This window comes from Tursiops truncatus, chromosome 19 (genome assembly GCF_011762595.2).
Source record: "Tursiops truncatus isolate mTurTru1 chromosome 19, mTurTru1.mat.Y, whole genome shotgun sequence".
Lineage (NCBI taxonomy): Eukaryota > Metazoa > Chordata > Mammalia > Artiodactyla > Delphinidae > Tursiops > Tursiops truncatus.
The window spans coordinates 41,881,500-42,113,694 of record NC_047052.1 but is presented as its reverse complement, the minus strand read 5'-3'; the positions used below and the strand labels follow the sequence as shown (position 1 = coordinate 42,113,694).

The 232,195-nt window shown below is 41.5% G+C and overlaps 2 protein-coding genes, 2 non-coding genes and 2 pseudogenes across 17 annotated transcripts; 2 read left to right on the top strand and 4 right to left on the bottom strand.

Moving 5' to 3' along the window:
- Window positions 1-6,471: 6,471 nt before the first annotated feature.
- Window positions 6,472-88,677, bottom strand: GARRE1 (granule associated Rac and RHOG effector 1). 6 transcript variants are annotated; one of them, XM_073795768.1, is made up of 15 exons: window positions 88,557-88,594; window positions 70,072-70,125; window positions 54,117-55,395; window positions 33,683-33,892; window positions 30,257-30,397; window positions 29,945-30,040; window positions 29,660-29,821; window positions 27,056-27,214; window positions 24,470-24,567; window positions 18,459-18,584; window positions 16,334-17,367; window positions 12,774-12,939; window positions 11,917-12,054; window positions 9,593-9,671; window positions 6,472-9,078 (listed from the first exon to the last, which is right to left on the bottom strand). In XM_073795768.1, the coding sequence occupies exons 3-15, from the start codon at window positions 54,609-54,611 to the stop codon at window positions 8,770-8,772; spliced, it is 3,213 nt and encodes a 1,070-aa protein (XP_073651869.1). In that variant the 5' UTR covers window positions 54,612-55,395; window positions 70,072-70,125; window positions 88,557-88,594; the 3' UTR covers window positions 6,472-8,769. The 6 variants fall into 6 exon arrangements, with proteins under 6 accessions (XP_073651869.1, XP_073651871.1, XP_004310725.2 ...); XM_073795770.1 differs by lacking the exon at window positions 88,557-88,594 and adding an exon at window positions 81,837-81,918 and having other exon boundaries at window positions 6,472-6,906; XM_004310677.4 differs by lacking the exon at window positions 88,557-88,594 and adding an exon at window positions 81,837-81,916.
- On the bottom strand, window positions 55,407-60,515 carry LOC117309280 (capZ-interacting protein pseudogene; annotated as a pseudogene).
- Window positions 88,678-97,715: 9,038 nt separating the features above from the next.
- On the bottom strand, window positions 97,716-168,022 carry LSM14A (LSM14A mRNA processing body assembly factor). Of its 9 annotated transcripts, XM_019940974.3 has the most exons (13): window positions 167,700-168,022; window positions 143,154-143,317; window positions 140,345-140,474; window positions 130,390-130,512; window positions 125,173-125,352; window positions 124,826-124,891; window positions 121,289-121,471; window positions 121,010-121,181; window positions 119,675-119,906; window positions 117,529-117,605; window positions 116,253-116,289; window positions 115,285-115,341; window positions 113,214-114,325 (listed from the first exon to the last, which is right to left on the bottom strand). In XM_019940974.3, exons 1-12 carry the CDS (start codon window positions 167,818-167,820, stop codon window positions 115,318-115,320), a joined length of 1,509 nt encoding a protein of 502 aa, XP_019796533.1. In that variant the 5' UTR covers window positions 167,821-168,022; the 3' UTR covers window positions 113,214-114,325; window positions 115,285-115,317. The 9 variants fall into 9 exon arrangements, 8 of the variants coding, with proteins under 8 accessions (XP_019796535.1, XP_019796533.1, XP_073651865.1 ...); XR_012327959.1 differs by lacking the exon at window positions 117,529-117,605 and having other exon boundaries at window positions 167,700-168,020; XM_073795764.1 differs by lacking the exon at window positions 125,173-125,352.
- LOC117309334 (U1 spliceosomal RNA) lies at window positions 106,000-106,132 on the top strand (annotated as a pseudogene).
- LOC117309330 (U6 spliceosomal RNA) lies at window positions 123,042-123,148 on the bottom strand. The gene has a single exon (XR_004523618.1). It is a non-coding gene; the product is annotated as a U6 spliceosomal RNA (small nuclear RNA).
- A 12,495-nt stretch (window positions 168,023-180,517) lies between the features above and the next one.
- On the top strand, window positions 180,518-180,630 carry LOC117309302 (U5 spliceosomal RNA). The gene has a single exon (XR_004523590.1). It is a non-coding gene; the product is annotated as a U5 spliceosomal RNA (small nuclear RNA).
- The last annotated feature ends 51,565 nt before the right edge of the window (window positions 180,631-232,195 follow it).

Below are 232,195 nucleotides of genomic sequence, written 5' to 3'. Positions count from 1 at the left end.
GAAGGAAGGCAGTAAGTCATCGTCAGGGCTTTGGTTTTTATTCCGAGAGAGATGGGAAGCCATTGAAAGGCTTAAGCAAAGGAGGGACATCATCGGACGTGTTTTACAAAGGATCAGACCAACAGTTCAGTAGGCATGAAAGTGAGGACAACAGACAGGACGCTACAGCAATAATGCAGGCCAGGAATGAAGGTGTCAAGGTAGGAGGAGTTGGCTGTGGTGATCTAGATATATTGAGTGAAGAATTAAGAGAAAGAAAAATAACAGTCAATGATGACATCCAGTTTTTTACCCGAGTTCCTGGAAAAATGGAATTGCCATTGTATCTTGGAGAAATACAAGTTGTAGGGGGAAGGTCATGATCTTGTTTTTTGACATGTTAAGTTTTCCAAACCTATTAGACATCTAAGTGGAAGTGTTAAGTTCGGTGTTCGCGTCTGGAGCATGAAGAGAGACGGTTCAAGCAAGAGGAAAAACTTGGGAGTCATGAGTGAATAGGTAGCACTTGAAGTCATGAGCCTAGATGAGAGTTTGGGTGAGACGGAGTAAATATAGTCAGAGAGAAGAGGTCCAAGAACTGGGCACCCAAATTGAGCTTCTCCATCGCCCAGTTCCCCCAGAAATGCCATCCGTCTAGGAGTGTGCCCTGTCCTGCTGCAGACCCAGGCCTAGGTCTTCCTCTGGCCCACCTCCCGGTTCCATGCAGTCGCTGCCACCTCTGGCCTCTGCAAATGGCTTTTCTCTCTCAGCCCAGAATTATTTGAGATGAAGGAAAAAAGAGAGCGGCCAAAGACTGAAGAAATGAATGGTCACAGGACTTTGCAGGGAACAGCCCTGTCCACAAAGCCCTTATTTAGCCAGAGTTTTGGGGCAACTGTCAACTCTGAGATTTAACTCGGCTTCCCGTACCCAGCACAACCCTGACAGTTGCTGAACAGCATCTGGTCTACTAGAGTTTCTGAGAAACACTCCAGAGTTCCCCAGCCAAGCAGTTGACTGCACAGAACAGCACTCCCACCCCTCGATCCTGTGTTTCAGAACAGAACTTCATCCAATAGGAAGGCCAGTCTCAGTAGCCATTACCCCATCATCCACTTGCCCTATGACTCCTCAGATGACTCTAACCCAGCAGTAGCCACTGACTCCCTTTTTCTAGTAGGCTCTTTTTGGTGATCACAGTGGACATCTGTTCATCTGTTGTCTTTGTCTGAAACCACTACCTCTCACCCTTAGGTTTCTTCCTCTGCCTCTCTGATTGCATCAGAGATGAACACATGACCTAAGCCCGCCAAACAGGGTTCTTTCCTGGGACCCAAAGCCAGCAGGAGAAACTCAGTTTTCTGTAGTGTTAAGCTGCCTTTCAGAAAGGACAGACCCGAGGTTCAGTCCCTGGTCTCATGGAAAACAATGGAGAGTGTGACCTCCAGAGAGATGTCAGGGTGAACCTCATAGGGCCCAAGTTCCTGGGGCCAGGTCACCTCTGTCTGCAGCTGGAACACAAATCGAATCAGTTATTTCCCTTAGTGTTGATGTTGTTCTGAGCTGAGCTGTCATTTACAACTCCAAGAGTTTCCAAAAATGTTATGGGTGTTCACCTGCCCACTGCCACACTGTCCTCCCCAATGTCCTCTCTCATCCACCCAAAACCCATAGGAGCAGCTGGGGTACTGAAGAGGCAGGAGGCGAGTCCTCCGATGATTACCTTTTTGAAGGTTTCATCTTCTTTTTAACATTCTATAATGTACTCCTCCAGGAGTTTGGCCTCTCTTATTCCCAGTAGCTTCAACTATTCCAGATTTCCCAGATATTCTCAGATTTCCCCATAATATATATATATATATTTTTGCAGACGCGCAGGCTCAGCGGCCATGGCTCACGGGCCCAGCCGCTCCGCGCCACGTGGCATCTTCCCAGACCGGGGCACAAACCCGCGTCCCCTGCATCGGCAGGCGGACTCTCAACCACTGCGCCACCAGGGAAGCCCTCCCCATAATATTTTAAGTTTAACGTTGTACTTTGAAATTCCAGGGACTTGGGCTTCCCTGGTGGTGCAGTGGTTAAGAATCCGCCTGCCGATGCAGGGGACACGGGTTCGATCCCTGGTCCGGGAAGATACCACATGCCACAGAGCAACTAAACCCGTACACCACAACTACTGAGCCTGCACTCTAGAGCCCGCAAGCCACAACTACTGAGCCCACGTGCCACAACTACTGAAGCTCACGCGCCTAGAGCCTGTGCTCCGCAACAAGAGAAGCCACTGCAATGAGAAGCCCATGCACCGCAACAAAGAGTAGCCCCCGCTCACCACAACTAGAGAAGACCTGCCTGCAGCAACGAAGATCCAATGCAGCCAAAAATAAATAAGTAGATAAATTAATTTTTAAAAAAACTATAGAGTTTTCCAATTAAAAAAAAAGAAATTCCAGTTATGTGGATTTTCTGTTAGCAGAAAACTAGGTTCCTATCTGGAGGACCATAACTCACAGTAGCTAAGGAGAGAAAATGCAAAAAAGGAGTAGCTCAAAGGCAAGCCATTATTAATTGAAAGCCATTCATCACCCAACTACTAACATGGGTACTTTACTACTCCCACCAGTTTACTGTGTGCAGAGCTCTGTGCTAAATTCTCTCCCACATAACCTTCACAGCAGCCCCATGAGGGATATCCTGTTGTCCTCCCCACTTAAGACAAGTTAAGAAATCTGAAAATAGCCGTTCTGCTACTAAGTAGAGAATTAACTCAAGGTTGCCCCATTCCTGAGCCCAGTTCTTAATCACAGCCCTGTCCTGCCTGCCACTTCCTGACTCTTCAGCCTTGGGAAGAAGGTACAGGGAAAGTGGAGGAGCAGGCAATCCCCTCCTGCCCTCCCCATTATCCCAGTTCTAACATCAAGTAGGCCTTTGTGGTATTAGATCTGATTGACAGGGTAGAATTTTACAAGTGGAAATGGCCAAGAATGACATCTCCAACGGAAAGGACAGCAGCATGGGCAAAGACAGAGGTAGGAGAATACAACCACTGGATTAACACTGGTCCCCTTGGAGTGGATCTAAGGATCTGTGTAGGGCAGTAGAGAGAAACTCACCAGGAAAGGTGCAGTGTGTGGAAGGGATCGGACATTGGAGTGTGGGGTGGCCTCTCTGACCAAATCTCGGGGGAGTGGAGTGGGGCCTGTAATTTGGAAAAATAGTAACTTAAGGTAATTTTATGTTGACAAACGTTAAACGTGTTTTCTACCACCATCACCACAATCAGCACCACATGCTGTGCTAAGCCCCGTCTGCAAACCGCACGGTATAGGGTTCAGAATCCAGGGGAAGTGAAGCTCTCGGAGGGCTACCTGCACCCAGGCCAAGGGCTGACAATCACAACCGAAAGAAAACCTGGCTCAGAAAGTTCAACAGACTCTGCTCCAGTCAGTCAGGCACCTTCAAGTGCCCTCAGCAAAATAGTATGAGCCGGCAGAGGAGTGGATTGAAGGGTAGACTTAAGTCAGGCCTCAATTCAGGGCCGCTGGACAGGGGTCAGGCAGGACCTGGAGACCAGGGGATCACCAGGACAAGGGCAAAGGGAGGTTCGGGGACAGGGCGACGGCCGGAGGCTGAAGGAGGTCGGGTGTGGGGCGATACACGCCGATGGATTTTCGCGAGCTGCTCCGGGGAGGCGCACCCACCGAGGGTGCTGAGTCACGCTGACCAGGAAAGGTCAAGAAATCGCGGTTCGCCGGAGATACGGGGATCTCTTGGCACTGGGCCCACTCTCCGGAGGTGCGGCGCGCATGCGTCTACGCGCAGGGAAAGCGGGATCAGCTCAGGTAGTGAGGAGGTACGCACGCGTCTGCGTGTGGGCTCGCACGTCCGGGGGGTGCAAGTGTGCGCATGTCCCCGCGCCGGGACGGGAGAGGGGGGCAGACCGCGGAAGTCGCAGACGCCTCTACCCGCACGTCTGAGATGGACGTGTGCGCACAAGTGCGCATACTCTGGGTTGGGGCGGACTGCGCGTGCGCAGACTAGGAGACCCGAGGACGGGGAAGCCAGCGCCCCCAGGAGGGTCGGAGCTCGTACTGCGTGCTTCGTGCTGTTCGCCTATTCGGCCGAGTATTATCGCTTCGGGATGTCGCCACAGACTTTTCCCTTTGAATCCACTGTTAGGTTTTTAAAAAGAATTTCCCCACCGCACATGGGCATGAGTTTCCAGCAGAAGAGAAAACTCTGTACTTAGTTGAGCTACAGAGCCCTACCCGCAGCTCCTAGCGTCAGTCCCTCCTTGCAGCTCTAGTACAAACACCGATCATGGTGTATTCTTTCAGCCCGACGTGAGAACCGGTTTATTTTAAGGCTAGTTCTATTTTTCGCCCTGTATTAGAATTTGCCTCTGGCCTTAGCAACACCTCGTTTCGTCTGGCTTGTCTTGAGTTGCTTCGAGCTGTTCTGCACCCTGCACATGTGGCCACGAAGGAGACTCGCTCCTTGCTCTACTGAGGCCTTGGTTCAGGTGAGAGAGAAACATACAAACACACATTCCAGCGGAGTGCTAAGTGCTGTAGTGAAAAGCAAAGCTGGGGGGAGGCTGGGCTCTGGCCCAACAGAACTGGAGAGGCCCAGGCAGGTGGGCACTGGGTGGGGGGCCTCCTTGAGGTAGCAGGGGTGTATGGGGCACCCTGGGGCCTGAGAAGGAAAGGCAGCAGCTAGGGGAGGACCAGCTTGACGGCAGTGGAGATGTAAGAACATGGTGGAATTTAAATGTGCTTGCAGATGCACTTGTAGGACTTGCTGCTTAAGTGAATGAGGAGAGTAAAGACGATCAAGAATGTCTTCTAGGATTTCTGCCTGTGCGCTGGGTGGATGAATAGTGGCACCTCTTACCAAGATTGGGAAAGAAGGGGTTGTCTTCCCTCAAAGACTGAGTTTTACGGTCACAGACTGCATCTTCTGTGCAGCCCTGGCTCCCATCCTAGCAAGGGCCTCGCCCCTAGGTGACAATAGTAAATGTTGAAATGAATGACACTCCTGAAGCAATCCTTCCTCCTCACCTAGGTCCACATCCCCAACTCAGTCCCAATATAAGCCACATCCAGTCCGCCTCACAGACAAGCAGAGGCCTGTGCCCAGCCAGCAGACCCCTGTGGAATCATAAGGCCAGCTGTTTGTGTTACTTCCAGGAGCCTGTCCCTGGAGGTTCCTCAGACTCCCATGCACATATGGTTGGCAGCCTGACAGTCATGTTGTCCACATACATGGCTTTTTGGTAATTGAAGAGCCATCTCCAGATCAGGAAGCAGATCACAAGAGGGGTCACACAGAGCACAGAGGAACGTCCTTTCACAGCACCATGGCTGGAATGCAGTGTTTCAGCTACGCTCCTAGAGCTGGACGCCCCAGCCTCCCAGCATCCCCTGGTGGAAAAAGAAGGGCACCGTCCTCATAAGGACCTCACCTACCTGTGTGTCGTCCTCCATTTCTCGGCTGAGCTAAAGCCTCCAAGGACCTTCTTGGGGCTCCGGTGAACATCTGTTCTGCTTCCATCCCCACCCACCTGGCATGGAGCTGGGGCTACGGGACTCCTGTCTCCACCACTGTTGTGAATCAGAAGTCAGGGAACGGCACCAGGTACTAGTGTTAAATAGGAACACGTTTGAATAAAATGTGTTTTTCTGTCTAGCATTTTAATGTGTCTTCCAGTGTCTTCCTTAGCATACCCATGCAACATGGCTGTTCCTAAGCAGCCTTGTCCTGAGGTGCACTTAGAAGGCTCTAGGACTAAGTCCTCATGCTCAGCTTTTAGGCATCTCAGCAGAAAGAAGCCTGAGTGGTACTTGTACGGGTAGGTTATATATTAATGCTCACTTACTCCATTATCCTAAGTTCATGAAAAAAGTTTCAATCAAATGCTGTCTTGCTGTAAATGAAAATGAGCTGAAATTCCCCTGTAACCCACCCACCTTTTGTGGTTCCCATTTTGCAATCTTTCCTTCTCCATTAGCAGGATGGCATCAGCCAGTGAGACTAGTCCTTCTTGCCCCTGTGAGGCAGGGTCTGTCTGCCACACAGTGGGTCCCTGGCAGAACTGGGGGAGATCATCCCTGCATCTGCTCCTGGAAAGGCTGGCTGGGCAGCTCACAAGCGCCCATGTTTGGTGGAATGTGTGTGTTGGCAGATCACAACCCAAGGAGAGAGTCTACATCCTTCCAGGTGACCTCCTTCACCACGACATTGGCTCTGCCCACACAGAGACCTCTTCCAGCTTTGGCCTTCAGGAAGCTAACAGGAGAGGTGTGGTAGGTTGTCCTGCTTTCTGCCCACCCACCCCAGCTCATCCTAATACCCCCAGTGGTATTACCCTTGCAAGGGCTCAGAATCAGACGACGGGCCGACCTAAACATACTTGGGTGCAGCTTTCAAAGTAATGAACCAGACAGGGCTGCTGACATGGTATCTGCTGCAGTTCATTTTCAACAGAGATACAAAAATTATTAAATGTATATTTTAATAAAGCCAATAGTTATTTTACTTATAGGAGCTTTAAAAGTAAGATACAAAATGTAGAGTTCCAGTTTGGAAGCGCTGTAACTAGTCACACGAGCAACGCAGCCACGCCTGGCCACACAAAGGACACACACACACACACACACGCACACACATGCGCTTTGGCGAGACCCCTCTGCCGAGCGCAGCACCTGGAATTACCAGTATTCAGAGCAAGGCGGTGCTGAGAACACAGCACCTACAAGGAGACCACACAAACAGCTTCACACAGTCTCATAGCCCATGGAGATGCAATCACAAAATGTCTTCCTTACTTGAGAAAAACAGACTGGAAAGTGACAATTAGCAATGTTGATGTCACCTGCGCTGGAGCATCAAGGACTGACCTCTGTCCAGGATGAGGTCTTTGGGGAGGCACTATTAAAACAAGAGTACTTCAGTATAACAGAACTTGAAACACAGGGTACTGTAGACACATTACTGAAGGAAATAGAAAACTATCTAACAAGTAAAACAGCCACGGACAACTTCAACAGTGATTAGTGCACACACGGTGACAGCTAACACAGACAAGAGCCACGCAGGGTTGGCGCAAAGCACGTGCCTGAAAAGTCTATGTACAAAATAGTTCTCTGTAAACATGGTGAGGTGACTGTTCAGAACCCACGGTGAAAGGATCATGAGTACAGGCAGCAATGGCATCCGCACACAGCACAAAAGACAACACCCGAGGCCTGGAAACAGCCTGGCAACACAGTACGAAAAATTCAGATGGCTGGGCTCAGACACCCTAAGGGTCCTCTATAATTAGTGTGTATACGACATATATATATATATTCTTTTTGGTATTTTTAAATATAAATTTACTTATATCCATAGAAAAATGAGAACGTAACTGTGTTATTACAATCTTTGCTGGAAAAGCTTATATGGAGTTAGAAAGAATAAACCATTTATTAGTAGTTAACATATATTAAAATGGTTTAATGATTTAAGAAAATATAAAAAAAATATTAATACTGTCAAACTTTCATACCAGAAAATATTATGGATTTTTCTCAATTAGACTTTTTCAAAGATGAAATATGAAAATTTTAAATAAGTTTTATATAAAGAACTTCTGTAACCTCAATTAATATACAGTGGGGTATGCCTAGTCTATATAGATATATTTATTATTTCTCAATTTAAGCACCATTCAATTCTTCTGGATCCATTCTGGCTGGAAAAATATCCCTAAATCCACAGGATGGTATCTATTTAATAGCACGTTAACTGAAAATGAGGTTTGTTTTTTTTTTTAAAGAAAAAACTTTTAAATTAATTCCTATCCACATCCTAACTGGTTTGTCTTGAGCCAGCTCACAATGTTACTGCAATTTCAAGTGTCTCTCTGCAGCCCCTGACCACACCTCCACGTTTGAGACTGTGTCAAAGCCTCTGGCCACGTGTGGAAGGACCTGAGGGCTGAAGGTGTAGCTTCACCCTGCACGCGGACAGCAACCAGCTGGCTCATCTCCACGCACCATAAGGGCTATGTCTCCGACATGATTTATGATCCTGCTTTTGTAAATCTGGCAGAGGCTGCACCCCCTGGGTGCTGCTGTGGGGTGGCAAGGGGCTGTCCACCTACAGAAAACCCAGGTGATTGCTTCTGATCACAAATATTCTATACTTTGCCCAGTTCGTATAAGCTTAAATAAAGATAGTGTTGAACAAACCTCCAGCCACTCTATTTGTTATCTTAAAATATTCAATGCATTTTAGGCAGGAGATGTTTTAACTAAAAACCTATATGAAAAATAGCTATAAAATACAGTGATTGGTGTGTGGTCAGTCATCACTCAGTGTGTTAAGGAGGGGGAAGGGGAGGGTTTCAGAAGAATGGTCAGTTTTGCTCTCAGCCTTCAGGCCTGAGGCCTTCCCAACACACACAGTGGGACTACAAACTTAAGAGAGCTGTGTTTCTCAAAGTGTGGCCTGTGGCCCACCTGCATCAGAATCACCAGAGGTGCTTATTAAACTCGAAGATCCCCCAGCATCTCCCTGAGGAGGGTCAGAAAACTCCATCTTCAGCTGGCCCTCCAGGCGTCTGATGCCTCCAAAGTTTTGAGAAGCCAGGCCTTAAAGGCTTGGAGTTGCCAACCACCCCCATCCCCAAGGATCCCTGCCTGGGACAGGGGTGCACTGGTCCTCTGGGGGGCTGGTGCCAGCTAGTTAGCCCTGGGGTGGGGACACTGGCCCCAACAGCTCTGAGCAGGCAGGCAGGCTGGTCCTGGGTCAGTACTGGGGCAAGTAGGCTGGCCTGCGCTCAGCCTTCCCGGGGAAGGCCTTGAAGCCCTTGGGCGCTGCCTTGTGTGCCGGTGGGGGTGCGGGCTGCGGCGGGGTCTGCACGTAGGTGAAGGAGGCGGCGCTGCAGTCGCTGGTGGCGGCCCACACTGGGGACTGCAGCATCTGCATGGTGTCATTCCACTGGCTGCCAGGGCTGGCAACTGCATAGAGTGGTGCACTTGGGCCAGGCAGGGTGCTGGGCAGCGGGGAAGGGTGTTGCCAGGGGGCTTTGGGTGGCCACGTTTTGGTTTTGTTATCCTGAGAGACAGAAGAGGGTTCTTAGTGGCATTTCTGGCAACTGATCATCTTTTCCCACCTCCCCAGATCTCTGGTCCTTATACCCACTGAGAAAACAGGGTGAGAGCCCCAGCCCTCCCCACAGTTCTGGAGCAGCACGTCTAACAGAACTCGCAACATTTCAGACAGAAATGTTCTATGTCTGCGCCATCTAGTACAGTAGCTGCTCACCGCACATGGCCAGTGCAACTGAAGAACTCGATCTTTCTTTATATTTAAGTAATTTCAATTTAAGTAGCTACATGTGGCTAATGGCTGTCATGTTAGACAGCACAGCCCCAGAACTTCCTCTACATGTGGCTCTGAGTCAGCTGAGATGGCTAATCATTTAGACAAAAATCACAGGAAGAAAGTTGTTCACTACAAAGAACCCCTCATTTCTTTGAGGCCCTCTTAAAAGTTAAGCTTTGGAACCTTACTCATGGTCTGTACCCATAAAGCCAGCCCTCTGTGGAGAGAGCAGGGCCCACAATACCTGGTTCACGTCCTCCACTGTGGTAAGAAGAGGCGGTGAGGGCAGCGTGCTGGTCTCCTGCTCTCCACTGCTGTGCTTCCTGAAAGAACCAAGAGCTCAGTGCAGTGGTCACCTGGCTTCCCGTCCAGCTTCTCTCTAGAGGACACCCTAGCCACTTGGCTCAGGTGTCTTCAGGCACTGGTTCTAGGTGGGGAGGCCTTGGGGCCACCGCATGCGGGGGACTAAGGTGGGTCACCGTGGAGTGGCGCACTCAGCAGGCCGTCACAGGGCTGGGCTGGGGCAGAGGTGGCGGGCATGAAGACTGGCACTGGCTGTTTCAGCTGCTGAGTCCACCAGCTCCAGCCTTTTGTTAATTTATTCAACACATACAGACTGATTGTTTACCATACACTGGGGATAGGTGACAAAAACAAAACAAAAGGCTGTTAGTTTTACTACTAACATGAAAAAATTTCTGTTATTATGTTGAATGAAAGAGGCAGGCATAGCAGGCAGAGAGCCAAGTAAACCAGCCTATCAGCGCTGCTGCGTGCAGACAGCAGCCTCTGCAGAGGTGGTGCTACAAGTGCCTTTCTAGACGTCCAGTCAGCCTCTCTTTCCTGTGCCTAAAACAGAAGCCTTCAGATCTCTCCAAGGCTCAGTCCTGCTCTTCCTACAGTCCTCCGTGCCTCAGTCCACGGCACCCTCTTTCACACACATGCTCAGGCCAAAAACTTGCGTCTCACCCTTGATTCTTCTCTCTCTCACATACCCCACTGACAATTTCTCACCAGTTGCTCTAACATTTTGTTCAGCTTTCTGCTCATCAGAGGCCTCCCTGACTGCCATTCAGAACACAGAAAATCCACCTTTCCCCTCAGTCCCTGCCCTCATACCCTACTTTATTTTTCTTCATAGCACCTACTCCAAACTGACATATTTGGGATTTTTTTATCGGCCTTCCTTCAATCGAATATCAGTTTCATGAGGAAGGGGACTTTGATTTGTTTGCTGCTGTATCACCAGTGCCTGGTACATGATGGGTGCTACTGAATAAATGAAGGTGTCCCTCCCCCGCCCAAATTCAAATGCTAAAGCCCTAACTTCCAGTACCTCAGCATGTGACTGTATTTAGAGATAAGCTGTTTAAACAACTAATTAAGTTAAAATGAAGTCATTAGGGTGAGCTCCAACCCAATATGACTAGTGTCCTTATAATAAGAGAAGATTAGGACACAGACATACAGAGAGAAGACCATGTGAGGATACAGGGAAAAGACGGCCACCTGCAAGCAAAGGAGAGAGGCCTCAGAAGAAATCAACCCTGCTGACACCTTGATCTCAAGACTTCTAGCCTCCAGAACTACGAGAAAATAAATTCTTGTCGTTAAGTCCCCAGTCTGTGTTTCTTTGATATGGTTGCCCTAGCAAACAAATACAGTGTTTGTGAGAATTAAGTGAGAAAATGTACATGAATGCTTAACCCAGGGCCTGGCACAAAGAATGCACCCTAGCTTGTATCAGCAATCACTGTCATCACCACCGTAACTGCTCTGTGCATCCTACTCTGTGTGACTCAGGTACCCTTCCATCTTTATCTACCTGCTCCCCATTGCTTATCCAATGAAGCCTGACCCTGTGACACGAGGGCCATGCTACGTGGCCTCCCTGTCCCCTCCACAGCATGACTTCTGATGCCCTGGCGACCGTGCATGCTCTCTATTCCTGCCCATGTCCTTTAGAACGCCACCTCTGGGCCTCTGCTTCCTCACACCCACAACAGTCTCTGCATTTCTTTCTAAACAAATTCTTCTCTTATTTCAGGGCCCATTTTAATTTTTGTGACTACTTGTGAAAACTTCAGATCTGAATATACTATGTAACTATTTTTTTCAACTTTGAAATACCATTCAGGGGTCATTTTACCCAGTTCCACCTTTGACAAAGAAATAGAGGGTCAGAGAGGGCCAGGCCCATGTTCGGAGGTGCAAAGCCTGTTGGAGAGCCCAGTTAGAACTTGGTTGTCCTGGTCCTGCTCCTCCCACGGAAAGGGCTGCCTCTGGTAAGGCACAGACCAGCATCAGCAGACCTGGTTCTCCACAATACTCCCTGCCTGTCATACTGGTATTGTGGGCTACCACTTGCATGAGGCTGTTCTACCAGCAAAAACTCAACCCAACTTTAAGTCACCACACAAGCTTCGGCAAGACAGTACTGGAAGAGGCCCTCTGCCTCTTTCATGCACGGGTGACTGGGAGTGATGGGGCTACTGAACTTTGTAAGAGGAATAGCTGTGGTTCACATTTACAGACCCCTCTGTTCTTTGGTTTAAAATTTCTTCATACCTTCTCTGCTTGACAGCAGCAACGAGGTCAGGCCCTGAAAACATGGAGAACAAGCTGTCCCCATTGGCGGAGGACGTCTCGTCACTCGAGCTGGCCGAATCTCCCTGAGCACCCGACCAGCCGCTGTGCAGGCCATCCCTGAAAGCCAAAGAGAGAAGCTGGTTCTGGGCCTCCTGAAGCCAGCCTGGACACTGGCTGGACAGCCCGAGGCCAGCCCTCACCCCCGCCCCGGCCCTAAAACAACAGTCTTTTCCCTGTACTCATCTCACAACCCAAGAGTGGTCTCTTGTCTCTCTCCTTCTTCTAAAAACTCCTCAGAAGCCTGTGGTTTATAGATGAAATTCATTTTAGACCAAACAAAAAGCTGAGATGGTCTTTAGCTGTGCAGTTATTAACCAGGTAGCAGAAAGAGATGTAAAAAAAAATCAGTCCTCAGATGTCTTTATGATGAAAATCCACAGTTCTCTCAATACACTGAACTGAAAACCTTTGGTTTTTGTAGGCTACAAGGATCACATTCCATAAATGATACAGGTTTCATAGCCATGCTCATTTCAGCTAAAGACCGTGTTAAACGTGCAATTACTTCACAAACACCACCAAATAAGATCCTTGTCTAGAGCAGAAGAGCCTGTCTCAAAAATCACCAATTTATACCAATGGTGTCTTCACAGGGACACAACATGCCACTTGGCATCCTACAGTCAGTCACAAAACTCTGACCCCCTGAGAATTTGACCATGTGCCACTCTCTCACGTGGGGGCCTAGAAATGAACTGCCTGATAAGGGTGCACAAAGGCCCCATGGGGAACACCCAGGTCCCAAACTCAGCTTCCCTCCCACATCCAGCACTCACCCTTCTGCAAAGAACTCTGGGAAAGGCCAGGTCCGATGGGCATCATCCATGGGTGGCCAATGGCCCCGGGGGTTGCCGGGGCGGCGACCGTGTTGGACTTGCCGCTTCTGCTGCATTGCTTGGCTCACTCCTGCCACATAGCGTGCAAACTCGGGGTCTGAACCCACTGTGTTAAGACAAAGGGATAAACAAGATTTGGGGCCAAACTGGCCTCTTTGTTTTCTTCCCTACCTTCTGAGGATGTCTTGGTGACACACACAGTGAAAAGTGGTGACGGGCTACCAGGCTTGTGGCCCAGAGAGGGCTGCAGGATTTGCCCTGCAGTCTGCTGTGGTGAGATGGGGATTTCAGTACATGGGTCTGAAGATGGGGTATGGTGTGTGCATAGGGACTGTCAGGAAGGGGCATGCCTAGGACTGGGGCAGGCTGAATGTGCACAAAGACAAAACAAAGAGAGAACAAAAAGGCTTGCTTTAGCCATGACTAAATTTTAAAGACAAATGCTAGTTATGTTAAAACTTCCCAGGGACTTCCCTGGCAGTCCAGTGGTTAAGACTTCGCCTTCCAAGGCAGGGGGTGCGGGTTCAATCCCTGGTCAGGGAGTTAAAATCCCACATGCCTTGGGGCCAAAAAAACCAAAACATAAAACAGAAGCAATACTGTAACAAATTCAATAAAGACTTTAAAAATGGTCCACATCCAAAAAAAAACCCAAAACAAAACAAAACAAAAAAACTTTCCAGTGTGTGGTGCTACATACTTAACAACTAAGAAAATCAGATGATGACTTCAGCCAAGAAATAAGCTGAAGGTTATAAAAGCATCAGGGTCAGATGGAGAATATCTGCCCTTCCCCCTTGGGCTCAACTCTGATCCAGTATTTTCCTGGCTATTGAAGGCAGACCTGCTAATTCAGTTTGAAGATAATAAGAGTGGTAACGAATAAGATAAAATTTTAAAATGCATTAAGAGGTAGATGGAAACGTACTGGACAGAACTGAGTAAGGATGTGCAGGGCAGTACAAGTAGGAGGAAAAACAGCATAGGAGAAATTCAGAGAAAGTCAAACAAAAAGATATGGTAGGAAAACATCTATAGGTCACAAACTGAATAGGACTCAGCAGTGTATACTTTTTAGCTTCAAGTTGGGAAAGACACTAGGGCTCAATCCCACTCTTAGCTTTTTCTCTCAGGGAGCTGCCATGTGTGCACTGCACAAAGATGCCCACACCGGGTAGAGCAGGGGCTGTGTGTGCCTGTCCAGAGGGGGCACTCTGTTCTAGCTGCCCCTGCCTGAGAGGGTGCCTTCTGTAATTCATCCATCCAGAATGCCCTTTCTTAATTTGAAAAAAGGGCTACGTAGACCTTATGCCCTTGGAGTGGAAGCTACATTAAGAACTTGAAGATCAGAAAGGCACATCCAGAAGGAAAAGCTAGTAGGATTCCTAGGCTAAAGACATAAAGGCTGTTCAGGCCTCAATAGAGATCAAAGATGATAAAATTCTGCCAAACACCATTTATACTCTGGATTTAATTACCGGACTGTCAAAAAATGTACACACTGTTTATCAGCAATTGAGAAAACGTGCCACGCCCACCCAGCTGGTGGCAGGCAGGTGGGCTTGCTCTTCCATAGCAGGGTGGAACTGTTTGCCCTTCCCCACATCCCCAGGGGTTCCCCACACCCACTCACCCAAGGAGAGCAAGAACAAGAGAGCATGAGCAGCAGTATGAGGAATTCTGAGAAGACATACGAAAACATTTCTTTCCTTTAATAGTTAATGCTGGGTTCATTTAGTAGGGAATCTCCTCTTCTGGTGGTTATTTATATAAATATGTGCTATATTTACTTACAGTATTTCACAGCCCTTGTGAATGAAATATATTTTCCACTTCCATGTACCATTTGCTAAATTAGAGGAAAAAAGTAATCGATTTCTATATATTTACCTTGCATCTACCCACCTTACCAGATTCACTTACTAATTCTGGAAATTTTTTATTAAGGAGGCTTGTTTTTTTAAATTCTATTTCCAGCAAAGAGATGTGCTCTTTAATCTACTCTTTTCTAAAGCTTATACCACTTATCTCCTTTGTTTTTGTCTTGCTACATTTGCCAGAAAGTTCAAGACAAAGTTACATGCTATTGGTGGTAGCAGTTGCCACCCTGTCCGGGTCTTGATTTTAACTGGAATGCTTTTGTTTCACTATACAAAGTACTACTTGCTACTGGTTTTTGGCAGATAAGTCTTTCATATTCAAGACATTTTCTTTTATTTATGTTTTACTTCGAGGGGTTTACTTAAGAATTGCTGGTTAAGAATTGTTTACTTAAGAATTACTTAAGAATTGTTTACTTAAGAATTGCTACTTAAGAATTGTCTTTTACCAAATGTTTTTACGGCATCTATTGCTGTATGAGTTTTTCTCATATTGGTTGAAATGACAGATTACTGTACAGGAGCAGAGTTCCTTATACTGACCTATCTTACACTGCTGAAGTAAACCAGATATAACTCCTTTGATACACTGCTAGATTTTCTTGCATCTATCCACACTCATAAAAAGTTTTTATGGTAAAATCATGTTGGCTTCATAACTCCCTTTCCAATCTCTTCTCCTGGAATAGAACCGGGCAGGTTTTCCACTTCTTGGTGCAATTTTGGTAATGTATGTTTTATTAGGAAAAAATCCATTTTCCATTCAGTTTTTATGTATGTTGTCATCACGTCATATGTGATAATGTCTTAAAGTTCTTTTAATCTCTCCTATACCTGTAGTTATGTCTCCTTTCTCTATCCTAATCTTGTTTCTCTTTGCTCTCTCTTAATCAGCATTATAATAAATTGGTTTCTCTATTTTATTGGTCTTCTAAAGACCCTTCTTTTAGATTTATTTACAATGTCTATTATATTTTTCTTTTAAATTTAATTAGCTTTGGCTTTTACCCTTTTTTTTAAATTGAAGTATAGTTGATTTACAATATTATGTTAGTTTCAGGTGTACAACAACTTTTATCCTTAACTAATTCCTCCTCCTAGTTTATCTTTGTTTTGTTTCTAAATTCTTTTTCTAATTTCCTAAGATAACTCTGGTGAATCTTCACACTGTCTAGGCCAGGAAAAGCTATATTCTATGAAGGCAGGAGGGTGCCTTACTACCTCTCACTGGTTCTAGAGTTTAGGCAAAAACGAATCACAGAACAGGTTATGTAATCAGGAAAAAAGCAGCCCACGAAGGGCCAGCCATTTTAGCTCCCATGAATGGGAGCCCTCTTGAACTATGGGACTTTGAGCCATTCAACTTCTCTCAGCCTCAATTCTGCCCTCTATAAAGTGAGAAAATTAGTTCCACTTACCTTATCAGACTCATTCTAACCACTGCTTCCTACCTTTGCTGGAACTGTCCAATACTTGCCATCAGACAGTGAGAAAGGGTCTTTAAAGGGGGATTAAGTCACTGCCTCATATAAGTAAGGATGTGGTAGATGGGCCCTATGAAGTCTTTGGTGATAATATTTAAGTTAAAACCCCAAGGTGGAGAGGTGGGGGCTCACATACCTGCAGGATCAAAAGGCAGAATCTCTCCCAACATCCCAAAGACTCCATCGCTTTGGTCACGGTTTGGCCAGGTGTTATTTCTAGGTCCCTGTGGCTTCTGTCCCAAAACCTCCGACATCACATTATCCATATAACTGCTCACCAGACCCAAGCTGTACAAGTCAGAACTGAGATCAGATATGCCAGGCCACTGGCCAAGGGGAGACAGACCGGCTCCAATGGGTTGTGTTGGCTGCTGGGATGAGCCGTGTACCCATTTCCCAGGAGCCCGATGCTGGGGCAGGGGCTGCTGCGGTCCAACGGGTTGGAGCAGGTGTTGGTAGTACTGGACCTGGGGTTGTTGTTGCTTTGGGGACTGCTGCTGAGGTGCCAGGCCCGGCTGGGGTGTCAGAGGTGTGTGTGCCCTAGTCTGGGGAGGCCGCGGCGGAGGGGGCACTGGCAGTGACGGCTGCTGTGGCTGCATAGCTCCTGCCTTCTGCTCAGTCACCATGGCTATGGCAGCAGAATTACGCCTTGTCACCAGTGGGGAGCCCTGATGTGACTGGCCCATGTTAAAGCCCGAAAGAAAATCTATCACCTCCTGCATTTCCTGATCGGTTGGTAAGTTCATACCCTTCTCGTCCTTGCCATCATCCCCTTGCACGAAGCTGTCATGCCTCTCCATGAGAAAACCATTGGCCATCTGATTACTGGAATTCTGAGCTGACTGTGAAGGGTCTGCAGTCCTAGGGAAATTACCAATGTTCAAAATGCTTTGTAATCTTGAATCAGTATTACTGGGCATTTTGGCCTTCTCTTCTGAACACCCAGCTATGAAGATATTTTTGGAAGGGGTATTTGGAATGGAATAATTTGTGCTGCTGCTAGAGCTGGTACACGAAGCTTTCTTGGTGAACCGGGATGTCAGTTTGGAGAAGGTCTTCTGTAGGCCACCTGAAGATTTGTTTCCATTCCCAGAAGGCAAGTCAGCCTGATTTCCAAAATCACAGATCTCCCTTTGAAGCTGGATTTGTATGCAGGGTAAAGCTTGTTCCCTATTTAAAGAGAAATGCATTTAAAAAAAGGACAAATATACAAATTGGACAATGAAATGGATCTCTTTGGTATTTAAGAAAGACTTTAAGAATAAAAAGACCTCTTTGTTTGCTATCAGGTTCATTTATTTTATAGATAAACACCCAAGAGTTTTAAAAGTACATAATTTAAGCACTTACTATCTATATTTATTATAAAAAATCTACCATGTCTAACGCAGGGCTGTGAAAACTACATTAGATTTCTGGCCTGAGGATTTTCAGTGAAACTCTCTGACCACAACACAGAAGAGCAAAACATGGCTAGAGTGGGATACGCAACTGGCAGAGGCCGGCTCTGTGCCTGGATGATGGGGACTGGGAGCTCGGCAGATCCAGCAGAGGGTCAACGGACAAATGCACACAGCAGAGAGGGGTTAGTGGGCGGGACCCAGGGACACCATGCAGCACTGTTGTCCTTGGAAGTAATTCACAGACAGTGCCAAGAACAGATGGTTGTTACTTCCGAAGTCTTCCAACTACTTTTTTCCAGTACTGAAAGAAAGCCCTAGAGATAGAAAGGGCATGGGTAGGAGCTGGGCACCCTGCATTAGTCACCTCACTGTTCATTCTGGACTCATGAATGAAGACATGGGGAGGGCCCACGGCTAGATGTTTAAGGTCTCTACTGGTTCTAAAGTTAATTCACAAAGAGATAATCTTGCAACTGTCAGCTACTTTCAGATATGAATAAATGTCATGCAAGATATAAGTAAATTTTCTAAATATTTTTCTGCTCTTAGTTTATAAGGAGAATGTGAGTTGGGTTAAAGTCCTCTTGAGGTACTTAACTCTGAAATCATAAAACAAATGAAGGCAAAAATGTTAACACTGGGGAATCTGGGTAAAGGGCAATTCTTTGTACTATTCTTGCAACTTTTCTGTAAGTTTGAAATTATTCCAAAAAAAAGTTGCCGAATAGTTCCCTTTCTTGCCTTATTTACTAACATACTATCAGTGACGTACTCTCACATGACCCTGTAAGTGGTCACACTGTCCCTAGGTGTGGACCTGAATGTGAACCAATTCAAGTGCTGGGTGGGGACACCAACCTTCCTGCCCTCCAGCGGGTGAGGTCCAGCACAGCCGTGTAGAGCACATCCACCAGACCCAGGGTCTTCTCGGGATCGAGGCTTCTCTGCAGCAGGGACATGGTAGCGGGGTCTTCTTTCAGGCACCTACGCATGAACCGGGCTGCGTGAGTCTGGGCTGCACTTGTCCGCAAAGGGGTTTCAAGCAGGCCTTATACAAAAGGCCACACCTTTTGGTACCAAATAAAAATTTGGTAATTGTAAGAACATTGAGAGGATGACAGGGCTAACACTTGTACTTGTTGCTCCACAAAAGGAGGAGGAAGCAATAGGGCTTGGGGTCTCCATAGATTTCTAACTGTCTAGAGTCTGTTTAGTAGGAAGAGAAGAGTTCGGTGGAGGGTTTGCCTTCCAAGGGCCCTAATGCCCTCTCACTGTCCAACGTTGGCTTCGGCCCCTATTTTCCTCTCTACCCTGCTGAGATTCTGTGCTCTGGCACAGTATGTACTCCTTTACAAACTTTTTATATAACGTCCCACCCCTCCCTCCTGCTACAGCACTTCACACCTGTACCTAAGAAACCAAGGGTCAGTGGAGGGAAAAAATCTGTCTGCCAGCCTGGCAAACTTCAGATAAACAATAAACATGGTTTTCCCGTAAATTAATTTTTTCCCTTTCCAAGATGACTGTTTTACCTTCCCCCTCCTCAAAGCTCTGCTATCCCTACCATCTCCCATTCTTTGCTATCTCAACTCTCACTTAATTGAGAAAACACATAAGCAGATGAGATCTATTTCAACCACCCTCACCACTAATCCCACCAGTTCACCAGTGTCTGTGCCCACACACCCTGCCTGCCCTGCTGTCAGAGCACAAGACCTGCTCTTGCCACGGGCTGACCCTCCACCTGAGCACCACATGCGCCATACAGCCTTGCTTTTTTCCCAAGGACCTCACTCGAGTAATCACCCCGTTTCTCCCCTGTGATATTCCCTTTGGCAAACAAACCAGCATTGCCAACCACCTGCTCTTAGCCCCACATCCACTCCAGATACTGCCCCACTTCTCTGCTCCCCATTTTAACAAAATCACAGTCTCCTCCTCTTCCTTACCTCCTATTCTCCTTTCATCACACTCTGACCAGGTGTTCATCCCTATAACTCCACTAAAATAGCTTTTATCAGACAACTCAGATCTTGCCACAGTCAAGGGTCAGTTACCTGTCTCCACTTTACTCAGTCTCTCAGCAACATCATGCAATGTCTCCTTCCTCCTGGATCACTGTCTTCTGCAGCCCTGGGGACCCCAACCTTGCTCCATTTTCCTCCTACCTGGCTGGCAGTTCCTTCTTGGTCTCGTCCTCCTCCTCCTTCCCCTCCCTCTGCATCGTGGCACGTTCCAGGCTTCGTCCCTTCTTGTAAGAGGACTGCACGTGGTCCTGTGGTTTTATAGACCATCCCAACAATAAAGACTCTCAAGTTGTCTTTGCCAGTCTAGGCCTTTCTCCTGATTGCCACCCTCACATATCTAAATGCACCTTTGACAGCTCTCCCTGCACACCTACCAGGCAGCTCAAAGGGAGCCTGGTCAGTACAACTCTTGATCCCTCTCCTCCCGCCAAAACCACTCTGAATCCTATGACCTCCTCAGTAAGTACGCAGCACAGCTGTCTACCTAAGAGTCATTGCTAGTTTTCCCCCCTTCCTACATCCAGTCTATCAGCAAATCCTGCCGGCTCTTCCATAACACAATCCGAATCTAGGCACTTCCACCACCTCTCTCGTTACTGCTCTACTCCAAGATACCAGCACCTGCGTCTTAGGACCAGCCTCCCACGTGGTCTCCTTTTCTCCAGTCCTGTCCCTCCAAGGCCCACCCTCCACATAGCAACAGAGCCTCCTGTAGCACAAATCAGAACACACCACTCCCCTGTGCAAAACCCTCCAGTGGCATCCTATCACGACTGAAATAAAATCCAAACCCCTCACCACAGCTCTTTGTGACCTGGCCCTCCTGCCTCTCTGGCCACACCTCTCTTTGCTGTCACCTCTCCTCACCTTGTCTCAGCTATGAGGCCTTCTCACATGCCCTGAATAAGTTGGGTTTGCCCACATCTCAGGACCTTTGCCTCGACTATTCCCCGCTGAGAGCTGCCTCCCACCATTCAGGTCCCCACTGCCCACCCAGGGCACCTCCACCAAAAAGCCTTTTCTGAGAGGTAGAACCAGGAAGATGCTATCTGTCTGTTCCTAGGCTCTCTGGGAGTTAAATGGTGAAATCAACACTTGCAAAGCCATTCTAAGGAGGCAGCAGCACACCCCAACATGTCTTTGGCTTGAGAAGAAATATATCTGTGAGGATGTAAGCCGCCCAGCCTCAGAAACACTGGAAAAAGTGAGCAATAAGGCAAGCTCTGCCAGTGCCCAGTCAGACTCTGGGCTCCTGGGAGAGAATCTTGGCCAGTGGACCTGGCCGAGGTTCATGCACCTGATTCTCTCAGCCTGGAATCGCTGATTACCAGGACACACTTGTTCTATGTTCCCCAGCCAACTTCTACTTGTGATCTGGCTGGTCGCATGTTTGCCCACTAGATGAACATCTTTTGGTCATGCAGAAAGGAGTTCCTGGTGATAACAATAATTTCTCTTTCTAAAAATCAACAAATTGGCATTCTTATTTCATCGGTCTTGAGAGTTGATCAATAAAACCCCCTGAAGAGACTAAATCCATTCTTTTAACAAATCACCCAGACTGGCTTATAACCTTCTACCTGTTCTTAGATAAAATCCAAGTCCCTCAGGGACCCTGCAAGTCCTGGCTTCTATGAATCCCCATCTTCAACACCACCTAGCATAATTCCAGCCATGCCAGCTCATTCCTCAGGCCTTTGCATTTGCTGTTCCTTCTGCCTGGGATGCTTTCCCCATCTGCTCTCTGCATGGCAGGCTCCTCTCAAATGTCACATCCTTAAAGAGACCCTTCATGACTGACCTCCTCATCCAAAATAGCCTCCTCCTGCCATCTCTACCTGTTATTCTCTATCAGATGATGTCACTCTACTCTTATTCCCCTCATACGCTTGCCAGTGCTTGAAGTTAACTCCTATGCTTATTAGCTGTCCCCTCCCCAACCCTATGCCATAACAAAGCCAGCTCTATTAGGGGCAGGGACCCTGTCTGTCTTGCTCATGATTAAATTCCCAGAGCCTAGAACAGTGTCTGTCACATATTAGGTACTCAGTAAATATTTGTTGAAAGAAAGAATGGGTGAATAGCTTAAATATGACAAGTTAAAAAAATCTAAGTAAGGTTTTACTTTCTTTGGGGAAAAAAAATGTATCTGGCAGTTAGACACTTCGTTTTATTAAAATCAAAGCATATAATAAATTCTTGACTAGTTTTGCTAATAATTTCATTTTTTCCAAAGGTGGAATAAAGCAATCACTTCTTTTTTTTTTTTTTTTTGGTTCATGGGCCTCTCACTGCTGTGGCCTCTCCCGCTGCGGAGCACAGGCTCCAGATGCGCAGGCCCAGCGGCCATGGCTCACGGGCCCAGCCGCTCCGCAGCACGTGGGATTCTCCCGGACCGGGGCACGAACCCGCGTCCCCTGCATCGGCAGGCGGACCCTCAACCACTGCGCCACCAGGGAAGCCCAATCACTTCTTTTTGTGTTCTTCTCAACAAGCACATATTCTGTAACTTGAAACAAAAACATAAAACTTTGCATTTTTACCAAAAGTAGCCAGCAGAGGGAGCCTCTCCAAGTAACTGCAGTCTATGAGGTCTTTCAAGGAGGTGCAATGAATTACAAAGGAAATCAATCATACAGGGAGAGCTGTGGAAGTAAACTGCAGGGTTAACCATTTTAGTACTAACTGTTTATATTCACCCAATTATCCAAGAGTTGAAAATGTTTTCTTTTTTTTTTTTTAAGAAGATGTTGGGGGTAGGAGTTTATTAATTAATTAATTTATTTTTGCTGTGTTGGGTCTTCGTTTCTGTGTGAGGGCTTTCTCTAGTTGTGGCAAGCGGAGGCCACTCTTCATTGCGGTGCGCGGGCCTCCCACTATCACGGCCTCTCTTGTTGTGGAGCACAGGCTCCAGACACGCAGGCTCAGCAGTTGTGGCTCACGGGCCCAGCTGCTCTGCGGCATGTGGGATCTTCCCAGACCAGGGCTCGAACCCATGTCCCCTGCATTAGCAGGCAGATTCTCAACCACTGCGCCACCAGGGAAGCCCGAAAATGTTTTCTTTAAAATGAGAATCCTGGTTAAGTTTAATATTTTTCAATAAGAACGTGAATTAGAAAATAAATTAAGAATTCAGGAACACAAAAATCTTACAAAAAAGTGAGCTTTTAATCTACTGCTTGGGGAATTCCCTGGCAGTCAGTGGTTAGGACTCCACGCTCTCACGACTGAGGGCCTGGCCTGGGAACTAAGATCTTACAAGGTACACGGCACAGCCAAAAAAAAAAAAAACACAACTACTGTTTGACAGGAATGAAGATATGTATATAAATTAACATTATGCCATATTAATAATCAAATTTAGAAATTTGGGGAAGAAACTCATAAAAGGGAGATTTTGGGACATGAAGTAAACTGCCAACCCTTACTTGATATATATCAACAAATTCTAAAACTTTCGGCAGAATCTCCACTGGACCCCCCCGCCTCACATTTCAAGAAGAAATGAGTTAAATACAATTCGAATGTATTACCCAGCTACCACTTTAGTCCACATGGGCACCAATAGTGCCACTGTTTCTTACTAACTCTATCTCTTCCTACCTAAATGCTTTATACATTTTCTATACAGTTAAATATTCATTCTGATCATAATTTTAATTGCAAAAGTCTTGCAATATAGGCTTAATTTTTCTTGTTTACTAGTAAAGCTGTGATGCCGATCCTTCATCTGAATCTGTGTGTGCATCACATGGCTAAATCCCTAGAGGTGGAACTGCTGAGGTCAGAGCCCTTATTTTAGGCGTCTGACAAATGAAACTGCCCTCCAGAAAGGCTGTGTGATTTATTCAACAACATCTGTGCCTGTTTTTGTACAGCCTGGCCCAAATCTAGTACTGTTATTCTAAAACAATTCAACAACATGATGGGCAAAATGACATTGTATTGTTTTTCTACTCTGCTTTCCTTTCTTTGTTAGGTGAGGTTACACATGTTCTTCATCTCTTTGTTGACCATGCCTCTTCTGATTTACCTGTCCATGTGCCTTGCCCATTTCTTACTGATCTATAGGAGCTTTTTTTTTTTTTTTTTGTGGTACGCAGGCCTCTCACTGTTGTGGCCTCTCCCGTTGCGGAGCACAGGCTCCGGACCCGCAGGCCCAGCGGCCATGGCTCACGGGCCTAGCCACTCCGCGGCATGTGGGATCTTCCCGGACCAGGACACGAATCCGTGTCCCCTGCATTGGCAGGCGGACTCTCAACCACTGCGCCACCAGGGAAGCCCTCTGTAGGAGCTTTTGTTTGAATAGATTAAGAAGAATACTTTATTATAAGTTTACAAATATAATCAAATAATTAAAAATAAGAACAGCTCAGTCTGCCTACAGATTTGCAGTGACACTGGGTGTGTAATGACATGAGCTCCAGATCAGCAGGGTTGTTGCTGGAAGGAGCAGAAATGGAAGAAGAGAAGAAGTTCTATGTTCTGCTCTCAGCTTTAAAGAAATGCTGGGTGACTTAGAGAAAATGATATACTCTGTTCAAAAGCTGTGGACTCAGTAACGCAAAAAGATAATATTGCTCATTATGACCCATGAGTATATAACATTTTAGATGCATTACTGGTCAATGAGACTATTTTTCAGACATCTTGGCTTCCTTATCATGTACCGATAATCACGAAACATGGCATTAACATACCTCCACTGACCACAAACCCGCCCAAGTAGTAAGACCTTTTGTGTGAGCTAGTGTAGGGTTTGTCCAAAACAATGCAATCTTTTCAAAGATGTGCAAACATCAATCAGAGCTTAGGCTTGTGTTAATGTAAGAGTCACGTTACCATGTGGATGGGACTTGAACCACAATTCTGGAGCCTTCTAAACTGATTTGTGGGGCATAGGCTTCTTTATTTTCAATCTGCGCCGTATCAACCACCACCTAACAGAGAAACAAAAACAAAAATCAGCTTTCAGAGAGGAAAACGGATCATAAACAAATCAAATGCATGAGCCTATCAATGCTGAGTGACTCTGGTCTCTGCTAAGAACTATTCCCCAGCAAGACAGATACTCAGAAGCCAGTCAGGAGCCCCACGGAGACAAAAACAAGTAATAAAGATGACTGAAAACAGTAATACTTCAATAAACAGAAACACATTCGAGGTGCAGGCGGTAGCGAACTCTGCAATCATTTTCAGTACTTCTTCCAAATTGTAAATATGTTAATTAGGAATCACTTTGTTTCTTTTGTTTCATTCCTAAGTATTTTTTCACTTTATGCACTTGAAAGAAGTAAAAATGTCATTAAAAATAAAACCAATGCTTTAGAAAAGCCTATCTGTAATGACTGAATCCAAGCCAGAAGTCGATGAAGCTTTTTGTAAAGACCATTTTATCCTCAACCATCAATAAAAACAAAATTACTTCAGGAAAAATGAAGAACCAACCCTTTTCTCAATGATTTCCTCTTATTTGGAGGAGAGTTTTTATTTTTCATATTTTTTGGTCACGCCGTGCAGCTTGCGGGGCCTCAGTTCCCCGACTAGGGACTGAATCCAGGCCACAGCAGTGAAAGCATGGAGTCCTAACCACTAGACAACCAGGGAACTCCCTGGAGGAGTCTTTAATACTACACAGATGATACAGTATGCTTTGTAATTTAAAGCATCTGACAAAGTGATGAATATATTTTCAAATAACTAAAAGAATTTTAAGAAAATAGTCATAAAACACTTTAAAACCAAATCTGTAACAGTTCAGAAAAGGCAAAGCCATTCAGAGTTGCTTATTAGGATTCCAAATTCAGCCTCTAATGGAGTTGATTTCCATGGCTGTAAAGAGAGTTCTCACAGCTGGTCTGCAATGTCCTTTGGAAAAGACTTCCTGTCCAAGTAATAGCCATTGTTGCAACAGGCAGGTGTTTCCTCTCTCCTCCCATCCCCAGAACAATAATCTAAAGGTTCTTTATCAGTCACAAACAACGGTGCCCTGGGATCAAGGCGGAGGGAATTAGGAAGAAGTTTTTGCTCTCTGAATAACATGGGACTTTTTTTTAAACGATGTTTTCTCCAAATAGCCTTTTGGGGACTTCCCTGGTGGCCCAGTGGTTAAGACTCTGTGCTCCCAATGCAGGGGGCCTGGGTTCAATCTCTGGTCAGGGAACTAGGATCCCACATGCATGCTGCAACTAAGAGTCTGAACGTCTCAACTAAGGATCCTGCATGTGGCAACTAAGACCTGGCACAGCCAAATAAATAAATATTTTAAAAACTAAGCTAAAATCTTTTTTTTTTTAAGCTAAAATCTTAAAAACAAACAAACAAAAAAAGCCTTTGGGTCCTCCTGCCTTATCTTACACACTCCTTTCTGGAGAGCTTATCGCCATGGTTCTCCTAGTTTCAGCTAAAATGATCTTTGGGAGCCTCCATACTTCAGCAGGGGGTCTCCAGTTTACTCTTTTTCTTAGGGGTTCCTATACTAAAGAACAGATCTTAAGTGAAACGTAACTCACCACTGTGGACAGGCCCCCACCTGGCCCTCTACAAGGCAGTACCACCCTGAGCTGGGCCACCTGAGCATGCACTCACACCAAACAAAAGGACTGCATCCTCCCAACAGCTTCTTTTATGAATAAAGTAGGAATTAGAGTAAGAAACAGTTCTTTAATTTTCTAAATCTCTAATTAGCTTCCTTTAATCTCTGAAATGCTATAACTCTTCAAAAAGCAGTCATTTAATTCTAGAAAGTGGGATAAGAACATAAGGTATATGGGTCAAAGGTACCTAACAAAAACCTAGATGTTGATTTCCTGACCCCACCCAACTTTGGCAAAAGTTATTCTTTTCACCAGAGGTGAAAAGACCAAACTTACCTGAGTTGATGTTGTTACTTTATTGCATAAACAGAGAACTGGGATACAAAGTGACTGCATGGGGGCACTACTTATACCATTGGAGGAGGTGATACTTGAGCTGACATCAGGAAAATGAGAATGAGTGAGTCACATGAAGATCTGAGAGGAGTATTCTCAGGAAAAAGGAGCATCAGGGGCAAAGGCCTGAGACAGGAAGAAGCTTCGCGTGTTTGAGCAACAGAAAGACATCCACTGTGGCTCCAGAGTAATCAGGCCAGGTGAAGGGTCCTATCAAATCGTTACTAATGTAATGGTTTCCTTAAATTCAGGAAAGCCTGAGACATCATTTTGCAACTAGGTACCCTGCTAATACATATTATCGATCTATTAAAGAAAAAAAAAAGAATTTTTAATGCTGTTCTTCCTTTACCTTTTCTATCTGGTCTAAAACCTGCAGCAAGCAAAGTGCTTTTTAAATTCTCCAATGTTTCGCACATGTGCCCACACCACATCCTCACATGCCTGAAACGTCCTTCTCTATTCTCTCCCCCATCCATCACATGTGCTCACTCACCAGTCCAGCTTGGCCAAACAGCAGCTGCACGGCGGTCTTGCAGGCACCCCGCCACGTGGATGGGCACACCTGGTTCAGGACTTCAGTCACAGGAAAATCGTCCCTGGGTGTGATTCCATTATAGCAGCCAGCCTCCTTGATCAGCTGTAACATTGTATGCTACAGATTGATAAAAAGAGAGTTCGCACCTCAAAATAAAGCCATACCAGGTTCTAAGACTTGTAGAAATGCATTTACAGGTACACAATAGTCCTCAAGAAAAGAGCATTTTACATACTCCCATATCATGTCATTTTAATTTCTTAAGTAATTATCGTTAATTACCTTCAAAGATTTTTCTCAACCCTGTAGCGTGACTGGCTAGATATGAATACATGTGCGTTAATACACATATGTGATTTCTATCCTAGCACAATATACAGCATTATTTAGCAATGTGCTAACGCAAACGGGTTGAGGAATTTTGAAATTCTGAATAAGGAAACAAAATCATCTAGCAAAAGTAAATACCAATGAAAACCTCATCTTTATTTTGGATGAACAAGTGGTCAGGTATGCAGACTCTGGAAACAGACTGTATAAGCTCCAATTCCAGTCTACAACTTTCTAGCTGTGTGGCCTTGGACCTCAGTTCCTCTATCTGTCAAATGGGGAAAAGGGCAGTACCCACTTCATGGGTGAGCATTAACTAGACAATGCATGGGAAGCATTTGACACAATGCCTGGCACACATGATGCTCTGCAAATAGTCCTAATTACTTCAGTATTATGACAATATTTCTCCTCTTATTTAATTTATGAAAGTCCACTGAAACATTAATCATAAACAGCATTTTATAGTGTACTTTCAAAACCCTGTATTTTACACATTTTAAACAAAATTATGAATAAAACTAACTTGGCAAATGTCTCATTAAAAAAGTCACCCTAGGGGCTTCCCTGGTGGCCCAGTGGTTGAGGGTCCGTCTGCCGATGCAGGGGACACGGGTTTGTGCCCTGGTCTGGGAAGATCCCACGTGCCGCGGAGCGGCTGGGCCCGTGAGCCATGGCCGCTGAGCCTGCGCGTCCGGAGCCTGTGCTCCGCAACGGGAGAGGCCTCAACAGTGAGGGGCCCGCGTACCACAAAAAAAAAAGTCACCCTAGGAGCTTCTGATTTGGTGAACACATGGAGGTGCTGGGACAGAGGTGACTGGAGAGAACAGGGAACCTCCAAGCCCCTTCCCCATGCCTTGCCCTAGGCATCTCTTCCGTCTGGCTGTTCCCGAGTTACGTCCTCTCATAATAAACTGGTGATCCACTCTCCCAACAAGTTGGGATTCACAGCATCAATGTACTCAGATCAAGATACTGTAAGGAGAGTATGCTGAGGCAGACATAGCACATTACTGAAGAAGTTCAGTTATGGCTGTATAACTATAAAATGGTCACAGCCACTGCCTTAAATGCCAAAGTTTCCTTGGACCCTCTCCACACACTTCCTGGATCCCCCGGCCTCTCTTCTGGCTCCAGCGACCATCTGCCTCTGAGGACCCTGGCCCTGATCCCACTTCGGGGCTCCAGACCCATACATCCAATTGCCTGCTGAACAGCTCCACTTGGACATTTCAAAAGCAACCTTAAAATCACGTCCAAAAATATATTTTATGACGACTATCCCCAAGCCTCAATAAACAGCACCAAAGCAGCTGTCCAAGCCAGAAACCTGGGCCTCATCTCCTTTCCCCTCCCTCTCACAGCCAGTTAATCACTGAGTCCTGCTTATTATAACCTCTAGATTGCTCGTGAACGCTTCCACTCGCCTCCCATTATCACTTGATGGGGCCATGGCCAAAACCCTTCAGTGCTGCTCCCCTCCCAGCCACAGTCCATCCTGAAATCAGGGGGATCTTTCCGAAATGCAAACCTCATTACGCGACCTGTCTTGGTGGGATGCCAGCCACCTGGGGATGGAGCCCAGCCCTCACACTGAGGGTTTTCTGGCCTCTCCGGGCTGCTTTTCCAGCCCTGGCTCCTACCATGTCTCCCCTTGTTCTAGACGGTGGCCCTCAGGTCTGACTACATATTAGAATCCCCTGGACAACTTTTACAAAATACCAGAGCCCAAGCCTTACTTCAGGACAATTAAATCCGAGTCTCATTAGTGACTGTCCTGGATGGCCAGGGGGGCCCCAGCTACAGCTCTAAGGAAGATCTTCAGCTCTTGGGATGGGCTCTCACTTCCTGGCCATCTTACAGCCTTAGCCCCACCCTCATACTTATTATTCAGGTCATTCTCTGCTTAAAGTCCTCTTCTCAAGAGTCACATCTCTTAATCCTCCAGGTGAGGCCCCCTCGTTCTGTGTTCCTATCACAACCTAGTGGGCTGTCAAATCTCCTAGCCTGGCACCAATGGATGCTCAATAAAGACCTACCAAATGGAGAAAAAAAAAAACAACCAAAGTCCCCTAGTCTGCTTTTAGACACCAGTTTACTGAGGAAGGTCAATGCCTCCCGTCTTCCCTTAAGTTTTGCTTTTTAGTCTTGATTCTTTACAAGCCCTCAGGTTTCCTTAAGAACTCTGTTTTCAAGTTCACACCCGGTTGTTGGAACCCCAAGGAAAGCTACCGTCTTAAGTTTCAGATTGTCGGTGGCCGACTCGTTGAAGGAGACACCCTTCAGGAAGTTCGATCCTATCTGCACGGGGACGGTGGGAAGCTCACACTGCATGGGCTGCGGCGGGGTCTGCCTCCGCCCTGTCTGCTGTGCTTCTGCCTCGCTGCAGCAGCCCTGGAAAAGGGTTGGATAGGAGAAGAGAGTGACCCACAGCTCACCTCTCAAGACATTTGCCTCATGTGGATGGCATGAATGCCACACCACAGCTCCCAGGAGCTACCAGAAAGAAAAGTGTACCTGCAAACTCGCTTCAATTGCCTTTGGATTCAGGTGGAAACCGGCTTTCATTGCATATTCACAGTGACCTAAGCTTTCCAGAGCTATTTTATATGCCTGCAAAGAAATTGTTTTCGAGAATGAAGATTACATAGCAGATTATAAACTCACCAGGTTCAATGAAAACAGAAATTTTAAATTTCTATAGTTATTAAAAGACATGAGGCGAACTACCATCTTATTACTCTTTCCAATTGGTTCAGCATCATGACTTTAACTCCCTCCCTTGTTTTCATCCCTTAGATATTAATGTGCCGGTTCTGAAAAACGTACTTGCAGAGCACTGTCAATCTTTATGTTCAGTTCTTTTAGCTGGTGCTCAGGAATTGCTGCACTTTGAGAACAGAAGAGCTGTTGAACTTCAATTCCTGCCAGGCGGCCATCACAGCCTCTTTCTCTTAGTCTAGATGTTGCCTGCAACAGAAATGGTGACTGGTAGGTAAAAGAGGACTTTACAGATACTAGCAAAATTAAAAAACCAGAAAACAACTATAGTAAAGCCAGAAACTATCTAAGAATTAGATATAAACCAGACATTCCGGATCGCCTGTATTACGAAGTGAGCAAGCAGCCAGAAGTTCTGAAAGACTGAATCAAGCATTGAAGAGAAAGCAAACCTGACAATAGAACTGCCTTATTTAAGAAACCCCTGGGAATTCCCTGGCGGTCCAGTGGTTAGGACTCCGCACTCTGACTGCTGAGGGCCTGGATTCAATCCCTGGTCAGGCAACTAAGATCCCACAAACCACGCGGTATGACCAAAAAAAAGAAACCCTGGAAAAAAGACTTACCTACCTGTTATTTATTTTATATCTACATTACATATAAATTACATACACATTAAAAACATTCACATTTTAAATTTCCCTGCTTTAAAAAGACAGATACCCTAGTATATTGGCCCTTGGAGTTTCCAGAATTAAACAATATATATATGGTTGGGTGGTCCTATACACCAAAGTAAAAAACCTCACCAATAGGAAAAGAATAGGAAAAAAACATACATTGCAACATTAAAGGAAAAACAGAACTTTTGAAATCTGCACAGAAAAATGAAATACTTATTGTTTAGTCACTAAATATGTTTATGAAGAGTACATAAGAAAAACAAGAAGAAATTAATCTGTGTCTTGTGATGAAATGTTATCTATACATATGGGTCAGGACTAGAGAATACAGAAAAATATATATTTGATTTACTAGATGGAAGGAAGGATTCAGGATGAACTGTCTTTCAATTTTTCAATGTCTGTTTTTATTGCAATAACATTTGTGCAACAAATAACATTTTTTAACAGTTAATTTTTGTTCTTCTAGGCCAAGGTAGGAGTTGTAATATTTACCAAAATTGCAGGACTAAAGGAAGTTAACTAGCAGCTATAATGCCATACATTTCCAAAGCTCCACAAATTCTGTATGAATACCAACCATTCCCTGAACCCTAACAGTCACACAGTTTAAAACCATTTGACTCTCTTTCTAGAACTCTTCCATTTAGTCAAATATGTAGCCCACAAGGTCTTATGTTAGGTGTCTCTGGATAGACAGTGGAGCACAAAACCTGGTCTCTACCATCTTGGAGCTGACAGCTTCATGGGTCGAAAAGGCAAACAAATAAAACATTTAAAAAATAAAAAATGGAGAAAAACATCCCAAGGGAAATAGAAAACTGTAACAGGGAGCGCCCAAGAAACTGAGAAATCACCATTTAGGCTGAGTTTAAGGCAGAGGAGGCAGTAAACCGAAGTGTGGGGTGGGGGTAGGACAGGCAGAGATGTCAGCAAAGGAACTAGAACCCAGTGAGCAGGGGAGAGTGGCCACAGATGAGGCTGGTGAGGAGGCAGGGGCCAGACTATGTGGGACTAGGCAGGTCATGGGGATGGGTACACACTTTACCCTAAGGAAATGGAGAGACATGAAGGACGGCAAGACAGAAAGGGGAGAAGCAAGTCCAGCCACTGAAGCTGTCAGGGGAGAGTAATGATTCCCTGAACTACGTTAGTGATAGTGGACACAGAAAGAAAGGGACAGCTTTGCAGTCATATTTTGGAGGTAGGATATGCAGGGCTTTCTTATGGATTGGATGTAGATGTGACAGAAAAGCTGGAGGATAAATCTCAGGTTTCTTGCACAAAGGACCCAGTGTGGGATGGCACTACATGCTAGCACAGGGAAGATTTGAGGAGGAACAGTGTGTGCAGAAAGGCTAAGGGCTGAGCCATCTGAAGACCTGAGGAGGGCAGCAGCTGAATATAGGGGCCTGAGCCCACGGGGGAAGTGAACCGGGCACACACATTTGTGTGCTTGTGGCCCCAGCCCACCAGCAGTTTTTAAAGTTCCAAGACTAGACGGAGACCCTCTAGGGGAGAGGGCACGTAGAACTGAGCCTTGAGAAACTCATATTCATAAGTTATGTTGAAGAGAAGCTAGCAAAGTGGATGGAGAGGCTAGCCCAAGAGCTAAGAGGGTACCTAAGAAGACCTGGTTCTCCACAAGGAGAGAGGATTTCCAGGGCTCATGTCGCTGTGAGCTGCTGAATGGAGTCATCGGGATCCTTGGATTTCTGCCAATTATCTTTGGCAACATGGAAGGCACCAATGACCTTGACAAGACAAGGTATGTTCTTGTGTAGGTGTGGAAGCCAGATTTTAGTGAACTGAATGATACCATTTATATAAAGTTTCATATTGTGCAAAACAATATATTTATGGATACATACATATAGAATAAAAATATAAAAATATGCATAGGAATCACAAACTCCAAAATCAAAAGAGGTTATCTCTAGAGAGAAAGGAATATGAATAAGATAGTGGAGAAGTACAAAGGGAATTCAAGTGCATTTGTAATAATATTTTCCTGTTAAAAATAAAAGGTATGAGGGCTTCCCTGGTGGCGCAGTGGTTAAGAATCCGCCTGCCAATGCAGGGGACACAGGTTCGAGCCCTGGTCCAGGAAGATCCCACATGCCGCGGAGCAACTAAGCCCATGCGCCAGAACTACTGCGCCTGCGCTCTAGAGCCTGCGAGCCACAACTACCGAAGCCCACAAGCCACAACTACTGAAGCCCGCGCGCCTAGAGCCCGTGCTCCGCAACAAGAGAAGCCCCCGCACCGCAAGGAAGAGTAGCCCCAGCTCGCCGCAACTAGAGAAAGCCCACGCGCCGCAACTAGAGAAAGCCCACGCGCAGCAACGAAGACCCAACGCAGCCAAAAATAATAAATAAATAGAATAAATAAATTTATTAAAAAATAAAAAAAATAAAATGCCAACAAGAAATGTGTCATCGCCTACTACATCCCCACCTAGCTACCTGGCTGACCACTTACCCTCCGTATACCCTCCAGCCTCTTCTCCCTGGTCCCTCTTCCTAGAAGCTTTGCTGCACTTCTTGTCGGAGGCCAGGCCCTTCCCCTGGGCTCCTGCACACCTTCATCACGGCCCCTCAAACCTGTTTTTGAAAGACTTTTCTCCTAGGAGGCTGTGAGTGGAGGCTACTACCTCAGTGCCTGCACATGCCTGGCATGAAGTGGGCATTTACAAAGATATTCACTGTTAAATGAATGAACAAGCTAATGACAGCAGGTGAAAACTCACACTTCTACATAAAATGGCTCTTTTAAGAACCAACAGGTAAAGGCCCTCTGGAGCCTCTGCTATCTGAACAAAGGGCACCAATCTCCCCAAAGTCAGGGTTACCTCAGCAGCCCCCCGCCAGGACCGCACAGCATCCTCCAGTTCTGGGGTGTGGCCCATGCCAGATAAGCTGCCGCCACTGCTGCTGTTCTTTTTTTCTGGCACAACAACCTCGGCAAAGCAAGAGTGAGCCACTGGCTGGACCTTCTGTAACGCCTGGGTCAAAAACTGGAAATGGACCTGCACCACTGTCAAGAAGCATCGCCCCAACACCTGTGAAAACAAGAGAGCCAAGGATTTTAAGGCTGTGGGTTGCTACTGCATGACCGCAATCAATTCTCAACTTGAGTAGAGGTAACAATTAACTGGAAATCTGAAATCATATGAAGTTAAAAAGTCACCATGCTTTAGAAGGATCAGCCTTTGTTCTCACGTTTGGACCTGGGTGGCCTGAAACCTAGAAATCAAGATGTTTGAACCAAATAGCAAGCCCCAAGGTTCGAATGGGCCTTCCCCTTCCCATCTAGCCTCCCTCCACTCCTGTTCTCCACTCCCCTCATCTGGACTGTGGCTCACACCAACCCTGGTTGTCTTTGAGCTCCTGCTGAACCAGAGCAACCCACAATTCCAATTCTGTCCACACAGTATTCAGAGGGCAGAGTAAAAGCCAGGTGATTAAAAATCCAAAAGGTCAGTTTGACTGTAAGAAGACATTCCATTGGAAATGGAATCCAAAGATACAGGTTATTTTGGTAACAGTGTTATTAACATAGTTATTACATAGTTATTAACATAGCTGTATGTCATATTTCCAGTCTTACAAAACAAAGCTCACAGATCTGTCTTCTAGGAGTCAACAAAACATACTGATAAGTCCATTTGTCAGAACAGTAGAAACCCACTCACCTGATATGTATTAGTAGTTGGTTGGTTGATGCAGTAGTCCATTAAAGTAGAAAATTCATTTAAAAAACTACCATATACATGCTATGTTAATATATACTATTAATATATAATTATAATATATGTACTAAAAATATACTACATACCATAAACATTTTAAGATACAAATGTGCCTTTATCTGCCAACCTCTGGCATTGGCTAAAGCTGTTCTCTGACATTACTTGTCGTTCCCCGTTTGCTTTCTTGTGTTAACTCCAGCTACAAGGTGTTCTCTATGATTTCCTACTTCTTTTTTCTTTAAAAGACAGCAAGAATTTGCTGCTTGCAAAGCAACTTGAGCAGACACTTTCCAGATTATTGACATGTCCCCCTAATCTTTTACAGTTGTTTTAGCCATACCAAATTCAACAACAACAAAACCTTTTTGTAACTCCTTTATCATGTTCCATAACATTCAAAACATTTTTTTTTTTTTGCGGTACGCGGGCCTCTCACTGTTGTGGCCTCTCCCGTTGCGGAGCATAGGCTCCGGATGCGCAGGCTCAGCGGCCATGGCTCACGGGCCCAGCCGCTCCGCGGCATGTGGGATCTTCCCGGACCAGGGCATGAACCCGTGTCCCTTGTATCGGCAGGTGGACTCTCAACCACTGCGCCACCAGGGAAGCCCCTCAAAACATTTTTAATGGAAGGTATTTCATATTTCATTGGCCTATACAGTGGATTACTTACTAACAAAAAATTACTTATTTTATTGAGTTTGTAATCCAACTGGAGCATAGCTGAGAGGGCCCACTAGCTGCCAGCTCTCAGGGTGCTGCCTTGGGGAGGTGGTGAAGGTTTCCACTGCCTTTTACAAGGAACTAAAATCCAACCCCACTGCCCACACTTTGGCCCAGTCCTGTCCCTTGGAGAAGCCAAAAATAAGACTCAACCTTGGACCTATCACCTCCCAGCACGTATTTCAGATGCTGCCCTTTTCCACCCTCACTGGGCAGAGCTCTTCTTCCTGGAGAAAGAGAGTCAGGCAAGCTCCCAGTGGTGACACTTACTCCCTCTTGAATTATTTTCCCCTGTGGAAATCACCAGGACAAAACTAAAGCAAACACACAAAACTCACACCAAAGCACCCTCCTTCTATAGGGAACCATCAGAAATACAGGCTGAATTCCCACTCAAACAAACCTCCTGGGTCTCCACTCACATCTCCCTCAAAGCTCCTCCCCATCAAAGATGGGGCAGAGTGAGCCACACAGAATAAGCAGACCTAGCAACCTAGGGACTTGTGCCACAAACAGAAAAAAGAGTATTTAATTAGCACTGTACATAGTATCAGCCAGCCTGAACGAAACACGCAGCATGTATTTCACCTATGCTAAAGATTTCACACTGATTATCTCATTTAATCCTAGAACAACCATATGAGGTCATTTCCATTTCACAAACAATAAGACTAAGGCACAGAAAGGTTATGAAACTTTGTCAAGGGGACACAACTGGATGTGGCAGAGGGGTCACTTGACTCAAGTGTCTATGCCCTTAGCCATTGTGCTCCCCTGCCTTCAACAGGCTCTACACACCTGGAGACAGCTGTGGGCTGGCAGCACTGAGACCAGACACAGGACAGCAGCTCAACCTTAACTGGCTTAGGCCAGAATGATATGGTGTCCTGACGCTCCACACAGAGCAAACCCAGGAGGAAGTGCAAAGCTGGGTCCTCAGGCACACAAACTCTCCCTCCTCCCTCCTTCCTTAGCCTCTTGGCAGGCTGTGGCTGAGGGAGGAGGAGGGAGAAGTGGAGATGCCATGTGCCATTTGCTCTAGGCTCATATTCTTTCAGCTTCTGACAGATACAACTGAGTCATTCATTCTTTCAACAGATGTGTAATTTGTGAATGCCTGATATGTACAAAGCACAAAAAAGCCAGAAGATACTACAAGAAAGACAGCGAACAAGTCACTGTCCTTGTGAGGGTTACCTTCTAATGGTGGGGAACAGTTAAGTAGATATGCAAAGTCAGGGGCTACTGGAGAATGAACATTAAGGAGTGAGGTGGGAAGGAAAAGGCTCTCTGAGGAAAAGACCAAGGGAACAGATGGAGTAACCCCTCTCCCTTCGAAAGGAAAATTCTGAGAAAGGCCTCTGAAGGCCTGATGCAGTGTCCTGGGCCCAGAACAGGACATTCTCTGATAATGCTGGTCGATGTTAGGCTGGGGGTTGGGGAGGGTCCTCTTGTTGTTGGGGTAGAATGCTGGAAGGAGGATGCTTCTGTTGCAGGAGTAAATGGGGGGAGAGATGGTGGACAGTTTTAAAAGGCAGACATTCAGAATATTGTCTCCACCACTTATTACATGCTTGACCTTGGATGAGTCATTTAATCTACATTTCTTCCGTGTATAGAAGAAATGATGCGAACAAGAGCTCAGCATTTCCCTCCCCCACCCATGAGGTATGTAGCACACATTTGGGTTGTGACAAAATATTTGTGTTTTAAACAATTCATTAAAAGCCAATCAAATCAGTGGTTACACCCTGGACCTTGGAAAAGCTTTTTATTTATTTATTTTTTGGCTGCGCCATGCGCGGCATACATGATCTTAGTTCCCCAACTAGGGATCGAACCCGTGCCCCTGCAGTGGATGCATGGAGTCTTAACCACTGGGCTAACAGGGAAGTCCCTGGAAAAGCTATTTAAAAAATATCTATTCTGGGACTTCCCTGGTGGCGCAGTGGTTGAGAGTCCGCCTGCCGATGCAGGGGATACGGGTTCGGGCCCTGGTCCGGGAGGATCCCGCATGCCGCGGAGCGGCTGGGCCCGTGCGCCACAGCTACTGAGCCTGTGCTCTACATCCGGTGCTCTACGGCGGGAGAGGCCACTGCAGTGGGGGGCCCGCGCACCGCAAAAAAGAGTGGCCCCCGCTCTGGCAACTGGAGGGAGCCCGCGTGCAGCAACGATGGCCCAACGCAGCCAAAAATAAATAAATAAATTTATAAAAAAAAAAAAAATCTATTCTACAAGTTTACCTAAACTAACAGGCGTATAAACACCACCTTTTCCAGATAGAGGACAGAGCTCAATCTCCAGCCTGCCTCTGCTCCCCTTTTCTCTACAATATCTCCTGTCTTAGCCCAGCTTCCCTCCTGTAACAGACTCCATCCTCTCCATCACAGGGATGAGCCAGTCCTTGGGGTCTTCCTGAGAAACCTGGAAAGAAATAGAGACTCTAAAGTTTTGAATTTGGAAGCATGTGACCCAAGGGCTGAGGACGGCTACTTTCTCTTTCACAGGGAGAACGTTTCCTGGACTGCAGGATCCAGTGAAGCTGCAGAACAGATGTGGCAAGCTAGTGGACAAATGAGTGGAGTGGTCAAAGAGAGAGACATTTTAAATGTCAATGAGTTTAAACTGTCAGTGGAGCTATAGAGTTCCATGTCCATCAACCTGGAACTTCCAGCTATTATTTACTGAGTGCTTAACCCATACCAAGCACTTGATGTGCAGTGAAGTGACTCAGGGGGTGATAGCAATTGATCCATTTTATAGATGACAACACTGAGGCTTAGACAAAGAAAGAAACTTGCTCCAGTGTCAAGCAGGTAATAAGTGGTGCAGTACAGATCTGATGCCAAGTCTGTGTGACTCCAAAAACTGTGTTCTAACCATCAGGCTATGCTATCTTCATATGACAAGATCCAGGATGTAGTCACGACAGTGACTAAGGATACCAAGAAGGGGAGAGGAACCCTGTGCAGGAACCCTGATGTCTCCCATACAGTGTCAGGCCCTAGTGTCAGCTCAGTTCCCTGGGCTGGAAACGGAGACTGAGAGGCATGGCTCAGTCTTCTCTAACTGTGGGAAAGGTACTGCGACAAGAATAAAAAGTGGGGTAGCCTGTGGCACTTCAGTGTGGTATGAGTCTCAAAGCTCATGATCTGCACAGCAGACTGCTAAGACTGGCTGCAAACAGCAATGATAAACTGGGAGAGGACACACAGGGCTTGGGAAAAGAAGCAGCTTCTCTTATCTCTAGAGGAATTCCAAACCCCAAAACATCTGTTCAGGCCTTCAGCACATCAGTCCCACTCAATAATTATGAAGAAAGCAATCAGATTTAATCTTACCCTTGATGTTTGCATTAGTAAAAAAAAATATCCATTCATCCCAAGGCATCCCAAGTTGATGGAATCTGGGGCAATAAGAGGCTGTTATCAGACTTGCATTAAGAGAAACATTTTGGTGTGACTTAAATTCCTCATAAAGGCCCAATTCCTGGATATAGACAATAAGCGACCTTGCCACTTCTGCCTCCAAATATCCATGGAGCATTCTGGATTACTATAAACAGCCATTGAGGATCTACTGAAATGAAACCTTGTTTTCTGGGAATCCCTGATGGCAGAGGAAAAGGGTACACGTTCACTTTCTCATTCCCCTATAAACGTACCACATGTGCTGCTAAGGGGGTTATGTCCATGAATATAACCAGGAAACCTTTTCTTTTTGGTGATTTTTATATTTTATTAATTAAAACCAACTTTAGTTTAAGGTCATCCTATTTTGAACCCTAAAAGACCACTCTTTCTACACCAGCATAGTCAACTCTACCTTCCTAGAATATTTTCACAATTTTAGTTACTCCTCTTCTAGGGCCAGGGCCTGACTCAGCCCCTACTATATCTGCACGTGCTGAAATCACGAAGTGCCCAACTCCACCCCACCTGCCACACACCTTGTGATTTTCACATCAATATACACAATGTCTAAGTTCATTTTTTGCTCAATCTCACTGAACAATTCGTCTTTCTCACATCCCTACAGAGTGAAGAACAAGTAAAAGTGTCACATATACCAAATACTGTCAAACATTTCCAGGGGTTCTAGCATTTACCTCTGATCAGTTTAAAAGTCGAGAATGAATGAAATGAAGTTGATCCGGATTGGCTGCTTTTATTAGAAATTCCAAACTCATTCAGTCATTTCTCTCTCTTCAAAACTTACTTGTACCTTAAACATTACCGTTGGTTCCACGTGTTTCCAATCTTTTATTCTTATGATAATTCCAGAGTTATTACATAATGACCTAACTAACAGACCAGAATGTGATACAAAGACCTAAATGTGCCTCCAGAGAAATACAGAATGCAGTAGACCATGCCTGGACTATGGAAAGTACCTTATGGAGATTAAATTATGGCATAAAAATGTAAAAAACAAGCTTACTGAAACTAACATGTATAGTCTGACCTAAAAACTGATTAACAGTGAGCGCTTAAATATTAAAAAAAAAAAAGAAAAAGCAAGTAACAAAACAATAATCTCTTTGCAGTCAGTATTAACCTAGAGCACAAAGAAGCTGCCATGCTATGTACAGAAGAAAGAACTAGTGAGGAGAGAAAGCTAACACACCCCCAAGGGCAGATGAGCCATCACCAAATGTTAATCATTCAGACAAGATTACATTCTGCCCCTGGACATGCTGCTTTACTGCTGGTAAAAATATCAACAGACACAGTTTCTGAACTCCTACTTCATGGGCCAAACACTGTGGTGCACAAAACCTTTTACACCAGTAAGACATATTCATTGCAAATAAATTACGGGGAAAAGATCAGCTAAATAAAGAAATAAACAGTATCAAATATTACTAAATAGATATAACCACTGATTACATGTTTCTGATACAGCCTACATTTGCACCTGTAGATTTTTTTTGGTAAAACTAGATCATGTTGTATGTTATTTTATAGCCTGCTTTCCAAAATAAAATATATCAAAAATTTATTACATGCAACACACATAGGAAGTTATTTATTTTTTTATTTATTTATCACCGCACTGCTCAGCTTGCAAGATCTTAGTTCCCCGTACAGGGATCTAAACCTGTGCCCCTTCAGTGGAAGCACAGAGTCCTAACAACTGGACTGCCAGGGAATTCCCAGGAGGTTGTATATTTCAGCTACATTGCTATCAATCGTAGTAACTAACAGGATAATTATAAACTATCATCCAGGACATGAAAAAGTGAAAGGCCAGTGAGGGGAACTAAGTCTATGGTAGACAAAGGAGGAATGGTTGTTATTGTTCAATAGGTACAGAGTTTCAGTTTGGGAAGATAAAAAAGTTCTGCAGATGGCTAGTGGTTGATGGTTGCAAAAAATATGAATGTACTTAATGCCACTGAACTGTACACTTAAAAATAGTTAAGGTGGCAAAATTTATGTTATGTATAATTTACCACACACACAAAGAAGTACAAGTGCTTCTAGTCACCCCCTCTGCTACCATTCTATTCCAAGCTATAATCATCTCTTGCTTGGATTACTATAACAGCCTCTTAACTGACCTTCCTGCTTCCTTTCAATTAGGATTAGTTTTATCTACACATAACAACAACAACGACAACAACAACAACAAATGCAGTGGTTTAAATAAAAGCAACATTTACTTCTTTCTAAGGTAAAAATAAATCTAGGGTTAGGCAGTCCAGAGCTGGGATGGAGGCTCCTGGGTATCACAAGGAGCCCAGTTCCCATCTTTCTGCTCTTCATCCTCACACAAGGCTTACATACTGGAACTACCTCATAGTTCTAAATGGTTAAATGACCTTCAGCCATTCTGCCTGCATTCTAGATAGTAAAAAATGGGGGGGGGGGGGGCGGGGAAGAAGGTAGCACCCTTTTTCCCTCTAAGGAAACTTCCCAGCAGTCTCATCCAAAACCTCTAGTTACATCTTCATGAACCAAAACTTAATTCAAGTGACCACTCCTAGCTGTAAGGGAAGCTGGGAAGTATAGTCCCTTTTCCATGCATAATATTCCTGAAAAAACAAAAACGAACAAACAAAAATCCCTCCAGAGTTTTTGTTGTTGTTGTTTTCTGGCTGCGCCATGGCAGCTTGTGCGATCTTAGTTCCCCAACCAGGGACTGAACCCAGGGCCCCGGCAGTGAAAGCACCGAGTCCTAACCACTGGACAGCCAGGGAATTCCCCAGAGTTTTGTTATTAAGGAAGAAGGTGACACTAGATGTTGGGAGGCAACTAGCAGTCTCCTCTCTCCCCTAGAGGCTACTTTCCACACAAGAAGTCTTATAAAACAAAACTCAGATTATTTCACTCCCCTGCTCAAAGTCTTCCAATGGCTTTCCATTACAATCAGAAGAAAATCCAAACTCCTCATCTGTCCTACAATACCTTACATGATCTGGCCCCTGACTAGTCTCTGAACTTATTATTTCCTATCCCACCTCTCTCTACTCTTGCCACACCGACCTTCTCGCTATTCCTCAAAAACTGTGAGCACAGCTCCGGTCTCAAGTTTTTGCACCAGCCAGTTCCCACTACCTCAGGGTTTCTCAACATCATGACTACTGACATTGGGGGCCAGAGAATTCTCTGTTGTGGAGGGCTGTCCTTCGCAGCGTAGGATGTTGTTAGCAGCATCCCTGCTCTCTACTCACTAGATTCCAGCAGCACTGGTTGGGAGATGCAGCCACGACAACCCCTCAGATCATACTGTTTTGAATAAAATGTCAAATCCTTACTGGTAAACAAACAGACAAAAAAATTAAAGTTAAAAAACAGTAGAGAAATCTCTTCCTCCTAGGGTGACTTTTGAGCTGCAAAAGAGCTGCAACAGAGCTCACATGTGGCAGTCGACAGGAGCTTTTGAGTATCCAGGCATCTGTTTTGCTGCAGGACTAAAACATAACCTGAAGGGCTACAAGGAAGAGATATATCAAGACTCTACCTTCTCCAAATCAATTTGAATTAAAAATCAGAAATCTAAGAGCTTTGTGCTCCTGCAAACTTCTGCCTTTCATGATCTGGGGTCTGAGTCTGGTCATCTAATGTTCTATACTTCATGCAGAAACACCATCTGGCCATGGGTGTTTATGTGCGGGGTAGGGGAGATGGGACATTGGTCAGAGGCAGAAAGAGAAACTGAGATCCTAAAAGATGACAAAAATTGTCCCCTAAATACATAGTGAGTCACTGAATTTCTGATTCCCTAACATGCAAGTCCAGTATCTTTTACTCCATCGTACCTCCTCCTTCAAACCACTGCGGGTCCTCTGGTGTAACACTCGAGTTCTTCTAAATGAGTAAGATTCCTCTCACTCTAGCCCTAGCATAAAAAAAAAAAAATGCCATTTTTCTGACAATCAAAGATACTTCCAGACATTGCCAAGTGCCCTCTGAGGGAGAGCCCACCCTGACCCCATTTGCAAATGAACCACTACCCTACCTGGAGCATCCTTCCCCCTGGAATTGTACAACTATCGCTCTGACAGGCATTGCTCAAATGTCCCATCCTCAGAGAGGCCTTTCTTCTACGTCTCTTTCTTCATCATTCTTTATTTCTCTTCATAGCACCTCTCACTACCTGACATTATGTTTGTATGTGCCATTTATTTTTTCTCTGTTTCCCTACCTAGGAGTTGAGTTGGATGTGGACAGGGTCTTTGTTTTGCTCTCTGTCGCATTCTCATTGCCTGGCACACAGTAGACAATCCTTCTACACATATTTGTTGAAAGAAGAAAAGAAAGCAGTTGCTACTCTCCACAGAAAAGCACCAACCTAGGCCAAGAGCAGCATGGTGACTGCAGAGCTGAGGGCAGGACATCATGATGTCAGCATCTATGCGCAAATGACAACTCATTCTCCCCCCCCAAACACTTTCTGCTTTCTTTCCCTGGACAGCTCTTCTGCAGCCTGCCCACAGACACCAGCTGCAACCTTGAGCTTACTTTGAGGGTGATATCACCAACAGGCATGGGGGAGATCATGACTCTTCTGGAGAGAGAAAGTCCATAAACCACGCAAGGCTTTCCTGCAAGTGACACACTCATCCATTGAATGACGAATCAGGTATAACATTTGTTACGCCTTGGAACTGTATGCTTATTCTTTCAAACCAAGAACCAATATAATAATTAACGGGTATGCTGTTGAGGGAATAAAGGGTATATATGATGGAGTAAAAAGATGTATTTTCCAGATATGTTTGCATATGCATGTCTGCTGCTATCTGCACAGATACATAAAACAATTAATAGTGGTTCTGTCTGGAACTGGGATGGAGTTGGAAGAGAGAAGCATTACCTTTGGAGAAGGGACTTATGCCACTCAGAAGTGTTTGAATTTTTTACCTAAGCATTCATCATACATAAGAAAAACTAATTTGTTAAAATTAATAATCAATAGTAATACATCCAAAGTAGTCCCATTAAAATGAGGACCAAAACAAAGATGCTCATTCTTTTTTTTTTTTTTTTTTTTGCGGTACGTGGGCCTCTCACTGTTGTGGCCTCTCCCGTTGCGGAGCACAGGCTCCGGACGCACAGGCTCAGCAGCCATGGCTCACGGGCCCAGCCGCCCCGCAGCATGTGGGATCTTCCCGGACCGGGGCACGAACCTGTGTCCCCTGAATCGGCAGGCGGACTCCCAACCACTGCGCCACCAGGGAAGCCCAAGATGCTCATTCTTAACACTGACTGTTTTATACATTAAAATCTATGATCAGGGAGTTCCCTGGTGGCCTAGTGGTTAGGATTCCGGACTTTCACTGCCATGGCCCAGGTTCAATCCCTGGTTGGGGAAGGTCCTGCAAGGTGCAGCCAAAAAAATTTTTTAAAATTAAAATTAAAAATAAAACCTATGGTCAACACACTAAGATATACAACTACTGGAAGGGAGGAGATACATGTAGATGACATGACCCCATATACAAAAATAAACCAATTGAAACATTAGAATTATTGAATCCAGTCGCATGGCAGGAGACAAGACAAAAATATAAAAATCAGTGGTGCTTCTGTTATAGAAAAAACTTTTAAATATAATTTCATTCATGAGAGCAACTAAAATAAAGATTACGTAAGAATGTTAAGAATATACATAGCCACTAGAAAGGAAATTATGGAACTTTACTAAGAGACATAACAAAAGGCCTCATAGAAGACATAATAAACTGCTAAGATCCTGAAAACAAAACAATTTAGCAGGTGTATCCAGGATCACAAATATGTTCCCCATCACATCCTTTGACACGCACCAGCTGGCATCTGCAGTGTGGCCTCCCCAACATCTAGTCCCGTGGCTTTGGAAGCAGCCCTCAGGGAACCACTCCCCCTGCACTCTCAGTCTGGTGGTACCCTAGCCCCAGGAGTGGGCACACAAGTCAGGCCTGACCAGTCAGTGCGTTAGTTTAACCTTTCTGGCCACAAGGTCCAAGGACAGGCAAGTGACCCAAGCCAAGCCAACCAGACTCAGTTCTAGAACTTTTGTCAGAACCTGGGGGAAAGCAGAGGTGCTCTTTCTGCTGAGTTGTTGGCAACTCTGGCATGGACACAGTCTGAGTCTGTTCAGCACTGTGTGAGCCCCTGGATCCAGCCATGCCCAAAGAGCTAACTTTCTTCGGTTTCATGGAGTCAATACATTGTTTTGTTGAGAGGCAGTACAGCCAAGAATTGGTACTCCATTATAGAGTCAGACTGCCTGGGTCTAAAGTCTGGATCTGCCATGAGGCTTTTGATAAGCTGTTTAACCTCTCCACACCTGTTTCTTCGTCAATAAAATGGGAATATGAATAGTACCTAACTTACAAGGTTATTAACAGAATTCACTGAGTTAATGTGTACAGTCTCAGAAGAGCGCATAGCATAAGTACTATGTAACTACCAGCTTCTTTTTGCTTTTATTGTTGTCTAAGCTGTTTTGAGTTTGGTTTCTGTCACTTGTAGCCATAGTATTTTTTTTTAAAAAACATAACAAATCATATCAGTCAAAATCCCCCCTTAGGACTTCCCTGGTAGCGCAGTGGTTAAGAATCCGCCTGCCAATGCAGGGGACACGGGTTCGAGCCATGGTCTGGGAAGACCCCACACGCCGTGGAGCCACTAAGCCTATCTGCCACAACTACTAAGTCTGCGCTCTAGAGCCCGCGTGCCACAACTACTGAGCCCACACGCCGCAACTACTGAAGCCTGCGCGTCTAGAGCCCGTGCTCCACAACAACAGAAGCCACTGCAATGACAAGCCCGCGCACCACAACCAAGAGTAGCCCCCGCTCGCCGTAAGTAGAGGAAGCCCACGTGCAGCAACAAAGACCCAACGCAGACAAAAATAAATTAAAAAAAAATCCCCCTGAAAAAAATCCTATCTCACTCCATATAAAATTTAAACTCTTACCAGGGCCTACCAGGTTCTCTCACAGGTTAGGTAGGCGGTTCTGGTGTGGGGGCTAGGCCCCCTCACAGTGAGCTGGGTGGGGGGGACACTGAGCCCACAGGCAAGGCTTTAGGCTATTTTCCATCTGCGTCACAGCACTGCTTACACCTGTGGTCACAATCTACTTATCAGTCTTGCCCACCAGGCCTAGAGCACTTTTTCTTTTTTTTTAAATTAATTTTTATTGGAGTATAGTTGATTTACAATGTTGTGTTAGTTTCTGCTGTACAGCAAAGTGAATCAGTTATACATATACACATATCTGCTCTTTTTTAGATTCTATTCCCATATAGGTCATTACAGAGTACCGAGTAGATAGAGTTCCCTGAACCATACAGAAGGTTCTTTTTTTTTTTTTTTTTAATTTGTTTTATTATTTTTTGGCTGTGTTGGGTCTTTGTTGTTGCGCACGGGCTTTCTCTAGTTGCAGCAAGTGGGTGCTACTCTTTGTTGTGGTGCGCAGGCTTCTCATTGCAGTGGCTTCTCTTGTTGCAGAGCAAGGGCTCTAGGCACGTGGGCTTCAGTAGCTGTGGCATGTGGGCTCAGTAGTCGTGGCTAGTGGGCTCTAGAGCACAGGCTCAGTAGTTGGGGCGCACGGGCTTAGCTGCTCTGCGGCATGTGGGATCTTCCCAGACCAGAGCTCGAACCTGTGTCCCCTGCATTGACAGGTGGATTCTTAACCACTGTGCCACCAGGGAAGCCCTCTTTTTCTTTCTAATTAATTATTTTTTATACAGCAGGTTCTTATTATCTATTTTATACATATTAGTGTATACATGTCAATCCCAATCTCCCAGTTCATCCCCCCACCATCCCCCCACCCCCACCCCCTGCTTTCCCCCTCTGGTGTCCATACGTTTGTTTTCTACATCTGTCTCTATTTCTGCCTTGCAAACCGGTTCATCTGTACCATTTTTCTAGATTCCATATACATGCGTTAATATACGATATCTGTTTTTCTCTTTCTGACTTACTTCACTCTGTATGACAGACTCTAGGTCCATCCACGTCTCTGCAAATGCTTTTGATAGTCCTCACTCATCTTTGCCAGCTTGCAGCCAGCTCATCTGTATTTACCTTGGAGGGTGGGTGGTAGCAGCTAGGTGAAGAAGAAAGCAGGCCAGGTGACTGGGGCCTCCTCCAGGAGCTAGTGGGGCCTCAGAAGGGATTGGGAGTGAGCAAGGACTCACAGCGGTTCCTTTACTTTCCCATGTCTGGACACCTCGGCATTAGCTAGGTCAGAAAGGCAAGTCTCTTGGAGGGAATGGACACTGCAAACAAATCCCTTGGCACAAAGACTGCACTGGCCTGGAACAGTGGAGAGGTAAAGGACACAACCCCTGTATATGTTGGGCCCAGAAAGATTTCAGGCAAATGTCATCTTTACAGACACTCAGATTCCTGATCTGTAAAGATGAGGAGGCTGTCAAAACAGGCTATTATCCAATTCTGTGAAATCTCAGAAGCTGACTAGTAATCATAAAAATTTAGAATAGGAAGTAATTCAGGAAAGGTAGTCCTATGTTAAATTACATTCCACGAACTGTTTTATTTCTGTTTCATTCTAATTTGCCCATCAAACCTCATTTTTCCTTACATTCACTCAAGACTTTTTAGTAACTATGAAATGTTAAATCACATTCTCCTAAAAGAAAGCAACGTTGCCATTTTAGTCACCAAAATTACAAGCACAGCATTCTTTCCCTGACTCCTACCTGCTGCTGGGGTCCTGCCTTCAGAGGTTTCTTTTCTCTATTCTCATTTTCTTCCTTGATTCACTTTTATTTTCGTTTTTCTGAAAAGCACCTGCCTTTCTTCTCATCACTATACCTTACTCAATGACACTCTCTGTGATATTGTGATTTATAACAAATATATATTTTGGTCTTCTTCCAAGGTTCCTGGCACACAGCTCCTAAAAACCCTTGGAATTTTCTAAGTGATAAGAGAGAGAAAGTATCTTTTATTCATAACAAGCCTCTTTCAACCATACCTGAGTTTATGTCAATGAGGTGACTTTTGGAAAGCCCCTAAGGATGCGGGCTGGTTGCCAGGGGAACCAAGTTTGAAACTTTCAGACCAACCCCTCTGGAGAGGGGAAGAGGCTGGAGACAGAATCAACCACCAGTGGCCAAAGATTTAATCAACCACACCTGTTTAATGAAGGCTTGGAAAAAACCCAAAGGACGGGGTTCAGAGAGCTTCTGGGTTAAAGAACAGGTGGAGGTGCTGGGAGGGTGGCACGCCTGGAGAGGGCATGGAAGCCCACACCACTTCCCACACACCTTGCTTTATGCATATCTTTCATCTGGCTGTTGCTGAGTTACATCCTTTTATAATCTAGTAAGTAGAATGTTTTTCTGAGTTCTGTGAGCTGCTCTAATAAAGTAATCAAACCTGTGGGGTGGTCATGGGGACCTCTGATTTGCAGCAAGTTGGTAAGAAACATAGGTAACACCCTGGACTTGTAACTGCTGTCTAAGGGGGCAGGGTTGGGGGGCAGTCTAGTGGGACTGAGCCCTTAACTGTGGAATCTGATGCTAACTCCAGGTAAAAAACGTCAGAACTGATCCAGAATTGCTTGGTATGGGAAAAACCCCCACCAACAAACTTATGACCACAGCGCCAGAGGTGCAGTATTTTGTGAGTAGACAGAAAACAGGGGAGTTTTCCTAAATACTTCCCTTTCTGTTAGAAGACCACTTCACATGCACAAATCACTTATGTAATGGAATCATTTATTGTGTGTTCCTAATACATTACTTTTATCATGTGGTCGAAAGTTTCTCTCTCCCTTTTTTTAAACTTGTAAAATGTCCAAATATACACAAAAACAGAATATAACAAACCCCCGTGAACCCATCAAAAAACTTCAGTAACTATCAACGTTTTGCCATGTTTTTTCATCCTTTTCCCCTACTCCACCTTTTTCTGCTGGAATGTTTTGAAGCAAATCCCAGTTGACCAGGACCCAGTACATGTTCAAAGTTCCCAATTTATCATTTTTTTAATTAATTTTTATTGGAGTACAGTTGCTTTACAATGTTATGTTAGTTTCTACTATACAGCAAAGTGAATCAGCTATACAACTCTTGGGAACCCTGTACCAACACTGAGGGCTCGAGGTGAAACTGGAGCCCCAGAGCTGCCACGGGGTAAGAAAGCAAGGGGAGAAGTGTCATCACTTCATCTTGCTGCCCTCCCTTTACCTTCCCTTCAGAGGATGACCTCTTTACCTGTCTGACCTCACCTCTAGTGTCTTTGTTTTGCTGTTTCAGCCACAATAGGCCCTCACTGCTCTTCAAACACTCAAGTTTGCTCCTGCCTCAGGAACTTTAAACTAGCTGTCCCCTCTGCCTGGAATCCTCTTTTCCTGGTTATTACTGGGGCCTACTCCTTCATCTCCTTCAGTTCTTTACTCACATATCATGTTCTCAGTGATGCCTTTTCTAACTATCTTATCTAATTAGATCACAGCCCTCATCTATCTACGTGAAGGGAGGAATTTCTATCTTGCTCACTGCTGTATCCTCTGTGCCTGGAACAGTCCCTGGCACAAAGTGTGCAATAAATATCTGTGGAATGAACGCATGAACCACAAGTCAATTTGATTCTTTTATTTACATTTGCACTGAAAAGTAATTTTATTTAAGACACGTGATAGATGTTTATAAAAAGAAGTTGACATCTTTGACTTTCTAATAAATAGAAAACCTAATTATGGGGTTGTCTATACTTCTTTAATATGAACTACATGTTTTACTTGCAAATGATCCTTAGTTAGGATACCAGATTTCTAGGACAAATAAAATTGAAGTAGATAAAATCAAAGAGAACTCACAGCCACTCAATTCATGTAGCCCGGCATTTTACAGGAACATTAGAAGTAACACACGAATGAAGATGCCCCTAGACTTGAAAAGAAAGATAGAAACAGCAGGTTCCGTATGGTCTACCTCTAAAAAACGTTGTGGGGTGTAAAAGCTTTGTATAATGAACAAATTCAATATGGGAAACCATATTTTTCCTGAGTTCACACTTTGGCTGGACTGGCAGTTCGAGACTTACATAAAGGAATCCCCATGAAGCACTTGATTAAGATCTTATTTCTCATTTTAGACAACATTCCAGTTCATATATACAATGTAAACTATACATTTTCTATAAATCCAAAGCGGGGAAAATCCTACCTAAACTATCAATTGGCTTGCTCAAAGATACCTAGCTATAGCAAGTGGACTCCAAGACATCCCCCACTCCACTTCCTTCCCTATGTACCCCCATTCTAGGTGCAAGGGAAATAGAGCAGTGACTATTAGAAGAGGTCCCCTAGGGCTTTTATGCTGGAAACGTTCTGGCAGTTTCTACATCAGGCAAGGTAATACTGCTGCCACCTTACAACACCAAAAGAGAAAGTAACACAGAAGAGAAAGGGAGGTGCTCACCTCAAGAACCAGCCAAGAAATGAGTAGAGCAAATGTTCTAGGAGTGGCAACTTTTTCCACCTAAAAGGGTTCCAGTGAGACTAATCTGCTGTATATTTCTCTCTTTTGTTGGCTCTGTACATGATTGTGCTCTGTACTGCAGAGAAGGACTAATAACACTTTTCAAGCCATGTTGGAAGCAATAATAATAAGTGATGATGATGACAACTAGCTGGGTACAGTGTTTCACACACGCTAATCGCTTCTGATCGTCACAAGAACTCTGGAAGGTGGGTGGTAATTCCATTTTATAGATGGACAGACTGAGGCTTAGAGATGTTAGAAGATTTGCTCAAGGCCATACAGACAATAAGAAGCAGAGTTGGGGCTTTGCTGGTGGTCCAGTGGTAAAGAATCTGCCTTCCAATGCAGGGGACACGGGTTCGATCCCTGCTTGGGGAACTAAGATCCCACATGCTGCGGGGCAACTAAGCCTGTGTGTCACAACTACTGAGCTCGCGCGCCTCAACAAGAGAGCCCACACGCTGCAAACTAGAGCCCACGTGCCCTGGAGCCCACATGCCACAACTAGAGAGAGAAAACCTGCACGCCACAACTAGAGAGAAACCCACACGCCGCAAAGAAGATCCCGCATGCTGCAGCTAAGACCCGTCGCAGCCAAAAAAAATAAATACAATAAATATTAAAAAATGTAGATAATTAAAAAATAAATACAACACCTTTATAAAAAAAAAAGCAGAGTCACTTTCTACTCAAAACTTATTTCTCTAACAGAGAGATTATGAGGTTGAATCACCTGGGGTAAGGGGCAAAGTCACTGATGAGTACAGACAGGACAGGACTCATGTACACCCTGCCTGCCCCAGAGCACACAGTTGGCAACTGCAGTTCCTAGACACAGGCACCAGGATCTGTCAATCAACGAGCATATCCGAAACCTGGCTGCAAGTAAGGGAGCATTAGAAGCATGTTTTGGCTACCTGCAGGGGTGGGACAGTGGAACTGGTACTTTGTCTTAGGTTTCAAATGGCCAAGCGTTTGAATACTGAATTCAGGGCTTTTCTCAACCGCAGTCCTGGGCTAAGCTCTTGAGCAGAGGTCCTTGTCTAGCCAGTCAAGTTCATCAGTGTTAGGCCACAGACTTCTTTCCCCAAGGATGAATGCTAAAGAGCTTCTCTGGCCCTTGCTGATAAAATCTTTAAAAAACCAACAGGAAAAAAAAAAACAAATGCCTAGCTATGCCATCTGAGTTGGTGAATATCCTGAGAGAAAGACCACGTCAGTACATAAATTCCAGAAACAACAAATACTGTTCTGTGGAAAGAGCAAAATGTTAAGTCTGCAGGCCTACATTTCACAATCACATTTTAGGATTTAATTATAAGTCAGCAGTTTGAAACCTAGAATACACGCATATATTCTAAAACCCATCAACAGCACTTAGTTTCCAGTTTAGCCTCTGAAAGCCTGTTTAGTCCATTATATACAAAAACATGGTAGTATTCCAGCTATCCTAATCGCATTTCAATGGGGGAAGTCAAGCCAAAATTCCAAAACACAGCAATAAGAAATATTTCCCCTTCTCAGCTCAAATGGTCCATGCTGGTCCCAGGAAAGCAGAAGGGACAAGGTAGGTGCTATTGCACACAGTGGTTTTACTAAACCCAACTCCTCAGGGTTGGTTCATCCTTCTCTAGCTGTCCTGACCTGGGGAACAAGGGCACTTGCCCCACAGGGTTGGAGGGCAAACAGCCCTGGAGGCCTAGCTCTGTCTCCTCCAGCACCTGGAGGCATGGACTGAAGAAGAGCCCAATAATGTTCAGGTTAAAATAATAGGCTTTGGCCTCATTTTCAAACCATTCTTGCCTGAAATTCTAAATAAAGCTAAAGGTGCTTGTGTCATTGCAGGTTGGGAACTGAAACAGTCTGGGTCTAATACTGTTCAGCACATTCTGAGAGGGCAGAGGCCCTAACTGCTCTCCTGCCACATCTCTGCACAGCAGTGACCAGGCATCCTGAGGGCTAAACATGGTTCTTCACATAAAACAAACAGGAAGTCAAAGCTGTACATCTGTGCCTATACACACAGTAATCTGGAATGGCACAAACCAACCAGTTAACAGTGGTCTCCTCTGGGAAAAGGAATGGGATGGGAGAGTAGAGCAGTAGTTTTAAGTTTCACTGCTTGAATTTCTTTTGAGAAGTACGTTTCTTAAAAATACGCTTTATGTATGATTTACATGTGTAATTTAAAAACTAAACTATGACAAGCCATTTTAAAAATACTTCAAAATCATAATTTCTCTGAATATATGATGTGATCATAGAAAAAAATCAGAAAATAAAAATAAACTTGGATAGGTTCAAAATAGAATGAGCCAAGGAGGATATTATACATTTATACCAGCAGATTCAGCAAACTATAACTCATGGGCCAAATCCAGTCCAACAGACAGGTCTACAAGGTAAAACTGGTTTTCGCATTCATAAAGGGTTATTTAAAAAAAACAAAGAAGAATGTGAAAGAGACCCACGTGGTCCATGAAGCTTAAAATTTACTTACTATTTGCCCTCTACAGAAAAAGTCTGATGATGCCTAATGCCTAATTTACACCAAGACTATTGTGTCTTTTCAAAAATAGTTTCTGGGCTTCCCTGGTGGCACAGTGGTTAAGAATCCGCCTGCCAATTCAGGCGACACGGGTTCGAGCACTGGTCGAGGAAGATCCCCCATGCCACGGAGCAACTAAGCCCATGCGCCACAACTACCGAGCCTGCACTCTAGAGCCTGCGAGCCACAACTACTGAGCCTGCGCACCTAGAGCCCGTGCTCCACAACAAGAGAAGCCACCACAATGAGAAGCCTGAGCACCGCAATGAAGAGTAGCTCCCGCTCACCGCAACTAGAGAAAGCCCGCGCGCAGCAACGAAGACCCAATGCAGCCAAATATAAATAAATAAAAACAAACATAGTTTTAAATTCCTCTTGGAAATGCCTTCAAAATCACGATCTGCCTTTTAAACACAATAAAAAATGAGTCATAATACTTAATAGCCTAACTTTTTTTCCCCCTAAACCCACAACAGTATAAGTTAGCTTATTCAGCTACCACAATCACCAGATTTAGTTCAGAAGACTAGTGATTTCCTAAAATCAAACACAACCCCAGGATGGGGAAAGGAACATTCTCCCTCCTAGCATCCAGAAACCTAACCTCTAATGTGCTGCTAAAACGTACAAGGACACATGGAAAAATCAAACTCAGAAGAACTCTCTGAGCAGGTAAAAATAATTTAAAAAATCTAGCAGTGAAGCTAATTTAAGTTTAATAAATTATTTCCTAAATGAAGGAAGGAAAAACATCATGTTTATTCTGAATGAAATTTGTATTCCAATCTTACACTCTAATGTAGAGCCCTGAAAAAGGGAGAATATTTCATTTTGACTACCAAAGACCCTAAGAAACATACTGAATAAGAATCAAATGCATCCAAATGTAAATAGATGTAAATTTAGAACTGAAAAAGTAACTTCTCCTGTAAACATGTGTAGAACTTTCTACATTAAACCAATGGTTCTATATAGTGAAAATTCACAAAGAAATCTTCATAATCATATTTAGAATTCTCAGTCCCTACTATGTACTTTAACAGTATGTTATTTGGAAATTAAGTTCCAACTTGAAAATTTAAAGAACATAAAACATAGGCTGATTTGTTTAATAATCTTCTATCCTACTTAATTTGAAATGAAAGCAATTCAGAACCTGGCATGCAAAAATTTTTTACAAGGACAGGGTATCAATGGAAAGAGGACGAAGACCATCATTTCAGTGATTTGAGAAAAAACTAAGACAAACATTCCCACTTACCTCTGGAATACATTTTCCTACCCAAGTATGACACAGAAGATACTCTACCTCAATGTCCTGGAGACTGAATTCCTTCTGATCTGTAAAGTTTGCAGCCCCGGCACTAAGTTCCATCAGCATCTTGGCGATCTCAGGCTTTATGGCTGAAGTCAGCCGACTGGCTGCTTCCATGACGTGCTCCTGCACATCTTTGAGTTGCATGGCTGCCTTGGAATAGTGAGAGTTCCTGAACACAGTGCTGAAGAGATCTGTGAGGAAAGTACTGGCACGGCAGAAGACGTTGAGGGCGTCCAGGTATTTGGAGATGCCCTGCTGGATGTCAGCAATGGGTGTGGAGTGGGGCATGGCATGGTGGCAGCTGCCTGCAGCAGTCAGACTGCCCAGGGGGGCGGTGGTGGCCGTAGATGCCAGGGGAGCACTCAGTGCTCGGCCAAGCTCAGGCATTGGGTACTGCTGGTGCTGCTGCACCTTCTGCTTGGACCCGCCAAGCAGGAAGCGCCGCTTGTAGTCCATTTTACTGTCCTGGGCACTGCAGCAATACATGCGGGAAGGGGAACTGTCCCAGGGACCGTGAGAGGGTCAGGGTCCTGATTCCTTTTTTTCCCCCCTAAAACTGTAGCTAGGTATAAAAATAGTGGAGTTCTGCAAATCTAAGTTTTAAAAAAGGCATTTCCATGAGGCAGGTGACCATGTGATCCAATGTAGTTGTGAAAAGGACAACAGGTTTATATAATTAATATTTTCAGTGTAGGCAGGACCTCTGACAAAAAATAAAAGTGTGTCCAAAATGCTATATAAGAAATGTTAGCATTCTACTCTCTTAATAAAAAGATATGCTTGCTGAGAAAAATGTTCACCTAGAATTGCTTTGCAAGAATATTTTGACACTTGTATTTACAATGGCAGAAAAATAACTTAACTTAAAAAAATGTAATATAATGTATCTTCAATATACCAGAAAAGTCAGAACCCAAAAACCCACAAGCTGATCAACAGCAATTTAAAAAGCAGTACAGAATTACTTCACACTAAGTCCTCAGTAAGATCAAATCTCTGCAGAATTTTGACAGAGCCTGCCTGCCAAATCGATTTACCTGTAAAATGTCTTCTCAATGCGAAAAATTTCCTTTAATATTTTCTGAAAGCAAGTTTTTATTTTTTTTTAAATGGCATTTATTATAAGTCCTCTCCTTCTTTTCTTTTGTTTGCTGAGGTAGCAGTTTCCGTATAACATTAATAAGAGGTGCTTCCAGACTGGGTTGGCCCTCAATTGTAAAGTCTGAAGCAAGAATGCACAGATGTATTTGTAAGGCTTCTAAGTCATTTCCTGTAAGGGGGAAAAATAAGATAGAGTTAGGAAAGTTACAAGACAGTGAGTAATTCTGGAACATTAACTCCTGAAATGCTATTATCCACAAAGGTGGGCTCCAAATGAATAAGAAACTATATAAAAACCTTACAAAAGCAGGTACAACAGTGAGAGTGCAACTATGATATGATGACTGTTAGAAAATTCCTCAAGTTGTAGTACAAAAATAATGTAACAAAAAGTTTGATTCCCCACTAACCACTCCAAAACTCAGGCTGACAAGTGACACATCAAGCAGGGCCTGGACTCATGTTTGTGTTTCCTCCTCAAAGAGCTCACAAATCCATAAGAGGATTAGAAGAGTACACAGATTAGGTGAGGGCTGTTGACAAGTAGAGAACTCACAAAACCTTAAGGGGGATTTGGAAGTGGAGTGATGAGCAAAGACTGAGAGAAATCAGAAAGGTTGTTATGAAGAAAATGTTACTCGGAGGTAGGCCTTGATTGTAGGATAGGTTTTGATAAGCACAAAAGGGATGGCTGGGGCTCACCAGATGAAAGGACCACCACAGCAAAGGCCCTGAAGCAGGATGGCTTAAAGTCTGTTCAGGATACCCCGCTGGGCTTAAGTGCAGCATACAGAAAGACAGAGCCTGGAGAGGTAAGTGGCTGGCAGGTTTGTAGACAGGATGCTACTCATCCTCACCCAGGTACCAATTTCCCCTCCAGATGTTCGAAAGGAAGCCTCGGAGGGTGTGCAGGTTCTTACACCCTGGGGAAGCTTCTATAGAACCCCTGGCTCTGGATAGGTGCAAAGAGCAAGGTCTGAACACCTCTGGTTGCAGTTTCTGAACTACTCTACAATAGTAGAGTAATGTGATTCTTCCTACACAGCTACAACTAGGTTTACACTTGCCTGAAACTATTCTTCCAAACATAACAACAGTTCAAATATGTTTTACTGAATGATACATGTAGTCTATATTAAACTTCAATGTACATGATGTCTGTATATAGTTTGGTCTACTTATTGATAACTAGGCTTTCTTTCCATTTTCCTTTTTTTTTTTTTTTTTGCGGTACACGGGCCTCTCACTGTTGTGGCCTGTCCCCTTGCGGAGCACAGGCTCTGGGCGCGCAGGCTCAGCGGCCATGGCTCACGGGCCCAGCTGCTCCGCGGCATGTGGGATCCTCCCGGCCCGGGGCACGAATCCGTGTCCCCTGAAACGGCAGGCGGACTCTCAACCACTGCGCCACCAGGGAAGCCCTCCCTTTTCCTTTTTTGATAGATAAAAATAAATATAAATCATACCTTATCACTCATCATGGCCAAATACCATGCCTCCTTTACAGTTCTACAATTGCATTAGGAACACAGGAAGGCAGGCAGGTTATAAGAGCAAGAGATGAGGAAAGTGCTATGGATACAAACACATACTCTAAAAGTATAGCGATCCTAACCCAGCTAGCATATAAATCCAACTAAACCAGCCACCATTTGTAGCTCTGTGTTCAAGAGAATCTTGACTCTCTAAAAACTCTCATAACCTTTTCAAGAAACAAGACATCAAACAGCTATATGTAAGAAATCTGTTCCCAAATGTTCATTTTTCAGATTCATTACAATAAGGCAATCATATCTATTCCTAGCCAAGTGCTCCATTGTTATCAATGTGGCTGTACAAATTCCGAGGTACAAAAGAAGCACTCAGCAGGAGTGCTGAAGGGCGGAAGGCTGCTCACACAGAAACTGTGTGGTCTGTGAAGGAAAACCATCACCTTGAATTGGCCACAGTGAGTGTCTTGAGCAACCCTGAGGAGAACCTTTCTTTGTTCTGTGTTGTACACTGGTGCCCCTGGCTCTGAGAGTTCACCCTCATTCCTCTGCCAGATGATCCTAGAAGGTCAAGTAAGACCCATATACTTACTAATTTTTTTTTTTTTTTTGCGGTACGCAGGCCTCTCACTGTTGTGGCCTCTCCCGTTGTGGAGCACAGGCTCCGGACGCACAGGCTCAGCGGCCATGGCTCACGGGCCCAGCCGCTCTGCGGCATGTGGGATCTTCCCGGACCGGGGCACGAACCCGCGTCCCCTGCAACGGCAGGTGGACTCTCAGCCACTGCGCCACCAGGGAAGCCCCCTACTTAACTAATTTTTTAAAAGTCACCATAAACATTAAACTTTTTTCTGCTTTACATGCTTCCAAAGTTTATGTAAATGAAACCTGTAATACTTAAAAATATACTACTTCACCAAATTCATCTACAAATTCAATGCAATCTCTAGCAAAACTTGAACTACCTTTTTTACAGAAATAGGCAAGCTGATCCTAAAATGCATATGGAAATGCAAGGGACCCAACACGACCAAATGAATATTGAAAAAAATATGGAGAACTCACACTTCCTAACTTGAAAATGTACTGTAAAGCTATAGTAACAAAGACAGCAGAGCACTGGCATAAGAAATGACATATATGTATCAGTGGAATGCAGTTGAGAGTTTAGAATAAACCCATACCTCTATGGTAAACTGATTTTAGACAAGGGTGCCCAAACCATTCAGTTGGGAAAGAATAGTCTTTTCAATAAATGGTGATGGGACAACTAGATACCCACATGCAAAAAAAAAAAAGAATATGAACCCCTATCTTATATCATAAACAAAAATTAACTCAAAATGGATCAAAGACCTCAATGTAAGAGCTAAAACTATAAAGCTTTTATAAGAAAATACAGGGACTTCCCTGGTGGCGCAGTGGTTAAGAATCCGCCTGCCAATGCAGGGGACACAGGTTCGAGCCCTGGTCCGGGAAGATCCCACATGCCATGGAGCAACTAAGCCCATGTGCCACAACTACTGAGCCTGCGTTCTAGACTCGTGAGCCACAACTACTGAGACCTTGTGCCACAAGTACTGAAGTCCGCGCAACTAGAGCCTGTGCTCCACAACAAGAGAAGCCACTGCAATGAGAAGCACGCGCACGGCAACGAAGAGCAGCCCCTGCTCGCTGCAACTGGAGAAACCCAGCACACAGCAACAAAGACCCAACACAGCCAAAAATAAATAAATAAAATAAATAAACTTTTTAAAAAAGGAAAGAAAATATAGGTGTAAATCTTTGTGATCTTAGATTAGGCAATGGTTTCTTGGACATGATATCTTTTTTTTTTTGTTTTTGTTGGAACAGACACATATTTTTTAATGTTTCAATAATTATCTCTTCTCGCCTAGTGTTTTCAAAATTGGTTGGCCAGTCAAATTTTGACCAAGCTGAAAGGTTGTCTCAGGGTCTCTATACAATTTAAGGTCTTCTGTAACTTACAGGATTTATATTTCCAGTGATACTACTTTGTTTCTAGCTACCTGAAATGAGTCTTTACTTACATTTGAGAACCATGAAAACTTAAGAAAAATAAAAAGGCTGTCACCTTACACAAACACAATCTGATTAGGTAAATCCCAGTCCAGTTCTGAGGTCAGCTATAGGGTTAGGTGGGTGTGGACAGTATCTGGGCCCCACAGTTTGACCAGTATCCCTAGGGAGTTGTCACCATAGTAAATTGTTTTAAATGAGTTTTTTTTTGTTTTAAACCAAGTCTATCAGGTGACACAAACTCAAGTTGATAAAAGTCTTGGCCCTCAGATCCAATCTCTGTCTCTGATGGTGCAGACATCGGGAAATTGCACCCTGTGTCCTCAGGCTGACTCCAGACCCTCACGCCATCCTGCTCCTGAGATGGCTTCCTTTGCTGCCACTACGATCATTGCTGCTACTTCAAGGACACAGCTCCAGCAGCTTCATCACTAGGCACAATGAGATCTTCTTCACCTTTTAGTGTCCTGGACAGGGGTGTTATCCTCTGTCTTGGGGACCTCACTGCTAGTGTCCGGCTGGGCATGGCCAGTGCCAGGGTCACAGCCTGGCTCGAGGACAGCCCCCTCCATCTTGCTTTTCCTTGCCGGTCCCCTGCTCAGGACTGTGGTCGCCCTCCCCTCCTCCAGGATGGGCTTTGGGGGGTCTCCTCCCCGACAGCTCCCTCCTCCAGCCCCTCTGTGTCTTGGCTCCTCTGTCTGGGCTCTTCTTCTTCACTGGCCACCCTCTCCTTCACCTCTGTAGGCTCTTCCATCTGCTCTTCAGCTGGTTTCTCCTCCATGGGGCTCCCACACCCGTCCTCTGCCTCTGGGCTGGAGGCTCGGGCTGGACGCTGGCTGGCCCTCTCCTCGGAGTTCCCCATGGCCGTTTCGTGCTGCTGGGCTACCCCCAAGGCCCTTCCCTTCTCCTCCTGCTTCTCTGTCCTGCTGGGCGTCCTCCTCAGAGGAGGGGATCCTGGAGTCTTGCTCTTGGCTGGGAACACCTCGTTGCCATTCTCTTCCTTGGCGCCATTCTCCTGGGAGGACTCCATGGCCCTGAGCTTCCCCAGGTCCCCACAATCTGATTGGGACCTTCTGAATAGCCTGGAGGGAGGGCACCTTTTTATGGAGCCCCTCGTCTGCACCTTACTGTAAGAGGGCAGATGACTGCCTTCAGGAGGCTGGTCAAAGCTGATGGGCACCTCCTCTGGCTTGCTGGCCCGAGACCACACGCCAGGGCTGCTGGGGGTAGAAAGCTGGCTGTGAAACGGTGATACCATGGCCTTGAGTTGGGGACTCTTGGGTGAGGCCCCAGGCAGCAGGGTCGCTGGATCAAAGGCTAAACTGGCCTGGAGCTCCTTGATCAGAGGCGAGCTCTTCACCTTGACTTTAGGAGGCTGGTTTGCATTGGGCAGTGACTTCTCTTCACCATTCTGGCCCAGTTCTACCCTGGGGAGGAACAGAGAGAGGGAGCAGGGCAGTTTCCTTCTTGTTGGTTTACTGGCTGGTGTCTCCTTTGCAGCGGCTGCCTGCTCCCTGAATCACTCGGCCAGCTGGGCCACAGAGGGGGGCGCCAAGTCGTCCACACTGGCATTGGTCTTTGCCGGCCTTTCCTCCATGTCCTCCAGGTGCCAACTCAGCGGAGGCCGAACGCACTCGCTCTGGCCAGGGCTCGTGATCCCCACTCTCTGCTTGGCTCCCGTGCTGGCTGCAGAATGCCCCGCCTGCCCGGGCCCTGTGCTAGAGGAGGAGGGAGGAGGGAGGAGGGAGGGGGAGGGGGAGCTGGATATGACATCTTAAAGCACAAACAACAAAAGAAAAAATGGATAAACTGGACTTCATCAAAACTAAAAACGTTGGTGCATCAAAGGTCACTATAAAGGTGAAAAGAAAACCCACAGTATGGGCAAAAATACTGGAAAATCATGTATCTTGTTAAAAGTCTAGTATCCAGAATACAAAAAGAACCCGTAAAATTCAACAATAAAATGACAAATAATCTAATAAAAGGTGGGCAAATGATACTAAAAGACATTTCTTGAAAGATATACAACTGGTTAATAAGCAAATGAAAGGATGCTCAACATGGATAGTCACTAGGGAAACACAAATAAACCACAGTAAGATACTACTTCATACATGCTGGCATAGCTACAGCAAAAACAAACAAAAAACAAAACAGAAAATAAGTGTGGGTGAGAATGTGGAGAAACTGGAACTCTCATAAATTGCTGGTGAGAACGTGAAATGATGCTGCTACTGTGAAAAGCAGTTTGGCAGTTCCGAAAAATGTTAAACAGAGCTGCCATTAAGACCAAGCAATTCCACTCTTAAGCATATACCCAAGAAAACTGAAAACATATATTTATATAAAAACTTGCACATGAATGTCCATAGCATCATTATTCATAATAGCCCCAAAGTGGAACAACCCAAGTCTATCAACTGCTGAATGAATAAACAAAATGTGGTAGAGCCATACAATGGCATATTATTCAGCCATAAAAAAGAATGAAGTGGGACTTCCCTGGTGGCACACTGGTTAAGAATCCACCTGCCAATGCAGGGGACACGGGTTCGAGCCCTAGTCCAGGAGGATCCCACATGCCGCAGAGCAACTAAGCCCGTGTGCCACAACTACTGAAGCCCGCGCACCTAGAGCCCATGCTCTGCAATGGGAGAGGCCACCGCAATGAGAGGCCCATGCACTGCAACAAAGAGTGGTCCCTGCTCGCCGCAACTGGAGAAAGCCCGCGCGCAGCAACAAATACCCAATGCAGCCAAAAATAAATAAATAAATAAATTTATTTAAAAAAAAAAAAAGAAAAAAAGAATGAAGTATTGATAAATGCTACAGTGTGGCTGAACCTTGAAGACATTATGGTAAGAGAAAGAAGCCAGAAACAGAAGGTTATATACTGTGAGATTCCATTGATATGAAACATCCAGATAAAGCAAATCCGTAGAGACAGATAAAAGTAGCTCAGTGGTTGCCAGGAGTTGAGGAGAGGAAGGGAATGGGGAGTGACTATCAATTAATACAGAGTTTCTTTTTGAGGTGATGAAGACATTCTACAGTTAGATGGTGGTGATGGTCGCACAATTTTGTTAATGTACTAAGACTCACTGAATTTCACACTTTAAAATGGTGAATTTTATGGTATGAGAATTATATATCAATTAAAAAGGAGAGAAATAGGGGAAAATATGTATTACTGGCCTCCAGAAATGTCTACTTAGAATAGATGAGTATCTGCTACATCTGAAAAATGATTTACTGGCTAGATGGTCAGCTTTGTGGGTGGCTACCCACTAACCAGGGTGGTGATTATTTGGGTATTTACTTGGAGATAAAAAAATCAAGCATAGTTACTATAATTTCTGTACTTTCCTATGTGTTATTCTTCAGTGAAAGTTTAAGGAAGAAACAAAGGATTAACTAGAACAAAAAAGAGGGAAGCTTGGGTAAAGAAAGTTTCATTCCAAGTGGAACAGCATGAGGGAGGGGAAACCCAGAAGGCAGTACCGCAGAGACTACCAAATGGCTGGTTTCAATCAAATCTCCTTCCTCCTTTACAATAAACCAGCGGGGCCAAGAATATGTGCACCGCACTACTCTGAAATGTACATGCTTACATGACTAACTGGGGTATAATAAAAAGTTCTAGATGAAAAGCCATGGCAAACTTTAAGATTCAGATCTAATCCAAACTATAATTTCAGTACTAAGAAGAAAGCAGCAGGTTCATGAAAATAAAAACCTAAAAAGAAAGGGGAGGGAAGTAATGTCATAAAAAATGGCAGAGTAGGAACCTCCAAAAATTCTCTCCTCCATAAAAACAGTGATAAAACTGGCCTAATTGGTCAGAATCAACTTTTTTTTTAACATCTTTATTGGAGTATAATTGCTTTACAACGGTGTGTTAGTTTCTGCTTTACAACAAAGTGAATCAGCTATACATATACATATATCCCCATATCTCTTCCCTCTTGTGTCTCCCTCCCTCCCACCCTCCCTATCCCACCCCTCTAGGTGGTCACAAAGCACCGAGCTGATCTCCCTGTGCTATGCGGCTGCTTCCCACTAGCTGTCTATTTTACATTTGGTAGTGTATATATGTCTATGCCACTCTCTCACTTTGTCCCAGCTTACCCTTCCCCCTCCCCGTGTCCTCAAGTCCATTCTCTAGTAGGTCTGCGTCTTTATTCCCATCCTGCCCCTAGATTCTTCATGACCTTTTTTTTTTAGATTCCATATATATGTGTTAGCATACGGTATTTGTTTTTCTCTTTCTGACTTACTTCACTCTGTATGACAGACTCTGGGTCCATCCACCTCACTACAAATAACTCAATTTCGTTTCTTTTTATGGCTGAGTAATATTCCGTTGTATATATGTGCCATATCTTCTTTATCCATTCATCTGTTGATGGACACTTAGGTTGCTTCCATGTCGTGGCTATTGTAAATAGTGCTGCAATGAACATTGTGGTACATGACTCAGAATCAACTTTTTAAAGACTAGAAATTAACAGGATTGAAGCAAACTGGGGAGCATTTATTCAAGAAAAACGGCTGAATCTCAGTAAGAATACAGTAGTACCCCCATCCATGGGGGGATATGTTCCAAGACCCCCAGTGGATGCCTGAAACCTCAGGCAGCATATACAGCGTGGATACACTGGACAAAGAGATGATACATGTTCCAGGAGGGATGGAATGGGACAGCATGATATTTTATCATGCAACTTGGAATGGCGTGCAATTTAAAACTTATTTCTGGAATTTTCCACTTAATGTTTTCAGGCTGCACTTAACTGCAGGTAACTGAAATGGCTGAAAGTGAAACTGTGGATAAGGGGGGAGGGGACTGCTATAGTCAGCTTTGTAGCATTTTAACTTGATCTAGTTCCATTCCCTGCTCTCGAACTCTATGGTAACCTTGAAAAATAACGGCTGCATTTGCAGTGAAAACCAGAAGGCAGGCAGCAGAACTGGAGGGAGCAGAACTAGGCTAGAGCTCCTTCAGAGTTTCATTCCTAGAAAATTATCATTATCTGACTTATCTGCAGGTTCCCTGGAAGATCCCACTTGCAAGGATCTCTATTTGATCTGACTTGGAACTCACTTGGAGAGGGAAGAGAATCTGATTTCCAGTTGCCACATTATATCATAAAAAATGTTCAGTTTTCAATTAAAACTTAACAAGACATGCAAAGAAACAAGAAAATATGGCCCTTATACAGGAAAGCAAACAAATAAACAAACAAGAGAAACAACTGATGAGGAAGCCCAGATGTTGGACTTACTAGACAGAGACTAAAATCGGCTATTTTCAATATGTTCAAAGAACTAAAGGAAACCATATCTAAAGAACTAAAGGAAGTCAACTATACTTCTATTTTTTTAAAGTAAAATCATTAAAAAGAAAAAAAAAAGAACTAAAGGAACATATGAGAATGATGTCTCAGCAAATCCAGAATACTACTAAAAGAGAGAAATATTTTTAAAACAGAACCAAATAGAAATTCTGGAGTTGAAAAATACAACTAACATAAAAAAATTAACTAAAGGCTCAACAGCAGATCTGAACAGGAATCAGTGAAACTGAAGATTAACCAACTGAGATTATCCAGTCTGGGGAACAGGAAGAAAAAAGAAAAGAGTCTCAGAGACCTGTGGGACACCATCAAGCATACCAGCATCATATAATAGGATTCTCAGAAGAGGAGACGGAGAAAGGCACAGAAAAAAAATATTTGAAGAAATAAAGGCCCCAAATTTCTCAAATTTGATAAAAAGCACATGAATCTACACATCTATGAAGCTCAACAAACTCCAAGTAGGATAAACTCAAAAAAATCAACCTAGGCATATTATAATCAAATTGCCTAAAGCCAAAGCAAGAATCTTGAAAGCAACAAGAGAAAAACAATTCATCATGTATAGCTGATTCTCATTATTTACAGGCAGTTATAAAAAGTTGCCATGTACACTGAATTAGCAAATACTGAACCAGTACTCCTAGATCCTGTGAGCCTCTAGTCAAAACATTTTCACCAACCAATCAATATATAACCTTGTTTTATGTGTGTTTCTGTTTAAAGACACCTTAGTTAATATTTACTGTTGATTCATTAACACTGAACTCACAGGTAATGGCACTATAACTCATGCCTGAATGACACTCATCTAACAGGTCTTTTCTCTGTTAGGTACATCACGGCCTTCTTGGGCTTATGAACACTAAACAGCACTTCAGCAATACACTTAGGGGCCATTTTAAACAGTGAAACTGCCAACAAAATGTATAAAAATGCAAAAAATGTGGCACTAAATAGACTATGAAAAGAATACTTGTTTATAGTTTGAGAGCTGAAATGAGAAGGCAGAGCGTCACCCTGTTCATCCTCAGCTGGGGGTGTGCATGTTGTGCAATTCAAATTTTTTGCCACTCTGCACATGTCTACAACTGACCACAAGAGTTCTACAAGTATTGTTCCAAATAAATTTTAGCCAGTAAGCTTATCTGCAAATACAGGATCTGAGAATCGTGAGGATCAACTATATATAACACTACTTGAAACACTTGTGCTCCCAACATAATGGGGTACTCCTCTTTTTAAAAATATAATATACAAAAACATCAATCTATGAAACAAATAATCAGAGGGTTTACTGACCATCTTACAAGATACAGAGGTTCCTTTAAGTACTGAACCCATGGTATATTTAATGTAACAATTCAGCAATTCTATTATGTACAACCTTTCAGGATTTCATTGTGATTTTTAAAAGCTCAAGCCTATATATTTAAGGTACAATCTATCTGTCAATTTAGAAGTATATAATTTATAAAGACAAATTTATGCTTTAAGAAAACAATTACATTTGGTGAATCACATTCACTCCTTTTTTTCCCCTTCTAGAATGCATTATTTTAAAAATAAAAAATAACATTTGTAAAAGCTAAACAAGTCGAGGAGTTATATTATTATTCATTAAACTTTTTATTTTAGTGCTAAGCTCATGGTGAAATTTTTTATAAAAATGCCAGTGGATATTACAAATGCTTAAAGAAAAACTTAACAAGGTAAAATATATATTAATATCTCTTCACTGACTAGCTTGCATATAGCTGCTTCATCAAAGATGATTACTTCAATCGAAAAGACAAACAATAACAAGTATTGGTGAGAATGTGGAAAAATTGGAACCCTCATACATTGCTAGTAGGATGTTAAAATAGTACAGCACTTTGGAAAACAGTTTGGCAGCTCCTTAAAATAAGTATAGTGTTAGCACATGACCCAGCAATTCCACTCTAATGAATATATTCAAGAGAAATGAAAAATATAAATCCACACAAAAATCTATACATCAACATTCACAGCAGCATTACTCAAAGTAGTCAAAAAATAGAAACAACCCAAATGTCTATCAACTGATGAATGAATAAACAAAATGTGGTATAGCTATACAATGGAACATTAAATATATATATTATGTACATATAAAGGAATGAAGTACTGATACATGCTAAAACATGGATGAACTTTGAAAACATTGTGCTAAGTGTGAAAGAAGCCAGACACAAGAAGCCACATATTATATGCTCCCACTGATATGTAATACCCAGAATAGGCAGATCCATAGAAACAGAAAGTAGGTTTGTGGAATGGAGAATCACTGCTAATGGGTACAGGGTTTCTTTTTGCGGCAATGACAAGGTTCAGAAGTTAGATAATGGTGATTGTTGCACAACTCTAAATATACACACATATGGTATGTGAATTATATCTCAATAAAGCTGTTATTTTCCCTATGTAACTTCATTGCCATTTTCCTTATGTAACTTCTCATTTAATAGCAAAAGGTACATAATAAAAAATAAGTTTTCAGGACTTCCCCGGTGGTGCAGTGGTTAAGAATCCGCCTGCCAATGCAGGGGACACGGGTTTGAGCTCTGGTCTGGGAAGATCCCACATGTGGAGCAACTAAGTCCGTGTGCCACAACTACTGAGCCTGCACTCTAGAGCCCATGAGCCACAACTACTGAATCCGCGTGCCACAACTACTGAAGCCCGTGCGCCTGGAACCCATGCTCCACAACAAGAGAAGCCACCGCAAGGAGAAGACTGCTGATAGCAACGAAGAGTAGTCCCCACTCACCGCAACTACAGAAAGCCCGTGCGCAGCAATGCAGACCCAACGCAGCCAAAAATAAATAAATAAATAAAATAATTAATTTAAAAAATAATAAGTTTTCCAGAGATACCTTTAATGCCAGACTTAGTTTCCTTTTCATACTTCAATTAGAAATCTGGATTTAAATGCTGCTATCCCAAATCTGGGAATGTGAGTACTGAAAAGGCCCTTAAAGATCATCTAATTTAAGCCCTTCAATTTACAGACGAGGGAAGAAAAGTCTCAGGATACTAAATGTCTTGCACTAGACCACACAGCGCCCGTATCTTGACCCTCAGAACTCTAACTGTATACATAAATATTCTGTTCAGCACTATCTAGACTGACACATTAAGCTACGCTACAGGAATAAATCCTGAAAGGAGTGGCCTAACCTAAGATTTATTTTTTGCTCACATAAAGTTCAAGGCAGCCCTTCAACTTGTAGGGACATCATTGGAACTTTTGTTTTCCACAGTCACCTTAGCACAACAAACTCATATCAACTCTTTACTGCTTCCCACTGTAAGTGACACACATCACTTCCCATCACAGCCCTTTGGCCAGAATTAGTCACTTGTGCTAATGTAGCCACAAGGTAAACTGGGAAATGTAGGGGGACACATGGAATACTGGGTAAGCAATACAGTCGGCCACAGCTGCCCATCCAGCCCAGCTGTGGGTTGCACAGTTTTTACAAGATGGCGAAAGCAATTCTGATTCCACCCAGGAGAGGCTGGTTTGCAATGTGGAGTCCCTACAGTTGCTTTCCAGAGGCCAGGTGATGCTCACATAGGCTGCTCCAGGACATGGTTCTTTGCTGTGTTTATGTATGCAGGGTGGGGGAGTGGAAGGAGGTAGAGAAGGAAAGGTCACAGAGTCCTTTGAGAAACTGATGACAAAACACTCCATAGTCTTAGCACTATCCAAAACACCAAAGTTTTCATTCAGTTTTGGATTTAGAGCCCCAGGTGAAGAACCACCTGCCATCCACACTCGCCATGTTTCCCTTCCCTACAGAGGAACGCTACACAGAGCTGAAGGCAGCAGATGACTTCATCCAAACTGAGCCTCTCTTCCTGCACTTAGTGTTGGTCCAGCAATAACCAAATAGGGGAGGCCAAAGGCTCAAGCTAACGCAGTCAGGGGGCACCAAAGAGAAATATATATTGGATCCTCTGTGGGGGTTTTTTGCTTTATTTTTTAGCTTAATTTTTTGTTTATTTGTGTTTTGTTTGTTTTTTGGCTGCGCCATGTTACTTGTGGGATCTTAGTTCCCCGACCAGGGATTGAACTCATGCCCCCTGAAGCGGCAGCACACAGTCCTAACCACTGGACTCCCAGGGAATTCCCATATTGAACCCTTTGTATCCATATCACTTATTACCCGTGCACCTGTATCCTCAAGGTGTGGTCCTCAGGCCGTGAGCATCAGAATTGAATTGCTAAACACCAAAGGTGCACCTGTATTAGGATAAGTCTGTCTATAGGCCATATCAGTGTACAGGGCATGGTTATAATGCCCACTGAACATGTTATTAAGAGTGGAAAATTTTTAAGCAATTTTTTATGAGATGCCATATTAACATTAACCTTGTTAAGACTAGGATGAAAAGAAAGAAGCCAACCAAAGCTTAAGGACTTCCTTCCCTGACATTAGAATCAGAACATCCCTTTAATGGAATGACTATTAAAATGCTGATTCCTGGAATACAATCCAAATCTAACGAATCAATCTTTGGAGGCAGGAGCAGAGAATATGCATTTTTTACAAGATCCTCAGGTGAGTCTAGATGCATGTTATAATTTGAGAGTCAAACTGGTCAGCTAAAAACCTGCTGAAAGCCACAAGGATGACGACACCTGAGCATGGACATCTGAAGTTGCTGACTATATAAACACCACTTAAGGCAACTCAGGTATTTCACCAATATTCCTATTCATCAAGAATCCAGAAAGGGACTTCCACCTCCATGTGATAAATGACTCTACTTCTTAGAACCAAGGGGCTGGTTGGAAAATTCAATGAAAACTTCTGTTTGTATCATAATTGCTTCTAACAAGACCACTCCGGTCCAACAGTCAAGCCTGAGGTTCTTCTCCAGGCAGAAAGAACAAACAAGCCCCTGAAGAAAACAAAAATTGGTTTTTACTTATTCTTAATGGATCCGGTGTTCCTGTGCTGACCTTTGCTGTAATCAAAACTAGATAGTGTTGAATTCAAGGAAATATCATGGAATTGAAATACCATTCAAGTTCTATCATTTTCAAATAGGCTTTTGCCAAGAAACAATATGCAAAGAAGGTGGTGACATCCATCTAAGGAGTCATCTTCATGGCAGTGATCATAATATCCCCTGACAAAATACTGATGGAAGCTCGGTGATGGGTACACATGAGATTCATCACATTATCTGCTCTACTGTTGTATATGATCAAACAGTTCTGTAATGAAAAGTTTAAAATGTACACAAACATGTATATAAGCACGTGGATATATCTCTTTTACTTTTTTTAATAAAATTATTCTCAATACTTGTCTTATTGTTTTTTGAAAGCTTTTCCTCCATATTTATCTCCCTGAAGGGCTAAAATATGTTCAATCCATTTAAGGACATTTCTGCTGTGTATTTTCTTAAAAAGAATTTTCACTGGGAAAATATTCACCATTTATGAATCCACTATTCATGCTACATGGAAATAAATATGCATTGTGAAAGATCTCAGAAGTCAGTTGTAGCCAAGACTTGTAAGATTTAAGTATGGTATTCATAAGTTTTAACGCTGCCTAAGATTCTCAAACACATGGCAGAAAAGGACATTTTAGTAGATATCACATCTTTTCAACATTACAATAATTTGCAAAAATTCTCAATAGATTAAAATTGAACTCAGACCTGATTACATCATTTAAAGCATTCCTTTCTGCATCAAAGTCAACAGGAATTTGTATTTCAAACAATAACAAAGAACATGCTTGAAACTAGACAAAAGTTAAGTATAAAAGGGTTTTCTTATACCCATAACTGATAAAATTTTTAAAAAGTGGTCATCCTGAGAAAATTTGAAGAGCTTCCCTTTAGAGATGCAGTGGAAAAGAAAGTGGCCCTGGTGGCTAACTAACTGGTTGAGATCCTGGCTCTGCCACTTACCAGCTATGTGACTTGGGCAAGTTCTTTAACCTCTGTGTGCCTCAGTTTCATCGTCTGTAAAATAGGGATAGTAACAGTAACTACTGTTATTGAGTTAAATGAGTTTATACATACAAAGCATGTAGAATAATGTCTGGCACATATTAAGCACTACTTGTTTGATGATCTTATTATTATTATCATTCCAGTAAGTGAAAGTAACCAGGCCTTATTATCTTGCTTGTCTGGAAAAAAGTTACTGACAAACAAGAAAGGTCTTGTAAAGTCACCCAATCCCTAAACTGAGTAGAAATCTACGTATTCTAGGGTGGGTGGCATCACATGTTTCAGTGATGTGATAGTTATTATTTGTGAACACAGAGAACAATTTTAAATCCATTTCAGTCATTAAGCCAATAGAGAAAAAGAAGTGAAAAGCAGTCCTGTTGTCAGAAATGGTATGGCACAAAGTAGCTTCATTTCAAGATGACAGGCTAAATAAACAGGCACATATACTTACCTCCCCACCTTCCTCAAATTCCAAAGACAACAAAAAGATATTCACAAGGGAATCACAACATAACGGTAATTAAAATGGCCGAGAGACATAGTCGATTTGAATGCTGGCCACTTTCTAGAAGACAGAAAGGAAGTGGAGGAAATTGTATGACAAGATAGACCAGAGCAGAGCTAGACACTTCTCAGAACATGTAAAGCCAAAGGCGGGCAGAGAAGCAGAGCCCTTTTCCTGGAGGAGCTGGATAAATGCCCAGCTTTGAGTCAGCAGGTACAGTCAGGAGTGGGAAATAGGTTCATCTACCTGATCTCCTCCATACTTCTCACCCCTGGTCACTGAATCAGCCAACTCCTATTAAGGCAAGAGGATTGTTGGAAAAACAGGAACCTCTTGTCAATAACCTATATAATCAACCTGGTTCTTCATCGATAAGCATCACCAGATAGTGAAAGAAGAGGACATAAAGGAAAACTAAGATGAAAAGCAGATCAGACTCGAGGAGAAACATATATTTTAGGTCCCAGAAAAACTGGTATCTAAAGAAATTCTAACTGGTATCCTCAGAGAGAGATGAGAAGATAATGCAACCTTAAAACAAAAGCAAGCGAAACATAAATGAAGCAGAAATCAAGGAAGAACTCTTGGAAATAAGAAAGATGATTGCCAAGATGAAAAACAAGGGAATAAATAAAATAGGAGTGGAGTAGCATGTAGGGGATACACACACACACCCCCCCCACACTTGCTTATATTTTTTTAAAATAAGCAATGGAAGAATAAACCAAAAACCAATAAAAATGTTTACCTATGAGGTACAGAGAAGAACAAAGGCAAGGAAGGAAGCCATACTTCTCTCAGTATAACTGGCTTTTTATATAGTTTTATCTTTAGAACCATGTAAATATATTATATAATTATAAAACAAAAGTAAATAAAAAATAAAACAATCCTAAAGATAAAAAAGACAAGTGAACCTAAACTATTTATCAAATTGGTGGCATAACCACACAGAGAAGGATTTTTCAAGTTAAAACAGGGTCTTGACTGTACCTCTCTGGTGTTACTGTCAATAAAGGAGAAGAGACACAAATATAAAGTCAAAGAAATAAAAATCCTGTAATCCTTCTATTGAATTTGAATCATGAGTTACCCTTTTCTTTCTAAAAAGTACACATTTACTTTACTGAAAAGATCTAAATTCACATCCCATTTGCAATTAATGCCCTTAATACTATTTCCTCCCACCAAATAGGATGAGAATTCCTTATAGAAATGGCTGATTCTAGATATGGGGTCAAAAACAAAAAGATAAGCCCAGGAATTCTTATCAGGCCAGAAATAAGGGAACCCATCTAATACTACCCAGCCCATGTCACAGGACCCAGGGTAAACCTGAAGAATAAGTTCTTATATTAATGGCCAATAATGGTAGAATTTCAGAATCAAAAGAATAACTCTTCTGGAGCAAAATTCATTAAGTATATAAAAATTAATGAGTTCGGACTTGGCAATGATTTCTTGCATATGATACCAAAAGCAAAGGCAATAAAAGAAAAAACAGACAAATTTTACTTCATCAAAATTAAAACTTCTGTACATCAAAGGACACAACTGATAGAGTGAAAAGACAACCAAAGAATGGGAGAAAATATCTGTAAGCCATATATCTGAAAAGGAATTAATATCCAGAATATATAAAGAACTCATATAACTCAAAAACATATAACCAAACAATCCAATTATCAAATGGGCAAAGGACTTGAATAGACATTTGTCCAAAGAAATAGACTAATGGCCAACAAACACATGAAAGAATGCTCAACATCACCAACCATTAGGGAAATGCAAAGCAAAACCACAATGAGATACCACTTCATATGCATATATGACTATTATAAAAAGAAAAAATCAACACACAGAAAACAACATGTTGGCAACGATGTGGAGAAACTGAAACCCTGTTCATTGCTGGTGGAAATGTAAAATGGTATGGTCACTATGGAAAACAGCATGGCAGTTCCTCAAAAAATTAAACATATAGTTAATTACCATATGATCCAGCAATTCCACTCCTGGGTATATACACAAAAGAACTGAAAGCAGGGACTCAAACAGATATTTGTACACCTATGTTCATAGCAGCATTATTCATAATACCAAGAAGGCTGAAACAAGCCAAATATGCAACAATGGATGAATGGATAAACAAAATGTGGTATAACCACATAATGGAATATTATCCAGCCTTAAAAGGACGGAAATTCTGATATATGCTTCAATATAAATGAAACTATATTTATCCATGTGGCAAGTGACCTCTCTACTTGTCAGGCCATAGATCTGCAGAAACCTGGCAGTGGTTGCAATATCTGTGGCCTTAAGACAGGTGCTGTGGGGAAGAAGGTGGAGACCATGGTCTCTACTTCCAAAGTCACAGCTAAATAACAGGATCATCAAGCACCCTGTCTCTTAAGCTCAGGCCTGATATGGGTGAAGAGTGCTGGTTATTTTTCTGGGGAGCCTGTCCTTTATCTTTTACCTTCTGTTTACAGCATCTTTCAACACACACACACACACACACACACACACACACACACGCACACACGCTTTTCTCTCATTTCTCTAGTCAAATATGTTCATCTGTTCTTTCACAGTGTCAGGTTTTACAAGTTAATGTACCTTGCCCAAACTGATGATCAAATATAGTTGAACCCTTTGAAGAAGATATACAAATGGACAATAAGCACATGAAAAGATGCTCAACATCATTAGCTATCAGGGAAATGCAAATCAAAGCCATGAGATACCACTTCACAACTACTAGGATGACTATAATAAAAAGACAGACAATAGGGCTTCCCTGGTGGCACAGTGGTTGGGAGTCCACCTGCCAATGCAGGGGAAATGGGTTTATGCCCCGGTCCGGGAAGATCCCACATGCCGCAGAGCTGCTGGGCCTGTGAGCCACAGCCGCTGAGCATGCGCGTCCGGAGCCTGTGTTCCGCAACGGGAGAGGCCACAGCAGTGAGAGGCCCGCGTACCGAAAAAAAAAAAGACAGACAGACAATAACAAATGTTGGCAAGAATGTGGAGAAATTAGAATCTGTGGGAATGTAAAAGGGTGCAAATACTTTGGAAAACAGTCTGGCAGTACCTCAAAAGGTTAAATGTAGGGCTTCCCTGGTGGCACAGTGGTTAAAAATCTGCCTGCCCACGCAGGGGACACGGGTTCGAGCCCTGCTCCGGGAAGATCCCACATGCCGCAGAGCAACTAAGCCCCTGCACCACAACTACTGAGTCTGCGCTCTAGAGCCCGCGAGCCACAACTACTGAAGCGCGCACGCCTAGAGCCCATGCTCCACAGCAAGAGTAGCTACCACTCTCCACAACTAGAGAAAGCCCGCGCGCAGCAACAAAGACCCAACGCAGTCAAAAATAAAAAAATAAAATTAATTTTTAAAAAGGTTAAATGTAGAATTATCATATGACCAAACGATTCCACAACTATGTATATATCCAAGAAAAATAAAAGACATGTCTACACAAAAACCTGTACATGAAAGTCCAGAGCAATACTATTCATAATAGTAAAAAAGTGGAGGGCTTCCCTGGTAGCGCAGTGGTTGAGAGTCTGCCTGCCGATGCAGGGGACACGGGTTCGTGCCCCGGTCCAGGAAGATCCCACATGCCGAGGAGCGGCTAGGCCCGTGAGCCATGGCCGCTGAGCCTGCGCGTCCGGAGCCTGTGCTCCGCAACGGGAGAGGCCACAACAGTGAGAGGCCCGCGTATCGCAAAAAAAAAAAAAAAAAAAAAAAAAAAAAAAAGTGGAAACAACCCAAACGTCTAACAACTTAGTGGTATAGCCATACAATGGAATAATATTCTTCAATTATAAATGGAATGAAGTACGGGAATTCCCTGGTGGTCCAGTGGTTAGAACTCGGCACTTTCACTGCCAGGGCCTGGATTCAATACCTGGTTGGGTAACTAAGATCCTACAAGCTGTGCTGCAGGGCCAAAACAATGGATGAAGTACTGATACACACAACAACACGGATGAGCCTTGAAAACAACATTATGCCAAGTGAAAGAAGCCAGACACAGGGCTTCCCTGGTGGTGCAGTGGCTGAGAGTCCGCCTGCCGATGCAGGGGACACGGGTTCGTGCCCTGGTCCGGGAAGATCCCACGTGCCGCGGAGCGGCTAGGCCCATGAGCCATGGCCGCTGAGCCTGCGCGTCCGGAGCCCTGTGCTCCGCAACGGGAGAGGCCACAACAGTGAGAGGCCCGCATACCGCAAAAAAAAAAAAAGAAGCCAGACACAAAGTTCACGTATTGTATGATCCCATTAACATGCAATGTCCAGAATAGGCAAATCCACTGAAACAGAAAAATTAATGGTTGCCTATGGCTGGGGCAAATGGGAAGAATGAGGAATGACTGCTAATGGGTACAGGGTTTCTTTTTGGAGTGATGAAAATGTTCTGAAATTCTGGTGCTAGTTACATAACTCTACGAATACATTAAAAATCACTGAATTATACACTTTAAATAGGTGAACTGTATGGTGTGTGACTTACATTTTAATAAAGCTGTTATTTAAAAAATAAAGGTGAACCACTCCATAAACAACTTCTTCAGAGCAAAAAAATACAGAAAATTCTCTGTCCTCTCTAGACAACAACAATGTAAATCTAAATACCCACCCTTAATAATCTGGGGACACTACAGGAAATTAGGGAGGTTAGTAAAGTTATTGCCCATGAAGTTCAAAGCCCAACCACTTCCATGGTGCTTTTTCGGTCAGTTCAGAATGACACAAGCCATATTTAGAAATGCACTCCAAAAAAATGCTTTGAAGATTTTTATTCTCAACATTCACAAGTTTAAAGTATCTATCCAGACAAGAGAAAATGTCTGATTCAGTTCTTAGTTCTCTCTCTCATTAGGGCTCTACTTTTTTGGCTCCCCTTGTGTTACCACATTAAAAAGAGTGATATGAAAAGATGCTAGTTCTCCTTCCTTTCTTCCTGTCCCTCTGGCCGTTCTTAGTTGCCTCTTTGAGCCACTCCCCATCTGACAGACCCGAAGTGCTGTGGTTCCTCAGAGCTCTATGCTGTGCCCTGTTTCTAAGATCAACATATTCTCACTGGGATGATCCCCAAATCCATCTCTCTAGCCCAGATCTTTCTCTTGTACTCCAGATCCCAAATATTCAACTACCTAATGGACAGGTCCCCAAATCAAATGTCCAAAACCAACTCTCCCCAGTCTTTCCATATTCCTTCCCTGTCTTGGTGAATGGCATCACCATTAACCTACCTGAACAAGCCAGACACCTGGAGTTATCCTCTACTCCTTACTCTTCTTTATATCCAATTAATCATTTAGTCATATCCTTTCTGCCTCCTTAACATCTTGCAAGTCTTTTTCCTTCTATTTTCACTGCCAATCCGAAGTTCAAACCTTCTTTACCTCCTGTCTGAATTACAGAAGAGCCTCCTGAGTTATCTTCTTTTTTTTTTTTTTTTTTTTTTTGGTACGCGGGCCTCCCACTGCTGCTGTGGCCTCTCTCGTTGCGGAGCACAGGCTCGGGACGCGCAGGCTCAGCGGCCATGGCTCACGGGCCCAGCCGCTCCGCGGCATGTGGGATCTTCCCAGACCGGGGCACGAACCCGTGTCCCCTGCATCGGCAGGCAGACTCCCAACCACTGCGCCACCAGGGAAGCCCCTGAGTTATCTTCTAAATGCCTGGACTGCTCCTCTCTGGTTGCTGTGTGATTAATCACGCCACTCTCCTGCTTAAAATCGATTATTGCTCTCCATTACCTTCCCAACTTTCTCCCAACTTCCCCCCACCTCCCTCATCCCATTTCTGCCTAGTTCTTGCTTGTGCCATCTTTCTTCTCACCACCTACACATTCAGCTCCCTCTGCATGGAAAGCTCTCCTGGCTTACTCTCACTCCTCCTGGATGTCTAACTGAGATGTCAGCTCCTCTGGGAAGCCACCTTGACAAAGACTGAGGTAGAAGCACCTCTGTGTGCAACCATAACAGCCTGTCTTTAGCCCTATCTTAGCACTGTCTTTGTTGTATTGTAACGTACTGCATCACAACTGCCAGTTTCCCCTGTGCTTCTCTGCCACCTCCAACCACCAAGATCACCGAGCTCATTCAAGATATCAGAGAGTGCCAAGCACAGATGGCTGTTGAATGATTAGTTCATCCTCAGTATTTATTTGATGGTTATTTCTATACAGCATTCACACGGTCAGTCTTGCTATCCACAGAGGCAGTAGCTAAGTGCTAGATAAAAGGTTCTGCTTTGAAAAAAAAAAAAAAAAAAAGCTGATGACATGACATGTTCACGCAAGTACTTCTCAACAAAACTACCATTCATTAAGTGACTACAATGTGTCAAGCATTATACCTGGAGCTTTGGATACATAATCTCATTTAATGCTCACTAGAACTGTAAAATAAAAACAACTGACATTAACTGAACGGGTACTGAGTGCCAGGCACTGTGCTATGCACCTTACATCTGTTACCTAATTTAATGCTCACAAGGATCCTGTGAGGCAGTTAAAGAGCTTGAGTGAGTTCTTCAAGTTCCTGCCACACGGGTAAGGTAGTAGTCCCCAACAGAGCTGGGTTTGGGGCCTGGGAGTCTGCCACTAGCAGGGGAGGTCTCCATCACTGCATTATTCCACCTCCATCAATGATCTAGACCAGGACATTCTGTTTATTACCCTTAGGAGATGGTTTCAAGCTGTAGGATTCTTGGCAGGAATTGGCAGGAAGTTGAGCTGAAGCAATGAAAAGAAAGGAAAGTGGTCTCTCTTTAGGAGATCATAGCCATATGCATTGCTAATGACCCAAATTCACCTCTCCAGTCAAGACCCCTCTCTCCTGGGACTTCAAATGTTAGTCATCCTTCCATTCCCCGGTCTTCCTCCTGCATTTACTGCCTTGGTTAAAGGCACTACCAACCCTGCACCTAAACGTAAGATATTATCCCAGATGGTCCCTATCCTGTTCCCTTTCCTTACAATCCCTTACATTCAGTCCTGCTAATCCTGTTCACCACAGTTCATGGTTCAATCCTGTTCACCTGGTCTCACCTGGGCTATTGCAACTGCTGCATAAATGTTGGCTATTGTTACTGTTACATCCTAAATGCCTCTTGCTCTCTCCTTTATGCCAGCACTGTTCAGCTTCCAAAGAACTAGCCTTCAGGAGCAAGCATGTAAGGCCAAGAGAGAATATCTTCTATGAAGACCAAAAGCCAAGCTTCCAGATGCTCAGGTCCCAGATCTTTCAATGAAAGCATAATAGATAGACAATAGCAAAATCTAAGTAGCATGCTAAAAATGTATGAGAATGTCAGATACTGGAATAGAAACTAATAAATAGCTCCAATCCCAAGAAACCATTCTATTTTATTCCATTTCACAAAATTAGTAAGTCAGCATTCAATCTTTTAACACAGTGGCTCTCAACAAGTGAAGATGATTACACACACACACACACACACACACACACACACACACACACACACACACAGACATCTGCCCAGGGGACATTTAGCAATGTCTGGAAACATTTTTTGGTTGTCACAACTGGGAGGGTGCTAGTGGGCAAGGCCAGGAATGTTGCTAAATATCCTGCAATGCACAGGACAACCCCCCTGTCCACCTAAAGACAAACAATTATCCACCCAAAATGTCGATAGTAGTGCTATTGAGCAACTCTGCTAAACAAGTTCCTTCTATATTCAAGTACCTAATACATAAAAAAGTTACTTCTTTCTGGGAAGATGATACAAACTTTCCCCGTAAGTTAAGCTACAACAGGTCCATTTGAGGTATCACTGGAAAAGAGGCAGGTAAATGCTAAATACCTGGTTGAAAAAACAAATGCCGTGAGTTGGGAGGAAGGCGAGCACCATAGAGGCCGAGGCCTCGTCAAAGACCTCAGAGAGCAGATGGGCTGCTCACTTCACACGCCAAGCCTGCCAGTCCAGGCCCGCCCAAATCCAGAATCACCTCTCCAGCCTTACTTGCAACAGGTCTCTTCAACCCACCTTTTGTTCCTGCCACACTGTCCACCCACAACAGCTACTTCTCCACAGCGCCACTATGTTCTATTGTTACTGCTAGAACAACCTCTCATCTACCTCACAAAAGCTCTGCCCTCCAGCTGAGCGGCACCCAATTCCCCCCAACCCCAGGCTGACAAGGACACGTGGTCATCTCAACCCAATCACCCAATCATAAGAGCGTGTTCCTACGATTCCTGAAGAAGGAGGCAGTGCAAAGTCAAAGGTGTAAAATGCTTTGAATGGCTTAGGCCCTAAGGCCTTGTCCTCTGCCACCTAACATCAGAGCTTAGCAGCAGCCAGCCAGGAGCCGCCTCACTTCCTGTAGTTGCTCAGTAAAAATAGGAAGTGGGGGGAGAAATTCACAAAGCAGAAACAAAAGTAATCACTGCCTAGCTTCCTGAACACAAATCACTGAGCAGGGAGGGTATCATTAAAACATCAAAACGGAAAGGGAGGCATGGAGAGCCAAGGCCAGAGGAAAGGAAGTGACACTTCTGGGTCCACCAAGCCCAGACTACTTCTGTGCCCAGGAGACTGCTCCCAAAGAAAACTATGTTCAAAACTGGACACTAGTTTATATAGAAAATTTTCAAGGAACACTAACGCATTTTAATTTAAAGAATCATGCAACAATTCCTGAAACATTAAAGTTCTATCAGAGTAAAAAAATGTCAATGAAAAAGTTTTAAGGAAGTCAAGATTAAACTACATTTTTCCTAGTCAAGAAGTGGCTACTAAAACTGCTATTAAAACAAAACAAAAGGAAAATTACTAAATAACTGACTGGTTGACAAAATCTGAAGCCCATGCTTTCCTATACTGAGGTATGAAAACTCAAGTAGATAGAAAAAACCCTACTAAATAAAAATTCTATTCATAGAATTCTAAAAAATTCTAATCATAGCTGGAATCTATCATAGTTAAAATAAAGATGCTTCTACACCTGTGCCCACAGGCATGGCTCAACCCTGTAAATCGTGCCTGAATGCTCCAGGCACCCAGGATGCAGAGGTTAACAGTGCTGACGTCAAGGAGCTTCTGGTCTAATGGAGGAACCAAGTGCTCCCACGTGGTGACTGACACCTGACTGCCCCTTGTACTGACACTTGCTCTAAAACAATTTATCATCACAAAATATGACACTCCTCTATAAAAACAAAGCAAGTTGTCATCAGCAGATTTGAAGAGCTTTTATATCTGGTAATCTACAAATAACTGATAATTTCAGTTAAGCAGAAGAAATAAATTTTCTAACCACAAAGTCAACAGAGTTGAAATTTAGTTTCAAAATAACACAGGTTAAAAACAAAATAGGCCAGGGAATTCCCTGGCGGTCCAGTGGTTAGGACTCTGTGCTTTCATTGCCAAGGGTGCCGGTTCGATTCCTGGTCAGGGAACTAAGATCCTGCAAGCTGAGCAGTGTGGCCAAAAAAAAAAAAAAACCAAAAAAACAAAAACAAAACAAAAAAAAACAACAAATTAAATATAAGAACTTTTGAATTTTATTTGAGAAACACTCTAAGCCAAAAAAATATTTGTTAAACAGAAATCTTCAAAAGAAAAGGAAAAAGGGGGGTGGTGGTGGTCAGAGCCTTGCCAAGAAAAGGTTCATCTACAAGCAACTACCATGCACCGCCAAAAGGTGAACAAAGTTGGCTCCTAAACATCTGAAAAAGTTTACTCAGGTGAAACAAAGTTTACATCTGTAAATTGAAATGGTCTCAGACCAATAAAAATTTGCATATCAGGGCCTTCCCTGGTGGTCCAGTGGTTAAGACTCCTTGCTTCCAATGCAGGGGACGTGGGTTGGATCTCTGATCAGGGAACTAAGACCCCACATGCGAGTGGCACAGCCAAAAATAATAATAATGATAATTTAAAAATTTGCATATCAAAATGCACCCAAGCACTACGAAAACGTTTGTGATAAACTGTGCTGCTGAAGGAAATTCGAGTATAAATCAAGGAGTTAGAATAACTTACTTTAAAGTAAATCATTACTTTAAAGTAAAAATCACAAAACATTAATTTTTCAAATCCAATTTGTTAAAAAAATTTTTTTAATCTACACCTATTAAAAACCTGCAGTTTATTTTTTATTTATTTATTTTTGCAGTTTATTACAGCATGATAAGGCCTTGATCTACTCAGCTCTGTTTAAGCCTAGTTTTAGCTCAATTATCCAAAAAGTTTCCAAACTTGTAAAAAAAGCATGTTGAACTAGTGAAAACTAATGTATCCATTAGAAAGTTATTTAAGAACTCAAAGTTGTATAGTGTTACTCATTCTTAACAACTTGCACTGTGGAACCTATCCAAAACTAACCTCAAATGGGGAAAAACAAGTATTTATCAAGAAGCTTATACACAAACAGGTAAATCAAAACATAATATGGAAATTATTTCTCTTACTACAGAGAGGAACTATATAAACTTTAGATAAATACACTTCAGATTCAGGACCATTTCTGAAAATTTAAGGTACCCATGAAAAATTTCATCAGTGGATATTATAGAAGCTCCTTCCTCCAGGCTGGGAACACTGACTCCAATTTTGCACACCCAGCAAGCCTTTCCATCTCTCAAAAAGAACAGCAAATCCGAGTTACAGCTAGGGAGCTCATTCTTCTCCACAAACATTTCAGCAGGTCAAATATTTAGCAATGAGGACATTCAAGGAGCCTCCTGCCCATCTCACCCCTACCTCCCACCGCTTCCTGAGGCAGGGAAGACAGCCCTAGAGAGCAGGCCTGCAGTGGCTCATGTTCCTACCTTGTGGGTAAGATGAAATCTCTCAATGCTGAGAGGTTATGCAGTAGTTATGGGTATGGGTTTGGGAGACAGATTGACCCTAGATATGAAATCCTGCTCTCAGTAACCATCAGTCGAATGAACGGCACTTAATCACTCTATGACCTCAGGCAAGTTACCTGAACTCTTGTGCCTCAGTTTCTTCAGTACTGCGGTGAGGATTAAATCCATAAAGGACAGCACTCAATAAATGGAACTACTGCTCTGAAACAGGCCAGGAACCAGTCAGAAGGCGGCATTTTATCTTTTTTAAAAATTCTTCATTCTGGCCTACTAGCAGTAAAAATACTAACTCCCTCTCCCCACCCCCACCCCAAATACCACACAGTTACAACAACTTTCAAAAATATTTCTTACCTTCTTGCAGCCCTGGCCCCAACTCCCAAAGTCCTGGCAACAAACTAAAAGGAGTGCTGCCCTGTGTTCTCAAGACGGGAAGGAGGTCATGGCTCCTCCCATTTCCCTGCCTACCACTCCCTCTTGCAGCCCCAAACTAGAAAAAGAACACGGACAGTGCTAAGGAATGAATCACCTTGCTTTACAAAGCACATTACAAAGTGACTTAAGGACAAGGACAGGCACGGTACATCCTTTCCTACCTGGAGACCCAGAGACAAGACAGGTCCTTGTGAGCTGGTGAGAGGAACCACTTTCACCTCTCCCTGCCTAGGTTACCAGCCTACAGCACTCAAGTCTGGGAGCCAAGCCAGCCTTCCTCTACCTGTTCTCAGGCACATATATCCCCCTCTGGGACCTGGGAGTAGGGTAGGGGAAGACTCAGGTATTCCCAGGTTCCCCAGTCATACGACCATCTCACTAGCACCTAATCCCAAAATCATTTTCAATAAGAAAATTTGATTTTTTTTAGGTAATATCTAGCTCTAATTCCACACTTAAAAACTTTCACATTATGATTCTTTGCAACTACCAATCTGGAAAAGCACGTATCTGACAGTGGCCTAGACACAGGAATATAGTCAAAATGGCTAAAAAAAAAAAGCAATACCATCTAGGAATGAACCCAGAAATAGATTCAGTAAATGTAGAGGCCTGCATCCAGGATGCCCACTGGCAGCACTGACTATAAGCACCAACCTGCAAGTAACCCACATGGCCTATATGAAGGGGTTCATTAAAAAAATTACACAAGGGGCTTCCCTGGTGGCGCAGTGGTTGAGAGTCTGCCTGCCGATGCAGGGGACACAGGTTCGTGCCCCGGTCCGGGAAGATCCCACATGCCGCGGAGTGGCTAGGCCCATGAGCCATGGCCGCTGAGCCTGCGCCATCCGGAGCCTATGCTCTGCAACGGGAGAGGCCACAACAGTGAGAGGCCCGCGTACGGCAAAAAAAAAACAAAAACAGAAACAAAAACACACACAAAAAAAAGAAAAAAAAAATTACACAGGAACATCTCACAATCACTTGAAAGTTCAAGGTAGAGCTAGCACATTTCATCAAGCCTAAACTCTCATCGCTATAAATCCCATCATTTTATATATGCTAAGAAAAACTCTGCCGGCTAACAATGACCTGCCATGGCACGACATATTCCACTTTCAGGCTCCCTCAAGGAGCTTTCCCGTCTCATTTCTCTGCCTCAGCCCATCTGGGACACACATCACACCTGGAACAAGCCTCTTTGCATCCTTTTCTCTCCTTTCACTTTTTCTAGAAGTTACCCATATTTAAGATCCACTGTTTCGATGACACCATCTTAGGCCCCTTTAGTTCCTATGGAGCCTTTCCTGAGCTCCTGCAGCCTCCACTGCCATTACTCATCATTAGCTCTGTGTGTCTTCCCTTTCCAGATGAATTGTAAGCACACAGAGAGATTGGACACATCTTCACATTCACTTTGGTGTAAAACACAGGGCCATAACACTACCACCACCAACAAAAACCCACACCTGCCAGGAACTGTTCTAAGGACTTCACAAATATTAACTCCCTTAAGCCTCACTATAACCCCAGGAGGCAGGTACTGTTACTTCACCCATTTTCAGACAGGGTAAATTGAGGTAAAGAGAGGCTATATGATTTAGAGGTTAGTGACTAGTTAAGTGGTAGAGGCAGGACTTGAGCCCAAGCAGTCTGGATATAGTCCTTGCCCTTAAACTCTATGCTACATTCCGTCTCTAAGTGACTGCTATGTATATAGCAGACATTTAGATTTTAATTCCTATTACTTTTTCATTGAAAATACACATACACAGTGGAAAAAATTCGTATTGTACAAAAGAGTATGCAAGAAAAAGCCAGGTCAGTCTAACAGCCTAGATTTCTGGGGCCTCATCCCAAAGGCAATCACTCTTTCTTTTCTATCATTCGAGAATTGTTTTTCTGCACTTAGAAACCTATTTCATGTGTATCCCCCCTCTCTTTTTTTTTTACACAAATGGGCACATATACACATTGTCTTGCATCTTGCCTTTTTCATTGAAATGATATTTCTCTGAGTTTGATGCATATCTGCACCTATGCTGCTTTTATTCAGTTGTAAGACACATATTTTCACACTTTAAAGATGATTTCATGAAGTCAGAGAATCTTGGTGGGCTTGGACTTCATCAGGAAACAGAAGTCACAAAAGGCTTTTAAACGTACAGCAGATGTCAAGGGTTAGCCCTGTAGCAATGTGCAGGCTGAACTGAGGAGACATCCAACATGTCATTTCTCTTATAATAGTAAATAGCTACATCAGAGGGTTGTTATGAGGACCAAACAAGGTATTATACACAAAGCACTTCACACCAAACCTGGCTAGCACAGTGAGTCGAAGGGATGAACATAGCACCTGACACACTGTTATGCCCAGTAAGTTAGAGACTGTTATTAATTATATCTTCAAAAGCTGGCCCCACTTTCCAATCTCATTTCCCTCTACTCCCCTATTCATATCTATCCACCCTTCAGCCTAAATCTCCTGCAACTCACATACCTCAAACTTGCTCAGCTCTATACCTTTACAGCCATCGTGGCCCTGCCTAAAAGTCCTCTCCCCTTCCTGTGGTGCTGGACTCACCAATTCCCACAGTACTCAGCTCAAGCACAGCCTTCACCTGACAGTCTTCCCTAACAACTGCAGCTGGATTCTCTGAACAAGCAGTTTGGGAAGAGCCTATCTGTCATGACTTCCCACCTTCTGGTTCTCAGCTCTGGTTCCCAGTGCACCCAGGAGCAAGTAGGTTCAGGGGGACTGATTCAGGCTATCTAAGCTCAAAAGGTGAATGATGTATTAACCAGAAGGCCAGTCACAAAGTTTATAAATAATGATGAGAGCTAACACCTATTGAGCTCTTACCGGGGGCCAGGCAGCAAAGAGGAAGGTGCTACTATTATCCCCATTCCTCGGATGGGGAACCAGAGAGGTTAGCCAGCAACTCAAGTCCAGGATCTGACCCAGGAGTCTGGATGCAGACCACTCTCGACAGGAAATCTCCATGTGAAACCATGTTCTAATCAAAGGGCATTAGGATCATGGAAGCAAAGCAAAGGAAAGATTCTCTCCACCAGAGGCATCAACAGAGATGCACCCATCTGTCTGGAAGAGCAAAGGCCCAGTGAAGGACTGCACAGAGCTCCTCTGGCCCAGGTCCCCAGAAGGTACTACAGACACATCACCCAATTCTTCTCTTGGACCCACCACCCCAATTTCCATAGACATCATCCCAACCCTCTCCTTCTAGAATCAAAATCTTTCTTCTGAGGATACAAAATTAAGCATCTGGCCACAAACACATTCCAATCATGCCTTCCTAGGGTTATAGCTGGGTCATTTTGGTTGAACTTAAAAGTTTTCCCTGAAATTCTCAAAACTACATTTACAAAATGTCTCTTGGCTTGTATCTATTCTACAGATAGCTGATTTGACATTTATTCTGATTTCATTCTCAGATGATCATTGATTCATTCAACAAATACTTAATTGTTCCCCAAACACTGCGTTCTAGGCCCTGGAGATAGCAGCAGTGAACAAGACAGGCAAGATCTCTAAAACCTGTCTCCTGCTTCTAGGCACTTATGATACTTGATGGCAACTGCTTATTTGGTTTTCTTTCCTAGGCTGTGCCTTCCAGCTCTGTATTCCAATCCTCCAGTACAGTAACTGGCCTATACTGTAAATACTGCAGAAATGTGAGATAACTAAATTCATGACTAAATTCATTGGGTCTCATTTTTCTAATCCAGGGTGGGATCAAATTATGTCTGAAGTCCCTCAGAGCAAAGGTACAAGTTTAAATCAAATTGTAGGAATAGAAAGCAAATGGCAATAGAACCCAAATCAAGAAGGAAGAAGAGGGAATTCCCTGGCGGTCCAGTGGTTAAGACTCCTCGCTTCCACTGCAGGGGGCGGGGGTTCAATCCCTGGTTGGGGAACTAAGATCCTGCATGCCGCATGGCACAGCCAAAAAAAAGAAGGAAGAAGAGTTGTGGTAAGTCAGCTGGTAAGAACTTTAGAGTCATGAAGGACAGGCCACCTTGGGAAGCAATGATCACCTGCAGAAAGTATGGCCTCAGAAACATGTCCAGGGGTCAGTTAGAGGAAGAGAAAGAAATTACTTGCATCAAAGTCTGAGCTGGGGTCACCGACTGGAAAGAGGATGAGGGGGTGAAATGGGTCTCTACCTAGAAGTCACATGCTGGACAAGTGGGAAGGAGCATGCATTGGGGGAAAGAGGTAGAGATATTAAGCTGGGCCTTAGAAAATGCTTCCAGGCAGATGTGGGAAGAAGAGAAGCAGCAAAGACAAGTGAAAAAGCACAGTCACAAAGTTAAGCTAATGATCACAATAGCTTAAGTCAAGAAGGCCAACCAAGAGGAGATGCACAACAGCAAGAAAGTGTGGCTCACCATGCCAAATACTTATGGTCAAGGTCAAGGGAAATGAGAAAGCAGCAGCCACTGCATCTATCAATCAGAGGACCCTCAGGAGGACAGTTTCATTATGGATAAAGACATTTGAAGCACAACCCCTGAAACATTCAGGCTCTTGGTGAACTTAGAACTAAGAGAAAATGGCATCCTGCTTTTTCTGTAACTCCAAAAAAGCAATTCCTTATTCAAACCAACATTCTCTCTCCACCTTGGAAGGTCATCATTTTCCACTAAGCAGAAAGTCACAGGAGGGAAAAGGAGACAGTGGACACTCAACTCATGTGATGCCCCAGTCCACTAACTCTCAGAAACAATCATTTTCCTATAGACTTGTTAGACTCGCTTGACAAAAAGCTGCTGGTGTATTAGGCTTCGGGTTTTCAACAGAATAAACACTTAGTAAAATTTTCAGCAGAATCATGTGCAACTTGTTTAAAAATTTTTAAAGAGGATGCTTAAAACATGTCGTCTTCCAAAAATCCAGAGATAATTTTAGATTGAAAAATCTAGGCTTGCCAAGGGAATCTGAGAACTTTTCTATCTTGGTCTCCAATGCTAACCTACGTATTCGTGTGCAAAAATAGAGGAAGATTAGAATCTCAAATGCCAGACTGAAAAGTTGCCACAACAAACCTGAACTCTTCATATGGAGTTTGTTATCTTGTCAGCAAGATAGCAAATGAAACAGCAATAACTAAACTTTTTTTTTACTTCAAAAGAAAAAAGTCTCAAACATGAAATACATCCTGGACTTGCAAAGGAAAATGATTTTTAAAAAAGATATTGTGAATGGAATTATAAAACAGCATACACAAAATCTAAATATCAAATCTGTAAGTAGTCCTTTACAAACACAAACTTAGAACTTTAGGTCTAGAATATGATAAAACAGCAATTATAGTTTTTTCAGTAAAGTTGGGAAAATTAACCTATTTGGAAAATAACTTCATATCTTCAACCAAAACCAAATTTTAAGTAAATTTAAAACAGCTAAAAGTAAAAATAAAACCATGAAATGAGAAACAAATATGGATGGATGTTATGAATATTGGGATGGAGAATAATTTTTGAAGTGTCAACAAAGGAAAAATAATACTATGTATTTTTTAAATGAATGTTACCTTTGACCTCATTTGTAAATTTAACCCAAAACAACAATCAGACAAATCCTTTTGGCAGAACTGTCTATCTTGTGACGAATTAGAAACAATCTACATGTTAACTTGGTATATGTTGGCTTGGTTAACTTATGATATACAATGGTACATTATGAAGTCCATATAAGTGATAATACCTGTATTTATTGATATCACCAAAATGTTAGCAATGGCTGTCACTGAGCGGTAGGTTGGTGGATGACTGTCACTTTAAAAAGTATTGTCACAACACTTTTTGTGCTGTCTTGAATGTGAAGGAGAATGAGTTGCTTTTATAATAGGGGCAAGGAGCGGAAACAAGCTATTTTCAAATTAAACCCCCCCTCCAAGCTGAGTATTTATCTGGCAAAATTTGTGAGGAGAATAAACAAAATTCTTATCATGCCAACCAGGCATGCTTCTTTCCTCGCACCGCGCGGAGCAGGAAGACACACCCCTGACCCTACGTTCGCCCCTCAGCCGTGGGTCCTTCATCCTCAGCCCCGGCCCTCCGGCGGTCCCCGCGGAACCTCCCCTGGCCCGACTGCGCCAGCGGACTCAGCGGGGCCGGAAAATCATGTTCCTCGGGGCCCGGCCCGGCGGGGAAGGTGCGCGCAGCCCACCGGCAGCCGCGGGGCGGCGTGAGGGCCGCGTCCCTAGGCAGTCCCGGTAGACCCCGGGACCCACAGGCCGCCGTCCCTCCGCTAACTGCTCGGCGGGCTTCCGGGAGCGGGTCCCGGCGCCAGCCCGACCTCCCCGGCTCCGGCGGCCCAAGGAGCGTCCCCCGCCCTTCCGCGGGGTCCCCGCCGCGCCCCCGGTCTCAGGCACGAGCCAAGAGGCCCCTCCAGGCTTCCGTCCGGTCAGCCAGCGCTCCCAGAGCCCGGCGTCCTCCACAGCGGACGGGCAAGGGGCGGGAGCCGACGGCCCTGAGCCCTGCGGCCCCAAGCGGAGCGGCGCCCCGCGAGCTCGTCCAGTCGCCAGCCCCGGCCGCGGCCCACCACCCACCCACCACCCCCTGAGCCCGCCCGCCTGCGCCAGGCAGCACTGGCTTGCGCCCGCTCCTCACCTGCGACGCGCTCCAGCCCCCAGCTCACCGCCCGAACCGGCTGTGTACACCGGAAGTGACGTCTCCGGGCAGGCCCCGCCCCCGCCCCAGGCGGACGCCGGGTGGCTGCAGACCAAGCGGCTAGGAGCGGTCCCCAACCATTCCCTGCGCGAGCGGGGCGGGGAGGGCCCTGCGCCCCCTTGCCTAGGGACGGAGGACCTCCAAATGGGACAGCCAGGGCGGGGGTTGAGGACCGGTGGCCAGAGTCCGCAGGGCCACCCTGGTTCTCCACTGTGACTTAGCCTCCGGGCGGGAGGGGTCAGCTGTGTCCTCACAGACTTATTATGAAAATTAATTACTGAAGAATTGAGCACTTACTAGATGCCAGGTCCTCGCAGGAGCTGTAGGAACTGGATAATGCCCTCTCCCTCATACGTTTATTCTCTAGTGATGGAAACAATCATTGTTATAAATGCGCTTGATGGTATAGTGCCAATTGCGACAAGCGGTAGGAGGGGAAAGTGGAAGAGGGAGGGAGAGCGTCCCTTGACCTAGTGAAGGAGGGTTATCAGGGAATTCTTCGCTCAGGAAAAGAGCAGGAGTTGAGGTCCTAAGAGGGAGAGGAGTGGGGAAAAGAAAAAGCTGAAGAAGCAGGGAGGAAAGGACATTATGGCAGAAGTAACAGCAGGTGTCTTTGGTGGCTTTGTGTTCAAGAAACGAAGGTAGTGAGAAAGTCTTACCTGATAGCAAGGGGTGATTTTACCATACTTGTGGGTTTAAAGGGATTACTTGGGCTACATTGTGGAGAAGGACTAGAGAGGAGAGGCAAGAGTGGATGTAGACTTGTATGCCCATGTTCATAGCAGCATTACGCATAAAAGTCAAAAAAGTGGAAGCAACCCAAGTGTCCATCGATATATGAATGGATAAACAAAATGTGGTATATCCATACAAAGGAATATATTCAGCCTTAAAAAGGAAGGGAATTCTGACACATGCTACAAATGGATGAACCGTGAAGACATTACACTAAGTGAAAGAAGCCAGTCACAGAAAGATATATTCTATAATTCCACTTATATGAAGTACCTAGAGTAGTCAAGTTCACAGAGACAAAGTAGAATGGTAGTTTCCAGGGACTGGGAGGAGGGGCGCATGGGGAGTTTGTAATTAATGGGTACAGAATTTTGGGTTGGAAAGATGAAAAAGTTCTGGAGATGGATGTGGTGATGATTGCACAACAATGTGAATGTACTTAATGCCACAAAACTGTACACTTAAAAATGGTTAAAATGGGGGACTTCCCTGGTGGCGCAGTGGTTAAGAATCCGCCTGCCAATGCAGGGGACACGGGTTTGAGCCCTGGTCCAGGAAGATCCCACATGCCGTGGAGCAACTAAGCCCGTGGGCCACGACTACTGAGCCTGCGCTCTAGAGCCCGTGCGCCACAACTACTGAAGCCTGTGCGCCTAGAGCCTGTGCTCTGCAACGAGAGAAGCCACCGCGATGAGAAGACCACGCACCACAACGAAGAGTAGCCCCTGCTTGCCGCAACTAGAGAAAGCCCCTGAGCAGCAATGAGGACCTAATGCTGCCAAAAAAAGAAATTGGTTAAAACGGTAAATTTTATGTATATTTTACCATGATAGATAGATAGATGGATGTAGAGATTGGTTAGTAGTCTATTTCAGTTGTCCAAGCAAAAGATGATCCCGATGTAAACCAGGACCTCCACATTTTTTTGTTCTTGAACATCTATCAGGAAAAATGTTTGAATATCGTCCAGATTTATTTTACTTATAAATTATATGTACTACACTACTAATATACTATTTACATAATGGAACATACATTAAAAGAATTTTAAAAGATAAGTCTTAAATTCTAATATTTTCTTCCTCTACCCCAATAGATTGCCTTCTTACATTAGTAGCTGTGTGAATCTCATTTTGAAAGCCATTCACAGACTATGGTAGTGGCAGTGGGGAATAAAGTCAGTGGTTGAACTAGACATGGAGGGTTGGAAAGAGGAGGGAATCCTAAATCTCTCCTGAGTCTCTGGGATGAGCCATTGGAGTGGTGACACACAGTGCTGGGAAGCTCCTGAAGACCACATTTGGAAGGGAGGAAGACAGGAAGAAGGCCATGAGTGCCGTTGTGAACATGACATCAAAGAAGAGGCACCAAGTAGGCAGTTGGGGCTGGAGGTCTGGAGCTTGGGCTTAGGGGGCTGTTGAAGCTGTCACTGGGAGATGTCACTGGGGCTTAGGGGGCTGTTGAAGATGTCACTGGGGCTTAGGGGGCTGTTGAAGCTGTGGGTAGGAGCTGAAGGTGGGTGTAGATTGAGGGAAGACTTTTTTGTGGTTGGTTTTTTAAGGTGGGAGAAACTTAAACATGTTTCAGTGTCAGAGAGGAAGATCCAGTTGACAAAAAGAGACTGAATATACAGGAGAAAGAGGATGTGATTCATCTTGTGAGGTTCTGAAAAGGCTGGAGGGGGTCTAAAATGCTTGGCCATGGGTTTACCTGAGGCTGCGGTAAAGAGTGAGGGGAACTTGCAGACAGAGGTGTGAGGAGAGTGAGAAAGGTCTGAATGCGGAAAGGAAAAATGTGGTAGAATTTCCAAATTGTACTGAGGATCTATTTCAGGTCGATAGAGCCTTCTCTCATATTAACTGCCTTGCCCCAGCAGCTTTCAGGTAAAAGTAAGAAGATGGAGAAAGGCTTCACCTGGGGGTTGAATAACAGAGAGAGGGGTGAGTGTTACTGACATAACAAGCTGTGGAACCCAAGCTACAGGAGAAGGGATGTGACGTGGAAGAAGACAGCTGGGTTGGAGGAAGTGTCCCCGGGTACTGGTGTCATCGTACCTATGTAGGCTGGAAAAGGGATCAGAGATGATGGTGCCCGGCTTCTGAGTGGGCCAAGTGTGGCTCCTGCAGTCTCAGGACAAGCCCATCTCTTTTTTTCTTTTTGGCATGCGGGATCTTGGTTCCCTGACCAGGGATCGAACCCGCCGCCCCTGAAGTGGAAGCACCGAGTCTTAGCCACTGGACCACCAGGGAAGTCCCAGGACAAGCCTATCTCTTGTTTGGAGGTTCTCCTAGCTCCTAATACAGGCCCCTCCAAGCCTCTAGTGGCCATGCCTAGAGGTACCTGATAAACACTGGATGGGGGCTTTAAAAGGGCCCCCTGGCAGGCTCTGACCTGCACACCCAACCACCGTTGCTCACTTCACTCCAAGCTTCATGGTCCCAGAGTAATGTGCTGGAAACCACTCATGCCTGGCACCATCTGGGCCCTTCTCTAGACTTCAGTCCAGGACCAGGAGGTTCCAGAGACCTATTCAGCCATGCATACAGTTTGGGTTTTTTTTTTAAATTTTTTTGACCGTGCTGCGTGGCATGAGGGATCTTAGTTCCCTGACCAGGGATTGAACCCGCACCCCCTGCACTGACAGCGCGGATTCTTAACCCCTGCACCGCCAGGGAAGTCCCATGTGCGCTTCCTATTGGAACTCAGTATGGACATTGCCAACCTTGGGGCTCCTTTGGTGGCGTCTGTGGTGCTCTGAGCACCAGGCTGTCTTGGACCTCTCAGACTTACCTGAGGACATCTTGTATTGTGGATAAATCAAGTCTGGTTTGTGAGCACATCTATAACTATCATACCCACCTCCTAGAGCTTTGAACTATTTTCGTTCATCAACCGCACATACATATGGAGAGGAAAGGAAAAAACATCCATGTACCCACCACACAGGTTTGAGACATTTGTCACTTCATATCACCTCTTTATTCCAAGCTCCCTTACACCAGAGTGCCCAAAAAGAGGATGGAGCCCACAGGTCTAGAGGTGGAGGCTGGACCTTCCTGGAGCCCCCATGTCCTCAGGTACAGAAGCTTTGATTCAGCTCTGCAGAGAGGTCTACGGTTAGAGACTCATGCACAGGGGGATGGGATGGTGCCTCAGAGACCACCAGACAGACACCTCAACTTGCCCCTCAGGAAGCCAAGAAGGCCCAGGCCAGGAAACAAAGGCCTCTCCCTGAATCCACCTGCCCTCCTGTGTATTGTTTAAAGGCAAAGTTGGAGCCAGACCCCATGGAAGCGATGGGAGCCTCGGAGGTTGTTCTCCGGCAGGAGTGAGCAGAACAGGGTTTCAGGAGCTCCTCAGTGACCCAAGAGCACTGTGTTAGTGAGATGGGCCAGAGGTGCACCTTGGCCTTGACCTGAGGTGCCTCCCCTTGTCGAGAAAAACAAAGCTGGTTTTCTACGTCTAGCTTTCATGAGGGTTTCACATTCCTAACATCAGCAGAGCTGCAGAATAGGAGCATCCCACAGAGAGGGGCTCATAAGGGATTAGAGAAATGATTTTCTTAAACAGCCGAAGTTATTACTGTTGGCTTGTGTGCTCTTTATGCAGTCAAAGCCAGGGCTTCCAGGCTGGGCTTTTACCTGTTGGCTTTAGTGGGCATGTCTGAAAGAAGAGCGTTCAGGGAAGAGGTTTTCACAGCCAGCCGAGTGTTCTTGGTGGTGATGGTTGTGGGGAGGGGGTGGGCAGGGGCAACGGGGTTGAGTTTGGAGAGTAACTTTTCTCTTTTACCTTACTGGTCTCGCTTGGGCAGAATGTGAAAGCTGCAAGATGGGCTGTGAGCCCCAGGAAGGGTAGCTGCATTCCAGAATCCACAGGATTTGGGAGCCAGTCTGGAGAGGGCTGGCCAGACATTCTGGGCACAGAGCAACTGGCTGGCTGCTGAGTACGGAGAGACCTGGGGCAAGGCCAGTCTAGTCTATTGGGTGGTGCGCCCCAGGCAGGAAAGGGGGTGAGGGCAGCATGGGTCATGTGCCAAAGGGGAAACTTCTGCCCCAGTGTCCAGGTCGTCTCCCTGAGGAAGTCGCTCCTCACCCCTCCCTTTCCCCGTAACCATTTGAGCATCCTGTTGTTCTTTCTCCATTTCCACCCTCCACTGGCTGGAAATGGCTGTGCTGTGGCCAAGAAGCCCTTGCCAGGCTGAGCCGTCTGCTTCTGTCTCACCCCCACCTCTCAGATCCCAGGTTGCCTTTGACCCTTCTGAGGGTCTGGGGCTGGCCAGGGGCCTGGGAGATCCCTGATGGGTGGGCTGGACCCCAGGATTCCAGGCCCCTTCCCCTGCAACCAGGACAGGATGCCTGGTACCACCTTAGGGAACACGTAAGATACGTGCAGGCAGGGGGAGCTGCTGGGGGACTCCCTGAGGGCTCTCCAGGGTGAGGTGAAGCAGAAGGGGCTGGATGTGTGTGGGGTGGGGGGGGGAGCTGCTGGATGCAGTAGGGACCGCCCTAGAGGCTGTGCAAACCACAGTTATCAGCTGTGAAGGTCTGCACAACGGAGATGGATATTTTCCAGGACTCACACACTGTCAGGGATCCAAGGACTTATGACCAGGAAAGGAAAGAAAGGTGTACTGGGGAGGGAACCAGGCAAGGTTCTGGTGCTGGTGGAGCCAGAAGGGCTGCACAGCTTGAGGTCAAGTTATCCTGAAAACCAGAGGGAGCTCCAGTCCATTCTATAGCTGACAGACAGCCAAGGTCCGGCTCTCCTCAGGTTCCAGCATGTCGACCTGGTGATGGGCACCACCCTAGCTCAGAAGGTCTATGCTGTGGTCTTGGTCCAGAAAGAGGTGTCTCCCAAGAACTGCGGGAGGGTAGTTTGCAGAGTTGATTCTGTGGCCTTGTAAAGAGTTCAAACTTGAACACTTGGAGTTCTGAACAATTAAATTTATGAGCATCCCCTCAGATTTGTAAATCTACAAGGGGGCCAAGACGGAGGGGCATGAGTCCCCCAGATGGGTCCATCTCGCTGAAGAAACCAGAACTCTGTCCCCTTTCCTGAATGTGGGTGGACTCTCCTTTTGGTTATCAAAATGTAATAACCCCAACTCATTGTCACTGAAACAAGAGTGGATTTATTAGCCCAAACAAAAAGAGCACTGTAGCCACTAGAATGGCTGTCCTTGGCAGCAGTCCTGATGCCTGGGAGTAACTTACAGACTGCCACCCTGTAGCTTGTCTGCTCCCGCTAGGCTCAGTGGGAAGGAGCGCCTCAGGGGCTGTGTTGTTTCTTCCGTTTCTTCAACACATCATGTCAGAGTCCTCCGACCCGACGACTTTGAACTTGTTTAGGCCTCCAGAGACTTTTACACGTGGTTGCCCCTAGTTGCGGTTCATTTAGGGCATCTCAATTGGGTCTTCAATTTGTAGCAAGCAGGGACAGTAAAGCTGCCACTGGTTGAGTTTCCGGTGTCAATGTTGACTTGACAACCTTGGGCACTGGTCACAGAGCCTGGACTCCCTCCCAAGAGATCTGGGATACTCAGCTCATGTTATTCATTTATTTATTTGGTTACATCAGGTCTTAGTTGCAGCAGGCGGGCTACTTAGTTGAGGCTCTCCGGCTCCTTAGTTGTGGCATGCAAACTCTTAGTTGTGGCATGCATGTGGGATCTAGTTCCCGGACCAGGGATTGAACCCGGGCCCCCTGCATTGGGAGCACAGAGTCTCAACCATTGCACCACCAGGGAAGTCCCCTCAGCTCATGTTTGTTGTAGGTGCTGGATGGTAGGACCACACAGATCAGACTCCTGTTCTCAGACAGCTGGCTGCCTCCCATGTGGAATTTGGGGCACCCGGTGTTCCAGCCAGGTAGGAGACCAGTGTATGTGAGTGGTGAACAGTGAAAGGGGTTTCTCCCCACTCACTCCACAGGGAGAAATGGGCTCGGGGCCCAGACCTCTAGTTTTCTCACTGCTCAGCAATGTTGTGCCTAACCTTAACCCTAAGCCACACAGCGGCCAAATATTCATGCTTTCCATTTAGGGGCAAAACTGGGCAGAACCAAATAACATTTTAGAGCCAAGTTACTAGAAATATTTGAGAAAAGGCTGAGTTTATAAACTAAAATTTGGCTCTTAACCTACAGTGATTTCATTGCCATGAAACATTGCTGTTAAAGTGCAAAATAATGAACCATGCTCACTCTGCACTGCAACAAATGAGTCTGGGCAGCTCTATCCAGTTCTGAGACTACAATGAGGCTCTCAGAAGGAGCTGATGAAACTAAAAGCCACCTTTGACTTACAAGCCAACACTTATAAGAATCACCAAGGAGGGAATTCCCTGGTGATTCCAGTGGTTAGGACTTGGCGCTTTCACTGCTGGGGCCCGAAAAAAAAAAAAAAAAAAAGGAGATTGGGCTTACTGAAAGGGAGTTAGGTTGCCTTAAACATATATGGAGAACCCTGAAAGTGAAACTTTATCTCACATAAAGCCTGTCAGATCAGTAAGAAGAAATGAGATTACTTCTCAAAAATCCTGTGATCTCATCAAATTAGCAATTTCCACATCTGCACAGGCATAGTCACAGGCAAATCCAAGAGAACCATGAGTCCAGAAGCTGTCACAAGCTTGGTCCCCTCTCAGGACAGGTCTCTGGTTGTGGGGCTCTTTAAGTTGTTTGAAAGCGTGGGTCATGGACCTCCTCTTCCAGGAAGGCTTCTCTGAAATCCCCAACGCTATATTTTCCCAGTCATCGTATTTATCTCACAAAACAGTTAAGTTTTGCCCCTCCTGGACTGGGAACTTCTATGATATTCATCTCATACCCAACTGTATCTCCAGCACTTGGCACCGCATAGAGCAAACAGCAGGCATTCATAAAGTAACTTGCTCACTTATTCAACAAGTTTCTAAGCACCCACCAGGGGCCAGGCATGGTGCCAGGTACTGGGAATGGAGTGGTGAATAAGACAAAAGTGATCCTTCCTCAAACAAAAATGACAAAGGTAAAACATAGACATGCAAGCATAGTGAGGACATGTTGCATTGAAGAAAAATAGTCAAGGAGAACTTAACACATTCTGGAAGGTCCTGAAAATGTAATGTTTAAACTGACATTTGAAGAATGAGAAGCAATTAGTTGGGGAAGAGACCTCCAGGTGAAAGGAATTGCAAAGGCCTTTGGAATTTGACTCATTTTGGAATTTGGAACTAAGGGAAAGCTAAGGGTAGTTCCCCAGGGACTAGATCATATAAGGCAGGCTGGGAAGGATGAAACTCTTTCTTAAGAGAAACAGGAAATCACTGGAGAGTTTGAGGCAAAAACTTGTGTTTCCATAGCGCTGGGGTGGGGAGGGCAGAGGCAGAGGGAGTTCTCAAGACACTCAGGGGTCTCTGTGTGGTCTCAGAGGGCAGAGCAATGGAGAGAATCTAAGGTCCCCTTCCATATATCTTTTATCTTGATGTTTAATTTACATAAAATACACAGGTCTTAAGTGCACAGTTCAAATTTTCACTTACGTACTGTGCCCACCCCCCCAATCAAGATATAAATACTTCAGCAGGCCCTGCCTCCTCCAAATATAACTACTAAACTCCATCACCAAGGTCAGTTTTGCCTGTTTTTGAGTTTCATGTAAATGTGATCATACATACTTCTGTGTCTGGTTTCTTTCACTTATCATGATGTCTGTGAGATTTATTAATGTCGTGTAGAGCAAGTTTTTTTTTTCCACTGTACTCCATTGATAAATATACCACTATTTATTCATTCTACTGTTGTTGGACACTTATTTCCAGGTTCTGGCTATTATGACTCACACTATGAGCATTCTTCCATGTCTTTTGGTGGACATAAGCCAATCGCTTCTACTGAGTACGTGCCCAACAGTGAAACTGCTGGGCCATAACTATACATATTTAGCTTTAGTAGATCCTGCCCATTAGTTTTCCAAAATGGTTACACCGATTTACACTCCTACCATTAACGTGTGGAACGCTCAGTTCATCCATGTCCTCACCAACACTTCACATTATGGTCTTTATTTTTTTTTTTCTGGCTGCACGGCTTGTGGGCTCTTAGTTCCTTAACCAGGGATCGAACCCGTGCCCCCTGCAGTGGAAGCATGGAGTTTTAACCACTGGACCGCCAGGGAAGTCCCAACATCATGGGTCTTTAATGGCATCTCATTGTGGGTTTTTTTTTTTTTTTAGCGGCACCCCTCAGCTTGGGGATATTAGTTCCCCAGCTAGGGATGGAACCTGGGCCCCAGCAGTAAAAGTGCAGAGTCCTAACCACTGGACTGCCAGGGAATTCCCTCCTTGTGGTTTTAATTTGCATTTTTTGATGACAAAAAGTATTAAACACCTTTTCATACGTTTATTAGGTATTTATTAGACAGAACTTATTGTCTGTTCAAGATTTTTAAAATTGAATTGTTGGTCCTTTAAAAAAAACTGACTTGTAATTCTTTATATATTCTGGATTATGAGCTCTCTGATGGCTAATATTCCATAATGCAAGTATCTTCTCCCAGGCTGTGGCTCCCATTTTCACTCTCTTGATAGCTTTTGATAAAACAAATTTTTAGTCTTAATGAAGTCCAATTTCTCTTTCATGGTTATCACTTTTTTCATAGTTATCACTTTTTGTGTCTTCTTTGCCTACTCCAAGGCCTTGCATATATGTCCTTATTTTTTCTCAGAAATATTTTGTAGCTTTGTAGTTTCCAGTGTAGAGGTCTTGCACATCTTTCATTAGATTGCTAGATATTTGCTTTTTTGGCGGGGTACTATTATAAATGGTAATATTTTAACTTTTCATTTTCTAATTACTTGTTGCTTGTGCATAGAAGCAAGCAATTTTTGTAGCTGTTGATAATTCACCTATTAATTGCAGCAGTTTGTAGATAGGTTTGGATTTTATACATACCCCACTGTGTCATGTTAAAAATGATAGTTTTTCTTTTTCCCAATCTTTATACCTTTATTTCTTTTTCATTCCTTATTGCACTAGCTAGGACAGCCAATACAATGCTGAATATAAGTGATGCTAATTGACACAAGTCACGAGAGGAGTGTTCAACATTTCACCATTACATGTAATGTACATTATATTACATGTACATTTTTTGTAAAAGTCTTTTATTAGATTAGGAAGTTCTCATCTATTCCCAATTTCCTGAGTTTTTAAAATCTCTTTTTGAAAGGCTGAAGACTGTGTGCACACCCAGTTTGTTCATGGGGTGTGTAGAGAGGATCCAATGTGAAAAGATGTCAGCCTGCTCCATTAGGTGCCCTGGGACTCATGCCAGCAATTTTTGGGATACTGCCAGCCTTTCCACCAGCAGTCTCTGTGGCTCATCATTGCCAGGTCATCTGTAGCTGGCTGTTACAGACATTACTTGCACCCACTAGTATTGGTTCTATACTTCCCTGCCTCCTTAAGTGAGAACAAGGGAAGTTTAAGTTGGGATAATGCAAAAATGAGCATGTCTGACAGTTCCTTTCTATTCCTGGGAAAAGAAAAAGCAGTTATCTTCTGACTGTGCTAGGAATAGACACCAGGACAGTGGCCTATCTCCGTTCAATGGAAGTCTGAAGACTGCAGGATTTCCAGATTTAAACCAAGTAGCAGCTGAAAGAAAAAAGTAAGCTGGCTTAGACACTAGGTATGTTTTGAGTATAAGTCATGACCTGGGATGATGAAAGCTGCAGACAAAATCCATTGACAGTCTGGAAACCAGACATAGAGAGGCATCTGACCAGGAACACATCCAGGGAGAGGAGATAAGAAGTATGGACAGGCTTGGCATTTCTTGCTTTGTCAAGAAGCCCTTTAGATACTTGCAGAGAATAGGCCTGAGGTTCTGATCATTCACAACTACAGATAAACCCAGTGCCAGGTTACAAGCAGCTCCAAGGCCTAGTCCCTGTGGGAGCTGAGCTGGATCTCCAGGCTGTCTGGAGCAGTAGCAGTGCTGGACACAAATTCACTGCTGCTGAACACCAGCTAGCCACAGAACCAGAGGTGCGCTGCTGCCCTGCTAGCTCACAGCCCTGCGACTTATTTTTACATCTGTGACTCAGAGGCCTAGACCAGGACTGAGGCCTTGGGGAGAGAGAGGCCCTGCTTAGGGGTTGGCTCTTGCGACCAGCATGGGTCTGGCTGTTTGACACCATGATCACATCCATTTCAGACCGTAGTTGCAGTGATACCATTTCCAGTAGGACACAATCTCTTGAGGCCTCCATATTACATGCCTTCTCTAAGACACGTGATATAACCTGGCAGTCAGATTTGTATTCCCAAAAATTCATTCTGGCTACTGCATAGAAAATGAATTGGAAGAGTGTAGTATGGGTGGCGGGTGACCAACGAAGAGGTTATTACAGTAGTACAGGCAAGAGTTGATGGTGCTGGACTTCCCTGGTGGCGCAGTGGTTAAGAATCCGCCTGCCAATGCAGGGGACATGGGTGCGAGCCCTGGTCTGGGAAGATCCCACATGCCTCTGAGCAACTAAGCCCACATGCCACAACTACTGAGCCTGCGCTCTAGAGCCTGTGTGCTACTACTGAAGCCCGCGCGCCTAGAGCCCATGCTCCGCAACAAGAGAAGCTACCGCAGTGAGAAGGCCCCGCATTGCAACGAAAAGTAGCCCCGGCTCGACACAACTAGAGAAAGCCCGCGCACAGCAACAAAGACCCATCGCGGTGGGGGGGTGGGGGTGTAAAAAAAAAGGGTTGACGGTGCTTCACATTCGAGTAGAGGCAAATAGATTTCTGGTTCAAGACAGTAAACCAGGGCTTCCCTGGTGGTGCAGTGGTTGAGAGTCCACCTGCCGATGCAGGGGACACGGGTTCGTGCCCTGGTCCGGGAAGATCCCACATGCCGCGGAGCGGCTGGGCCCGTGAGCCATGGCAGCTGAGCCTGCGCAACGGGAGAGGCCACAACAGTGAGAGGCCCGCATACCCCCCCCCAAAAAAAGACAGTAAATCAACTACAAATGTTCACCTTTTCCTTTAAGACTACATTAAATTGTCAGTAAATGACTAAGATGATATTTATAATATAAATAGAATTGGGCAGGGAGGAATCTGTGAGGTATTTTTTCAACAAATTTCTAGACTGATTAGAGCAGATGAAAGAAGTACGGTGACCCAGGGCAGAACAGAGGGTGCTGCCACCTGGACCACACCCGGGGGTGCTATTGTACAGGAGGAGCCACTTGCCCGAAACTCTGAAATGCTGCAGACTCTGAAGCAGGAGGTACGACAGAGGGCAAGTGTGAGAAGGGGGCTTGAAAACAGGAAAACTAATCTAAGGTCTGTCTGCACAACAAGCAGTGAACAATCTTGTTTCTCACTGCAGTTAGAATGACCTATAATTAGACAACACACTCCTAGAAAAAACAAACAAGTACAAGGAAGACTCTTTCCTGCAGGTACAGTGTTTCTGTGGATCTGGGAACATTGGCACCTCTGAACAAGTCCTCAGAGACCTCAAAGATAATGATCACAATTTAGAGCATTTGTCAGATGACAAATCCTGGCCACACCCAGAGCTCCAGGGCAACTCTTCTGCTTCCTTCCAATAAGAGATAACCAAGAATTGTCAGATATTTGAATAAAGTCTACTACAGGAAGTCTACTACCAAAATTAACAACCTTGGTAAAAAAACTAAGAAACACAAAGCTTCGATTCAACAGGTTTTTTTTTCCTTATTTATTAAAAAAAAATTTTCTGGCTGCACTGTGGGGCATGCAGGATCTTAGTTCCCTGATGAGGGATCGAACCCGTGCCCCCTGCAGTGGAAGCACAGAGTCTTAACCACTGGACCACCAGGGAAGTCCTTCTCAATTGGACAGGTTTAACATTTGAGTAAGAGGGAGATCTAGTGAAAGAACAGGGTGGGTAATATCAAAGAAGTTATCTAAGAAGTAATAAGAGAAAGAGCTAAAGGAAAGACACAAATCTTTAAGTCAAAAGGGTCTACATGGGAGTTCCCTGGTGGTCCAGTGGTTAGGATTCAGCGATTTCACTGCTGTGGCCCAGGTTCAATTCCTGGTCAGGGAACTCCCACAAGCCATGCCGCACCCCTCTCCCCCCCCAAAAAAGAGGAAAAAACACGTCACCTATCATGGGAAAAAAATCAAATTTGCATCAGACTTGGCACCACTGCATGTAAGATGAACAGTCAGCAATTGAGCTAAGAATGATTTTTATATTTTTAGAAGGTTGTTAAATAAAAAAAAAAAAGAGGAAGATGTGACAGAGAACTTACTATCTGGCCCTGTATACTTTTTAAGAAAGCTCCCTAAGTAAGAATTCTAACAAGAAAATGGAAAACATGCATCCAGGAAACTGTGACTCTAACCCAGGAGAGCAATGAAGAGAAATCCCAGGGTCCTAAGTTTCCTGAAGATCTCGAAAGCAACATGTTTGTATAACCTTTTGCAGAATGGCGAAAGTTTATAGTACAATAGTCTCTAGGAAAAAAGGAGACTTCATAGACTAAATCAAATGTTAACAGTTTGGAAAAACTTTATTATATGATGAAGGCAACAAATACAAGCAAAAAAGAACATTCAGAAACTCCAGGAAAATCGAAAAGCTGTAGGGAAAATAATGGTCCAAGGAAAAAGTGGTCTAAATGAGATTTGAAAATTGGTGAGCTCAAGAAGAATGGAGTAGATTCCAATTAATAGAGGATATGAGAGAGAGCACAAGAGAACAAATACACACGTGCAAGAGCCAATCAGAAATTCTACAGATGGGCTTCCCTGGTGGTCCAGTGGTTAAGGCTCCACGCTCCCAGTGAAGGGGCATGGGTTTAATCCCTGGTCAGGGAATTAAGATCCCCCATGCCGCTAGGTGCAGTCAAAAGAAAAAAAAAATTCTATGGAAAAATATTGTGAACAAAAACAAAACCAAGATAAAATACAAACTTCAGGATAGTGGTTTCCTTTTGGGTGAAGCAGAAATGGAATAGGGGAGTGGTAATACATAGATGCAGGTTGTTAGTAATGCTCTAGTTTTTGGGTTAAGTGACAGGTTCAGTTACTCATATTATGGGTCACACATCCTTTTGCATGTATTAAATGTGAAAAAGGAAAAAGATAAAGGAAAAACAATCTAAAAATTGAAAAAAGGCAAGGTCCAGTCACGAAGCAAATTAAAATGTAGATGATCTTAAGAAACTGATGGAATCCAGAAAAAGACAATCTATTTAATCTTGATCATAGTAATATATATTTTTGAAAGGTACAGCATTTATGGTTCTAGAACTGTAGAGAAGGCATATCACTTGGCTCTGTGCAGAAGAATTCTTATAAAATCATATCAGAATATTATTGGTTTTCAGCTTTTAAAGTCAATCAACATGTGAAAAAAAAGGCAATTTTTGGTGGCGGGAAGAATAAAACATTCTGTAAAAAGGAAACACAGGCAGGGTTTGTACTACTTGGCTCATCCATAAAAATTATTTACTTAGTTGTAATGAGTATTCCTAGCCGCAATTAAGTGTTACAGTAAGTATATTAAGAGGATACAGAGCAAGGATGTGTGAATTTCTGTGTGTGTGTATGGGGGGAATTAAGAGAGTAAATCTATATATCAGGAGGTCCGTAGTTGATAAACACATGAAAATAACAAAGTAAAGAACAGTTCACACAGGCTCTTCCTACTGACACATTAACAAAAGGGGGGACGTGGGTATGGTGCGCACACATATATACACACACGATCTGGAGAGGGACACTTTCTGGAAGAATACAGATAAACTGTTAATAGTATTTGTCTTTAAGGAAGAGAAGGAGACAAACTCTATACTATTTTGTTTCATTTGTAGTAACTATGCACAGGTATTATTGAATTAAATAAAAACATTTTTCCCTTAATAAAAAAAAGAGCTCCTGTAAATAACCAAGAACACTAACATCAGAGGAGACAAATAAAGAATATTTATACAAAGTTCACAGAAAAGGAAATATTAATACCAAACTCATTTAACAATGTTCAACCTCCCTCAAAGTGAAATGCACGGGGTACTGAAATAATACTTTTCGTTCATCAGACTGGCAAACGTACTCAAAAGTTTGCTAATGCTGTACTGGTGACCATATAGGGTAATAAGCACCCTGAAAAACCAGGTGAAGTGTAAATTGCTATAATCTCTATCAAAAGGGACATAGGAATATTTATTAGAATTATGAAGTTATGTCTCCAGTTATCCAGAATCTCCAGTTATTAGTTTATCTTACAGATACAGTCATCTATTTGTGAAATGACTCATGAAGGGTCATTCCAGCACTGCTTGGACTAGCAAAATTTGGAAACGACCTGGCTCCATGTGAAGAGGGTAACTGTAGGTCTGAGGGACAGTGAGAAAAGGGAAGCAGCTTTTCATTGGAAATCCTATTAACTTATTTTTTAACTGTTTGAATGCATACATTAAAGCCTCAGCCAGAGGAACAATCCACTGAGGAGACCAAACCACAAAGGCCTCTGCAGCAGATTCAGCACTGGAAGGCTAGGCTATTATGTTCTAACTATCAGGGAGCAGGGAGAACCACTCCGGGCTACTGCACTGGCTTCCTAACTGGCCTCCCTACTAATTTATTCTCAACACAGCAGCCAGAGATTCTTTTTATTTTTTAAAATTTATTTATTTATTTTAAATCCAAAGATGTGCATTTGGAAGAGATTCACTGACAGTTGTAGCAGAAGTGCCAATTTTTTGGGGGGCTGCACCTCGAGGATTGCGAGATCTTAGTTCCTCACCCAGGGACTGAACCCAGACCCACAGCCGTGAAAGTGCTGAGTCCTAACCATTGGACCACCAGGGAATTCCCCAGAGATGATGATGATGATTTTTAAAAATATTTATTTATTTTGGCTGCACCAGGTCTTAGTTGCAGCACACAGGATCTTCGTTGCGGCATGCGGACTCTTAGTTGCGGCATGCAGGCTTCTTAGTTGCGGCATGCGGGCTTCTTAGTTGCGGCATGCATGCGGGATCTAGTTCCTCAACCAGAGATCAAACCTGGGCCCCCTGCACTGGGAGTGCGGAGTCTTACCCACCGGACCACCAGGGAAGTCCCAGAGAATCTTTTAAAATGTAAGTCAGATTGTCACTCTTCCATTCAAAACCCTACAATTGCTTCCCATCTCGGAACAAATGACAATCATTACAGTGGACTCCACTATTCCTTCCCTGTCCAGTCTCCACTGACACTCTAACCTCACATTCTACAAGCCTCTCCTCCCTCACTCCACTCCAGCAATACTAGGCTCACTCCTGCTTCAGGGTCTTTGCAGCTAAAATTTCTTCTGCTTGAACATCCAATCAGCTTCTTGAGTCATTTCTCAAATGTCAGCTTCCTAACCTATTTTAAATTCACGCAGCAATCCACCCTCAAGCCCACACACCCTTTCTTGTCCCCCGCTTCTTGGCTTTTTCTCCATAGAACTTAAGCATCTTTTTTTTGGCCACACTACACAGCTTGCAGGATCCTAGTTCCCCGACCAGGGACTGAACCAGGGCCCCTGCAGTGAAAGCGCAGAGTCCTAACCACCAGACCTTCAGGGAATTCCCTTAAGCGTCTTCTTAACATACTTTATATAAATTTTACTCATTTCTCTCCTCCCAGAATACAAGCTCCAAGGTTTATTTTGTTCACTGTTGCTTACCCTGCAAATGAACTATATCTCCTCTACATAAGGGCTCAATAAAGATTTGTTGAATAAATAGTTTCCCCTTTTCCACAGAAAATCAGTAAAACTAAAAACAAAAGACTAGGGGTAGCAAGAGATGATTGTTAGCATGACTGAGGGCTTTCATTATAAGCCTTTGTGAAGCATTTAGATTAAAATACATGCATACACATCTCTTACCAAAATAATTAAACGTTTTAAAAATAAAAGAGGTATTAGATATATTGAGAAAGTAGAATTTGGGACTTCCCGGGGGCTTCCAATGCAAGGGACGCAGGTTTGATCCCTGGTCGGGCAACAAAGCCCACGCGCCACAACTACTGAGCCCGCGCGCTCTGGAGCCTGTGTGCTACAACTAGGAAGAAGCCTGCGTGCCACAACGTAAGATCCCACGTGCCACAATTAAGACCTGACGCAGCTAAAAATAAATAAACAAAATAAAATAAAAGTTAAAAAAAAAAGAGAAAGAATTGATAGAAGTTGGTAACAGGCATGAAGCTGGTGCAGAACTGAAGATAAATGGAGTGTCAAAGGTGATTTCCACATTTCCAGCGCAGTCGGGTTAGTAGGTGGTGTTACTACATAACTGGATCAAGAACACTGGAAGAAAAGCAGAGGGAAGATCATCACTTCAGTTTGGGGAACATTACATTTGAGAGGCTACTATAAGGCCTTCAAGCACAGGTATCAAGAAGTCAGATCCAGGGACTTCTCTGGCAGTCCAGTGCTTAGGACTCAGCGCTTTCACTGCTGTGGCCCCAGGTTCAATCCCTGGTCGGGGAACTAAGATTCCGCAAGCCTTGAGGCTCGGCCAAAGGAAAAGTCAGATCCAGACTCAGAAAAGATCTGTGCTAGACAAGTGAATGTGAGAATAACTCCATGTAGTTAAGGCCAGAGAGAGTATGCAGCTTAAAAAGAGGGCGGAAAAAAAGCAAACTTATCTGGCAGGAGAGGTAACAAGATCACGAAGTTGGTTTTCCCAGGGTGAGGCTTTTCGGGATGTGCTGACCCCTGTGATTTCCCCAAATGTGGGAAACTCCACTGCATAATTTGTGGTAGTGTTGTGTGTGGGGAGGAGCGGGGAGAAGGAAAAAAAGCTGAAGTTGAACCCTGAGGAACATTATTATTTCAAAATGGGGTGACTGACGAATTAGAATTGGGCAGACGGAGGATCTGGCAGCCAGGAAGACAAGAGTATTTTGAGAAGGGAGAGGCAGACTGCATGGAATGCTTCTGTAAAACAAGTAAGAGAGGAAAACTCTGAAAGGCTCACTGGAGATCATTAGTGACTTTACCAAGAACTGTTTTAGCAGTGTATGAAGTAGAACAAGTGGGTTAAGAAGTGAAAGGGAGATCAGGCATCTAGATAGTTCAAGAGCGAAGGAGGAACTGATAGGATGTAGGATTCAAGGATAATTTTCTTAAAAAAAAGTCTAACATAATAAATGCTACATAGTTACAATTATAGGCATACTTCGTTTTATTGTGCTTTGCAGATATTGCATTTTTTACAAATGGGAAGTTCTGTGGCAACCCTGCATCAAGAAAGTCTATCGGCACCATTTTCCCAACAGCATTATTTTAAAATAAAGGTACGTACACTGTTTTGTAGGCATAATGCTATTATTGCACATTTAATAGACAAAAGTACAGTGTAAATCTAACTTTATATATACTAGGAAAGAAAAAAATTCGTGTGACTCACTTTATTGTGACATTTGCTTTACTGGGGTCTCGATCTAAACCCGCAATATCTCCAAGTTACGCCTGTATATATAAATATATGAATACTAACACATTAATATGCTATATAATATGCTAGCATTATAATTAAATGCGAATGGAAAGGATCCTTTATCAAGGAAGAAGTTGAAGACACAGAGAAAGAGGTAATTCAGTAACGGGAACGGTGGGAATTAGGGAGCCAGAGCACAAGCAGTTTTTTGATACGTGATATTTTCTGTTTTTAAAGGACAGCCAGGAAAAGGCTGGATGCATATGTTAGAGAGTGTGGTAAGTGCCTGAGGCAGTTTCCATCCAATGTCTTCTAGTTCTCTTTGAAATGGATAGCAGGGCCATTTGCTGACTACAGAGAGGTGATTACAGAAAAGTACTAAGTTTTGCTGGCAATGTTGAAGGCCAGGAGAGAGCAGTAATCAGATTTACAGTGGTACTAATGTATTCAATTGTGATTCTCTTCTGCAGGACACAACCCTCTGAGTGAATACTGACCATGTGGGTGGTTGGATGCTTTCAGGGTTGAAGTTTCTCTAAACAAGAGCACAAAAAGCTCAAAAGAGGTGCAAGGGAGTTTAAGGTTATTTGTAAGATAATGATAGTTCAAGGAGTCTAGGCTGGTTGGAGATGGTGGTAGGGAAAGTAGAAGATGGAAGCTAACGAATCCAAAGTAGAAAGATTCCCGACCTGGGGGTCTGCACCAAGCTAAAAGCAGTTACTGAGCAAAGGAGTGGTTAGGTCACTCTATGTGTGTATGTACTTATTTATTATTTCTTGAGCAAGCCAGTTGGAAGATCAAAGCGTAGGGTGTCTAAATCCATGATTCAGAGATGATGCAGTTGAGGTTGATAGACAAGGTCCAGGTGTGTCTACAGGTTTGGGTGGGAGGAGGTGAGAAGAAAAGGTCACAGGGAAAGGAACAGGGGCCAGGGTGTAGGATGGGTCCAGGAAAGTTAACACAGCAGGCCTGACTCCTATCCTTTATAAAGACTGCTTACAAGTTTGGCCCTTGGCTGACATCTGGAAACTAGGACTTGAGGAGGGTTTCCATCATTCCCAGAACTGATAAGAGTGGCTCACTGTGCCTAAACTGTACAGTCAATGATGTGTACTTTTGCTTTACTTCTGGGAGTCTGGGATTTTAGTATGTGCCACACAGAAGATGCCTAAATAACCAGACCCCGATCAAAACCCTGGGCCCTCAGCCGCTGATGAGCTTCACTGGTAGACAACATTCCACACATGTTGGAACAATTCTTTGCTGGGGGAACGAAGTACATACTCTGTGACACCACTTTCAAAGTCCCCTCTGAAAGTCTGAGCCTGCTTCACTCTAGACTTCGCCCATACACCCTTTCCTTTGCTCAATTTTGCTTTGCATCTTTGTGCTGTAAGAATCATTGCCATCAGTATGATTATCTTGGGGACTCCCAACACAGATGGGTAAGCCACACAGATGACGTCATATGGAAGGATGGAGGTATAGAGGAAGAGAGTGCTGGTTATAGAGTAACCAGGAGAGTGAGAGGATCACATAAGCCTGAATGGAGTAAGTAGGGGTTTTACCAGAAAGGGAGGGAGCAAGGACACCAAGTCTACATCCTGAACATAGTTTGCAGGGCAAGAAATACTCCAGTGCTGCCACTGGGAAGGGTGGTAGGTGGAGCAGCGTCCTTCGGGAAAAGGCTAGGCCCACAGAGGAGGATTAACCCTGCATCTGCTCTAATATACATACCTATGTCTACATCTACAGCACATCATGGTTTGCTAGTACTTTTTTCTTAGTTACAAATTCCTTGCAGCAGCACACTAGTGTGGAACAGCTCCATAGCTGGGCACTACTATCTTTCACAATATTCAAAGTCCGCGTTCCTCTTACCCACTCTAACTTCAGCTTCTCTTGTGGAGGAAAAAACTGTGCCAGCATTTTGTTAACAGCCAAAAGCTAGAAATGATGCAAATGCGGTATCAACAGCAGAATGGATAAATCATGGTCTGTTAACACAATGGAATACTATACTGCAACAAAAACAAACGGTCCGCAGCCAAATGCAACAATATGGATGAATCTCACAAACACAATGTTGAGCAAAGCTAAGCACAAAAGCATATATGCTGTTTAATTCCATTTATGTAAAGAACAAACACAAGCAAAAGCAATCTAAGCTGTTAGAAGTCAGGATAGTGGTTACCTTTGAGGGGGTGGGGGCTACCGGAAGGGAGTTTTTTTTTTTTTTGCGGTACGCGGGCGTCTCACTGTTGTGGCCTCTCCTGTTGCGGAGCACAGGCTCCGGACGCACAGGCTCGGCGGCCATGGCTCACGAGCCCAGCCACTCTGCGGCATGTGGGATCCTCCCAGACCGGGGCACGAACCCATGTCCCCTGCATCGGCAGGCGGCCTCTCAACCACTGCGCCACCAGGAAAGCCCCTGGAAGGGAGTTTTAAGGGGGCTTCTGGGTACTGTTTACATAAGTAATCATGATATGTGTGCTTTTCTGTGTGCATAATCATACTTTAAAACAAAACAGTGCTACTCAATACACGAAGTGAAAAAAGCAAGTTTCACAATAGTACGTATACTATGAATCTATTTTTGCTGAAAAGCACATGCCGGTACAGAACAATGCCAGGTTGAATATATACCCAAATAGTGTTACCAATGGTTAGCCCTGAATGGTAGGATGGTAGATTTTCTTTCTTCTTTTATCTATTTTTAAAAACCATCTTCCATACTGCCCATATCCTTTTTACAGTGTATTACTTATACAAAAATGAAACTATACCTCATTCCTCTGTAAACTGAAATCTGCAAAGCTCCAAAACCCATTCTGGGACAAAAGAAATGCTATTAAACACTGGGGAATGGAGTAAGGGATAACTGTCACCCAACTAACCCATTAAAAGAAATTTACAAAACAATTTCAGCACAAGCAAAATCCTGAACTGCAATGTTGGGATTTGCATTCTCATTAACAATCCTGTGTGAGGCCAGCACCCGAGGATTATAAGGATTAAGTGAGTACCAGGATAACAGAAGCACACTCCAGACATCTAGTAAACACGTTCCTGTTCTCTGTGCTGGGATGACTGTAAACCATTCACTGGAATTCATTACAATCTCGCCTTGGCCCAGGCTTCTCACACTTCCTCAAACTGGCATTCTTGGCTCTCTGCTCTTCCACTCCCAGGCTGCTCTTCAAGTTTAGAGGCAAAGGCAAGACTTTCTGGGCCATGAGCTCCTTGCTGGCCGCTCTCAGTTGTTTCTGTGCACCTAAACTATGAGTCACTCTATGAAAGCCTTATTATTAAACTGAAATATGCTTTGGCCTCACAGAGCTGCTTTGTTTCTTTATAAACCACAATACAGACACCAGTGCATTTTAAAGCATTTCCCTAAAAATCAACATTCATTATGAACTAGAATCAGATTCAGGTTGATTTTGATATGTTTATGAGCTAAACATGAAAACACTTTTATCAGTCAGCCAAGTCTGTTAAAATACGAACCGAACTGGAATTTAAAGAACACCCATATAACGGGCACAGCTTGGCACCATCACTGAGAACAGAAACCACATTAGATTCATAGTCTCATCATGTGCTCTTGGAGCCAGATTTCAAACTGTCTCAAAAACCACAAGCTCGCTTTTACTAACCGTGGCTTTGAAAAACAGGATAAAAACGTCTGCGTCACTCCTCCTCAGGAGGTTGGTTTGACCCCCACACAGCAGGGCCTGGGACCTGCATCTTCAGCTTCCCAGTGTATACACTAGCTGGCCGACAGACTGCTGCTGGCCTCCAGGTCTCTGCTGCTCAAAGCTACACTCTCCCTTACTTCCCTCACCTGACTAGCTCCTATGCCAAGAAGTTGTCCCAGTGTCTCTATACTGGGAGAAGCGAAGGCAGCTGCTCTGAGCAAATCCCCATTAAGCACACCCAGATTCAGAGATTAACGGTGCTACTTTACTTCCTTAAGTTTGATTCCGATTGTACTCACACTTGTCATCTTTTAAAATCACAGTCAAAGGAGGTAAACTAAGCAAACTGGTTGACATCTGAGCTCCTCTAAGAGCTCACTCGCCTTCATTACTTTATTCTGTGACACTCCCCACTGTCACTACTTAAACCAGCTTTTAGTCTCTGAACTAATAGGGCAGGGGGATCCTGTAACAATGAATCCAGACACGATCAGATGTGAGCTATTACCACAGGGCTGTGCAGAAAGAGCAGCTTTTCTTTCAGACTGACAACCCATGGAGACAGGGACAAAAACTATGTAAAACTGAGACACAGAAACAACACACACTCATTTCCTATATGCTAGGAACGGAGCCTCGGTACTCAAAGCAGCCAAACCCTAGAGGAAGCAAGTCTCAATTTTCCTGTTTCCCCTTAGATTCTATCCTGCAGAAATGCACCCCTGCTCCATTTAGTTCTTTCCCACTCTTCATGCTGGAGTCACAACTTAGATATACTGAATTTGGGAGGACAGAGAAATGATAAAATAGTTCTACATGGAAACATCACCAAGACCCTTACAAGGAGGGGGGCTAGATTAGATGAGTCAGCTGTGATGTTTTAAAATTGGCTTTCTAAACCTGGCTGATCAGAACTACCTGTGGGACCTAGGCAGATTCCCAGGTTTCACTGCAGAACTTCAGAATCAGACTCTCCAAGTGTGGGGCATGGGAATTTGTACTTTAAAAAATGCTCCTCAGGTGCTTCTGGTATGAGATTTATGAACTACTGACAGAGAACAGGATGAAATGGTAATTCCTATGTGATGATAAATGAGTTTCCAAAATGTTGACAGTACTCTTGCAAGTAAGGTCCTTTTCCTTTCATATACCATGTAAAGATTCTTTAGTAAAGTTTTATTAAAAATTTTTTGGGAAAAATTAATTCCCCACTCATTGTCTTTCCATGTAGAGGGACTTTAGTCAGTATTTCTCGAAGTGGAAGGGTCACTGCTGCACTTGGGCTGCATAATCAATTATGGCGCTGTCTAGCATAGCACAGAACATTTACCATCCTGGCCCTTACTCTTAAATGCCAGTGGTGGGCCCCGAGTCATTGTGATAACCAAAACACCTGCTTTCTCATTCCTAAATGCTCCCTGGACGGCAGTTCACCCCTGATTAAGATCCATTGAGCTGAATTAACATTCCTGACCACTCTCCCTACCCCTCACATTAAGTCGTGCTTTTGGAAGGAGAAATGGTCTATCCAAAGACAAGTTTCAGCGGAATCAGCCCTTCCCTTTTTTGCCTTCTGCATGTGCTTGCCCACAGAGGGTGCATTCTAGCCTAAGGTTTCCAGCTTGGCCTGTGCCTGGTTGGCTTAGTCTCCTCATGTCATGGATTGTAACTCAGGAGCTGTCTGTACTCTAGGAGGGGGAGAAAGGGCTTCCAGCTTTAAACACAACACTGTATAAATCCTAGGAAAACAAATTAATTTAGCTATTTTAGGGAATATAAACATGACCATAATTCCATTGTTACATGTTAAAGATGCCCTTCACTATACTTCTTTCTACTGTAAGAAAATATTAGTGTTTAAGGAGAAAGAACTTTGACGAACATTTTTTATTGAACAGTTTTATTCTGTCTTAGAATTAAAAACCTTTTTAATATTGTAAGGTGCACTGCAGGTATGTCACGCTGCCGGTTATTACTGGGGTACCAAATGCCCTAGTCAATGACGCAGAGGGCTTGGAAAATGCATGAATTCATACTTTCAGAGCGTGTAGAACTGGTATTTACAGGGTTTTTTGTTTTTTTTTTTTCGAATCAGCCCAGGACATCTCTAATAGTCTACACAGGTATTGCCATAGCACTTGCTTTGATGTTCAGAATGCCTCAGAAATGTGTTCAATGCCATGATTTATGGGTCCTCCAAAAGATTTTGTTGTTAACATGCGAGCAAACAGTATTAAACAATATTATCTAAACTATGGCTGCCAAGTACTGGACCTTAATAATGAAACCAAATTACAAAACATTTTCTTGTAGAGCTACACAAAAGATATAAAATTAAAATTATCAACCACCTTTATATACTCCAATTCTCCTACAGTGCAATTTTCCATATCTTTATCACTACTGAATATTTTAAGGAGAAAGTTAACAAAAATCAAAATAGATAAAAATATTTAATCTTTGGATCCCTTTATTCCACGGCCTTCATAAAAACACAAAGTGGCCAGATTTTTTTTCCACTATAGCTTAAAATATCAAAAAGATTTACTAATAATTTTAGCAATTAACTCTATACTGAGTCATTTGTGGGTCACAGGCCTAAGGACCAGTGTTATGATATCTTATAGGTTGCCAAAATAATCTCTAACACTCTGAATCATCTTGAAATATAATGGAAAGAGTCAAGGTATCACAACAAAACTCCAGGCATATCAGGAAGAACAGGTTAATTGACACCTAGTTTTATTGTCTTAAAAAAGGGGGGGTTACTTATTTGAAAATACAGCTAAGTACATTCTTATCTATGATTATTTACATTTGTATACTGAAAATATCTATTATGTGGATAAATCCTGTGATATGCCATTTGCTACAAAATAAAGTTCTTACAATGAGCATAAGTAATTTACCCTTTTTAGATAATGAAAGAATGTATCAAATCTTCATTTACGTTCCAAACATTTAAAAAAAAAATCAAAATCAACAATCTTAAGCCTGAAAAGCTATGAAAAAAAGACCCACCCATACTTCAGCTCCTCAGCACATCAACTTCTGCAAGGACACAGTATGTTTGCTGACTTTAAAATGTTTATTCTTTAAAAAATTAGTTGCTTTTTATACAGCTATACAAAGTTCTTAATGTTTCTTTGGCAATGGAATATAATGGAATTTTACAACTATATAAAAAAGTTACCTTTGCCTAAGAAACAGTATTTACTGTGTGTACATAGTTGACTGACAAAATTCTCTACCATCCAGCACCCTAATTAATTGACGAAATAAGCTACCTCAGAAGGGTTATTACAGGATTTCCAAAAAAAGAAAGAAAGAAAGAAAGAAAGAAAAAGAAAGATATAGACAGACACACAGACACATAGACACACAGACCCTTCCTTCTGTGGCTCAAAACAGTAACACGGCCCTATCTGCAGGCAACTCACAATAATTGCCAAATACAATTTAGTGATAAGAAAAATCCTTTCAGTGATGAAAAAATACTTATAAGTTCCACTGGAGTACTGCTTTAGTTTAACTATACATAAGAAATTACTTAACCTTCTGCTATTCCAAATATATTTAATGCTCATTTATTAAGATGAGCCTTCCCTCCCACCCCCAAAATTAACTGTATTGTATCTTTGAAATTAAGCAGAAAAACAAACAAACAAACAAACAAAAACCCAGTGCTGGTGACAAATATACAGCAAATTCACTTTTTCATTCTTCTCAAAGACTGAAACCAATTCTCAGGACCACGAAGAGCTAAAAATCCATCTATTTTCAAAGACTTGTTTGCAGACTATGCAGCAACTTTGTTGTCTTTCTAAAAAGGAAAAAAAAAATTAGCTCATGTTTCAAACTATTGGGGTTTATTAATAAGTATTTCTTTTAAATTTGCTTTATTTTAAGTATATTTTTCATAACCTTTAAATATATCCTCCTCTTACTTTCATGTATAAACTCGTTTCACTGATTTCCAGGAAACACTTTTTATAACTTACATACCCAGCAGTAGCTCATTATTTGTTAAGTGTATTTTCCAGTTAGTAGAGGTTAAAGCAGTGGTGCTGTGGGCTTGTCCTAGCAAGAAGGCCCCCTGCTAAGATATAGGCACACCCTACTACCTTTGGTGCTGTCCTAATAATTTAAAAAAAAATTAAGCCTTCATCATAGTAGTCAAACTCATCAAATACAACTGACAACATTTTTTGGAAGAAGATAAATAAAATTCCCGAGTCTTTGATATCTTTACTATGCAATAAAATATCCAGGTGGTAAAATAACATTTCTCTTCTCCACAGTTTCATGTCAGGAGAAAGCAATGATTTGGAAATTCATTTTAAAAGGACAACTTTTAAATCTGAAATAAGTTCTGAAAATCAGAGCACTGCCTGGGAAATGTTTTTAAAAGCAACCAGGGAGAAAGCAATAAAAATCTCAAGGAGCCTCTAGCTTTCCAGTGAGATTAATCCTAAACCAAATGCCTGTACACAGAGCCAAGGGCTTCTCTTTTCCTCAGGACTAGTTGCTACCAACTAGCTGCTACTAGTTGCTACCTGATTTTTACTGCTGATTCTCACCCTGACTGTTAGAAATACACACTGCCTATGTTAAAAACTTAATTTTATCTGTGTATACAACACCAAACCATTTGTACAATGTTATTAAATTAGAATACAAACGGCATGGTGTGAGTTGATACAGAAAGAAATAAGCTGAAGATGATCCTGATGTCTGTCCCCCACCAATGCCAACCTTCACATGCCCTGTGTTTTTTTTTACCTTTCAGAAAGCTGTATGATCAATCCAGACCTTTTAGGGTTCAAAAGCTGTGATTTTCTGAAAGGTAAAAAAAGAAAGCGAGATAGAAAGGGAAAGAGGGAGGGAAAGGGGAGAAGGAAACAGAGAAGTAGCAGGAAGGAAAGGAGAAAATAAAAGGGGAAAGGGAGAGAGTACCATGCTGAGTCATTTCAGATACCTTGTTGTCTCTGGACCCTCTCTGAAGAAACACAGACTCAAATGAAAGGCAACCTGTCTCACCCACCATGGCAGCTTAACCTCCTTAGCAGCAGCGTATAAAATAGGAGTGGGCCACTCTCTCATTAGCCCCAGCCTGATCTCCCAGCCCCCAAAAAAGAAAGAAAAGAAAAAGCACCATAGGACCAAACTCACCACAAGTTTATGTTTCTAACATTATCCTAAGGAAAACTCAGAAGCCGAAGAGTAAATTTTGGCTAAGCTTATACCTAGATCAAGAGAGTTAACTCCTCTGGGTCCTTGGTTTCCTAACTATCTATTGCAGTAGGGTGGGAGAGAAGTTCTAGTTTGACTGATATTTCTAAGGAGTTCTAAAAAAAAATATATGATCCTATCACCCATGTTTTCATTAAACAACCAGATCTGCTCATAATGTTCATGTCAGTGGAGCATAAAGAACAAAGCTAACCCATTACATGAAGGCTGCTGCAAATGCCACTGTACTTCATCTCTGAGAAGTATTAGATGCTTCAGAAACAAGTATAATCTTAGAAGGTAAATTTCCTTTATGTAATAGTGGTCAATCACTACTTCCACCTTTAAAGGTGCCAGATGCTATGATTTAGAAGGAACAGGCTGCTGAGAAGGTCCGGGATCTAGTGGCAGACAGAAGATCATTCAACTTTGGAATGGACAAGCAATGGCTAGCCACACTGATGGACCTTCAGCCTCACTGAAGTAACTTATTCCTAATCAACATGCTAAGTACTTACTTCAAGCCCACTATGGCTCCATGCTGAGATAGGTGTTCTGGTGGAAAGAAAAGTAAAATACATATTCACTAACGCCAAGAGGCTCCCATCTAGTTGGCGATGCAGAACAAAACAAAACACATGAAATAGGGAATATAAGTATACGTAAAATGTGTGGTGATGAAAGCAGATACCACAGGAGGTCAGAAAAGGAAGAAATCAGTGGAGGAAGGAAGAGAAGTTTCTAAGGATAGAGCAAACCTTAGGCAAGACTGAAAGGAAGCCCCTGTCTTTCAGCTGGGTCTGTCTTCGCACTGGACCATAAACATCAAGAAGGCTGGGACTGCATGTGTTTTGTTACCACCAATGTCCAGCATAGAGCTTGGCACATGCAAAGAATTCAATATATTTGGTCAATGAATGAAGTCAGAGTTGTAATCAAGCAGTGTGTATAAGAGATGACCATGAGTCAACTGCTTGAATCGGACAGGTTAAAGGGTAATAATAAATGGGGCTGGATATATCCAGTGGGACCCTTACAGAGTAAAACAAGCAGGCAATGCAACGTCACATTAGAACCTTCTAGCCATCAGCCTGAGGTCTAGTGAATCTATCACTCCTTGAAACACCCAAGCAGAGGTTGAACTATCTGTCAGGGATACATTAGTGCGGATAAAGACTCATGCAGACAACCTCTGCAATGCATTCTAATTCTACAATATATATGATAGGAGTTTTAACTAAAGGCTCAAAATGGCTGAACAGTGAGACACAGCCTCAAAATGCATTAATAAGTGCATATTCTATGCACACAGTGGTTACTCAAAGGTTTACTGATGACTGCTCAGATAAAGGGGATTAATGATCCAGTCTTACACAACATGACAGCTAATTTTTTCAAATATATGAAAAATCATTACGAAGAAGAGTATATATTCTGTGTATAGACAAGGATAGAGTTAAACTAATAAGTTTAGAAGGTAGAGGGAAATTGATTTTTTCAAATTATGTGTGTGTCTGTGAAATCCTAATAATTAGAGCACCCTTGGGGTGGGATGGATGCTCTTAGAAAGTGTAATAAGTTCCCAGCCCTCATAAAGGATACCAACAGAAGAGGATTTTGGTTTGGCCAGGAGGTCACAACTCTCAGATGCTTTCCAACTCTGAGACTTTAATGGTGTGTCTGAAATAAAACTGTGCAAAACTGAGGGCCAGAAAGGTTTAACAACTCAACTGAGGTCATACTAGCAAAAATTACTAAAATTCTCATCAGGATCAAGGTCTAATTTAAACGTACTTTTTCTCAAACCAAGCTGACTCAATGTGGTCTTCAACAGGAGTTGCCACACGTTCTTCAACAGGTAGCTGATATGCCTGAAGTGAGGTAAAGAGAAACTGAAGGTCTAAACACCAATCAGTGGGTTATTATGGTAGTTGGCAGAAACGCCTCAAAGGAATGAACGTGGTGATGTGGAAATGGCCCATGATCATGGATACCTCCACAGCCTGGGAGACAAAAGAATACCAAACTGAGATGATGGGAAAGTGAGAAGATGATGAGGACATTCTGAGGAAGGTTAAGTTTAAGTTGATCACAGGACACAATGCAAGTAAATATAGAAAAATGTAAGTGAAAGCATACAAGGTCCAAGTTGAAAAACTGATTAGAAGCTATGAATAGACAAGCTCAGAAAGGGGAGGGGGAAATTGCTGCAGGAGAGGAGAGAGGGAAAGTTCGAGCCTATGCTAGAGTGCAAACATGAACACAATGGAGCAAACTGAACATTGCAGGCAGAAGGAATGGGTAAAAAGGTCGTGAGATAGGAATAAGCTTGGCACTAAACAAGAGCAAGAAGACCCACATATGTGTAGCACAATGAATGAAGAAAAGGGCAGTTCCACTGGCAACAAGATCTAGAGCAAGTACTAGACCTCTCATCTGGAGAAACAGGCAGATCATGAAGCACCTTATAGGCTGTGTTAAGGAACATACGTTATTTTTATAAAGAGAAAAATATCAAAAGTGTTAAAAAAACAAAAAGCAGGAAGAAAGACTCCACTTTGGGTAGGCAGTTATCAGTGTCAAATATTGCAGAGTAGTTAAGGTCAAATATTTGTGAAAAGGCTACTGAATTCTATAAGCAAAGGTCACTGGCAACCTCAAGAGGAGTAATAGTGGCAAGGAAGAGGAGTTCTGTAGTTCCTAAGACACAGTCCCCTAGCTGGAATGGCCATTTTGCAAGTTAGAAGTGCTGAAGCTACATCAGGCTGCATCTACTGTGGCTGGGTATCCTGAGCTAACGACTTGAGGCTAATTTTCAGCAGCCTTGGCTGTGATGACACAATATTAAAGGCATCAAAATTAACAGAACAGATCCAAAAGCCACTAACAATGACCCTTCAAGAGGGATCTCAACAATGACCAGTTTTAAATACTGAATAATGAAATTCCTGCTAGTAGATCTTTTTGTTTCTTTTCCTTTTCTTTTTTTTTTTTAAATTATTTTTGGCTGCTTTGGGTCTTTGTTGCTGTGCGCAGGCTTTCTCTAGTTGCAGCGAGCGGGGTCTACTCTTTATTGCAGTGCATGGGTTTCTCACTGCGGTGGCTTCTCTTGCTGCAGAGCAGGGCTCTAGGGTGTGCGGGCTTCAGTAGTTGTGGTATGCAGGCTCAGTAGTTGTGGCGCACGGGCTTAGTTGCTCCACAGCATGTGGGATCTTCCCAGACCAGGGCTCGAACCCATGTCCCCTGCGCTGGCAGGCGGATTCTTAACCACTGCGCCACCAGGGAAGTCCCGGTCTTTTTGTCTCTAGCTGCCCTATGTAATTCCTAGTAGACTTCTTTATGATAGGACTTTGATCGTTTCTTTGATTATATACTTTCCTCTCCACTATCCCTAAAATCGATGACTAGGATAGTAACACTGACTTAAAGACCCCTTTAAATATGTTCTTCCTAGATTCTCTTGGTATTGAAGCATACTTTGTAATATGAAATAAAGGTGACACAATATGGCTCTTTTCTGTACCGTATAATATCTTTTAGTGATCCCCTGTGCCTCCAACAACAACAACAAAATTTTTTTAAGGAAAAGAAATTAATCCTAAGTCAGTCTCTTAACAGGTTTTTGGAAGAAATTTTACCAGTCCATTAAATCTGAAACCATGGTTTTATAACAGAAAGATAAAAAAGAATATCACATTTCTATCTCTTTACTTCCTCCAACTGAAAAGAAAATAGTTAAAAAAGAATTAGATTCATTAACCAAGAAGTTACTGCTCCTTAAAATTATATAAATATCCTAATCAGGTACATCCTCCACTGAAAAGTCAAGTGGAAGTTATACAAATGCCCTAAAAATATTCACCTCTAATAGATAAGAGTTTAAAACATTTTGAATTTCATACAACTTCAAGCCAACCCCAAAGCACATAATAATACTTACCCTATATTCGAAATCTGCAAACTCCCTGCCCCCACGACCTCCTCTGAATCCACCACGAAATCCTCGAGGAGTGGCAAAGTTACCACCTCGGCCGCTACCACGTCCTCGGCCACCACGGAAACCAAGACCTCCCCTGCCTCTGTACCCTCCACGGCCACGGTTTGGACGAAGTGGGATTCCAAATGTTTCTGCATTTAATCTTCTTTCTTCAGCCCAGGTTGGTCTCCGTTCTCTATTATGAGAACAAATAATCTTTAGTGTATCAAGTTTTAAAGAACATTTTCCAGCAAAACTATGTAGCACTGATTTCCAAATTAAGGCTAAGTAATTCCTAAGAATCAAATAAAAATAAGCACCTTATCTAAGTCATCACAAGCTGTCCATGGCAATATGTTCCTATAATTCATGTGAAAATATGACTGGTATTAAGCTTCTTGCAAATGCAGTTGATAATACAAAGAAACTGACAACAGCCCCAATAAATGGGATTGGCAATTGACTCTACCCTCCAATCAGCCCCAAAGGAAGAAAGGGCAAAGCCAGGAAAGGAAACCCTGTCTCAGGATGTGAACAGATGGAGGATAGATCCCTGAGTTCCTAGTATGCTCCTGGCCCAACCTCTGAACCGGACGCCTGAAGCGTCTGAATTGCTGCTGCTGGCCCACAGCCCAGATAATCAGAGGATTGAGAATCATCCCCATCCACGTTTAAAGTGAAGTAGAAAACTGCCACCAGGTGGCACCAAACTGCAGCCAGGAGGACGATTAGGATCAGGCAGCAGAAACCCTGGAACTCTTAGTTTGTTATGTTGGATCCTTTAATTAACCAGTTTTCTGGATCCACATTTACTGCAATATAGCAGAGCTTTACTGTATCAGCAAACTTCATCTGAACTACATTGTAGAGGGGTAAAGTAAAAGGTGTTTAGGTGTTAGATGAATGCCTCTATTTTTATTTACTAATTTTCAAATGTGAACGCATCCCCAAACAAAAGTATATGATTATTTTTCTCAAAGAGTAATATCATTTAAAATTTTAGTATAAATTATTTTCTTTTAGCAAAATAAATCATTAAACAATTGTAGTCATTAGTTTTTTTTTTTTTCTGGCCACACAATGCAGCATACGGGATCTTGGTTCCCCGACCAGGGATTGAACCCGTGGCCCCCCCACCCAGGGATTGAACCCGTGCATTGGAAGTGCGGATTTTTAACCACTGGACTGCCAGGGCAGTCCCTAGATATTTTTAAGTATTCATTAAACTTTGTGAATTTATAAGAATTCATTTCACACTTCAACCTCCTAAGAGCATAAGAGCAGCTTAAAAGACTGTACCTGTTATCATCACAAGAAATATTATCAAAGAAAGATTTAGTTTTGTCATAATAGCAGTTAGGTCCAAGTGGATCTTCTTCATCTGCATTTCCTTCACTGTTTTGGGTGTCAACTCCTGAGTCTCCTTTATCTTCACCATTTACAGGCTTCTCCTGTTTCTCAAGTTTATCTTCTAATGAAAAACAAAAGCACATACCATAAAAGTCAAGACTTGTACTAAACATCCATAATTCACAAGTCAAATAAGAGTATTTTTTGAATAGAAAAATAAAAACTCACCTTTCAATTTAAGTTTATTATGAAACTCTCTGTCGATTTCCTCCTTGTTAAATTGTGCATTTGCACTTTCAAAGTCAAAGTCTTTCTCAAATTTCATTGGACCATCTCGTCGAATACCAAATCTTCCCCTGCCACCTCGATGACCCCCACGCCCTCTCCTTGGAGCTGAAGGAGCACCTGGAACTATATTAATAAAGAAAGAACAAGCTGGTTTAGAGCAGAAGCTATTATTGTGGTCTTTACGGTCAACAAGAGAAATGCTTACAAGTCTCTATGCACATGACGATATTTGTATTTTTTAATATAAAAAAGATGAAGTTTCACAAACATTTAATATATAATAGACTGAGAAGAGCACATATAAAATTTATAAACATGAAATTTATAAATGGCACACATGAAATTTATATCTATGGGGTTTACACTCATACATGCTACTGATACAGTATACAACCAAACAATTTGGGAGACTTCTGTACTAAATTACTTTGTTTTTCTTATATCCCTAATACCTACAAAATGTCAAATATATATTGGGTTCTCAAAATTCATGAAGACTTTTATGGAAAGGATCATAGAAATCAAGATTTATAGTGAGAAAAATAGATGAACATTTAGCAGCACAAATTGCAAGATAACACAAAAGACAATAAGTACATGGTCTTGGACTTCCCTGGTGGCGCAGTGGTTAAGAATCTGCCTGCCAATGCAGGGGACACGGGTTCTATCCCTGGTCCGGGAAGATCCCACATGCCGCGGAGAACCAAGCCTGTGAGCCACAACTACTGAGCCTGTGCTCTAGAGCCAACGAGCCACAACTACTGAGCCCGTGTGCCACAACTACTGAAGCCCACGCGCCTCGAGCCCGTGCTCCACAACAAGAGAAGCCACTGCAATAAGAAACCCGTGAACAGCAATGAAGAGCAGCCCCCGCTCACTGCAACTAGAGAAAGCCCGCGTGCAGCAATGAAGACCCAACGCAGCCAAAAATAAATAAATAAATTTATATTTTTTTTAAAAAAGAAAAGACGTACATGGTCTCAACCACTCCAACCACTTCCTGCTTCACCTTTACTGTCTCCCTCTAAATGGCTCCATATTTTTCAAGTCTTCCTGTATCTATTTTTCTCTACAATTTAATACAATAACAAGATTTATGAGGTATGATAAAGCAATACCAAAGTAGCATAAATTATAGTGAAAACTTGAGAACCCAAATATCCAACACAAGAGGAACAGTTAAGAAGAAAAAAATTAAAGAGAAACATGGAATAGTATTTGATGTCGGTTAACAGAAAAATATAGAGCACAAAGCACTATGAATTCAATGATTATAATTATGTGAAATGTTTAACACATACTGATAAAGATCAGAAGTGACTACAGAGTAATAGACAGGTTTGTGCTCACTGTTCACTAAAATTTGGCAAATTGTCTAAGTTTGAGAAAACAAACCTCAAAAACCCACAGCAGTATATCCAGACACTTAAATCTAGACAAGCAGGATGTTTAAATATTCAGCTCTACTACTGAAAATGTCTTGGCCAAAAGCCAGAAATTAGAGCACAGTATTTCTGTCTTAAATTTTGAAGGGCAGTGAGAGATATTTTATCTATTGCTTTACATGATTTATATTTTATTTTTTAAATTGAAGTATAGTTGATTTACAATGTTGTATTAGTTTCTGGTATACAGCAAAGTGATTCAGATAGACACACACACACACACATATATACACATATTCTTTTTATATTAAACTATGCAGTGCTTCACGAATTTGCATGTTATCCTTGTGCAGGAGCCATGCTAACCTTCTCCGTATCGTTCCAATTTTAGTATATGTGCTGCCAAAGCGTGCACTACTTTACACGATTTTTGAATGATGGAAGCATGGCAATTATTTTATCTTGAGAAGAGAGGGGTTCTTTTTCCAAATTAAAAAAAGTGAAACATAGTACACCAAACCAAAACCTCTGTAATTCTATGGCACACAGCACAAATAAAATACATATAGGGACTTCCCTGGCGGTCCAGTGGTTAAGACTTTGCCTTCCAGTGCAGGGGGTTCGGGTTCAATCCCTGGTTGGGGAGCTAAGATCCCACATGCCTCATAGCCAAAAAAACCAAGACATAACTCAGAAGCAATATTGTAACAAATTCAATAAAGACTTAAAAAAAAAATGGTCCACATCAAAAAACAACAACAAATAAAAACATAAACATATAAAAATGTACAGAAGAAATAAAGTGTTTTTACATTTAAAATTGTATCTAGCTTTCTAAAATTAAGTGAAAGAGCATCTTCCAATTATTATGTAATTAAAGAGATCACACACTGCTTTTATTTTTTAATTTGGAAGAGTTTATAATTATAATTTATTCTCTGCTAATAAATTTGAAAAGAATAAAATGGATGGATTTGGGGTAAATGTCATAGATTACAAAACAGATAAAGAAAGTATACAATCATACTAAATCAATAATAATGAAAGAAAGTTAAAGTCCTTGAATAATTACTTCCAAAAAAAAAGGAGCCCAGAGCTTAACTTTAATGAGAAAACTTCTCAATTTTAAAGGTACAGATAATTCAATTCTTTTTTAAAACATTTATTTTATTGAAGCATAGTTGATTTACAATGCTGTGTTAACTTCTGTTGTACAGCAAAGTGAGTCAGTTATATATATTCTTTTTCATATTCTTTTCCATTACGGTATATTACAGGATATTGAATATAGTTCCCGATAATTCCATTCTTTTTTTTCTTTTGGCCATGCCACGCGGCTTGCAGGATTTTAGTTCCCTGATCAGGGATTGAACCCAGGCCATGGCAGTGAAAGCACTGAGTCCTAACCATTAGGCCACCAGGGAACTCCCAATTCCATTCTTAAAAGCATAGAAAACAATTTTATAATGCTAACATGAAACTGACACAAAAACATAAAAAAATACAAGACAGTACAAAAGAGAAAGCCATAAAACAATGTAAATATAAACATACAAGTCCTACTTGCAGATAACATTCAAGAATATATCAATAGACAACTGCCTGCCATCAAGTAGGGTTTATTCCAGACACGTGGTTAAAAAAAAAAAATCTTTTGAAATAATTAGGTTAAAAAAAATTGAAATAAAAGTAGCGTGGTCCTATGTGCCTATCACCCAGCTTCCCCTCCAACAGTTACATCTTGATTATCTATTATACATTATCAAAAACCGGGAAAAACCAGGACACTGGCACAATATAATTAACTATACTATAGATCTCATATTCAGATTTCAACAGTTTTGGATGTTCTCATTTTTTCGTATGTCGTTACGTACAGTTCTATGACATTTTGCTACGTATACAGATCCACAGTACCCCCACCATAAGATAAAGAACTGTCTGTTACCACAATGAAACTCCCCTGTGCTACTCCTTTATAGTCACCAACCCTTGCTATTCTTTCTTTATAGTAATTATGCATCATACATTTCAAATGTTCCCTCTATTGAAAAGCATAGGATAAGGCTTTCAGATCCAAGTAACAACTTACCGATTTGTCTCTTGCTATCATTTCTGAGTTGCTCATTTTCTGGTCTTGAAACCTTGTGTACTTCAGCTATAGAACACACAGAAAGTGACAGTTAACTTAGGACACATAATCAAAAACTTCTGGAAAGTTAGAAATGGAAAAACAAACAAACCCAGAACAAAACCAAAAATCTATATATCCCCACCACCATCACTACTTTGAGTCAAATTTGAAAGACTGAACATTCTATCAAGTTCAGTTTAAATTTTCTAGGATCATTTACATAGAGTAAATGTTTTTAATGAAAGTAAGTTGAATGGAAGATGTTGACCAGTCAATTAAAAAATAGTAAATAGCTAAAGTTCTACCTCGCCTGTGCTCTTGATTCTCTATTGCTTTTTGGCTGGTTGATGGTAAAGGCCTGGTTGATGATACAGGGCTCCTTCTCCCAACAGGTGCTGGAGCAGGTAAGTGGGCCGAGGCTGTCTGCACTGCTTGTTCCATGGTTGGGCTTTTTCTCAAAGGGTCTAACTGAGGGCTTGAACGACCTGAAACGTAACCAAAAGATAAGAAACTATCCCTATCCTCTGGGGGTTTCAAAATAACCTAGATCCTAAAAATAGGTCTAGAGTTTTACTTCTACCAATTCAAATCCTCAGCACAATCTGAATCCATCTACTCATTAGACCAGAGTTTAAAACTGTTTATCTTTAGTGGGCTGGTCACTTGATCAGTAAATAAAATAAAATAAAATAAAATAAACCCCAAAACAAACAAAAAAACTCTGGTACAAAATCCCCCAGGAATATTATCAAAGATAATTTAGGCAGGTCAGGTGTAGGCTTTCCCCAATAACCACAACCACCAGATTACACTGAGACTTTAGCCATTATTTCTAGAGGCTTTAACTTCTTTTAAAATTTATTTTTGGCTGCGTTGGGTCTTCCTTGCTGCATGTGGGCTTTCTCTAGTTGCGGACAGCGGGGGCTACTCTTCCTTGTGGTATACGGTCTTCTCATTGCAGTGGCTTCTCTTGCTGCGGAGCACAGGCTCTAGGCGCGCGGGCTTCAGTAGTTGTGGCTCCGGGCTCTAGAGCACATGTGTTGCTCCGCGGCATGTGGGATCTTCTCAGACCAGGGATTGAACCCGTGTCCCCTGCTTTGGCAGGCGGGTTCTTAACCACTGTGCCACCAGGGAAGTCCTAACTTTTTTAGTACTTTCTGAAGATATGTCTAAAGTGATACCCTTATATCTATAAGTATTATCTGCATTAAATTTCTATTATAAAGGAAGTAAAGAACTAGAAAGTCAGGTGAAGTTCTTCGATTCCTTAGAGTCTTGGGTAATTAAACATCAATACTAAAAGGCCAGCAACAAATAAACCCTTCAGATAATTACACAGTAGCCATACTCACCCTCTGCTGTTTGAATGATCACTTGGCAAATTTTTGCTTAATATGGGTTTTGTACTTACAAATTCCATTTTTTCTTCCATGAGGTCAGAGCCTGGTCACAGTATGAACAGAAGAATGTAACACTGGGTGCTCCCATCATGCTTTTTGTCTCTAATGTTTGCCATAAATCTCCACTCAAGATGCTCTCACATCCCATGATATTGCACCAAAATAGGTTTTGCTTTAAAAAATTGTCCTCATTTTATGTAAAAAAAATATATTCCCAAATATGCTGCAAATGTTACTACCCACCTGTGCTACCTGCACAGGCTCCAAACTGGGGAACTGGTGAGTACTGACAGCACATTGGTGGTTGTGCACCAGGTGCTTCAGGGACTGTTTAGTAGTAATACTCCCCAAATATATGGTTAACTAAAGTATGCAATTACAAATGTGTGTCACCATTTCCAGCATTAATGACAAAGTTTACTCTGCCATTAATAGAAACACTGTAATTTTCCCACTGATTATAATGGGAAATCATAGTGGTTTATACAAGTTTTGGTCTAAGAGAAAACATTTTGTAATCACTTATCACCTTATAAACAGATTTATTTGTCAAACAAGTGTTAAGTTTTTGGAAAAGCCTATTGTTTAGGTAATTTTATCATAGTACATTAAATGATCTTATAAACTTACAAAACTTTACTTCATTAAGGCTTTTCTTTAAGATCCTGTGACTCACAATATTACAGAACTGCAAGTGATAGGGCAATCACAGTAAGTAATAACTCACTGCTGTTTTTTTTTTTAATATTTATTTATTTGGCCGCACTGGGTCTTAGTTATGGTATGCGGGATCTTTTAGTTGCAATATGTGGGATCTAGTTCCCTGACCAGGGATCAAACCTGGGCCCTCTGAATTGGGAGCACGGAGTCTTAGCCACAGGTAAGTCCCTGTATTTTGAAAACCTTTGTAATTAAAGTCTGGTACTACATCATGATGGCAATTTTGTTATAAACAGGGAAATACAGGTGATACTGGACATATTAGGAATAAACTCAAAAGCTCTTTTATAATAAACACACCCCCTTGAGTTATCTTCACCTTCTTATTCTTACAGTTACAAGAAAATTCTAGGTGTTAAAATTTTATAAACTTCAAAAATTTTAGCTGGTGAAATCAAAATGCAGATTCCCAGGCCACCTCTCCCATTGTTTTATTTAAACATACCTCTTTCTTCTAATAAATATGTAATTAAATTTTTTAAAAACATTTTAATCTATTCAAAACTTATTTTAGCCTTAAGTATGAGGCAAGGATTCTAGAGTTACATTTCCAAGTGATCAGGCAGTTGTCTGTTCACAACATCATTTATTGGATGGATCATTTAGTAGTCTTTCTCTACTAATTTAAAAATAACATCTTTATCATATACTAATTACTTATTTATACTTGGATCTATTTCTGACTTTTGCTCTATTCATCTCTAAATTTATTCCTGTACTGCTTTATTTTATGTATACTTTATTAAGGAGGTAAAGCCCTATCACATTACTTTTTTTTTTTTTTTTTTTTTTGCGGTACGCGGGCCTCTCACTGTTGTGGCCTCTCCGGTTGCGGAGCACAGGCTCCAGACGTGCAGGCTCAGTGGCCATGGCTCACGAGCCTAGCCACTCCACGGCATGTGGGATCTTCCCGGACCGGGGCATGAACCCATGTCCCCTGCATTGGCAGGCGGACTCTCAACCACTGCGCCACCAGGGAAGCCCTCATTACTTTTATTTTTAAAACATATCTAGGTATACTTGCATACTTATTTTTAAGATAGTCTGTGTATCTGTTTTATTAGGTTCTCTTACTATTCCATGTAGATTTATTGAAAGTACAGTAAATTTAATTATTATGAGAAATAAAGTCTTCCTAATACTACATCTTTTTATCTAGGAATAAGATATCTTTCTTTGATTACATGTAACTTCTTTTATGTCCCTCTATTATATTTTGTATCTTTCATCATAGAGACTGGCCATATTTCTTATTATGTATTTTATATATAATTTCTATTTCTCATCATTGTGAACATCTTCTTTTATCCCCATTAATAATCAGTGGGTTAGGTTTTAGGACATCTATTTTTTTTTAAATTTATTTAATTTTTGGCTGCATTGGGTCTTCCTGCTGTGCAAAGGCTTTCCCTAGTTGCAGTGAGCAGGGGCTACTCTTTGCTGTGGTGCACAGGCTTCTCATTGTTGTGGCTTCTCTTACTGCTGAGCATGGGCTCTAGGCACATGGGCTTCAATAGTTGTAGCATGCGGGCTGAGCAGTTGTGGCTCACGGGCTCTACAGCACAGGCTCAGTAGTTGTAGCTCACGGGCTTAGCTGCTCTGCGGCAATGTGGGATCTTCCTCGACCAGGGCTCGAACCCGTGTCCCCTGCACTGGCAGGTGGATTCTTAAACCACTGAGCCAGGGGGGAAGCCCTAGGACATCTACTGATTTTTATACTTATTCTCTACATTTTACCTCTATCTAATTTAAATCTCATATTAGTTCTAGTTTTTCAGTGAATTCTCAATTCCAAGTAGGAAGTCAGCATTGGCAAATAATGCTATTCTAATATTCATACTTATTTCTTTTTCATGTATTCCTGACATAGCTAAAAATTCCAGAACAATGCTGAGTAGCAATGAGAAAGGGAATCCTTACTTATGATTTTAATAAGAATCCTTCTGGTGCTTCAATATTAAGGTTAATGTTGGTTATTAATTAAGATAGCTAACATCTACTGAGCACGTTCTATGTGTCAGGCATTATGTTAAGGACACTGATACATTAAAAAAAAATTTAACCCTTACAATAAGTCTGTTGTTTTATCAGTAAAGTCCTGTTTTATAGTATGGAACACTAAAGCTTAAAAAGATTAAATATCTTCTCTAAGAAGGAAATCTTAAAAAAATTAACAAACCAATAACATACACACACAAATATACACTTATGTTAACCTAGATGAAAGCCTGGATGTAAATATTTGTTATTTCTGGGTGGTGAGATTATAGGTATTTTTATTTTCTTCCTATGCTTAGTGTATTTCTTTTTTAAAAAATTTATTGTAGTTGATTTACAAAGTTGTGTTAATTTCTACTGTACAGCAAAGTGATTCAGTTATACATATATATATACACATATATATTTTATATATATATACATTCTTTTTCATATTCTTTTCCATTATGGTTTATCACAGGATATTGAATATAGCTTCCCGTGCTATACAGTGCGCTTAGTGTATTTCTAATTTACCTACAAAAAATCTTTAGAATGTTAAAAAATTAAAAATTAAGTTTTTTTTAAATCAATATGAATAAAAGTAACTACAACTATTTCAAAATATCTAAAGTGAGATACACAGGATTATGTTTAGCATTGGCTTGATTTTACCCTCAAGTGCTTTAAAAAATACTGTCCTGATCATAATAGCATCTTTCTGAAATGACTTTACATTGTTTTATTTAAAAGTAAACATCCATATAAAGCAATGGGCCAGTTTCACCCACTTTAGCAGCAGATAAAGAATCCTGGGACCACTGAAGGTTATGAGACTGGTTGGTGGAAAAACAAAATTAAAAAGAAATGAAACAGGATCCTTTAAGCTTATTAAAATGCAGATCTCCAAGCTCCAGGGATTCTGATGTAGCAGTTCTCAGGATCTACATTTTTAAGAAGCATTCCAGATCAGATGATTTGATTGTGAGTGGTCCACACTGAGAGCCACTGCTCTAGATTCTATGAGGATGCTAGGAAAGATGCAACAGCATAATGAATAGTTTGTTTCCTCAGCTACTATTTCAAATTCATCAAGGATAGTTCATCCTCAGTGGTGAGTCTGAGATTGACCAGTAATATTTAAGTATTATATACAAGTAATATAATTGCTTTGTAAAAAAAAAAAAAAGGTCAAACTTAGACAATGTTCACCATTTCAGTTTTATGATCTAAGAATTATAAGAAGTCTGAACAGTGGAAGTCATTCAATAATGTACTTATTGAACAACAATTTAAAAATTTTTTTAAAGAACTAAGTAGAAATTATACATATGAGTTACAAGCTGCAAAAGCTCTTACATTCAGAGAAAGACTACTATCTATAGAAATTTAGAATGGAAAATTTTGAAGGAAAAAACAGCTTACCTTGAGATAACTGTGTTTTTAGAGATCTTGTATCCTGTGTAAAGGCAGAACCAACTGCACTACTTTGGGACAGGGTACCGCTGTTTGATGCTTCTGTTCCAAAGGATGTCAAGGAGCTTCCAGCTTTAAGAAAATTTTTTTGAATGACAAAAATTTTTTAAAAAAATTTTAAACCTTTCAATTATATAAAGTAACACAGCATTTTAATGATAATTGTCCCTCCCTGTAGCACCTGTGTAAATTAATAATACTGGAAATTAGTGAAACTGAATCAAAAAATAATTTGAGAAATTTTTGACAATATATAAAAAGCAAGCCCATATATACTCCAGCATCTTTGAATGCAAACAATTTTTTTTAACATATGCAATACTCTCCTGGACAGTTATACAGATGGGACAGCAAGGATGTACATCAGATAGAGAAGTAGCAGAAATGGTACATTCAATACCAACATTACGGTTCAATTATCTTAACACCAAGTATCTGCACAAATAGCCAAATCAGGAGACAGGTCTATGAAGAGCTTTCCCAGCATTTCCAAGGCAGTGGACAATGGACTCCAGTCCATTTTAATGCCTCCCCTCAGTACAGTATTGTGGGGCTGCATTCTGCCTAAAGCAACCACAAAAAGTTCTGGTAATATGAGGAACAAAATATGAGGAAAGGACCTTTGCTATACTAGGTTATGTCAATCTTCTTTTCTACATTTCTTCAGAATTTATGGATCAATCACTTTCCATATGCTGTGCTCTTTTCTTAATATTTAATATACATAGGTTTTCTCTAGCAGGAACTGTTTCAATAGCCCCTCTTCCCCCACCTCTAAATCCAATATGAAAGTGGTACTGAGAATAATGTTTTATGAAACAAAAATAATCACATCACTACAGTGCTTAGGACTCTCTGATGGCTTTCCACTGCCCTCAAGAAAAAAGTTCAAACTATTTACCTTAGTTTATAAGGTCCTCCCCCTTATCTGCCTACCTCTTTTCTCATTACTCATTTACACCTCTTTGTTCCACAACAGAAGTTTAACTACCTGCTTTTAAATTACTTGAAGATTATGATCATGTTCCTCACATCTTCTAATTTCCAAGCTAAGCAACTCTAGTTCCTTCAACAATTCTCATCTTCACATGCTCTTTAAGCCTTGCCTCTTTTGACTTCTCCTAATTTAATGAATTCTAGTTGTTCATCTCTCTTAAAACGGGGCATCAAAACTCAGCAAAGTACCTCAGACAATAAGAATGAATGGGACTCCTTTATAGGTGTAATCCATTCAGGCTGCAGTCCCAGCCAGCTAAGGAGAGGCCTAACATAACCTCCCACAACATCCCCAGAAATGTTGAGACTACTGCTCTCAATAATTCTGTGGGATGCTGAATCTATCCCATTATCCCTAGTATTTCTGGGTAATGACCAAGACATAAACCACTCTGATGATGTGTATTCAACCTCCATCCTGCTCTGACTCAATCTCCCACTGCTTGCGCCTGCCTCCCCACCGCCACCCAACCCCATGAGCAAACTCTTCTACATCCTCCGTCTCTTTTCTGACTTCCCAGTCATACTACACCCACCTCCCTCGTGCCATTGCTGCTATTGATTTATCTCAAATTATTTTTCATGTAGAGTGTGAGGCAGGGGTCATTGTTAATTTTTTCCAAATAGATATCTAGCTGCTGCAAGATCATTTGTTAAAAAGATTTCCCCTTCTATCCACAGGAAAATAAAAGTGAAATTTATAATCATCATTCACAAAAAAACCAAAACAAAACAAAAAAGACTTCCCTTCTCCATTGAACTGCACTGGCATCTTTGTCTTAAATCAGCATTTAAGTAGGTCTATTTCTGTACTCTCTATTCTTTACCCTGGTATATCTGTGTATTCTTATATCAATAATTCCCTGTTCTGAATCTTGAAATTGGGTGTATACCTCAAACTTCCTCTTTCTTCAAGAGTAGTTTGGCTATTATAGATTTTGTATTTCCATACAAATATTAGAATCAGCATGTCAATTTCTATTTTTAAAGTGTGATGGGATTTTGATCAGGATTGTGTTCAACCTGTAAACCAATTCTGGGGAAAGTATCATCATAAAAATAATATTGAATATTCTAACCCATAAGCATGGATTAACTCTCTATTTATTTAGATCTCTAAATTCTCTCAGCAGTGTTCTGTGATTTTTATTGTAGAGCAGAGTTTTCTCAACTTCAGCACTACTGACGTGTTGGGCCAGATAATTTTTTGTTGAGAGGGGTTGTCCCATGCATTGCAGGATGTTAAGTAGCATCCCTGGCCTCTACCCATTAGATGCTAGTAGTATCACCCAGTTGTGACAAACAAAAATGTCTCCAGGCATTACCAAATGTCCCCTGAGGGAGGGGGGTAAAATGAACTCCCCTCCACTGAGAACCACATAGAGATTTTCAAATACTATCTTTTGTTACATTCATTCCTGGGTATCTGATGTTATTGGTGCTATTGTAAGCTGTGTTGCACTTTATATTTCATTCACCAATAATTTGTGCTAGATCTGCAAACTTTATCTATAAGTAGCCAGATGGTAAATAAAATATTCTAGGCTTTTCAGGCCATATGCTCTCTGTTATAACTATACAACTCTGCCCTTGTAGTGTAGAAGTAGCCACAGACCACATGTAAATAAATGGGTATGGCTGTATTCCAGTAAAACAGGAGGCTGGTGGGATTTGGTCCACAGGCCATAGTTTGCCAAACTGTCTGTTCTGAATACAAAAATACAGTTGATTTTTGTATATTTACCATGTATTCCCTTACCATGCTAAATTCACTTATTCATTCCAGTAGCTTGAATATTCCTTTGCATTTTCTACATACACAATCATGTCACCTTCAAATAATGACATTTTTAGCTCTGCCTTTCCAATCTCTACATCTTTTATTTATTTATTTATTTTCTTGCCTCACTGGACTGACTAGGACCTCTAGAACAACACTACATGAAATAAGACAATAAGCGTTCTTTCGCTTTATTCCTTACCTCAAGGGAAAAGCATTCATTATCCCACCATTATGTGTGTAAGCTTTTCATTTCACTGTTCAGATTAGGAAACTCCCTCCTATTCCTTAGTTGTTGATAAATGGGTATTGAATTTTACCAAATGCCTGTTCTGTATCTCTTGGGATTGCAGTTTTTCGCCTTTATTCTGTTAATGTGGTAAATTACTAATGATTTTTAAATGTTAAAACATCTTTGCATTCCTGAGATGTCATTATGTAATATCCTTTTTATGAACTGCTGGCTTCCACTGCTAATACTATGTTAAGGATTTTTACATATATGTTCAGGGAAATTAGCTGTAATTTTATTTTCTTGTATTGATTTCATTTAGATACCATTTAGGTTTTGGTATCTCAGCTTCCCTTGGTTATCTGGTTAGGAAGTGTTCTTCTTTTATTCTCTCAAAGAGTTTGTGTAAGATTGGTAAAATTATTTCTTCCCTAAATGGTAGAATTTATCAGTAAAGCAAATAGTCTAGAATTTTCTTTACAGAAGATTTTAAATTAGTTTCAACTTCTTTAACAGGGTGATACTGAGACTGTACTTCCTCCTGTGTTGGTTTAGGAAAGTTGTATTTTCAAGGAACTTGTCTATTTCATCTGAGATGTCAAATCTGTTGACATAAAGTTGTTCACAATATCTTCATATTATCCTTTTAGGATCTATAGTGATGCCTACACTTTCATTTTTTTTTTGATTTTTTTAAAATTAATTAATTTATTTTTGGCTCTATTGGGTCTTCGTTTCCGTGCCAGGGCTTTCTCTAGTTGCAGCGAGCGGGGGCCACTTTTCATCACGGTGCGTGGGCTTCTCTTGTTGCGGAGCACAGGCTCCAAACGTGCAGGCTCAGCAGTTGTGGCTCACGGGCCTAGTTGCTCCGTGGCATGTGGGATCTTCCCAGACCAGGGCTCGAACCCGTGTCCCCTACTACGTTGGCAGGCAGATTCTCAACCACTGCGCCACCAGGGAAGCCCTACACTTTCATTCTTGATATCAGTATTTGAGTCTTCTTTTTTTCCTTGTTTAATCTTGCTAGGGGCTCATTAATTTTATGAAATTTTTCCAAGAACCAGCTCCTGGCTTTGATGATATTATATATATATTTTTGACTTGTTTCTATTTCCTTGATTTCTGCTTTAAATTTTTTCTCCCTTCTAGTACTTTGGGCTAATTTTCTTTCCTTTTTTTTAGCTTCTTAATAAGCTGGCAGCTTAGAGCACTGATTTTAAAATATTCTTGTTTTGGGGGCTTCCCTGGTGGTACAGTGGTTGAGAGTCCACCTGCCGATGCAGGGGACATGGGTTCGTGCCCCGGTCCGGGAAGATCCCACATGCTGCAGAGAGGCTGGGCCCGTGAGCCATGGCCGCTGAGCCTGTGCTCCGCAACGGGAGAGGCCACAACAGTGAGAGGCCTGCGTACCGCAAAAAAAAAAAAAAAAAAAAATCTTGTTTTCTTATATATGTATTTAAAGGTATGAAATTTCCCCTAAGCAATGCTTAAGCTCCACTCACAAATTTTGATATGTTGTACTTTATGATCATTATATTTAAAAATATTTTATTTCTCCTATGATTTCTTCTTTAATTCATTAGTGATTTTTGTAAGTTTGCTCAATTTCTGTATTGAGCAAACAGAAATATACTATTTGTATATTTTTCAAGTTATCTTTATTAATTCCAAATTTAATTTCTTTGTGGTTTGAGAAGATACCACGTATGATTTCAATCCTTCTGAATTTAATGTAACTCATTTTATGGACCAGGATTTGATCTATCCCATTGATTGATCAATATTTACTTAAAAGAATCTACTTTCTGCAATTGTTGGTGTTGGTGTACTATTTTATAAAAGTTACATACACATCGAGGATTGTTACAGCTTCCTGACGTACTGTTATGAAGAATCCTTCTTTATCTTTGGCAGTACTCCTGATCTTTAAGCTGCTTTGTCTGATGTTAATTTTCCTAACATAGTTTTCTTGTTATCAGTGTTTGTATGGTATGTCATGCCTTTTTCTGTTCTTTAACTTTCTGTCTTTTAATTCATCTCTTATAAACATCACATAGCCGGGTCTTTTTAAAAAAAATTCAGTTTGATGATCTCTGCTTTTTAACTGGAATGTTTAATTCCTTTATACATTACCAAAGTAGATATATTTATTTATTTATTTAGGCTATACCACGTGGCATGAGGGATTAGTTCCCTGACCAGGGATCAAACCTGTGCCCTCTGCAGTGGAGGCAGGGAGTCCTGACCAATGGACTGCCAGGAAATTGCCCCTAAGCAGATCTTTAACAATCCTTTGTCATCCTTAATGCATGAAACACCCTCCTGGTTTATGCTAACTTTATTTATTTTATTTTTGGCTGTGTCAGGTCTCAGGTGCAACACATGGGATCTTCGTTGCAGCATGTGGGATCCTCTGCTGCAGTGTGGGCTCCTTGTTGCAGCGCGTGGGCTCCAGAGCATGTGGGCTCTGTAGTTGTGGCATGCGGGCTCTCTTGCTGTGGCCCGTGTGCTCAGTAGTTGCAGTGTGTGGGCTTAGTTGTCCTGCGGCATGTGAGATCTTAGGTCCCCGACCAGGGATCGAACCCATATCCCCTGCATTGGAAGGCAGATTCTTAACCACTGGACAACCAGGGAAGTCCCTATGCTAACTTTAAAGTTCATAAGCATGTTAAGTATTCATTAAACTCAGTGATTAAAAATTAACGTGTACAAAACACTAGAGACCTAAGAGAATCACTGTCCAATATGGTTCTGCTATTTAAGCAGCTAAAATGTACCCACTGGCTGAACCCATGTTCAGCCAATATGCCTCCATCTTGCCCACAAGAGTAGTATGAGACTTAGCATGTCATGGTTATTTTGATGCTTCAGTTTACTGTGAGATAATTAATTTTCCCTAATTAACATCAGTAATGACCTAATCTTTGCACATAAAAATTATTTGTGCATCAACTTAAAAAAAACAAAGTATGAGAGTATCTCTTTCTTCACAATCTTGCCAAAACAGAATATATTCAAACTTTTGGGTTTTTGTCAAATTGATAGTGAGAAATGGTGTCTTGGTGATGACTTAAGCTGTATATCTCTTATCATGAGCAAGATTTAAGCATCTTTCCATGTTTAAGCGCCATTTGTATTTATTTTTTTCTGAAAAAGGCGAAGTCAGTTTCTAATCTTTACAAATTTTTCTGTTGGATTGTAGAGCTTTATTTTTAGAAGCTCTTTAGATATTCAGGATATTAACCCTTCATGATATAAATTGCAAATAAAACTATGAAAATTAAAATAGAAAAAATTCCTCCCAAACAGCAATAGTGTAATCTTGATTTATTTAAACTTTCTCTTTACATCAGAATATTAGGCACAGAAAATGAAAACAAGAGGCTTAAATTAAAATCTGGCTTAATTTTACCAACACAAACTATATCTAAGTTAATTCCGTTTCTAAAAAACATCTGCCACCTTAATCAATGCTACAGTTTTCCTCCTCCTCGTTTAACTACTTCTAAATACTATATATAGTTCTCTAATTAGCCACTCCAAAAATTGTTCTGCCAGTATGAAAATCAAACAATCAAAAATAATCTGTCAGGGCTTCCCTGGTGGCACAGTGGTTGAGCGTCCGCCTGCCGATGCAGGGGACACGGGTTCGTGCCCCGGTCCGGGAAGATCCCACATGCCGCGGAGTGCCTGGGCCCGTGAGCCATGGCCGCTGAGCCTGCGCGTCCGGAGCCTGTGCTCCGCGACGGGAGAGGCCACAACAGTGAGAGGCCCGCATACCGCAAAAAAACAAACGAAAAAAATCTGTCACTGCAAAAATTAAGTCTACCCACATGGAAAGCACAAGCAAAACCTTCTACCTTTTTGACACCCAAAGAACACTAAACCAGCAACCTCCAATATCAAAATTAGGTAAAAGCATTTATAAGGAATATATATTTCACCACCACAAAATACTTTGATTAGAGGAGCAGGATGTGAAGAATAGCAGAAGCAGTATTTATTATGTAGATACTTTGTGCTAGATACTGTTCAAATGCTTTATACATATTAAGTTATGCAAACTTCACAGTAATGTAGAAGGTAAGTACAATAATCCAAATGTTAGCTAACTATTCAACTTAGTGAAAGGAGTCTCAAAAGGATAATATAATTTGCAACTGTCCCTTATCTGAATCCTCAGAATAGGATTCTAACAGTTATAACTAACGTAGAGTATATCTTGATTAACATGTATAAGCAACATTGATCTTCACTTGACTAGGATTAGAAGGTACGTGGACCAAAGCTACCCTATTTCACCAATCCAACAATAAATCTGAAAGTAATTAAATATTTAAATTTTGATTAGGGATCAATGTCTGGGTTACAACCCACCCCCCAACAAAAATAAATAAATTTGAAAAATGTCAAACCTGTGTCAAAATTGAAAGAGGAGTACACTGAATATCAATATATTCCTCCATCTAGCTCACCAACTACTAACATCTTGCCACGCCTATTCCATTTCTTCATGTTGTGATATACACAATTCTCTTTTTCCTATATAGACTACAATCAGTTTGCCTCTTCACCCTTAAATACTTCAAAATTATCTCCCCAAAACAGACATTCTCTTATATGGTTAACCACAATACCATTACCACATCTAAGAAAATAAACAATAACACCATCCAACATTTAGTCCTTACTCAAAGTTCCTCAGTAGTCCTAAAACATTCTTTATTATCAACTTCTCCTAAAACTTGCGATCCAATCACATATTATATTTGGATGCTATGTCTCTTCAGTCTTCCCAAGTCTAAAACAGTCCCAGGACTTCCCTGGTGGCACAGAGGTTAAGAATCCGCCTGCCAACACAGAGAATATGGGTTCGAGCCCTGGTCCGGGAAGATCCCACATACCACGGAGCAACTAAGCCCGTGCGCCACAACTACTGAGCCTGCGCTCTAAAGCCCACTCGCCTAGAGCCCGTGCTCCTTAACAAGAGAAGCTACTACAATGAGAAGCCTGCGCAACACAACGGAAGAGTAGCCCCCGCTCGCCGCAACTAAAGAAAGCCCATGCACAGCAACAAAGACCCAACACAGCCAAGAATAAATAATAAATTAATTAATTAAAATAAAATAAAATAAAGATCGAATGCAATTAAAAAAAAACCAGTCCCGCTGCCTCTGTTCTTTACAACATTGAATCCTTTGAAGAGCCTGGCATTCTGAATATATATCTCAATTTCTTCATGATTAGAGTCTGCATTTTCAGCAAGAATACCACAGAAGTGAAGTTGTTTACCCCCCTTCCCCCATATCATCACATCAGCAGACATATAATCATTAATTATGGCAATGCCAAACTTGACGACTTAATTAAGATGGTGACCATCAGATCTCTCCATTATAAAGGCACATTTTCTCCCTTTGGAATTAATAAGTAAACTGTGGGATGATACTTTTAAGATCATTTAAATATCCTGTTCCAACACCATTCACCCAATGATTTTAGCATCCACTGATAATCCTTGTTAATTATTTCACTAGAGATTACAAAATGGTGATTTTCTATGTCCACCACTCTTTCTATTTATTAGCTAGTGTTATTCTAAAAGCATTGTTTCCTCTTTTTCCTCTTCTTTTTAAAAGGGGCCTAGATCCCTTTTAGTGGGGAGAGGTATTTAGAAAGCAAGAACTGGGTTTATACACGTTCTTTGCTACTGGGTATCACTGCTTCCAGGCCCTTTCTATGAACAGAGTCAGGAAACAACCAGTTTTTAAAAAATGAGTTCACACCTATACCTCCAATTCACATTCACCACCATAGCGTTCTTCTTTACCTTTCCCCATTCCATATTTATATCTCCCTTCTCCAAGGTAAGAATACCATTTCTCAACAACATCAATATATTACTCATTTGCCCTATCCTATAATACATACAAAATAGTTTCAAAATTAACACCACCAATACCACTACCAATAATAAACCCTAAGTCAAGTTTTTTTTAATAGTTGTATTTATTCCTACAATATATCTTACTAAGAGTGTAAAAATTTACTTGAATTCTTATTTCTGTGTGGTTATGTTATCTGATATAGTTGTTTCTGTTTGTATTCATTCAATTTTTGGATTTACTTTTTTCCCATTGTTTATTTTGTGAATAAGTAAAACATTTACATACTTGGAAAGTCACAACTATATAAAAAATATTCATAGAAAGGAATTAATTTTAACAAAACCTGTTAACATACTAATGAGTTTCAAGATAAACCTGAAACTGGATTTGTGATCAGTGAAATAAACTGATAAGTGATTATTTCAATGGAATTAAAAAAGATTAAGGGCTAGAGTTTGAGAGTTAAAACTCTTCTTTATTGTGGAAATTTCAATAAAGGTGTACTTAAGAGCTAAAATGCACAACTATAAAAATAAACACAAAAAAATCTGATCTGATTATACCTAGCTTTTGTACATGATAACCTTTGTCCTCCAATCATAAACAGGACTGTTACTAGCCTAGCCCTCCTATACTTTCTCCTTATAGTGTTATATATTGATATTGCTCCCTAATAATGGCATTATCTCTACTTCCCTTTTTGAAAACCCACAATGTTGGAAAAAATGCTTATTTTAAATGGATATATCTTATGTAAATTTAAAATAACATTCAATAAAATTTGGTAATTGGATATATCTAGATTTTTTTTTAATGTTAGCATTCTAAGAGATGGCCTTTATAGAACCACTAATCATTAAGGACATTAAAATAAAGTCTTTAAAATAATAGGCTACAAAAGGAACACCAAACAATATGTCTGAAAATTTGTGGTTTTATATATCTTTGTGGTAAAGACAGGGAAATATACAAAAAAGAAAGAAAAAAAAGGAAAAAAGCACAACATACCAACACCAACAGCCCCAAACTGCTGCCCGACTAATGAACTTGGACTGAATTGACTGTATGTTGGCATCCTGCCGAAAGGTCCATAGGAGCCCACTGACTGGAATGAAGAAGTAGATGAGCCTAGTGAAGACTGAAGAAGAGATCATGGGTTAATTTTCCAGGCCCTAAACAATATGTACATAATGGAAAGAAATTCAGATATTTACATTTTAAAGAAAACTATTAAATTACAACTACTAGACACAAAAGCAATTATAACAACTTGCAACATGCATTTAATGTTAAAACAGCTGAATAACCTGATTGCAGAATTTATATACATGTGTCAATTGTACGCAATGTGATTTATAAATGCTTTTTTCTACAATGAACTCCTCCTCTGAGTTCAGTTTTACAACAGATTTAGGAAAGAACCGAAGAAAAGTTACCCGAATAAGTAAACTAACTTTGCTTAAAGAAAAAATATGAGAAAAATCAAATTTCATTATAGTACTAAGTTTCAGTCTGGTGGTGACATAAGTAAGACATCTCACTTTTGATTTTACTCTTATTTTCAATCACTTGAGGTATACTATTAAATTTATGGGAAAGAAATGCAGAAACAAACTATCCTGTACAAAACCACTTACTACTTACACTTTTAAATAGTTATTATTACGTTAAAGAGCACTTTATAAAAAGCTTCTTACTAAACCTAAAATACATATATATAAATATATTAATATGTATATATATACATTAATTTATCTTAACATAAAATGTTTGATAATATAAATATGAAGTGTACTAACAGCCACTAGGATACAAGTTCACTGATGGCAGAACCCTATCTGTATGTTTGCTGCTAGTATCAGACACATGGCAGGTATTCAATAAATACTACTGAACGAATGAATCAAAAGATCAAAAGCCAAAATTTACAGTGGCTGGAAGAAGTTTTTAAAAATCATTTTGAATTGTGCTCTCTAGGTTATTGTCATTCCATAAAACTGACTGATGAAATAAGTTGTTCTCTGGAGAGTTATCAAAAGATATGAGAGTCCAATAACATCGCTCTTTGGTGTAGGCAGCTATTTCTATGAGAATGTGTCTCCTCTCCCTCCATTTAAGAAGTTTGCACTTTCTCAGGATTCTTTCAGACTTAATTCGTCAAAAGTAAGACTTAAAAAGCAGGGGATAGGTAAGAGTAGAGAATTTCTCCAGTTTATGTTGCAAGAACCAAATTTTTTATTTCTTAAAAGGCTTATCTTATACTCAGAAAAATAGTAAGTAAATGTTAAAAGGTACTTTCTCTTTTTTTCCCCATTTTAATTTTATATAGTACTTAATATTTTCTTTAGAAGAGTTCATTAGCTATTTCCTTTTAATAGCTGGAAGGCACATTCTATGCAAGATAATATATATTTTAATAGTCAGTTTTGTGAAAACCTAAGATTTTTATCAGTCACAGCATAAAAAAGAGGAAGTTAAAAAAACCCAATAAGCATATTTTACTGCAAATGACCAAAGACTTTTGACAAGAAAAAAACTTGAGAAGAAAATGGATTCAGCAGAAAAACCATATGGGGGCCACAAAGTTTTTAATCATCTATGCCAGGAACTAAAAACACTCATGTTAACCTGCTTCCTCTGCTGCTATAGTAGAAATTCAGAGCTTCTATGTGCTTCCAATTAACATATAAACAGGTACTATAATGAACATCTTCTTTAATTCATAATTTACAATCTTTTAGACATCATGTGTTTCTGTTTTAAATAAAATACACAAATTTTATAATTCCTCGGGCTTCCCTGGTGGCACAGTCGTTAAGAATCCGCCTGCCAATGCAGGGGACATGGGTTCAATCCCTGGTCCGGGAAGATCCCACATGCCATGGAGCAACTAAGCTCATGCGCCACAACTACTGAAGCCTGTGCACCTACAGCCCGTGCTCTGCAACAAGAGAAGCCACAACAATGAGAAGCCCGTGCACCGTAACGAAGAGTAGCCCCCGCTCGCCGCAACTAGAGAAAGCCCGCGCACAGCAACGAAGACCCAACACAGACAAGAATAAAACCAAATAAATAAATTAACTCATTAAAAAAAACCTTCTCTTAATGAGAATACTTAGGATCGTCTTCTTTAATACTTCATTTGGGAATTGAACAACGTATCTGTATGTGTTAAAATCCTTTTATATTTTTGCATTGCATGTATACTATGTAACAAACATATCATATATAATGTGATTTAGCATTTTTTTCATTAAACTTAGTCATCTTACCTAAGAGTAGCCATCACCACCCTGGTTTGTAATATGATCCACATGTGAATAGTACAGTGGCATGGATCCTGGATTCTAGAGCCAGAATTCCTGGGTCTGTTCAAATTATGGGTCTACTTCAATTTCCTCACTTATAAAAATGAGGATTATAAAAATGAGAATAACTATAGTACCAAGCTGAGAGGGTGTTGTGAGGATTGTCCTATTATATGTGCAGTGCTTTGAATAGTGCTTCTTACAAAGTCAGATCTCAATAAATGTTAGCTATTTTAACCATTGTTGAAATCAGAAAGTATCTTATGATAAAAATTAATTCCTCAGCTATTTCTTAATCTATTTAGTCCCAACTTATTATCTAAAGAGAAAAACCTGGGTGAGAACATTATCCAGTTATTTTGGGTATCCAGGTAACTAGAAAACGGTAATAAGCTTATATGAACATTTAATCGAGAAAATTTAAAAAACAAAAACAAGGAGAGGCAAAATCCAAGGCTAGTTATGTGCATGAAATTTACTTGAACTCCAAGACAAATTTACTATGTTACCTGAACGATAGCTGGGTCCTGAGGCAAAGAACATTGTGGTTTTGGTGGCTCACAAACAGTGAGGTCTTTAATATCACTCCCACGGAATATAATGTATTCAAAGACTTCATCTCGAGGTGGTATTGGACGATCTGTTGGTCTGTCTTCTGTACCAAAGGACCGAACTGGTGAGAAAACAGAGGATATGAGATACATGTCTACTCACTGTATTCAGCTAGTGCCTCTTACAATGCACTGTTTCAAGTACTAAAGAGCAGTTCTTAAATGCCATCCATAAGAAAGTATTTATTAATTTGTAGCTAAGTAAATTTTTTTTCTTAAGTGGAAAACAGAGTGGGTTTTGCATAGAGCTAAATGTGTTCAATTTAAAAGACTATTGGCGGGGCGGCGGGGCTTCCCTGGTGGCGCAGTGGTTAAGAATCCGCCTGCCAATGCAAGGGACACGGGTTTGAGCCCTGGTCCGGGAAGATCCCACATGCTGCAGAGCAACTAAGTCCGTGCGCCATAACTACTGAGCCTGCGCTCTAGAGCCTGCGAGTCACAACTACTGAGCCCACGTGCCACAACTACTGAAGCCTGCACGTCTAGAGCCCATGCTCCACAAGAGAAGCCACTGCAATGAGAAGCCTGCGCACCGCAACAAAGAGTAGCCCCCGCTCGCCGCAACTAGAAAGTCTGCACAGAGCAATGAAGACCTAATGCGGCCAAAAACAAATAAATAAAATAAATAAATTTATATATTAAAAAAAAAAAGAATCTGCCTGCCAATGCAGGGGACACGGGTTCGAGCCCTGGTCCGGGAAGATCCCACATGCTGCTCAGCAACTAAGCCCGTGCACCACAACTACCGAGCCTGTGCTCTACAGCCCGTGAGCCACAACTACTGAAGCCCGCGTGCCTAGAGCCCGTGCTCCACAAGAGAAGCCAGCGCAATGAGAAGCCCACGCACGGCAACGAAGAGTAGCCCCCGCTCACTGCAACTAGAGGGAGCCCGCGCGCAGCGACAAAGACCCAACACAGCAAAAAAAAAAAAAAGTTATCTTTAAAAAAAACAAACAAGACTATCGGTATTATGAGGTTGTGTTCTTCCTACATTTTTATTTACTTATATCTTTGGTGGTTGTGATAAGAGGAGGTGTTAAAAATGTCCTTCATTGTTATTTATTTTTAATGCCCTCATTCAGCAAAATAAAAAACTGGCAGCATTTCGTGTGTGTGTGTGTGTGTGTGTGTGTGTGTGTGTGTGTGTGTGTGTGTGTGTGTGTGTGTGTGTGTGTGTGTGTGTGTGTGTGTGTGTGTGTGGTAAGTGAAGATGTGAAGAGTTTCCCAATCTACAAAAATCCCAAAGTTTTGGAAATTGAGCTTTGGGTTTAAGAGAAGAAAATGGAAAGAATATCCATCTTGGTGAATAGTACGTCCTCTAGAAGCCAAGGAAAGCAGCTGTCAAACTATTCAGCTCCATGGGATAGCCTGAAATGCCCTAGTTACCTAAAATATCTATCTCATAATTAAATCTGATTATTTTAACACTTAAGATAGCATTACTCAAAGGTGAACTGTGGACCACCTGCATCAGGGTAAGCTAGAAAGATCCTCAAATCCACTGACTCAAATCTTCTGGGAAGAGGGTATAGAAATCTGCATTTTAAACCAATTCCTCAAGAGTTTCTTATGAATACTAAAGTTTCAGGTTCACTATCTTAGGAGACTTCTGATGTTGATATCCCTATAGAAACTCCAAATAAGAAAGTTTTCAATATCAGATATTATTCATTTAAAGAGTGTCCTAGAGGAAGTAAACACCTTAACATTGTGCAAAGTTTTGAATGTATGCATTTTTCTGCAGAATTGATCCATAGCTAGATAGAAAATAAAGATTTCAGTTTAAATAATGCCTTTTTTTAAATCCTAAAAATTCTTTCTAGTACTTATGAGACTTCCAGGAAAGATGATGGCATGGTTGTAGGTTTGCAGAATATGCCTCCCTAAAAACTAAAGAAAATTAAAAAGTTTAAATCTCCTTAAACCAGGAAAATACCTCAAACCTATACCATAAAGCTTTATTAAAAACTATCATTCAGATACTGAATAAGTTAGTACAAACCAGAAGACCAAGTCCAGAATCCACATGTAGCATGCTGAGAAATTTTCCCAGGCACCCTCCAACCTGGTGGACGGGGACACAGATGTGATAAAGGAAAAGATGTAGGACGTCCTAGCTGAAGCATCCCTTCCTCTGGTGGCCGAACAATACTTTATCAGGGCGGGAGCAAGTGACAAGGTCCTATATCTTGTCCTTTAACCAAAAGGAAGGCCAAAAAGAATTAGAAAAAGCAAGACTAATAAAATTACAAGTAGGCCAATCTCACTCCTAAACTTAGCACCACCACTATCGCCACCATACAATGCTTTATAAAGTCCCAGACCTCCAAAGTAACAGATTAGCTCATCCTGAAGCTGCAGGCAGGTGGGGTGGGGTTAAAGGTCTTCCATCTATTTACAAAACCAAAGAGACGCTCTACTAGGCTTTCTAAGGCATAACAAAACCATTCAAACTATACCCATGTAGTCAAAAGAAAGATGAAAAATCCATTCAGGATTAATATTTATCACAGGAAACAGAAGAAAATTTCAGAAAGAACTGCTTTACATTCTCAAGAAAAATAAAACTCTTATGATCAAAATGATACTGAAAAGAAAAGGTAGCATAGTTAAGGAAAGAAAAAATAGACAAGGCAAATATAACAGCAGAACTAATAAAACATATCAACAATAAGCAGAACAGTCTCTGAGAAAGACAACAGAACAAATAAGAGAAAATATAACTAAAGATATAACAAGCATCCTGACATAAAGACCTAAATTTGATCAAGTTTCACTGTACTTCCAGGAAAAAAAAAATTAGTGCACTATAAGCCATACAGACTTATCCTTTGCTACATCAAAATAAAGAACTCACAGAAACAGTGCCATCAAAAAATAAGAGATGGACAACAAATCCCTTTAAGCACATAAATATATGTGACAATTTACTAAGGTGCTAGAATAGAATGTAAATTTAAAAAAAAAAAAAAGCTACCATACAGCAAAAGAGGGAAAATGAAAAAGTATGAAAACAGAGACCATGAGTTTGAGAAACAGGCTCTAATGATGGAAACCGATTTGATCAGATTTAATGTTTTCAACAGACAGTTCTTGTAGCATTATAAAGAATAAGTTAATTAGAAGAGCAATCAGAAGGGAACACATGTCTGGAAGATAACAATAAATGAGAGGTGGTGAAGGTTGAAACCTGGACATTGAGAATAGAAAGAGAGAAGGCCGGACAAACACAGAAAAGGTAGAAAATTACTAGTACTATTCTGCTACAAAACATTTCAATACATGAATTAGCTCATGTGCAACTGGCTAGTAAGGGAATTATGTCAGTACAGTCAAAAATCACTTTGTTTCATCCCTAAGTTTTTTAACCTGTTATTTTTATTTATTTATTGCACTTTAGGGGGCAGCAGCTAAACACAGAAAGCCACAGAGTAACAGTATATGATGCCCAATCACCCCAAGTTTCCTCTTGGCTCAATTTGGCTATGCAATCAGTCTTATAAGTGCTTATTGCATGGTTCTGCATGGTTCTCCCTGATCCTGATGCACTCTTTCATTGTCTCCAACAGCAGATTCAACTCTTTTTTATACTTTCTTCCATCAGGCTACCTTACATTTTTTTCTTTCAAGCTGGTAGATGACTTCATTGTTAGGTATACTTCACCAGCATTTTTGTTAACGCTATCATTTCCATTCATTTTCTTTTTCTTCTTTTCTTTTTTTTTTTGGCCACACCACTTGGCTTGCAGGATCTTAGGTCCCGGACCAGGGATTGAACCTGGGCCCCAGCAGTGAAAGCGCCAAGTCCTACCTAACCACTGGACTGCCAGGGAATTCCCTATTTTTCTTAATTGTGGTAAGAATACATAACATGAGATCTACCCTCTTAACAAAATTTTAAGTGTACATCACAGTATTGTTAATTATAAACAGAGCTCTACAACTTTACCACCTTGCTTAACGGAAACTTTATACCCACTGAACCACAGTGTATCATTTCCTCCTACCCGTAGCCCCTGGCAACCACTATCCTCCAGTATATTTTCTTCTGTAACTTGGAAAATAAAATCAAAAAGGAAGCAGAGGGCCAGTTTGGAAATTACTGGGCAAGTGCTGGTGAAAAGGTACCTAAAGAAGGAGGTCAAAATATAACATTATTTATCAAATGTAATTTCTTACTTAGAGTTCTACAACTCTGTCCACTTTTTTTCAAAATAGACTGCTATATTATTTGTTACATCAAATAATATATTTGATATACAATAATATATTGTATATTAGGTAAATATACAGTAACATTAAACATGCTATGTATGAGGCAGATTATAAAACTATTATTTTCAAAAGATTACAACTATCTGAAATTAAAACATATATGTGAGTGACATCATGGAAGATGGTAGAGTAGGAAGATCCAGGAATTGGTCCCTCCACCCAAACAACTATTGGGCTGGCAAACAGTCTGAATTAACCTTTGTGGAACTATGGAATCTAGTCAAATGCCTGTAGCATCCAAGGGAGCACCTAATGAAGAAAGAGGCCAGTAACCTTTGGTGAATTCTGGCATTTTGCAGAGTGGCTGGCTATTACCATTCATCATCTCCCATCTCTGTCAAGGGCAGCTGTGGGGACAGTGGCCCATGTTTCTGGTGCAGCTTGCTGATGCCAGGTGGGCAACAGGGATCCTGTCCTCCAAAAAATTAGGGTTGTATGACATGATCTGCCTGAAAATTCACTGAGGGCCCAGCACAGAGGCTGGCCATTGTTTCAACCCTCAAGGGCAGGGCACAAGTGGCTTCTCTAGTAGTGCTGGTGAAGGCATTTAGAAGAGTTAGCATATCCTTTCCCCCCTCAACAACAGCAGAATGTACATTATTCTAAATTGCACATGGAACATTTTTCAGGACAGACCAAATTTTAGGCCAAAACCAACTCTCAATAAATTGAAAAGGATTGAATTTTATGAAGTATTCTCTGACCACAGTGGAATGAAGCTAGAAATTAATAATAGAAGGGAAACTGGAAAATTCACAAGTACGTGTAAATTAAACTGACTCTTAAAGAACCAATAAGTCAAAGAAGAAATCACTAGGGAAATTAAGAAAAATCTGAAGACAATTGGAAAAGAAAATACCACCTGCCAAAATCAGGGGATGTAGAGAATGCCATACTCAAGCAGGAAATTTATAAATGCTACACTAAAAGAATCTCAAATGATCTTTATTAAGAAACTAGAAAAAGAACAAACTAAACCCAAATCCAGCAGAAGGAAGGAAGGAAATTATACTGGATTAGGGATGAGATGAACAACATAGAGAACAGAAAAACAGAATCATCAAAGCCAAAAATTGGTTCTTTGAAAAGATCAACAAAATAGACAAACCTTTAGCTAGACTAGACTGACTAAAGAAAAAGATGAGCAGATGTAAATAACTAAAATCAGATGAAAGCAAGGACATTACTACCAACTTTATAGAGATTAAAAGACTCAGAGAATACTACAGACAACGTATGCCAACAAAATAGATAAACTAGACAAAAAAGAAAAATTCCCAGAAACATACAAATTACCAAAACTGACTCAAGAAGAAATAGAAAATCTCAACAGATCTTTAACAGGTCCAACAAGAGACTGGACCAGTAATCAAAAACCTCCAAAGAACCAGGTCCAGTTTCACTGGTGAATTTTACTAAACATTTTAACATCAATCCTACTCAAACCTCTCCAAAAAAACAGAAGAAAAGGGAACACTTCCTAACACATTCTATTAGGCCAGCATTACCCTGACACCAAGGACAGACAAAGATACTGTAAGAAAACTACAGACCAATATCTCTTATGAATACAGACACAAAAACCCTCAACAAAATACTGGCAGACTGAATTCAACAGTACATTAAAAGGAGTATAAACCATGACCAACTGGGATTTTATTCTAAGAATGCAAGGGTGGTTTAACACACAAAAAAATTCAATGTAATATGCCACATTAATAGACCAAGGTAGGGGGGAACCCCACAGGTTTACTGCAATAGATGCAGGAAAAGTGGTTGTTAAATTTAACACCCTTTCATGGTAAAAATACTTAGCAAACTAGGAAAGGAAGAAAACTTACTTTACATGATAAAGGGCATATATGAAAAACCCACAGTTAACATCACATTCAATGGTGAAAGACAGAAAACATTCCCCTAAGAACAGAAACAAGACAAGGATGTCCACTTTCACCACTGCTATTCAACAATGTACTAGAAGACTTAGCCAGCACAATTAGGCAAGAAAAAGAAATAAAAGGCATCCAAATAAGAAAGAAGTAAAACTCTTTTTGCAGATGACACAATTCCCATATATAGAAAAGTCCATAAAATCTATTTTTTAAAAAACTACTAGAGCTAATAAATGAAGTCAGCAAAGTTACAGGTACAACATCAGCACAAAAATCAGTCGTGTTTCTACCTACCAACAATGACCAATCCAAAAAGGAAACTAAGAAAACAATCCCACTTACAACAGCATCCAAAGGAATTTCTAAGAATAAATTTAACCAAGGAGGTAAAAAACTTGTACACTAACAATTACAAAATGTTGCTGAAAGAAACTGAAGACCTAAATAAATGGAAAGTCATCCCAGGTTCATGGATTGGAAGACTTAAGATTACAATGCTCCCCAAAGTGATCTACAGATTCAGTGCAGTCTCTATCAAAATTACAATGGCCTTCCCCCTTCCCCCAGAAATGGAAAAGCTAACTCTCAAATTTATATGGAACTTCAAGGGAGCCTGAATAGACAAAAGAATTTTGAAAACATTGGAGGACTCATACTTCCTGATTTCAAGATCTACTACAAAGCTACAGTAGTCAAAATAGTGTGGTATTGGCATAATGACAGACATATAGATTTATGGGATGGAATACAGAGTCCAGAAATAAACCCAAATATCTATGACCAATTAATTTTAGACAAGGGTCCAAGACTGTTCAACAGGGATAATAGAACAGTCTCTTCAAAAAATGTTCTGGGCTTCCCTGGTGGCGCAGTGGTTGAGAGTCCGCCTGACGATGCAGAGGACATGGGTTCGTGCCCCAGTCCGGGAAGATCCCACATGCCGCGGAGTGGCTGGGCCCGTGAGCCATGGCTGTTGAGCCTGCGCGTCCGGAGCCTGTGCTCCTCAACGGGAGAGGCCACAACAGTGAAAGGCCCGTGTACAGCAAAAAAAATAATAAAAAAAATAATAATAATAAAAAAATAATAAAAAAGTTCTGGGACAACTAGATAAATGTGAAAGAATGAGGGTGAAATCGTACCTTACTCCATATACAAAAATTATCCCTAAGTGGGTGTGATATTAAGATATCATAAGAAATACACACACACATATATATATATATGTCTTTATCTCTAGCTCCTGGCCAGAGTGCCTAAAACTTCTGTAATCTCCTAAGAGATAAAGGTACTAAGAGCATCTTTTGCTCTAATGTTTGGTCTTTGACCTTGGCTTCTGACATAGAGCTCCTAAATCTCTTGGCATTTCCTGGGTGATATCAGAGCATCTTTTGCTCTAATGAGGAGACTCTTGGTGAACTCCTGGATAGCTTCAGGAAGGGGGCTGGACATCAGAAAGATGAAGCTATGATAAGGAGCTTGAAACTTTCAGCCTCACCTCCTACCCTCTAAGGAGGGAGAGGGACTTGAGATTGAGTTAATAATTGATCACGCCTATGTGATGAAGCCTCCATAAAAATCTGTAAACTATGGGGTTTGGAGAGCTCCCTGGTTGGTAAAGATGTGGAGGTGCTGGGAGGGTGATGTGCCTACAGAAGGCACGGAAGCTCGGCATCACTTCCCACATTTTACCCTCTACATCTCTTTCATCCGACTGTTCCTGAGTTGTATCCTTTTATAATAAACCAGTAATCTAACAAGTAAACTGTTTTCCTGAGTTCTGTGTGCTGTTCTAGAAAATGATCAAACCAAGGAAGGGGTTGTGGCAACCCCCAATTTATAACCAGTTGGTTAAAAATACAGGTCACAAGCTGGGCCTTGAGACTGCTGTGGGGAGTGGGTGGGGGGAAGTCTTATGGAACTGAGCCCTTAACCTGTGGTATCTGACACTAACTTCAGATAGACAGTGTCAGAATTGAGTTAAATTGTAGGACACCCAGTTGGTGCCCAAGGAGTTGCAGAATTGATTGATGTGGGAACCCCCCCCACACACAATTTGGAAGCTAGAATGGAAGAGAAACACAGAATTTTTCTTTTAGTGGGTCAGTGACCTAAATATAAGAGCCAAAACTATAAAAATATTAAGAGAACATAGGAGCAATCTTTATGACCCTGAATTTGACAACGGATTCTTAGATTTGACACTAAAAGCAACAGCGACAGAAGAAAAAGACAGATGAATTGGACTTCATAAAAATTAAACCCTTCATAAAAATTAAACCCCTTCTTAAACAGTATTAAGAATATTAAAAGACAAGCTATGAAATAAGAGAAATGTTTGTAAGTCATATATAAGCGTTTAATATGTAGAATATATAAAGAACTCAACAAATTGTTAAAGACAAACAATCCAATTAAAAATGAGCAAAAACTTGGAGACACTTCTCAAAAGAAGATATACAAATAGCCAACAAGATCATGAAAAGATGTTTAATATCATAAGTCATTATGGAAATGCAAATCAAAACCAACATGAAACACCACTTCACAACTACCAGGATGGCTTTAGTAATAAAATCAGAAAATAACAAATATTGACGAGGATGTGGAGAAATAGGAACCCTTGCACACTGCTGGTAGAAATGTGAAATGGTGCAGCTGCTGTGGAAAATAGCTTGGTGGTTCCTCAAAAAACTAAACATATAATAACCAAATGACTCAGCAATTTCACTCATATATAAAAAACCTATGTCCACACAGAAATGAATGTTTCAAGTAGTATTATTCATAATAGTCAAAAGTTGGAAACTACCCAAATGCCCATCAACAGATGAACAAACTGTGTTTTTTACACACACACACACACACAACACACACACACACACATACACACAAACGAGTATTATCCAGCCATAAAAAGGAACAAAATGCTGATACAGGGCTTCCCTGGTGGCGCAGTGGTTGGGAGTACGCCTGCTGATGCAGGGGACACAGGGACACGGGTTCGTGCCCTGGTCCAGAAGGATCCCACATGCCGCGGGGCGGCTGGGCCCGTGAGCCATGGCCGCTGAGCCTGCGCGTTCGGAGCCTGTGCTCCGCAGCGGGAGAGGCCACGGTAGTGAGAGGCCCGTGTACCGCAAAAAAAAAAAACAAAAAAAACAAAATGCTGATACATGTTACAGCTAGAAAGAAGCTCCAAAGCATTATGCGAAGTGAAAGAAGATAGACACAAAAGTCACCTATTATACAATCCCTTTTATATAATATATCCAGAATGGGAAAAGCCAGAGAGACAGAAAGCAGATTAGTGGTTATTGAGGAAAGGCGGGGAAATGGGGAGGGAATTACTTAATGGGTAAGGGGTATTTTCCCAAGGTGATGAAAAAGTTTTGAAATTAAGGAGAGGTAGCGGTTACACAACACTGTGACTAAACTAAATGCCACTGAATCATACACTTTATAATGGTTAATTGTATGTTATATGAATTTCACATCAATAACATACACCGGGACTTCACTGGCAGTCCAGTGGTTAAGATTCTGTACTTCCACTGCAGGGGGCACGGGTTCAAGCCCTGGTCTTCCTGGTACGGAAACTAAGATCCCACATGCCACACGGTGAGACAAAACAAAAACAAAAACAAAAAACCACACACACACACATCCCTCAAATATAGCTGGTAAGAGAATACACAAAATGATAATAATAGTTGGATGAGAATGTTAAAACTAGGCGTGGTTGTCCTCTATATTCTCAACTTCATCATGTTGTTACCTTGCTTTAATAAGTATTCTAGTTTTTCTTATTCCCCAAACTAGAAAAGCCCAAATTTTAGGCCAGTGTTCAAAACAGGGGGAAGTAGGGAAAATACTTTTTTTTCTATTAGTCTTAAAAGAATATAATCAATTCCCCACTCTGGCTACAAATAGCAAAGATTTATCAATAAAAATGTATACCATGATACTCTTTTTTAAAAAAAGAGATAGGGTCAAAGTTCTGGCAAAATCATTTATCTAAAATATCTCTATCTCTAAATCAAGGCAAGCTCAAATATCACACTGTCAAACCTGGTTAACAGTATATTAACACCCATACCCATAGTCATAGTACATGACTACAGGGAAGAGCTATAGTCACCAAATTCCCAATACAATACGTCCATTATAAAATACCAAAGCTTTCTAAGTTTAAATGATAAATATGTCCATAGTCAAGTATGGTTACCATCCTCAAAATAACATTAATATTTTCCAAAAGCCTTAACTTTTTTTTTTTTAAGTCTTTACTGAATTTGTTACAATATTGCTTCTGCTTTATGTTTTGGATTTTCAGCCCCCCTGAGGCATGTGGGATCTTAGCTCCCTGACCAGGGATTGAACCTACACCCCCTGCAATGGAAGGCGCAGTCTTAACCACTGGACCACCAGGGAAGTCCCAAGGCTTAACTTTTGGACACAAACTAAAAATTATAAATTAGGCTCTAATACTGACTGATGAAGAAGAAAAATAAGTCTGTTGAATACTAAAATGGGAGAGCAATAAACAAAAGGTTGAATCATTCAAGAAATGTCCAAAAGTTAGTTGCGAAACTAAGGCTAAGTTCAAATGGAAATCTAGAATAACATTTATAGTGTCGTTTTAAAAAATATATATTATTTTTTAATTAATTAATTAATTTATTTTTTGCTGCGTTAGGTCTTCATTGCTGCGCGCAGGCTTTCTCTAGTTGCGGTGAGCAGGGGCTACTCTTTGTTGCAGTGCATGGGTTTCTCACTGTGGTGGCTTCTCTTGTTGCAGAGCACGGGCTCTAGGCACATGGGCTTCAGTAGTTGTGGCTCACGGGCTCTAGAGCGCACGCTCAGCAGCTGTGGCACATGGGCTTAGTTGCTCCGCGGCATGTGCGATCTCCCCAGATCAGGGCTCGAACCCGTGTTCCCTGCATTGGCACGCGGATTCTTAACTACTGCACCACCAGGGAATTCCCCTGATGTAGTCTTAAAGTTAAAACTCCTGTCAAGTATCAGTTGTAAGACCTGGTCCCAGACACTTACCCAAACTTAAGTTCCAACCAAGCTCATTATTCTCCATACACGGAGCAGGTTTTCCATCCTCTACCAAAACTCCTCCCCACATCTGACCTATCCCAAATTTCAGCTTGGATACTACTTGTATTCCTCATGGTTCTCCAGAGAAACAGAACCAACAGGATGCACGTATACACACACAGACACAGAGAGATTTGTTTTAAGAGATTGGGCTCATGTGAAAATCCCAAATGTGCAGAGTAGGCCAGCAGGCTGGAGACCTGGAGAAGAGTTGTGTTTGAGTCCAAAGGTGGTCTGCTGGCAGAATTCCTTCTTGCTCAGAGGAGGTCAGTCTTTGTTCTATTAGGGCCTTCAACTTGACTGGATGAGGCCCACCCACGTCCCACATCATGGAGAGTAAATATGCTTTACTTTAAAGTCCAGTAATTTAAATATTAATCTGGTTAAAAAAACACCTTCAGAAAGGTCCAGAATATTTGACCAAATATCTGGGCACTGTGGCCCAGCCAAATTGACACAACACTAGCCATCACACAACTCCACCAGTGATATTCCCAGATGGAAGTAACACATTCTTCCTCTAAAAATCACACAGTATTCTACCATTGGATATACCTACCTCTTCTAAAAGTGAAAGATCTTCAGGACAAAGATCTGTATCTTTGTTAACTACCACAGTATCTAACACAGTGCCCTACATATTGCTGACATTTGAATATTTCTTTTTTTTTTAAACATCTTTATTGGAGTATAATTGCTTTACAATGGTGTGTTAGTTTCTGCTGCATAACAAAGTGAATCGGCTATATGTGTACATATATTCCCAAATCTCCCTCTTGCGTCTCCCTCCCATCCTCCCTATCCCACCCCTCTAGGTGGACACAAAGCACCTAGCTGATCTCCCTGTGCTATGCAGCTGCTTCCCACTAGCTATCTATTTTACATTTGGTAGTGTATATATATCAATGACACTCTCTCACTTCCTCCCAGCTTACCCTTCCCCCCCGCCCCGTGTCCTCAAGTCCATTCTCTATGTCTGCCGTCTTTATTCCCATCCTGCCCCTAGGTTCTTCATAACTTTTTTTTTTTTTTTTTTAGATTCCATATATATGTGTTAGCATACGGTATTTGTTTTTCTCTTTCTGACTTACTTCACTCTGTAGGACAGACTCTAGGTCCATCCACCTCACTACAAATAACTCAATTTTGTTTCTTTTTGTGGCTGAGTAATATTCCATTGTATATATGTGCCACATCTTCTTTAGCCATTCATCTGTCGATGGACACTTAGGTTGCTTCCATGTCCTGGCTATTGTAAATAGAGCTGCAATGAACATTGTTGTACATGACTCTTTTTGAATTATGGTTTTCTCAGGGTATATGCCCAGTACTGGGATTGCTGGTTTGTATGGTAGTTCTATTATTAGTTTAAGGAACCTCCATACTGTTCTCCATAGTGGCTGTATCAATTTGCATTCCCACCAACAGTGCAGGAGGGTTCCCTGTTCTCCACACCCTCTCCAGCATTTATTGTTTGTAGTTTTTTGATGATGGCCGTTCTGACTGGTGTGAGGTGATACCTCAAGGTAGTTTTGATTTTGAATATTTCTTGAATAAATTCTACAGTGGAAAAAGCTACTAAGTAAGCTATTTCCAAAATTGCTGAGCACTGTTTAATACCAAAGGAATTGAATTAAGTTACACAATAAACCTACTTAGAATAAAATGGGAAAATGACTATTTACAGCAAAAAGAAATAGCTGGACATCAATCGGATGGGCAAACAGAAAAAACAGCACATGGATTTAAAAGCTGCACTTGGTATTTTTTTTTCTCCTTCTGATATTTATCCTTAAGTACAGTTCTTGGTGCAAATCCAATATCCAATATTTATCCTTAAGTACAGTGCTTGGTGCAAATCCAGTATCATATATAAACTTTTGCTGAAACTATTTGAGATACTATATATTTGGAATAGCTGTTATATAAGGGTTTAATACAAGGTTTAATTATTTAAATATTAAAATATCTTCACTCATCAAGCTATCACTCCAAAATGTACTACCCTACACAGACCCTGACAGCAGGACAGTAGTAAGCAGGCTCTGGATTTTTTTTACTTGGGCGGGGAGCTTTAAAAAATAAGATTCCACAGGCCTGGACTTTGAATCATACCACAGCCTGTCACCACAAACCTCCGCCTTCTGCACACCTGCACTTTCTCCTTTGGTCCATTCTTCACACTACTTTCCTTCTATTAGGGAATATTACTGCGCTGAATAAAAACATCTGTCCCCAGCCTCTGTAATCTCTTCCTGTACCCACTATATACTTGTCATCCCTAATAGAGACATTACTACTGACCTCTCCGCAATATTCTCAATCTCCTCAGCGCTGTCACATGCCAGTCACTGGTGACTCTAAGATAACAGAGTTCACAGCCCAGATGACTTTCCTCTCACCTTTTCAAACATATTCTTAAAACCAACTCCTTATCACTTAATTCTAAAAGTAAACTCCTGTTTGACTAAAAAGACTCCAAATGGTCTTGTCTTTTTCATTAATACATTTCATTATCTTCACTCATCTTCTCCCCTCTTCCTTGCAGTCTTGGGGGAAGTAAGATCCATACATTTCTTTTAACCCAATGTCATCTTCCACGATTATAGGTTTGAGACCTTGCTCAGTCTTACTTGCAACTTCACTTGCTTCCTCCTGTTGGATTACTAATACATGCAGATTTACTCAGACATATCTTTGCTCAACCATGAGAATTTCAGACTGAGCTCAAGGGAATAACGACTAGTGAGAATAAGAATTTAGAAAGAGTGCCATGAAGAGAGAATTGTAAAACCAGAAAGCAATTTGAAAATTTAGATGGTGATGCAAAACAACAGTAATAATGCAAAACACATAAATAAGGACCTCTTTGAAATTGTAGATCCTGAAACATTTCTATAAAGCACAGGATGGCAAAAGAAAATTTGTTTATACTTATTATTACTAATCTGAGAGAATAAAATATTCTCAATACTGTCTTAATTTATCATACTGTCTTTTCCTATTAAATGTCAAGTTCAACCACACATTTTCTGACCGAGGAGAATTTTCAGAAATAATAATTCTTTATGTGATCAACAGTTAATTTGCTATGCACAAGGGACACAAGGGGGGGGGGAAAGATGCTGAGGTCTAGTAATGAAAGATAAGAAAAGCTTGATAAGCACAAAAAGAAAATAGAAGGTAAAACACGAACACAGAAGATGCAATGAACACTTCCTGACTAGGGTAATCAAGGAAGGCTTTGCAGGGGTGGTGATACTGAAGCAGAATCTAGGAGTATAAACCTGATTCCCTCCTGATCCATTCCCAATTTTGGTCAATAGGAACCATTATAGGTACCACCATTCGATTCCTCCCTGTTCCTTGTTCAATTCTTTAAAGGCCAATCCATTCTCCTAATTTCTCATGTATCTGCTCTTTCTTCTCTATTTTAACTAGTTTAGGTCTGTATTTCTTCTTTCCCAAACTCTTAAAATATTCCAACCGAACTCAATATTGTCCGCTCATATTGTCCCTCACCCCCAATTTTTGCACAATGCTGTCAGCATAAACTTCCTAAACCTGGACTCTGACACATCACTTTATTGGCCAAAAACTTTCCGTGGCTCCTTAAGATCCACCAAGAAAACTCAGACTTGTTCGCATGTCATTCAAATGACAAACGGAATAAACAAAGGTAAATGTAGCAGTGGAAAGAAGCAAAATAAAAGGGGACGGAGTGCTTGAATCTGTCATCTGACACATTTTCCTTGGGACTTGAGCCTTCCAGAGCGGTTAGTCCTTCTCTTTCGTTTGTGATTTCATTATCAATCTGTTGCTTTGTTCCATTTCTTCAACAGCCATGTAAGAAGGAAGAACATTCCAGTCAAGAGAACCTTGTGAAAAGGCCACAAATCTGAAGGAACTTGACTGATCTGAAGACCTAAATGACAACTAGTGTGGTCCTACCTTAGGTGAGTTGCAAGGTGTTGTGGGTAAGGATAAGTCTTGGACTTTGTGTTGTAGTTGTCTCTGTTCACTTCCCTGACAGACTGCAAACTCCCTGTGACCAAGGATTGGACACTTCTTCCTAGATATCCTCTTCATGTGGCTAATTGTGACTATCTGTCAGGCCCTAACTTAGCTGCTGGGTCCTCAAGAACCTTGTCTCTGTTGCTCTCTTTTGTTTACTAGCACCTAGCATAGTGTTTAACATATAGTCATAGTAGGCGCTCAGTAATTCTCTTGAATGGATATAATAAGCACCAGGCAGATACAAGCTTCCCTTATGCCCCATGTGCTCCATGCTGTCTTTAGTGTGGTAGGTATCTCTGCTCCCATATGTGCTAAGGTTTCTCCAGAACCTCTAGTTTACCCTCACCAGAGAGCACCAGGGTTGGAAAGGAATGGCTATCCAGTTGTGTAAAATGCAAAAGGGGCTTTGGAAATCTGACCACTGTTGAAACAAATTTCAAGTTAATCTTCCAGTTTTTACCTCTATCTTACCTAATTACTATAGTCCTTGTTTCCATTGCACATAATGATGCCAATTCCTGAGACTTTTAGGAGTTTGGGTGCAAATCAGGTTTACTTCGTGGCTTTACCCACTGCCCACTTAGGCTGCAGCTTTCTAAGTACTGCTAAGAAGACATTTAAACTCATCCATTTGTTTTCAGCCTCCAAAATTTTGTGGCTGTTGTCTCCTTTCCAAATCTACTTTGTCCTTTATGGGTTTATGTCTTTAAAAAAAGGCCTTCTCATGTAGTTTTAGTAGGACTTATAAACAGGAAGAAAAAGTAGAAGCATGTCCAATCTGCAGTCTAAATTTAATCTTGACTCTCTAAGCTTGCTTTGTTGGGCATTCTTCCTTGTGGTTGGTTTTTCTATTTTAATCTTCCAAACATATAACCCACAGACAGAGATATAAAAATATTTCTAAGAGCAAATTAATTAATTAAAAATAAATGTATCCAATAGGAATTAAAAAACAAAACAAAAAACACCAGGGTGGAAGAAAAACTAATCTGAGAGTCAGACAGAGAGAGTAAATTTATTATGGTACAGATGAACCGCTTTGCAAGGCAGAAATAGAGACACAGATGTAGAGAACAAATGTATGGACACCAAGGGGGAAAAGCGGCAGTTGGAGGGGTGGGATGAATTGGGAGATTGGGATTGACATACATACACTAATATGTATAAAATAGATAATAAGAACCTGCTGTATAGCACAGGGAACTCCACTTCACTGTACAGTAGAAACTAACACAGCATTGTAAAACAACTATACCCCAATTTAAAAAAAAAAAGATTGTTTTTTCAAGATTTACAAGATCCACAGAGAACCACTCAGGAAAAAAACATGCCAGTGTGGCAACGTTTCTTAACTCAAGAATAAAGCTTCCAGAGAGAAAAGTGACTGAGAATCAGACTGGCATCAGCAACACCAGCATGTGAGAACACAACATTCCAATAACTTCAAAATATAGCCAGCCAATCAAGTAATCAACAAAAAGATAGGTTCACTAAGAAAATTTTCCACCCACACATCCCCCCACCCCTGCCCTGCAATACTAGGGGAGAAAGAGAGTCAACTAAGAGGTCAACTTGTAAACAAGAAACAGGAATCCCTGAATGTCTCTGAATAGACTGGTGAGAGATAATGGAACAGAGTAAAGCGGTAGAGGTCGTAAGAAGTAAAATTCTGCATATATTTTGAAATTAGAGCTGACAGGATCAGAAACACGTATGAGCTGTGAGAGGCAGAGAAATTAAGGATGACTCAAAGGTTTTTGATCTTACCAACTAAAAGAATAAGTTGTCATTCGATTAGATGGAGAAACAGGTTTGGGACATGCTGAATGGGAGATGCCTAGTAGACATCCTTCCAGGTGGAGATGTTAAGGAGGCAGATGGATATACAAGTCAGGAGTTCAGAGGAGGGGTACAGGTTGGAAATAACAGTAATCTATAGATAGTATTTGAAGTCATGAAGAGAAGAGTCATCAAGAGAAGAGTGCAGATGATAAAATAAGGAAATAACTTGTAAACAACAGAAAAGAAAAAAGAGAGAGGAGAGAGAGAACGAGAGAGTGAAGTTACGAACTAAGCCCTGGCATGCTCCAACATTTGGAGGTTTAGGAGTTGAAGAATCAGCAAAGGAGACTGAGATGCAACCAGTGAGGTATTAGAGAAAACTAGAATAACATCAAGTGAAAAAACTGTTACAAGAAGAGATCAATTGTGCCATATATTGCTGATCAGTCAAGTAGACTGAGAATAGGAACCAACCACTGAATTTAGCAACATGGAAGTCTGGTAACCTTAATGTAGACAACTCCTTCAAGGAGTTCTGGTGCAAAGGGAAGGGGAGAAATGGGGCAGTAGATAACAAAGAAGAACTGCATTAAGAGTAGTGCTTTTTTGTTGTTGCTGTTTTTAAGATGGGTGAAATAACAGCATATCTGTGAGTAGACAGGAAGGATCTGGTAGAAAAAGAAAAACTGAATACATAGGAGAGAGAGAGTAGAGAACTGCTAGAGCGATGTCTTTGAATCATCAAGAAGGGATGAAATCTTGCACAAGTGGAAGGGTGGCCTTAGAGAGAACAGTTTATCTATATTGACCAGAGAAAAGGAGAGGTTTGGGGCAGATGCAGGTAACGAGGTACATGTGGGATGAGTTGATAAAAATTCTCTTCTGTTTGCTGTTCTCTTCTCAATTAAATAGGAAGCAAGGTTCACAGGCTGAAAGTGAAGATGGGGGAAGAGGTGGTGGAAGTCTGAGGAAAACAATGGAATGTTTCCAACAATGGAATGGAATAGTCATGCAGAAAAATGGAACGAATGGACTATGGAAATACAGTATATATATATGGGAAGTAGCCATGACCGCTGGGCTTAGTGAACATAAACGTACAGTGAAATTGGCCAGCATGTCTGTGTTGACACTTGTACAAGAAAGTGGGAGGAAAAGGGGGATTGACAGTATATGCTCTGTACTGACTGTAACAACTCCTTGTGGAATTAAAGCAGGAAGTAAAGTTATGAGGGGAGTGTGGGGCAGTGAAAGGTAGTAAGATCAACAGACTATAGACTACAATAGATCTGAATGACTGATGGAGTTGGGGTACCTAGACAAAGATGGAGACAGTGGTTGGAAATAACACTGAGATAGCTACTCTCTGTTAAGCACCTACAATAAAACAGTTAACTTTTTTTTTTTTTTTTTTTTTGCGGTATGCGGGCCTCTCACTGCTGTGGCCTCACAGGCTCCGGACGCGCAGGCTCAGTGGCCATGGCTCACGGGCCCAGCCGCTCTGCGGCATGTGGGATATTCCCAGACCGGGGCACGAACCCGTGTCCCCTGCATCAGCAGGCGGACTCTCAACCACTGCGCCACCAGGGAAGCCCAACAGTTAACTTTTGATATTATCTCATTTAATTCTGAGAATGACTCTGAAAGATGGGCGTTATTATCCTTATTTAAAAGATGGAAGTTAAAGCTAACGTTAAATTACTTGTCCAAGGTCAAAGAGCTACTAAGTATTCCAACTGGCCTTTTGGGTCACATTTTCTTTCAGAAACGAACACCTCACAAAACTAGAATAAAATCCTTGTGAATAAAATATTTTACAGACTAACTCACACTTTATCCATTAAAAAAACGTACTTCAAGGATATCCAGTTTTTAAAATGGCTAACTGAAGTATTACTTTAAAGCATCATAGAGAAAATAAAAGGTAAATTGTTTCTATAGAAAACACCTTCTATCATGGAGTAATAAATTCAAGTTAAACTATCTACAGTTACTGCTATTATTACTTTGGCACTGAGTTAAATATAAAATTCTTGCTATGTGTCATGCACAGGTAAGATCTCTTTACTCTTAATATTTCCTTCCTTCTACTATTATTTTCTTCAGGCTTTACGTTGTTTTCTTTACTTCTGATTCAGAAAGTCATGGCTTATTTTACTCCACTGGAAAATGTACAGTTAGTTTTTGGCACTTGACCCGAGACTCCCAGAATTACCAAGAATTTCTGCGGACTATGTATGCAACAACAACAAACTGTTTCCAAGGCTCCAAGTTCTGGCAACCTCACTAAATAGGACGACCAAAAGAAATCGCAGCATTAAGTTTCACTGGATCTTTGCTGTTCTAGGTAGTGATTTTGTGAATTGCTAGATTTGGATCTCCAACTCATGCGAGAATGCAAGAAATCAATAGAGCACTTCACAGGCATTTCATCCATCATACAAAACTCTCCCACTCTCTGAAGTTTATGACTATGTGGCTAATCAACAGTCAAGAAGTAGGTAAGCTATGCCAATGGGCAAGACTTAGCAGATGAGTAAGGAAATAATCCATTGCCAATTTACCCACTTTTATATTCCTCCACCAGTCACTTGATTTTAAAAACAAATCATTTTAAAAGCAGCTGGCTTATATAATCATTCTTCTTCACAAAGTCTCTTTTCCTAATTCAGTGGCAACCTGGTTTTCACTTGAGGGGTATATTAACCAGGTACAGCTAACTAAATATATGTTACATAAGAATTTCATTTAATTTTATTTAAATACTTTTAAAATCTATGTATATAATGCTTATAGGAAATGTAAACTTCCTCCAACTTTGAGATTCCCATAATTAGAAACCTTCAATAACTACAAGTATCCTTTTCATTTATTCAAATATTTACCAAGGGTCTGCTATGTGCCAGGCACTATTCCAGGTACTGAGGATAGAGCAATGAATGAGACAAAACTCTCTGCCTTCACGAAGCTTCCATTCTGTGCGAAATCTCTTAGTATCCAGGATCTAGTATGTGTCTGGGCGTCATATTCACAAACACAGGTGCAAATACAATTGGAAGTATCCCACAAACTATTGATGCATGTCATCACTTTGCAATTCCCTCAAATGTCCTGAACTGATTCTTCTCTTAAATTTTAAATGAAAACTATAATTGAGCTTGAGTCATAAGGTGAAACTCTGTCTCCCCAACAATGTCATTTGAATCATGTCATAAGATTTTTTCCTCTTATATCCCTATTCTCCAAAATTTCTTACTGTTGGGGGAGGGAACATACCTATGTATTTTAATTTTAAAGAGAGATACAATTGTGAACATGGAATTTGGAGATATCCCCAAGAGACTTCCATAAGATTAATAAACTAAAATGCTAATTAACTTCCATTTATTCATTCATTTAATAAATATTCATTCATCCCAGGAGCTCAGACTCTACGTGGGGAGCGAAGGTGGAGACAATAAACACATGCAAATAAACAAAGATGATTATGTGTAGGTCATGATCAGTATTAGGAAGAAAAAAAACGCAGAGCTATGACAAAGACTATAAGAAACAAACTACAGCCCAGGTTATCTACTAACATACTTAGACCTACATTAAAGTCTTTCTAGGTTGCCTTTAAAACTTCCTGACATTGATTTAGAAGACTGAGTATTAAAGTTCATCAAACTTACCTCAATTTCACTTTATAGAACTAGAGCTAGTCTGTGAAATCTCTAGCAGAAAATAAAAGACATCACCCATTCAGCAGTACCTCTGGGACTGGACTTTTGATTATATACAGTGTGACCATACAATTTATTATCCAAACTGCAACATTTTCAAGAGAGAAAAGGGATGTTTTAACCATTATGCCAGAATAACAGGCACAAACAAGGACTTTCCACGAGGGCAAACCAGGCCATATGGTCACCCTAATTACATACTACATCAAGCAGAAATAGTCCAAAATTTCAGGACTATTTTATAGTTCCAGATGGATTTAAATTGTAAGTAACATCCAAGTAAAGAATCTAAATTATAATCTGGATCATATAAGCCAAGTGATGCCCTTACTAAATTTAAGATTTAAATACCTCACAACATATACAAAATTAATTACAGGCGTATTATAGACCTAAATGCGAAAAGGCAAAATAAAAAAGTTTTGAAAAGATAATCAAACTAACTCCATGACTTGGGATAGGGAAAAACTCCTTTAAAAAAAAAGGAAAAGAAACACTAGCCATAATGGAAAAGAGTGATAAACATGTCTACATTAAAAGAACTTCTATTCACCAAAAGAAACCATTAAATGGGAAAAGATACTTGTAACAGATACATCCAGCAAAGGATTCATATTCTAAATATTGAACTCTAGAAAAAAACATGCAATTCAATAGGAAAATGGGCAAAAGATTTCAAAGGCACTTCACGAAAAGATGAAATCCAAATGACCAAGATATGAAAAGGTGTTCACCTCATTAGTAATCAGGGAGATTAAAACCAGGTACAAATACATACCCACCAGATTGGATAGAACGAAAACATAAAATACCTTATACTAAATATTATTGTTGAAGGATGTGGAACAACTATAACTTTCATATACTGTACTAATAATTGAAATAAAAACTAGTAAACAACTACTTTGGAAAACTGTTTGTCATTATCTAATAAAGACACACAATCCCCATGATCCTGCAATTCAAAGTATACACCATAAAGAAAATTACGTAAACATGCATCAGTAAACTCAAACACAAACGTTCACAAAGGCATTGTTCATAATTGCCAAAAACTGTAAACAATTTAAACAACTGCAGAATATCCAAAACAACTGCAGAAATAAACATATCATATGCATGATGGAATACTATCTCCCAACAAAAGCCAAAATAAATATATACAAGATGATTCCATTTATATAAAGTTCAAACACGGACAAAACTCTATCATTCAGAGATGTAAACTTAAGTGATAAAACTATGAATGTCAGAATAACATTTATATCTAGCTTAAGAGGGCAGTAGTTTGATGGGAAGATGCAGGGGGTGGAAGGCTTGTGGGATGTTGACAATGCCTGTCTTACCCTGGATGGTAGTTACAAGGATCTTTGTTTAAAGATCTTTGTTTATCTACTTATCTTTTCAACATGTGTGGTTATATTTCACAATAAAAAAAAAAAAAGCTCCCTAGAGAGGAAAAAAAATTAACATCCTAAAAAGAATTCTAAGAATGTTAAAGAGATTAACTCACTCCATAGCTTAAAAAGAGTTAACAAGGATCTCTAAATCCAAATACACACTGTATTCTAAAATCCATGAATAAACTTCTGGCTTCAATCTGTTATACTGCCACTCTTCATCCAAATTTTGAAAAAGGTGGAATTTCAGATATCAAATTACTCAATAAGTCATGTAAATTCTAAAATTTTAAGACCAAACACCCCACTTCTAATTTTGAAATTTGAAATAAGTGCCCGGTTGTTGACTGGACAGTTATAAAGTAGTTTTAGATTAGATACCGCTAGGTAGAATAATATCAAGATTTGATAACTCCAATTTTTTGCAAACACAAATTCCCAAACCTCTGTTACACATTAAATAACTCAAGATTTCTTAAGAAAAAAGAATATATTATGTATGTGGGGTTAAATATCAAAGCCATAAGTAGAGACATAAATTCAATGATTAAAAAAATATTTTCATTGCTGTACTTATATAACATATTTATCAAGTCATGATAAAAAAGACAAATTATGTTTTGCATATGAGTTTAACTATTACAGACTAACAAAACATTCACTGACCCTAGAAGCTGTTGAAAGGATAATTTGTAAAAATGTGGATCGTTATTAAAATACAGACTTTTTAGGTTCTTGCATAAAAGAGTATACAGATTTTTTTTAAAGACTGAAATGAATACATTAGCAATCTTTACAATGTACAGATTTTTTTCTTTGTGAGGAGTGAAGGAACTGGCAAGACACCTTAAAATTCAGATTAGGTAAAACAATGCCTTTTTAAAAAGCTATTAAACCACTTTAAAGAGAAATACTGTTTTCAGCTTGTATGTGGCTCTCACCAAGAACTGTAGAGGACCTCTTCCACAATTTTACAAAATCATAAAAATTAAAACATTATACAGCTAAATATGCACGCGGGGGGGGGGTCGGTGGGAGGGGAGAGGAAAGAAAATTAAGATAAAATAATTTAAGGCTCCCTACCCAAATATAAGATTTGTCCCAACACGAGTGCTATTAAAAAGGATGTACCAGAGAATCCAAAAAAAAAGTCACTAAATACTTGCGTGATACCGCGAAATGACTCTCCTTGGTCAAAAATTAATCTTTTTAAAAAAAATAGATTTAGAAAATTTTTTTCCTATCGCCGTACCTCTCTCCTTACCATGCTATTCATTCTATAACTCTACCATGTGCTGCGAAAATTATCAATACCTTAGTTATCTTGCTTCCCTCTCCTAAGTGTTCCAAAAACTTGTGAGGTTTCTTTCAAGATCAGGAGCTAAAGTTTATTTTCTTCCTGGTTTCCCGGCGGAGCTAAAGCCCAGACGTGTAAACGGAAACAAAACCCAGAAGACTGTGGCGATGCTAAATATTTGGGGGAGAACAGCTTCCTCCCCGACCCCAGAACTCTGTCCCAGGGAGCCTGCACGGGGTTCGGTCAGCGCCCACTGACCACTCAGATCTGTCTTGTGAACAAGGGTCCCGGAAAAAGCTTGAACACTTCTTCCCCCCGAGCTTCCAGAAACAAGGCCGAAACGAGAGCAACAAACATTTTTAAAGAGATGGTTGCACAACAGGTTTGGAGAAGGATTCCGGTCTAACAGGTAAATACCACACAGGAGACAAGCGGGATGTGATCTGCTCCATGGTACCAATGGCATTTCGAGACCGTCTGCGTCGCAGAGGAAATGCAAAGTTTGGGCACATCACTTACAGTTCACCTGAGGGATATGCAGCGAATTGAAATTAAGAACGCGAGAAAATGGGTGCCGGAGAATCAACAAATCAGCACTTTAAACTAAGACTAGGAGGAAAAATTCTTTGACTACTCAGGCTTTGTTTGATGCTAAGACCGAATTTCGGAGTTGGAAGACGCGTATCTCCGTGTTCTTCGGCCCGTTCTCGGACTTCAGGGCCGCCGTGCCCGCCCAGCTCCCGGTCCTTAGTACCCGGATTGAAGGCGCGGACCTTGGGGCAGAAGCCTGGGAGCCCGGGGAAGGCCGCGGCCCGGCCCAGCCCGCGACGCCTGGGCCCGGAAGGAGGGAAGGGGGCGGCCCCGCTCGGGAGGACGGCGGAGGGAGTAGGGAGGGAGCGAGGAGGTCGCGGGCCGAGAGCCGGGCGCAACCCCGAGCACCCGCCCCGGCGTACCTTTGGCGAGAGCTACGGTAGAGTTCTCGGTGTCGATAGTGTAGAGGATGCCCTCGTAGCGGATCTCCGCCTTGGAGATAAGGCTAATCTTGCTGCCGATGTAAGGGGTGCCCCCGCTCATGGCGCCGCCGCCGCCGCCGCTCCCGGCCGCTCGCAGAGAGGCAGATCCCGCGCCGCTGTGGCCGCTCAGCACGCCCGCTTGCTCCGTAGGCGCCTACAGCAGCCGCCTCAGACCCAACATGGCGGCAGCGCCGGCTCCGCTACCCTCCCCCAGCCTCCCGCCCTCAAGCCGCGGCGCGGCGGCTGCAGCGGCGGCTGCGGCGGCGGCGGCTGCGGCGGCAGCACCAGCGGCGGCGGCGCGAGGCATGCTGGGCCGGGGAGGCCGCGCTCTCGCGAGAATCGGCCGGCTGTGGGCGGCTTCGGACGCCTTGGCAGCCTCGGTAATTCTAGCTTCGCCGCTTGATCTGATCTGTTGCTACCGTGCCCGCGCGGCCTGAGAGGAGATTCACGGAGAGGCCAAGTTCCTCGGGACGCGAGGACACTGTGGGCTGGGGTGGCGGCGCGCGCGATCCTCTTGACCTCAGCTGCGGCCTCCGCCATTTCCAGACCCATTGTATCTTGTCCTGAGGCCGGTGTCATTGCAAAAGAGGATCCCTCTACCTGGAAAGTTTCCAACCCGCCTCTAAGCTCCTGGTGAGCCTCTTTAAGACCCGGGCACTTCGTGTTTGAGGCAGCTGCGCCCCTCATGGAACCCTCATGGCCCCATTACAGCATGTTACCCAGCGAGTCTCCCCTCTTCTCCCCTTCGCTGCGCCTGGAGGTGGGATTCTGTCCAGCACTTTCAGATTGCCTCATCCAGGCTCATTGCTTTCAATGCCATTGCACACAGACCAATCCCAAGTGTTTGTCTGCAGTTTTGTTCAGTCCTGTGAACTCTGGATTCATATAAGCCATAGCCTTGTTAACTAAAAAAAAAAAAGCACAACCTAAAGGTTGAGAATTGTGTTTTATTTCGGGATTTTGCTGAGGATTTAAGCCTGGAGACAGCCTCTCAGATAGCTCTGAGGGCCTACTGGGAAGAGGTAAGGGAGGAGCCAGGATATATAGGAGTTTTTGAAAAAACGAAAACAAAATAACAACCCAGGTAGCCTAACATCAAAAGATTACTCTTAACTGAAGAAAAACCAGACATCTCAAGTTAATGAATTTACCACCTTTCTATGTACGGGAAGGTGTAAGAGTCTGGGCTCATTGAAATCATTCTTTTGATATGCACCTTAACTATCTAGGGTTAGTAAACTGTTTTTCTCCGTCCTGAACCCCCTCAGGGTGCACAGTTGGGGGTGGCTACTGTGACTGACGGCTTGATAGCTGTAAAATCCTTATGTTTACTTATACGGCAGGGGACGTCCACAGCCTCTTCAGCATCAGCATCTCCAGTTGAATGTCGCTAATTGGCAACTTTGTGTGTCCGAAGCCATAATCCCGATTTCCCCTGTAAACCCAACCTTTCCACTCAACTGTTCACGCCCACATCTGTTCTGACTGCAAAATCATGTTCATTTCACATACAGAATATATCCTGAATCTGAGCACTTCTCACCATCTTCACCCCTACCCTACAATAAGCCACCCTTACTCTGGCCAGAATTATTGCAGTAGCCTCCTAAAAGGTCCTTCTACCTTTGCCCGTGTCCCCAATAGTTTATTCTCAACACAGCAGCCAGAGGGATCTTGTTAAAAAATCTAAGTCAGATCATATCCCTCCTCTATTCAATACTCCTCTCCCCAGTGATCTCATATCACACAAAATGAAAGCCAGACTCCTTACTTTGGCCTATAAGGACGTACATGATTTAGTCCCTTGTTACCTCACTTCACCATTCTGTTCTAGCCACTCCTTTTTCACCCAGAACTTTCCCACTTTATTCAGATCTCTACTCAAGTGTCACCTCTAGAGATGACTTTCCTTACTGTTTTGTTTAAAATAATACCACCTAGGACTTCCGTGGCGGTCCAGTGGTTAGACTCTGCACTTCCACTGCAGGGGGCATGGGTTTGATCCCTGGCTGTGGAACTAAGATCCTGCATGATCCCATATGCTGCATGGTGTGGCCAAAAAAAAAAAAAGATGAAATAATACCACCGTCATCACTTTACATACCCTTACTCTGCTTGCTTTTTCTTCATATCTCCCTCCAATATCTCTAATTATTTGTGTCTTTCTCCTTCACTAGAATGTAAACGTTTTGAGACAGGGATGTGACTTTGGTCACTGCTATATGATCAGAACCTAGTACAGAGCCTGGAACAGAGGAGCTTTTCAGTAAATTGGATGAAGTTGGATAAAGGCAGAGCACAGGCAGGATGTCTGGTGAGCTGAGCAAACAAATGGTGAGAAGCCTGGCAATAAAGAGAGGGAAGCAGGAGAGAAGACTAGAGGCTGTGTTGGGTCTGGTGCACAATAGCGTCAAAGGAAGGCTGTGAGATACCTGCTTCAGTACAAAGTCCCTGCCAGGGAGTTGAACTCTTATTTCTGTTCTTTCCTCCCCCTTCCAGGCCTGGAACCCAGCTTATCTTCTCATGCTTCTTCAGTGAGCTCATGCTGTTCCATATATAAGCTGATTCCCAAATTTACATCTTCACGCCAGATCTCCTGATTTCCAGGGTCGCACTAACTACGTACTTACTAGATGCAGTTGCTTGGGTGTCCCTCAGGCACTTCCAATTCAACATGTTCAAAATTATCTGCATCTACTCCCCTCCATCCCAAAAATAAACCTGCCCTTTATCCATGCTCCCTGGCCCTATCACTGGCCCCAGGACTCACTCAGGTGTCCAGTCTTGAAACCAGAGTCCTTATCTGGCTACATGTAATCAATCACCAGTCTTGGTGATTCCAGTTTATGTTTTTCAATTCATAGTTTCCTGCACCCTAGGGCACCAGGAACTGTGCATAAATGCAGCTGATCAGTGTGGTAGTCCATAGTGTATTATGCATGTGAATCTCTAACTTAGGTGCTAGAAAAAGGTTGAGAAGGTGACAACTTTCACTACCATTGCTTCTGAAAACCGAAATCTCATGTTGCTCCCCTGCTTAAGACCATCAGTGATTTCTGGTAGCCTACAGAAACAAACAAACAAAACTCCTTCTCCATTGAATGTTTTCAGCAATAGAAACTCTAGAATTTATACATTGGAGGGCTTAAGGAGAGGCAATCAAGTTGAAAGAGGAAATGAAAAGGATGGGAGGCTTGTCCAAAGCTATGTTTCTAGCTGGTACACTGTTGTTTTTTTTTTTTTTTACATTTGTGTTTGCTTGGTGAGGCTGGGGTGTGGCTGATGGAGAATATGGGGGAAATAGACTCCTGCCACTCACCGTCTTTTGGTGTGGCCACAGTTATTCACTGTAACTCCCAACATACTCTCTGCATGTCTTAGGCTCTGGCCACACTGAATTCATTGCTTATCAGAACATATGTATCACTCTCCCACTTCTAACCATTCTTTCATCTCCTGTTTGATACGAAAGACTCTCTATTCCATCTCCTCTTGACAGGCAAGATTCAAAGTCACCCTCACAGTATAGATAAAAATTAGCTCAGAATAGATCAAAGACCTAAATGTAAGAGCTAAAATTATAAAGCTCTTAGAAGAAAACATTGGGGTAAATCTTCTTGACCTGGATTAGGCAGTAGTTTCTTGGCTATGCCACAAAAAGCTCAAACAACCAAAGAAAAAATAGTTAACTTAGATTTCGTAAAAATTAAAAACTTCTGTGCTTCAAAGGACATTATCAAGAAAGTGAAGAGACAACTCACAGAATGGGAGAGACTATTTGCAAATCATAGATCTGATAAGAGATTCAGAATATATAAAGAATATATTGATATAAAGAATTCTTAAAACTAAAAGAAATTAAAACATTAAATTAAAAAACACAAATTAAGTTGCCCAATTAAAAAATGTGTAAACCATAATGGAAAAGAATATAAAAAAGAATGTATATATATATGTATAGCTGAACCACTTTGCTGTACAGCAGAAATTGACACATTGTAAATCTGCTATACTTCAATTAAAAAAATAAATTAAAAAAAATGTGTGAGGGATTTGTATAGACTTTTCTCCAAAGAAGATATACAAATGGCCAAAGAAGCACCAAAAAAGATGCTTAACATCATTAATTATTAGGGAAATGCAAATCAAAACCACAATGAGATGCCACTTCATACCTACTAGGATGGCTAGTAATGAAAAAGATGGTCAAGAACATGTGTTAGTAAGGATGTGGAAAAATTGGAACCCTCATACATTGCTGATGGGAATGTAAAATGTAAAATAGTGCAGGCTGTTTGGAAAATAGTTTGACAGTTCCTCAAAAAGTCAAACATAGAGTTACCATGTTACACAACTGTTCCATTCCTAGGTATATACCCACAATAATTGAAAATAATGTCCCCACAAAAAACTTGTGCATAGATGTTTATAGCAGCATTATTTATAATATAGTGGAAACAACCCAAATATCCATTAACTGATGAATGGATAAACAAAATATAGTATATCTATGGAATGGGATATTATTTAGCCGTAAAAAGAAATGAAGTACTGGTACATGCTACAACATGGATGTACCTTAAAAATGTTACACTAAGTGAAAGAAATCAGCAGGAAAGACACATATTGTATGATTCCATTGATATGAAATGTTCAGAATAGATTAGTAGATTAGTGGTTACCAGGGGCTGAGGGGTATGGCTGGGGAGTAGGAATGGGGAGTGACTGCTAATGGGTGCAGGATTTCTCTTTCAGGTGATGAAAATGTCTGGAATTAGATAGTGGTGATTGTTACACTACATTACGAAGATTCTAAAAACCAGTAAATTGGGCTTCCCTAGTGGCGCAGTGGTGAAGAATCTGCCTGCCAATGCAGGAGACACGGGTTCGAGCCCTGGTCTGGGAAGATCCCCCATGCCGCGGAGCGACTAAGCCCGTGCGCCACAGCTACTGAAGCCTGCACGCCTAGAGCCTGTGCTCTGCAATAAGGGAAGCCTGCGCACCGCAACAAAGAGTAGCCCCCGCTCGCGCAACCAGAGAAAGCCCTCGTGCTGAAACAAAGACCCAACGCAGCCTAAATAAATAAACAGATTTATTGAAAAAGAAAAACAAGGGCTTCCCTGGTGGCGCAGTGGTTGAGAGTCCGCCTGCCAATGTAGGGGACACAGGTTCGTGACCCGGTCCGGGAAGATGCCACATGCCGCGGAGCGGCTAGGCCCGTGAGCCATGGCCGTTGAGCCTGCGCGTCCGGAGCCTGTGCTCTGCAACGGGAGAGGCCACAACAGTAAGAGGCCCACATACCGCAAAAAAAAAAAAAAAAAAAAAAAAGTCTCCTCATATTATGATTCTATTACACTAAGGTTACATAGCCGAATGGACACATGCTTAAAAGAGAATATTTTTTTTATTGCAGTATAGTTGATTTACAATATTGTGTTAGTTTTAGGTGTACAGTAAAGTGAATCAGTTATACATAAGAGAATATTTAAGTTAAAAAGCTAAATACAAAATTGTATGAGTATAAAGACTTTTTTAAAGGAAAAAAACAGGCAGCATATGAAAATAAAGCAGGAAAGTAATAACTTCAAAATGCTATTGTATCAAGGTATTAGATATAAGATTTTATGTTAATTTTTTCTTTCTGTATTAGTTAGGAGACGTGCTCTGGTTATCTATTGCTGTATAACAAACCACCCTAAAATTCAATTATTTATTTATTTATTATTAATATCTTTATTTATTTATTTATTTATTTATTTAGGTTGTGCCGGGTCTTAGTTGCAGCAGGCGGGCTCCTTAGTTGCGGCTCGCTGGCTCCTTTAGTTGCAGCATGTGTGCTCCTTAGTTGTGGCATGTGAACTCTTAGTTGTGGTGTGCATGTGGGATCTAGTTCCCTGACAAGGGATCGAACCTGCATCCCCTGCATTGGAAGGCGGACTCTCAATTACTGCGCTACCAGGGAAGTCCCTAAAATTCAATAATTTAAAACAATTACCATTTTGTTATATTTCATAATATTTAGAGCAAGGCATGACTAAGTAATTCTATTTCATGTAGCATCATCTAGGATCATTGGGTGGCCACTTGCCTGGTCTAGCGGGTCCAAGATGGCTTCATTCACATGTCTGGCAGGATAGAAGGCTGGGACTTTTATGACACTGTGAAGCCACCTTACCAGCTTGGACTGTCAACTATCTTACTTGTGTCAGTGTTTTATATATATATATATATATATATATATATATATATGCCGCACAGCATGCGGCATTTTAGTTCCCAGCAGGGGTTGAACCCATGCCCCCTGCAGTGGAAGCAGAGTCTTAACCACTGGACCGCCTGGGAAGTCCCATGTCAGTGTTATTTTGTCTCTCTTAACTAGCAGTCAAATACATTTCCTAAGTGATGCAAAAAGAAAGGCAAATGATTGGGTCAGTCATTTTATATACATTGGAGGAGCCACATCTTAAACAGGGTTGAGTTCTAAACTCAGCATGTGTGTCAGCTGGTTCTCCTTAGAAGTAGATTCTGAGACATAAGTGAAAGAGGTTTATTGGAGGTAATGCCTGTGAAAGATAAAAGGGAGAGGAAGCAGGATTCAGCAGGTAGAGTTTGCAGATCTGACAAAGTCTCAGGCAACCTAACGGGGGGTCCTTGAGCAAAGATTGCTCTTTAGAATAGACCCACATCAGGCAGAAACTATCAGGCCCTAGGACCCTTGCTGTGCTCTGTCATTGGCCTGGGCTACCCAGGAAGAGCAAGGACTTGGATTGAAAGCTGTCCACTAACTTCACTCCTTGCAGTACATTGCAAGTAAAAATTAGGTAGAGCCAAGTAAAAATTAGGTAGAGTCAACAATTCCCTAAAGTCTTTTTATGTGATCACATCCCACTTTGGCAAGTGTTAGTGAATTTGATCCCCGATTTAATAAGTTTCTCTTCTATAAAACACTACATTCATAGACTAGAGTAGAACCTTTGAGATTTCCTATTTCTTCTTATGTCGACTTCACTAAGTTTTTTTTTTAAGGAATTTGATCTGAGTTGTGAAATTGTATTGGCATAAACTTATTCATAATACCCTGTTAATGTGCATTTAATGTTTGTAGGCTCTGTAGTGATATTTCCCCTATAATTTGAATCTTCTTTCTGTTTTCCCTTGATCAATCTTGCTAGGGTTTATCAGTTTTATTAATCTTTTCAAAGAACTAGATTTGGTTTTGTTAATTTTATCTATTGTTTGTTTTCCATTTCATTGACTTCTGCTGTTATCTTCACTATTTCTTCCACTTATTTTGGGTTTAATTTGCTCTTCTTTTCTCAGCTTCTTAAGGTAGAAGCTTAAATTATAGATGTTAAACTATTCTTTTTTGTATAAGCATTTAAACCTGTAAATTTCCTTCTAACAACTACTTTAGCTGCATCCCACACAATTTAATATGTATTGTTTTTATTATTATTCTGTTAGAAACATTTTCTAATTTCCTGCTGTGACTTCTTCTCTGACCCATAAATTATTTCCAAGTATGTGGCATAATTCCAGACTTTGGAGAATATTCTAGATGTCTTTCGTTAATAATTTTTCATTTATTTCCATCATGGTCAGAGATTATGCTCTGCATGCAATGCTTTGAATTTCCTGAGACTTGTTTTACAGCCCGACATCTTGATGAATGTTCCATATGCAATTGAAAAGAATGTGTATTCTGCAGTTACTGGGTTTAGTATTCTATAAATGCTAAGTCAAGTTGGTAGATAATGTTCTTCAAATATTTTGATTTTTTTGGTCTGTTTGATCTGTCAGTTACTGAGAGGGGTATGTTAAAAGTCTCTATGATTATAGATTAATCTATTTTTCTTTTTATATCTATCAGTTTTTGCTTCATTTATGTTATGAAGTGCATGTACTTTGGATTGTTACTCTCTCCTGATGAAGCAACACTTTTTTTTTTTTTTTTGCGGTACGCGGGCCTCTCACTGTTGTGGCCTCTCCCGTTGTGGAGCACAGGCTCCGGACGCGCAGGCTCAGCGGCCATGGCTCACGGGCCCAGCCGTTCCGCTGCATGCGGGATCCTCCCGGACCGGGGCATGAACCCGTGTCCCCTGCATCGGCAGGCGGACTCTCAACCACTGCGCCACCAGGGAAGCCCGAAGCAACACTTTTATCACTATGAAATGTCTTTCTGTAAGGTGCTTTACCTGATACTAATAAAGTTATAACTGCTTTCTCATGACTAGTGTTGCTTGGCATATATTTTTAGTCCTTTTACTTTCACCTATCTGTATCCTTTTATTTATAATGTGTACTTTGTAATAGCATATAACAATGTTCTGTTTACATTCAGTTTGACAAGTCCTAACTTTTACTTGGAACATTCAGTCTGTTTATAATTAATATAATTATTGATATGATTATGTTTAAGTTTACCATTTTGCTATTTGTTTTCCTTTGTTCTACTTTTTGTTTGTTTTTTCTTTTCCGCTTTCTTTTGTATTAATCAAATAATTTTTATTATTCCATTGTTTCCTCCTCTATTGGAAATTTAGCTCTACCTTTTTGCATTTATACTAGTGGTTGCCCTAGAAATTATAAAATACATCCACAACTTACTGTAGTCTAGACTGAATTAGCTTTTTACTACATGTCTCTCATGGTCTGTTCTATTTCCTTTTTTTTTCCTCTTTGTTTCATTTTGGGTAATTTCTATTGGCCTGTTTTTTGGCTCACAGATCCTTTCTTCTGCTGGTCCCAATCAATTATTCATCCCATCCAGTATTATATTTCTTCAGTTCTAGAATGTCCATTTGGATCTTCTTAAGAAAGTGTATTTTTCTGGGCTTCCCTGGTGTTGCAGTGGTTAAGAATCCACCTGCCAACGCAGGGAACATGGGTTCAAGCCCTGGTCTGGGAAGATCCCACATGCTGTGGAGCAACTAAGCCCGTGCACCACAACTACTGAGCCTGTGCTCTAGAGCCCGTGAGCCACAACTACTGAACACCACGTGCTGCGACTACTGAAGCCCACGTGCCTAGAGCCCATGCTCTGCAACAAGAAAAGCCACCACAGTGAGAAGCCTGCGCACTGCAACAAAGAGTAGCCCCTTCTCACCACAACTAGAGGAAGCCCACATGCAGCAATGAAGAACCAACGCAGCCAAAAAAAAAAAAATTAAAAAAAAAGAAAGTGTATTTTTCTGTTGAAAATTTGCATCTTCTTATCCACTCTGTCCAACTTATGCTCTGATTTCTTTAACATAATTGTGATAGTTATTTGAAAGTTCTTTCCTGCTTATTCCAGCATCTGGGTCATAGAAGGATCTGTATGTATTGATTTTTCTTTCTCTTGACTATGGATCACATTTCTCTGCTTCTTTGCATCTCATAATTTTTTAAAAATAAATTTGTTCATTTTATTTATTTATTTTTGGCTGCGTTGGGTCTTCGTTGCTGCGTGCAGGCTTTCTCTAGTTGCAGAAAGTGGTGGCTACTCTTTACATTACATTTGGGACTCTAGGCACGACTCTAGGCACGTGGGCTTCAGTAGTTGTGGCATGTGGGCTCAGTAGTTATGGCTCGCGGGCTCTAGAGCACAGGCTCAGTAGTTGGGGCACACGGGTTTAGTTGCTCTGTGGCATGTCGGAGATGCAAGAGGGAAGAGATATGGGAACATATGTATATGTATAACTCATTCACTTGGTTATAAAGCAGAAACTAACACACCATTGTAAAGCAATTATACTCTAATAAAGATGTTAAAAAAAAAAAAAAAGCCAAACATAGGGGCTTCCCTGGTGGCTCAGTGCTTAGGAATCTGCCTGCCAATGCAGGGGACACGGGTTCAGACCCTGGTCTGGGAAGATCTCACATGACATGGAGCAACTAAGCCCGTGTGCCACAACTACTGAGCCTGTGCTCTAGAGCCCGTGAGCCACACTTCTGAAGCCCGCGCGACAAAACTTCTGAAGCCCGCGTGCCATAACTACTGAAGCCCGCGCCCCACAACTACTGAAGCCCTCGCGCCTAGAGCCCATGATCCACAAGAGAAGCCACTGCAATGAGAAGCCTGCGCACCACAACAAAGAGTAGCTCCTGCTTGCTGCAACTAGAGAAAGCCTGCGTGCAGCAACAAAGACCCAACGCAACCAAAAATAATAAATAAATTAAATAAATAAATTTATAAGAACAAACAAACATAGAACATAGGTGCAGTTAATTGATGTCCTACACAACTCATTTTAAGCCTTCATGTATTAAAATAGAATCTTCAAAACTACACGTGGTTCCTTCTATAGCTTCTGTTTTTTAAAAAGTCACCTCCTTCTGTATCTTTGTTGTAAATTCACAAAATAAAAAAAAAGAAAAAATCTATTAGTTCATCTGACAGAGAGGTTTTGTATGTCTACTCTGTGCAAGGTCCGAGTTGGTGCTAAGAATGCAGTGGTGGAAAGGCACATATAGTCCCTGCTCTCAGCACAACTTACAGACTAGGGTAAAATGTGCATATGTAAATAGGCAATTTCACCACAATGTGACAGCACAAAGGACAGGTTGAATAGGATCGTTTAGGAGGAGCAACTATCTCAGGACAGCAGTGAGAAAGCTTGTGTACTAAGTTAACATGCAAATTTCAGTTGCCAGTTGAGTAGTTCTATATGGCAGACACCCATGGCTTTCTCATTCACCCCATCTGGGCCTCCAGTGTGGTCTAATTATCCTGAAGAGCCAAGATGTGTTAGAGCTGAGCTTGGTTACTCTAATGGCACACAATGTTTTTACAAATCTCCCAATTTCCTGAATAATTATCATTATCATGTATATGTGTTTAGCCAAAAGCTTAACCGGAAAATTCCAGAATGAAACAATGCTACATGAGAAAAAACCTTCCAGTCATTCTCTTTGAAAAACAACCGTGTTTTTAAAATCAAAGTACCACTAATACGTGCATAAGTTTAAACCATCAAATCATGCAGAAGGGCTTATGATGCATAACAGTTATTCCTAGCCTACCTCTCCCCAGCCATGGACCTATGGAGGCCTCCACTTCTAACTCTTTTTAGCTGTTTCTCCTGGTGGTTATCTTTGTCTCTAAATAATATGCTTACATCATCAATCTTGATTCATCCGTTGTAGACATTATCTATTAATTTCCAGCTATGATAAATGAAGATTTATCTCACAGGGCAAGTACTTAGAGATATTTTAAAGTTCTTTTCCTGAGTTGCTTTTATTTCCTCCATGCAGGATGGAGGTCCAGCACGGGACCTCCAGGGAGGTCCCTGTTGTGACTTTTACAGGCCTACCATTGTAAGGTAGGCCTGCTATGTCCTGGTGGTGCCTAGTTTGACCATGTATAGCCCTTGCTGTACTGTCAGTTCCATAGTATGAAGATGCCCCTTGCCTCTTGGCTATGATTTTGTTTGCTTATCTTAGAGTGAGTCTTTCATGTTGGAGGCTTTCATCAGAGTATGGTGACCATTGGAGCATATGTAAGAACGAGATCATAAATCATCTCTGTGATGGGGCCTTTGTGTTTATAGTGGACTCGCTGACTGAAGGACTTCCCTTATGGTGATCGGGTGGGAAGCCACTCATTTATTTATTCAAAACATTTTTATTTTTTTGTACAATTTTTAAAGCTTACTTTCCATTTACAGTTATTATAAAATACTGGCTATATTCCCCACGTGGTACAGTGTATCCTCGAGCCTACCTTACACCCAATAGTTTCTGCCTCCCATTCCGCATTCCTGTACTGCCCCTCCCCACCCCCACTGGCAACCACTAGTTTGTCCTCTATATCTTTTTTTTTTTTTTTTTTGTGGTACGCGGGCCTCTCACTGTTGTGGCCTCTCCCGTTGCGGAGCACAGCCTCCGGATGCGCAGGCTCAGCGGCCATGGCTCACGGGCCCAGCCGCTTCGCAGCATGTGGGATCTTCCCGGACCGGGGCACGAACCCGTGTCCCCTGCATCGGCAGGCGGACTCTCAACCACTGCGCCACCAGGGAAGCCCTTGTTTTTGGTTTTATTTGTTAGTTTGTTGTATTTTTTAGAGTCCACATGTAAGTGATATCATACATTATTTGTCTCAGAAGCCACTGTTTAGATGTTTAATGGGTACACCTCTAAATGACAGGTTATGGAAGTTTTGAGGCATTCAATTCCTTTTTAGAGAACTCCTGTAGTTTTTCTGGGGGATGCATGTCAGGCCATCACGAGGCAGCTAGGTGAGAGTGGTGGGGAGAGGAGTGGCATTCAGCCCCATGTCTTGCTCCTACCCTTTGCTGTACTGCGCACAACACACAAGCCACTTGGGCGTCTGAGGGATGATTTGCTCCCACTGGGCTGCTGTTCTTCCTACTGTCCACCACATGCGTTCAGTCCTTGGCCTCCTGTACTTGGCTTCACCAGTGACCTCTACTCTCTATTTTTGTGTATCTGTGGTGAAATATACATAAAATTTACCATTTCCACCATTTTTTCCCTTTTATTGGTGTGTTTGCTTTTTGATTTACTTTTTAAAAAAAATTGAAGTATAGGGCTTCCCTGGTGGCACAGTGGTTGAGAGTCCGCCTGCCGATGCAGGGGACGCAGGTTCGTGCCCCAGTCCGGGAGGATCCCGCATGACGCGGAGCGGCTGGGCGCGTGAGCCATGGCCACTGAGCCTGCGCTCCGTGATGGGAGAGGCTACAACGGTGAGAGGCCCGCGTACCGCAAAAAAAAAAAAAAAAAAAAAAAAAAAAAAATTGAAGTATAATCTATACTCATGCTTCCCTTCATAATCGAGTGAATCTTTTGCCTTTTACTAAGGATTCACGTGGGGAGGGAAAAGCACGACTGTTGCTTCAATTTTTTGAAGCCTTGTGGAAATAAAAAAAAAAATTGAAGTGTAGTTGATTTACAGTGTTTTAGGTGTACAACAAAGTGATTCAGTTTTATATATCTATATCTATCTAGATATCGCTATCTATCTACCTATCTCTATATATTTATCCCGCACTGTGCGGCATGTGGGATCTTAGTTCCCCCACCACGGATCAAACCTGTGCCCCCGAAATGGGAGCACGGAGTCTTAACCACTGGACTGCCAGGGAAGTCTATAATATATATATATATATATATATATATATATATATATATATGCTTTTTCAGATTCTTTTCCATTATGGGTTATTACAATATATTGAATATAGTTCCCTGAGCTATACAGTAGGTCTTTGTTGTTTACCTATTTTATGTATAGTAGTGTGTATATGTTAATCCCAAATTCCTAATTTATTCCTCCCCCTACCTTTCTCCTTTGGTAACCATAAGTTTGTTTTCTGTCTGTGAGTCTATTTCTGTTTTGTAATAAGTTCATTTGTATCATTTTTTTAGAGTTTACATATGTGATATCATATTTGTCTTTCTCTGTCTGACTTACTTCCATTTTCACCATTTTTAAGTACAATTCAGTGGCATTAACTACGCTCACATTGTTTGTAACCATCACTATTATCTACCTGCAGAACTTTTTCAGTTCTTTAAACTGAAACTCTGTACCTATTAAACAATACCTTCTCATTGCCCTCTCCCCACAGCCCCTGGCAACTACCATTCTACTTTCTATCTCTATGAATTTGACTACTCTAGATATCTCACATGAGTGGAATCATACAATATCTGTTCTTCGTGTTCACCCTTTACTTTACATTCTTAATAAATCTGTTGAAATGTCTTTTCTCCTGGTTGTTTCCCATCTCTTGTTGCACCTTTTACCTCCTTTACTATTATCTTAGTGGGGTATTGGGAAGGCATGGAGATAAAAATGTAGGTTAAACAGCCATCTTTAACCAGTAGTTCACTCATTTTGAAAAGGGAGTGTTCTAACAAAAGGACAAATACTGTATGATTCCATTTACATGAGGTACCTAGAATAGTCAAATTCATAGAGACAGAAAGTTGAATGGTGGTTACCAGGAGTGGGGGCAGGGAAGGAGTAGTGGGGAGTTTTGTTTCATGGGTATGGAATTTCAGTTTGGGATGATGAAAAAGTGCTGGAGGTGGATGATGGTGATGGTTGTACAACAATGTGAATATACTTCGGGCTTCCCTGGTGGCACAGTGGTTAAGAATTCACCTACCAATGCAGGGGACATGGGTTCGAGCCCTGGTCTGGGAAGATCCCACGTGCCACAGAGCAACTAAACCCGTGCGCCACAACTACCCAAGCCCGCGCACCTAGAGCCCAAGCTCTGCAACAAGAGAAGCCACCGCAATGAGAAGCCTGTGCACTGCAATGAAGAGTAGCCCTTGCTCGCTGCAACTAGAGAAAGCCTGCATACAGCAACGAAGACCCAACGCAGCCAAAAATAAATAAATAAAAAACAAAGAAACTCAATGTGAATATACTTAATGCCACTTAAAAATGGTGAAAATGGTACATTTTCAGTTATGTCTATTTTACCAGAAGAAAAACTAGAAAGGGTTTATCTTCACTGTATATGATTTTGTTACAATTAAGTGTCTAAGTAAAAGTAGCTCCTTTATTTATTTATTTTTAAAATCTTTATTAAAATTATAGAAGAACATAGATTTAAGAAGCAAATAATTCTACAAAGTTTCTACCAACAATTCTACAAAACAAAAAACCTAAATGGACATCATACTCAGAGGCATTCCTTTTAGCCTTCTTCTCTTTTCTTTCTTTCTTTTTTTTATTTCCCCACAATTACCCCATGATTTTAAGTGACATGTTGTTCGCGAATTTTCAGTTTTAGTGTTGTCCATTGTCTCTCCACTATGGAGAATGAGGATTCAGCTTTCTTTCTTACCCTGTCTTGATTGGACACTGGTATTCAGCCTGCTTCCCATCTTTTCCAAGGGGCCTCCCTAAGGAGTTTTTAAGGGCTCTCAGGCAGCATGCCAGGGCAAGCTTCCCAGCATCTCACCTGTTGTGACGCTCCACGCCGAAGCAGCCCCTTTAAAATGCTATGGAGGGCTTCCCTGGTGGCACAGTGTTTAAGAATCTGCCTGCCAATGCAGGGGACATGGGTTCAAGCCCTGGTCTGGGAAGATCCCACATGCCGCAGAGCAAGTAAGCCTGTGTACCACAGCTACTGAGCCTGCACTCTAGAGTCCACAAACCACAACTACTGAGCCCAGGTGCCACAACTACTGAAGCACGCACGCCTAGAGCCTGTGCTCCACAACAAGAGAAGCCACCACAATGAGAAGCCTGCGCACCACAACCAAGAGTAGCGCCTGCTCGCCGCAACTAGAGAAAACCCACGCGCAGCAACGAAGACACAACATGGCTACACACACACACACAAATGCTATGGAAGGTGAGGTTTTAATTTTGGAAATGACAGTATCTTGTATTGAACTGACTTATCTGTTGATAATAATTATTAACCCTGGATCAAAAAATTCTTTTAGGTGCTATTACTTGAAGGCACCGGTGAGCAATCTAAATCAGGCAGGAATTGAAGAGAACATGAGCCTTGTAAGAAGGGAAGGAAACTGGTTACTTACAGTTTATCAGACTTTTCCTCCAAGGGCACTTCCATTTTTCAGCAACACGTGACACATGGTAGAATAGAGCTAAAATAGAAAGTAGTGGGAAACTATACTCAATATCTTGTAATAACCTATAATGGAAAAGAATCTAAAAAAAGAATAACTGAATCACTTTGTTGTACACCTGAAACGAACACAACATTGTAAATCAACTATATTTCAATAATTTTTTTTAAGTGGTGGTCTTACTAGCTGAAGAGACTGAGGTTAGATTTTAGGGCTGCCAAAATAGCTGGAAATTGATAGAGGACATCCCAGAAAGGAGAGAGTCATAGAGAGAAACTACAAAATCTGCATGTAAATTCCTCTCAAATCCCTGGCTGACTTCTAACAGGAACATGTGCAGGGCAAGACCTCAGCGAACCCAGCTGAAAGTTTTAGCTAGAATTTCAGGCAGAAATTTCTGTACTAGTTTGAAGTTCAAGTCTTGACAAATAAGAGGGGCTCACTGAACTCCTAAAGCTTTTTACTGAAATCCAAAAGAGCCATGTCTTACAAGTAAGCCCAGGATTAAGGATTATCAAAAACATCCACGGGATAGACTTAATAGCAGAACGCAACTGCAGAACACAGGAGAGTCAACTTGAAGACAGGTTCGTAGAAATTATTCAAATATAGGGAGAAAACTATTGAAAAAGATGAACAGTCTCGGTGACTTGTGGAACAATATCAAGTCGTCTAATACACGTGTAGTTGGAATTCCAAAAATAGAGGAAAAAAATATATCAAAGACCAGTGGTCCAGAACTCCCCACATTTGGTGAGATACATGAACCCACAGGTCCAAATTCAAAAGAGAATCTATAGCAGCGCTTCCCAGTCACTCTTGCACATTTTTTTTTCCTGAAGTGTATGTGCAGATGTAAAGCAGACTTAGACAAGATGGGACACGAAGTTAAAATCTAATGACTTCTAGGCCTACTGTGAGCCCAATGCAGAGGAATGCAGAGGGTCAATCCCTCTACAATGGAACTTCAGTACCAGAGCACAATAGACCAGGAAATGATTACATTGGCTTATTCCTGCATCTGCAAGCTTTGGAAGTGTCTCCCTCCAAGGTTTCTGGGCCAGGGATAGGGTGAGACAAGGTAGGCACCTAGTGTGCAAAATTTAAGGAGGTAATCATTGTCAGTGTACACTTCCAGTAAGAGAGAGGACTACTCCAGCACACTGCCACACCACTGCAGCATTAGGAATCATGATCTAATGAACAGATTTTGCATGCTGTGGGATGATCACAAATAGCGCATTAATGTACTGTTAACAGAGCATTTTTACCTGTTGATCTTCATACGACTTGATGTGTAGTAGAGCAGAGGATCCGTGTTATCATGCTCCTCTCTTTACACTGGGGAAACCAAGGGCCAGAGAAGGTGATGGTTTTGACCTCAGGTGGAAAATGGTTGAGCCAAGACTTGTACTCAAGTGTTTTCAGCTCAAACCTCAGCACCCAGCTAGAAGAGAAAGCAGTCTATGCAATAACTGATTCAGCTCTACTGCTTTGTGTGCAAAATTCCTGTTTTGCTCTACTGTATATCTTGACTGATTTTGCATTCTGATAGTTGACCAGAGTTATTGAAGATATAAATAAGTTATGATAAGTAATAGGCATAACTATTGGCAAATAAAAATGATGGAGTAACTAATCAATGTGTTACTGCAAAACACTTTCATAAAAATTGCCTTTTTCTGGAGATTCAAAGCATCATAAAAAGAAACAAATTACAATGGAACAACTTTTAGAGTTTACATATATATATATATATATATATATATATATATATATATGCCACACCGTCGCAGCTTGTGGGATCTTAGTTTCCCGACCAGGGATTGAACCTGGGGCACCAGCAGTTAAAGCGCCGAGTCCTAACCACTGGACCGCCAGGGAATTCCCCAGAGTTTATATTTATAGAAAGTAATTTTAGGACAAAAGTAAAAAAATTGAGCAAAATTATGAAAAGAACAATAAATTATATAACAATAAATTGTATGTTACTATATTATAGTAATTATGTAAATCATGTAGCAGTAATTCTTAAATTTGGATGTTATTGGCTGCCTTACCGACAGTATTATATTATTGGAGGTGATATTTACGTAATTTATCTCTAAAAAATATTAAAGGTTAGAGGTATTTACTGGGGTAACATTTTAAAAAATTGCTCATGTTTCCAGATATACCTCGCTTCTAAGATCTGGGCACCATATTGGTGTTATTTACTTAGTTGGAATTCCAAGGTGTCTTGGACATGAGTGTACACTAGTGTCGGTAAGATGCAACCCCCTACAGTATCTTTTGGCTTTGGAGAGTTCTGGGTAAGGGAAATGTGCCTTAAGGCCCTGTGCTGACCAGAGGCAGTGGTGGCAGTGTGGGTGGCTGTAGCTATGGTGGTGGGGTGGTAGCGCTGGCAGTAGTGTGTTAAATGAATGAGAGGGAGACACAGAAACCTCCAGAGGTCGTAAGTCCGTCATAGGGGATTTTGTTGGTCAAATATCAAGAGGTTCAAAGAAATTAGACAAATTAGAAAGCAAAGACATTCCAGAGGTAGAGGGTAGAAAGAATGAGGAAATGGCCAGTTTGGGGTCTGCCCTGAATTTTTTTTTTAATATTTATTTATTTTTATTTATTTATTTTGGCTGTCCCAGTTGCAGCATGAGGACTTTTAGTTGTGGCATGCTAACTCCCAGTGGTGGCACGCATGTGGGATCTAGTTCCCCGACCAGGGACTGAACCTGGGCCCCCCACATTGGGATTATGGAGTCTTATCCACCGGACCACCAGGGAAGTCCCTGCTCTGTATTGTTGAAAGGCTGAGCACTAAGCCTGGGGCTTGTTGCCAAGCTGAGTGGCTGCAGGCAAGGGAGGCTGGGAGGCATTGCCACAGACTGCTCCTGATTCTCCCAGGGACAATAGGAGCCAGCTTGCAGATTCCCTTCGCAGGTGAATACCTGTGGGGACCAGTTCACCCTGAGACTGTTCTGAGAAGCGTTTGTGGTTTTTACCCAGGCTGCCTCTTGCATTATGGAGCAGGGGCAAATTACAAATGAAGACCATGTACCATATGTCTAAATGTTTAAAAATTGTAATTCAAGTACTTCCCTGGTGGTCCAGCGGTTGAGGCTCCACACTTCCACTTCAGGAGGCACGGGTTCGATCCCTGGTTGGGCAAGTTCCACATACTGTGCAGTATGGCCAAAAAAAAAAAATTATAATTCAAGCAATAAACAGTTACATAAGATATGTTATTTCCTTTTTCTCTGGATAAACTGTACCTTCAAACCGACCAGGAAGGCCAGGTCAAATGCAGACTTCTCAGACTCCTTGGAGTTCCATGTCAGAACATGGTGAATGGGGAGACCCAGCTCCAACTGTGGCCTGGTCCCCCTTCTCTTCTCACTCTCAGCTCTTTCCAACGGTATAAAGGCCCCATCTGTGTGGTTAAATCTGTCTACATTCTTCCAAACAGCCACCTGAGGTCACACTCAAGCCTAGGGAAATGCACACCCTAAGTGGCAATGTGCCAGGCCTCAGGATGGTGGACATGGGAAGAGAGGCCCATGGAGGCTCACCTAGAAATGGGCTCAAGGCTGTTTGGGCTTGGAATTCTGGAGTCCTGGGCCAGTGGGACCTATGGAAATTTTCATAGGTCTGTTAATTAGGTAATAGCATTGTACTGATGCTAATTCCCAATTTGAGAATTATACTGTAATTATGTACATAGACGTTTTAGTTTTAGGAAGTACACAATAAAGTATTTAAGGGATATGATGGCTGCGACTTACACTCGAATGATAATGATAATAAAAATACATATATATGTAGAGAGAGAAAAAATAAAGCAAATGTGGCAAAATGTTAACAGTTGGTCAATCTTCTGCGAAGTCTTTCTAGGAGTTCTTTATATTCTTTTTGCAATTTTTATATATGTTTGAAATTATTTCATAATAAAAAGAGAAACAATAAAATGTGGGGACAGGGCATTCCCTCTCCCGTTTTCACCCCTGCACCCCTCTCCCTCCCTTCACCATTATGCTCACTGTAATTCAGTGAATTATAACAAATAACAAATGCAAAGGAAATGAGCATAGTTACGGAAAACAAAAGTCATTTTTGGCAGCTGGTATAATTACCTATGCAAGGCCCACCAGTGGTCTCTTAGGCTTATTCAGACTCACAAGATGACCGTAGGTCACGCTCAGCCTCTTTAGAAGGAGATAGGGCAGGGGAGCTTCAGACTTTCCCTGCAGCTACAGCCAGTGTCCTTGCTATAGTTCACTCGGTAGGTGCAAAGATGCTAGATACACATTGCGCCTTAATGAGAGCTGCTTTGATTTAAAAGTCCCATGCCTCACAAGAGACAATCTCACAATTCCATAGGCATAGTTTCCAGGGTTTCTGCAAGGAATGTGACTAGTTATGAGTTCTACACTCATGAAGCCCAAAACAATGTTTTCCCCATCAGGTAGTTACAGGTCTGTCAGTCCAGATGCAAGTTACCAATGATCATTTTTTTTTTTTTTTTTTTTGGTACGCGGACCTCTCACTGTTGTGGCCTCTCCCGTTGTGGAGCACAGGCTCCGGACGCGCAGGCTCAGCAGCCATGGCTCACGGGCCCAGCCGCTCCGCGGCATGTGGGATCTTCCCGGACCGGGGCACGAACCCGTGTCCCCTGCATCGGCAGGCAGACTCTCAACCACTGCGCCATCAGGGAAGCCCACCAATGATGATTTTTAAAAAATTAAAAATAAATTTTTGGCTGCACCACACAGCATGTGGGATCTTAGTTTCCCAAACAGGGATTGAACCCATACCCCCTGTGTTGGTAGTGCAGAGTCTTAACCACTGGACCATCAGGGATGTCCCACCAGTGATCATTTTTACCATAATGTAGCCTAGCAACATACTTAACATACATTCAGGGAAATAAACCTAAGGTTAGATTGTCATGCAGAAATGTTTTGTTAAATCTTTGCCTATAGTCCATCCCCATGTCTTTGGCCATCTGTTTTTTTTGGCTGCATTGGGTCTTCGTTGCTGCACGTGGGCTTTCTCTAGCTGCAGAGAGCAGGGGCTACTCTTCGCAGGCTTCTCCTTGCAGTGGCTTCTCTTATTGTGGAGCATGGGCTCTAGGCGAGCGGGCTTCAGTAGTTGAAGTGGCATGCAGGCTCACTAGTTGTGGTGCACAGGCTTAGTTGCTCTGTGGCATGTGGGATCTTCCCGGACCAGGGCTCGAACCCGTGTCCCCTGCATTGGCAGGCGGATTCTTAACCACTGCGCCACCAGGGAAGTCCCAAGGCCATCTGTCTTTACAGTGCCCACAATACCTTCTTTATTCTGGGATTTCTAGGCATTTTACATCTAACAATATTACATGATAGTTTTTAGGAAATGGAACCTACTACATTGAAATTTATTTAACTTTTTTAGAAGAGGAATCTGTTCCCCCTATATACCATTTGTAAATCAAAGTTTTTATCCAGTCTGAAAGCTTAGGCCTTTAAAACAACCTATTATTGCTTTAACAATCTCTTGTCACTTTAGAAAATGTTTGCATTCCCATCAAGTTTTCACTAGATGGCAGCAGAGGACACTGGTCAGGCTCCCGTGTAGCCTTAAATGACTTCAAGAATTCTCAGTCCACAGCTTTTACCAGACCCATGGATGATGTTCAGGTTGACCTGGGATTATCCCTTACCACTTTCTTTAACCTTTTATTGATGACCCCAAATGCTATTACACTGTTGTTTCACGTAGCCCTGCTTGGACCTGATGGCCACCACACAGCCAGCTGTCTACTTTTGCCCTCTACTGTCTCAAACATTGCTCTGTAGATTAAAGTTTGCACGGAGTCAGTCTCCTTGGCAGTTCCACCTGCTTTATCAGGTGGCAGCCCCATCACAAGCATGGTGTCTTCTGGTTCATTCTCTTGTCTTTGCCACCCCTATCCAACACCCACCCAGCCAATGTCTATTAATCAGTTCCTGTGGCCCAGCTGCAGTGAGTCCCTTTAAGGACAGTGAGCAATTTCTTCTCTCAGTGTGAATTTGGTTTTACTCTAGCCCACACCTGCCCCCACAAGGGGATGATTTATCCCCTGTTATATACAGCTGAGTTTTCAACATCAGAGAATGGGTAGATGGCTTCTCTCACACAGGCATTTAGCACCTTGTCAGAATTTCCTTCTTCCTTCCTTTATCTCACAGCCCACTGGTCAAACTGAATTGATGGTCTGAAAGTCTAGCCTACTGCTGCCGCCACTCTGCAATGCCCATGGGGGGATCTTCTTAGATTTGACTAAATATTCAGACTCACAAGACTATCGCAGGCCACACATGACATTGGCCTAGTCAGGGACATAGGACAGGAACCACACGTGCCAGCAAACGCGGTCAGATATTCCTAGCGGTGGGAATCTTTGCAGCAGTTCACTCAGCAAGATGGCTCTGGGTCCCCACCAGGGACCTTCAGATTAAAAAAAGGAACCCAAGGCTAGGTGATTCCCAGTCCAGATAAAAGTTACAAACTAGGGGTCATTGTAATTATAAACAATGTTGCCTAGTTGACACATGCTATCTTCATCTGTTTCCAGGAAAACATTGTTAGAAAATTAACCACAAGTCAGATTCTCATACAAAGGAGAAAAAGTTTTAACACTTTACTACAACCTAGAAATGGAAAGAATCAAATGAAAAACTACAAAAATGAATGAAGGAGTTCAATAAGGTGGCCAGATATTTAAAAAAGAAAAAAGCCTTTTTACATACCAACAATAGAGAATGTAATGGGATAAATGTTTCCATTATAATAGCAACAGAAACCATAATTGTGCAATTACATCATATACGTATCAAAAAAATGTTCAAGCCCTACATAAGAACACTTCGTTGAAAATTCCTCAATAAATGAACCATGTTAATTGAATGGAAAGACTCACTATTGTAGTTGCTTTACAAATAAACTAAATATATGGCATATTCCCAATAAAAATCACAATAGGAATTTTCTAAGGAATTTGAAAAATTGATCCTAAAATTCACCTGGAAACATACATGTGCAAGAAATTTTTGAAAGAAAAGAGGTGGCCTTATTTTGTAGATTTCAAACCTACTAGAAAGTTATAGTGATCAAAAGAGTATAGTTTTGGCCCAGAAATAGGCATATGTATCAGTGGAATTGAATAATTATGTTCATAAACAGACACTTTAGTTTTCTTTTATGTTGATATAACTTACATACATGAAATATATATATATTTACATGTAAAGAATAGTGAATTTTTACATCTATCTATCTATCTATCTCAGCTTAGCCACCACTCAGATCAAGATGTAGAGCATTTCTGGTACCCCAGTAGGTTTGCTTGTACTCTCTCCCAGTCATTATCACTCCCTCCACCAAAAGTAACTGTGGGTTAGTTTTGCCTGTTTCTGAACTTCATATAGATAGAATCATACAGATGTAATCTTTTGTACCTTGCTTATTGTGGTCAACTTTATATTTGTGATATTCATTTGTGTGCTCGCATGTAGCAGTGATTTGTTCTTTTTCACTGTTGTAGTATTCCATTCCATACAATAGCATTCCATGATATGAATATAACACAATATAGTTAGTTACCCATTCTATTGTTGATGGACATTTGGGTTGTTTCCAGGTTTTGGTCATTATGAATAAAACTGCTATGAACATTCTTGTACATGTCTTTTGCTGGACATAAGCGTTGATTTGTCAGGTATACCCTGAAATGGAACTGCTGGGTCACAGGATGGAATATGTATATTTAGCTTTTGTAGATACTGCCAGTTTTCCAAAGTGGTTGCTCCGTGGTAGGGGTTGGGATGTTGGTTTGTAGTGATATCCCAAGTGGGGCTTTAATTTGCATTTTCTTCTATGACTAATGATGCTGAATGCTTTTTTCATCTGCTTATTGGCCATTTGGATATCCTCTTTTGTGAAGGTCAGTGCAAGTCTTCTGCCCCTCTGCTCCCCTAAAGTTGATTCAGATGTTTTCTTAGAAATTTATAGGAGTCCTCTGTCAGATATATGTTTTGCAAATCTCTTTTCCTGGGTGGTCACTTACCTTTCCATTTTCTTCATGGCATCTTTTGATGATTAGAAATTTTAGTAATTAAACTAATATGTAAATTAAACTTATTTAATTCATACATTAAGTTGGATTAATTTATTAATCATTTATGGTTACTGCTACTTGTGTCCCATTTAAGAAATTTTTGCCTACTCTTACCCATTAACATAGTTTCTTATGTTTTCTTTAATAGTATTATTGTCTTGTCTTTCACATTTAGGTCTATAATACTTCTCAAATTAATTTTTGTGTATGGTATGAGGTAGGGGTCAAGGTTCATGTTTTCTTATATGAATATCCAGTCGATCCAGTCTCACCTATTGAAAAGACCATCCATTCCTTACTGAATTGTACTGGAGGTAACAGCTAGTGCAATAGGTAAGAATAAGAAATAAAAGTCATCTAGATTAAAAAGGAAGAAGAAATTCACCTTTATTTACTGATGACTGATAACATGATTGTATCTACAGAAAATCCTATACAATTTATAAAAAGCTACTCAAACTCAAGCGAGTTCACCAAGTTTTCAGGATATAAGATCTATATACAAAAAAACAGTTGTATTTCTATATATTAGCAATAAGCTATTAAAAATTTAGAAACAATACTATTTACAATAGCATAAAAATATGAAATACTTCAGCATAAATCTGACAAAAGATGTGCAAGGCCTGTACACTGAAAACTACAAAACAATTCTGAAAGAAATTATAGAATACCTACATAACTGGAGATATATAACATAGTCATAGATCAGAAGACGTTATTTTTAAGGTGTCAGTGTGCCATAGATTGATCTACAGATTTACTGAAATACTAATCAAAATCCCAGCAGGCTCTTTTTCTGTTGTTGAAATTGATAAACTGATTCTAACATTCATTTGGAAATGCAAAGGATATAGGCTAGCCAAGACAACTTTGAGACCAAAGAACAAAGTTGGAAGATTTAAATCACCTGATCTTGGGACTTCCCTGGTGGCACAGTGGATAAGACTCAGAGCTCCCAATGCAGGGGGCCCGGGTTCGATCCTTGGTCAGGGAACTAGAACCCACATGCATGCCACAACTAAGAGTTCACATGCCACAACTAAGCAGCCTGCGAGCCACAACTAAGGAGCCCGTGAGCAGCAACTAAGGAGCTGGCGAGCTGCAACTAAGGGAGACCACATGCTACAACAAAGATTCGGTGCAACCAAATAAAAAAAATAAATAAATGACCTGATCTCAAGATTTATTATAAAGTTTTGGTAATCAAGACCATGTAGTATCAATGTGAAGGCAGAAAAATAACTCAATGAACAGAATAGATTCCATAAATAAACCCACATTTATACAATCAATTGATTCTCAACAGTGGCAAAGACAATTCAGTGGAGAAAGGATAATCTTTTCAACAAATGGTTGAAACAATTGGATTTCTATATGCAAAAAAATTAACTTCAATCCATATCTTGCACTGTATATAAAAATTAATATATCATAGATTATGGTCATAAATTTATAATTTAGGACTATAAAACTTCTAGAGAAAAAAATAGACAAAGTCTTTGGAGCCCTGGGTTAGGCAGTCTTCTTAGATATGACACCAAAAAAAAAATCTATAAATAAAAATTAAGTTAAACTTTATCAAAATTTAAAATGTCTGCTTCTGAAACATGCTTTTAAGAGAATGAAAGGACAAGCCAGAAGATTGGGAGAAAATATTCACAAATCACATTATCTGAAAAGGTATATCCAGATTATGTAAAGAACTTTCAAAATTGAATAGTAAGAGAATGAAGAACCTAATTTTAAAAAATGGGTGAAAGATCTGAATTGCCACTTCATTAAAAAAAGATATATTGATGGCAAATAAGCTCTTGAAAGGATGCTCAACATCACTAGTCATTAGATAAATGCAAATTAAACCTACAATGAGATATCACTATGCACGTTTTAGAATGTCTAACAAGCGTTGGTGAGAATATGGAAGATCTAGAACTCTCATCCATTGCTGGTGGGAGTATAAAATGGAACAACCACTTTGAAAAATAATTTGGCAGTTTCTTAAAAAGTCAAATGTAAACCTACCATATGATAGCCATTTCACGTCTAGGTTTTAATCCAAATAAAAGCACACTTGCATACAAAGACTTGTACATCAACGTCGACAGCTTTGTTTGTAATAGCCATTAGCTGGAAACAACATAAAAGTCCAACAATGTGTGAATGGATAAACAATTTGTGGTATATCCATATAATGGACTATTACTCAGTAATACAAAAGACTGAACTGTTGATATACTCAGCAACATGGATTAATCTCAAAATAATTAAGCCTGACTCACCCCAGCCTCCCCCAAAGCACATAGTATGTGATTCCATTTATATTCAATTCTATAAAATGCAAACTAATCTATAGTGATCAAAAGCAGATCTATGGTTTTCTGAGGAGTAAGTATAGTAGGTTGTGACTGGGAGGAGGGATTACAAATGGGCAGAAGGAAACTTTTGGGGGTGATGGGTATGTTCATTCTCTTGGTTGTGATAGTTTCAGAGGTGTATACATATATACGTAAATATCAAATTGTACAATTCAAATATATTCAGATTTTGAGTATATCACCTCAAAAAAGCCGTTTAAAAAAGTGTGGAGAAACACAGAGGTCACGTGTGACCCAGGTATTGCCACCAAAGTTGGGTTGGTGTCCTTGGGCAAGTCACTGGAGAATCCTCGCTGTGGAGATAATACTGCCCTCGCGGGACTTAAAAGACAGTGAAAACTTATGTATAGCATATGACACTCGGCTAGGCATTCTGTCATTCCGCCATTTGAGGTGGAAGTGTGGTAGGCAGCCTGCAATAAACTTCAAGCTCCAGAACATTTTTGGGTATGTGACTTTAAGCAAGTTCTTTACCTTCTCTGTTTCACTGTCAGTTGCAGAGGGTATTAAAGTGACACAATACATGGAACTAGCGTAGTACCAGGTACATAGGAGGAGAGGAGGCGTCAGTAGCGTTAGACTGGTTGCTAACTGGCTGGTTGCTGGAATCCGGCGGAGGGCCGCGGCAGGAATGTTCTGGGTTGGTGGCCGGTAATGCTGGGAGGCTCAAGACGGGTGGAACAGGAGCTGTGGCAAAAGCGACATCCAGAAACCGCGGCGAACACCTGAGCAGCGTAACAAGTAACCCAGCCTCCGACCCAACCAACAAGCCACCGACACCTCCCAACCTGCCCCGCGGCTTCGGGCGCAGGCGCAGTGAAGTGGGCGGGGGGAGGGCGCAGTGAGGTTCGGCCCCGAGGGTAGGTAGGCGTGGCCTGAGTCATCTTCCCGCCTCCCGACCAGGGCAGCCGCAGGAGGCGCCGGTGCTGGCTTCGGAGCGACAGTCTGCCCGCGGGTGAGTGTGGCGGGGCTGTTGTGGGCGCCCGGGGTTGTTCACACCAACTGGTTTGCTGAAGGGAAGGCAGGGTGTTGCCGGTGCTGAGTGGGGTGATCTTCTCCGGTTCCCTCAGCTCAGTTAGGACCGAGCCCCTGAGTCCCGCCGCGAGTGGGACAACTACGCGGGAGGTGCTCTCCGCGTCCTCTCGCCGACTTCAGGAGCACTGTTGAAAAAGAAGTGCAGCACTTGGGTGTTTTGCTTCTTCCTGGGTAGGGAGTTTTCGGTTTAAATACAGTTGTTCCTTCCCGACCTAATATAGTATATGAGTGCGTGAGGAAACTGAGGCACAGAGAAGAAAGGTTGCCTCCCAAAGATTTCACACCTGTTAGTGGCAGAGTCAGTCAAGGTAGGAATCTCCACAGCCTGGCTTCAGAGCTTCTGCTCTTCTTGACTATTCAATATTGCCTCCAGGCTAGTTCCTTGTCAAGCTGTAGTTAGACATTTACTTCAATTGCTTAAAAAAAAAAAGAATAAAATGTCTGGATCCTGGATGCTAATTTGCTTCACTCATAGATGAAGCAAAGGTTACTCAGGGCAACCTGATGTGTTCATTCATACTTGAATTTAAAAAGACATGGATTACAGGGAGATCAGCTGGGTGCTTTGTGACCACCTAGAGGGGTGGGGTAGGGACGGTGGGAGGGAGACGCAAGAGGGAGGAGATATGGGGATGTATGTGTATGTATAGCTGATTCACTTTGTTATACAGCAGAAACTAACACACCATTGTAAGGCAGTTATACTCCAATAAAGATGTTAAAAAAAATCAATAGGTTTCCATTTCCAAAGAAAGGGAGAAAAAATCATATTCACAATAATATAAAAAACCATAAACTTCTCAGCAATAAACTTAATGAAAAATGTGAAAGACTCTTACATCTAAATCTATAAATGTTATTGACTGAATAGAAGACCTGAATAAATGGAACATCAAACTTTTAATGACAAAAAAAAAGACATGGATTAGGAAATTGCTATTTTATTTGCCATCAAGCTATGAAAAACTTAGTGGTCCAAAACACTCCTCATTTCATTTTTGTCTTAAAGGAGTCAAATCTGTATGTGAGAATACCTGCAATTTTATGGTAATTTTTATCCATTCCTTAGAGTTACAGCACCTCCCCTAAAAGAGGAGACCCATCTTCACTTCTGGCCGGCCCCGTGGTCCTCTCAGGGCTGCACTGTAGCTGCTGGCCTGCTGAGTAGACTCATAAGTAGCCATGACCATCAGACATCTCCTGATGCTTGGCAGGCTGCTGAGTTTTGTTTCTCCACTGTAGTACTTGTTGAACACTTTAGGAACAAGAATAAAAACTCTCAATAGATGACAAACCAAAGCATAAACTTCCATTACAAAATAACATACTACTACTTTTCTTCTACATAGGCCAAGCATTGTGGATGGACTTTGGAGGTTCTGGTTATGTTCAGTTTCAGTGGTATATGTTTTGTATGTTGTCAGGAGTAGATACACAGTTTTATGGATGTGTTTTCTATTTCCTTCCTGCCTAGAGGTTTTATGGACATATAGTTGCTATCACATGTTGTTCCCTTCCCACCCCCAGCCCAGAACCAGATCTTCTTATGATATTTTGCTGTTCTTGTTTTCTGATCATATTTGGGAATCTCGGGTCCAGCTTGTCTTGGATTCTCTGTTCCTCACCTCCCCAGGCTCATGGCTACCTGTGACATCAGGACACCTAGCTCCAGTTGGCAGCTGTCTTTTTCAGCTTCTTTTTAAGAGGAAGGGCCTCCAGCCTCGAGTTTGGCTTGGGACTCTATTCTTGCAGGGGGCATGACTTCTTTCCCCCAGTGGAATTGAGTGCCTGGCTGCCAGTGCTGGGCTCCATCCCTAGGCCCCAATAGCCCTGGGACTGCCCTTCTGCCACCACTGTGTACCTATATCTGCACCTTGTCTACTGAGATACTTTTCTTATTCTTGAGCCCAAATGTGGCTTATTGATTTTCTCTTTTTATATTTTATCACTCATTTTAAGCTCCCAGAAGACAGGGACTGTCAGTTTTGTTCATCACTTTATCTCTAGCATTCAGAATGGAACCTGACACATAGTAGGTATCCAGTAAATATTCATTGGATAAATAAATGAATGAAATGCTTTGTTTTGAAAAAGCGTGAACTTAGCAGTCATCCAGAAGTGGAATTTGACATGTTCTCCCAGATGTGCATTCTGGAGAGCAAAATAATGGTAGAATTCCAATATTAACCTCTCATTCTCTCTTTTTAAAAACAAACTTCCCACTTTTATCTTTGTTTCATATCTAATAGATTTACTCTATGATTTCATAAAGATATCTGAAAAGTATAATCAGATTCTTTTCACTAACAGTATATTTCTGTAGAATGGAGAATTCTGTTTAAAACTTATAATGCTATCAGGTTTTTATTGTACCAGCTATAAATTTCTGGATAACAAACTACCCCCCCACAAGTGAGTTAAAACAACAATCATTTCGTAATTTTTTTTGCAGTTTTGTGGGCCAGGAATTCAGACAGAACGCAGTGAGGAAGATTCCTTTATATGTACTCTATGATGTCTGAGACCTCGGCTGGGAGCTAGCTGGGCATCTCTCTCTACAGATGTAGTCTCACAGCCTCTTTACACGTGTCTGTAGCATAGTGACCTTAGGATAGTTGGAATTTTTACATGGTGGCTGAGGACTCCAAGAGCCACTGTTTCAAGACACAAGAAATGGAAATGGAAGCTGCTTGTCCTTAAGGGCTGGGCCCGGAAACTGGCATGGCATCACTCCTGCAGTATTCTATTGGTCAAAGCAGTTATAGAACTTGCCCAAATTTAAGGAGAGGTAACAAACATCCCACCTTTAATGGGAGGAATGTCAATTTATGATCAACTTTTTAAAAAAATTAATTAATTAATTTTTGGCTGTGTTGGTTCTTCATTGCTGTGCGCGGGCTTTCTTTTTAGTTGCGGCGAGTGGGGGGCTACTCTTTGTTGTGGTGCCCAGGCCTCTCATTAAGGTGGCTTCTCTTGTTACGGAGCATGGGCTCTAGATGCACGGGCTTCAGTAGTTGTGGCACGTGGGCTCAGTAGTTGTGGCTCGAGGGCTCTAGAGTGCAGGCTCAGTAGTTGTGGCGCATGGGCTTAGTTGCTCCATGGTGTGCGGGATCTCCCCAGACCAAGGCTCAAACCCGTGTCCCCTGCGTTGGCAGGTGGATTCTTTTTTCTTTTTTCTTTTTTGAGAGGTGGGCATTTTTATTTCTGTTTTACTGATGAAGCCAAGTGAGACTAAAGCATTGAGCAACTTACCCAAAGGCACTCAGCTAAGAAACACTCAGATCCAGTCTGCCAAACACCCATGCCTCTGCTCATTGGCCCCTCCAGGTTTGCAGCTTCCCATGTCTTCTTTCAGTACCACTCTTGTCCTGGCAGGTGGATTCTTAACCACTGCTCCACCACGGAAGCCCTATGACCATCTTTAATCTGCCACATTGAATATTAGAATAGTATTTTAGGAAGAAGGCGTCCCAGAGGTAATATCTTCTAATCTACCATGCTGTGGACATTTCTTTTATAAATAGCATCCCCCCTCCCAAAAACAGTTCAATTTATGTTTGAACATTTTCAATGAGGTGAAAGTAAGCCTTTGTTTTGGTGTTAGATCAGCCTCTGATGTTAACTTTGAGATAAAGGGAATACTAAAAAAAAGGACAGTTAATTTAATTACTAAGAGTCCTCATTTTTTAGCTAATCGTTTTGAAGTTTGTAATACAAAACTCCAATTAGAGCAACAGGTATATGGTGGTATCCAGGGAAAGTGGGAATCTCTGAGATGCTGAAAATCTGAAACATGCAGGGTGTTAATGTGTTGGATGTGAGTCCTCTAAGTTGCATTTACAGTGGAGAAAACCTGTAAAGAGGCAACAGCTGTAATCTTAAAGAGAGGTGACACAGTCCTGACAGTCGAAGAAGGCAGCCAGTGTGGACCTTGTCACCTCTCTTTAAGATTACAGCTATTGAGGCTGAATGGGCAGGACTTTTGTGCCTGGGTTCGTGAGAGAGGAGGGGAAGGAAGAGCTGGTACCTCCAGGCTCTGAGTCCTGGTGGCTGGAAATGGAGACTCCTTTCAATGAGGCAAATAGGGAAGAGGATGAGCATTTGTTACCGGACTGAGGTGATTATGCAATCCAGGTTATCACAGGTGAAGCTGAGACATGAACACGTAGTTCACCAGATAGAAAATGAGGACTGCCAGGCCTCTAATTGGGGATCAGATGACGTTGGACATTAAATCCCTTGGATATATTCATAGACTAGACCGGGTAGCTCTTGGCTTGTTGTTCTCCCAGGGGTTTAGATATTCTTTTACAGGTAGTGTAAATCTATTGAAGAAGTTTCAGTGAGGGAGTGACATAATAAATTAAGAATTTTAGGAAGATCACTCTGTTGGCATTGTAGAGAGTTAATGAGGAAAGGCTAAGTCCAGTTGTAGGTCTACTTCATTAGTCCAGAAGTATGAACTAAGCCTGGGTCTTTAGTGATGGAAATGAGGGGACAAATTTGAGAGTTATTTACAAGATGGACTCTGAAGAGTTTGGATATAGAGTAGAAGAAGGTGGCAGGAACAGGGAGAGAGAAATCTAGGATGAGTTGGGCTTGAAGAATACTAAATAGATGGTGATGTGTAAACTAAGATAAAAAGTAGGAGGAAAAGGTTTGGAAAGAAGAATGATGAGTTTGACTCTTTAACTTAATCAGGGTATAATTTATATATAGTGAAATGCATAGATCTTAAGAGTACAGTTCAATCAAAAAAATTTTTTTTTGTCTGTACCACGTAGCTTGTGGGATCTTAGTTCCCTGACCAGGGATTGAACCCAGGCCTGCGGCAGTGAAAGCGCTGAGTCCTAACCTCTGGATCGCCAGTTTTGACAAATGTATATACCCATGTAACTCACAGCCCTATCAAGATACAGAGCATTTCCATCACTCTCAGAGAGTACTCTTGTGCCCCTTTTCAGTCAATCCCACCTCCAGAAACAACCATTACTGGTTTCTATCACCATAGATTAGTTTTGCCTGTGTTAGACTTTCTGTGGAAATAATGTGCTATATACTATTCTGTGTCTGGCTTTTCTTACTCAGCATAACGTTGTTGAGATTAATCTATGCTGTTATGCGTATCAATTCATTCCATTTTACTCCCGAGTAGTTTTCTACTGCTGCCTAAGTTTTTCAAAGTGTTTGTACCATTTTACACTCTACCAGCAAAATTGGAGCATTCCAGGTGTTTCTTATCTTTACCAACACTTGATGTTGTCAGTCTTTTTTTTTTTTTTTTTTTGCGGTACGCGGGCCTCCCACTGCCACGGCCTCTCCCGCCGCGGAGCACAGGCCCCGGACACGCAGGCCCAGCGGCCATGGCCCACGGGCCCAGCCGCTCTGCGGCATGTGGGATCCTCCCGGACCGGGGCACGAACCCACGTCCCCCGCACCGGCAGGCGGCCTCTCAACCACCGCGCCACCAGGGAAGCCCCTGGGTGGATTTTTTGATCTAGCCAGGAGTCTCAGAAGTATATTACATCTAACGCCCCACATGACTGTAAGTGCTAGGCATGCTGTGGGTTTTAAGACCATTGGACAAGTCTTGTGCCCCAGAAATTTTTCTTTCATTCATTTATTTATATCATTTTTATTACATGCCTGCTATGTTTCGGACACTGCTGTAGGTGTTGGTGATTCAGCAGTGGACAAAGTCCCTACCCTGGTGGAACACATGTTCTAAAAGATATGTTCAAAATAAGGGAGGATGAAGGAGACAGACAATACGTAAAATAATTTTGGAAGTGTTACTCAACCAAACTTGGGTCTGATCACTTGTGTGCAGTAAAGCCAATTTACTGACACTGGGTTGTGGTGAAAGAAAGTGCAACGTTTATTGTAAAGGTGCCAATACAAGGAGAATGGATGGCTCATGCTCTAAAACCTCAAGCCGCCCAAAGGGATTTGGCAAAGCATTTTTAAAGGCCAGGTGAGGGGGGCGGGGTCCCAGGGTATGTGATCAGCTCATGCACAGTTCTCTGATTGGTTAATGGTGAGGTAACAGGGCGGTGTCACAGGGATTAACATGACCGATCCTTAGGTGCCAGTAGGTCTGGGGGCTCATGATCATCAACTAGTTAATTTCTTCCAATTGGTGGTGGTCTTAGCATCTGTAAAACAACTCAGGAAGTGTGCATCAGATTCCATTATCCAGGTACTTCAGAGAGGAGCTACAGCAGAGGATATGGGGGAGGGGTCTGTCCCGGGAAGGCCCCATAGAGTCTGCTCGGTTACGGAAGCAAAAAATAGGGTGACAGAATAGTAACTGGGTGGGGTGGAATAGGGATAGTGGCTGTGGGTCTCCTTTAGGGATAGGGTGGTCAACTACTTTTGTTAAGTATTGTGAAGTGAAGAGCTCCCTGAATTCAGGGCCAAGAAGACTTGGGCTCTGCTCAGCTCTGCCAGTGTGACTTCAAGTAAGGTGTCCAGTATCTTTGAACTTTAGTACCTCATTTGTAACATGAAGATATTGATAATTGCCCTACAGTGTTGTGAGAATTAAGTGAGATGATGCATATGAAAGGAAATGTTTGGTAACTATAAAGAGGTATAGAAATACAATGTTACTTTATTTCTCAATTGACTGCGTGGATTTCATGCAGAAATGATGATTGTGGACCAACCCTTTGGTGGGACTTTGAAACAGAGACCTGGGCCTTATGAGCTTCTGGACCACTGGTTTTCTCAGGAGAGCACTGGGTGTCTGCTCCTGAGGAGGTGGATGCCTGCCTGGCTGCAGGAAGACAGAGGTCAGGCTAGGGGGAGTTCCAAGGTGGGAGCAGAGTAGCCACCAGCTCTTCATTTAGTGTCTGCATCCTGCCCTGGGTCCTTGTGGGATCCATAATGGTTTTAATAAAAATCCTTTTGACCTTGTGGATCTTTTCCTTTTCTCACATCTAAACAAGTATAGCTGTTAAGAGCTCATGAACTCATACTTAATTTAGGCAAATTGAGTAGTAAGAAAAAAAGTATGTACGGATGTTTGCCCTGTTTGGAATTTGTAAACAAAGTTAAATTTGTATAAATTCATACATTCATTCATTCATTTTCTCTTTTGATTCCTAATTATTATTATTATTATTTTTTGTGGTATGCGGGCCTCTCACTGTTATGGCCTCTCCCGTTGCTGTGCTCCGGACGCGCAGGCTCAGCGGCCATGGCTCACGGGCCCAGCCGCTCCGTGGCATGTGGGATTTTCCCGGACCGGGGCACGAACCCGCGTCCCATGCATCAGCAGGGGGACTCTCAACCACTGTGCCACCAGGGAAGCCCCCTAATTATTTTTGATGTTTGAAAAAAGACAGCAGTGTGACTGCCATTTGTGACCTAGAAAGGCAGGCAAGTGCTGCCATCTAGTTTTATATGTTTGACTATTGTCTTTGCTGACATTTGGAATGAAGTTGCTGGAGAAACTCTGAAACCTTAAACAGAGTTTTACATATAGGACCAAGCTAATTTTTCATTTGCAGCTGTTGGAGTTGATTTAACATTATTTTAACTATGTGACACATTTAATATCTTTAGTATAACCCTTTTACTAAAACTATCCTAGAACACAGGAAGGACTATTTTAGGAGGAAAGGCACTATAAGCAGGCTGAAGGTTAGAGTTGCTTTCGAAGTGCATTGCATTGGCCATGGAGGTGAGCAGTTGACTCTGAAAATTGTTAATTTTTCAGTATTTAAACATTATTTTTAGTTGTGGGCTGAGGGTAGAAAGTGAAGTTTGTGGAGTAGATTAAATTTTGATCAGGGGCAAGCTTTTATATGACATTCCAGGTCTCCATTGTGGCTTGCAAGCTCTGCTGGTGGTTTCCCCACCCCTCTGCCTCAGCTTGTATGACTTTCTTTTCTACACTGTCCTGTTCTTAGTTCCTGGATGATACCAATCTCCTTCTTCTACTAGGTTCATTCCATTTCTTTTGCCAGGAACATTTTTCCCTCTGCTCCTATTTATTTGTTAATTTTTAGAAATTAAAAATACACAGCAAAGAAGGAAACAGTCATCCACATTCCTTCCACTTAGGACTACACCACTGCTAACATCTTTGCATATTTGCTTTAAATCTTTTTTTTTTTAAAGAAAAATCACCATCAGTTTGTGTGATATTGTGATTTATAAGAAATATATATTTTGTCATTCAGATGGTCAAATATGTGGTCTTTGTGGTTCCTGGCTCACAGCTCCCAAAACCCTTGGAATTTCCCAGGTGGTGAGAGCTTAAAGGTGTTGCTTATGTTATGTTAGTAAACTGACTTTTGGAAGTCACCTAAGGATGGGAACTGGTTGCTAGGAGAACCAACCAGGTGATTAGAGGGTTGGAACATTTAGGCCCACCCCCCTGACCTCCTGGGAGCGGGAGGGGCTGGAGGTTGGATCAGTAGCTAATGGCCAATGATCTAACCAATCATGCCTACGTAATGAAACCTTCATAAAAACCCAGAAGGATGGGGTTCAGAGAGCTTCCAGGTTGGTGAAAATGTAGAGATTTGGAGAGAGTGATGCTCCTGGAGAGAGTGTGGAAGTTCTGTGCCCTTTCTCCGTATCATTTTTTTTAATTGCTTCTTTTTCTTTTCTTTCTCCATGTCTTATCCTATACATCTCTTCCATCTGGCTCTTCCTGAGTTATATCTTTTTATGATAGACTGGTAATCTAGTAGGTCAAATATTTCTCTAAGTTCTGTGAGCTGCTCTAGCACATTGATCCAACCCAAGGCAGGGGTCATTGGAACCTCCAATGTATAGCTAGTTGGTCAGAAGCCAGGTGATAACCTGGGCTTGTGACTGGCATTTGAAGTAGGGCAGGGAGACAGAGTCTTGTAGGACTGAGCCCTTAACCTGTGGATATGGTGCTGTCTCCAGGTAGAGAGTGTCAGAGTTTAGTTGACTTGTAGGCCACTTTGCTGGTATCCTGAGAATTGTTGCTGTGGAGGAACCTCCCCCCAACCCTGTCACCTGTATCACAATGGAAATTGGGACCCAGAACCCTTTTAGTTTGATAACAGTGATATTTGTTCATTCTAAAGAGTTCAAATAATGCAGAAAACTGCATGATCAAATGTAAAAAATATATATATATAACCCTCCCTAAATCCCACCACCCGGAAGTAACCACCATTAACATTAAATGACCATCCTATCAGACACAAACACACCTGTCACACATTCTCTGCTTCAGCACACATTTCTGTGTGGTCTTCTGGCTTTGACTGCTGCTGTGGGGAAGTCTGAGGCCATCCAGATTCTTCTGCCTGGTACCTGAGGAAGTCCTTATGATTGAACTTCAGTAGCTTTGGTACTGAAATTGAGCTTTTTGTATCCAATTTCTTGTTGCGTGGTGTGGACAAATTATTGTTGCTTGCCATTCCAGTAAACAACAAATGTTGAGGCACTGCAGCGGCCCTGATAGTGCATCCTGAGGGGAATTCAGGATGGAGAAAAAACAGGATACTGGCCGTAGATAGTTAAGATGCATATCAAAGGAATAATTTTTTTAAAATAAATTTATTTATATATTTATGGCTGCGTTGGGTCTTCGTTGCCTTGTGTGGGCTTTCTCTAGTTGCAGCGAGCGGGGGCTACTCTTTGTTGTGGTGCGCAGGCTTCTCATTGCGGTGGCTTCTTTTGTTGTGGAGCATGGGCTCTAGGTGCGCAGTCTTCAGTAGTTGTGGCACGCGGGCTCAGTAGCTGTGGCTTGCGGGCTCTAGAGTGCAGGCTCAGTAGTTGTGGCACACGGGCTTAGTTGCTCTGCGGCATGTGGGATCTTCCCGGACCAGGGCTCGAACCCATGTCTCCTGCATTGGCAGGCAGATTCTTAACCACTGCGCCACCGGGGAAGTCCCCAAAGGAATAATTTTAATGAGCCCAGACTCTTGCATCTTCTCCAACACAGAAAAGCACTAAAATCATTAGCTTAAGATGTCTGTTTTTTGTCCTTAGCAGTAACCTTTTGATGTTCTTTTGATTTTTTTTTTTTTCAGCAAAAACTCTTTTACATCCTGGCTCCTCCCTTACCTCTTTGGGAAAGTTTCTTGGAGCTATCTGAGAGGCTGATTCCTGAGCTATAGTCCTCAGTAATGTTCCTGAATAAAATATAATTCTCAACTTTTAGGTTGTATGTTTTTGCAGTTGACAGTGACATGCCCTTTCAATATCCAGACTTTTTTTTTCTAATTCAGGGAAATTATCTTGTGTTTCATCTTTGAAAATTTCTGTTCCATTTGTTGGGTTTTTCACTGCATAAACACCAGTCATCCTAATACAGGATCATCTCCACCTGACCTCCATAGCCATGTTTCCTTCCAATTGCTTTACTTTTTTTTTTTTTTTTTTTTTTACTTTTGAATCTTTGTTCTTTGCCATTTCTGTAAGCCCATTTTCCCCATATGTCTTTACTTTGATCATCAGCTGTGGTGGAGTCTGTTTCTTGTCATTTCTTTTTTTTTTTTTTTAATTTAATTAATTTATTTATGGCTGTGTTGGCTCTTCGTTTCTGTGCAAGGGCTTTCTCCAGTTGCGGCAAGTGGGATCAGCTGTGGTGGAGTCTGTTTCTTGCCATTTCTAACGTGTTGATTTGTTCTGTAATGTTTTGGTCCTCAGTTTCACTGTCTGCACTCTTCCTTTTCATACCATTTTGTTGTTTTCCATCTTGTCCTTGAGTTTTATTGAACTCATGTTCTCTTTGACTTGCTATCATGAGAAGTCGTTGTAGGGAAGTGTTCCTCTGTTCTTTGAGTTAATCGTCTTCAGGGTTAATTTTGTGTGGTAAGTTCCTGGGAGGTGTTTGCATAGTGCATTCTGTTTCCTGTGAACCTGCTCATGCTTGGGCAGCTATGTATGTGTGTAGGCCTCCCACTCTGCTCAGTGAGGTGACTCAGTGGGGTGACTTCTTGACAGTCTTTCTACAGTACCCGGGCAATTTGCTTTCCTTCAGGAGCCACAGAGTGAGGGCTGGATATTTCCCGTGCTATCCATTTTTCTGTGCCCTGAAGTGGTGGCAGATGAGGGTAGCGTGGAGGTGTGAGTTGGAGGGGTTACTCAGTGGAGGGCTTGACCTGTAAACAAGGTTAACTACATAATTTCTGGGGCCCAGTGCAAAATGAAGATGTGACACATAGGTCAATGGAACAGACTAGATAACCCAGAAATAGAACCCCACACATATACCCAACTTATTTTTGACAAAAGTGCAAAGGCAATTCACTGGAGGAAGTATAGCTTTGCAACAAACAGTGTTGGAGCAATTGGACAGACATAGGCAAAAAATAATTCTTGACCTATAACTCAAAATGTAAAGTACAAAACTATAAATTTTTTAGGAAAAAACCAAAGGAGAAAATCTTCAGGATCTAGAACGGTGCAAAAAGTTCTTATCCTTGATATCAAAAGCATGATCCATAGAAGGAAAAATTGATAAACTGGACTTTATTAGAATTAAAAACATTTGCTCTCCTAAAGCCCATGTGAAGAGGATGAAAAGACAAATTATAGACTTGGAAAAAATATTTGCAAACTACATATCCAACAAAAAACTAGTATTTATAATATATAAAGAACCCTCTAAACTGAATGCTAAAAGAGAGATCTTTATTATTTTTTATAACTGCATGTAAATCTACAATTATTTCAAAATAAAATGTTTAAATAACATCTTCAGAGCATCCTTTTTTCTGGCCCTCCGGACTAACATTCTTGTTGAACTCTGAGCTTTTCCTTTGGAACATTTGTCAGATTTAAATCCGTGCCTCCCCCACTTTCTTCTTTTTGAAAAAATGAACACCTTATCCTCTTCCCAGGTTGCTCCTCATCCTTTGATCCTCTTGGCTGGGCCTTGAATCACCATCAGCCTCTGTACAACATCTGCTGTTTCTCCAGGCTCTCCAAGTTGGACAGCTGCCGAGAATATCTGCCCCCTTGGCCTCCTCAGGGCTGAGTTTGCCCAGTAATTAGTCTCATTACTCTGTGTTGGAATTTTAGAAAGACAGCATGATGTTGTTATTATTCAATGAATAGCAACATTTAAATTGATCCAGTGCTCAGTGAAAATGACATCTCTAGGTCTGTTTATAACAACCTAGTCAGACATTTTGACTTATCACTAAAAACAATTCAAGTGCCTTCGACTTCTCAAATGACAAGTTCTTTTCAGAAAATATATTGAGGGGAATCTCTCTGACGGGTCAGACCTTGTAACAAGTGACTTATTTGACAGGAAAAGTTAGTTTTAGAATTCTGTTTGAATTCTGAGCAGTGTTTGCCTGAGCAAGAAGGGACAGGTCACAGGAGGGCAGCATTCCTGTTTGCTGTTTTGAACCAGTCTGGTTGTTGAAGAAGTCAGCAGGATTTTCTTATGCAGTCTGACTTTGCACAGCATTATTGAAGCGTGTCTGTATTCTCAAGACAACAGAGATATCCTGCTTTATGATTGAAGAAATATATTATCAATGCAGGAGACTTAGAAAATAGTAAAAAACCAAATCTCCCCCCCACCAAAATATCAACACCAAGAGTTAATCACTCTTTTAAATTTAAAATGTTGAACTAATTTTAGTCTTTGAGAACAGTTGCAAATAGAGTTGTGGTAGGAAAATTGTCCCTCAAAGATATCCATGCTCTAATCTCAGAAGCCTCTGAATATATTATGTTAGATGGCAAAGGAGACTTTGCGGATGTATTTAAGTTTATAAACCTTAAAATAGGGAGACTGGCCTGGAATATCCAGGTGGGTTCAGTTTAATCACATGAGCCCTTAAGAGCAGAAAACTTTTTCTGGCTGAAGTCAGAGAGATTCAAAGCATGAGGACTCAACACACTTTTGCTAGCTGTGAGATGGAGGAGGCCATGGGCAGGGACCAGAAAGAACCCTCTAGGAGACAAGGGTGGCCCCTGGCTGACAGCCAGCTAGGAAGTGGAACACTCTTCCTATAACTTCGAGGAACTAAATCTTGCCAACAACCTGAGTGAGCTTGCAGGAGGAGGACCCTGAGTCCCAGATGGGAACTACAGCCTCTGTGGATACCTTGATTTTAACCTGCTGAGACCCTGAGCAGAGAATCTAGCCCTGCATGCCAGGCTTCTGACCTATGGAACTGTGAGATAATAATTGGGTGGTTTTTTTTTTTTGCGGTATGCGGGCCTCTCGCTGTTGTGGCCTCTCCCGTTGCGGAGCACAGGCTCCGGACGCGCAGGCTCAGCGGCCGTGGCTCACGGGCCCAGCCGCTCCGTGGCATGTGGGATCTTCCCAGACCAGGGCACGAACCCGCGTCCCCTGCATCGGCAGGCGGACTCTCAACCACTGCGCCACCAGGGAAGCCCTGGGTGTTGTTTTAAGCTGCTAAATTTGTGGTAATTTGTTATGCAGCAATAGAAAACTAATACAACAGTACAAAGAATTCCTGTATATTCTTCACGCAGTTTCCCCTGATGTTAACATTTTACATGCCATAGTACAGTGATCAAAACCAGGGCATTTCATTGACAGATGAATGGATAAAGAAGATGTGGTACATATATAGAATGGAATACTACTCAGCCATAAAAAAGAATGAAATAGTGCCATTTGCAGCAACATGGATGGAGCTATAGATTATCATACTAAGTGAAGTAAGTCAGAAAGAGAAAGACAGATACCATATGATATCACTTATATGTGGAATCTAAAATAGGACACAAATGAACTTATCTGTGAAACAGAAACAGACTCACAGACATAGAGAAGAGACTTATGGTTGCCAAAGGGGAGGGATGGAGTGGGGGAGGGATAGAGTGGGAGTTTGGGGTTAGCAGATGCAAACTATTATATATAGGATGGATAAACAACAAGGTCCTACTGTGTAGCACAGGGAACTATATTCAATATCCTGTGATAAACCATACTGGAAAAGAATATATATATGTGTGTGTGTAACTGAATCACTTTGCTGTACAGCAGAAATTAACACAACATTGTAAATCAACTGTACTTTAATAAACATACTATAAAACTCAACATATAAGAAAGTAAGCATGAAGTTAAAGTAAAAACAAACAAAAAAACAAAAACAACAACCTCCCCTCCCCTAGGACATTGATGTTGGTACAATACTACTAACTAAACGACAGGCTTTATTTGAATTTTACCAGTGTTTTCACTAATGTTCTTTTGCTGTTCCAGGATCCAATCTAGAATTAAACAGTGCATTTAATCAGCATGTCTCCTTAATCACTTCCAATCTGTGACAGTTCTCTAGCCTTTCATGACCTTGACACTTCTAAAGAGTACTGACTATTTTTTAATTAATTAATTTATTTTTTTTGCGGCACGCGGGCCTCTCACTGCTGTGGCTTCTCCCGCCGCGGAGCACAGGCTCCGGACGCGCAGGCCCAGCGGCCATGGCCCACGGGCCCAGCCGCCCCGCGGCATGCGGGACCCTCCCGGACCGGGGCACGAACCCGCGTCCCCTGCATCGGCAGGCGGACTCTCAACCACTGCACCACCAGGGAAGCCCTGACTAGTTATTTTGTAGAATATAATTTGATTTGAGTTTGTTAGATATTGCTACTTGATTGGAATGAAGTTAGATACTGTTGGCAGCAGTACCTCAGAAGTGTGCTTTTCTCATATCCAAGCGTCCATGGTCTCGATATATCTTATTAATGGCTTTATTAACCTTGATCACTTGGTTATGGTGGTATCTGCTGGGTTTCTGCACTATGAAGTTACTGTCTTTCCTTTTGTATTAATAAATATCTTTGAATCTATGCAAATCTTGTTCCTCTTTAAACATTTGCTCACTAGTTTTAGAATCCATTGATGGATTTTGTCAGTAATAAGAGGGGGAATGGGAGGACTATTAATAGTTTAATCAGTATCCTTCCATCTGCCTCCTGTGTTTGGTGAATATGTGTTTGTATAATTTATATTAGTATACATATATATATGTATATATATATGGAGAGGGTGTGGAGAAAAAGGATTCCTCCTACAGTGTTGGTGGAATGTGAATTGGTTCAGCCACTAGGGAGAACAGTATGCAGGTTCCTTAAAAAACCAAAAGTAGAGTTACCATATGATCCTGCAATCCCACTCCGGGGCATATATCCAGAGAAAACTCTAATTCGAAGAGATACATGCACCCCAATGATTACTTAGCCATAAAAAAGAATGAAATAATGCCATTTGCAGCAACATGGATGGACCTAGAGATTATCATATTAAGTGAAGTCAGAGAAAGACAAATATCGTATGATATCACTTATACAAATGAACTTATTTACAAAACAGAAATACACTCACAGACAAAAAAAACTCCCAAACTTATGGTTACCAAAGGGGATAGAGGGAGTGGGGAGTAGGGAGAGATAAATTAGGAGTTTGGGATTAACATATACACTCTACTATATATAAAATAGGTAAACAACAAGGACCTACTGTATAGCACAGGGAACTGTACTCACTACATTGTAATAACTTATAATGAAAAAGAATCTGAAAAAGAATATATATATTCTCTTTGCTGTACACTTGAAACTAACAACATTGTAAATTAACTATACTTCAATAAATAAATAGGATATATTTGTTACATATAATAATAATGCTATTTTGTAACTAGCTATTTACCTAGCAATGTATCATGAACATTTTCCTTATCATTAAATATTTTTTAGAACACCAGTTCTAAAAGTAGTTAATAGTAGTAGTTAATAACATTTTCTTTTATGGTTCTATTATTTTTCTAGCCAGTTTACAATTTTTGGATGATTGGTTTACATTATTTTCTGTTATATATAGGGTGCAGTGAATATCTCTATACACACATCTTTGCACTCGTCTCTGTATTTCCTAAGGATAGTTTTCTTGAAGTCAAATTGCTGGCTCAAAAGGTTTGTACATTTTAAAAACATTTGATACACACTGTAAACTTCCCTCTCTCTGACCAAAAATGCAGATGCGTGGCAGATTCTCCCATTCATCCTACTTTTAGCAGTGTTTTATGTCAGGATTTTCAGCATTCTTGCTCATGTGTAATCATTTAATAATAATTATATTCCCACAAAGCCAGCTCTCCATTTTCAGAACCAATGACTGTGGGTGGAGACACAGACCACTGCAGACACCAGCCTATGGAGTGCTGGGGGTGAGCTGGGGGGGCTCAGTTCACTCTGAAGTTAGTATTAGGAGTCTTCCCTGAGTAAGCCTGAGCTTACAGTCAGTGGGCTGCCCACTGGGACAGGCTGCTCTGGTGGTCCTCAGTGTCTGGTGGTATCAGAATCACCTGGGAGGCTTATTAAAATGTAGATTTCTGGGTTCAAATCCAGATCTAAAGATCAGAATTCTCTGGGGGAGTGCCCCAGGCATCCGTATTTTAAACAATCTCATCAGGGATGTCAAAAGAAGGGGGTGCTTGGGGCCATACTTTGAGAAACACCACTTTTGGCTGTAAGCAACCTTAAGAGATTATTCTTTGGAGACTCTTAAGAAAAATAAACTGGACATGTGAATTTATGCCTTCATTTTCACCACGTGCTAGGGCAGGCTTTCTCTAGCCTTCCTCTCATAAATATCCACTTTTCAGTTAGTCCTCCTTTTTTTTTTTTTTTTTTTTGGTCCAGGCTCTTTTTTGAGAAGGTGTACTTTTCCCGAATAGAAACCTTTTCTTTCTTTCAGATAAATAATCATATCACTCCCACCATTTCATTTCTCCTTCGGCCTCTCCTGCTTTGATGCTCATGTTTCTTATGTATGATTCCATGGGATGCTCACAGCAAGCCCTTCAGGGTAAGGGGAGCTGGTATTAGTAGCCATTGCATTTGCAAAGATTAGGAAACAGACTTAGGCGGATGAAGGAATAATAATAATTACATTCGCCGAGTCTCTGTTGTATCCCAGCACTCCTGCAGAGTGGAAATTAATATCCTCAGGCACCAACAGGTCATGAGACGGACCTAAGTGGGCTGGTTAGAAACAGAGCTGAAGTTCATGTCATAGGCTGGTCCAGACCAGATTCTCCGTGTCGTTTACCAAGCCCACTGCTCCTTGATGGCAGAACTGGGTTGAGAGCTCAAGGGTGCTGCTCCTGGCCCAGGATAGTTGGCCCTGAACCACATCTGCAGGTATATCTAACACAACCCTAGGCTGTGAGTGTGTGTTGTGGGGGTGGGGGTCAGGATCCTCTGAGCTCTGGGTTCTGGGTTCTGGGTCTAGTGTAGTCTCTGTCTGCTGTATATACTTACAATCTTAGTGTATGGATACAGTAGGGGAGGGGGAGCAGGATACATTTAGTTCCTTGGCTTTTAGAATGCCTTGGTTTCCTAACCCCAACACCAAACAGGTAGAGAAAATCCACTCAGAAGCATCATATTTATGGAAGCTGTTCATACATCATACATAAGTGGGCTCTAGAGACCGGGCTGGTGTGGAGGAAATGAACCTTCATGATTGATGATCAGAGGCATTACCTGCTCCTGAATCTCCAGGCTGTTATATAGTTTTTTATGTGAACATGAAGCATTTAAAGGTATAATATCTAAAACGTACTTGACATTAAATCATAGTTCTGCTCTTAAAATACCTTATAGAGAACATGGGACATGCTTTCATTCATATGGATTGTTAGGCTCAATTCCTTAAGAGAGATGGGCTTCGTAAAGTAATGGGTTTGATGTGTACAAGGATAATTTTAGTGTAAGTACCTCCTAACTTATGTGGTTGAGAGCAGAGAGAGTGGGGAGTACAGAGTAATTATGTAAAGCGTGTTCATCACTTCTTTTATCTCAAGGTAAAGATTAGGTATCTCCATTAAGTGTAATGTATAAACACATAAGAACCCTTTTCATTAGGTAGTGTACTGAGAGCAGCTGGTCCTTAAAATGGCTCAATTTCTCTGAATACAGAGTTGAGGAAAGAAAGCAAGTGATTTCTCCTAGATGACTCTTGAACAATTTCTCCCTTTTCCTGAAACTTCATATACTTTCTTATTCTCACTTGCAACTATCAAAGAGAACCTGTGTACTTCCCATCATCACATCTATAAAATGACCACGTCCCTCTGTGTTTACTTTGCCTTCCCTCCTGTTACTTTGGGTACCACCTTCCTTTGCCTTCTCAAGCACTTCGCTCCAGCCGTTTTCCCCTTTGCTCTATCATCAAGTTTTTCCCTATTTACTGGATCGTTCCCATCAGCATATACATTTGCTATAAAATCACCCATTTTAAGGTTAAAAAAGAAGCTTCTTTACTCCTTCCCTAGTGATGACTTATATCTCTCCTCCCTTTTAGCAAAGCTCCTTGAGAAAGTTGTTATATTTTTTCTTGACTAGAAGCCAAATCAGGTCACTCCTGTATTCAGAACTCACCAGTGATTTCCTGTCTTTGAGTAAACCAAGTCTTTACAGTGGTCTACAAGACCCTACGTGATTAGGCTCCCTCCTGTCTCTCTGAACCTCATCCTCTTCTCCCTTTTTCTTACATCAGAACTGATCATGGACTTAATAAAATGAACGTGGTCTTACTGTGCACTGCCACAGCGGGGGGCTGGGGGTGGGGGAGTGAGGTGGGGCTGAAGATTTCTAACCAGATTGCTATGAGCTTGCTTCATCACTGCTTATCCCTGTGAGTGCCAGCACTGCATGGTGTGCAGTGTTAAAAGAACAACACTGTTTTTCCCCCTCAATCATAATTTCTAGGCATTATCTTGTAGAAACCTAGGGTCCCACAAATCCCTAGTTGAGAAACCTGATTTACTCCTCCTTTCTTGCCCTCTTTGGATTAATCAATTTCTTAATTATTCTCTCCTTTATTATCTTTATAGATATTCTTGTAATAATCCTTTCATGGTTACTCTAGAAACTACTGTATACATGTTTACTTATGATAGTTACTATAGATTTCTTTAAATTAGTGCTTTTACCACTTTCCAAATAATATAAGAAACTTATCTCAATTTTGAATACCCTCTTGCCTTTTTTTTGCTATTGTTGTCATATGCTTTACTTCTGCATGTATTACACATTTTATAAAACGTTATCATTATTGTTTTTAAGGTAAGAAATGTTCCTTTATACTTATCCCATATTTATCCTGTCTGATGCTCTTCATTCTTTCCTACAGTGTTGCTTCCATCTGAAGCCATTTTCCTTTAGGCTGAGGAACTCCCTTTATTTCATTTCTGTTTTTGAAGGATCTCTTTACTGGATGAATAATGTGTTTTTTTCCCAGCACTTTAAAGATGTTATCCATTGTCTCTGGCTCCCTTAGTTTCTGTTGAAAAACAAGCAATCATCCCATGGACTTCTGTGCTCATTGGCCTGACCTGTGTCAAATGGTCACCCTTGGCTTCAAGGCTGGGAATTCTAGGGATTCCCTGGTGGTCCAGTGGTTAGGACTCCGTGCTTCTACTGCAAGGGGCATGGATTTGATCCTGGGTCAGGGAACTAAGATCCCACAAGCTGTGCAGTGCGGCCAAAAAAAAAAAAAAAAGCTGGGAATTCTAGGATGTCCGTATATCCAGCCTGTACTATAGAGCAAGATAAGGGAGAAGGGAGTTGGACTTGGTGTTGTTGACATAAATGGCAATATGTGAGTGTTGTACTAGGTGGTAGCAGAAGGGATGTGGTCAAGAGGAATTGTCTGGGAATAATCCATAAAATACATTGGCTGCTTGGATGTGGAAGGAGAATTACAGGAAAACTCTAAGGTGTGTGGACTGGGTAACTAAGAGAGTAATGATCAAATTCACAGAAATAAGAATATCTAGAATACTGCCTTCTTTTGGGAGAAAGATGAGTTTGGTTAAAACCTAATGAGTTTGTGAGATTGGCAGGTATAAAATAGGTACTGATTTTTTATCGTATCCTGACAACTTACTAGTTCTGATGGTTAGTTTTTCAGTTAATTGTCATGGATTTTTTAGGTAAGAAAATCATAGTGTCTGCAAATAATGATCAGTTTTTGCTTTCATGTCAATATTTTTGTATTAAAAATTTTAAAAGGCATTGCTTTTTCTACTTTACAGTATTATGGTAAGAAGTCATTTTGATCCTTAATCCTTTTGTATGTTATTTTTGCCTCTCTGCAACCTATTATGATTTTCTCTTTATCCTTGGAGTTCTAAAATTTCACGACAGTGTGAATTTTAAATTATTCATTGAGATGAGGACTCAGATGGGTCATTTCAATTTAGAGATTTGTGTTTCCTGAACTAATTATTTCCTTCCTCAACTTTCTCTGAATTCACTTTCTGGAACTCTTCTTATTTGAATGTTAAACCCCATGAACTGATTTTTCAACCTTTCTCTGATTCTCAAAGTCTGTCTGTCTTCCTGTCTGTTTCTCTTCTCTTCTTGACTTACCTTTTTAAAAATCTCTTCTATTGAATTTGAAGTGTTGATTTTCAGAAACTTTTCTTATTTTTTGTTTGAGTGTCTTTTCTCTATAATCCCTAATCTTTTTTTTAAAAGATTTATTATTTATTTATTTAATTTATTTTTGGCTGCATCGGGTCTTAGTTGCAGCAAGCGGGATCTTTGTTGAGGCATGCGGGATCTTTAGTTGCAGTGTGTGGGCTCTTTGTTGTGGTGCGTGGGCTTCTCTCTAGTTGTGGTGTGTGGGTTTTCTCTTCTCTAGTTGTGGCGTACGGGCTCCAGGGCGCGTGGGCTGTATAGTTGTGTCATGTGGCTTCCAGAGTGCGTGGGCTCTGTAGTTTGTGGCACTCAGGCTCTCTGGTTGAGACGTGCAAGCTCAGTAGTTGCAGCACGTGGGCTTAGTTGCCCCGCAGCATGTGGGATCTTAGTTCCCTGACCAGGGATTGAACCCATGTCCCCTGCATTGTAAGGCGGATTCTTTACCATTGGACCACCAGGGAAGTCCATGTAATTCCTAATCTTGTTTCATGGATTAAATATCTTTTCTCTCGGAGGACATTAATTCCAATAAAAAATTTTTTTCTGCTCCATGGGTTATCTCCTTTTTTCTGGGTTCCTTTCTTTCCTGGGTTTCAGTTTTTACAATTTTCATTCAAAGTTAATAATTCCTCCCTAAATGTAAGACCAGATACTATAAAACTCTTAGAGGAAAAAATAGCCAGAACACTCTCTGACATAAATCGCAGCAATATCTTTTTTTGATCCACCTCCTAGAGTAATGAAAATAAAAACAAAAATAAACAAATGGAACCTAATTAAACTTAAAAGCTTTTGCACAACAAAGGAAACCATAAACAAGACGAAAAGACAACCCACAGAATGGGAGAAAATATTTGCAAATGAAGCGACCGGCAAGAGATTAATCTCCAAAATATATACCTCATGCAGCTCAATATCAAAAAAACAAACAAGCCAATCAAAAAAATGGGTGGAAGATCTAAATAGATATTTCTCCAGGGAAGACATACAGATGGCCAACAAACACATGAAAAGATGCTCAACATCACTAATTATTAAAGAAATGCAAATCAAAACTACAATGAGGTATCACCTCACACCTGTCAGAATGGCCATTATCAAAAAAATCTACAAATGGGACTTTCCTGGTGGTCCAGTGGCTAAGACTTCGCACTCCCAATGCAGGGGGCCCGGATTTGATCCCTGGTCAGGGAACTAGATCCCACGTGCCACAACTAAGAGTTCATATGCCACAACTAAAGATCCCGCATGCCGCAACTAAAAGTTTCACATGCTGCAACAAAGATCCTGCGTGCTGCAACTAAGTCCGGCACAGCCAAATAAATAAATATTAAAAAAATCTACGAACAATAAATGCTGGAGAGGGTGTGGAGAAAAAGGAACCCTCCTACACTGTTGGTGAGAATGTAAATTGGTATAGCCACTATGGAGAACAGTATGGAGGTTCCTTAAAAAACTAAAAATAGAGCTACCATATGATCCAGCAATCCTACTCCTGGGCATATATCTGAGAAAACCATAATTCAAAAAGATACAGGCGGGCTTCCCTGGTGGCGCAGTGGTTGAGAGTCTGCCTGCCAGTGCAGGTGACATGGGTTCGAGCCCTGGTCTGGGAGGATCCCACATGCCGCAGAGCAACTCGGCCCGTGGGCCACAACTACTGAGCCTGTGCATCTGGAGCTTGTGCTCCACAGCAAGAGAGGCCACGACAGTGAGGGGCCCGTGCACGCAATGAAGAGTGGCCCCCACTCACCACAACTAGAGAAAGCCCACGCGCAGAAACAAAGACCCAACACAGCCAAAAATAAATAATAAATAAATAAAATGAAAAAAAAAGATACATGCACCCCAATGTTCATTGTGGCACTATTTACAATAGCCAGGACATGGAAGTAATCTAAATATTCATTGATGGAGGAATGGATAATGAAGGTGCAGTACATATATACAATGGAATATTACTCAGCCATAAAAAAGGTATGAAATAATTCCATTTGCAATGACATGGTTGGACCTAGAGATTGTCATATTGAGTGAAGTAAGTCATAAAGAGAAAGACAAATATCATGATATCACTTGTATGTGGAATCTAAAAAAATGGTACAAATGAACTTATTTGCAAAACAGAAATAGAGTCACAGATGTAGAAAACAAATTTATGGTTACCAAGGGGGAAAGGAAGGGAAGGGATAAATTGGCAGATTGGGATTGACATATACACACTACTATATAAAAAATAGATAGGGACTTCCCTGGTGGCACAGTGGATAGGAGTCTGCCTGCCAGTGCAGGGGACACGGGTTCGATCCCTGGTCCGGGAAGATCCCACATGCCATGGAGCAACTAAGCCCGTGTGCCATGACTACTGAGCCTGTGCTCTAGAGCCCGTGAGCCACAACTACTGAAGCCTGTGTGCCTAGAGCCATGCTCTGCAGCAAGAGAGGCCGCTGCAATGAGAAGCCTGTGCACTGCAACGAGGAGTAGCCCCCACTCACTGCAATTAGAGAAAACCTGTGTGCAGCAACAAAGACCCAATGCAGCCATAAATAAATAAATAGAATTTAAAAAATTAAAACAAATAAATAAAATAGATAACTAATAAGAACCTGCTGTATAGCACAGGGAACTCTACTCAATACTCTGTAATGACCTATATGGGAAAAGAATCTAAAAAAGAGTAGCTGTATGTATTAATATATGTAAAACTGATTCACTTTGCTGTACACCTGAGACAACATTGTAAATACAACATTGTAAATCAACTATATTCCAAAAAATCAATTAAAAAAATACCAAAGTTAATAATTCCTCAGTGTTCATTGTAGACAATAGCATCATCTGACACTTTTTCCTTTGTGTCTGTCTCATTTCTCTTCTTCCCCTATCCCAGGCACTTTGAATTCTTTTAGTTGATATTTCTAAATACTGTACTTGCGTCACTACTTCCTTGGTTTTTCAGTGTTTGGCACTATTACTGTTTTTTTTTGTTTTTTTTTTTTGGTACGTGGCCCTCTCACTGTTGTGGCCTCTCCCGTTGCGGAGCACAGGCTCCGGACGCGCAGACTCAGCGGCCATGGCTCACAGGCCCAGCCGCTCTGCAGCATGTGGGATCTTCCCAGACCGGGGCACGAACCCGTGTCCCCTGCATCGGCAGGCGGACTCTCAACCACTGCGCCACCAGGGAAGCCCACTATCACTGTTTTATTGAAAAATGAGAATTCAACCCTCCTTCCTATCTCTGCTGCCATACACATCCTCTCTTGTCATCCCTCTATACTTCCAATGTTACTAGGCTGTTATTGAGTGTGGACATCATTACTCTTTGCTGATTGCAAACTGGGTTCTTTGTCTTTTCTTATTGATGTGTTAAGAGTTCTTTATATAGCTGGGATATTTTTCCTTTTTAGTTGTATGTGTTACAGAAAGCTCCCATTCTGATCCTCTCTTTTTACTTTGTTTATGGTGCCTCTGTTATACAGAGGTGTAAATTCTAATGTAATCACGCTCAGCAGTCTTTTCCTTTATCGTATGTAGTTTCCCCCATCTTATTAAAGAAATTTACCTTGAGGTTATGAAACTATTTTCCCATATTCCTTTCTTAAAGTTCAAAGTCATGTTTTTCTCATTTAGAACTATGATTCACCTGCAAAATTAATTTTCTGTGTGATGTAAGGTAGGGATTCATTTTTTTAAGCTGTTACATCACTTTTATTTTTTATTTAAAAAAATTTTTATTGGAGTATAGTTGACTTACAATGTTGTGTTAGTTTCAGGTGTACAGCAAGGTGAATCAGTTATACATATCCACATATCCACTTTTTTTTAGATTCTTTTCCCATATAGGTCATTACAGAGTATTGAGTAGAGTTCCCTGTGCTATACAGTGGGTCCTTATTAGTTATCTATTTTATATATATAATAGTGTATATGTCAATCCCAGTCTCCCAATTTATCCCTCCCCCCCTTACCCCTAGTAACCATCAGTTTGCTTTCTACATCTGTAACTCTATTTCTGTTTTGTAGATAAGTTCATTTGTACCCTTTTTCTAGATTCCACAGGATTCATTTTTTATTGTTTTCCACCTGCTTATCTGTAGTCCCAATGCCATTTATTAAATATTGCATATTTTCTCCACTGATTTTTTTTAAAACAATTTAAAAATATTTATTTATTCTTTGGTTGTATCAGGTCTTAGTTGTGGCGTCTGGGATCTTCTTGGCAGCGTGCAGGCTTCTCTCTAGTTATGGTGCGCGGGCTCTAGTTGCCTCGCGGCATGTGGGATCTTAGTTCCCTGACCAGGGATTGAACCCATGTCCCCTGTATTGGAAGGCAGATTCTTAACCACTGGACCACCAGAGAAGTCCTGTCTCCACTGATTTTTAATGCCCTCTCTATCATTTGTCAAGTTCACAATGTGTTTAAGTCATGCTCTTTTTATCGTATTCCATTGGTCTACTGCTTCATTAGCACAATGTCTTAATTATTATAGTTTAAACATAAGTCTTGATATCTGGGTATTCTTGTTCTTCTTCAGTAATTTCTTGGCTATTCTTGCCCTTTGCTGTTACATACGAATTTTCGGATCAGCTTATCAAGTTCCATGAAGATTTGGGATTTCGATTTGGATTTTATTGCATTTATATATTAGAATGGGGACTTCTCTTATTTCGGTTATGGCATAAGTATTCTCATCCATGAATGTGGCATATATTTTTCACTTATTCAGGTTTTCTTTCAATAACGTCTTATATTTTTCTCCATAGAAGCCTGGCACATATTTTGTTAGATTTATTTATTTATATTTTAATTGCTATTATAAAATGATATTTTAAGTGAAAATTTCTGATTGTTATGGACACACAGGGATAAAATTGATTTTTGTATATTGATTTTATATATACACAACTTTGCTGAATTGTTATTCTGATAATTTATCAATAGATATTTTTGGATGTACTGTCTAGACAATTTTACCATGCATGATTAATGACATTTCTGACTCTTCTTTTTTAGTCTTTATTCCTCTTATTTATCTTCCATGTTTTACTCTGATGACTACCCTCTTCAGTACAGTGTTGAACTGAAATGAGGATGCATGTATCTTTGTTGCTGATTATTAAGGGAATTCTAATATTTCAATATAGTATTTCGTTTGCAGTGGGATTTTGACAAATTTCTTTTGTGTTCCCAGCTTGCTAAAGAGTTTATAAGAAAGTCTTGAATTTTACCAAGTGCTTTTGTGTGTGTGTGTGTGTGTGTGTGTGTGTGTGTTGCACACACCCACAGAATCTTTGAATCATGCTTTTTATTCTTCAATCTGTTATGTGGTAAAATACTTGACTTTAGTTAGTCTTTATCTTTAAAACTATATTCCTGGATTTGGTTTGCTAGTATTTTATGAGGTTGACCTATAATTTTCCTCTCTCTTATTGCCTTTTCTTGTGTTGAAATTATTCTAGTTTCATAAAATGGGGTAAGTAGTGATTCCTTTTTTTTTTTAACAGAAGAGGTTTATAAAGTTGAAGTAATTAATTTCTTGACTGGCAGAATTTACCTTCAAAACTGTTTTGGACATTTTTTTTCTTTTTTCTATCTGGGTTTGATTTTTTAAAAATAAATTTATTTATTTATATTTGGCTGAGTTGGTTCTTCATTGCTGTGCACGGGCTTTCTCTAGTTGTAGTGAGTGGGGGCTACCCTTTGTTGCAGTGCGTGGGCTTCTCATTGTGGTAGCTTGTCTTTGTTGAGGAGCATGGGCTCTAGGTGCGTGGGCTTCAGTAGTTGTAGCACGCAGGCTCTGTAGTTGTGGCTTGTGGGCTCTAGAGCACAGGCTCAGCAGTTGTGGCGCATGGGCTTAGTTGCTCCGCGGCATGTGGGATCTTCCCAGACCAGGGCTCGAACCCATGTCCCCTGCATTGGCAGGCTGATTCTTAACCACTGCACCACCAGGGAAGTCCTGTGGGTTTTATTTTATTTTATTTTATTTTTGTAATGTATTTTTTTAACATCTTTATTGGAGTATAATTGCTTTACAATGGTGTGTTAGCTTCTGCTGTATAACAAGGTGAATCAACTATACGTATACATATATTCCCATATCTACTCCTTCTTGCGTCTCCCTCCAGTCCTCCCTATCCCACCCCTCTAGGTGATCACAAAGCACCGAGCTGATCTCCCTGTGCTATGCGGCTGCTTCCCACTAGTTGTCTATTTTACATTTGGTAGTGTATGTATGTCCATGCCACTCTCACTTCGTCCCAACTTACTGTGGGTTTGATTTTAATGACTTATTAAATTTCTGCAATAGTTATAGGACTATATAAATTTTCTTTTTCTTTCTGGGTAAGTTATATTTCCCTGTGAAATTATCTATTTTGTATAATTTCCAGATATATTGGTATTAAATTGTAGATAATAGTCTCTTTGAATTTTTTGAATCTCTACTTTTTTCCAAATATTATTTGTGCCCTTTTTTTTTTTTGGTTAGCTGTCAGAGTTTTACCCGTTTTATCAGTACATGACAGAACCCAGTTAAGGCCTCCATATAAACTTCTAAGATCCTGACGGATGGGTGTGGAGATCTACTCATCAAGACAAGCCTCATATGTAAGTTCCCTTGCTTGTTAAACCTGCCACCTACCAATCTGGAGTGGCCTACCTTTTTCCAGTGTCTCGTTGCCCTCCGTGTACAGGGGCCAGTTTGCAAACCACCACTGTTTAAGTCCTTTGCCCATTTTTAATAATTGGGTTTTGCCTTTTTATTATTGATTTATAGTTCTTTCATATGTTTTCTGGATGAGTCCTTTGTCAGATATTATGTGCTACGAATTTTTTCTTCCAGTCAGTGGCTTGCTTTTTCTTTCTTTTAATGGTAACTTTTGAAGAGCAGAAGTTATTAATTTTAATGATATCCAGTTTATCAGTTTTTTTATGTTTAGTGTTTTCTGCGTCCTTTTAAGAAATCTTTGCCTACCCCAAGTTTGCCAAGATATTCTCCTATTTCTCCTAGAAGGTATATAGTTATAACTTAAATTTTGTTCTATAGTCAACCCATTTTACCTGAAAATATCTTTATTTCAACTTTATTCTTTAAGGATATTTTCTCTGGATATTAAATTCTGGGTTGGCAGGGTTTTTTCCCTTTCTTTTAGCACTTTAAAGATGTTATCTCTCTGTCTTCTGACCTCTGTAGTTTCTGATGAGAAGTGAGTGGTAATTCGAATTATTGTTCCACTCTTATTCTGGCTGCTTTCAAGATTCTTTGTTTATTACTGGCTTTATCAGTTTGACCATGATATGCGTAGGGGTGTTTTTTGTTTTGTTTTGTATTTATTCTACTTGTGAACTTCTTGAATATGTGAATTTATCTCTTTTACCAAATTTGGGAAATTTTCAACCATTACTTCTTCAAATATTTATTTTGACTCTTTTTCTTTCTCTTTGCCTCTGGTGCTCCAATTACACATATACTAGACATTTTTAAAATTGTTCCATAGGCCCTGAGGCCCCACACATATGCCCCAGAGAGTGTGTCTGGCAATTCTCCTGTCCTGTCTCCAATTTTTCTCACGTATACGTAGTAAATGCCCAAGGAGCAAAGGTGGCCATAGGTACAGACTCTGCGCATGGTTGCTGTTAGGGATTCTAAACCATCATGCTGACTTTTGTTTAATCTCTAGAAATTCATTAAAAGTTCAGTGCTTTTCTTACCCATCTGTGGCAGCCCCCTCTGCCTTCCTCTGCTGTACCAAAGATGAAGGCAGCCATGCTTGTCTGTTTTGGATTTCATTTCATTAGGTTTCATTGTATCCTCAGCTCTCTGATGTACCTGAAAAGACTATGATTTTGTGGTGACCCACCTTTCTCTCGCTCTTAGGGTGGGAGAGGTATTCTCTTGCAACTTTCTACATCCTAAGTGGAAGTAGAAGTATCCTACTCGTTTTGACATGCTACATTTAAATTTAAAAAATTATCTTTCCATTCTGAACATGTTCTAATTTCCATGATGGTTTTTTTCGCTGACTTCTGTGTATCTTTAAATTTGTAAATATACAGTTATAAAAAATTGTTATTTTTATTATTGATTCCTAACTCAGTTATATTTGATGAGATTAAACCAGGTATGCTTTGGAGTGTTTAATATTTGTTATGATTTGCCTTATATCTTTGAGTGGTCAGTTTTTATCAATGTTGCATGTGAATGAAAAGAGTATGTATTCCTTAGTTATTGGTTCATTAGACCAAGCTGTTGTTCAAATGTTCTTTCTAAACTTGTCCTCTTGATTATAAATAGCTGAGAAAGGCATGTTAAAAATCTCCTACTATGACTGTGGATACACCAGTTGCCCCTTGTAATTCTTTAATTTTTGCCTTAGATATTGTAAGCCACATGATTAGGTGTGTAGAAGTTTAACCGTTTATTATTGCGTGGTGACCCACTTTAATCTCATAAAGTGTTTTTTGCTTTCAAGGTTATTCACCTTTAGTTTATGCTCCTCATTCTGGTTTCCTCTGTCTCTGGAATGCAGGAATTTCCCTTTTTTTTCCTGTTGACCTCGATTATATGTTAAATTTCCCCCCTCCCATTTTGTCTAGCATGTCAGTGTGTGTTTGTGTGTGCGTGTGTGGTTGCAGTTGCTACACTAAGTCTGTTTACTCTCTAGCCCTGCTGTCCATCAGGGCCTCTCTCTTCATCATGACCTTTAACCTTCTTCTGTCATCATGAACTGCTTTTTTTTTCATGTCCCCATTCACATTCCCCAGCAACAGACTCTGATTGGCCTAGCTTATCCTTTTCCTCCAGATCCACCTTAGGAGACCTGGCCCACTTATAAGTTAGCTGCCCTTGGGACACATGCCCATCCCAATTCAACTGGGTCTGTGAGCTGGACAGCTTCACGTACAGAGGACTGTGGAATGGCATACTGGCCAGTTTGGCCCTTCTGTCTGTGGGCTCTTAGTGAACTGGGCTTTGTTTGGTTGTCAGCCTCGATTTCTTTTTAATTTTATTTATTTATTTATCTATTTATTTTTGGCCTCACTGCATGGCGTGCAGGATCTTAGTTCCCTGACCAGGGATCGAACCCATGCCACCTGCAGTGGAAGCGCAGAGTCCTTACCACTGGAGTGCCGAGGAATTCCCCCAGCCTCAGCTTCTGTAGCAAGGAGTGTTCTGTCTGGGATCTGCTGCCACCCTGCAGTGCTGCATGGTGCCTCATTGAATTGCACAGCCCCGTCTGGAAGCCAGGGCGTTTTGCAAGGCTCTGAGGAAGGCTGGAGATTCACATCTAGGGATATAATCAGTGTCCTTGCCTCTCAAGCCAGCTCAATGTTCATTATCAGGTCTTCTCCCCCATCACTCCAGTCATCTGCCCCAAAGTCCCTTTTATCAGAGATAAAGGTCATTTTGGGAAAATGGTTCTGAAATTGGCTGCTAGGCAAAGTCTTATAAAGCAGAGCATGGAAAACAGGCTCTTATGATTTTTTTATGGAAGAGTAGTCTAGCCTGTCTGGGATCAGTGAGGTCTTTAGTCAGAGCTATTCTGATCTTGAGGACCTGTACAAGTGTGGGAAATTTTCCCCATTGAAATAACAGAATCTAGTATTTACTTCAACTCTAAGAGCCTCTGGGAGCAAGTCTTGGATATTCATCTTCTTGACCTGTTCATCAGCATCTTTGGTGAGTGATACGGAAGATTCACTGACAGCGTGATAGGTTATCAGAGCTGGAAGGAATCTCAGGAATCTCCTCCAACCCTCTCACTTCACTATGACAAAACTGAGCTCCAGAGAGAAGAGGGGGCCGGTCCAAATTCTCACATCAGATGGTGGTAGAGATGGGACAAGGACCCTTGTACCTTGACCTTCCCAATCCAAGGCCTTCTTCCTCTTATCTCACTCTCCTCAAAGGCAGAGCACTAAATCATGCTTGAAGTTTTAATATTGTTTTGACAGAGTTGACTTAGAATCTGCAGTGACAGGAATGTCTAGAAATTAAAACATAGGAAGACCTGTGGTCCCTTGATGTGTAATTGTGGACAGGGGTAAATGACTTGAGTGGGTAGCTGGGGGTGAGATCTGCGCACAGGGCCTTTGAGGTGTGTGGAAAATTATAAATGCTGCTGTAAGCCTTGTGTTGTGTCACCCTGCTCAGAGGCGGGACAGTGGTACTCCCATCTCGTTTTCAGTGTTCTGTGTTTCCCTTTTTCTTTCTTTTTTCAGTCCATTCCTGCCTTTCTCTTCTCCCACTGCTTTCTTATATACCAATAACCCCTCGTTTCTGCAATCTTTGTTTCTTTCCCTACTAACCTCTGACATAAAGTATTAATTTTTGGCATTTTTTCCCTTTCTTTGAAGTGCTCCTGCTGGCTACAAAAACTTCCAATTAAGTTTTTTAAATAAAAGATAGAAGTTAAAAGCAACTGCTGCCTGGGGTTAGCAGGATAGAAACTTGTAGTTGCTTGAAGCTGTACTTCAAAAAGAGAAAACTCAATTTTAAAAGTGTAGAATTTTATTCATATAATACATTGTGTTCAAAAAATGACTCTGTGGATACTGTAGGCTGTAGAGGAGTCAGACGACAGGTCACTTGTTCTGTTGTATTTATTTACAGAATATTCTTTTTCTGTTTAATGTTTTCCTTCTAAATAAAAGTAAAAGGAGGGCTTCCCTGGTGGCGCAGTGGTTAAGAATCTGCCTGCCAGAGGGAGGGAGACGCAAGAGGGAAGAGATATGGGAACATATGTATATGTATAACTGATTCACTTTGTTATAAAGCAGAAACTAACACACCATTGTAAAGTAATTATACCCCAATAAAGATGTTAAAAAAAAAAAAAAAAGAATCTGCCTGCCAATGCAGGGGATACTGGTTCAAGCCTTGGTCTGGGAAGATCCCACATGCCGCGGAGCAAATAAGTCCGTGTGCTGCAACTACTGAGCCCATGAGCCACAACTACCGAAGCTTGCGTGCCTAGTGCCCGTGCTCCGCAGCAAGAGAAGCCACCGCAATGAGAAGCCCGCGCACCGCAACGAAGAGGAACCCCTGCTCGCCACAACTAGAGAAAACCCACGGGCAGCAACAAAGACCCAGTGCAGCTATAAATAAATAAATTAATTAATTAATTTTAAAAAAAGGAAAAGGAAATTTGGGGGCATCTGGATCCTTGTGTATTCTGTTCTCAGTAACATTAATTTAATATTGAGATTCTCATCTTTATTAATTGAAGAACTTTTACAAAGTTCTTACATAAAGTTCCTTTTATGTGCTATCGCATACATACAAAAGAATGTATGAATGTATCTTAAACCTCTTCCTTAGCAATTCCTCTTATTCCTAAATTCCACTTACAATAACTCCCCAGAAAGTGCAGGTGTATTCTGAGAGAAATCACAGGGGTGAGGAGTCAATTATTCAGTTTTACACGGGCAGCTTCCTTTATGGGCACGTGTCCAGGGTGCTGTGCACACTCTTGGTAGCAAGGAGGAGACACCCGCCCAGGCCTCTCTTTCCCTCTGCCTCAGGGCTATTTTAGCCAGAAAGTTCTAGCCATGCCTTTAATTCAGCATTCAGAGGCCCCAGCAAATCAAAGTGCAGCTTCCTAGAAAAACTGGAGCTGACTAGCAACATGGACAAAAGAGGGGAAACTTTTGAAAAATCACTTTTTTTTTCTCATCTTCATCCTAAATCCAAGGAAGGTCAAGGAGGAGAAAAATAAGCAATCATCATTAAATGCAGTGTTTTTCAAACTGCAGGCTGTTTCCTGTTGGTGGACCATGAAATCAATTGAAAGGCTCATGACCTGCATTAAAAAAAAAAAAAGGCATGAATGGAAAATAAAAATATGTGGCACAGTGAAGGTAAGTATTGTTTCAGTGAATCTTTATATATGTCTGTGTAGCCACAGACACACAGACAGATAGACAGACAGACAGACACAGAGGAACAAGATACAAAATTTCTTACCAGGGGTTGATATGAAAGAAGATGGAGAAGCAGACTGGCTTATTAAAGAGTGTGGAGCTGTGTCAGGCCCTCTCTCTGGGCAGGAGTCCATGGTACCATTTTTTAACCTGTGACCTACCATCCTACTGACATCATGCTTTTTGAGGGATACTGTCATCTTTTGCTAATTTCCTTGCCTGTGTGCTACCATTACCATTCTTTCTAGATCTTGCCTCTGGAGCTCCAGGCCCACCCGCCTTTCTCTACATCCATATCCTCCCTCTCTAGCCTAGCCTTTGTCATCTATCATCTGGGAGACTGCCTGCTGTAGGGTGTTGGGGGTTTTGGGGGACTAATCAAGGAAAACGATATGACCGTGAGGTGACAGTAGCACACACAAGCTTTATCGGGCAATGCTTTGACAGTTCCCAGGTGAGGAAGTCCCTCTCAGTGGGGGTCTATCCAGAGGCCAGAGCATGGGGGTTGCTGTTCAGAAGGGGAGGTGACAAGGGGACTCTCGGTGGGGAGAGAGCATTATGTGTCTAGGTGGAGTCGTCAGCGGCACAGTGGGGAGGCTCTGGGTCAGGGCACTCTGAAGGACAGTGGCAACTTGCAGTCTTATAACCACAAGCCTCTGCCTTATCAATGGACTTCAGATGCTAGGTGTAGTTTAGTGGGCCATGCAAGACAGGGAGGCCCTAAATGGCTAAAAATCTGCTTGTTTGGGCTATTTTCAAACAATTCATATGTAAATTTTGAGCTTGGTGTCCGTGGGCTCTTGAGCTAACCATCTCAGCCTGCAGTGAAGCAATAAACAACTGAGGGGCCAGTATAGAGAGGCCATTTCAGGCGTGTTTACGTAATACCCCTTCAATCCATTCTCCACACAGAAGCCAGAGCCATCTTTTAAAATTGCAAATCAGGCCTTGTCACTCCACTGTTTTCTCATTGTTTCCATTTGCCTGTTAACCTTTGCTGATCCCTTTATTTTCAACCTTTCTCAATCATTTCCGTTCATGTTTGTCTCTTGTATACAGCATATAAGTGAGTCTTGCTTTGGGAGCCAAATTGGAAATCTTGTTTTAATAAATCAGTTAATCCTCTCAAGGGCTTAACCTATTCACATTAATTAAGGTCTCTGCTCTGTCATATTATTTTATAATTACTGTGTATTATATTTGCTATATTTCCTTCTCTACTTGATATTTTCAATTTTTACATTAATTTGGGTATTTAGGGAGGTTGATATTTTTGTTCTAGTAATTACCTCTGTAACTTAATCTTATCTAACCTTCAAATATCAGGTTTGTTAGTTTTTTATTTTAAAGCCTTATTGACTTTTACATATCATATCATATGATTCAGTCATTTAAAGTATGTCCATCGGTTCTTAGTATATTCACAGATATGTGCAGCCATCACCGCAGTCCATTTTAAAACATTTTCATCATCTCAGAAAGAAATCCTGTATCCTTTACCTATCACCCCTATCCCTCCTCCCCCAGCCATAGGCAACCCCCAATCTACTTTCTGTCTCTATAGATTTTCTCTCTGGACATTTCATATGAATGGAATCATATAATTTGTAGTCCTTTGTGACTGGCTTCTTTCATTTAGCATAATGTTTCAAGGCTTATCCATGCTATAGCATGTGTCAGTTTTTCCTTCCCTTTTATGGTCGAATAATATTCCATTGTGTGGATACGCTATATATATATATATATATATATATATATATATATATATATATATATATATATATAATTTTTTTATTTTTTGCGGTACGCGGGCCTCTCACTGTTGTGGCCTCTCCTGTTGCGGAGCACAGGCTCCGGAAGCGCAGGCTCAGCGGCCATGGCTCACGGGCCTAGCCGCTCCGTGGCATGTGGGATCTTCCCGGACCAGGGCACGAACCCGTGTCCCCTGCATCGGCAGGCGGACTCTCAACCACTGCGCCACCAGGGAAGCCCTTCCCTTTTTAACTGAATGGCATCTTTGTCAAATATCAATTGACTACACATATGAGTATTTACTTCTGGACTCTCAATTGATCTATATGTCTGTCCTTAGGTCAGTACCCCACTGTCCTGATTACTCTAGATTATAGTAAATTTTGAAATGGGTAAGTGTGAGTCCTCTACCTTTCATCTTTTTCAAGATTGTTTTGGGTATTCTAGGTCTTTCCACATCCTTATGTGGATATTTTAGAATAGCTGGACAATTTCTGAAAAAAGAAAGCAGCTGGAGTTTTGATATGGATTGCATTGAATCTATAGACCAATTTGGGAAGTATTGCCATCTTAACAATATTAAATCTTCTGATCCATGAGCATGGGATGTCTTTCCATTTATTTAAGTCTTCTTTAATTTCTTTCAATGTGTTTTATATTTATATTTTTTGTATTTATATTTTCAGAGTAAGAATATTATACATCTTTTGTTAAATTTATTCCTAAGTATTTTATTATTTTTGATGGTATTATAAATGTAATTATTTTCTTAATTTCAATTTTGGATTATCAGTTAATGCAGAAAATTACAATTGATTTTTTATATTGATCTTGTATCCTGCGACCTTGCTAAATTTGTTTATTAGTTCTAGTAGTTTCTAGTGGATTTTAAAGGATTTTTCTATATGCAGTATCATGTCATCTATAAATAGAGACAGTTCTACTTCTTCCTTTCCAGTCTGGTTACACTTTATTTCTTTTTCTTTTCTAATTGCCCTGGCCAGACCCTCCAGTATAATGTTGAATAGTAGTGGTAAGAATAGACATCCTTGTCTTGGTCTTGATTTTAGGGAGAAAGCATTCCATTTTTCACCATGTTAGCTATGGGTGTTTCATAGATACCCTTTATCATTTTGAGGAAGTTACTTTCTATTCCTAGTTTTTTGATGTTTTTAATCATGAAAGGGTATTGTATTTTGTCAAATAAATTTTATGCATTTATCAGGATGATCATGTGTGTGTCCTTTGTTCAACTGATATGGTATATTACATTGATTGATTTTTGGATGTTAAACCAACCTTGCATTCCTGGGATACATCCCACTTGGTCATGGCATATTATCAGTTGTATAAATTGCTGGGTTTTGTTTGCTAGTATTTTTTGAGGATTTTTGTATCTATATTTTTAGGAAACTTTTTTTTTCTTTTCTTGTGATGTCTTTCCCTGGTGTTGGTTTTAGTGTAATACTGGCATCATAAAATGAGCAGGAAAGGATTTTCCTTTCTGCTATTTTTTTTGAATAGTTATGAAGAATTGATATTAATTCTTCTTTAGATCTTGGGTAGAATTCATCAGTGAAACCATCTGATTCTGAGCTTTCCTTTGTGGGAAGTTTAAAATGACATTCAGTCTCTTTTTTTAATAATTAGGTTTAATGTATATGCTATATGCACCCTAATTAAAAGGCAGAGATTGCCAGATTAGGTAAAAAGTAAGACTGAACTATATACTGCCTACAAGAAACACATTTGAAATTTAAGGACGTAAATAGGTTAAAAGTAAAATGATGGAGAAAGATATTCTATGCAACACCAATCAAAAGAAAGCTAAAATGGCTGTATCACATGCTGCCATGGAGGCCTCCTGACTTTCACACCATGCTGTGAGTAGATAGGTGGCTGACCTGAACTTGTCATTGAACTCTTTGGTTCAAAATACCACTTGTTCATCGAGTGGACATTTTTCCTTTCCTAGAGCTGTTTTAATGGATATTGACTCTCAGTCACTGGTATATGATTTTCAAGTTTATTCTGAAAGTATGAATCAGGATCACATGATAGTAGAACTGGATTTTTTAAATATCTGAAGTTAAGGGTGTACATGAGTATAAGCAAATATTTTTCTCTTTAGACCTAACTGGATTCTTAGGGGTTATTTGGTAGTCTTGGTTCACAAAATTTCAAAATTAAGGCTTTTAAACATTTGTTCTTCAAACATTAACTGGGTGCGTGTTACATTCTGGGCAGTGTATATACAGGCTTTGGAGTCAGGGAGATGTGAATTCAAGTTCTGGTTCTTTATTTGCAGCTACTGTGCCTTTGGGCAAATCACTTAACCGTCTGAGTCATGATGTATAAAATGGGCTTCATAATGTGTAGCTTGTGTGATGTTGTAAGGGTTAAATGAGACACTATAAAACAGTGCTGGATTTTAGGCGCTTAATAAATGTTAGTTTTTCCTTTCACTGAAGGATTTCAAATTTAAAAATTACTCTTTTTAGAAATTTAAAAATCGGACTACTTACCAGCATTAAAAAAAATTAGTTACGTGAAATGAGTTTGCACTTGGAAATTCCCTGGTGGTCCAGTGGTTAGGACTCTGTGTTTTCACTGCTGAGGGCCTGGGTTCAATCCCTGGTCGGGGAACTAAGATCCTGCAAGCTGCGTGGCGTGGCCAAAAAAAAATGAGTTTGCTCTCAGTAATTTTTAATTTTTAGAAACATCCCTACACATGCACACACATGTGGTACATTACATAACTGAGTTCTTCTAATTGATTCTGAGTTAGAAAACCCCCTTGATATGAAAAATATGATTTCAGATACTCATTTTTCCAAATATATGTTGTGTTTGTGACTATTGTGTAAGTATAACGTAAAATGCAGATTAATCTAGCCAATATTTGCTTAGCATGTGAAAGAAAAAACTGTGTTCCTTTGACTTTAGGAATAGCTGAGGGCTTCCCTGGTGGCGCAGTGGTTGAGAATCTGCCTGCCAATGCAGGGGACACGGGTTCGAGCCCCGGTCTGGGAAGATCCCACATGCCGCGGAGCAACTGGGCCCGTGAGCCACAATTACTGAGCCTGCGCGTCTGGAGCCTGTGCTCCGCGACAACAGAGGCTGCGATAGTGAGAGGCCCAGCGCACCGTGATGAAGAGTGGCCCCCGCTTGCCACAACTAGAGAAAGCCCTCGCACAGAAATGAAGACCAAACACAGCCATAAATAAATAAA

Excerpts from the sequence above, each read along its gene's own strand:
- LSM14A (XM_019940974.3), bottom strand. The coding sequence starts at position 167,820 with ATGAGCGGGGGCACCCCTTACATCGGCAGCAAGATTAGCCTTATCTCC. Across the intron at positions 124,892-125,172 it reads GAATCAAGAGCACAGGCGAG|CTGAAGTACACAAGGTTTCA; the intron begins GTAGAACTTTAG and ends TGTGTTCTATAG. Across the intron at positions 116,290-117,528 it reads TCAGCTTGGTTTGAGAAAAA|AACACCTATCTCAGCATGGA; the intron begins GTACGTTTAAAT and ends TCTTTCCACCAG.
- GARRE1 (XM_019940969.3), bottom strand. The coding sequence starts at position 54,611 with ATGTATTGCTGCAGTGCCCAGGACAGTAAAATGGACTACAAGCGGCGC. Across the intron at positions 30,398-33,682 it reads CCTGGCGGGGGGCTGCTGAG|GCAACATCTAGACTAAGAGA; the intron begins GTAACCCTGACT and ends TTTCTGTTGCAG. Across the intron at positions 18,585-24,469 it reads GTTCAAGTCCCATCCACATG|GTGCCTGAAAGAAGACCCCG; the intron begins GTAACGTGACTC and ends GTTCATGCGTAG.